The sequence below is a fragment of the Chroicocephalus ridibundus genome, chromosome 4, assembly GCF_963924245.1.
Source record: "Chroicocephalus ridibundus chromosome 4, bChrRid1.1, whole genome shotgun sequence".
NCBI classification, from domain to species: Eukaryota; Metazoa; Chordata; class Aves; order Charadriiformes; family Laridae; genus Chroicocephalus; species Chroicocephalus ridibundus.
In genome coordinates this window covers 15,647,915-15,906,421 of record NC_086287.1, presented here as the reverse complement: position 1 = coordinate 15,906,421, position 258,507 = coordinate 15,647,915, and the positions used below count along the sequence as shown (strand labels likewise).

The following is a 258,507-nucleotide window of genomic DNA, read 5'->3' as shown; positions in this document are numbered from 1 at the left end:
AGGAGTAGAGCCGGCTGCGTTCTCCAGACTGGTGCGGGTTTGGTGCTCCCGCAGCTCCGGGGTAGCTGGTGTTTCTGGCCTGCCCCAACGCTGCTTCACGTGCAGGCAGTTGTTTTGTTTCCTTTTCAATGCTGGGATCAAACTCGTGAAAAAATGCGGGCTGTTGCTGGGATGTCCCTTCAATAGCTCGGCGTCATTTGCATGACAATCCGTCGTCGCGGTGCCCTGGTAACCTCCCTCCGCCAGCACATACCTTGGCAACAGGAAAGGGTTCAGCTATGGTCGCTGCACAAATGGGATGTCTGTGAATGTCCTTTTGCTCCCCAAGGATTGCTGGACATACTTGCGGTTGGATAAATGAAGGCTTCCCTCTTTCTTCTTACCCTCTCCTGCTTTTGGGATAAGTTTTTCTTCTGGTTAGAAATCTATAACCCTTGTAACGAACGGTGCCGCTGACTAGTGTGAGTTCTTTCCTGCTGCCACAGGATTTATTAAAGGCGTTAACCAGCACGGATGCAGTAACTGGAGCTGAATCAATATAAAAGGTTAACGTTAATGGCATGGCAATACGTATTGGATATGACCATGAACGGCAGCATTGTCCTGCAGGGCTCGGTCGCTAGAGAAGAAGTACTGGCAGCTAATTTCTGGGGGCTTGCTCAGTGCTTAGCACAAAAGGAAGAGAAGTGCAGCCTGTTACACCAACCCCCCAGCTTCAGATACTCGGTGGCAAGTAATTACGTTGGCTGTGCCTGAGGCAAGAGGTGTACCTACATTAAAAGATCACCTGAGTTTTCTAGCGAGTGCTGGTTTTACAGGCTGATATTTTATTCCCTTTGAGGCTGCTCAGTCAAGACCCCTTTTCAGGTCAGAATTCTCCTTCTTCAGAGCCAGGAAGGGGCTTTCAAGTTTAGTGCAGCTGTCGGGGATCAATCTCTCGTACAGCTCCTTCAAGTTCTTTATGATGCAGATGAATAATTTCCGTAGATCCTGAGCCCTGTGTTATGCCAGAGTGGGAAGAGGGTGGCTGGCGTTTTGAACTGTAGAAGCTGTTGACTGACTGGGTGAAATAACCAGTGACAGCCATTAAAAATTAATCAGGTTAAATGAACTTGGGAAGGATCCAAATCTCAGAGGATCAGTTCTGATGGCGAAGGCATTTGAGATTTGCAAGAAGGGGGGTGGAAACGTCTCTCGGTATATGTTGGTGGACACTGGGGCACACCAAAAGCTGCTGTGAAATACAGGCTGTAAAAGAACTTGTTTCCTTGTGAGGTTTTTTCTGTTGGTTTTTTTTTGTTGTTTTTTTAATGGAAAAACCATAACATCTTCATTTTCCTTAAATTAAAATCCATCCCACCTTGCTCAGCTCTGCTGGTCTTGGCAAAACTAGGACTATAAATTGAAACAATTTCAGAAACTGCTGATACAGTAGCACCTATCTCTTGTATTGCATTTACAGCTCAAACTCATGCTATGGATACCGCCGTAGACTTCACTTCAGTAGTTGTTCCAGATAACTTTCTTCAGCAGTAGAATCAGGTCTGGGTTCTCTTTTATTTTAGCATTCTGTGATTAAGCCACACAGTATTTGGAAAGCAATACAAGAATAATATTTTAAAATGGTATTTACCTGGTTTCAGTCAAGCTTGGATCTCAACAAAATATATGATTAACAAATGAAGCCCTTGCTAACAAATAACATTCCTGTGATATACAGGGAGGTGACTCAGTGTTTCGGTGGCCCCAAATTCCAGGTAGTGCTACGCTTGTGTCGTGTAATCACCTAGGAATAGACGGCTGCTGGAAAAAGTGTTTAATTTTCTGGAATTCACCAAGTGTGAGTGTTGCAACTTTGATGCTGCAGGAGTGCCATTTCACTGGTGTCTAGCTCTTACGTGGTACTTTTGACCCATAAATCCAAGTGGTTTGTGTGAGAATAGATTAGACTATCCCCCCACCCTTTCCAGGGAGACAGAGGCACAAAGCAGCGGAATAGCTTGCCTGGGGCAGCAGGAGAGCTCGGCATGGAGGTCTGATGCCCTAAATCCCAGCCCGTGTCCTACCTGTGAGCCTGTAATACAGTTACACTTTAAAGAAGGACAGATGCTTACATGTAAATGGCATATGTGGGGAGTGGTGTAGAGCTGAGTGTGGAGGCAGTTCGCAGAGATGTTTCGGGACACAGACCTTGGCACCTGCTGCTGGCACAGGATAGCGTAGCGTCACTCAGTGGACAGCGGTGGGCAGTTATGATAATCCCTTTTTGCACCGATGTATGTGCAAGGTTGGGAACGGAGAGGAGAATCCCCCAACCTCTTCCTGTTCAGAGTGGGCTGGGCCTTCCTTCCTCCCCCCATAGAACACCAGGGAAATGGAGCCAGACTTTGTCTCAAGGCTTTGTCTACCTGATTGTGCTCTTGTGGGGCACGTAACTCTCTACTCCCACCAGCCCAGAGCAGGTTCTGATGTGGCCTCCTACTGCTTTCTTCTCTTTCTGTGTATGGCAACTCTGGACTTAGCAAAGGAGGATATAAAAAGCAGGAAAAACTAGAAGCTTTGCCATGTTGTACAGTTGAGACACTGTCACTTCTCAGTTTTGAAACTTCTTGACTTACAAGTTCTGTGGTAAAATACTGCACAATCCCCTCAATTTGGCTGCCTAATATACAGGATTCCCCTTAAAGCATACGTAAAGCCTGTGTTTTGGTGATCTCTGGAAATTATGCCTTCCCCTCTTAGCAAACATCAGGAGCTTCTGCAGCTGTGTAATAAAAATCTGAGGGCCACAAATTGGTCTAGTAAGAAATTCTATTTCAGATAAGGATTCCTGTCAGCCTTGCGTCTGCTCTGATCCAAAGATCAAACTAATAGGGCAGTTTAATGTAACAATGTCATTTAAGCAAAGCAATCACGTCCTGCTGCAGTGTTGTTTGGTATTAAACAGCAATTAGATTTGTCTCCCCGACAGAATTGAAAAGCTCATCTGAAAGCAACTGTAATCGGAAATGTCATACTGCAGATACTGATGATAGATATGGGTTAACAAAACACAGGCTTTGGCTACAGTTCATCACAATGATGGATAAGCCTGTGGCATACCGCAGTTTAGTACTGTTTATGTAGCTTGCAGTTTAGGTTGAGAGTGTTCCTTTCACTGTCGCTCCTATTTTTCTTTTTCACCCTAGTGTGCCACGAGATCAACAGCCATGTTAAACTGGAGTATTTTGCCCATATCAGTTACTCTGTAGCGAAGGTCAAGTGAAGAGGCGTTTGGGATGATGAATCTGAGGTTTACCCAACGGTATGTGCTGTAACAGCACATGTATTGAACTCCAGGCTGAGCTTTTTGCAATGGCTCGCTCCGTGGAAGCATAAGAAGCTGAGCAGCGGTTTCAGAAAGCTGCAGAGGTAGTGGTGAGAGTCATGCAAGAGTCGTCCCCGGCAGTAAAGCAGATGTGCTGAAGCACTGATTAGGGGGTTGTTTACACAGACCTTAGAGGTATATGGCTGGATTTGGTTCAGCTGTCTGTATGGGAACTTTCACAAGAGATACTTTCTGGATTGTACAAAGCTCCATCTCCTGGGCTCATACAAATTTGCAAGAATTTTTGCTTAAAAAAAGGACTAGAACATATTGCATGTGTGTCAGCCAGTCTTAAAATGCAGAACTGGGATTACTCAGAATGCTCTGGGTAACAAACCTTCCCCCATGCATCCTTTTAATCCTTAAACATTTGAGTTAAAAAGACATTATCAGTGAAAGAAAGCAAGCCCTGTTAGCTTGCTTTCAGACTACGGAGTAGGTACGAGCACCTAATGTGTGTAAAAGAGACGGCCATCATTGTATTTTTAGTCTTAATATTTCTTCTCATGTGAGCTGGGAGATAATGGGAATCTCCCTCTTACTGTGTATTTTTGATGGGAAGGTATGGCCACTGTGAAGAAGTGTTAGGTGCACTGTTGTCCTGGAGGTCTGCAGCATTAGCATCACTCGGCGTTGTCGTGTCCCCCAGGAAATGGACGGACTGTGGGTTAGATTGTGCTGGGTATTTCAAGCAGAGGCTTTTTTCCTGCTCCCTAGTTCCTGACTACTCCCGCACTCATTAAAGTACAGAGACTCATCAAGGAGTATGTTAAAGCACTTGGAGTCCTGATGTGCAGTATTTGGAGCTTTCTCTGGTCCGTGCCAGATAGATAGCTGGAGTAGTCTTGAGTGCTGTCTCTTCCACCACTTCCCTTCCAAGCCATAGAATGTATCCTGGTGATCTGCTAAAGATGCCTCACTCATTCCCAGGCTAAAAGTCTTTGCCAAAAGGAGAGGTGCCTGGCTCCATAATACTTCTCCCCAGGGGGCACAGAAGGTGGTCCATTCGATCACTGCACTTCCCATGCCTGGTGGGCACACACTGACCCCTGCATCATTCATACCCGCAGCATCCTGTTTAAATACAGTTTCACTTGCTGGAGTCCATTCAAGATACAAGTTAAGAGCCAGCTTAAACAGAAACCTTCCACCCATTCAAGTTGCAGGCACTTACTTCTCGTTGCCAGGAAGTATGGTCTGCTTTCAAACAAGAAGCCGCCACCCATTTTGATGCAGGACACCATGAATTGCAGGCATCTCTCTCTATGGAGGAGGAAGAGGAAAGACATTTGCCACCTAGGTATTTTTGCCTCAGTTTCCCAAGCTGGGGAATGGGCTGCCTTCCAGCTATTTGCATCCAGGCTGGCTCCAGGTGATGGGAACCTTCCCTGGTTCCATGGCTTGAGAAGAGCCGAACCTCATACACAGTGATGTGGGCTTCAACTTGCTCTAGGGGTGAAGATGAGATGAAAAAGAATGTCTCCTATCTGTGCACTTTGGATACGTTCCCAGTCCACCAGGTGCAGGGCTTTTTTTTTGTTAGCTGATCCTCTTCCCCGCTCCTGCCACTGACATCTTTGGCACCCTCATTTGCTATCACCCTGCCAGTAGGATGCAAAGTTCTCTTATTAGCTATGTAGGATGCAGTCTACTGCTTGAGCAATGTTGGTGTATTAGCCTGCTACTGCTGAAACTGCGACCCAGTCTGTAGTTACCATTGCAGCTCAGCCTGCAGACACTAGATCTGACATAAGGAAAGAGGTGGTGAAGGAGTGGGAGGCAGAAGAGAATCCCTTTCAGTGCTATCTGTGAATGCTCTTTACGGTCACACCGACTGCAGAGTTCAGCTTTGGGGGAGAGCTGGCTGAAGGCGGCGCGGCAGTGAGTGGGTGCGTGTGTCACGCAGCTTGCTCCGTGCTGGAGGAGGCTTAACAGGTCAGCAGGCTTTCAGTCTGTGCTCGGGTGGTGTCATCGACCCAACAAGCCTGGGAAACTGTGTGAGATGAGTTCTTGTGATCCCAAGAGCAGGAGGCTGCTGCCACCGATGCCTTTTCTGGGAGGCTCTCTCCCCCTCCCCACTGTGTGACCCACACAGGTCTGTGATTAAAAAAGGGAAGAGCCAAGAGAAAGGAGCTGTGTCCCAGAGACATTGTCCTAGCGTACCCTGTGTGGCATGCAGGCCACAGCCCGAGCAGCCCTGTGAGGGGTAAGTCAAAACCCCAAAATTAGGACAATCAGTTTCATATGTAGCAGTGTCATAGGCCCTCTCACAGGGACCCCAAAGCAGTTTGGGGTTTTCTTAGCAGAGTGTTTTTTCCCCATTTATGACTGTTCAGATGTTTCCTCCCTCAGTCTTGAATTACTCCGAGTGCTTTTCTTGTGTTAGAGGTAGCTCTGCCTCTTTACCCTTCAGGGTAATTGAGCAGTCATTGGTTTTGCTTTTATTTTTTCCCCTCCTCTTTGTCTTTCAAATGTCTACAAAGCCATTGCCATCCTTAAAATTAATTTTTAAAAAACATAGTTCTTTTATAGTTCAAACTTGCTACAATAGCAAGATCCAAATTGCGCTGTACTCTGTGGAGAATTGTGAGTGTGGTAGGTAGGGCTGCAGTTTCTGTTCTTAATGAAATAACTCTAGTAACAAAGACATCTTTCTTCAAAGTAGCTTCCTTCAATTACCCCTTCTTTTTTTTTCCTTTGCTATTGTTAATAATTCAGTATGTGGAAGCAAAGCCTTAAAAGGGAGATAAACATTTTGTGTCCTGACCAATAAGATGGACGTTTCTGAGTTTCAATTCCCTTGATAAATGCAGCCCCTGGTTTGTTGTTGGGCCGTGGTGGGGACTCAATAACTCTGGAGCATTAAGTGCAGCTAGATCATGCTGCCTTGGGATACCCACGAGAGGACAGTGCTGTGTGTCAAGTGCCAGGCCTCGGAGCAGTTTGTCTTAACTATTGAGATTCATTTCTCCAATCCCCTGGAAAAGCCTTTTACGACTGCACTGTGTATTATATGGCCTGCTTTTCCTGTTAAGTAAAGAGTACATAGGGAAGGCGACGAGAGCGAGAGCAGTAGGTTTTGCACAACAGTAATTACTTCAGGCCTCAATACCAGGGACCTTTTGACCCAGCTGCCACTCAAATGGAATCTGTCGTGTTCAGTCCCTCGTGCCCCATCCGTCCCTGGGAGGCTGCAGAGGTGTCCTGTTCTTTGGCCTGAGCCAGAAAGCCTCTGGATACTTACATATAAACAAGGTCTGAAAGGCAAAATTCTTGTGGTGCTTCATCTGGAATTATGGATTGAACCCGTTCAGCAATTACTTCCACGCTTTGAGGAAAAGTCAAGCTTTTGTTGGGAGGTTGCGATGGCCAGCGGTTCAAACGAAGGGCTGAGATTAGGTGTCCTTTCTGTTCTGCCCTGGCCTTGCAGGTTTGCCTGGAGCAGGCGGTTAATTGCTGAGCCTTTGAAAACAATTTCACGTTTTGGCTGCATGTTTTTGTTTCCTTGAGGCTAGTTCTGCCAAAATAACCCCATTTAATTATTGTTTAGTTTTTAGACCAAATGCTTCATACAGGTGCGAGCAGCCAGTGGCTTCATTTCTGGTTGTTGAAATCAGGCTGTTTGGTTAGCTATGATTCTTGACTTCTTCAAAAATTCTGGGTGTAGAAGTAGAGGCATAAAAATGCAGAGTAATAATTAAGAGTCTGTTGGCCCTATTATTTAATTTGTCCTTGGATTGGCCCACTCCTAATTACTACCCGGTTACTATTGCTATTATTCTTGTTTAATGAGATAATCCAAATAATCTCATTTCAGTTTCACAGATCATTAGATCCAACACACTTATTAATAAGGCATTTGTGAGCCCTTTATGTCCACTCAGCTGTTTTCAGTCCTTCTCTTCTCCTCTATGAAGGGGGGAAGCGATGTGCTGAACATTTTGTAGTTGGATATGTTTCTTCAAAGTGTTAGCACTTTGTCACTATATATGGTTTAAACAGCTGCTTCTGTTTGTTAATTGTGGTAATAAAAACATCGTATGTCTTGGACAGAGGTGTTGCCTGTGCTGGTGAGGAGCGGCTGTCGCAGAGGGAGCCACTGCAGTCTCTCTGCTGCCAAAAAGGGTCACCTTTTGCACGCAGGCAGCAATGCGCAGCAGATGCAGGGCTACTTCGCTCCACTGACAGTAGGATGAGAGCGAGCGGGGACATTCCCGTGCCGACTTCCCAATGACAGTCAAAGGCAAGGAAGCACTAGGGGGACCATCTAGTCCATTGCTTCCTGATCTTTTTAGCCAGTATTTACCCAGGCAGCCAATTGTGCGTTCTTCACAGGTGTCCCCAGAGTGTGGCAGTCACAGACGCCTGCCCCATGCCTCATTGGCCACTTTTAAGTTCCTCGCTGGTGAGATGTGCCTCAGAGGCAGGGAGTGTGGACCAGGTACATCTGGCAGGCTGGCAGGGAGCATAGTGTGCCCTTGGTTGAAGTATTTGCAGTGTCCTGTGACCCCACACGTCTCCTGCCGATGCCAATGCCTACACTTGCTCTCTAACACCGTGCCTTTTGCTTAGAGCTAGTAAGGGGTGCTCGGGTAGCTGTATGTTTGCTGGGACCGTGTCATTTGAAACAATGAAAGTTCTCCAAAGAATTGAAATAAACAGGCGTGTGTGGCTGTGCTTTTGTGCCAACAGTGAAGAACGGTCCAGTTTTTATGCATGCGTATAGAATTAAATGTAAAGAGTAACAAATGCTACACTGCTTTCAATAGAGCGAACCTACAACTGGAGGATGTGGGGTCTTCTGGTGGTGTCAGTGGGCTGCTGCGTGACAGTCCCGGCGCTGAAACCGTCCCAATTTGTCACTGCGGTTTGAAGGCAGGCCCGCAGCGCTGACTCTGAACAGCGACCAGAGGGTGAAATGACAAAAGGGAAAAGGTTAGAAAGATCGGCCCTGTTTCATTGTCAGACGAACTGGCGCAGGCTGTCCGAGCAGCCGAGGTTGCCATCTCTTCTGTGAGACTCCTCTCCCTGCTGTTGTCGCCCACGTGTGTCTCTGATATGAACGTGGAGAAAGCTGCTAGAAAGGGCTGTGGGCTGGAGGCTTTGCGCTGGCGAACCATGCGTGGCAGGCAGGCCATGGCCCGTCGTTCTTCCTAAAGCAGAAACTTGCTATAAACGCAAGATCCAAACCGCGCTGTCCGGAACAGCCGATGGACTGTGGGTGTCCAGCGAGGCTTTCCACAGGGCAGGGAGGGGTGTCGGAAAACTCCACCTGCTCCACTCGGGATCACTTTGGGCCTGGCTTCAGCTACAACGCTTTGAAGTTCAGCCCGAGGCCTGGCCTCTAATGTAGGCTGCACTCACATGCAAAAGTCTTTGGCCTGATTAAGTGTTATCTCTTTGTAAGGAAATGTGCCTTGAGGCTTGCTTAATGCTGCAGGGGGACACCACAGGCCGTGGATTTCTCCTGCCGTGCCAGCCCTGATTAAGCAGGATTTAGCAGTCTCCTCCTCAGGCCCTTCTACCCTCTGCTCTGGGGGCTTGGCAGGGCTACTGGTGCAGCAGGGTGGCGAGCTGCAGCGAGAGTCAATATAGTTTGAATAGGGGGAAAAAAAAATCATAAAAAAAAGTTGGTTTATTGTTTAAAAAAATTTTTTTTACAATCTTTTCTCTGATCCGGTTTGCCCCATCACTGCACAAACAGCTCTGTCAGAGAGTGGAGCAAAGGTAGGAGCAAATCTCTGCCCAAAACGTGACAGCGTAAGGTTCGTTTTCCTGTTTGACGTCTGGGTCAGCAGCCGCGGTGAGCTAATGCCACCTGCGTGTCCGTTCCGGTGCGGTCACCCCAGCTGTGCCAAGGCAGCTGGCTGCAGGGTTGCGCTGGGTGTCACTCGGAGCAGGCTCCTGGCACAACCATCCTGTCACCTCCCCGCCAGCCGCCCTGCTGCCTGTGCAGCCCCAGCGGCGTTTCCAACTCCTTATGTACTCGCTTGAAGAGCAGGGGATGAGCTTAAGGGTGGATAATCCAAGCTAACGCTGCAGTGAAAACAAGTCCCTTACCTCAAATGTCACTAAAGGCTCGTCTGCCCTCCCAAACCTCTGACTTCACTGTCCTTTAACAGCAGCCGATAGTCTCCCGGCACAGGCTACAGCAGGGAAAATTAATTGCTCTGTAATGATAAGCCTCCTCTCAGAAACTGGCCTTCTGTTCTGTGTAAATGGATGGCAATCTGTAGCCTATCAACAGACTGTTTCCTTTGGGGAAAGAGCCCTGCGGTTCTCAAATCCCCTTTTACGCTACTGACTATTGGCATCTCTTCCCACCTCAAGATCTGCTACATTGCTGCACAATTTTTTTTCTCTTTTATTAATTTCTTTCAGCTCTGTCAGGGTACAGGGCAATTAAATGCTTCAGTGTCTTGTCATAAAAATGCCACTTTTCAGAGGAATTGTCTTAATGACCCTGTTTTTCAGTATAGCAGAGGCTCATCTATTAGTCCAGTGTATATTTTTAGAGCATGGCATTAGTCAGAAAAGCCCATTAGATCGTTATACAAGTGGCTGAATCAGCAAACTGTATCTGCTGCTATCCTGTCAAAGCAATAACGTGAACATTATCAAAGTGATTAAAAGCCATTCATTCATTTTGCATCTGAGTTGACAAGTTCATTCCTGTAGAAGCATGCAGTATGAAGCTGTAAGAAAGGAAATCTAAAAGCTCATCATATCGCTCAACGTAAAGATCTACCAGTGTGTGACAGATGCAATCAAAATATGACAATTGAGTGAAATATCGGATGCCTGCGTCCTGTCATGGGGCGGGTTCTCACTGGCAAAGCATAATCAGTCTTAGCCTGGGACCCTTTTTTAAGGATGTGCAGCTTTACGCGGCAAGTTTAAAAAGTTGCCTGTGCTTGAACAGGGCAGGGTTTCCACAAAAGATGATGTCCTTCAACTCTGGGTCACCTTCCTGGAGCTTCAGAAGAATCTTAGTGCTGCTGGTCTTTCTCGTGGGGCTGTGCGTTTGGCCAGTGGATTCCCTGGCTCTTCAGTTGCCCATGGTAGCCATCGAGGGCTGGGTACTTCAGTTGCAGTTCTTGGCCTGGGTAGAGGGGTGTTGTTTGTCCAGTGTTATGCATATTCAGAGCAGGAGTTACAGGAAGGACAAACGAGCGTTGACATCACTGTCATGACCTTCCTAAAAAAGCTGAGTGGACAGAAAGGTTCAATTCCTGGGGGCTGCCCTGGGGAAGCTGCTCGATTAACTTGCTTGTGGAGGGTGCAGCACGTGCAAATCCTTTCTATGGACCGGGTGCGATTGTAAAATGTATGAAAGTTGGAAGAGCAGTCGGTGTGTCTGGGACTGGAGTGACAAAATACTTGTTGGCTTCAGTGGGAGATTTGCATGGAGAGGGCTCTGCTTTCCACTAACAAATGTAAAGCAGCTTTGAGTTCTGCAAGTCAAATTGTGCGTTGAGGAAGGAAAAGGCAGAGGATGGGGAAGGGCAAGCCATCGCTCGGTAAAAATCCAACACTTGCTTCCACTACTCAGTTCTGATCAGTACGTGAACGTATTGAATTGCATTAAAGAAAACCCCAAACAGTAACAACCCAATGAGCTAACACGCTGGAGTATATACGTTCAGCTGACTTTTTTTTCCCTGTTGAGGATTGTCTTAATTCTGCTGATGTCAGTGTGGCCCTTTATTATTGACTTATTTTAGTGCCACGAGTCTGTTGTGGTGAAGTGTCACTAACACTACGTCTGTTTTAAATGAATGTCATGTGATTCCATCTATATGAAAGTGAGCGTCAGACTTCTAGGCTGCGTGTGCTTGTGCATACCTGTAAAAGGGATATTTGCCCTTTTAATAGTTGTTGTGCGTGCTAGGCACAATTTATTCTTTTCCTACCACGACAAAGAAAAATACCTTTTTTTTTTTCTCCATTTTTAATGTGCAAAGAAAAAAAGTAGCAAACCTGCTGGTTGATGTTTATCCAGGGAAGAATTGCTCCAGCGGGGCATCAGTGGTATTCTCAGAGCCCATGAAGATAAAAATCCATACAAACTGGGGGTGATTTAGATGCTTTAGATATCTAACTATGTACTGCAACCTGGGAATCTCTTTCCCATTTGTAGGCATGTACTTTCTGGTCATTCAGCCACAGAGTCCTCCTGCTCATTGAATTAGTGTCCTCATCGGCACTCTTCAAGTCAAGAACATTAATGCTTGAAGCTTTTTACTTAATTATCTTCACTAGCTCGCTAATATGAATTATGCCTGGGAAACAATAATTTTTACTGGCTTTGAGGAAAAAAATGAGGAAGTGGCTGACTTACAAATAAATGATAAATTCAAATAATCAGATAGCTGTGAGAGTTAAAAGACAGAAACAATGATGTTTCATTTTGATGACCGAGACTTGAATTTGCACGGAATGGTGGTTAGGTTTGGTGTGGCAAGTGTATCTCAGTAGAAAACGTTGGAAAAGAGAATTGCAATAGCAGCGCTTTCTGTGCAAAATCTTGGCGTTGATATAGGCATGAGGACGAATACCTGAATATTTTATATCTGAGAAAGAAAATCTAATGATCTGTTGTTGGTTTTTGTCCCTTTTTATCTGTCAAAAATCTGAGCATCCATTTTTATTGGTGATTTGCTTTGTATATACCATTTGCCAACTGGATTGTATCGTAGCTAAGTTGTGGTATGTAGAGCACAGATCAATATTTCACTTTAAGCGTCTGCCACAAGAGAGCAGTGTTGGTGTAATAAGCTAGGAGAGCGTGCCTCTGGCAGCTTAATCGAAATTCAAACACAGTACAAGAAATCTTCTGGGAGCTCAGCAGGATTAAGGGATCAAAATAATGAACGGTGCCTAATTTCAGGTATTGAGTTTTAAGTTTCTTAGAGACGTAATTGATATGACTCTGGAATCTTTGCGAAATTTCAAGGAATTCATATAAATTTCATTACATTACTGATCATCTGAAGGTGTTTGTTCCCATATTTGCCGGTGTAGCTCGACAGAAATCAGTGCTGTTTCACTGGCGTACCTGAGAGGATGATTTGGATGCATATGGTGTGTGCATACTTGTGTATGGGACAGACACGTCTTCAGATCTACAGGAAGCTGGGCTTCCACTGAGCACCCTGAACGGTGAGGTTGCTCCAGACTTTTCAGAGCTGGGTCTCAGCTCTGTGGAGTCGCAGTTCTTCGTGGATAAGTTATGCTGGCTCGCACTCGAGAGCACCCAGAGTTCGCTTCAGTTTTAAACACGTAGCTCAGTCTGCTGAACTGCTGCATGCTGTTGGAGAAGCTCAAAACTACTGCTCCGCTGTAGATGCCCAAATACCAATTATACTAAACAGTTAGGACTGTGCCAGTAGATTCACTGCTCCCTACCCTCTACTGGCTGGAGACCAGAGCTACAGTGTTTACTGCCAGTTTCTCCTAATCCTAAAAAAAAAAACCCAAAAACTTTCATTTGAAGAAATTCATATGGATAAGTTTGGAAGTAATTAACCTTAATTTGTGTGTGGTTTCTCAATGAAAATCTGTCTCAATATTACAAAAACCAACTGCATTCAGATCTTGATCAAAATGACTCATTTTCACTGAAATGTATTAAAAATCTCTTTCTATCAACAAAACTTGATACTAAATTTTTTAAAGCATGTGCCTGATAGTTCCTGACCTGAAAGGCCAGAGACTGATTTTAAAACTGCCACTTCACTTGGTGTTTCCATGGGATAGAAAACTTGCTATCTAAAAATGACACGGCAAGTATGTGTCAAAATGAGATCCAACAGAAGCCAGGCTTGGGTCTAAGAAAAGCAGGGAGGATTACTTTGAAGACAAGATGCATTTAAAGGAGGAAAGGATGTACATGGGGAGAAGTTGCTAGGAAAAAAAAAAAAAAGATGAAAAACGATACAGTCATGGAACAACATTTTAAGCTGAATAAGCGGAAGAGCTATAGTAGACTGCATTATCTCTTGGTACAATAAAATGCTGAACTTAGCAGAAATAGATCAGCAGATAATTTGGTCCATTTGGAGGAGACCAACAAAAGCAGTTGGGTGAGAGAAGAGAAAATTATGGGAGAGCGTGGCTGTGCTTTGTCAGGGTAGAGTGGACCAGACAGGCCCCTGGCCTATCTCCAAGTACTTGCTACTGGACGCTTAGGAAGGGGTAGGAGAAACACTATGGGGCAAGTTTATGCTTGCTTTTATGTTTTACCTCTTAGTTTTCAGAAGACAAATAGGGAGAAGGGGTCACAGAATGCAGTATCTTGTAGGTAGAGAAAGAGAGCTGGAATAAAGTCTATCTATCTGAACTGATTAGCCAAATTAGTGCACTTGCTAAAGTAGCCAAAACCAAGCTTCATTTTGGCTAAAAATAGTTGTCTTATCTAAATATGTCATGTATCTACTGTGCCTTCCACTTCCGAAATGTTATCGCAGCTGCAGTGTCCTGCATCCTAAATTTAGAACCATTCATCCGACTGAACTTTCCACTACAGTAGGTGGATGCGGCAGCTTTTTTAGAAGATAAAAAATAGAAAAGGTTAAGAATAACACAATGCAGGGCCGCTATACTGAAATACCTGTGCTTAATCTTTGGTAGCTATTACTATCTTTAGTTTAGTTCTTATTTCAAGGAATGTTATACAACATGCATAGAGGTTTTTAGAGTGTTTGATTTATCAGTGATGGTTCTGCTTCTTTCTAGCATACTGACAAGTGAGTGTCCTTGACGCCCCCTTTGTAAAACACTGTATTTGACGACAGTCTGAGAGTCACACAGGACATGGATGGGACACTCTAACTGTACCTCAGTATAAGAGGTCAAGCTGCTTATTGCTGTAAGTCAAATTTGAATGTGAAATAGATGCCTAATATGCAGCAAGACGGGACCAAGGATCTATAGCTTTTCATGAGCTCTCACGAGTAGAGATTGTTTGGGATTTAGTTGGGTTGTTTTTCACAGGTACATTCAGAAACAAGGTCACAAAGTCTTTTTTCTTCTACTCATATGGAGTTGTCAGAACAGCAGCCCCTATAACATCTAATAGCCAATACATTTTCCTACTTTAGGACTTCCCAGAACACCTTTGACTAAGTCCAGGTTTATATTAAAAGTCTATGCTATTTTATTAGTTTTTGTTATTAAATGGGTGTAAACTCCCCCTTTGTATTCTATCTAATCAAAATTTCTTTGAGAGATTAAAAAAAAAATATCTATTGACAAAATAGGTGAGTAAGCCTTCATGTTTAGATTAGTTAGAAGGTTGCTTATCGGCTGATAAAGTGAGCGGAGTTCTGGAAGCATCCTGAATTGCTATTAGATCTAGTAAAATGCACATGAAATGCTGAGTTTGTTCCAATGTTTTGCCAGTTCTTTCCTGATTATCACCTTAAAAATTTGGTAGTGTTATGTATGAGCGTAAAGTATAAGCTTATAGAAGAAAGTTGCTTTTTCGTACCTGACCAAGGATGCAGAAATCTTGAGGGACTTGTAGATTAATAGTAAAGCTAACGATTTCCCGTGATCTTTACAGCTGTGTCCCTTTTGGAAACTCTATAAACTCTATCGATAGTAAGAATGAAGTTCTTAAGCTGGATTCCTGAGTTGACTTAGAGCATAAAAATCCTACGAATGGTACAGAGGACCGGGGGAAAAAAAAGGTGTTTTCTGACAGTTTGAGCTTCGAAATGCAGCTCCTCGTGGTGGCCAAGCCAAAGCAGTCTTTAGACTCAGCTATGCAGAGTGAACAGTGCTCAAAGTGGATTTCATGCTCAGGCGTCCTCCTTTGTGCTGGTGAAAAGAGAGGCTCCTGCCCAACGCGGGGCGGGCGGCGGGACTCGGATGCCGGTCCCGAAGTGGGCTGGCTGCGAGACTGCCGCTCTCCCCGCGCCGCCTGCTCTCAGAGAGGGACAATTTTGTTGTCATCTGCAATTTCACTGCTTTTCAGAGAGCTGCAAATCCCTTGTAGAAAAGTCGTTGCCATAAAAAGTCAATTTTACAGGGAAACGGTTGTAAGAGCTGGCAGGCGGGTTGCTATTTTAGTTATTCAGGAACCGCGTGGGGCTCCTGCAACAGCTGGTCTGTTTGTGGAGTCTTTTTAAAATTCAGGCTTTGATATAATTTTTTTAATATTTCTCCTCATTTTTCAGTTAGGGTAAGAAGAAATAAAGGGAGAGCTGGACTGAGCACCTTCCCTAGGAAGGAATGAATTTTGCATCTTAAGCCAGGTTGTTCTCATCAAAACTGGACTTAATGACGATTTGCTTTCTGAGGGAGCAGATGGGTATGATGCCTATCTGAACTTTGTCATTATCTTCTAAATCTCCAGGTGTAACCTCTGACCCTTCTCCTAGGCATCGCTTTGCTGACAAACCTGAAATCCCAGTTGTTAGCTACCTCACTCAGGTTGTTTTCAGTTCTAATTCCTCAGCTTTTGGGTGAGCCCGTAAAACCTAGGTCCATTTTGCTGTTTTCTGTTGAGAAGGGCACGCTGCCATTTTCCAACGATTTGGCATTCTCAGCGAGTTCTGTTTTGTAATCACCCAGGCTAACACTCTGGGAAACAGATTCGGTCATTTCTTTCTTAAAAAGCAACTCAGTTTCTTACCACAATTACTTCAAGCAGTTCTGTGGCAGTTTCACAGTTATGGCAATCATTAGGAATGTTCTTTATTTTGTTCTTTATCGTGCTTGCGTTTAGTCAGGCATTAAATACACATGGCGCTCTGAAACGCTGCAGCTCTCTTTGTGCATTGCGTGACCCCATACCTGGACCTTTAATCAGGCTGCGGGAGTGCTCTTGTATCACACTTCCTGAGATGAAGAATAGGGCTCTGTAAGAGAAAGTGACTCAGGATCAAAGATTAATAATCACCCTTTCGTTGTTGCTTTTGCCATTTGTCCATTTCAGAATAAAAGGCACAGGATTCGAGGGGAGGGAAGGTAGAATTTAGGCAGCGTGATTTATTCCTTACTGTATTTTTAGATATTCTTTAAGTGTTTTAGTCAAAAGCTAGAGGTTGCTAGAATAAGAACTGTGGGCTGTCTGCTCACAGCTGGCTCAGAGGTAGAAGTCCATTTACAGTAGAAATGTTCCTGCTCCTAAAGGCAGATCCAGACCTGAACTTCTGCAAAGGTTTGAGCTGGGCTTTGGTTCAGATTTCTCACCAGCTGTTATTTGCTGTTACAGCAGCTATGGGCCCCTGCTGAGATCAGAGCTTCCTTTTGCTAAGTAGTTCGTATAAATTAAGAGACAGATTCACAATATGAAGAAAAAGGACAGAACAAGAGTGCAAGAAAGGAAGCATTATTTTCCTTTGTATATTTGTAAGATGACAACCGAGTCTGAAAGTTTATGAAATATTTGGGAACTGACCTCAGATGTCCCCAAGCCAGTGTTCAATCATAAGATATCCTTCCTCTGTTTTTCTGTATTTACTGCATGGTTGGGATGAGAGTGAAATAAACCCTGAAGCTACTTTGGGTGTGTTTGGCAGCTCTTTCGTGAGCTTCCTTCTGTATGTGTTTCTCTTTGCCCTTGGTCCCCATTCCCATACATTGGAATTTCACTGCTGCAAAATTTCAGTGCTCCAGTAACAAACAAAATTCTTCTGAAAAATGACAAGTGACAGATAAAGTAAAAGTCTCTGCCTGGCCTTTCAGCCTGACAGAGTTTGCCATTTTTGTCGGCAAGTAAAATGTAAACCTGAGGGGTTTTATTAAACTTTGCATTCTGCTGTGTTAGACTAGTTCTTAGAAACAGAATAATTTTGGCTGTTGGCTTTGTGGAATATACTCCTCAGTTGGATATTGCTACTTCTCATGCTTTATTATGTATTTTGTACTCCTCTTTTTTTTTTTCTTCTTCCCCATTTTTTTCTTAGCAGCCTGGAGTCATGTGATTAGGCCAGACTGCCAGATTTTGTCTGAAAATGAAACGCTTCCAGTTCTCACTAGAGTGGTAGGATCTCAAGAGCGTGAACCTAGGGTTTGGGAAACAGAAAACCCAGAAAATGAAGAATCTCAGATTTTTTATTTTTTTTTTAATCAAAAGATTTCTAAACTATTATTGTTGTTTTTAGGAACTGACTCAAGTTCAAATACGCAGGGTTGGTAATGCTGCGTTGCATGTCTTGTCTCAAAACAATGCCCGAAATACAGTGATGTGGGCTGGACTGAGACCCCTTTATTCCACAATAACACTGGGGGCATGAAGCAGGTGTTGGGCTTCGCCATCGGCAAATGCTCGTGACACAAAGTGCTCCACCGCAGGGCGCTGAACCTGTTTTAGCAGCTCGTCCTTCACGCAGCGAGCCCAGGCAGGGCGGGAGAAGGAGCAGGAGAGATGTTAGGAGCAAGGAGAAGCCTAGCTGTTGTACCTTTACTTCCCTATGCACAACTGATAAAGCCAAACTGCAAATTACATCAGCCTTAGGGGGTGAAACTTTTGGCTAGAGCAGACCACAGTGTTTGTATAAAATGAAGGAAAGCTGAAAATGAGTGTGTTCAGGGAGCGAACGCAGGCTGTGTGTCTTGCCAAGGCAGTGGAAATACCTTTTTTTCCTAGATGTATTTTTAGTCGAGTAATAAAGGCAACCTCAGGCAAACGGTTTCTGTTTCCATTCATCTAACATACGTATTTTAAGACTTACTCTTGTGGGAAGTTTTACCTGCCTTAATAATGTCCCTTTTATTTTTGTCTTTGTCCTCTGTGTCCCCTGTCACTGAGAGCTGCGTGCCAGGATAATGGGAATTGGGGCATGGATCACATCACAGTTGACAGTGGGAATTATGTTCATGCATCAGAGGGAAAACTGCAAAATCTCAGAAATGGAGATATTCTTGATCTCCAGTACAGAAAAGGTGCATTGTATTTAATTTAAGTGGTCATCTCGCATTGTCCTCATAGTATCAGTGAGGGATAAATTCTTCTTTAAAATTTACCAGATTAAACCTGCAGTAGCTGTGCTGAAAGTGGATGAATTTTGACCTAGAATATCTGCTAGTGTTCTGTCTCCATTAGCACAGTATATAATCTAAAAGCTGTTTAGAATCATAGAATCATAGATTTTATGACAGGAGCTGTAGGGTAGCAGTCTTGCAACAAAGGAACTTTGCTTAGAAAAGCTTTAGAAAGTTCTAGTCTTTTCTCCTGCTGTTTAAGACTTTCCCAGGGACTAGTATCATGGATCGTTAGAGAATACACTGAATGCATCTCATGCAGGCCAGCAGGTGAACTGATGGAATTTCAATAAATTGGCTTGGATAGGGAACAACAGCAGGCAGTATCCTTTGCTAACCTTGGAGCTGATTAATATGGAAACGATGTATTCATCTCAGAAGGTGCCTGAGAACCCAAGATGAATTCACACCATGACCATTAAGTAGAAAGTAAGATCTTGGAGAGACATTGTGGGATAGTCACAGGTAGGATTACTCAGGCATACCACTGATTGTCCCTCTGGTTTTATACACGCACACCAGGTTTCATATTGCCTCTTCTTTTGACTTGGTGACATGGTCTCTTCAGTGAGAGAACATGACAATGACCATCTTCTGAACAGGACACCTCGGCAAGACCTGTTTCCTTTGGCAGGGGTTTCAAGGAGATGCAGTCTGCCTGCCTGCCTTCCACAGCATTTACTGCAGGAGTCAGCGACACTCCAGTCCTGCTAGTGTCCTTTTAAATGTGATGCACTAAGCTTTGTAAGGGGTGCACGTGCTGGTAGAAAACTTGGCACTGCACAAGTGGAAGAGTTCAGCAGAGAGAGAGCTGAGGAATTCATACTCGGTGGCATCAGGAGATACCCCAGAGCAGTCTACGCCCCAAGCCCAAGTGCCAGGACTCCTTGACTTCTCATAGATGCAAACAAGTCAAACCTACATAATGAGCTTTGATGGTGTGTCATGTTGTGTTGTGAGGAGGGATGAACTCTGATGGGCTCCTAAAGTGATGGTAGAGGACCAGGTGTGAAAGAGGTACACCAGCAGCTCGAGCTGTTATCTAGACAGCTTGTTTCACTGAAGGGATTCTGTGAAGAGGGTGGTTTTCCAATGACAGCATGAAGTCTGTTTTGCCAGTAGATCTGCATGTACGCTACGTGTTTTACTGTGGCAGTTTCCTGGATGGGTGAAGCAGTTCTGTTGTACAGAAAGCCTTAAACCTCCTTGTCCCACAGCATGCAATATTTTATTTTTCCAGAAACTTTTTTATGAGTATGTCTGCACAGCTGTTATCAGCTGCCTGACTCTGATCTCACCTCTCCCTTTCTCAGGCAGAGGAGGCATTAGGAATCTCCTATCCATATCAAATCTGCTTCACAAAGGTAAAATTACTGTTGGTCACGGCAAGGAATTTGCAGAATATGGCTGAAAACAGGCTTTTGACTTCAACTTCAACACTACTAACTTTAACTGCACTAGCTCCTGGGTAGCTGCTTAAAGCCCATGATAAAAAGCTGTTGGCCAGTGTTGGTACGTATTAGTGAGGCTGGACCATAAGCTTTAGCTTCATTGCATACGGGTACTTTATATTATTCTCTCTCCATGAGGCCCTGCGGTGCAATAAATCCACATTCTTTAGTCATCCGATTTGCACGCCAAGTTTTTTCACATAAAGACCATTTTCCATTGGCTCCTTAGAAGCTGCACTTCAAAACCCACTTGTTATAGGGAAAGAGGATGTAAAAATTAAAACTAGTAGCAAATCAGGCTTTCTGGGCTCTACTCTACAAGGGTCAGTGTGTTCCTTTAAAAACAGATATTGTGAACTTTGGGCATAGGAAACTGGGAAAAACGCCAGTACAGGATAGAATGAAGATTAATGCAGGCAGCTCCTGGGCAAGTTTTCCACATTTCCTTTACAGGATGTCAATATGCTAAGATTATTTATGAATTTATATAGGATATTATTATAAAGGCTGCCAATAAAGACTCTCCTTCTTAACCTAAACTGTAACAGTTCTTATGTTTCAGTGTGAGGCTTCTCCTGCACAGAGCTGCTACTGTGCTGAGCGGTGTTCATGTGAAGAGAATACATTTCTGAAGGGATTATGCTGAAATTGCCCAACTTGTTTCCTTTAGGCTTAAGGTAGATTTAAATTTTGGCTTGTGGATGTGAAAAACAAACACATTGATTTGTTGAATTGCTTCCTGTTCCCCGGAAACCTTTTCAAATAAAGATGAAACTCTTTTATAAAAATGTTCTTTTGCTCATAGCCTTTAAATATAGGGGTGAGCTCCTACGAACAGAGACAAATCGGCCACATTAGGATAAATATTAGCACCTCACACGTACCATGTCCCAGTTTTCAACGGATGCTCCAGTTTTTCCATTGCAGCCAATTATGTTTGAAACTAGCAGTTTGTCCCAGTTTCACTAAAATAACACATTACATTTATGAAGTGCCTATTATCTCAAGTTCTTCCAGCATTTTACAAATGACAAAAATATCTCTTGATACCTGTACAAGCTGGCGGGAGATGGAGGTGGCAATTGGAAATGGAATTACAAAGACAATAATACCGATAAGAAAAGCCAAAGTATAGTACTTTGAATTGTTAGAATTAATGAATAAGTTTGAATCTACTTGCGTTTTACGGTGTCTGAGATGAAATACTGAGTCAAAGTCTAGAAGAGCAGAAAATGTTAAGATTCTTTCTTTACGTTTCTGTCAGAAATACCTTTGATTTCATGACAAAAAACCCAATGAGTGTTTGCCAGGATTCCCTGTGGATTTCTATTACATCTCCTAGTAAAAATCCATTGTTCTAATGCTTTTTAACTATGGGATTTCTTCACTTTTGGTCGATTTTATCAGCTTAATAAGAAAGCTACTGTTCTGTCTTTATTTGGCAGACTGCGTCTGCCAAATGAAAGTTCCTCACAAATTAATTAAAGATTATTTCCTGCTTTGCCTGGCATTCCTCAGTAATAATGCCATTTTTTTCAGAATTCATGCATGACCTTCTCAGTGAAGCTCTGTTGAGCAAAAAACCCCCCAAAAGCTTGTCATAAGTGTATCTTTGACTCAGTGCTATTCAACACAACACAGTTGCATTTCTTATTTTCTTCATTCATTGGTGAGACAGGATTATGTTTAATCCTCTCAACAGCCTCATATTTGTGATGTGTTGGCATCTTTTCTGTGTATTGTGCTCTGTCAATTATTACAGAGGCTATTAGAGAGACGTGTATAGGACATTTCGAATTGTTGAGCTGGCAAATGTTTACTCCAAGTGGCTTTTGATTCCTAAGGAAATTCCCAGGGGATTTGAATCTGTTCTTTGCTGTTTGCCCTGCATGTTAATTTTCTGATGTGTTTTTTTTTTGGCAGGGGTATGCTAAATATTTATGTCAATGAAACTGTTAGATGAAAAATGCCACCAAAAGTAAATCAAAGTGTTTTGCAAAGCAATTTTAATAAAGCACAAACAAATTTCACAAATAATCCAAATAACCATTCTTTTGTAGCTAAATTTCTCTCCTACCCACTTTGGAACAGAGTTATCCCACTTCAGAGATACTAGCAATTGTAGGTGGCCTTAATGCAGCTATAAAAGTCGCATCTAATTCTTTTCAGCTTGAGATTTGATATATTGTTCAGCAGAAATGCTATGGCAAGTTGCAGAAGGCCAACAAGGAAGTGGGTTCCCTTTTCAGTGAAAAAAGCAGAAATATTGCTTGTTTTGCAGTGGGAAACTTCTCCCCACTTTGCAGAGTTTCCCAAATCTCCAAGCAGGTTGTTAGGATGTGGGAAACTGTTGCTTCTTAGAATGAATCCGTTATTCTCTTCCCTCTTCGACCTCCAGGCCTGAGGGACCTCCAGTTAGAGCACAGCAAATGTTGTGCAATCTGACAGATTCCCTTTCCTACAAAGGCTGGGATGATGTTTTACCCTCTGCAGAACAATCCACATGCTGCTCCTTGGTTCAGAAGTTCTGCATTGTTTTGCATCTGCCCCTGGGTCCTGATACCCACCAAAATCCAGCTGAAGTGGACTTCCACTGAATGGGTTTTGGTTTGAAGAACTGGAAGCAGAAGGAAGGGAAGTCAGACAAAAGAGTGAGCTCCTAGGCAGGGCGCTGGCCTTACACACCCTCAGAAAGCTGCATTTGCCTCTGAATGGTAACACACCCTTTAGGTAAGTTATTTTCTGTTCTTTTCTTGCTTTTTGTCTACCTTGTCTTTTTAAAGGCATGTACTCTTCCAAATAGGAACGATCTCTCAGCGCATGTTTTCATGGCATGTTGTCAGTAGCACCTTGATTGCAATTAAAGTCTCGAGGCGCTATAGCACTACACGTAACAGCCCGCTCAATCTCCCTGCTGCTGGGAATTGTGGATGCATTGCCATCCTTGAGAATATTACCTCCCTTCTCCCTCTTTTTCCAAGATTGCTTTGTGTCTGGGAAATGGAGTGGGGATGGAGAAAGGTTTCTTTTTTTACCTTTTTCATTTTTTCTCTCTTGCTTTGTAATATTTTCTTACTCTCTCTGGCAAAGGAGACGTTACGTGGCAGTGACTGCCCAGCCCTGCTGGATCATGCGCTTCTCTCTGTGAGCTCCAGCAATCCAGCCATGGAAGCTACGTAGGAGCACGTGTGTTGGCTAATGTGTAACCTGCTTCTTTCTGCTGTTGTTCTTTCTGAGGCTCAGTTCTTTCTTTGCAGGACTTCAGTGCCCTTGTTTTCTTTTTTACTTTGAAATATAGGACCTCTTGGGTCATTGCATCCAGCCTACTGCTATCGCAGATACAACAGCATTCAGTCTCTTTCCTAAACCTGCCAAGTTCTGTCTTAAAACCGGTTACGAGTATTCCCACTGGAATGCTGTTATAACACCTGCATATCTCACACTTGTAAGTATTATTATTTTGTCTGCGCTGGTGCAGCAGAGGGCCATACTGAAGATGCAGCATGTGATAGGAAATTTCTCTGCTGGGCTTATTTCCCCACCTTCCTGAAAGCCATAAAGAAAGCCAGCAAAATACTCTATCATTTTGCCAGCATAGCCATGTAAGACAAGGTGTGGATTTTTTTTCACATTCTTAGCTGACGTACTGTATTATCAAAGCTTTGTAGAATAAACTGAGCCGTATCTGCAGATAACAATTGTACCATTTTGCAACCGCATTGTTTTCTAGAAGCTGCTTCAAGGTATGGGTCAAGTCTGAAGGCAGGATTTACTTCAGGTCAGTTGTGGGAAGGAAGGGGATAAGAGAGAATTTACGTCACTGGCAGGTGGAAAGAGAGGAAAATGTCTGAGTGCCTCAGGTCACCTGCCAAGGACTGAGAAATGCCACACAAGGGGCCTGGGGAAAGAACCGCAATTTTTTTCACTTGCAGGTAAAGTGGAGATGCTATTTAGCCCCCCAGATCTTTTCGCCATTGCTATGCTGCTGGCATGGGCACACTGACCAAAGGGGACTGGTAACAAGCTGTAGCTGTGCCCTTCGCTTGCCTCAGCTGTATTTTGCATTGCTGTCAGAAGTGGATCCTCCTCAGTCCTGTACCTTTGCTCCTGGTAAAAACATTAAATCTGGGTTTTTTAGACTGTCTTAAATCATCTAACATGTCCCCAAAGGAGGAGGACAGCACTTCACCAAAAATAGTTGCTAAATGAATTTAGTTATATTGATATTTCTTTATGTGAACAAAGCCTTAGTAGATGCTTAAGCTTAAAATTTTCTAGAAAACATGGACTGTGACCTTTGGTATGCGTCTGATTTTTCTTGTTCCTTGAAGAAGCCTTTCAGAGCTCTTTGATTCAGGGAATGGGAAAGCAGGAAGCTGATCAACAACAGTTTTCTGACATCGATTTGCTGCCTCTTTAGATGACAGCTGCTTTCACGGAGAAGCTTTCCTGCAGAAGCTCAAAAGCAGGTGCTAGGAATGACACTCCTGCTTAGGCAAATGTCAAAACAAGAGGATTTTCAAATTGTAGAACAAATTCAGGACATGTAAAACTAGCAAAATTCAAAGACTGTTGAAAATCAGACTGAATCCCCTTTGCATTGGGGAGGAGCTGCATTTCTTGTTCTGCTCCCTCTTACCTGTCTGAAAGCACTTTCCTCGCTTTTCACTATGTACCTGCTCTTTGCTCTCAGGTCATGAGGCACCCCTCCTGAGACATGATTACAAATATTTGCACTTGTTGTGCTAACATACATTGCATTCATCGCTGGGGATAACTAAACTGGTGTCTGACTTTGAGGAGGCTGCATCTTTAAAAGCACCCATAAGAATGAACCCTGGATGTAGAAGCACAGCACATGCTGGTACCACAAGATGCTTCCAATCACCATAGGTGCTAGGCATGCCCACAATTCACAGAGAAATTTAACTGAGTAATCTTTAAGGTGTGCAAAATAGGTGTGAAGTTGCAAAATTCTTCCACCTGATACCTCTGCCAGCCACGGTCAAATGTTTTGGAAGATGCATAACACCAACTTTCTTGTAGGGGAACGGAAATATGTCACAGGGTCTTTCTGTATGTTGGGAGACAACTGACACTGAGAGACCCTGATGCTAAAGGCATCTGTCTGCCCACCTTGTGTTGCCTGGGTGAACACCGTCACCAACTTCAAAGGCTGAATCTACGTAAAGGTAAGCGTGACATCGGTGTCTCCAGGACTGGATGTAACTTTGGTTGTCCTAACAAGTACATTTAGAAAGACTAATCATACTGTGTATGTCGCAGATGAGATAAACTACACATCGACTTGTTTAAGTCAGGATGAAAAGAACTTCAGGCAAACTTGGGCTTTTTTTTTTTTTCCCCGGCACTGACTACTTGTGTTTAATTGGTTAACTCCCTTCGGTTCGATCCCTCTGTGAACTCAGGTCAGTAATGTGATTAATTAATATTACTTAGAAGGGTTTGAGACTTATTAATATTACTTAGAAGGGTGGAATGTGCTGTGTGTTATGTGCTACTGCTGCTAGTAATATTAGATACAGACGTGTCTAATTTTGAACAGATTCATGGCAAACCATTGCTTTTTATTTAAACAGATAAATTGGTCGCATCTCTGTTTCTCTGCCTACCCATCTAACCACTCTGATGTTCTCCACAGAGTTTCTGCATGCTTCAAAAATATTTTAAAAGATGAGATTTTAATCCACTTTCTCAACAGTGGTCAGGATGTTTCCACCCCCCAAGAACTGATGTGAAGGTAGTGGTTATTTTTTAATTCACATCTCATTTGTCTACAACACTTTGAATACATGATTTTCTGTAAAATGTCATACATGCTTTAATATGCATTTACAGTGCGATTCAACATTAAGTATTCACAAGGAATTGTATATTTGTCACAGCTGTGGTAAAGCAGCAATGATGCAATTGAGAACAGTATTGGGCTGTTACAGTAATTTATCCTGGGTATTTGGAATGCTGGAGTATACTGGTTATTCTGGACTGATGCAAAATTAATTACAATTTCTGATGTTGTATGCGCAGCTGTTTTCCCTTGAGAAAAAGAGAATCCCATTGGGGCAAAAACTTAACAAGAATACTGAAAGATCAGGGAATTGGCACTTGTGTTTGCAAGAATCTGAATAACTTCACAAGCAGAACAAGAATCAATATCTTTAATGGTCCAATTGCAAAAAAAGTAATGCCAAGAGGAAACCATTAGACATGACCGTCTTGCAAACAGGAATTAATAAAATGTAATCTTAGGCTATAGCACATTTTAATTAACTTAATGCTTCTTTCTGATATGATAAACTCTAGTTTCTATAAATATTATCTGCATATACAGTACTGCTAAGGAAACTGGTATAATCTTGAATTCCAGTCGTGTTTCTCTGGGGCAATTTTTTTGCTATTTTTTATTTTTCCTTCCCAACAGAATGCAGTCTCCACACTGACCCCTGGTTATTAGATTATATTTTAGCCAAACTAGTTACTATGCCTAGCTAATGAGGAAAAATGATGTTTAACTTCAAAGTTAGTATTTAATAAAAAGAACGTAACAGTAATTTGTATCCTTCTCCGTGCATGAGCCTGCCATGAACCACGGACAGCTTTGGTTTTTTTGGTATATTGGCATTGATAAGTATAATATAAACTGTACCCTCTCTTGTGTCCTAAGATGCAGTAGAAGTCACGTATGAGGGAAGTAAGAGCCACTGTAGAAACAACCACCATTTACAGGCGTGGGAGAGATGAGCTAATGGGCAGAAAAGTGCAAGATGTTAAAAGGCAAGGTTTTGCCTTTCCTGGCTCTCATTTATTGTGTACCACAAGATGTAGTGATAGAATGTTTGGGCAACAGTTAGTTAACATGGGAAGAAGGACTACCTAATTCCACAACCTTTATTGTGCCTGATTTTTCCCTTTTCATACTAAAACCTGGTCTTATAAAGTCTTGGATTTCCTCTAGAATGAGTGGAACTATTCTTCACCATCACTAGTGTTATATCAGTTTTCATCATTAGTGATAATGCAGCTAGCATAGTGTACAAAGAATGAAAAAAAAAATTAGAGTTTAAGAAAATTACCATTTTGGAAACCTCATTTTTTCAAATAGACATTTAACTAGTTAAAAAGGCATACAGCATCTTTAACAGATGCAATGGTACTGCAACAATGGGCAAGAGAATCACATCATCAAGCAGATAGCACATGGAAACGTGAGATCATCTTGTTTGCCACTTCTGCTGATAGAAGGCCATTGTATGTCGTACGCTTTCAGATATCCTTATTTCAGAAAGCTGATCTTCCAAGGAGAAACATGGCCATGCAAGGAACAACAGTTGACTTCGATAGGGTGCCAAGGTGGTAGAGATGGGCTGAAAGAGCTCAACTGTCCTGGTGTTCCAGTGCTCTCGATGTTAGGGATAGTGATAAAAATGCTTGAACTCATAGGACATAGAGAAGAAGAGATTTGGACCATGTCACTAAGACAGGGATCATTTTTTATTAATGAAGAAAAGCTGTTTCCAAAAGGAGCGCTATTGCTACTTAATCCTGTTTATTTATTTGCTGAGAAGTTCTTTGAGATGGTGATACAGGAGTGCCCCATATGTGGAAAATAAGGGTGAAATGGAGTGAAAATAAGAGAAGAGATAAAGTTGCACGACTTTTCCTTTCTCTCTGCACTTCAGAGTGGATTCAGCGTTAAGGAAGCACACTGAGCCTTTCAACTGGATAGGATGTTAACAGGGGCTTTTCTGGCTGGTGAAGTAATACACCCTTCAAATGCACATGCTGATGAGCTTTAGTGGCTTTTTTGAACCAGTAATCTACACTACTTCATTCATTGTAAATGGTATAATGTTTTGCACTTAGAGAGTGCGTTTCAGCCAGAGCTTTACAAACACTCATTAAGCCCCGAAGCACTGCTCTGGAATAGATGAATAAATTATATGGGGAAAGTAATCATTAGAAACCGTGTTGTTTTGTCGAATGGTGTACAGTTTTCATGTAACCAAGGACTTAAGTGCAGCAAGTCCTTGACACCTATTTTCACTTTCCTATATGAATATTCATTTAGCTTAAGTTCACATTTCATCCCCACATCTTATCAGAATTAAAATTCATCCTCTTCTAATGGAAACTATGCTGTTTCACTGCTACAGACAATGGTTGGCATCAAATAAAATTGTTCTTTGTTCCAAAGCTATGGTTAGAATTTAGTGGTTAATCAGACGCTGATAGCAAACACTCACAGCTTCCTTTACATCCACGTGACAATACAAAAGACAACTGATATGTGGCTAGCGTAAGACGCACTCTCAACATTCCAGGCACATTGGGCTTTATCAATATACCAATATACAGCTTGCAATTACACGTTGCCTCGTGTTGAGTTGTGTTTCTTTCCTCTAGTGCAAAATGGTTGTGCACTGAATTCTATTATAGACATATCTTAAATACATATATCTATATATCTTACGCTTGGCTAGCGCTACATTTTGTTCTTAAAATCCCTGTAGAATGTTAAAACCGAAAGGAAGGATGCTTCCAGGGACATATGGTGTGTTATTAAATAGTTTCTTCTAAAAATCCAGGCTGAACCTGATCCACTTTGTTAATCTCCAGATGTTTCTCATTACATTAGCATCAGTTTAATGAAACAAGTTTAGTCAGGGTTCTCACATTAAGAAAAAGATAGCCGTAATGGTATCATTTTTGCTAATTTTCTCAGTGCAGCTAATATTTGAATGGCTGGAGTTGTAGGTGCACTTGATCCTGCCGTCAGGTCTTATTAAATTGGAAATTAGATGTTCACCGAGCCGAGGGTAAAAGCCTGCAACACCCTAACTCATCTTGTAACTGCTTTATGAACTGTATTTACAATACTTGTTTGTCTTAATCTTGATTCGCAAGAAACAAAATAATCTTAGAAAAGTAAATATTCTCAAAACAGCTAAAACTGAAAATTGCAAAGCTGATTTCCCATGTACCGAACTAATTCTTTTCCAGAGTTTATATGACAATATAATCACCAATACTATCAGCTCTTTTCAGCACTCCAAAATGACGTAAACCTGATAAAAAGTGGAATTTTTAACATGATTTTATATGATTTGGTTTAACAGCAACAACCCCAAAGGCAGGGTTAATTGGAATAATGACCTTTGGTTGAGGCATTTCTTGGGGAATTCACCAAAAAGTGGAGAGAATGACCTGGAGTGAAAATGCTTGTTATTAATCTCTGGAAATGCCTCAGGCCACCACTGCTGCTACTACAGCAAAGCTGCACCCTCCACTCAGGAATTAGCACATTCCCTGCAGATTTGCATATAATGGAAGTAGTTGTGATAGTTTCTCAAAAAAGTCTTTGTTTTCCCCATGCCTTTGCCAAGCCTGAGCCAGAAACATGTCATCTAAGGAGTCATTTATGTATTTAAAAAATGAGTTCTGTTTTAGAGTGTTGCCATGGGACAGCGATAGCAGGAAATGAGCAAAACACCCACATAATTATTGTTGACAGAATACGGTTCCAATTTTATCAAGTGTAACCCCTGTGTGCTATGTTGTTAAGGCAGCCATCAACATCTCAGTGAATGAAATCCTGAGTTGAGAAGTATGCGGCGCCCAGAAGAAACACACAATTGCTATGCTTGAGAAACAGAACATGTGAAAGACATCTCCTCGACTGAGATGATGTGGGAGTAATTATTGCTAAGTCTCTGAAGAACAATTAGAGTTGGTTTTTATTAAATTTTCACGTTATGATTGACATTGAAATGGAATGAATTAATATGTAAATCCAGATTACAGTGATCTAATAAGTTATTGAGAAAGACGATACTTTACAAAACAGTCTGTGGAAAAACTATACAGTGCTGAGAAAAAAACCATAAATGTATCATTTTGCAAGCTGCCTTGCTTTTGTTCTTTTTTTGTATTTAATCTGCTTAGCTACTATTTAAGTTAGATTTCAGAGGACTCTAATTAAGAAGTGGGATATAATTCATCATTTGTAGAGAGTGCATCCATTAGGTATCTAAATAATAACAGTTATTTATAACAGTGTTTTATAACAACCTTGGAGACTTTTAAGCATTAATCAATAACAATGGAGAGATGTCAATGTATAAAACTGAATCAGGTATAACAATATTCCAGTTTGATAAATATCAGGATGTAACTTGCTGAAATGCGTAATTCTCTCTCCTTAATTGCATGGATGCTTACTTCACTGATTAAAAGGAAATCTATTTCAGGTGGGTTTTCTTGTGAATAGTAATAAATTTGTATATATTTAAAAGATATATGGAATAGTCCTACTCCTTCAAGAAGGGAAGTCTCAAATAAGAAAGAGTAATTTTTTGAAAGGTAATACTGAAGGTGGTTTCATTTTTTAATATTTATATAAAATAATGAAGTTCACTAGACATGTTTCTCGTACGAATTGAGTCTGTATTGTTTATCTATTTCAATATGCATATTTTAAACCACGGGAATGAAAAGGTGTGACAGACATATATGTGCATTAAATTGCTGAACGACGTTTTGCACCCTGCTGACCTTTTTAGTGGTAAAGTAAGCTGAGGCACTGAGTTTATTTTGTTCTTTTCTGTGGAAATCCACCTACACAGGCTCTAGAGGAATGAAGAATATATAAGGGTTAAAAAAAGCATCTTTTCTTTAATACCTTGACTCAGTCCAGTCAGATTCAAGAGCTCTTCTCAAGAACCTGCAGAAGGCTCTTCTTTTTTTGTATATCTGTGTTTTAAAGCTACCTATGCTATTTGGAATTATTAGAAATTGCTCTCCAGGTTTGTGCTACAGGCAGCTGGGTCGCAAGCATCAGCACGTGGCCTTACTGCTTGGGGATATGAAGAGATGTCTCTAGGCAGCACAGCACAGCGCTGCACTGGGGAAGAAGTCCTCTCAAACCCTTGCTAACATCCCAAACCGCTCCCGGCACTCCCTGGGGATGTGCACCCTGGTAGTTCTCACAGAGCAGCCAGAGGTGGGGAGCTGCATTACAGGGGTTGGCTGGGTGTGTGCCCAGCAAGGCAGGGAGGCTCAGCTGTAATTCTCATCCCTGGGGCTCGCTCCCATGTTGGGTGCCATGGCCCTGGCCCTGTGAATCCACCTGCACCCCTGGGATTTGGGGATTGCAGCTGGAGGGCTGTGCAGCCAGGCAACGATGCCAGCCTCAGCCCCGGGTGAAGCCTTTGGGCACTGCAGCCCTGAAGACTAATTTGTAACCCAAAAGTAATAGCCACACATCTGCATCCCATCCATGTTTTTGGGGAATATGAATAACTATTCAGCCCCGTTACATCCAAGGCTGAACTGACTTGCAAACGAAGGGGCATTGGTTGCGCAGCTTTGTTGCAGGAAGGGAAGATTACTAAGAGAACAAGACAATGAAAAGGGAAGAGTGGAAATTAATTTCACAGCCCAGAAGGCTCCTATAGCTGAACCGATATCAGAAATGAAGGTAGAACTGGGACAGTGACAATTTTGCCTATTCTGGATTTGCAACTTCCAGATTTACTTTTTCTTTTTCTGGGAAAGAGACAATCTTTTCTTTCTAGTTTTGTTGTGTGTGATTATTTATTTATCTTCCTCCTTAAGCCAGGTAAAAGAAAGCTTTATTTCTATCTCACCCTGTTTTGGGCTAGGGGGAGATACAATTAGGTGAAGATACACAGGAGGATATTTATGGAACTCTGCAATATTTGGGGATGGGGGAAAGATGAGAGATATCAGATATTTTTTTTCTGTTTTTGTTTAAAGTATGCTTTTCTGTTACTATAGCTACTGGCTGTGTCGTGCTCACATACAGATGCTTTATGACATTGTCTTTAGAAACTGACTGATTGCCGTTGCAAACCATTGAAGCCAGGAGTGCAGGGGATACAGATATGTAGCAGGAGACTGGAAAACCGTGGAAGGACCCAAGTGCATTTTATAGGAAGAGGCAAAAACGGATGTGGAGGATTGGGAAGAAGGCACACTTGTTAGGGTTCTAACAGAAAGCAGGAAGAAACAGGGAAGAAGTAGGACAGGACATTGGAAAACCTGCGATGAGGTATGTACACTTCATGTTACCAGAAAAATCAAGGAGCCTGATAACCCTCAGTTATGTCCTCCTGGAGACAAGCAGACAAGCAAAATCTTAGATGCTCCTGCAGAGGAGTCTTTGAAAGAGGAACTGTGAGCCCACAGTGGGAACAGATTGCTCTGCCTGGCATAAGCTTATTTAGGAAGAGGGCTGAGACCTCAGTGAGTTATAAGCCTACTGAGAAAATAACATCTCTGGAAAAACAGGGCAGAAGATGGTAATATTGAATCTTGTCTGGAGTTTTGTGTGGGAATTGTTATTTTGGGTCTTGCAAAGCAAACAAGGAACAAACTTCAGGAGGAGCCTGCATAGTGAATTCAGGGGTTTAGAATTTCTTTAGAAAAAAGGTCTTAGTGAAGATTACTGGGAATATGTGACATTCTGCTTGCCCTGAGTGCGGTATGTAGTTGCAAAAAAAAAAAAAAAAAAAGAAAATGTGGTAACAGCAGTTGCCAGAGGTGCTGGAAAAGGGTAATGCACAAGGCAAGGGTAATGGGCTGTTACACCGGATAGTGAACTCAAAGCTGGGGAAAAAAGCTTTAATGGGAATACAGAAGTGAGGTCCGTGAGGAAATCTCAGATATTCATCAGTTTGATTTAAAATTTTACAGCTTTTAGTCTTAAAGGTCAGAGAGGTCCATCTTTTCCTTTGTCCCATTTCTTACAAAAGGATCTCCTCTTCATACTCAAGTGCCCATGGCTATGGCACGACAGAGAGACTATTTGTGTTCATAAACACGGAACTGACTTCAAGTGTCTGCTTTAAAACAAACCAAATTTTGATGGTCACAGGTACATAAATGTTGAAGAACTGAGGGTTTCCCTACACTGCCAGGCCTACAGTATTCTTTGCCAAAAAAGTAAGAAAAAGACCATCAACTGTTCATTATAAAAATCTTAGTTAAATTTCTGGAAATGATCCTTTAAGTGACTTTGGCACGTAAATGTTTTTTCGTATTTCTCCGTTCTACAAGTAACTTGAACACTGTGCAGCCATTTAATTATTGCCATTTATGTTTAGAATGATAAGACAAAATTATGACTATTTGTCATTTAGTTTAATTATTGCTTACCAAATTTATCTTAGTACAAGGATTCTAGGTGTTGGGTATGTAAATTATTGGGACTTTGTGAAATGCAAAAGAGAGAAAATGACGAGAAGAAGCAATAGGACTGTGTTAAATATAGTAATCATAAAAGCTTCTGTGACAGAAAATTGTAAATTGACAGTCATTAGGAAATGTATTCATTCGTTTTTGCTTTTGCATGCATTTTTGTGCATGTCAGGGGACAAGCTTAACTTGATTCCTGAAATATAAATCTTTTGGGCAATAGGATATTCAGGTGAGAGAGGTAATTGGATATATTCAGATATTAGCAGCTAAAAGGTAAATCGGTAGGATGTCTTTAAAAATGAAGGAGATTTGTAAGGAAAATAGAATTGTTTTGAAAATATCTTCTGGATTCCACAGAAGGTACTTTCAGCATGAACACACTTTTAAATACTGACAGTGGTTTGGAAAAGAAAACCTTTTAACTAAAGATAATTACCGTTTTTCATACTCCTAGGAGAGTTCAGCATGTTTTGGAAGGAGAAGGTGGGATTTGTTATGCAGCAGGAGCGCTGCCTTCTCAGTGTCATTTCCCCATCTGTCTCGCTCAGCAGTGTTACAGTCTCGGCTGATCCATGTGTGCAGTCATCAGTCAGATCATACCACGTAGTGACACAGTGAGCCTGAAAACTATTCTTGTACAATGTCTGCCATGCTCTGTATTTTCCTCAAAGGAACTGTGGATACAATTTGAACTTGTATATATTCTTTCCAGAGGCCAGGAAAATGAATAGTTCCTTTTTCCGTATTTGAAATTCCCTCAACAATAGATTTACTATTATTTAATCCTTCTTACTTTATAAGCTGTATTTATCTTTTGGAACTCATAGAATTTTATTGCTTTGCACTAGTCCCATGGAAATTTAGGGAAATGTCTCAACCTATTGCAAGGGGAAACAGGCTTTAAAAATCTTACTTTGTCTAAAATTTGCCATCACTTTCCCCACACCATAAGTTGCGCTGTGCACAATATGCAAAAGATGCTTCATCTAATATCAATGCTTATAAAAAGATAAACCACAATCTATTGGTGACAATACCTTTCCTGTTTTATTCAACATTTATTTGGCATTGCAAGCAAAGTGTATTAATTCTGTCCTGGAAAGTACTTAGGCTGGAAATGTGTGATATCTTGCAGATGGTTTGCCTAACTTTTGTACATATCTTGTGACTCTTGCCACCCTTCCTTGTGTTTAGCTCTCCTGACTTTGTGGATTGTGTGGTTCAACAGAAAACATTCCAGATCTGGAACGAGCATGTGCTCTATAGTTAACTCTATATTTAGTCTTGTCATCAGTAGTACCATTGTGCAAGTTGCTTATCTTTCTTAACTACATAAGGGATTGTCCTTCCTCTTCTTGTAAATAACAGAGATCTTTAAATTCAGATGGTTGCCATCTATTTTTTCTGTAAACTAGCTAGCCACTCCATAATAGTGCTCTTTAGTGGATATCAGGTGATGACAATTTTTGATGTCCACTTATTTCTAAAAATCTGAACATTTTGAATCAGCGTCTGTTTTCATAGAAAACTAAGCTAAAAGGGATCTTGTGAGATCATCTGTTCATAGCTCCTGATCTGAGACAAAATAAGTATAGTTAGAATCTCCCTGACAGAAGTTTTGTCTGGAACAGCCTTTGAAAGTTGATGACGAAGGGAATACCATGACATTCCTACTCAGTCTGTTTTACTGCTAATTACATTTGGGAAAATGTCTGTGTAGTATCTATCTTCGAATTTATCTTGGCATAAATGTGGCTGATTTCTACTCACCCTGAAATGGATGAACATGGAATAAATTTGATTGGTGTGTATTAAAAAACATCAACTATATTTGCATTTTGGAAGAAAACAATAATGATCTTTTTGTTATTTTGATTGCTTTCCCTACTTAGTAAGGTAATATTTGGTCTTTCTTTGACTTGAATATTTTTAATGTCTCCTCTTCTACTTGTGAACAATTTTTGGACGTCAGACTTAAAAAAAAAAAAAAAAAAAGGAAAAAAACCCAAACAAACCTTACTGCATGTTTAACCTATTTCTTTATAGGGTTTCTTTATCCTACAGCATGACACTGGCTCTAGCTGTGCATGGCCATTTTTTGTTTTTCAGGTTATTGAAGAGTCCTGTTGATGTCACTAACATTTTTATTCTGCGCTGAGGTACTGACATTAGGTAATCAGTTACATATATTCTCTTTTTTTTCTTTATAATTCCTTTTGAAGAGAAGCTACCCAGAAGTGTCCTAAGTGTCTGAAGACTACCATTTTTGTCGGTTCAAACTTCCAGCATTTGGGGACGTCAGTGTGTCTCCTTGAGTTACCCAGGGACAAAGGAATCTATTATTCTTATTGTGCTATTTTTGCAATTATTAATACTGTTCTCTTGAGATGGCTTTTTCCCATGCTGTTTGAGAGTTCAACAGTGAAAGTTGTTTTACCTAATTTGAACAAATACACCATAGCTATTCCCTAGTGAATTTCCTCGATCATTGGCAAAGGCGTTGCAGTTTTGAAGAAATGGCATCAGAAATTTTCCTGGAATGTGGATTTGCCTAATTTCTCCAAGATCTGTTTTATATTTTCCCTGTTGTCTGACTAACATATTCTTCTACCCATAAGAATCACTGTTTTGATTTCTGGTCTCTTAATCACTTTACACTACTAGATGGGAATCTCACTGAACAATCTGGAAGAACAATTCCATTGTACAACCTACATTTGAGTGTAATCAGAAAAAGAATTGGGCAAACTGCTCCAAAATTGTCTTGCAAATTAATCTGTCTAACCGTGAAACCTTTGTGATTTAAATTTTCAGCTGTTCTGAGCAGAGCTGGTAAATCATGCTAAAAGGCATATTACCTATTTTGCATTATGGCTAATGAGCTTTCTTAACCAGGACTTAATAATTCAGATTCATTGCTCCTCAAATCCTCTGCCTCTGTCTGGCCTCACACCCTTTATAGGTTGTGCTTGTCCTTTAAAAAATGTACAGGTCATGATGAAAAAGTCATAACTAGCAGGCTTTTCTATGCATTGTATCTCATTTCAGTTAAGTTTCCTGAAACAGCAGCAGCTTTTGACCTCTAAGACCATCAAATTAAATTATATTCAATTCTCAGAAAAATAGGGAATAGATCATTACAGTACACGGCAGCCAGAAATCCAGCTGTGACTCTGTAACCTCCTAGACACTGGATCTAATTGTGACTGATGGAAATTATACTTTAAAATTTTTTTTTGTTGCGGGCAGTTTCTATATAGTGTCTCCAGTATTATTTCCCGATTCCTACTCCATGATTTGTTGAAAAGTTATAGCATATGAAGGGTTGAAAAAGCGCAGGGAAACACGCAGACCCAAATGGGGCAGCGGTGTGCGTAATAAAACTGGAAAAAAAAGGAGATGAGAAGGTTTGGATGTTGGCACTGACAGGGTGAAGCTGGGATTTAAGGTCAAACACTGAAGAGATAGGGATGAGGTAGAAGGGATGTTCATATTCAGTTATTTGATTTTATTCTGGAAATAGCAAAGTACAGATACAGATTTTGGCATACTTTAAAATGTATCACTGTTCTCCCAAGGCAGAAGAAACTTAACGAAGTCATCCAAATAAGTGTTCCCAGGAGACGCAGACAGAGCAAGTAACACTAGCAATGCATTCATATAAAGCTGCCAAAGGTGGGTTCAAATTTGCAGTATTCAGGGATCTCAGCATGTCTCCTTGGATTACCCAGTTATCAACAAAGGGAGCCTCAAATCTCCTAGCTTTTATTAGACCCTTAATCTTGTTGAATAGCGTATTTCACTTCCTTTAACCGAGTTCCTGATATTGTGGCCTGAAACTCCTAATTTAACCCCAAATAGCTTCTTCCAGATAGTGCATCTTCCACTAGACCAGGTTGCTCAAAGCCCCATCCAACCTGGCCTTGAACACTTCCAGGGATGGGGCATCCACAACCTCTTTGGGCAACCTGTTTCCAGTGCCTCGGCACCCTCACAGTAAAGAATTTCTTCCTCATATCTAATCTAAGCCTACCCTCTTTCAGTTTAAAACTATTACTCCTCATATATTACTACACTCCCTGATAAAGAGGCCCTCCCCATCTTTTCTGTAGGCCCTCTTTAAGTACTGGAAGGCTGCTATAAGGTCTCCCTGGAGCCTCCTCTTCTCCAGGCTCAACAACCCCAACTGTCTCAGCCTGTCTTCATAGGAGAGGTGTTCCAGCCCTCTGATCATCTTCATGGCCCTGCCCTGGCCTTGCTCCAACAGGTCTATGTCCTTCTTATGCTGGGGCCTCCAGAGCTGGATGCAGTACTCCAGGTGCGGTCTCACCAGAGTGCAGCAGGGGGCAGAACCACCTCCCTCGACCTGCTGGCCATGCTTCTTTTGATGCAGCCCAGGATATGGTTGGCTTCCTGGGATGCAAGCATATACATTGCCAGCTCATGTTGAGCCTCTCATCAACCAACACCCCTAAGTCCTTCTCCTCAGGGCTGCTTGCAATCCATTCTCCACCCAACCTGTATGTGTGCTTGGGATTGCCCCAACCCATGTGCAGGACATTGCACTTGGCCTTGTTGAACTTCATGAGGTTCACACGGGCTCATATCTCAAGAATTTTCACTGAAAGGGTTATTAAACGTTAGAACAGGCTGCCCAAGGAGGTGGTGGATTCACCATCCCTGGAGGTGTTTAAAAAAAGGGTAGATGGGGCACTTAGGGACATGGTTTAGAAGTGGCTTTTGTCAGGGTAGGTTAAAGGTTGGACTTAATGATCTTAAAGGTCTCTTCCAACCTCAGCAATTCTATGATTCTATGACTGTCCAGGTCCCTCTGGATGGCATCTCTTCCCTCCAGCCTGTTGACTGTGCCACACAGCTTGGTGTTGTTGGCACACTTGCTGAGGGTACACTCAATCCCACTGTCCATGCCACCGGCAAAGACGTTAAACGGTGCCAGCCTCAGTACCAACCCCTGAGGAACGCCACTTGTCACTTGGACACCAAGCTGTTGACCGCAACTTTGAGAACAACCATCAGCTAGTTCCTTATCCACCGAGTGGTCCATCCATCAAATCCATGTCTCTCCAATTTAGAGACCAGTATGTCATGTGAGACAGCGTCAAACGCTTTGCACAAGTTGAGGTAGAATTGTCAGTTGCTCTTCCCTTGTCCACCAATCCTGTAACCCTGTTGTAGGTGGCCACCAAATTTGTCAGACATGATTTACCCTTGGTGAAGCCATGTTGGCTGTCACCAATCACCTCCTTATTTTCCATGTGCCTTAGCAGAGTTTCCAGGAGGACCTGCTCCATCATGTGCCTTGCCAGGCACAGAGGTGAGATTGACCAGCCTGTAGTTCCCTGAGTCTTCCTTTCTCCCTTTTAAAAAGTGGGGGTTATGTTTCCCCTTTTCTAGTCAGTGGGAATTTTGCTGGACTGCCATGACTTCTCAAATATGATGGGATAGTGGCTTAGCAACTTCATCCACCGGTTCTCTCATGATCCAAGGATGAATCTCATCAGGGCCCATGGACTTGTGCACCTTCAGGTTCCTCAGATGGTCTCAAACCTGATCTTCTCCTACAGTGGGTGATTCTTCATTCTCACAGTCCCTGCCTTTGTCTTCTGAGACTTGGGCAGTGTGGCTAGAGCACTTGCTGGTGAAAACCAAGGTGAAAAAGATGTTGAGTACCTCAGCTTTCTCCATGTCCTGGGTAACTAGGTCTCCTGTTTCCTTTTGGAGAGGGCCTACATTTTCCAAGTCTCCTTTTTATCACCGGCATACCTGTAGAAGTTTTTCTTGTTGCCCTCGACATGCCTGGCCAGACTTAGTTATATCTGGGCTTCAGCTTTCCTAACCTGATCCCTGACTGCTTGGACAATTTCTCTGTATTCCTCCCAGGCTATTTGTCCCTGCTTCCACCCTCTGTAGGCTTCCTTTTTGTGTTTGAGTTTGTCCAGGAGCTCCTTGTTCATCCATGCAGGCCTCCTGGCATTTTTGTCTCACTTCCTTTCTGTTGGGATGCATTGCTCCTGAGCTTGGAGCGATCCTTGAATATTAACCAGCTTTTCCTTCCTTCCAGTGCTTTAATCCCCTGGTACTCTACCAGTCAGACCCCTGAAGAGGCCAAAGTCTGCTTTCCTGAAGTCTAGGGTAGCGAGCTTGCTGCGCATCCTCCTTTCTGCCCTAAGGCAGAACTTGAACTCCACCATTTCATGGTCACTGCAGCCAAGGCTACCCTTGTGCTTCACATTCCTCACCAGCCCTCTCCTTGTTGGCAAGAACAAGGTCCAGCATAGTACCTTTCCTCATTGGGTCCTCTATCACTTGGAGAAGTTATCATCAACCCATTTCAGGAACTCCCTGGATTGCTTATGCCCTGCTGTGTTGTCCCTCCAACAGCTATCAGGGTGGTCAAAGTCTCTCATGAGGACCAGGACTCGTGAACATGAGGCCACTCATATCTGTCTGTATATCTCCTATCTGTGTAGAGGGTCTCATCCGCTTCCGCTTGGTCTTCCTGGTCTGGTGGCCTGTAGCACACCTCCACTGTAATGTCACCCATCCCTGCCCTTCCTTTAATCCTGACCCGTCAGCTCCTCATCCACCCCCAGGCAGAGCTCCATGCACTCCAGCTGGTCATTGACATAGAGGGTGACACCCCCTCCTCAGGTCCTCTGCCTGTCCTTCCTAAAGAGCTTGTACCCTTCCATTCCAATACTCCAGTCACAGAAGCCATCCCACCATGTCTCCATGATACCAATAAGATCATAGCCCTGCAGGCATGCGCATATCTCTAACTCCTTTTGTTTACTCCCTGTGCTACCTGTGTTTGCATAGAGGCATTTAAGTTGGGCCCCTGATGAAGCTGACTTACTGGCTCCAGTGGTTGGAATGCCTTTGTGCCACACTGAAGGTGCTCTCCTGCAGACCTGTGATACTTCTCCAGGCTCTGGGATCAAACTGGTAGGAGTGGAATGGATTGAGGTTTCCCTCCCCTGGCAACTTTAGTTTAAAGCCCTCTTCATGAGCTTGGCAAGCCTCTGACTGAAGGTGCTCTTCCCCTTCTCTGACAGACGGGCCCCACCAGCCCCCAGTAGACCTCATTTCTCAAAGTGAGTCCCCATGGTCTAAGTAACTGAATCCCTGGCTATGGCACCAGTCCTGTAACCATTTGTTGATTGGCCAGACTCGACTGGCCCTTTCAAACCCCTTCCCTTTGACTGGGAGGACTGATGAAAAAAATACCTGCACTCCAGAGTCCCTTATCACCACTCGCAGGACTCTGTAGCCCTTCTTGATACTCCTCAGATTGCTCCTGGCAGTGTCACTGGTGCCCATGTGAAACAACAGTAGTGGATAATAGTGGGCTGTATGAGGCTTGGTAGTCTTTTGGTGACATCTGTGATATGAGCCCTGGGTAAGCAGCAAGAAGAATCTGCTAATCTTATCAATGCTTGAAGGCATTCTTCCTCCAGGGCTCTAAATCACAAACCTACCTCCTGATGAGCCCAAAACAAGTCAGCTTGTGAACTTTTATGAATTTAGAGTAAGTTTTCACCTTGATCTTAATTTTAGAATAGAGTTCTGCAAGTTACTGTAATAAAACATGCTTTTGCAATAATGCATTTTTCTGAAATTAACAGGTGTGATAACATGCTAATATTGCAGGCACCAAAATGCATCAACTCAAGATTTGGTCATATGTCAAGGGTAATAAACTGAAACAGGGACCTTCTAACTTGATGCAATGAAAGTGCCTTCACCACAAGAACATGGGAACTAGTTCCTAAGAGAGGCTGTGGAATTTCTGTCCTTGGAGGTTTTCAGATCCTTACCTGGACAAAGGCCTGAACCACCCAGTCTAAATTCAATGCTGACCCTGCAGGAGGTTGTACTAGATGACCGCTGTCTCTTTTATTGCAAGAACTGAGGAGAATGAAATAGGAGATGGGTTCAAAACAAACAAAAGGACGTGATTTTTCATACACGGTTCAGGTAAGATGAGCATTAGGAACACTTTGCTACTGACTGTTTTGGATGATAGAAGTTATGTGGGCTCTAGTCTGGACAGGTTCACAGAAGAGATCTATTAGGAGTTGCATATGGAAACATCTTGCTCAAGAGCCTTCTGAGCTCTGAAAACAAGAACTAGATGTAGATACTAGAGTTAAGGGAAGAAGCTGGGGAGTTTCATATGATTGCCTGGCTCTTGCACTCTTTCCTGGCACCTGCTCTTTTTGATCTGAGACAGAATACTAGGCTAAACAGACATTCAGGTTGACCCAGTACAGATGCTTTTAGGACCTGAAATCCACAACACAATAATGTTTATTCACTTAAGTTACTATTCACTATAAGTGGAGAAGCCTATCTTATCGTGGTGGTCTAGTGGCTAAAGCATGGTGGAGTTACGAGATAAATTCAATGAGTTCACACAGCTGACACAGCATGAAAGACTTGCTTCATAGCATCAACGTAAATTAATCTCTCTAGAGCAAGAGTTTGTCTTATTTCTACTGCACAGACCTAAACACACAATGACACTAGGCAACTTACATTTGATGTACTTTGTAATTGGCATGAGAAATGACCTTATTGAGGGTTCTGTAATTACTCACATCTAATCACATTACCAGAATGACTCAAAATTGTTAGGGTTTCAAAGAAAAGCAGCACAGAAGTTTTAGTTGCAGAAGTTTTAATCAAAATTCTGACTTTGAATAAAGGACTAGAAGATATTCTCTCCTGCTTCTGAATTGCAGATAAACTAAAATTCTGTGAATTGATGGAAGATGACAATATTGAGGAAGAATTTTTGATGGTATAATGTCAGGGAAATCAGTCTACAGAAGTTAGCAATAGTTCTGCAGGTGTAAGACTCTGCTAGACTTTCACAAAACCCCCACCAAACTCTTGATTTCTAGCCTATGCTTTCTCATGTGCAACTGAAATCAAATTACTTTCCAACATTTAGCCTGTAATGGGTCCCAAAGTAATGACCATTCTTGGTCTAGTATAGCATCATCTCCTCCAACGCTATCTAAAAAGGGAGCCCCACAGAATGCAATCCTGAGCCTGCAGACAGCTTGCATGCTGTCCAAAACTCCCATGAGATAGAGCAAAGTCCTCTCTCTTCCCATTGCTCCTGTTTTTCTTGCCTCCTACTTCCTTCTGATGATGTCTTTTGATTATTTAGAAGAAGGAAAAGCATACATGTATTATTTTCCCTGTACTGCAGCATTCTCGCTCTTACACCTTCCATACTGCATGGTTTCTCCCTCTCTCCCACAGCCATGCCCTCAGTTGTTCTGTTTTTCTTTACTTGCCTGCCCCCAGTCAAGCCCATCTATGCTTTCCCACGCCTCTTTGCAGACTCTCTTTCCCCTACCTATGACTTTCGTTCTATCCTGAGCTAGCAAACATCCCATTTCCTGGCTTTTTGATCCTTCTCTCTTCCCAGTATCAGAAGAGCAAAAACACCACGGAGTCACACTTGAGTCTACCACTGCTGCCCTTGTTGAAAGAAGCAGGTGCAGATTTCCCCACCCTGAGCCCCCTTGGCTTTTTCAGTCCCCTTCTGCTGCTGCAATTATCGCTACCGCCAAGGCACAAGCTGGGACTCCTCACCAGGGACCCATCATTGCTCTGCTGCCTGGCATAGAGGACCGGAGGAAGAAGCGTAAGGGCTCTGCTGTATGGCAGCCCACCTTTGCCCGTCCCATCCACTCTTTCCCTAAACCACATTCTCAAGTGACTGCAGCTTTGCCTGGAGCACTTAACTCTGTCCTTAGCTGTAGCTTCTCCATGCACCAGCACTGGTAGAGATCTTAATGTCACCGGTCTGAGCTGGGAGCGAGTAATGAGTAACTTAAATTCACCTAGCGGGTTCTCTCATGTTACCGCTCCCTCCTTTTCTAGGTCATTGATGAGTATAGGGATTGGCACAGTCCCTGGTGATACCGGTGACAGCTCTACTTTGTGAGCTGACTGTTATTGACTCTCTGCTATCTTTTAACCTTGCAGCGATCGTCCTCTGTGCCCGAGGTTCAAAGTCCTTACGGCCTTTCTCTCCTCATCTGCCACCATTGGTGAGAGTGTATCCCGGGACATGGTGGAAATCAGCTCTCACACATGTACTTATCCTCCCTTTTGTCACGTTTCGGAGGGTCGCTAGGACTCCGGGACTGGAGCAGGAGACTCATCCGGCCTCTTCGCTGAGGGAAGAGCATCTTTAAGGCTGTGCACCCTCCCTGTCAGACCGCGAGACCCCGCGGTACGCTCCTTGCTGCCCGGGCGGCATCCCCCTCGCTGTCCTGCGACTCGGGGCCGATGGCGGGGGGCCCCTGTGTCTCCCCGGGGCGGGCGGCTCCGCCGGGGCGTTGAGGGGACGAGGCCACCAGCCCACGCGGGACTGTGGGAGGGTGGCGGGGCGGGCGCGGGGCAGCGGCGGACAAAGCCGGCCCGGCGCCACCTCAGGCTCCCGCCCCGACATACCCCCGCGGGCTTCTCCGCGGCTTCCCCGGGCAGGCGCCTGACTCCCCGAGGGAGGGCGGGAGGTGTCGCCCCTCACCCTCGCCAGGGCGCCGCGCCTCCGGCGGCCGCGGTGGCGCTGCCGAGCAGAGCCGGGCGCTGGGCGCCGAGCGCCGGCCGCCTGCCCGCCCGCACCCCCTCCCCGGCCGGCTGGCTGGCTGGCTGCGCGCACGGCGAACATGGCGGCGGCGGTGGGGCGGGACACTCTACCTGAGCACTGGTCCTACGGCGTCTGCAAGGACGGGCGAGTCTTCTTCATCGAGTAAGGGGGGCTGCCGGCGGGCGGGGGCGGCGGGGGAAGAGGTGCGGGGGTGGAGGGTGGCCCCGCTCCCGCCGCTGCCCGCCTCCCTCCTCGCCGGCCGGGCGGCCGCACGCAGTCACTAACAGGTGCATGTTTTCCGCTTCCCCCCCGGCCCCAGCGACCTGACCCGCACCACCACTTGGCTGCACCCTCGCACCGGGGAGCCCGTCAACTCCGGCCACATGATCCGCTCAGGTGGGTGCCCGGGGGCGGCGGCCCCCGCCCTGCCCTCGCGCCGCGCACCGTTAACGGCCGCTCCGCTCCCCCTCATCATCGCCCCCCCCCACCCCCGGCCAGCGAGGCGCCCGGGGCCGCGGGCGAAGTTCTCACCCCTCCTTCCCCGCTTTCTTTCTCTCTTCCCCCCCCCGCCTCCATTGCAGACCTGCCCCGCGGATGGGAGGAGGGCTTCTCGGAGGAGGGCGCCAGCTACTTCATCGAGTGAGTACTGCCCTGCCCTGCCCCGCACCGCCGGCGGGCGGCCGTTGGCGGCGCGGCCCCGGCCCGCCCGCGGGGTCGCCTCAGGCGGGAGCGGGCGGGTGGGAGTGTGTGTGCGTGAGGGGGGCGCCGGACCGCTTCCGCCCCCTCCCCCCAACCCGGCACGTCCGCTGATTTAATTAATTAATCAACGCGAGGGAAAGTGACAATGAGGTGTGCGGTTTCGGCGGACGGGGAAAGTTGGCTGCTGGGAGCGGCGGGATGCGGGAATTCCCCCCCAGCCCGCCGCGCTCGCTCGCTCGGTGGCTGGCAACAGGTTTCCTCGGAGGCGGGCTCTTCGGTTTTTGTTGGTTTTCCTTTTTCTCTTCCCCCCACCTCTCTTCCTGGTATTTAAAGTGCGGTTTGTGGCAGGTGGAGCGTTGCGTTGCTGAGCGCCGGTCATGGGTGAAGGTGGATGGCTGGTTGGTTTTTTTGGTTTTTGTTTTTTTTTTGTTGTTGTTTTAATTTTAAATGGCTCGTGGCTGCGGATGCAGCATGGGGAAGTTTTGCCAGCAAAAGGCTTTCAGTGTTTCTTCCCAGAAACGGGGCTGAACAGATGAAATTGCCTTGCCTGGGCTGGTGGTGGCTGTCGTATCTTTAATGTAGTATATCTTCTTTGGAGAACACCCAAAAACTTGAGATGTGCTGCCTGTTAAGGCTCTCTTATTCTATAAGATGCAAGCATGTTGCAGTAAAATAGAATAATTAAGAGAGCTTCTGTCAAACATTACGTATATAATGCTTTTTCAAATGTAAACACTGATGTAAAAGTAGAGATTTAATCAAATCAGTAAAACTCTGGTACACCCTGGATATGGAGTTGTGTGTCACTTACAATGTCTTTGCATTTTCCTTTGGAAATCTGAATGCGTGACAAATGCAATGAAACTAACAGAAAAGGATTGCAAAACCCTCAAACTACCTCATTGCTTTAGTGACCGACTGGGATGGTTAATCCAGGTCATAAAGTACAGTCCCTTATAACCACTGACAACTGTGTCACAGCATCTAGTTTTGAAATGCCTGTAGAGCGTACCCCAAAACCTTTGACAAACTTGAGGTTTTTAGTAAATATCAAATTTCAGAATGATACTGGGCCAGGTGAAGGAGGGATTGACTGAAGGCATCATAAATACTTCACACGGTAGGATGTTTGTTAAATAAAATCCCAAACGATCCTAAAATCTCCTTTTTTTCCCTACAAAGGAGTAAAAAGCCCATCAGTCCCTGTTTGGCTGAGCCAGAGAATTCCTTACAGTGCAGGACTGGGCAGTTAGTTTAGCCCAGTTAGTTAGAGCAGCAAGACATTGGAAAGCAGCTGAATGCCACTTATAGCAGCCACCTTTTAACTATCACCAATGTATTGAAAGAAAAGTTATGTATCTGACTGGTGGGACTCTAAAACATGATAACTGTACAGTCTGTAAATGTAAAGTAAACAGAAGTATTACACAGATACATCAACACAGACTTCTTTCTCCTTTGTAGGAATACGTCTGTTTGTTTGTCCTTTCCAAAAGCTTACTGGTGCAATTTTAGAACAGCTTAGATTCCTTTTCCTGGCTGCTGTATTTGGAAGACCATTCTCATGTCTTGTTCATCAGGCAGTTACAAAACTTTTAATTTCTGATCCATTAAATTATAGTTGTGTGTAGTGCATTGTCATAACTTGTGCTAATAGCATTCTTTAGCTTGAACTGGAATTGCTGCAACGGAGTGTGTATTTTACAGAGCAATTGGGTAAACTCGACCATCTTTAGCTAAGTTTTGTGAGGAGCAACAGCAGTTTTGCTGACAAAAATCTGTTCAGCTGTACTGCTTTCCACCAAAGATTCACCTGATACGGTATCCTCTTCAGCAGTGATACTTCCCCCAGCACTGCTCTAGCCTCTCTCTTTTCAGTTCAGAGGCTTCTTGAGCCAAGTGGAATTTCTGAGTTTTTCTTCCATGAACATATTGAGCTCCCCTTGTGCTCATGTAAACATCAGCATCCTTAGATGAGGATTTCCATACTTCACTGCTCTGTTCATTCCTCCTATGTTGCTTCCACGTGATGGGTTCTCAGCTTACAGAAAAGGTTGCTGGTCCCTAAACGCATGATTTCACATGTTGTACTACTAAATTCCATTTTCTGGCATTCCAGCTCACGGAAACCATGAGCTCTTCTGCATAACTACCCAGTCCTCTTTGTACTGTTGATAGTTTCCCATGTGGTGTCATCTACAGAAATTTCTTGAGCACATTCTTATTCCTTGGCTACTAAGTTATTGAAGGGCGTCAGGATGGATGCTATAAGTAATGCCTTTCTCTTGTGATAATTTCTGCTTTTAATACAACCTGTTGTAGTTTTTCCTCTCTGGTCAATTTATTTGTTTATCTTGTAAGTCTTAATTCTATTTTAAATATTATCTAAGTATTATTCTTTTAATGTAATTAAAGTATTACTAAGGATTATTTCTATTTTAAATAATTTGATGTGGCAGACAGTATCAAACTTTTTATTTAAATGTATATTGGCTAACTCCACTTACATAACTCATTTGTGGTACAGCAGTAATCAAAATGTTAGATAAAACATTGGAGGTGAGCTGTCTTTGACTTAAAAAAATTAAAATTAACTGATCTTTTGTCCATTTACTTCCATGTCTTTATTACTCCCTCCAATATGATGGACAACCTTGAAACATCATATATTAAAGCAAAGGTTTATGTAAGTCAAACTTAATATCAAAACCAGGTAAGCTTTTCTCCCCTTTTCACATACCATGAGTTTGAAGATTTTCAGAACTCCACTTCTGATGGATAGAAGCTCTTCAAATTAACATGCTTTGGTTTCTAATGTGGTTTTTCTTATGTGTCAGTGCTGTTCTGTAGTTTAAGGGGGACTATTGTGCCTTCGTTTATTTACTTGAGATGTTTGCTTGAAATCACATCCCCTCTTAGTCTTGTTTTGCTCCACTAAATAAGCTGGGTTCTTTGTCCAGCCCTTTAAAAAGGGCTCTCCGTCCGTTTGATTATCCTGTGGTTCTTCTCTGCACCTCTTGCAATATGAAGTCATCTTTGTTACATGTGAGTGAACAGAATTGTACACTGGAATGAGCTGTTGTGAGACTCTCAAACAACAAAAGTGCTTTCTTGGCTCTAAAAATTTCTCAGGTTTCTGCATTTTAGTTTGTTCGCTTATTTGGGGAAGACACCCACAGTGACAGCACATGTGAATGCTGTGAATTGCCTCATACATTCTGATCTTTCTCTTCCTTCACTGCTTTAAGACTGTAATTTATATTAGGAAGCCATGTATGAAGCTACATTCTGGTTCTTCCCATTTGGGCACATCCACATCTTCCTGAATGATTTTCTCTGTTCTGATTAGGTTTCTTCAGGTTTTCTTGATAGTGGCAAACCCTATTAGCTCAGTCCTGCCTTTTATCCTTAAATCACTAAATAAAACATTAAATAAATGATGCATAAAATGATTTTTCTAGATCTCTATTTGGTAGTTTTGGTAAAATCTCGCTGTTTCTTTTGTGGCTTATTTGCAACTTAAATAGCTTGTCCTAAGGAGAAAATGGGTTAACTTTTTATACAATTTCATGTCTTTCCACATAATTGCTTCAGCATCTTTATTACTCTTAATCAAATAAAGACATCGTGTAATCAGCTATACTCAATAGAGATAACAATTTTGAAAGGTTGCAATTTGGTCACCATCGCTTGTGAACTGTTAGACTTTTTTTTATCAATGTGACTTATTTCCTCTTTTCTTCGAGTGACAAAAATATGTGAACACAGCAATTTAACTTTTTTTTAAACCAAAAAAAAAAGGAGTGTTCAACTTGCTCAGCATGCCAACCTTCCATCTACTTTAGGAGGAATATTGATTTAGGTGTGATCATAGGACTGGATGTTTCTTTGTCTAAAAGTATCATGGATGTTGCATTTTCTGACTTTGAGTGCTGAGGACAGCTTGCACTACTCTTTTCCATCTCTTGTTTTGTTTGTTTTCTCTGCTGATGTTTTTGAAATATGTTGTGTTTATTGGGCAACTGCTTTGTGTTTGAGTTACTGCAGAAAGGAGGTTGTTGGTGAGCATATGTGGAATTGAATGAAGAATTAACAATGCTTGTTCCAGTTTGTTTCTGGTAGCTGGGTTGCTGATGCACAGTGCTAAGTGTGGTTGGCATACTCCCTTTTTGGGGAAGAAGACGTGACATGCAGGGAAAATAGTGACTGATGGAAAAACAGTGCATGCATGTATTATAGTTCAGGCTTTTGTTTCCATTTGCTTATTATCTTTTTCTGATCATCTGAAAGACTTAACGAAGTTGGAAAGCTATGAAAGTCTGGAATGCTTTTTTTGTTACCTTCTTATAGCTCTGAAAGATTGAGATGAGTATTTATGTGAAAGGATGGGTTCTTCCAGTATCAGATACCTAGTTGGTGTGTATTAAAGTATGTTAAAACAAGTGTACTGCTGCTATAGAGGTTGTTTTAGAATGCTGCAATAATAATTGCACATCTCAAAGGTATACATATCATTGAAATTGTAGCCTAAAATTGAGAACAAAAAAGTGGAATTCAGCACTTAAATATCTGAAGTTAACCCTTTGTCTTTTTATTTCTGAAATTAGTTTTTAGTCCAACTTGGCCTCTTCTTCGGCTAACAGTGGATGTAACAAGAAACCAAACTTTTAGCAAAATTGCCACTGTTCATAGCAGTGGTCTGTAACTTTGTAACTGTTTAATTCTTTTATTTAGCTTTTACTGTATGTAAGAAATACGCATGGTATGTGTTTTATGTGTTTGGAAATATTAGACGAGCAAAGAACACAGAAGTTTGTGAACACCAAATTGAAGTCTGCCTTTAACTTTGATTCTGTTGTGCCAAATGTGTACACTTAGATACCACGTCACTGAAAACCACACAAGAGCTCAGATTCACCTGCTGTGGGCTGTAGACCATACCCAACTAATGATTATTTAATCAGAGAAGCCTAAAGGGGAAGAGACCATCTGGATTACTGAGTTCAGTCCTTTCGATTATCTGAAAAGATTGTTTTATAATCTCATTAATAAATTTAATCAACAGGTTTCTCCTGCCCTGCAGAAAATCCTGTCTTCCCCACTCCTAGTCGGATGCTGAAGACTGTTTCTTTTTAGTGGCTGCTTAGGTGGACTAAAGCATTACTTACTCTGTGTGTTCCATGTCCTAGTGTAAATACAAATCATTATTATTTTTTTTTCTTGCTCTGTTTTCCGTGATGGTTATTGCTGCAGAAGCAAAAGATATTGGAGCACTTAACTACTGTACGGAGTAGTGATGTCCCTCATAATGAGATCTTCAATATAGATTATCTTCTTTATGGTTCTTGGACCTGTGCTTAGATAAAAGGTCTCAATTAGTGTATAAGTAAATATATAAACTGATATGAAATCCACCTGTGAGGAGCTGGCCTATGAAGTACTTCACTCTGTCATTGCTGTGTATAACCAGTTTGAGTTGGGTAGAGTTCCCGAAGTAGAATAAAAATTGTGTAGCTGGAACCACATGAGAACTTCACTAACCAAAAGTGAAGATGTTTACACCATCACTAGCAAATTTGAGGATAGTCTCTGGAAAAATGAAAGGACTTTGTGTACTGTAAAATGTCACAGAGAAACTTTTAGGAAACGAAACCTGGACTGGTTCCATGACAATGGGTAAAGCTCTAGTTTGGCTAAATCTTGAAAGGCATCATAAGCAGCAATCAGTAGGTTATGACTGCTTACTAGAATTCAATCAGGAGTTGTCCTTGAGGGGATTAGACTTCATTGAGGTAATTTGTACGGGCGGAAAACCAGATATTAAATTGAGAAGTGGAAGAAAAATGCTAGAACTGGCTTTTGTATAGAAATACGAGGGTAGCCAAGCTGTCCCATCCTGCAGTTCTGCAGAAGCAATAGATGGTCTTGAGCGGCCTCTACTGGTTCACTGGCAGGAAATTAGGCAGCAAGAGAAAAGCTGCCAGGATGGGGGTCGATCTGTGTTGGTGCTTTTTATTATTAGTTTTTACCTTCTTGGAAGGAAGTGTTCTATTTGGGCAATGGGAAAGAAGAACTACATATACAGTAAAAGTAAATAGTATTGCTTATACGAGTTTCTCTATATCTCTTCTTTTGTCCTTTGTTCTCCAGCTCTGAGCTTGATCAGACAGCCCGTTTAATAAATTTTGTTCTCCTGTATTGTGAATAGAACTGAGCTGGGAATATTGGACCTGCTGGGTAGATACAGTAGCTATGTTTCGTTCAAGTTGGGGAAACAACTAAGTGTCCTTTTTTGATGACAGCTAAAATGAGAGATCACTCATTAAAGAGTGAAGTAAATGCTGATAGATTTGTACTCAGGCAGAGGTTGCTGATGATTGCAGAGAGCAAAAGAAGTACTTTGTAGTTTAGGTCCCAGAAAGAGGCCAAAAGGGTACATTCATGCTGCCTGAATTGCAGAGTGCCCTCTGCAAGAGCAATCTTGGAACTGTGCATAAGGAAAAGGCCATGTGCGGTTTGATTCAACACTGTATATGAATGAAGAGGAGCATTGTATGCATTCCTTGGAGGCAGGGGGAGGAGTGTATAAGGGGAGGTGCTGGTTTTGTTTTTAAAGCAAGGCTGCACCAAAAATACTTAGCTTGGTTTGTCAATCCTTGTTTGCCTTTTTTCCAAAATACACACGTTGGAAAACTGGATTTTGACTACCTGAGGAGGCCAGCAAGGATAACATATACTTAAAGCATAGTTCCCGTTAACTTGAGGTATTGTTTTGGCTGTTGAACACTTCTGAAAAATCAAAATTTTCTGTGAAATAGAGGGACAGTCTTTTGTTCTGGTTGGGATTCTATGAGTTGTTTGTGTTGTAGCTCAGAAACAAGGATACGAACTAGTTCTTCAGAGCTGCCAGCATCCACATTTTGTTCAGCATACATTCTAGCTTCTTTAATATGAATCTGTCAGAAAAAAAACTTCATTCATTCAGCCTCTTTCCTGAAGTAGTGTCCGCTTCTGCATTCTTTGTATCTGTGTGCAGGTGAACATGAGCGTGTGTTTTAGGAAGCTGCACATTGCAGTGAGGGTTTCAATATTTCTGAAACTCTGTCTAAAATGTAAAAATTAAAAATAAATACAGCTGTACCAGGTAGATATTGCAATAGTCTGAAAAATAATCTTCTGTTACATTTCAGACCGCTTTTAGAAGCGTGCAATGTATCTACCACATCAGATGAGGAAATAGGTAATCTATTCAAACCTTTTAATTTCATTTTGTTACCTATTATCTATCAGAAAAGAGAGAATGTCAAATATTTGGGGCAGCATAATCTTGATATTAATACTACACATTTTGTTGAAGAAGGTTGCTTCTTCAATCTGTCCGTAGCAACTGGACCTAGTTAAAAGGATTACTTGTCTGCAGGCAAATATATTGTGCATGATGTTTTTGTATTTTATAATGGAGGAAATAAAAAAGTACATTTTCCAGGTGACTCTAAATACTCGCAATATTAAACAGTCTTGGCAAGTGCTTCAGTGAGGAGGGAAGTGAACGTTGTGAAGTACATAGGTGCAGGTTTTTTTCCCGGCTTCTGTGCCCTGCATTGTCCCATCATTCCATTTGCTGCAGCTGGACTATATTAAAATAAGTTTTCACCATGTTACTGATCAAAGTTTGCCATTATCTCAAATATTTACATTTCATTGGTACAGATTAAGTGTACTGCTTCAGTATTGTAGTGCTGCATCCCTGCAAAGACCAACTTGAATAATGTGGTGTCACATTTACTTAATATCACATCCGATTCTATCTCTCTGGTATGACTGTACAGTCTAATTTACTGTTAAATCTAATTTGTTTTGTCCTTGCCTCCTAGATGTGCTTTTTTAAAAATGTTTTTTTTTTTTTATGACCTTGGCTTGGGTAATGGTAAAGGATGGGGCTAAAACCTCATTTTATTTGTAGTTTAATTGTCTCTTCCTGCAGCGTTATTAGACAGTTTTACAAGGTCTGCTCTGCGATATTGTCCTTAGAAGCAGAACTTTTAATTTAAAAGCAGATTTGTAATTAAAGATGTTAAAATCCAAGAAGAATCTGGTTAAGTGCCCAACCCTTTTCTTTTTGATTGTCTGCCACATAGGACTTGGCAAGAACGTCACTGACTTGTCTAGACAGGTACAAAAGCTTGTTACCAATACATAGTAGGTATTTGCTTTTCTGCCTGTAGTTTTCTGTTTAAACCCTTGTTTTCCTTATTGCTTATCTGTATCTTTATAAAGGGTTTATTTTTATTTTAATAAAAAGTACAACCAAAACCACCAAAACTTTAAAAATGACATTTGGATACATGCTGAAACAATGCATTTGAGTAATACTGGATTTTGTTTACAATGTTTTGTCAAGTGAGGACTTTTATTATATCTTATTTACTTCCTGGAGGCAAAATATCCTGAACTAAGAGCAGAGTACTGAATATTTTGAAAATACATGTTGATTCTGCAACATGCAGGCGATTTTTTCCAGGAGCTCCATATAGATTATGATTGTAAATTATGACTAAGCAGAAAAGCTGCTGTTAATTTTTTACTTTATTTCATCTGAAAAAATGTAGAGTTACTGGATTTTTGCAAAGTGCATATTTGTTTCAATACGTCAGAGTTTCACAGTCATCTTCAAACTAGCAAAATCTTGAGCAGCAGCTTTCACTTGACTTTAATGTTGACTCGGTTCTTTGCTTTTTGCAGTTATTTCTCTATCCCTTTTCTGGGCGGAACAAAGACTCATTTTGATTAACTTAGGATATTGCTTTTAATATAATGGAGAACAATGAAAAAAGAGAGGCACTGTTTATGTCAAGCAATGTAAATCAGAGGGCAAAAGGCAAATTAATTTTTTTTTAATAGGTGTCTTTTTAAGCAAATTTTTAGGTGTCTTAAATGTGTGCTCTACAGGTTAACCTCTTAGTGCTTGAGTTCCTTGCCTACTTTGGATCAAAGGGAAAGAAATGAGGTTTATCCTATTACCTAGAATAATAAATCTGTTAGATCTGTTTCAGCAGAATGTTTAAACACCTCTGCAGACAGAACTATGCTAATGGGTGTGATTCATTATATGTAATTTTTGCTGGTTGGTAAAGCAGCATTAGTAATATTTTCTTTATATTTTTCTGAAGATCAGGAGTTATAACATTAGCTGTTTGCATGGTGAGATAAGACTGACAAAATCTAGATGTAGACAGTTGTTTCACAGAGGACATGGTGGTTCAAAACCACGTTGAATTGCCTGAACTAAAGTAAAATTAAATTCATAAAAGTTAGCTGCAAAATATTGAAAACCATTTTTCTTAGACGATATCAAACACTTGATATTTATTGTTACTGTCTCAGGATATCAGCCCTCTTTTTTTTATTTTTTATTTTAAGAGAGTCATTTGTGAACCTGACATTTTTTTAATGTAAAGTTGTTGCTTGCTTTCCAGTTAAGACAGTGATGTTGTCAAGTGGCTTGAGAGAATGTTTTTATTTCCTTCCTTGCAGATCATAGATAGGTGCTGTTGTTTAAATGCTACTTTTGTGCTTTACTTTTTTAGTATAGAAATACTTGAATACCTAAAACTATTTCAGATAGTGGTAAGATTTATTCCTTCAACATTGTGTATGTAATTACTCCCAGTATTAAATGTTAAATAGCCTGACCTCTTTCTTTTTGCTTTTCCAGTTAGCTGTGTAGTGAGTTGCAGTTTGAGCTCATTTATCTTAAAAAAAATAATAAAATCAATGACTTATTTTTACTCGTCTCATGTGAAATCATTATATCAAATTCTTCTAATAAACAGATCACAGGTATCAAGTCGGGCTTTGATATACTAATTTAACAGTGTATTTAGTCCTTTCAGTTGAAACGTGAAGTGATAAATCTTTGTTTCATCAAGGTGTTGGTATCGCTGTAACAGATACTCTTCAGTGTCACTGGCTGGTTTTTCTCTTACTGCTAACTCATTTGAGAAGGTGGACAGCTAAATCTCCAGATGAAGAGTTGCGTTTCCATGCCTTTGGAGAGTATTGAATTGTCTAAGGAAATATTGAAACAACAGAACAGAGGAAGGAAAATTGAAATTACTGAGGTGTATGACAATATCATCTGACAAAGAAGTAAAACAGCACTCGCTTTTATGACTTTCAGTATACTTCCATCTGTGGCATGTGGTTGCTGGGCATTCAGTATGTGATTATTGGGCGTGAAATTCAGGTTTTGCTAATGCATTTTTATTGCAGTTGAAGGATTAAAAAACTCAACACAGGTAGAAACATAAATTGCAGTTTTTCCTGAAGTAAGCATTACTAACCCAGAACATCTAGTGTCAAGGTTAAAGACAAGATAGGAAAATACACGATTAAGGCATTCAAACATAATACCCAGTATTTGTTATGCAGGAACTGTCGTACTGATGCAGAATAGCCCTTGCTTAGAGATTTGCAAATAATATGGATTTTTAAACTCTGGTAGTTTCCCTCTCATTTACTGAGCAATTTGAAATGCTGCAACAATATTACTGTTTTTGCCAGGTGATTCAGAGAATTTCAGTAGAAATCTTCAAGTTTTGTATGAGATTTAAATAACCTTGTACTTGATGGATTTCTGCACAGCAGGGAAATGTTCACTTCTGTATACTGACTGCAGTAAGGAATCATAGAATCATTTAGGCTGGAAAACACCCTTAAGATCATCAAGTCCAACTGTTAACCTAACACTGCCAAGTCCACCACTAAACCATGTCCCTAACTGCCACATTTACAGGTCTTTTAAACACCTCGAGGGATGGTGACTCAACCACTTCCCTGGGGAACCTGTTCCAGTGCTTGATAACCCTTTTGATGAAGAAATTTTTCCTGATATCCAATCTAAACCTTCCCTGGAGGAATTTGAGGCCACTTCCTCTTGTCCTATCACTTGTTACTTGGGAGAAGGCACTGACCCCCACCTCACTATAACCTCCTTTCAGGTAGTTGTAGAGAGCAATAAGGTCTCCCCTCAGCCTCCTTTTCTCCAGGCTAAACAACCCCAGCTCCCTCAGCCGCTCTTCATAAGACTTGTGCTCTAGACCCTTCACCAGCTTCGCTGGTCTTCTTTGAATGTGGAAGATGGGATCTCAGCTGTGACTTTCCCTTGGGATGGCTGCAGAGTCAGACGGTAGCTGAACTGCAGTGGCAGTGTCTGAACCGGGGCTTGCCAGGGGGCTCGCTGTGCTCTCCCCACACCAGTGCAACACACCAGTCGGCAGTGGGGGGGGCCAAGGGGCAGGGTGTGCTGTGTGCCAGGCCCAGCAGATAGTCTGGGGGTAGCTGGCCGCTCATACTGGGTAGGCAGAATCTGCTGTCATGGTTCCAGTTCTAATAATAACAGTAAAAAACATGCCCCAGACATTGATTGGAAGCATGTGAAAACACTGTTTAAACTGAGTTTGCCTACATAAAATAATCAAGGTTAGCAGAAGAGGAGGAAAGATGGGAAGTAATTCTGGAGATGTAGATAAGCAGTGAAATGAAAAGTTTTTGATTTGGATTTTTGGATGTGTCTGTATATTCATGAATTAGAAAAGAGATGAAGCATTTTGAACGGTCATCAGTGTCGACTTGAAAAGGCCAGAAGCAGTGTTTGCATTGGATATTATGGACTGTTTCAAATACAGTTTTGGGGGGATTTAAAATAGCCCCCCACAAATCTATGTCCACTTTCTGCAACTTTTACAGCATCAGCATTGCATATAAGGAAGCTCACAGTTTTTTATTTTTCCCATTGACCAGATGCAATGGTCAGCTGCCTGAAAGGCTTGTCCTTTCACTGGTCAAACCTGTGGTTCTGGTAGCGTAGGAGTACCTGGGTGATGAGGTGCTTGGGAAGCTGCAGAAAAAGACAGGCAGGCAATGCTCAAGAAGCGAACGATGGAGCTATATATATCGGCCATCTCTGAGGACGATAAGTTCTTGAGTGAGCAGTGAACAGGATGTAAAACTTAGTGATGTGGGAGGCTTGGAAAACATTGGTTTAAACTAGTTGCAAATAAACTATTACATACTACTGATAAATAAGATGGGCTAAAGAGGGAAAATGAGGAAGACTGAAGCTTCTATATATGTATAATGTGATTTTTCTCTTCCCTCACCAGAAAAGTAGCAGTCAGAGAGGAGAGAGCTACAGGAGTCCAGTTTTTTACAGCTCATCTTCCTCAATGGATCTAGTAGGGTACCTACAGTTAGCAATTTGAGGGGTGTCTGATTACCAGTGTGGTGTTCCTGTGTCACTGTGGTAGGCAGACATCAGAAGCATGAGTAAACTGTGGTTTGTGGAAGTCAGATTGTGTTGCCTGAAAAAAAAAAAAAACAACGTAGCTATAGATTGTGTTTTTGAGTAATGTGATTAGTAAGGCTACAAGAATTTTTGAATTATTGATGTATGGAACAGAATTTTTTTCTGTAGGAAGATGAGATGATGTGTAATTTTTGTTTAGGCTGTCATACAGCTATTTCCTGAGCGGTTTCTATAGCTATAATGAGGTATATTGTAAATAGGCCAATAGGCCTGTTACTTTTTTGGGGGGGGAGGGGAGTAGATAAAAAGTGAATTTTTATAGATAATGGCCTGTTAGTGAATATTATGTTTGTTTCCTTTAGAGAGAAAATTTCAGATGGCTTATTTCTGATGAATTTTTAAGATTTCTATGATTAGAAGCACAATAAGAAATTCTATTAATGAGCTGAATAAACTGTGATAATTCCAAATGAGCTAATGCAGATGGGGTCAGTTTAAGAATAAATAAAGTTCAGCACCAACAATTTTTGTTTTTCCCAAAATGTTAATGACAAATTAACTTTTTTTCCATTCATCTTATCTTTCAGGAATCTCATTAATGGTAATGAACATGTTTTCTACCTGTTATTGGGTCTGTATAATGGTTTTGGGTGAAACTGAATTAGAGAAACTTGCTGAGAATGCTGTTCTGGATGAATACCGGCATTTGTAAAACATGTTGGTGAAAATATAAAATATATTGAGCATGATCATATGTTTGATTGATTTAAGAAAATTCTTAAGTATTCTGTCACAAGGTTTCTTGGTTCTGCAGTAGTACAGAAATCTGAGAGACTGTTGACCTCTGCAAATATATTAAAAATTCTACTGTATTATTTTTATGTTTTATTCAGCTCAGCAGCTTCCATGCCAATGGACTTTACATTCCATTTATTTTGGCTACTGAAATTTGTAGCAAAAATGCTAAATTGCAGTGAAAGACTTCTCTACCAGACAGGTGAATAGAAATACAAAGAAGCTATGAATTCAGGGTGCTATGGTCTGTGAAGAGTGCCCGTGTGAGGAACTAGAGTGGAGTAGTAATGTTAGGAAAGCCCCAGTGTTTTCAGCTGATTTGAAGGTAGTGTCCTTGTTTCTCAGTTGTGTTGTGGCTTTCTTTACGTTGAACTCTATTTCAAAAGCTATGAAAAATGTTCAGGAAACATCAGAACCTGCCATGTTCCCCAGGCAGTGAAAGCAGAGAGAGGTATCCTGGGAAGAGTATAGGGTCACTGCCCAGTTGTGCAGGGACAGGGTCAGGAAGGCTAAGGCACAGCTGGAGCTGAACTTGGTAGGGGATGCAAAGAATAATAATAAGGGCTTCTAGAGGTATGTCATCCAGAAAATGATGGTCAAAGAAAGCATACCGCTGATGAGTGAGACTGGCAAACTGGTAACAATGGATGAGGAGAAGGCTGAGGTACTCAACAACTTTTTTGCTTCGGTCTTCACTGGTAACCTCTCTCCCCACACCTCTGGAGTGGATGGACCACAAGGCAGGGACTCGGGGAGCAAAGTCCCTTCCGCTGTAAGAGAAGATTTGACTGCCTGTAAGAGAAGGGTTTGTGACTGCCTGAGGAACCTGAACATACAGAGGTCTATGGGAGATGATGAGATGCATCCCAGAGTCCTGAGGGAACTGGCTGATGTAGTTGCCAAGCCGCTCTCCACAGTGTTTGAAAAGTCATGTCAGTCAGGTGAAGTCCCTGGTGCCTGGAAAAAGGGAAACGTTGCACCCATTTTAAAAAAAGATAGAAAGGAGGGCCCTGGGATCTACCAATGTGTCAGCCTCACCTTTGTGTCTGGGAAGATTGTGGAACAGATCCTCCTTGAAGCTGTGCTAAGGCACGTGGACAACAGGGAGGTGATCTGAGACAGCCAGCATGGCTTCACCAAGGGCTAGTCCTGCGTGACCAACCTAGCGGCCTTCCATGAGGGTGTGACTACATCCGAAGAGCTACGGATGTCATCTGTCTGGACTTCTGTGGGGCCCCCATCCCCCACAACATCCTTCTCTCTAAATTGGAGAGATATGGATTTGATGGGTGGACTGTTTGGTGGATGAAGAATTGGCTGGAGATTGCATCCAGAGGGTAGTGGTCAACAGCTCAATGTCTGCATGGAGATCAGTGATGAGTGGTGTCCCTCAGGGGTCCATATTGGGACCAATATTGTTTAATATCTTCATCAACGACATAGACAGTGGGATCAAGTGCACGCACAGCAAGTTTGACGATGACATCAAGCTGAGTGGTGTAGTTGACATGCCTGAGGGGATGGGATGCTACCCAGAGGGACCTGGACGAGCTCAAGAAGTGGGCTTCATGAGTTTCCACAAGGCCAAGTGCAGGATCCTGCACCTGTGTCAGGGCAGGTACAATATAGGCTGGAGGATGAGCGGAGCCCAGCTGGGAAGGATTTTGGGGTACTGGTGGATGAAAAGCTGGATGTGAGCTGGCAATGTGCACTTGGAGCCCAGAAAGCCAACTGTATCCTGGGCTGCATCAAAAGCGTGGTCATCAGGTCAAGGGAGGTGATTCTGTCCCTCTACTCCGCTCTGGTGAGACACCACCTGGAGTACTGCATCCAGCTCTGGAGCCCTCAGTACAGGAGGGACACGGACCTGTTGGATCAGGTCCAGAGGAGGGCCATGAAGATGATCAGAGGGCTGGAGCACCTCTACTATGAGGACAGGCTGAGACAGTTGGGGTTGTTGAGCCTGGAGAAGAGAAGGCTCAGGGGAGACCTTATAGCAGCCTTTCGATACTTAAAGGGGGCTCATAAGAAAGATGGGGACAGACTTTTTAGTAGGGCCAGTTGTGATAGGACCGTGGGTAAAGTGTTTAAACTAAAAGAGGGTAGGTTCAGACTACATACAAGGAAGAAATTTTTTCTGATGAGTGTGGTGGAACACTGGCACAGGTTGTCCAGAGAGGTGGTAGATGTGTCATCCCTGGAAACGTTCAAGGTCAGGTTGGACGGGACTCTGAGCAACTTGATCTAGTTGAAGATGGCAGGGGGGTTGAACAAGATGGCTTTTAAATGTCTGTTCCAACCCAAACTATTCTATGATTCTATGAATGGATTATTGTAAGAAAAACCAACCTTCCTAGAAGCTTTGAGTACTTGTGAGGTAGACAAAACAATTTCTGTCTAATAATCAAATAAATTACTTTTTGCAGGGAAGTAGAGAGTTGGCATTAGTTGGAGAGCCAGTAGAAGTTAGCATTAATTGAACTGCTCTCTTCATAAACAAAATTACTTCTATTTATGAAATATACTCTGCTTAACCATTGAAGTACTTCTGCTTACTTGTAGTTGTTTTTTGTAATGTTTTGGATTTTTCTGAATTTGATATAAGAAATTTGTCAGTGGATATTTCATGTTGCACCAGTGTTTCCAGAAATTAACGTTTGGTTATCTGTGGTAGAGGTCACAAAGCAATTTAAGTTTTGGCAGTAAATATGTGGGTCCCACTTGCTTTTCACTTCGGAAGTAAGCTAGAATAAAATGTCTCTTATTAGTATGTGATAAAAATGGATTTTTTTTTTTTAATTTCACTATAGACTTTTTTGAGTGCTTCAGATAACTTTAAATAGCAAATCTTCATTTCATTTTCTATTTTCAAGCTGGTTTTGATCTAGAAACATAAATTTTTTCTTCCATTCCTAGCGGGTCATAAATTACAAAAAGAACAAGGAGCTTAAGTGCATTCCTGATAGTTTTTCTCTGCTTCTGGCATAGTTGTTAACTGAATTAGCTGAATAAGAGGAGGAAATATTTCGTCTGTGCCTGCCCAGAAGCTAAAGCATTAAACAAGCTTTTGAAAGTAGTTTAGAGGTACAAGATTTACTTTATCACCACATGTTATGGGCTAATTAAATTAACAACAATGATGTTAAAATGTGGAGTTTCTGATATGATACAAAAGATTTGTGTGGTATTGTTGTGTTGAAATAATCATGTAAGCATACATTTTGAAAAGTTCCTGGTAATGGTCTTGCATCAAGGTCTTAAAAGCAAGCCTTGGAACTGGAATTTTAAAAGCTATATGTAAAATAAATAAATAAATAGAATTTTAATATTAGGTAAATTTTTTTCTTTGTGTCATTCCATCTAAGATAGCAATTGCTTTTATAATGACTCCCATTCTTTAAGAAAGGTACAGAGCTCTAATCTTGGAAGATTTGGTCAATGAAGTTATTCCCTCTACCTAATCAGTTTGCTTCAAAATGTATTTATGTTAAAATAAGTTTATAATGATGTAGCTAACAGCATCTTCCCTCACCCTGCAAAATGTACTCTTGAAGCTCAAGCAGGTCAAAGACTGTCTAGTAGAAGTTTTTTTTTGTATCTCATGCTGGATAAATAAATCTTCTGAGAAGGTGAGCGCTTGCCATTTTCATAAGACGACATTATAAATATGCTACTTATTGAAACAAATGGCTTTGAGGAAATATTTCTGGATTGGGTATTTTTCTTGATGCTAGGAAAAATAGTTGTATCTCTTTTTCAAAAGCTTTGGAAAACAGTAGGAGCAATTCTGTCGTAAGTCTTTCCTGGAATTTGTGCCATTTCAGATGTTAAAAGGTCAGTCAGAGATTTGCAGTAAACTTTTAGCTTGTAGGTGTTTTGTCCATTTTTCCTTCTTTTTTAAAGTGTGGACCTTTACTATTGATAGCGATAAAGACTCTTCACTAAGTATTCACATAGGCTAGGGTAACTGTTACAGTGAAGCTTTAAATTTTTTTCTTTTTTTTTTTTTTTTGAGGTGACTAATCATGAGGATGGCTACTTTCTTTCAACAGATCTAAGAAGTTTGTACTTAATCGGAAATAGGACAGGAGAGGAATGTCCTTTGAAGCTTTCTAGCTCTTAGGTTAATACCTCCCCCAGTGTTGAAAAGTTTCTACAGGGCATGAAACACAGGTTTATAGTTAGGTAATGCTTCTCTGGAAATAAACTGTAAAAAGACTATAAAAACCCCAGTTTTTAGAGATGTTCTATTTTGGAAAGCAACTGTTTGAATGCTTGGAATAAAGGCAGATCAACCCACTCAAATGAGCTACTGCTTAGTTTGTACTTAATAAATGTGGGGTTGGTTTTGGGTTTTTTGTGTTTTTTTTTTTTTTTTTAGTAAGTGTAGGCTTCTCCTTAGATTGCCTGCCAAAGAAGCTTATCTTAAATGTCACAGCTGCCTTTTAAAAGTTGACTTGTATAAGGATATCCTGTATAGTATGTTGTCTTAATTGCTCAGAGTAGCTGCAAACAACGAAGGGACCTGCAACAGACAGCTGAATACTTGCCTTTTTTACACAATTGGTACTAGCGATGGTGTAGATACCGTCACTGATGGGAAACTGCTCCTAGTTTCAAGAAAACTTGTGACCTGCATAATCGGTACCAGTTATTTAAACATGCATACACTGAAGTGAAATTGTAAATGACAGACCTTCTTATCATTCAACTGCTCAAGGATTATGAGGAGTTATTTCCCGTAGGGGTTGGGAAATGGTGTTCTCTGCTTGAATGGGTAGGCTGGTGCTCTGGAGAGGAGGCTTGCTGAGTCAAGATGGGTGGGTACAGAGATTGAGAATTTCCTTCCAGTATCGGAAGACAAAGAGAGAGGCTAAGAGAGCTGCTGACGTTCTGGGACAGCACAGGTTAGTGATTGGGGCTAAATTATGGAGAGAGGAATTTTTGTTATGGTATGTTGGAGGAATGCTGATTGAACAGGACACCTCGCAAGCCTGCATACTACCGATTTGGAGACTTTTCTCTTCCAGTCTTAGGTGTGGCTTAATAGCTATTCTCAGGTAATAAGGAAACTCGGGTGGTTTCTTTTTCTCTTCTTCTCCAACCCATACCGCTCCTTTTTTATGGGTGTGTACACACATATATGTTTTTCTTATATTGTGCAGTCAGAGGAGAACTACATACAACTGTATGAAAGACTGTAGCTTTGATAGGTTGGCATCTTGACCAGATAGCTGGTTTTGTAGATCTTTCTATGGCTTGGTTTCACTCGGTGTCTGACATTTAACTTTTCCTTTTAGAATGTAGAAAATAGACACAAGCTAGGATAACTCTGGAAGAAAATATTAATTTATTGGTTTCAAAAGGGATGAAAAGCTTGCTTGTACTTAGAAAGAAAAGGGCGGTTGGACTCTTACACCTGGAAGAATGCAGCTTAATGACTCTTGATTCTCTTTGAGAATCTTTACTGGAAATGCTGCATGAGCAATATGATCAAAAATATCTCAAATCCTGCTGATTTCCCATGTTGTCATGCTGGGTTGGTAAACTCTCTTGCCATAATCCTTTGTGATTTCTGAACTGTCTGAGTAGCTTTGCAGCACGGCTAACAGGGCTTTGTCCCTAGGAATCTGCTGGTATGTTCAGTGTCAGTGATGTGTGCGTTTCCATGACCATTGCGTAAAGCGTTCTGTCGTCTGGGGGGCCCACACTGCTACAAAAATCCAGGGTACGAGTAAGCCCACAATCCATACAGCTGACCTCTTAAAGGAAGACTTGCATCTCTGCTACATGTAAACCAAGTTTTGAGAAAAAGCTCAGTGATGCTTGTCAAAAGAAATATTTTACGTGTGATTACACTAAGGATTAAATGATAACTTTATTTTAAAAGACTGGGTTTATGACAAGTATTTTAAAAAAAATTCTCAGAACTTGAAACTTCAGTTGAAAACTTTGAAAATGCCTTTGTGGATGGTTTCTGTTTGAAAAGAGAAAGTTTCAAATACTCAAGAAGTTAAAATGTTTTGTTATTTTCTGAGGTTGTCTGAATAATCCAACTGAAATTTTGGGCTTGAATGAGGGTTCATCATAGGTTGTGAAAGTGTTGAGTGGGTGTTTTTCTTGGCTTTAATTATTGCACTGAGGTAAAAATACTGGTTGAATATTTTCCTGTTTGACCAAGATGTTTTGTTTTTTCTTTTCTCGCAGACTTAAGGCCTAGTTGCTCCTCTGTTGCGCTGCGCAGCGCTGCGTATGCCACTACCAGTGCTTGTAAAGAGCAAGCATGAGTGAAATATGACCACGCTCTGGGTTGTCGCAGATTAACTGGCAGCTGAAATATGGTATTCCTGTGCTTACAAACAATTGTTTCCTACTTGAACCCTGTTTTGAAAAAACAGAGTAACACCTTTCAGAGCAGGCTGTTTACACAGGAGCAGGCCGAGAGAAACAAGCTGTTAGTGAGGATCCTCATGAATAATCTGGCAGGCGGCCAAGCAGCCTCAATTGCTGAATTGCCGTGGGTTTGGGAAATGCAACCAAGAGAGATTTGTTCAAGAATGTGCTCTTAACCGTGGTGTATTGTAGATGCGAGAAGGGAGCCGTCCCCCCCTCACTGGGCATCAGGATTTCAGCGCCTGTTGAGGCTTGGCTTCAGCTGAAAGGCTTTCTTAGTGATTTTTTTGGTTTGCTTGCAAATGAACTGCCATGTTAATGTCATTTTGGCAGGCTAAGAGTTAAAAAGCAGCAAAAATAAAAACTGTGTGAAAGATGCTGCTTTCAAATAAGGGAACTGAAGCCGTCACAGTCACATTTCTGTTAAGCGAAAAATATATAGTGCGCTAGCTTTGCTCAGTGGGCAAACATCTGCTGGGTAGTTGTCTGTTGGTTGTTTCTCCTAAATTCAGTGGTACACCTCTGAGAATTAGGAGTCTGTGGGGATGAGAGGGAAGCAGCCTTGCAAGTTGTCACCTATTGTTGGAGAACTTCAAGTGCATGGATACCCAGTGAAGTTGTTCTTACAAACATTCTTTAATAAAAGATTTCAAACAGCATGAAGGTTCTCCTTTCAGGAATCTGCCGAAGTGACAGTGGTCTGTTCGCAGACCAGTTTTGCCCAGGAATTTGGTTATGCGTAAATTTACAGGAGGGACCAGATGTTCTCACTGCTTGCACTAACACTCAAAAAAATGAAAATGAAAGAACCACATAGAGAAACTGAGTTCAAGCATTCGTTTAAACCCTGAACAATGCCTGCAGTTTTAGTTTAGCTTATTATGTGCTTTCCTATCTCATTTTAGTTTCAAAATAAACCCCAAGTAGTACATTCTTGTTTTAAAATGTGAGTTGAAAGAACGGAGGGCAGGCTCTGCAGGGTTCTGCTGTGCCACAAGAGGGCATTTTTGGTGCCAACTCTGCAACTATTAAGGAATAAATGTGCTTTTAAATGAATGGATGTGTGTGCTTTGGATGAATTAATCTAGAAAAATAGAATTGAAATGATACGTCTTTTCTCCAAGCTCCTTAGTTTCATAACTAATAAAAACCAGTTTGAGATCTTTGTTTTCCTAGTTAACGTGGAAGTGTTGAATGATTTTTGTAATTACATAAAGCCTGAGAATTCAAAGTAGAATTGTGTTACATTCAGAGTCTTGTGGCTGGTGAAATTTATTTAAACTATCTGCATAGTATTGATTACAAGGAATTAAGTTGGACATTGAAGAAAATAGGATGCTAGAACTGCTTTCCTTTTAGGACCAGTAACTTAAACTAATGTGGTTCAGTGTGGAAGATGGTGATCATAAAAACAGTATGTCCTTTTGTTCTGTTTATATGGAATACAACGCTAGAGAAAATGCACTATAAATACAGCGGCATAAAGTACTTTAAATATTGCAAGATATCATCATGCTAACATTTTATAGAGTTTGCATTTTATCACTGAAGATCAGTAATATTGTAAATGGGAGAAAAGAACGTGCATAGTAAGTTTGACGCTGTTTAATTTAGAGGTGCCCACCCTTTGTAGTGGGACGAGCCACGGTTTCTTTCAGTAAGCCCTAGAAGAACTTTGCCTGGTGCTTCCTCCTTGCGCATGAGGATGTCTGCATGAGATTGCTTCTTCGTGTGCCTGGGACGTGGGTGTGCCTGTTACCTGTTGAGTGCATATCCTCTCAACAACATGGAGGCGTCCTCCAGTACGTGCTTGTATCAGGTGAGAGGATACATTCATGCACTTCAGTTGTTTATCTTGATTCTCAAACCTGTCACGTGATAAGGGTGCTCTTTACTCATAAAAGAGAGTTGTGGGAGCAGAATGCTAGAATAGTTTATCCAACTTGAAATATGTCTGGTTTTGAGCATTCCTTGGGAAATATGTCCACAAGGAACAGCATATAAACCAGATGAATTGTTCTGACAGGTTTGGTTTGTTATGCCAGCTCAACTAATCTTTGGGGGCTTTCCGATCTCACTGAACACAAAACATAATAGTGGTAGGATTTGGTTAGTTTGTTTGTTTAAATGTGGCAATTTAAGGCTTGTGAACCATTGCTCATGCTCTTTCGTTGGTGGGCGGAATTTAGGATGAAGATATTAGCAAATACTAGAAAAACATTGGGAATTAGGAAACTTGACACAAAAATTCTATCTGCAGCAAATTTGTTTAGATTGTTTTAATGTAATTTTTACTCCACCAAATTCACATTTAAAATAAAAGATTAACTTTTTTCTTTAGTAACCAACCCATCCATTATTAGCTTCAAAGGTAAAATCGGATCTCTGTCCATAAAAACTTAAGTTATGGAAATACCTTTAGCTTTATTTACTTCTGTCACTTGGCATTTCTTGCTGTTGTGTTAACATTCTAAAATATTCCAATTCAGAAACCAAAACTGTACTGAAATTGTGCCTTTAAAAGTCAGCAGTATGCTCTGCATCAGGAAAACAGACAACTGTGGTTTTGTCATTCAGTTCTGCAGCATCCCTGCATGATTATTCAAAGGATGGTTGAAGCCTTCTGAATACTTCATGTGGAGAAGTATGGTGGCACCAGTAATTTTTGTACATGAGCTAAGCAATGTGGATGCTTATTTATAATAATGCTGTTCAGTTAGATTTGGCATGGCTCATTATGAAAAACATTAATTCTGACGTGGTTTTCTATTGGGATTTTTTTATCGTGCTGTATATTTTTCCTGAAATTTATGTGCTTTTGTATATGATGTGCCTGGTTTTATGGCTTGCTTGCCAATAATCAGATTACTTCATTGCTTGGTTTGTTTTTGTTTTTTTGCCCTTTAAAGGAAAATCTGCTTTATTGGCTTTTTTAAAAAATAAAAAAAAAAGCATGTGAAAACACTGTTGTAATGCATGTACTTTGAAAGAAGACATAGCAAACTGAACAGAGGCTGAAAGAAAGAATAACCTTAACAGATTTTTCTTTCTTTTAAACCGGATTCTGCAATGCTCCTTTGTCTTCTAACAACTTCATTTTGGGGCTGTTACAGGATTTTAATCTTTTTGCAATGAGAAAGTGCATGTGCTAGTAACTCCATTGTATACCCTTAAGGAACAGTGTTTTAGTCATTAGAAAGAGTTTATTAATACTAGGATGGCAGTTAAAATAATTTTATCAATTCTATTTTTAAACTTCTTTAGCTTGTTTTTGCATAGAAATGCAATAATAGCTAGTTCCAAACTAAAGCTCTATTATTTTCACAGTGTTAGGGGTGACAATTAAAAATGTAGAAAGCTGCGGGCGATCTGCGTTTATATGTGATTTTAGAGAGACTTTGTGGAATAAAAATTAATAAAGGCTAAGTATTTGCAGTCTTTGGCTAACCCTTCTTGGATTCTGAAACCATGTTCATATAAGAAGTACTGTCATAATTGGCACCAAGTAATTATTGTTTTGAAAGTCTTAATTGAGGCTTGGCTTGGATTACTTATGGAATCTCTGTTGTTTTCCTCTATAAATTCTGCTATAAATTGGTGTTAAACTGTAGGGGAAGCTGGTAGAAGTCCAAAGATATATACCTATGCAACAGATGTACTTGCCTGCAGATACGTACATGACTTGGAACTCATACTGCCCATAAAACACTTTTCAAAAACCCTTCTGTTCTAAATCTAGAGTCTGGGAAGTATGACAAGTTGTGCTAGCTGTATTTAAAAACAAACATACCCTCCCTCTTCCCACACATGCACATGTAGAAATGACAGGACTTAACACTTGCATCAGCGTAGAATTACAGAACTTGTATCCGTATACATGAGGAAAAAAACCATGCTGGATTTGTGGAAAATAAGACATTAAATATCTTGTCAGAAGTCATGTTTTGGATGGTAAGGTTTTACAAAGATGCTGCTAGTAGTAAATATTTCCAGTGGAGACCTATCCAACAAATCAAGCAGTAGATTCCAGGGAAGTTCCATTGAAACTTAATTGTTACTTCAAATTGGTAAAGCTCTTGGATAGTACAATAAAGGGCCTGTTGTAGTGTAAACTATTTGCAATCAGCCTTATTCAGACGTGACAATGATTGCTTTTGTTCCTATGTGTAATGTAAATGGCACTTTTCAAGTAATGATGTTTAACTTCTGGTGCCTTCAGAATGGCTTTGAAAAATAATATCATCAGCTAAGACTGATTATTGAATAGATTGTACTTTATAGGCTGGATATTTTTTGTAATGTTTTTGTAATTTAAGACCGTTAACTTCTTTAGAAAAACACTTGCTTGAAACATTTTAAATCATATATGCTTTTTACGTTTTTGAGCTTCTGAACTATTAGAACAGTGAATGCTGTGTTTATGTGCTGCCCAAGAAATTTTTACTTTTTGCAATTCATTACAGGAGAGGGGAAGAATTAGTGAAGAGATGTGTACCGAATGTGAGTGACCGTTCCTAAACATATCATGTTTGGACATGAGCTTTACCAAGAAATTGTTAGGATATTACTCAGCTGTATACTGCTCTATAAATGAGTAAACATTGCTCCCCACTTTACTTCTGTGATTACTGTATTACTTGATGTGGAAAGAATACAGTAGTGATAAAAACAAAACAATATAGCATTGCTGGATATAACTAGAGCATGTCTGCTTTGTGGTTTAAAGCCAGGGCCAAATCCTGGGAATGTTAATTTGGCCATGATCCGCATTCTTACTTGCAGTCCTTTTGAATATGTCGCGTGCTGCCATTCTATTGCAGACAAAATTGTTTGGTATTGAGAGTACGGTACCTCTCCATAGGCATCGTACTTTTGTAAAATCCTCTATGTGTGACTTTCCAGGGTTTTGAAAGGGAGAAAGAAAGGGAGAACAGTTTTATTTAAGCTGGAGACAATATCCATTTGACTGGAACGAAACATCTTTGCATACATTCCTCAAATATATGAATGGCTTGCAATTTCTGCACTTAAAGTAATAGAACAAAACGAGAACAATTAATAAGAGCACATATATTGCAGCTTTGCTTGTTTATGAAGTCTCTCCTACAAATATTTAATAAATATTTGTAGAAAATAATGAAGTTGTTAAAAGCAGTAAAAGTTGTTTTTCCTATTACTTATCACATGTATTTGGTTTTTTTTCTACTTTATCTCCACATTATTTATTATATTTGGCACAAAATGAGGTGTCTGTACTGTGTATACGCTAGCTATATACACTGTTATAGATGGGGGCAATTGCATTTTCTGGCCTCTTTCCCTCGTGATTATTATGTGTGTGGGAATCTTGAAATATAACAGATGATGTCTGGATTGGTTAATGAATATAAACATTATTTAGTGATGATTCAGCTGATGACTTTGAGAGTACCTTTTTGGAAAATGAAATTTCTTTAGCAGTTAATGTTCAAACTTGTCATCCATTCTGAGGCATATGTTTAGGCCTTTTGTTTTTAAGGTAAATAATGAAATTAGATGATAGATTGTGTGTTCACAATTTTGAATGTTACTAGAGTTGGGCTTCTGTCAATGCTTAAAAAGATCAAATTTATGTAGCTAAACTACTCAAAGTAAGAAAATAATTATTGCTGCTTATTTCTGAAGAATATAATAGCAATATATGTTTCTTATGTAATTAGGTCCTAGTGTAAAACTTTGTAGAAACATGGCATGTTGGTTTTGTATTTGTGCATTTAGTTTTATCTAGAAGACTTAGGTAAACCGTCTTGCCATGGTTTAGATTAGTACGCCTTAGGGTAGTACTGATGTGCATGTTTGTCCTGTCTTACCTCTTTTAACGTCATTGTAGTATACTTGTTGCTTTGTGCATGCATATTTGCTAGGTCTGTGCAATTGCTACTGTAGCTGAGAGTTTGTGTGACCATAAATTCAGTTGCATCATGTGAATATAATTAACTCTCATTATGTGTGCCTCATAAGTTCCATTCAGATATCTGAGTTGTAATCAGCTGAAAAAGTAGTGGAGATACTGTATTCAGCAGCCACGCAGAAGAAATGTAGGAATGTGTAAACAGTGGTCTGATTTGTGTCGGGAAGTGCTGGACCTCAGTGGCCTGCATCGAGCACTCCTCCAGGACAAGAAAGCCGAGAATCTAGCAAAGGAGGAAAAAGATATCAGTAAGTCAGAACACTATTGGCTGAGCCTATGCGTAGAAGGAAACATATAGGAAAATGCTACAATGTAAAGGACTGCGATGTTTTGTAGCATTTCTTCCTGTTACTTCTGTAGCTATGCATGTGCCTGTTGCTCTCCTGAAATGATTGCTGAAGTACTCATCTCTTCAACTAAAAGTCGAAGTTGGCAGTTTGAGAACCTCGCATCTTGCTTGTAACCAAGGTACTGAATTTCAAACTACACTTTTGAGATCCCACCACCCTTCCCTCCAGTGAATCCTCTTTGCATATGGTGTTTTGCCAGAATGTGTGTCATCCATTCTGGTGGGTTTTCTACCAAATTACCCATAAATAGTATTAACAAATATATGTAAAGGTTGGAGGCAAAAATTGTGTGGGAAATAGAGGAAAACTTTGAAGAACCAAATGTTTACTTGCACACTAATAAATTAGTGTACTTGTATGATCAGCTGAGTGATAATTAAAGGCTTTATTCTGTCATCTTGAAATCTCATGCCTTGACTTTTTCCAGAAACTGTTTCTGTTCTCTGAGGTAAACCCACAGTATCCATCTCTATCTTTTCCTTTTATATGAGCTCTTAACAATAGCCTTTCAATTAAGCTGAGTGTGCTGATGGTTGTGAGAAGTATTCATAAGTGAAATTTTAATGGATGCAAAATGAGGAGTGCTAAGTAATGGGTCACTCAAATAAGTCTACAGAAAAAGTTAAACGTCTTGGAAATGGATGTAGTTACACTCCCATAAAACCTGGGTTTGTTACAGATTCATTTTTGCATGTTGTTACATTCTTGACATGCATTTCTCCAGTAGTTTAACTTTTTCTTAAGTATGCTAGGGAATATATTAAAGCTGGGAAAGCTTGGCTGTCAGAGTTCTGCATTTTAAAACAGGTTATTTCTATAAAGGGAACATAATTTCTGTCTATATAGAAAATATCGTACTTTAGCCAAACATTTTTATAAAGAGTTAAGCTTTCAGGCTATGTGAAAATTGTAGAAAAGCCTGTTTGCCAGTATAGTTCTGGATTTTTGTAAAGGTCCCCAGTAAGTGGAATAAGGGACAGAAAGGTATTTCGGGAACTGTCTTAATAACAATATTCTATTTTTAACTAAGCTTTGGACAGTTTTTACTCATGCTTGTTATATGTTTGCACGCATCTCAGTTGGAAAAATAAAGTGAAGTGGGAGGTTTATAGGGTAAGATTTATTTACTAGGCAGAGTATTCCTTATTCTCTGTTTCTTGTTGGTTTTTGCCCCTCTCGCTGACTTTGGATTCCTCATCTCCCTCTCACCCCCAATTTTTTTGATTAGTAATGTGTTAAACAATGCCATTCTAAACTAGTTGTGTTTAGTCATCTTTTCCTTCAGTCTGGTGATTAAATGTTGTTTTTTCTTTCCTTTTTTTTTTTTTTTTTTTTAATACTTTGAAGTTTGAACCAACTCCTTTAAACGTTTTAGGTGACTTTGTTACAGAGAGAATCGAATAGTCAAATTATAATTCAGTGTACTCTCCCCATGTGTATTTGGAAGTTACACAATGTGTAATGCCTTCGTTTTTAAAACCCTTTCCAAATTGGAGTCCTTCTATACATGGCTACTGTATTCCCTGCTGATCTAGCACAAGCTGCAGTCCTGCTTTAGAAAACGGATAAATGCTTCTTGGCTAGACTTTCTTGTGATACCAATTTAACCACTTCAGTGAGTTTCCAGATCTGGCATAAATTAGTTCTAACGGTGTCCACTTCCTTTACGTTCTTGGATATTCCTAATGAGATCTGATCTTGAAGGCTCTAATCTGAAAGTTATTCTGTTCAGTATCTCTGTATTCCTATTTCTATAAACCCCTTCCCTGGCACAGTTTTGTTTGTCATAGCACTTCCTGAACAGCATTTATATATATATATATGCACATATATTTAATTTTAATTTTTTTATACTATATATGCAAGTTTTAAGAGAGAGAAACTTCCAGGTATTCAGTGAACGTTGTGTAGCTTTATGCATATCAGAATAAATACTGTGCGATTTGAGAGTATTCAACAGTATACTGATCTTGGCTGAAGAGCAATAGCTATTGATTTAATAAATTACTCTGGTAATTAATATTTTAGCTTATAAATCTTTACAGTACAGTCTGAGAATAAACAGAATTGGCAGAATAGTTATATACATATGCATAATATGTATAGAAATACAAGTATGCATATATATAAAGCCAGATAACAGTTATATTAAAAAAAGTAAATTGAGAAGATTAGTCCCAAATTTATTTTTGTTGTCCTATCCATTACCATGTTTTACATTGAGACATATTTTTACAATAGGGTTCATAAATATCTCAAATAATTTAAATGCTTTTTAATTGTACTGCAGTTTGTTTAACATAAAGAAGCAAAATGTTCATGAAGCATTAAGTGTCATCAGTTTTAACCATGCTTCCTAATTGTTGAATGTTACTTTAGTAGAAGTATAGTTTTGGTTCTGCCTTTTAGCATCTTTCATTCCTTATGCAATTTTATTCACTAAGATTGTGTTTTAGGACTGCTCTACATTTTTGCAGTGGGTAGTCTCTAGAGATGTCTTTACCAAGAATGTTGAAAACATGTTCTTAGTATTCTTACGGGGTTTCTTACCTCCTAAGAGGGGAAAGAGAGAATGTGCTAAGAGTGTCCAGAAGCCGTGTGTCCTAATATGACCATGAGATCGCAGCTGCCAAAAGGATAAGTGTGTAAAACAAAATGTCTGTATTCTGAAAGCTGTGCCATCTGCCAAACCACCCTTGGTTTTGTGCATACTCGGTTATTATATGATTGCCCAGTTGGCAAGCTCAGACAAATCTGTGATGTGTTGTGCTCACCCATGGGTTTTCTTTGTTACTTTCATGCATGTCTTTTGTATTTGTTATGGTCTTGAAGCCATTAGCTAGAAATCATACACAGATTTACTTTTTGTCCAGCTGTAGATATCTGTAACATAGATGACACCTGAGAAAGTCACTTTCATGTTCATTTATAGGTAGCAGAAGAAAAACATTTCTAGGACAACTTCACCTATCTTAAAGTTGACATCTAAAATAGAACAGATGAATTGTTCCCTCCAAATTCCCTTTCTTTCCACTATGAAATGCAGTGCATTGCGATGCAATGACTAGCTCAGCTATTGATGTTTTGAGATAGAAGAATTAAATCCCACACTGTGTCATAGGTGGAAACTTACCATGCAGCTACTTTCTACCAGCTTATACTGGCAACTTATGCTGCCGGTACTTGATTGATGGTAGGTCTTTCCGTACAAAACTAGAAAAGTTGCTTACCTCTGTAGCTGTCTGGGGTAAAGAACTTTTTTTTCTTAAATACTTTCAGTAAAGATACTAAAATTAATACCTACTTGTCAATTTTTGGGCTTGTCAACTTGGGTCCAGAGAGAACTTTCTCCTTGCTAGGCAGTGTTTTCAGCTTCCTACTAGTCTGGGACTGATGGAATAACAAGTATTTATAAAGAAAACCAGTAGTGTCGTCGTTTTTAAAATTCATGTTATTCTTTCAAAGTGGGTAGTTGCTTCGGTGTTGTAACATTTCCTGGGTTTTTCTTTCTTAGTTGAGATACTATCTTGGATTAATCAAAGTTTTGATTCTAAATAGAGTCTCAACACAAATTCGGGTATCTTGGTGTTTTTCAATGTTCTGTTTGGCTCTAAAATGTATTCTGCCTGCATACAATTAAGCCATTCAACAAAGTCCCTAGTTTTGCTTCTCGATTGTTACAATAGGTGTTGTGGGCTTTCAAATTCCAAACAGCTAACAAAATACTGTCAGCAGGAGTATCTAAGTGAAAGACAAAGAAAGATTTTAATCACTAGAGTGATTGAAATCAGAAAATCCATGGGTAAAACATTAAGGGTACTGTAGTACCTATTTTGAAAGTTATATTATTACAAATTCTTCTCCATTTTTTCCTTAATTTCAATAGGTCTCTTTGTTTACCTTTTTTTCAGATTATAAAATGTATGGGGGAGAAGAACCAAGACTTTTGAAAGCAACTAACCTTGGGTAGTTTTGTACTTTTGTCTTCTGTTCGGTACCATTTCTCAAGTCCACTCCCCTCACCCCAGCATAGAGATATGCATTATGTATTCTGAGAAGTTTTAAATGGTGCCCTGAAAAGTGTCTTATTGCTTCTTAAAACTTGGCAGGAATTTCTTTCTTAGGTTACTGTTTTTATTAGGGGGGTATTATATGCTTGGTTGAAGTAGTTGTTGCCACCAGACAGTGGCTACTTATATCCAGCGTGTGGGAGTGGAAGAGTCAAAGGAATTAACATGCGCCTGCTTCTGAGCATTTCTGTAGAAACAAAGGACAAGAAGAGTAAATTAGGTGCTTTCACCACTCTAGGTCATTAAAGTTCTAATCTGAAGCTTGCTGATTTTGGTGAGTTTTAGATTACTGCCTGGCTGAGTTAGAGGCTAATTAATTCAACTTCTTCACTTTCATTAGAAGAAAAAGGTGTGAAGTCCTATCCTGATTACTGTGGGTTAGAAGAACACAAATTGACTAGCTTAATAAGTTTCAAGGGGCTTAAATAAATCTAAAAATGAGCTGCCAATGAAAGGGGTGCTAAGATTTCCAATGTATCTTTCCTTTGCAGCCCTTTCCTGACCAGTCCTGGAACACTTGTTTTAGCCTGATGCTCCAGCACACTTATTTGATGTAGCTGAAAAACGCATTCTATGAGACTGATTTCAGGCTGAATAGCTTGCCCTGCGCTTTGCTGCATGGCCGCACAAGCACCAGTGCTGGTGCAGAGGAAGCACTGGGAAGGCAGGAGATGGGACTGTTCCTTTCAGTAGCAATGGAATTTTAGTTGGACTCAAGCTCTTTAGAAAATTATACATTCAGTGGAACTGCATGGCAGATCGGAATGAAGTAGAGCACAGTAGACCTCACAAGATACTAGATATTCCTTGAGATTTGGCAGTCGTCCTGAAAGAGCTTGTTTTATACACTTCCCATATGAAGTAATTACTTTTATTTTACTTTTTTTATGTTTTTTTTAAATACCTCTTACCTAACCTTTGCTTTTTATGCCTGTCATGTCACTGAGCAGAACTAAAATAGCTCCAGTTAAATAAAAACAATGTCTAATTAAAATGAAATAGTTTTACCTGTGAAAGCTTACCTTGGATTTCATGTGAACTTTGAAATGACATTACTATGCCAAAAATCCTTTGACAAAGGTAAGAAAAATTAAAAATTTGCTAAATGGCATTTATGTTTAAGCTTTATTGGAAGAGCACTAAGCTTCTGTTTTAAAAAATGGGCACTTTACAAATGCTTATAGACAATGAATGTCTTGCGGAGTTTTGAATACAGATATACATGGTTTTAACATAGTTTAGGCTTTAAAGTACCATTTTTGGAGTCTGACCGTTATATAAGGATATGCAGATACCTAGGCTCGATCAGTGGTATGTTCTGATACATATTTATGGTACATAGACTTTCCTGGGGAGATGCAATGGTGCTTGGCACTTGGTTTGTTTTGCTACCCTTTGAGATTGGGAAACTGAGTAAATTCCCTTTTCAAAAACTTTGCAAATACCAAGCATGGAGAGTTAGTTTTGTAAAAGAATTGGATATTTTTGTCCTTTTTTCCAAACAAGGCATACAAAGGAACATTCAAATCTACAGCTATAGTGGGAGGATGTGGTTTCTGTGGGGACACCACGTACATTCCATCTCATGGAATGCACTTGGTATGACATTTAACAAAATGTGTTCCTTAACAGTTTAGAGAAAGACCAGCTTAATTGTAAAGACGTATGCAATGGGAACCCTTCCTGCAAGACGGCATGCCTTTCCTACAGTTTAACAGAAGACATTTATTGTTAAGGTAGGGAATGGGATTGTGCTGTTGGAGAGTGTTCTTGAAGTATTTGTAGCTTAAACCAAATTACAGGAGGCATGCTTCTATGTATTCCAGAGAGCAGAAGAATTACCTGACCATATATAGTTCCTGGTGAGCAAATTGAAGTGATTAATTTGAATAAATAAGATGAATTGTTTATTGTTCCTCAAATGTTTATGTAGTCATGTTGAAAACTGCAGCTAATCTGCAATCTTCTACTGTCTGCTTTTTATGCTAATGTGGTATTATTTGCAAAGGTCTAGGAAGGAACCCTGTTAATGCGTTTATTGATCTTTGTGGTATTGACTAGCTGCAAAATAGTTTCCACAGATGGCAAAACAAACCCATATTTCTAACTTGAGGTGGTGAATCTGGGTGTTTTCTTACTTCTGTTTCTTAATGAAATCCAACAAAGAGCACAGGAATCATGAGTTGGCTTTTGGTGTTTTTTTGTGTGTTTGTTTGTTTGTTTAATAACAAACCTTACCAAAATATTTGATAAGCCCTAAGAGTTGTATTTGACAAAGTGTCTATTTTTGGTTTTTTGGGAAGGGGAGAGTTGGTAACAGCAACTTTATCTCCTGAAAGAAACTATATGGGTAGAATGTGGTGGTGATTATGGCATGTAATCAGTGAGAGAGAATTACAAATTTAAGGTCTAGTGTATCAGCTGTGAGGATTTCTAAATAACAGAATACTGTCTAATGTAAAAGTAAAAACTTTTTGTAGGACTAATGGATTTCCTAGAGATTTGCCTGTCATGTGCTTTATTCTCTGTGTTTTTTCCTCACTGGAAATATCAGATTGTAATTAATGCAAGATGACGATTATTTTAGGTGTCTCTGTTTTGAAGAGGGGCTAGAATTTTTAATATTATAAAAAATGGTTGAGTAAGAATTTAATAAAAATACAGAGCAAACAAGATAGTCAAATTTAGACAAAATATGTCTTCAGAAATGGCAGTCAGGAAGAGTATAAAAATTGATGTTTAGAAGTACTTTTTAAACAATATAAGATTAAGCCAAGAAAAACATTTGATTCGATCTGTAGAATACAATGGTGTGTCATTATATCTAGGGTTCATGAATATTCCTGAGACATTGAGAGAACATCAATACTGAAATAAAATGTAATTTAAAAAATTCTTATCCGAGCCAGTTTCAGAGGAACATGATAGATTTTGAAAGTAGAAGTAACTTATACGTCTTCATACTTCAAAGAGCTCAATGTTTGTACCTCTCTCAGATAGGCAATGCGCATCAATAGTGTAATTTTACTTTTGCATTTCTGTCTTTGCTAAAGCTTCATCTTTATTCCGAATACACTCAGCTGCTTGGAAATGATGGCAGCATGCTAGTTTTCTGGAGAGTGCAGCTGAAGTACCAAAGGAGCTCTGTGTGAGAAGAGGATCTTTTTGGAAACTCCAGGAGCTGAACGTTGTTGAAAGTTACTTTTGTCAGACCTGTTTCCAGGTGATAGGGACAAAGAACTTCTAATCAGCAAAGTATGTTGATGCTTCCGCAATTGTTTTGATCAGCCTGTGCTTTTCTGCAAGAGCATTTCAGTCCTTCTCAGTGAACCAGCTTGTTTTGATATGCTAGGTCGATTTTGAGACAAGGGCTATCTGTTCCTTTCCCCTGCTTTCCTGGTATTGCTTCTTCCAGAAAACTTAAAGGCCTGTAATAATCTAGGTTTTTTTGTTTGTTTTCTGCATTTCCCTGTTGTAAAGTAGTGGAGAGGTCAATATCTAGAATGAAAATTGTGTAATAAATAGTGTTAAACTTCTTCACCAGGACCCCTAGGTCTGTTTGTACAAAGCTGTTCTCTAGCCAGTTGGCCTCCCACCTTTGCTGCCGTACGGGCTTATTCTATCCCAGGTGCGTGAGTCTGCATCTGTCTTTGTTGAATGTCACAATGTTTCTGTCAGCATTTTTCTCTAGCCTGTCAAGAGCCCTCCAAATGCAGCTCTGCCCTCCAGCTGTTTAAAACTGTCTTTTGTAGTAAATTTAGAAGGTTTACTAAGCATGGCTTTTGGTCAGCTTTTGCATTGGTTTCCTCTTTAATTCTATGTTGTGAAGAATGGCTATAAGAAAGTATGGTGTATCAGCAGCCTTAAAGGCAAGTCTGAATTTTAGCATCTCATAGCACTAGTGCACAAAGTGCCCATCTATATGGTCTCAGTTTGCTTATATAATATAGTACTAGTATGGAACTTTATAAATTTGATAAATGTAGAAGATGAATGCGTGGCATATAGGATTATTTTTGTGCATCTGTGTTCAAAGAATGGTAGAGAGCTCTGTAAGAGAGATGTTTGTTGAAATCTTCATTGTTAATTGTGCTCTTCTGTGTACGAGCTTAATTATTTGCAAGTAAATATTAAAGCTTTCAAAAAACTTTTGTTTTTTTCTCAATCAAATCACTGTTACAGAAGAACTCTGTTACTGTCAGCGATGCTATAGCAAAACTTCAAGCCAAGTTACGCTCAAGTTAGAAATGCTGGTGCAAGCATCTGTGATTGTCTTGCTCTAATTCTTCTTCAAGAGTTTATTGTGCTTTGCTCAACTGGTTAGGTTTATGTGTGTGCGTTTTGATATTCATTGTGAAGGACTGTGACAGCTTTGTGAGAAAATCACCAAATAGCCTTTGCCTGTTCATTCTAGTTGCATGAAACTTTTTTTTATGGCAGCAACCGGATCAGGTCTTTTTATAGATGTGCTGTTAAGTGTCTCTTCATAAGCTATGTAGAATTTCAGTGGAAGTTGTTGCACTGCTTATGTCTACAGTTTAGATGGCTTGCTTATTTTTATGAGGATATATAGTAAATTAGAGGAATGGAAATGGAGGCTAGATGGGGCAGTTGAGAAACAGCAAAGCCAAAGAATTTCACTTGTTCTTGTTTTATTTAAATTCCTTTTGAGCTAAAGTCTCTACGAGGTCAAATTTTGAATTTTTGTTGAGGGGAAGGTAAAAAAACGCACCAAGGAAATGTTTAGGGTTTAAGAGTTACGAAAATCTTCTGAGTAAAATGCAAAAAAGAGGATTTTTAAAATAGCGTATTTGTGGACCGTATTATAATTTATGTATGGAGTACAGCAGAATGCCTAGAATCTATACTTCTCATGTGGAATTGCTTAATGATTTCTAAATTTACTGGGCTCTTACTCTTTATACCCACGTATTTATATCTGCTTCCTGAGCCTCTTCAGGGCATATTTTTTCTCTTTTAAACTATGAATATTAGGAACATCTTTATAAGATGAAATCAGGCATTCTTAAGTTATTACATGATTGCAGGAGTTGTGGTCTTAATAAATACGCTAAATATCACCTCAGTTTGCAAATGGCAGCTCTTAACTGCCTGCAGAAACCTTTTAGTTTGATTAAAGGCAAGGCTGGCCCAAAATACTGGAAATGTGTATCTCCCTGACTAATGCCACTGTATATTACTCTTCTTGCTGAAGTGCTAATGAGCAAGTGCCTCTTAGCCAAATATATTCTAGTGGGATTGTTTTTGTCAGCTGTTCTAAGGCCAAGTCTGGTACTTACGTTGGATTGGTTAAAACTATATTAATGTTTCATTTATTTATAGCATAGGTAAGAGCTTTGCAAATCTATCCTCGTTCTCCCCCCACTTTTGACATGCACACGTGAGAAAAACCTGTGCATGTTAGGTGTTGTGCTTAGGTGCTTTGGGGCTTGAAGGGGCTGTATAAGCACTGCTGTCTACCATTGAAGTATAGCGTTCACGAGCCTTCCCCATCATCCTTGATCAGGCAGGAAAGGTAATTCTTCACTGTGAGAACAATTAAACATTGGAGTAGGTTGCCTAGAAGAGGCGTGGAATCTTCCTTGCTGGAAGTATTCAAGACTCAGTTTGGACGACTCTGGATCATCCAATCTAAGGTTTTGCTTTCAGCACAAGGTTGGACCAGATGATTGCCTGAAATCCCTTCCAGTCTAGGCTTTTCTATGTCTCTGTGATTGTTCACTGGGAAAGGGTAAGGCTTGTACACACCGAAGTCTTCCTCAGAGTAGTATGGGACAAGATTTTGGGTATTGCTAGTTGCCCTTTTATGGATAAAGCAGGGATTTTGAGGGATCCTCTTGTCCTTCTGGGGGACTTCAACCGTCCCGATGTCTGCTGGTGAGCTATAGGCAATCCAGGAGACTCCTCGAGTGCATCGAATATAACTTCTTAAGCCAGGTAATAGACAGCCACCCCCAGAGGAGAGGCAATACTAGACCTGATGGTCACTGATGCAAGTGAGCTAATTGGCAACATCAAGATTGGAGGCAGCTTGGGCTGTAGTGATCATGCACTGGTGGAGTTTGCAGCCCTGAGGGGTATGGGTCAGGGAAGACTAAAGTCAGGACCCTGAATTTTAGGAAAGCAAACTTCCAGTTCTTCAAGGAGATAGTCAATAGGACCTCCTGGGAAACTGCCCTTAAGGACAAGGGAGCAGAACAGAGCTGGCAGATCTTTAAGGACACTTTCCATAGAGTGTAAGAGCTCTTGATCCCCAGGTGTAGGAAATCGGGGAAAGGAGGGCAAGAGACCAGCATGGCTAAGTCAAGACCTGCTGGTCAAACTAAAGGGCGAGAAAGAGATTCACAGGCAGTGGGGAGCAGTGGTTTTAAATTGAATAGGTATCAGGAAAAAAATTTTCACTATGAGAGTGGTGAAGCACTGGAACAGATTGCCCAGGGAAGTTGTTGAGGCCCCATCCCTGGAGTGTTCAAGACCAGGCTGGATGGGGCTTTGTCCCTGCCCAGGGCAGGGGGGTTGGGACTAGATGATCTTTAAGGTCCCTTTGAACCCGAACCATTCTATGATTCTCTGATTGCATGGTGATTTCTTCCTTTCTCTAGATTTAGTTTGATTGTTTGAAGCTTTTAACGTCCTTTTCTCAGCGGATCAGGTATCCTGGCAGTGTGGGTTGAACTGCAGCAAAATGGCTTTTATACTTTTGGGGTAATCTAATGATTCTGGAGGAAGCTGTGATTCCTGACATTCTGGACTTAGGCTCATATCAGATGAAGGTATATTCTTAATGAAATGGTGTATGGTAGCTGAAGCCCTACTTTGCCAGCAAGAAGAAAATACCCAACTTCTGATGCCCTTGTAATTCACATGATTGAAGGGGAGGAAGGAGAAGATTCCAGTACCATTGCTGGAACCGGATTGCTGGAGGCAAGAATTCAGGTCAGATTCCTTTGCTGGACTGAAGAGACCACAGAGGGAAGATGGTTAGTGCTTGCTGAGTTTTTACTAGATAACTCTGTGTATGTTATTGAACTCTCTTGACCCAAGAAACATGCATTGCCCAAATAGAGCTTTGTGGGAATTTTGAAGTAGTGGAACAAAACCTTATGTGTGTAAGTAGACTATTGTGGACATAACATAATTGTTTTCAGAATATAAGGAGTTTTTAAGTATTACATAATCTAATACTTTCGTGACATGGGAAAACTATATTTTTTTCCTCATCTGAAACGTGACTTGAAGTTTTAAGAATTTACTGACCTGTGCTCTACATTAATGCTTGTTAGCTTCCACTTACTGCTGATTTAAAGGGAAGTTTAAGAAAAAAGGGGAAAAAAAAAAGTAGAGTTAAACCTTAGTTTGCATGGTAGCTTAGCATGGTGAACTCATAACAGATTAACTTCTAGTATGCTGCAGATCAAAGACTTCTTTTGAATATTCTTGATTCAGAAGTTTTGAAGATCACAAGTAGGTGTTTGCACAATTGGAGAAGTTTCAAGGCTTCAGAGATATAGTAGAATCCAAAATATTGATTGATATTTACAAACAAGCATGAATTCTTTGCATGAGCAGTGTTATGAAATTCTAGTAAACATATGAATTAACTTTTATTTCTAATTTTTGCAAACAATAGGCAGGTGTCTGCAAGCAGGTATTGACTCAGTCATGTCTTTTAATTTTCACCACTTCATTTAAATGATCTCGTGGACTGATTAATTTGCATCTATTTTTTTATAATGTTTGTTTGTTTGTTTTTTCTTCATTTTCCTGTACCTACCAGATTGTGTTAAGAATAAAGAAATTTTGGGAACTCTGTTTTAAGTTCTGACTTGTATTGACTAGTGGCAATTTGGTATCTGTTGGTCTCCTGCCATTAATGTTCTTTGATGAAGGCAGCTTTCCCTTCTCTGGTATTTGTATTGCTGTTTGGTTTGTTTGTTTTTAAACAGACCAGTCCTACACCCTACAAAATAAAGGGTTGAATAAGCTACATGTTAATGCATGTCTACACTGTGCAGTGGATTGAACCCAAGGCCCAGCTCATATACCTGTGTAGCACAGTGCAAGTTACAGACATTAGTTTTCAGCCAAAAGCAGTGTAGTCATGTCTGCATGATGATGTGCCTGAGCTATCAGATGTCTCGTAGGGTTCCATCGTCAGTCAGTCTGGTTCAGACACTAGCTTGGCTTGTTTTAGCTCAAGTTTCTCTGCCTTGTGCCACGTTTTACAAAGTAGATGTGTCCTAGCTTGTTGCAAATGACAGAGTACTTGATGTGTCCTGATCTCTTCCCCAGATACAGAAAGTCCTTCTTTTTACATACGTGTATTTGATGTTTTCTAAATCTGGATTATCTAGAATGATGCATAATATTCTTGATAAAGTTTTGCTGAAACACTTACAGTTAAAGGCTGCTTAAAATATTTCCTTGTCTCTTCTGGAAATATCCGTCATGATGTATCCTAGCATTGAATTTTGTCTTTTTTACTGCCATGTTACAGTGGTGTCTCATGCTAGGGTACTTCCTGCTTACTGATCAGTTTACCGCAGGACATATATTATGCATTATCTTTGCGTTTCTGTCCTTTCAGTTGTTAGGTCATGCTTTGGATCTAATTTTGAGTATTCCATTTCTCGTGCTTTTAAAAACTTCAGGTTTTGTTTTGTTTTGTTTTTAACTTGTGTTCAACTAATTATTTCCTTCATATGAAACCTTTTGTCTGATAATTGAAAAGAATTTCTTCATTGTATATTTATTGCATAGTTATATCTCTATAAAAATTAGTATTTTTTGGTAGTCTCTAACAATGAGAGGCGAGACTAGAGGAAAAAATAATTTGGGAGTGAAAGTTTGTCTTGACAAATACACCTTTTTATTTGATTTATGTTTGTTTTTTAAATTGATAGGCTGTCATGCAATTCCTTTTGCATCTTTTAAGTTGGTTGTAGGCTATTCTGTTACAATATCGCCATGAATATTTCATTATGTGTTTGAAGAAGTGCCTTGCTGAAAATGGTAGAGGTTGTGGTTTCTAATTACATCTGGGTAGTTCTTTCACATAACTCAATTGACCTCATAATGTTTCTTGAATTAAACTAACAGCACTTAAAGAATCAAAAAGCTGTAAATTCATATAGGACTCCTGTTATTGCATTGTTTTGTTGTATAATAATGCACACAAATGGACATACCAGCAGCAGAATCTTGATTTTAGGCTGTGACTTCTAAACCTAGTAACTGTTCTTTCAGATGGAGAACTTGGCTTTTTCCTCTGCTTGATCTATTCTGCTTATTGCTACTGGTAATGAGGCAATCCTCGTCTGAAGCTCCAGCTGTTCCCAAGCTTTGTTGCTCATTTGAAAAATCCTGTTAGCAGAGGAAACATGGTAAATCTCTGCTTCTCTCTTGGCCAAAATAGCTGTACTGTAAGAGCATATGGAGAAGAAAATGGGACGTTTCTGGAAGAATAACAATTCTGTTAGAAACCATAAATGTTTGAGAGATGGGCTTTCATTATAAAGCTACTTTGTCTTTCATGTAGTAGATGTCTGTTTGCTATGCAGTGAGTATATTGCTTAAAAACTAAGATACTGCTGGTTTGTTTTAATCTTATTGTAAACCCTCAAATTAAAATATGTTCCATCTTTTCAGTCAATGTAGTCTGAGTCGGATTCGAGAAAATTGGTGTTAACCACCCTCCTTACCATAGTGGAGATAAAACTGCTAAGATGTGAAAAAAGATAATTAAGGAAAAGCTTGACTACAGCCAAAACACCCTTCACTTCTGCTTTTGGCTGTTACACCTGAGTGCAGGCATGTTTGTTTGCTCTGTCCAGGAATGCCAAGTCACGTGAACTACCAAGTTGTGCAGGCTGTAGTATGGCAACATGTGCTGCGGCTTCAGCTTCTAGAACGAATACAGTCATTCTGTGTTTCATGGGTCACAAATTAAATTTTCATTTGTGTTTCTTCTAGCTTTGATTTTATCTAAACCAGACTGATTATTTTTTTTCTTTTTTCCTTTCCTTCTGAATGTTTGTTCTTTCAGTCTTTATTAACATCTAGAAATAGGGTGAGTGGCAGTTTATCTTCAGTTTGACGGAGCCTCAAGATTGCTTCCTTTAAGCAGTTGGTGATTAATTGGGGGTGGTGTAAAACTACAAATTGGTAAGGTTCTCAGGTATATTTAAGCACAGCTCATCAGTAACATGGAGATGAAAAAATAAAGATGCACTTCTGAAGTTTAAATTCTGTGTAGGTGTTCTAAAAGAGAAACGAGTCAGGGCTTAGTGCACTTCTAAAGGCTGTAAACAGATAGGAACTTGTAACTGAGTGGGAGATTGAGGTGTTCTCTCATTACTTGTCTGTCTTTTCTCCCAGTTTACTGTCCCCTTGGATCAGCTGGCATAACTCTTCCTAACCTGGTGTCTCGACAATCTGGTCTACTGCATGGTTTTCAAAAACTAAGATTATTTTGGTAGAACTGGGTTAAGGAACAACTGTCTGTACAGTTACAGTGGTGAGGAAGTGTGCCCAGGTGGCCAAGAAAGCCAATGCCATCCTGGCTTGTATTAGAAATAGTGTAACCAGCAGAAGTAGGGAGGTGATTGTCCCCCTGTACTCAGCACTGGTGAGGCCACACCTCGAGTGTTGTGTCCAGTTCTGGGCCCCTCAATACGAGCGAGATATCAAGGTGCTGGATCGAGTGCAGAGGAGGGCAACGAAGCTGGTGAAGGGCCTGGAGAATAAATCTTACAAGGAGCTATTGAAGGAGCTGGGACTGTTTAGTGTGAGGAAGAGGAGGCTGAGGCAAGACCTCATCACTCTCTACAACTACTTGAAAGGACATTGTAGAGAGATTGGTGCTGGTCTCTTCTCACAGGTAATTAGTGATAGAGCAAGAGGAAATGGTTTCAAGCTGCAACAGGGTAGGTTTAGGCTGGACATTAGGAAAAAATTCTTCACAGAAAGAGTGGTCAGACACTGGAGTAGGCTGCCCAGGGAGGTGGTGGAGTCACCATCCCTGGACATGTTTAAGACTCGTTTAGATGTGGTGTTAAGGGATATGGTGTAAGGGAGAACTTTGTAGAGTGGGGTTGATGGTTGGACTTGATGATCCCAAGGGTCTTTTCCAACCTAAATGATTCTGTAATTCTATGATCTGAGGGGGACACTGGCTGACCTTTTGAAGTGTGAGGTGATGAACATTTGGAGGCAGTAGCCTCAGCAATGCCTCGCTTGCAGCATAGTCTGAAAAGAGTGAATTGCACTGGTAATAGCCTTTAAACAAAGTCTTTCCAAGCGTGGTGATCTTCTTAATCTCAAATCTATTCTTAATCAACACAGATTTAATTGATATAATCTATTTATAAGTGGAAATCTATGCATATTTTGAACTTAATGAATTTCATATCTTATAAAAGTATACAAGTGTCTATAAATCTTTGTAATTTGTATTCAGTGAAAGGTCAGTAAGATAAAATGCAAGATTTTCAGAATCCTTCCAGCCAGTTTTGGAATGACTGCTACTTCCAATAAAATAATAGGATCTTCGAAGTCATGGTATTGTCCTCTTTGTAATGCAGAAACATTGAAAGCACACAGAACTTGATGGAAGATCATTCTTTAGAAGAACTTCATAGATCTTGATTGAAGCCTCAACTTAGTGACTCATGCAAATGTGTAGATTGTGCAGTTGTCGTAGACTTTTTAAAGTAGAATATACAAATGATACAAAATCTAATGGAGTGTATAGGGTAGATGCATAAAATTATCTATCACTTGTCAAAATAGAGTGGTACCGTAGAGTGTCTGTAGGGTGGTACCTCTTCTTTCTTGATAAATTATATGTCAAGTAGAATAATACTCCTATGGAATTGTGGGGACTAAATAAGACTGCAAAGTAGTGTAGAAATGGCAATGTGAAGAGGAAGAAAATTGAAAGTAGTGAACAGTGTTTCTAGAGCAGTTCAGAACTCACTGTTTTGTATGAGTAGGAATGTGTATTGTCATTTAGCACTTCATCAGAATGGTTTATGCTGCCATCATGAGGAAATTTTACTACAAGTAGCTGCTTCTACAGTGTGGTACTTGTTCATCATTTAAACAATTCTAAGACTGTTGAAGCTCCTTCTAAATTTCCTTGATTATGCCTACAGAATTAATAGCATATTTTGGATAATTAACTTAGTTAAATAATAAATCTTCAAAAATCTTTCTAGCACAAGCATTTAGAAATAAGGTGAAGTGTAAAAGTGAATCTGGGTAGGTCTGGTGTTCAGGTTTCTCCTCTGTTGAAGACTTATTTTTTTTAAAGAAATACAGCCTGTGATATACCTATCTTCTGACATTTTAAATTAAAATCAACAGGTCATCTTCTGTAGTCTTTTAGATCCTTATTGTACTGTTTGTAGCCCACAATGCAGAAGAAAAAAATCTTCTAGACTAACACATCATTTATGATGTGAAGTTTATGGTGTACATTTAGGCTGAACAAACACTTGGAAGCTTCTGAAATGGAATTGCAGTGCTTTTCTCTATCTTAGATGGCAAAATTAATCTAGTGTAACACAGGTAAACTGGGAATGGCTTTGACATTTTAGAATGTTAAATCAGGAATAGATCAAAATTTCAAGTATCTTCTTTGGTCTTAGAGAGTAGTAGTTTCACACAGTCTCTGGTATTCCACCTGTAATTTCTTTATTAGTACCAAGATGTCATGCATGAGGGGAAATGGTTTCTTGGTCTAGAGAAGTCCAATGCAGGTTTTTTTGTGTCTTTAAATACTTCTAGAGCCATTATAATTTTAATTTGATCTTCTTACAAAATTACTTTTTCTGTGCCAAAAGCTTAAACCTTATGAAAGCTGTTCACACAGCTTCACAGTATTTCTCTATGCCGAAAAGCTGTTTAGCACATTGCTACTTCCCTGGGTCTGTTCCATTTTAGATGACATACCAAAACTGGAAAACAGGTCCACAAATCATCACCGACATCTTATGCTTGTTCTTGTTCTTTTCTCTTTAAAGGGCATGATAACACAGATCCCATAGTTTAAGGTTCCCTTCTATTAACTTATTATAGTAGCCCTTTGGAAATTTGAAAATTCTGTCTCATTTTATGCTTGGTATTTCCTTTTCCATCATTAGCATGAAGACTAATCTGTCTCCCATTGCTCCTTTATTAAGTGAGGAAACAGTTTAGGTATAATGGAATAATCATGAAGTAAGTTTGAGACCTTTAGCTCGTTGAATCTAAATGGTGGGGCAATAGAGGTGATCCTGTTTCATGTGATTTTTTTGTAGTGTATTTATCAACAATTCCGTTTTAGAATTTAAAATTTGCATGTAAAAAGTTGTGTACTTCTTGGTAGTGAGACAATTATGATTTTTGAATGCATGGTAAAGATACGGAACTTGGCATTTTCCACAAAGCCAAAATAAAACTTGAAACGGGTTGAGAAGAAGTAATTCCATTAGGAATGGCCAGGATTTTTTAGTCTTGTGTTTAAAAAAAAAAAAAAAAATCTGGTTTGCAAATGCCTGAATATGATAAGAAGATTTCATGTTATAGACAGTTCCTAAATTTGGAAGGCGTCAGGGACAGAAACAGCAGCTGAAGTATTGGGGAGATCACAACGACCCTTTGAAAAGGGAGCAGGAAAGAGAAGAGTGACTCACCAGGATGTTGAAGTTGTGATAGGGAGAACTGGGAGAGTCTGGGAAGAGAAGTGGTTGCTTAAATATCCAACATAGTTGGACAGAACAATCTATAAAACGTTACTTAGTAGATGTGTTGATTAAAAATTTCTATAGGCAAAAAACCTCCTTGCAGCCAGTACACATGGGTGTACTGGTAGCTCAGTGCGGAGAAGGCATTTATGGCTGATTCTGAGTGATGAGAGAAGGATGTGACACTGGGATTTCGGCAGCTACATGTAACACTGCAGGAAGAAATTCATCCCCTTCTGCCCCATGTAGTTTGTGGGAGTGAACAATATGGGAACTGGTGTCAGGTTAGGTGAATAATTACTGTTACATTTGTATAAGGTTGAAGAGTGAAAGTTTGTTGGCACCATGCAGCTGAAATACAACAACTTCTTTCTGATGTTGCCTTAAACCTTGTATGTGCTTGTTTCTGGTTGTAATGTACCCCTAGGAAGTACTGTCTGGGACATGTTTGCAGATGGAACATTATGTAAATATTGTTTCAAAGCAAAAACAAGTTACTGATGACTAATTAATATTATGGTTCCAGCTTAAAATATTTTGTAGTAAGCAGAGGTCAGTGTAATTTTTTTCAAACTTTGTGAGCACCTGCAATGAAATGTAAAGTAATCAAAAACAAATGTGGAGTTATGATGGATTGTCACTTACTTGCTAGATCTCATCTGCTGTTAGGTTTTAATGGAGGTACTTGTATAGCATTTACTCCTAGAACCACTTCTTTGCATGTATTTTCATATCTCATTTATAAGGTAAAGAAGGAGTAATGGGAGTATTTCCAAACTTTGAAGTTTTTGATCCTGTGGTGATGAGTAAAATAAAAGCTTAGGAAAAAGTAATTTCTCACATGTATGTTTGGTGAACTGGAAAGGAAACACAAGGCTTGCAGTTTTACAGATTTTTATTTTATTTTTTTAATCTTTTTTTTTAAATTATATCCCCCAATTAAAAGAGCATTTTATTGTTTGCATTGCATTTTATTTCAGTCAAAACATCTTTATTTTTAAACGAATAGTATATGTAAACACAGCTGATGTATGCTTAAGCTATAAAGAGAACCTCTTTCAATTTTGTGTCATGCCTTGTGCGTTGCTCTTCTGAGCACAGCCATAATACAAATACAGATAACAGCAATGATCACGGGAGCTGCAAAGAGCATTTCAACAATGAAAGTCATAGCAGCTTTGTGATAAATAACACCCCCCTTCAGCCCCCTTCTCCTTGCTAATACGGAAAGAATTTCAGTTGGGTAGTTGTAAATGATGGTATTTTCACAAAGGCTTCTCTGTGTATCTGCCGCATAACAAAATTAATATAAAATACATCTTCTGTACTTTGATATAACTGTCAGGGAATGTCTTGAGTCTCTCAAAGATGGTGAGTAGTCTAATATATAATTTTAAATGAACAACTTTTTAGAGAAAATAAGGCAAACACTTCTTTTGCAACTAGATCTATTAGGAAGAGCTTTAAGGCAAATCTAATAGAAACAGTGTGACCTACTTAAATTAGCATAATTGTTATTAGATGATTGTTTTAACACAGCATATTGTTCAGACAAAATTTAGTTACCAAGAACAGTTACAGTGAGTTTTCTGATTGGTTTGTATGGAATTTTGTTACAGAAAAGTTTTAAACTTTTTGAAGCAGTTGTACCGGAAGTCATTTTGTGATAAGGCAGTATTTTGAAGGTAGTTTTAAAATAAAGCATAATAATTCCCGACAATTTAGTTACTTTGAAATAGGAATCATGAAATATGTCAAGGCTCTCTTAATAAATTTAATATCTCACAAAACTGTAGAAATTTTTAATTTATACCTCTGAGGAGAAATGTACAGATTTAATTCACCCATCCTGAAAGTGCTCCGATTTTATAAGAACTTCCATTAAAATCATGCTCGAAATAACCATTTCTGCTTTGCTTTGAGTAATTAATCTGAGCAGGGGTATTTTCTTGAAAGATTATGTTTAATTTGGCTTTATATAACAACATTATTAACTTGTTCTAGATGGGAAGAAACCCGGAAGGTGATTGTCTGCAAGGGTAATAATGCAAAGCTGCTGCCATCTCAGCCACAGAAACTGTGTGGCCAAGAACTAAAGTTGAGAGCTAATTAAAATAATGCAACTCTGTTAAAACATCATTTCCTGTTTTTAGGAATTATCTGGTATATGATATCATAATTACAGTTTTTTGATATTTGGTATTTAAATTGATTGCCTTTATCTTGAAACACGTGAAAGAACGTTGGCACTAAGTGGATGTGGTCATGCTAGGGTATCTCCAGGAGTAAGTGTTTTTAATATCGGTGTAAAAATCAACTAATATTAAATTTCAAACTCACATCAGTTATATAAAATGATCTAATTATGGTCTGTTTCGCTTAAGCCAGTCTGAAGCTCTGAAACCGATTTAGAGACCAGTTTTAGTGCTTTTTCTATGTGTGCATGACCTGTTGGGAGGAAATGATAGCAATGAAGTAGGCGGTATTCTGCTCGAATCTTCTTCCCTCCCCTTTCTTTCTTTCCCTAGGCAGAAAGAGAGGAGTGAAGGCGTTAATGATTTTTTCAGCAAATGGGGAGAGGGCAAGCGTGGTCCTTTTTAATGACTGTGCTTCACTTTTGAATGCTTATGAATGCTTCAGGCTTAATCATGAGAACGGTTAATGACTGACTGAAGGTGATGGGCTGTAAACAGTGCTATGAAAAAGTATTATCTTAGGTATGTATCAATGTTCAGTGCTTGCAAAAAGACTGTAATGTTTCATTTGAAACCCTGTATTTTTTCCTGTGTTTCATGTACTAAATGCCTGAGATAATACAAGGATTTTGTACTGATCTCTTGCTAACCGTTTTGAGTTTTCCATCCTGTAACTTTAAACGTGCATTGTTTATTTAGTGACACGTTTTTCAAAGCTTGCTTTGTGAATAGAATACCTACCTGGAAGTTGTGTATTGTTATCTTAAATAATTAGTGCAGTGAATGTTGGATATTCCTGGCATATACTGTTAATACTGGTCTCTAAGCACTTACATTACAGGTTTGTGAAAGATCCTGATGAGAAGGGTAGGATTGTTTCTTGATCATTGTGGACTTTGCCTTCAAATTGATGATTAATTCTTATCAAAGAGAATAAATATTAGCATTATTTCAGAAGTGTTTAAACAGTTTTTATTATGAGGGATGAAGTGTGGAAGTATTTGTAATGCCTTCTGAAGTAATGAAATTGCTCTAGCAATCAAAAGCTCTCTTGTGAATCTTAATGCCTTCTCTTGGAAAATAGCTGGCTATTTCTTATAATGGCGAGTCATAGGTATTATTGTCCAGGTTTGAGTTTCTGTCCTTTGCATTTTTATTCTTGTTGTTCTTAGCGGGAGGAAAAAAAAAACCAACCCAAACAACACACCCCTCCTCTCCTTTGGCAAAGCACTTGAGGTTAGTCAGGTGTTGTAAACATTAATCATTTCACAGGCTTCACAAGATTAATGAAAATATAATTAGTGATTTTTATTTGTGTGTGTAAGTACATTTTAATGCATGTCCTGCTTGTCTCATCTGTTTTGCATAGAAATGAATGCCATGCCCTTAAAAAGCATATGTCCCCTGTTACCTTGTACACTGCTATTCCTAGTGCTTTTAGGTATTTCATTCTTTTGTGTTTACATAAATCTCATTGCTCTTTTAGCATTCTGTGCAGTCTGTTCAGTTCTTAATAGTGTGACTGATTCAAATGTGTGTTGTATATTGTATCTTTTCATGGTTAAGTTTAATTTCTTCCATTTCAAGATGGTGTGTGATACTGGAAATCACAAGAATGTAGCAGAATATAAAGGATTCCGTAGCATAGTTTTTTTTCCTGAGATTAAAGTGACATACCAAAGACTATGCCAAAACTAAAGAAATAAAATAAGTTCTTACATCAACACAGAATCAAGAGTTAAAAAGTTGACTGTTTAAAAAGACCAGTATGAAATATTTACATTTCAGAGAATGGGTTAGATTTCTCTCTAGTTTGTAGTGCTGAATTGTCATTTAGTGGCACATGAATTGACCTAGCAAATGAAAAAGTTTTGCTATGCGAATTAAATTTTTTAAGTGCAGTCAACAAAGACAAGTATAATAAAAAGTACCATCTGTCTAATTAAGCAAATTAAATATTTCTTCAGGGAGGCTGGGATGACATAACCTTGATTGAAATTATGTATAGAATGTTTCTGCCTTTTAACAAAAAACCACTCACCCTGTTTTTAATAGTCCACTTGGGCCTGTGGGGATAAATAAGTAGAATTCAGTAGATGTAATCCAAGAATTGACGGATATGTTGTTTCTCTTTTTAATACTGAGATTATAATACATTAAGATGATAGTTATAAACAAACAATTAATCTTGAACTGATTTAAGTATGGAGTTCTCGAGATATTTTGTGTGGTTTCAGGGATGAATTTGTTATCTTTCCTGTGTCTGAACCTTATTTTTTTTCAGCCTCATAATGACCTTCAACTGGTCTTAATATGCTGGAGTTGATACTAAAAATATTTTATCAAGAATATTTCACATTACTTGTAACAGTGATATTAACTGAATGCAAGCCAGCTCTGGTTTAGAAGCCTTAATTAGGAAAGCTTATTTTGGAAGTGATTTCATTTATCACCCTGACCTCAGGAGTTTGTACACCCTACACTTTCTTTTTACTCTTTTGAGGCCCATCGAATTATACAAATTGCCAACTTTAAAGTGAAATGAAAGTGTTTCATTTGCCTCTAATTGTAACGCTTTTCTGTAATCTGATATGTGATTTGCACAGTTTACAAGACATTGTAGTTACAGTTTATTTGCTAGTAAGAATTTTGAAGAGATTGTTATAGATAAGAATTTATCAGCGATGTTAATGTAAAATATGTCTGAGTTAAAAGGACGCTGTATGACAGTCCTCCTATGTAGAAGACTTTGATTTATCCTGAAGATCAAAAACAGACTCAGCCTTCCTTATTTGCAGTCCTACAAGATGTATATTATATACTCTGAGCTTCATGAAGGGTCAGCAAGCTGAAGTTTGGATGCCATTAAATAGGCATCTGTTCAGTTTGTATTAATGAATTGTGTCTATTGGAGAGAGAAACTTACTACATTCTGGTAGCTCAAGTAAATTAAGATTTATTTGTGTCATGGTGGAGAGGAACCTGCCTTCTAAATTAAAAGTAATTTAAAAAATTGCTTATAATATCAGCATTCTGGCTTCTACATATGTTTATAGCGTCTGTTTTTATTAAATCACTTCAGTCCAATTTACATGCACCCATACTCAGTGAAATACTAGATTTTTAGCAAAACTTTATTCCTTTAAAGTTTGACTGACTCAAAATTTTTTTTTTATTCAATCATTTTAGTTATTTTTCTGTTCAATATTTTCGTGTCACTTGGCAATAAATATTTGTTTCTATCCACTATAATTAATTTCTAAGTGGGATAAAGTAGCTTAATCCCATTTCAGGCTCTGCGTTTGTTCTTTTTTTTTTTTGATATAATAATGTCATGTCTTCATGAATGCTTTTTTTTTTGTTTAGAAGAGTTATTTCAGATTTAAGAATACAGCATTATTTCATACAGCGAGAGAATGTAATTTGATTGTCTGATTTTCTTTGAACTGAAAAGCGGAATACCTGCTGATTCTACAGCATGCAAGTTTTATACTCTTATGTTTACAAATGCAGTAAGCAGAAAATGGAATGATCACTCCCAAATGGTCTTTGAAAATAGTCAGTACCTGGTCCAGGCCTTAAAAGTCTTTGCTCCGTGGAACTGTTTGGGAAAGTCTTGTACAGATAAGGTCAAGTTTTCCTTTTATGAGGAACTAGGTGGGATTCTGGTTTGGGCGTCTTTAGTTTTTTGTGGTTTAGGGTGTTTTTGCTTGATCTGTTTTGGAATTCTCTCCTTTCTGGCCAGTGGTGATGCTGGGGTGGATTCACAGCCTTGCAGCTCTGATGCACTAGGTTTCAGCCATGTGAATCCTGCGGCCTTTCTCCAGCAGGCTGGTATACCTGACTTCAGCTTTCTCAGTGTAGTGCAGGTGTCAGCCCGTATAATTTGTGTACCCTGTAAAGCTGAGGGAAAGAGGTATTTAGTCCTTTAGCCATCTCCTTCCAAAGCCAGTGTGAGGGCAGTGTCAGGCCAATGCTGAACTGCTGTGTCATTGATGCTCACTGCTGCAGCCGGTGCTGTGGCCTGGGAACCTCTTGCTTTCCAGCAACAGCAGTCTTGCTCTTCCAGTCTACTGGCAGGTGATGGATTGCTGGTAATAGCTCTGACTGTGTGGCCAGGTGATATGTTTACTTTGTTTCCTGGTAAAGGTCATGGGGGTGATACAGAGTGAACCTCGTGTGGGAGGGAAACGTTTCCTGAGTATGAGATCATCCCCCAAAGTTTATGTAGGTTAGAATTCAAAGATGTATAGTTCAGACTGCTTATGTGCACGGGTACGGATAAACTAACATCCGTGTACCTCTGATCATTGGTATCAATCAGATGAATCCTGGAAGTTAGTTTCCAATTGCAGGTTACTTGCTGCTGGTTGTTTCAGCTGGAATTGCAGTTGGAGAGGAAGGCAAGGTCGTAAGGAAGGGTACTTCCTCCTTCTTGTCTGTGTCACAGCCAATGGCTTTATATCTGAGGTTTCATGACTTGCAATAGGTTAATTTGTAGCCCAGGTATTCCTTTTCTGCCCTAGAAGACATCCTGATGTTTTATTGTTGACAAGAATTTTTCTTGCTCATTCTGCAAATTGTTGTGGACTAATTTAGCCAGCTGTAGGGCAGAATGGCCTGGTTGGGAACATGGTGCCTGGTTACATAGCAACTTCATTGTGATTCTAGGTTTTCAGGCAGGAAGATTCACTGCTCTAGTTCGACAGGACAGGGTTATCTCTCTGACAGGCAGGATGCCAACTGTGTTCAGTTGCTTCTGAATCAATTGAGAACCTTTGGCCACAACAAAGAGTTGTTTGTCTTCTGCCTGAACGCTTGCTAAACGGTAAAGAAACATGCCTTGGTTATCTGACATCTCAATCAAGATTGTAGCTTATTAATCTCAATTCTAATGCATGCTTTCTTTGCATATTTGCTATCATGCAATACTAGTGACAGCCATTGTGAATTCATGGCTGACTGTTGAAACTTCTGGTGGTAGAAGTTACCTGAGATACAGAATAAGTGAAATAATTATGTCAAATAAAATTTGTCCATTATGGCTCCAGGCTCCCTAAATGGCTTTTTTTGGTCTATGAGCATTAGTTTTTGCTTGCAATTGCTTAGTTGCTTATCCCGCCTTCTACATTCAGTGCTGTAACTGAAAGCAGAAACTGAGTTCTATTTTTTGTTTAAAAATCTTGGAAGGTGTGATACCCGAGGAATGGGGAAGTTGCAGTGTAAAACACAGTATTGCACAGGAGTTGCACAAGTGGTGATTGTTTCTGTACGTGAGGGCTTCTGTTTTGGCTCTTCAGTGATGCAGGTTTTACACACAACAGCATACCTCCTTTTGCTTTGAGGTACAGTAGTGAACAACATCGTCCTAGCTTACTCCCTGAACAGATGCTTTGCCAGGAGATGCCTTTTGTGAACTGGGCTAAGTTGCTGCTGCCCTCCAGCCATTCTGTGTTGGTCACTGTTACAGAAGAGCATGCTAAAACCTGGTGTCTTTAGGTGCCATGGGACGTTACGGTAGAGGGATGATGGCAGTATTAATATGTGAAGCCTGAAGAAGGATCCTGTCTTTTGAGCACCAGGAGGACAGTAGAAGGAACAGAGCCTTAAGCTGCTTATAAATGGGGAGCGGCAACTTCCAGGAGGAGGGAGGTGTGCCACTTCCAGTTTGTGCACAAAGGCCAGGAAGATGTGCTTTCAAGTACTAATGACAATGTGTGATTAGTACTTAAGCTGTGATTTTTCTACTTGATGTAGAATTGGAATGTGTCAGGTTGGTGGAGCTGTGCTGTAACTGCGTGTAGCTGGAATGGCTTTTGGGGAATGCTGTTTAGATTGCCTTGCAAGTCAGGGCCCTGGGGTTGGACTTTTGAGCATCTTTACAGCCTGTCTAGTAGTAAAGTAGCTAAGAGCAGTTTTATGTTTGAGCTAAAGATATAATTTTGTTTAGATGAGATTTTAATAACTTTTTAGCTTTTTTTATTCCAGATTGGAACAAAAACATGAAAAATATTATTTCTTAATCCAAGTAAGAATGTCTGAAATGACTAAGGTAGCAAGCAGACATCACTCCACTATGAATTCTCAGATGTTTGGAGTAAATTCTAGGCTTTGTTTCAGGTGAAGGAATTTTTAAAATCTAGCTTCAGACTCTGACAGAAAGGCTCAATCCAGACTTACTATTTTTATAAAATCTAACAAATAGAGTATTCGTTGTGGAATTCTTCCAAATCCAATGTGTTTAAAAGTACATTTTGTCCAGTAGTATTTAGCTTTCTATTTTACACTTTTAATGGCTGATTCCTGGAATGATGTTCAGAACACATGGAAGCTGGTGTCTGTCTAGAGGACAACTACTTCTAAGCCGGTGCTGTTGCTGTCTCCGTGTAACTTCTGTGGCTCTGAAGAGGAGCATGGAATGAAGCAGAATTGTTTGCTTTCCTATGTGACATCTCTAAGATTAAGCCTCTGGATGCAGAAATGTGTCTGTACCTCAAATAAAACCTACTGCTATATCTTGCAGTTACTTCTCTGTTCTTCGAAGGACAAATCCTTAATGGAAATAAATTCCTTAAATTTCAGATACTTTCACTTCAAGGCCCTCATTATTTCTACTTTATGGAGTTCCACCACTCTTACCAGTTTTGTAAGTTTTGTTTCAGCATCACTAGACGTATTTCAGAACATGACAGTGTATGGACAGGGAGAATATGGAGAAAATGTAGGGAAACTTCAGTGTCTTTGTGAAGTGTGCAATGCTTAGTTGTTTAATCAGCTGTTGCTTGTACTTTGCGATGTTTACTTTTTAAAGATCTTACTGGGAATTATGTAAAGATGATGGAGGATGAGAATGGGTAAGAGGCAGCTGTCTCTAGGCTAGATAAACGGGCTATCAAGCTGAACAAGCATGTAATAGGCCTACCTGGATAGTGCTGTGTCTATGGCAAGGAAGCTGCTTTAACAGCAGGAGGGGGAAAGGGGACGGAGAATTAAAGCCTCTGAAAGGTGAACAGAGCAACCAGGTATTAGAAAAGACTGGAAGGCAAGGTAGAAAGTAGATGTGGCGTTTTTTGCTCTGGAGAACCCAGTTTAATTGAAGTCAGAATACAAACATCTTTGTGCGCCGCCTGTTTTCTTTCAGAGGTCGCTCACTTTATTTTTCATTAGGTAACCTACCTGAAAACAACAGCTAACCTGCTTATTCTGTGTCTGCTTATGTGACAGGGATCACTTCAGTTTTCTTAGGAAACTAGGCTGAAAAAAAAATAACCTTAGTTCAGTTGTCTGACCAACAAGTTTAGGAGTGCAGCAGATATTTATGCTTTACCATTGAACCCACACGAGTCTGCCTCAGCAAACAGTGAAAGACATCCTTCAGCAGCTAGGTTAGGTAATGCTTTCTCACATGGATGTTTTCTCCCAAGTTCTGCTGCTTTTTTCAAGTCCTTTTTCCTTCCAATGCGTTTCTGTTATCACTTCTGTGTTTGTTTTTTTCTTTTTTGCTTTTGTTTTTCCCCTATATGAATATCCAGTTAGTCTTTAACTCTGGATGAGTTTTAGGTTTTCAGTGATAGTGTCCTTCAGTTTCAAATTTCCCATTATTCTTCAGTGTTGGTGAATACTTCTCTATTCTTGTGTTTCATACGGAAAGGAAATACAGACTTTCCACTATGTCTTCTAAGTACTGCTCATTATATTGAATATCTGTAATATTTTCTCTGTAAGTAATACTGTTATTTTCAAACTCCACATAATGATTTTTCCTACATTTCCTATAATATTTTTTCTCCTTCTATTTTAGTGTCTGTGATATATTTCTTAGCAGGCAGGGAAAATACCAAATATAACACTATATATGGGAGTAAATTACTGATTTATGGTATTGTTGTTACAATAATTTCTGTGTGACACTTCATTCAATTTTTATGAATACTAAACATTTTATATGTGTTTTGATATATCATCACATAACTGTCTGCAACGTGCCTGCTTTCACTTCTAGATTTGATGAGGTTGATTTAGCTTCCAGTAATGAGGTTAATTTCTATTTCTCCTTTGGTCTGCCTTTTTAGTTTAAACTAATTTGCCATTAGTTTACCAAGGATGCTACTTGTTTGAAATACCTGAAAGTGGTCATCAGTTTGCTCTTCTCCAGTCTTTCAGCCTATCCCTGCTTTTTGAAGTGCAGTTACACCTCGGTTAAGTATTGCATACCTTTTCAACTAGCCAAATTAAATGGTGTAGTGGCTAGCAGCTCAGTTACTTCAGCATTAAGGTCACTGTAAATTCTGGCACACACAGTATTTGTGCCTCAAACTTAGTTTCTTTGTTTAGTTTTGCTCCAGCAAAGTAGTAAGTTCTACATGGAATGCTATGCCAAACAATACTAATGTGGTTATTTTTAAGTGAGTTTGTTGGCACTAAAACACGGAAGTAAAATTCAAACAAACATGACTGCACTTGGAACGAAACCCGCTTGTCTCTTTTATTGGAGGTGATGTTTGGCAAGTAGGTCTGGATCCCAGAAGTAGTTCTGTACTGTAATCAAGCCTGCTTGTGGAAAGAAATAAAAGGGGCACGCGGTAAATATTGAATGTCATTGTGTGAGGCTTTCTCTTTGGTCCTTACCGGATTTTCTCTTCCTCCTTTCTCCTTCTTATGCCACAGGTTCCCTTCCTGTTTCCAAATCACTGAACTGGTGTGATGCTTACCAGTGAAGGTTTCTGCTTCTGTAAAGATCACCTTAAATTCAGTTTTTGTCTGCCTATCGTCATCTCACCTATTCCCATCTTTAAATGCTATGTAACACAGTCCGCACATTTAAAAATGGTGTAGTTTCCACCACATTTTAAAATTTAAATGGCTTTTGCATTTAAATTGAAGTTTCAGAGCAATAGCGCTTCTGTTGTGTTAGAGCTAGGAGCAGGAGACAAAAAGAAAGCTCTATTGTGAATATTCCCACATATCTTTTCCCTCAAATGCTACAGCTGTTTTATCCCTTCATAAATCTTTAATCAGAGGATTTCAATACTTAATTACACACAAAAAAATAATTTAACCTCACATAATTCCTTTGCTGTCAGCGAGTATTTTCCTTACTATGTGAATAAGCTAGGCATTAAGGGACTAAGTGATTTTTCGCAAAATGGCATGGCGAGCCATTGGCAGCCTCTAAGACTCCTGGTTTATAAGCCTGTAATCTGCTGACTTGACACTAACATGCTTTTGAGCTGGCAAATCAAATGGAAACACCCTAAATCCTGGTTGGGACTAAGAAGAACTATTCTGAGATGAGAATTACTGCATAAATGTGTTAATGCTGTGATTATCAGTGTCAAGGAGGCACCAAATAAAAAAATAAGTAAATACACAGCATAGAAATATAAGTGCTTTAGGGACATGCACACAAGATGACTCACCAGGTCCAACCACAGCAGTGTAGCAGGATGACCTGCATGACCCTCAACAGCTGTGGCAGTAGGGATGAAACCTAACCGGACTTATCCTAACATGCCTGCTGAGGCAGCAGGGAAAGGTGACTTGGACGGGCCTGGTAGACTTTTCTCTTCCTCTCGCCCACTGTTACCTGTGTGGTTTTTGAGTGTTGTTGGTTTTGGAATTAATGCTCCATACTAGACATGAGAGAGACTGTGTTTCTAAAAGCTACTTTTTCAAATCTGTCTGTAAAAATTCAGCTGATACGACAACATCATTTGTGCTTGAACTGCCTTTTCAAGCCTTCTCTTTACAGCCAGGAGAGGTATAAAAACTTCTGCAAAATGATGTGCCCAGAAGGTTGTTTGTTTTTCCAGGCATATCAGTTGGGCTAATAATAAAAAAGAATTACTTCGCTGGGCAAAGTGTTCTCTCTTTGTGTTATCCTGGCATTTTTGTAGGACTTCAGAAATTGGTCCTGTATGCAGTGACCTATGGAATCTGCATGTTACTTTGTGTGCAAGTGTGCATTGCATTTATTGTGTAAAATGGCCTGTGATTCCCCCAAGTTGTGGGAACATTCAATTACTTGACTCTGTGTGACAGTGTGCAGAGCTTATTAATAAGCATTCCCATATTTTTGAGGACCAAGCCCCTGTTCTGTAGCATGTGATTGTTTTGGGCTTTTTTTGCCTACTGTTTTATCCCTGCTGGAAATGTTATCATTTTTCACAAATATACTGCCCTTTTTTTGCACCTTGACAAAAACTAGTTAAGCAATGTAAAACATTGCAGTGCTGTTAAAACACTCTAAAACCAGTTGAGTTATATGAACAAGAAACTAAGCATTTCACTGAGATCAGACTTAGTTTTAAATTTAAGATACTTTTAAGGTAGAAGAACAAGCTCCCATTCTTTTAAGTCAGACTTTAAAAGGTACCTAGAATAGCAACAAAGTTTTGTACCATTTTCCTAATGACTGAGATTGTGATAAACCGAGTGAAACAGATTCAATCTGTTTCCAATACTGAGATAAAATACAACAATACGCGAGTAAATAATATGTCATGGGGTAGAGGTATTAAATTCAGCATTTTAATGTTTTCCGGTGCAGCTAGCACAGATAACGAAATAATTTTAAAATCTGTTTTATTTAATATTTTGCATAAACTAAGCAAGTCTTGATGTGAGGGCACTGTACACCTTCTTTACTTTAGAGTAGCATAGGCAGATAATCATACTCACATGTCTTCCTGCTTTTTAGTTGTCTTTTCCTCTCCCGAGGAAGGCATGCTCAAATAAGCTTTCATGTAACTTACCATCGTACTGTATATCAAAAGAAATCGCGCTTTTGATACTTCTTTGATTTAAGCTGTAGTAAAATACTACAGGAATTGCACGCAGATAATTTTATTTCTGTATTCAGTAGCTTAAATAGTGTGGTTTAAGAGTCAACCTCCTGTCCTTCCCTCCTGCTTTCCCATAGTAGAGAGTGTGGCATAAGAGGATTCTTTTTTAGCAGGGGAAAACTCAGTATGATTTTTCATACTACTGTGACGTGCAATGCAATCTGATGGTGCTTATAAAGCAGTAGTATGCATTGTACATTTAACTGAAATTTTTGGAAGAAATTTTTATCACTGAGTTCAAGGTCATGGATCTCATGCATTTTCCAGGAAATTCTTGTCCTGGGCTAAAATCGTGTTTCACCTGCAGTCTGGATCTTCATTAGCTGATAGGAGGGATTTGCGGCATTGGCAATAAGTTCTGCTGGTTGCTGGCTGCCTGCCAGCGCAGGGCTGCTGTTGAAGACAGCAGGTCTCTCTGCCTTTCGCCAGCCTGAAAGGCACTGTGTTTTCAAGTAGAATGCGGCGCAGGATTTTATGTCGACTCAAAAGCGACGGGCTGTCCTTGCTTTACTGAAACAATTGCACGTTTCTGATTTTGTAGTATGTGATGTCATGAGGGTGTTGGCTTTTAGGAATTTCACTACTGAGGAAGCAGTTTGACATGCAGACAGAATCTTCAAGACCTTCAAATATGCACTTGGTTTCCTTTTAGTTAGCTTTGAACAAAAGTATAGATGGATACATACATACATATTTTTTGGTGAGGAATTAACATATGGAATATAGAAGCAATTTAAGTGGATACAATACCTGAAGGCAATGTCGAGTCAGTCTGGATTTTCAAACTCTGTTCCTCTGCCGGGATACCCATTCTACCAGGTGTCATGCAGGTATATCGTGTTTTAAGTTTTATCTTTTAATACCGTTGCATATAAAGCCATAGCGTGATGCTTGTGTTAACAGATTTTTGTTTGTTTGTTTCTGTTTCTTTGTTCTCTGAAAAAAATTATGAAATCAGAGAATTACGAAGCTGAAAAACATAAAAACAGTTTTACAAAGCTTTATACCTGATTTTATCATTAGGATTGCATTTAGGTAAAGCAAATATTTTTTATTTCTAAAGATACTAAATATTTTGAGAATTTTTCTGACTGGAAAAAAGAAGCTGTAAGCCTGGAGATTTTTTAAGTGAGTTAAGTATTCATATATTTCAGTCGTTTATTAGGAACCAGGTATCTATGGTGTTGAGAAATGGAAATTATACAGTTTTCTAAAAACATTAATAATTTTAAGTCTTTTCATGCAGGATTGCATAAGGTAAATAAACAAAAGTGCTTACTGTCATTATGGTTTTAAGAGAATTCACAAAAAATGTGCACGTGTGGAAGGGTGATAAATGCTAGCTTTGTGATAAAGCTTAATCATACAGGCTTCTTATTCTTTCGTCTTTTTTATTTCGCAGTTCTGTTTTCCTTCCTTCTGAGAGTGCTGTATAACAGTTTCCTAGTGAATGGGTTGGATTCTAACCATGAAATTACTGTTCCTGTTCTGGAAGACTGTGATATTGCATAATAATTAGAGGGAATGTGTAACAATACTTCTTTGGCTGAAAGAGCTCAGGTTTCTGGCACACCTTAATAAAGGAATGTAATCTCTGTTTATTGTGTCTAAATCTGAAGTTCCTGCCTCTCATGCTGCAACAATAACAGAGGGAGGGGAAAATCGGAGTTGGAACAGGAGTTTTGTGCTATTACTCATCTTTCTGTTAAATGTTTCAAGAGTAGAATAAGAGAATAAGTTAATTATTAACATGTTCATATCCAGAGAATGAACTTGACAAATAATCTTCATAAACTACGGCATATGCAGTGTTATGGGTTAATTTTTGTAAGGCTGCAGTGACAGTCGGTTGTGAATAGAAACAAAAGTGGTTCTGCATAGTGTTCATTTAACCACTTTTCTGTGTGTTTCTTGAAATAAATTCTGGCTCTTATTTGCGTATTTGTATCTCTGTAGCACTACCAGGCTGTCTGGTCAAAGGTACCAGGAGTGTTTTATTGAAACCAGAGTTAGTCATTTAGAGGTCAACCATGATGATTGCTTATGGTTGTTGTCCTTTGGCCTAACTTTGGAGGATGCTGAAGTCTAGTAGCCTTTCTCCTTTTTTTTCTGGCCTTTTTTGTGATAGTAGGGAAGAATAAGCTGGAAACTAAAAACAACAGAAATTCAGTAAATGGCAGCTGATGTAAAAGCCTTCTCTTCCCAGAAGTGTGTTAGATGCTTAGTCAAATGCACACCTTTTCGCTCCTACTCCCTAAGATCAAAATGGCCAGAGCCTACCACCCATCTTCCTGGTTTCCACGGTGACCTTCTGGGCAGAATGAAGGTCTTGTGAGTGAGTTCCAAGTCCGCACCTTTCTGTTGTAAATAGAGATAGATTGAAGTTCCTGAACTTTTGAATCCCGGTTGTTTAACTGCATTTTGTTTTTTAATTCTCTCCTCTCTGTTCCTTACGTGTTTTTAAATAATTATTCTGCACTTCAATGAAACCTGTGTTTGATAATTTTCAGATAAGATGATTAGCTTCTGTGGTATGCAACTGAGATAATTAAATTCTATTTTAGGTATGTGGAATTGGGTGGACTTACTTCATTTCATCACTAAGTCGTTATGACTTTGCGACTCTGTTTTTGTTCCGGTACCTATAAAGAGAAATTCTTTACATTGTGTACAACCACTGATAACTTCACAGCTCCAACTATGTAAAATTAGTATTCCTGCAGTCATTTTAGAGCTCATCCTCAGTGCAGAATTTTCCTTCAGAATAGTAGCACATGTCCATTTCTGACTGGGGATTAATGTAGTTTACAGGACTGAATTAGGATTTTTATTCCACTCTAGTCATCATATTCTAGTGAGTTAACATTTTCCAGTAAAATAAATAGGCAGCGAGACTACTGTTTATCATAAATGGTTTGTGATCTCTATGAAGTGGAAAGGGTTAGTGTACGTTATGCGAAGTTTGTATGTTGGCAGAGACATTAATCTAATATGGCTTGCATCTGGGATGGCATAGAAGTCTTGAAGAGAGTTCTGGAAAAGATCTGTCTTCAGGAAACTTTGCCTTTTGTGTAGGCAAGATTAATTTTCTAGATATCAGAATTATCATTGGAATTGCATGGTGTTTGGAATTAATTGTGTTTTCTGTTACACTTAAGGAGTAGTAGTTTAGGTATGATATTTTTGTGGATAAGTGATCTGAAGTATTGATGATAGCCTGTTCTGAAAGAGTGTACAATCAGCATTTTGTTCATTTATAGTTTTCTAAAGATTGCTCAGGACATTGTTCATACTTGATCTTGGAGACGACCAAGATACGGTCTCCAAAACTAGGTCACTCAGCGTGGCATGATCTCTTGGTTGGCTGTGAATTATGGAATTGCGTAAGTCAGGAGTTCATCTTGGGGACAGTGTTTTTGAGCCATATTATAACTAATTTTTGGTATCCATACAACGCAGAATTGGATTTTCTTGGGAACATTTCCATATTTGGATGAAATTTAGGGATTAATAGAATTTATGTTGAGATTGATAACAAATTTCTTGTTGTTTCTTTTATGGCACAACATAAGAGATCTGATTTAGATATTAGTTGTAGAAAATACTTCCTGAAGTAGTTTATCGTCTTTGTTTTTTACAGATTTGGTATTTAATATAGAAATTAAAAGAAAATATTGCCATCTATGATTCCTGTACTTCAAGCAGCAACAAATGTAAAATTAGTATTGGTGGCTCAACTTTAAATGGTAGCCAAAGCATGCAAGTAAACCTGCTATGTGCTTCTTACAATGGCTGGAATGGCATTAGCCATGTAGATTGCATTTTTTTCAATTGCTTAATGTTGTAGTGTTCATTTTCTTTCATATATCATATAGTGTAGAAGGAAGTCTGTTCAAAAGATAGTCTTTGAAAATATGCTTTTAATTCTTTGATTTTCATAAGCTTTTAATCACTAGAGATTAAGAACAAAGTTTTCTCTGGCAGAGCTTGCAAAGGCTGTGCTCGTGTCTTTTTCCCAGTTACCCTGGTATGGCGAGAGACCTTTTTTGTAAGAACATTTGCTGTTTCTCATTGCTTTAGGCTGCTAGAGCAAAAGATGGTAGACTTACGAGTTTTCCTTTGGCAAAGAGAAATGGAAGAGATCTAGTGTCCTGGCCATGTTTGACAAGAGAAGCCAGAGCTTTCAGCTCCACTGGGATATTAGCAGATTGTAGCCATTTTAGAAAATGGTGATCGTTTTTATGTTTGCCTGAAAAATACACATTCAAAACCAGTTTTGAGTAGGAGGACTTCTTGTTACTAGGGGGAATTACACAGAAATGTGAGATAATACAAACCCCAACCCTGTCTCAGCTATGGAGCAATTACTATTGTTTCTGTAATGGAGCTGGAGTTCTGCTGGTGGACCGTGATACTCTTCATAAGAAGATTCCTCTTTAGAAAGAATCTTCTTGTTTCTGTTACAGATGCAGAGGGGTCAAGACATGGGTGTTCTGCATAGTTGAGAGATTAATTTTCAGTAGTTACATTCAAAGTAGCTAAAGAGTTTTTAGGGTTTCTCAGGGCTGTCATAGTCCTTTGGCCTAACCAGCGTCAGAACCTTCTGCAGCCCTTTGTAATACTGGAATTTCATGTTCTAGGGAAGCTGATAGAAACAATGTTCACAACAGAAGGCTGCTGTTTAATCAATACTTCCTTGGAATCGTGCATGCTATTATACTTTTTCTGTCTGCTGAAAACAAGAAAAAATAGCTATGCGGTGGGGGGAGAGTGAAAACTTGTAATTTTGTGAATTGAAGATGAGTCAATTGCATCTGTGCAGTTGATTCCAAATGCAGTAATGCAGATCCCATCCAGTTATAGCAATATCATAAATTAGGTGTTATAATTGAAACTAAGCAATAAACTGACAGTGCTTAACTGTGGAAGGGGAAGGGATCTTGCAGCATTAAGCTGCTGCTTTTCCTTTGAGGAGGGAGCCACTGCCCACTTCAAATGTTGGGCTTTAATTAGCATCCATTTCTTAAATTAAAAAAAAAAAAAAACACCAACAAACCAACACTGCTGTATTTTAGATAGAGGAATAAATCTTGATCATCTCCGTGTTGTAGAGTGTTGGGAGGAAAGCAAGTGCTTTTAAAGAAACACAACAGTTAGTGAGTTTTCTTTTAGCATAATCTGACAAGTTTAGTTAAACTAAAATCTTTGAGAAATAATGAGGTAAGGCAAATATCAATCAAGAATAACAAAAAATATATTAAAATATTTGCTTGTTTGGTAGCGTTAACCAAAATCCTGGGTAACTATTTAATGTTGCCATTCTGAATATTCAGCAGTATGCGTGTGTATGACAGGGATTTACAGTTGCATTTTTCTTGGAATAAGATGAGCAAAGCTTCCTGTATTTTTTGGTCTTTGTTGGTTCGGAGACGTTCCCTTTTCCCTGTAGGTAGAAGAGGAGGAGAAAGGGGAGGGCAGAGTTTTTGACAAAATTGACAAAAAATATGCAAGAACATGGTGTGCTAGATTCGAGCTGGCCTTAGAAGCTGTTTCTCCATAGAATTTGATTTTTATATATACCTACAATAAAATGGAGCTTTTGTATTGGGAGAGGGAGATCTGTCACTGCTTTTTAGATGAATAATTCCTTTTCCAGGACTTGCAAGAACTAGTGAAGAAGGCTGATGGCTGCTATCACTAGCTATCCCCTTTATGTCTAAAAAAGAATATAATAAATTCTGATTTAAGTAAGAGAGGGAACAATCAAAACCTGAAGAAGACAGTTTTATATATTTTATCCTCTCCAATATTTAAAATGTGGGCAGGCTATTTTTATATTAAAATGGTTTAAACATTATATAATTCCTTTACAGGCAAATGTAAAGATTGCTTTTAAGCAAAAAAACACCCTTTTTTTTTTCCAGGGGGCCTCATGATTAGAATGTCAGCAGTTATTTGGGCTTGACAGAACAAACAACACATTAAAAAGTTTCACATAATAAAAAGTAACTCATTAAGCAAGATTGAACTTGAAAAAAGGGTTTTGCTTGCAGGGAATAAATCTTAAGTACGAGCTGCTCTCTGAGAAGACAAAATGATAGGCAAACTGCTAAAGACGAAGCAGGTTGCAAGATCACCATCTCTAAATTTTGTCCAGAAGTTACAAGTACAAAATCATGAGTGAGAGGTGTTGATTCAGGTGTGGACTGGGGTTGTGGTTCCTGTGCGACTTTCTTCAGTTGCTTCCTTGGAAAAGTAGAGCTAGGTAAGAATGCTTTTCTTCCAAAATGCCTCTGGTATGGGAAGTGTCTTCTCCTTGCCTTATCTTCTGCCTCTCCTTCCTCATCGCTTTTTTGCTCACTTTTATTTTAGTCACTTTAAAAAACAAAACAACAAAAGCCTCCCCTTTTCTGTCATACCTGAACTGAAAATGAAAAGCCGCAGTTCTGTGTGAATTGGCCATTAGATCGACCCAATCCCACACGTGGCTCCCTTGTGATCTACAGGACCAACTGTGAAACTGGGGGGGGTGGCGGTGGTGGGACATTGCTGGTTCCTCCTGTGTTGAGTTACGTGGGGTATTGCCTTCTTTAGGTGTGTGAGTCTCTTCTGACTTGTTTAATACAAGTTACCTTCTGGCTCCTCAGGTGTCTTTCCACATTCCTAGCATGGCTCGGGTTACACTTGCTGAATGTGTGGCAGATTGCAACAATTCATTAGAAATCATTCTGTCAGAAAAGAGGAAACTCGGAGGAAAATGTGAGCATTATAATAATGCTATCTATTAAGTATTCTTAAAAGGAGACAAAAGTATAAACTGCATATGATGCAAAGCAATAGCTCTGAGGTGGATTGCTTGCTTTTTTAATTCATTCTGACTGCAACTTTGAATATTTTTTTGTTTATTTTTTGATATCTGGTATTTCAGGCTCTTACGCACAGAAACATTATTGTAGTTCGTCTTCTAATGACGTTGATATTTGGCCAGCAGAACCAGTTACAACAAGTTCTGTTTACTTTTTCCTTAACAGCTATTTTCTAACATATTCTTCATTATAAAAAAAAAAAAAAAAGGAAAATGTCTAGTGTAACTAGAGATGCAGATGTAAAATCATTTGTACTTTCATTATTCTGAGGATTTCGGCATTAAAGGGTAGTGTGTTTCTTTATTTTTGGAACATTGTGCATTATTTCTGTTGTTTTAGAGAAATTTGTGCATGTCTCTGTTCTGAAACAAAATCGCTCTGTTGGTATAAGTGTACACTAACTTGATTTCCTGAATGATGATGGTTGTTCAGAATTCAGTTCAGTTCTTCCCTTCTTTCCGTTACCATTTCTGCCTCACCAGTTGACAAATCTACTTACGGAATTTAGTTAACAAATTATCATAGTTCTTGGTTCAGTAGTGTGCTTCCCAAGATTTACACTGTGATTGCTTCTCTTAGAGCTGAAGCTGCCTGGATACCTCTTGGATACTTTTAAAATCCTTACAGGGATGTGTCTGGAGGTTTTCTGAAATTTACTTGATGTGCTTGGGGGTCTGGATTATGCAGCAAAATGTACATCAAAGAACCATCCTGTAACACTGAGAGTTTATGTTCTTAATACATTGGTTTTGAAATTTAAATATGGAAACTAACTTTGTGTCTTGGAAATGGAGCCTAGAGAGAAATATTGTTCTTTCTAGTATATAGAGAGGAAAAGTTGATGTGTAATGAATCCTGCAGTTTAAAGGATGGTCCTAAAAATGGTCCTGGTTTGTGCAGCATTTAGTTGATAACTTGAGAAATGTAAACTAGGAATTTGTTACAATTTGGTTTGAAGAAAAAAAAGTCGAAGCACTAGCAGAAAATTTGTAAAGCATAAATTTGCAAGTTTCTTCTTTATGCAAATTAAAACTTATTAAATCAGAAATGAGGACATTGCAGAAGCTTGAAAGTTATTTTTAAAACAATTAACTATAGGAAAATTATAGCCAATGTAGTGATTTATGTTTAAATTTGAATAATTGTCAGCTAATATTTGAATTATAACAAATTGTTAAATATAGATAGTATCTACTCAAATAACATGTAGATTATATTTAGTCTCACTTTTTATGCTGTTATTTTGGCAGATGTATGATTTATGACATTGTTAATCCAGTTTCATGAGTCCTGCAATTCAGTTGAAGGACATCTTCCTGCAGAAAATGAGCATAAATTTGAGCACTTAATAAGTGGATACTTATATATTCCATTTTTAGATTTTTTGCAAAAAATAGGCTGCTTCTTTCTCACATGCTGAGGAGAGCCATCTTAAATTAAAGACACTTATTTGAAACAGTCAGTCAGTCCTGTTGACGTGTAAATGCCTCTGTACACTGCTGAGATGACTGCAATGCAGATAATGCTGATGGTGCCAGCCTTTTCAAAATTTACATCAGGTTTTCAGCTCCTGTGAGAGGTTTCATTTACTCATAACTTTAGGTAAGGAATAATCATCTGCAGAAGACAAACAATTACAGTGGAGAAGATTGTAATGGCTGAGACACTGACCTCATGTGGGGAGGGTGCCAGGACACCACATAACCACACCGCTGCCCCAGCACGTCTGTCTCAGATACAACTTGCCCCAAGTGACAAATCAGGCAAATCATACAGTGCTTTCTCAGAAAATATCTTTTTCAGGCATTGTTGTGCGTTGATGTCTGTTTGGAAGCTCTTGGATGTTGTACTATGAAGTTTTGCTTGCTGCGACGTTACTGGCATTACTGCTGTCTTCCTTGTGTCTACTGCCTTCTCCTGAAGTGGGACAACATCTCTGCTGTTTTCTTTTACTCTCCAAATTCCAACTGTGCCTGCACTTTGCTGCCCCTTTCCCTAAAATGTTTGAAGACCTGTCCCTTTTCCCTTAGGATTTACAGAACCTCCTGTTAAAGGCCTTGTCTCTCTGCAAGGTTATTGTAACTTCTTGCAGCTCTGCAGCACTTATCCTCCTCTTCCGCTGTAAGTTATCCGCATTTTACCTACTGCTTTAACTACATCATCTTTTTAAAAAATCCGTTTCTTGGCTCTCCTGTTAAACTGCATCAAGTTCAAGCTTGTCTTTCTTGCTTTAAGACGTGTCATTACCTCTGTCCCCACTCTGGTTTCTTTACCAGGTTACTCCCTCTGTTCAAGTCTATTCAAATGTGGCTGTACTAAAAATGATTTGCTTTACGCTTGTCTGCTGTTGACTAGGTAAGATTTCTAGATTTGAAATATATCCTGGTTTACAGAATTTGTAACTCTTGCTCTGTAAGAGTAATTACTCACTTATTACTGTTCTGAAAACTTAATTGTTTTGTCTTTCTCAGCCTATTCTGGCTTTTACTGATTTCCTTCCCTTCCTCCCCCTATCCTTTTCCAGGTAAAAGCTAGAGTGTTTCCCTATGTTTTCCTACAGCTGTTCTGTCTTTTCCGTTGCTCTAAAAGTAAAAGACAAAGTTGGAGCATTACCCGTAATTGTGGAGTCTTTTAATTGTGCCTTTGTCTTCTGTTGGCCTCATGTGAGGGAAGGTGGGTTCCAGGTGATGTTGGAGATCCAGAAATTTTTACAAGAGTTTCTCTGTTGTAAATTGTTCACACTAATGAAAAGTCAGCATGTGTATATCGATTAGAGAAATGTATATTTATTGGCTTGCAGGTCAACTGAATTTTAATTATAATGATTTTTCAGGCTCATCCACAAGATTCTTTTGTTGTTTTAACTCCAGCTTTTGTGAGCTGTTCTGTGATGTTTGAAGAACAGTAGCAAGTGTTGATGCAGGTTTTGGTTGGGGAAAAACGCAATCAAGTTTTTGTTTCGTTTCTGACTATTCATGTAGACACCTTACAGGCGGTTTATTTTCTTCCTGCACTGTGTTAGCATGGATGGATAAAATGCAGAATATTTAGTATGTGGCCTGTGTCAACTTGTAATAGTAAAATCTCAGTTCACAATTGAGAATTGTTCCAATTGAGGAAAAGCAGCACTGATCTATTAATGCCTGCTAAGAGTCTTTTATGTTCCTTCACTGGCAGAATGTTTTTCCTTTATGGGTTTATTGCTGCTGTCTGCCAGGCCTGCTTTATTTCTGTGCGCTGAAAACATTAGGCTAATCTGCAATGGATTTGCTAATGTAAACTTTTCTATTGCTATGCACCATGGGCCTTGATTTCACTCCATTGTGCTTTCTCTATATATTCTTTTCTGCCCACTCTCACCCTGCTGGGTCATGATTTGCTGTGTTTCAGATGCTAAAAGCTCCTAAAGATAAGCCCTTACTTTTAAGCACAAGCTGTTCTGAAAAACCTCAGTTGCTTATATGTCATAATTTTCCATGTTTTAAAACCTAAATTTTCTTAACAACTAAGCTATTGAATGTTTGTACTTACAAGTTTGCATAGTCTACTTATTGCAATGATTTGAAAGAAGCTTCCTATGTAGTTTACTAATATTCATTAATATTAAAATATTCTTCTGAAATATTCTCTACTCTTTCTAGGTTCAGTTTAAACTCGGGTAGAGTATGGCTTATCAAAATTGAGACGCATACTCCCATAATCTCTGTTCTTCTTGTTGAGGCTGTGAGAATTTTTAGAAGTTGGAAGCTTTACAGATGGGTAGTAAGTTGCAGCATTTCTTCTTTTCTACTTTAGTATTGGACGGGTCAGAAACTGCAGTAAGTGTTTGGGCTTAGGTTCTTTGAAGCAATGCTGTTGCCTTGTTAGTTCTGTTAAGTAGTTGTGTCCCAATACATGAATCCGTTCTCTGCTCTGTTATTTTTAAACTATTGTCTCTTCATTGGTTGTTTTCCCAGTTGTGAATATCCTCGTGCTGTTTGTTTTTCTTGACAGTTTATTCAGCTTCTCGTTTCATGACATAGAGCATATTAAGCCCAGTTTGAATATTAGCCAGAACTTTATTGGCGGAGAGACCATTGTTAATCTGCTGATCGTTAAGTGCACTGGTTTGGAAGTGGAGATCTGTAAACGTTAGGACATGCATCTTGGATTCAAGCTGTGAATGTTTATATACTTCATAGAAATCTGATGAAATACTGGCAGCCTTCACTGGAGCCCAGCTAGAGGCACCATGTATTGTGCAAGCTTTTGTGGTTCAAGTTTAGATATGTAACTTAGATGGTTGAATTATTTTTTTTCAAAGAAAGATTGCCTTTCTGGGCAGTGGAAAGAAAAACTGCTTTAGAGCAAATTCATAAACTCATATGCCATGAATTGTCCCATATGAATCTGCAGAAACTAGTTTGAATGTAAGGGTTGCTTCTACTGGGCTATTATACTACTGTCAGCCTTCTGATACATGACAATATGCATCTTTAAAACTTGGAAGTCAGAGCTATGCAAACAACCATGGGCACTCAGTACTAAGGCCAACCTTTTGGGCTTAAAACATAATTGTTTGTTCCCAGTTGGCATCTGTTGCTTCCTTTCAGCTGTTGGTTTATTCTGGATTCAAAGTTGTCATGACAGGACTCAAGTCACGATGCTCTCATTTGCGCATATTGCTGTGCTCTTGTGTGGAGAATTCTCACACAGAAGCTGCAGAAGTTTTCTTCAGTGCTAAAGCAAGGGCAGAAAGGAGAAATAGGAAGTGCCTCTAGGACAGAGATGGCTTTGCAGTCTTCCTGTCAGACAACTGTAACACTGCTGCGTGGAGTTCAATTAGTATTTTCACAAAAAATCCCGTACTTCTTGGTCAGATGTGATTGGTAATTTGGTTTTTGCCTAAGCAGGCATGCTTTTGCACTCTTCTGGAAAAATGCTTCTGAAGTAGTCAGAGCAGACACAATAACACAAATGGTCTTTGAAGAAGAAATAAAGGTTTTTTCCCCACGTCCCGAATCTCACTACCATTGTGCGTCCCATCCAATTTGCTCATCTGTTGCTCTTTTTAGGATTCAATCTGGATTTGGGTTTTTTTTAATGAAAACAGTAATAATTTAGTCTTATTTTTGTTACACGTAACACACTTCTATTTTGTAAAGTACCAATGCCCTGCAAGTGTGTTTCAAAGAAAGCACAGTCTGTTTACTGCCTGTTTGAATCAGTGAGTTTTGGTGCCAGGACATGAAATTACGTGGGAGTCTAATCTGACAGTAAATGTGTGTGCGGTCACTGAGTAATCACTAGAAACTTTCTTTTTGAGAGTATCTGCAGATTAGTTCCTTGAGGATTTCTTTTGTTCTCTGATTAGTGAAAAGCAAAAGATTTTAAACTGTGGTTTATTGTGAATATAGAGGCAAAAGGACTTTTACTTGCGAAGGAGGGCAGCAGATAGTACTTCTGAATACGCTTTTGAGGCAAATAATTTTGTGGTGTAAACACGTGAAGAACTTTTTCTCTAAATATTAGAAATACTAAGAATACAACACATCTTAAAATATACCATTTTTCTATTTGCTACTTTAAAAGAGGTGGCTATAATTTTAACTTGGAACTTGCTTTCCCTAAAATTATGACATATACTGAAATTTTGCCCCCTTCAAAATCTAATATTTATATTTTGCTCCTAAAATGTTACTTGCCTTGTATAACATGTATCTTGATGTTTGTGAACTTGTAAGTTCTTTATGTTTAAGATTTTTCAGGAGAACGGGATAATGATTGAAATAATTTCAGTAGCCCTTGGGCTGGAAATAGATAGTCTGCTTAATATGATTAATATTACCGGTATCTGGAAGTTATTGTTTCTGAGCTACTGCTCCTTTCAACTAGTAAAACTAGTATTCTGATAGAAAAGAAGTTAAAAGTTTCTGTGCATAGTACAAATTTGAGTATTTATAGGATTTGATGAATTGCCAAATGTGAGAACTTCAACAAATAAAATTGGAATGACTTACTGGCTCATGATTTATTTATTTGTTGTTTGATATTATGAGTGCACGTTGATAGTTGATACTGGCTTCCAGCACTTTATAATTTTATCAATAAACTTTAAAATGTAAAGAATACAACATAAAAGTGTTGTAGAGCACAAATGTAATTAGGTATTGCTAATAGATGAGGTCTATTACAGAGGACAGCCAAAGACGGCAGTAACAGAATCGTTCTTTTTATCCTTTTTATGTAGACAGTGTATGATTAAGGTGCAAGTACAAGTGCTAAAGATAGCCAGCAAAATGTTTAGAATGATTTAAGCTGCTAATTAGGTAGTTGGCAGCATGAAAGTTTATTGCTTTATTTTGGATGTGACTTTCAGGAATACTTTATTTGCAGTTAATTAAAGGTATAGTAAGTCTCCGTGGAGCTAAGATTGCTTGTTTCTCACCTGACTTGTCATACTGGTTAAGCTTTAAATAACATAGTAACAAATTTTAGTACCAAAAGGAAAATACAGCTATGAGATATAAGTGTGTATAAATCTTGTTATTTTAATTACCGTTTAAATGGTTGTATCTAAAGATATAATTCTAAAACCACTATCACATTGTGCATTGTTCATCTTGAATTCTGACCTTTTTTATTTTGCCGCATTAGAAAGTCTTATCCGTTGTTGAAGTCCGCTGCGTTTTAGCAGATTAGGTGTACCATAACATGAGTAATTTGCACATCTGTGTATTTTTTTACGAATAAGCACGGCTATGACTGACTACCGAAGACAAATAGGTAGTTACGACACTTCGTAAAAAGGCTTGGATTTCTCAAGTGATACTGGCAATTAATATCACTTGAGCTTTTGTGATAAGGATTGATTACATTTATATTTCATAAAAACCTCTATTCAGGCACTGTATCTTAGTGATTTACTGTCTTTACTAACCCGGTCCGGATTCAAGATACCGATGTAAATAATTCCATTAATCCCCATGAGTCCTTTGGTCCCTGTAGGATATTTGATTTAAACCAGTGTTGGTGATAAAGCCTCTTCAGGTTTTGATCATTAACTTCTATAGTGTGATGGTTTAAACAAAGTAAATACAGTTTATTAATGCTATAGATTTTTATTTAGTTGGTTTTTCTAATCAATATGCATGCGGGATTTTTTTGTGTGTGTGTGCTGATTTAGAGCATTGCCTGTAGAACTTGCTAAGTTGTGTGAATAAGCTTGTAGTTGTTAAATGGTGCCCTTTAGAAAGTCAATCAGCACTTAACGTTGCTTGGTCATGATTTGGAATAATATGCAGAAATAAAGGGCTTTGACTCGCTACCACTTCTTGCCCTTGCAGTAATAAGTAATTCAACACTAATTCTTCATAGAAGGACACTTTTATTTTTTTTGGTAGAAAAATATGTACATATTTTCTGAGAATAGTCAACTACTTTTTGTCCTTTGCTACTTGGTTGAGTGCCTTAATGAATTCTGCATGACAATAGAAATGCTGCCCTTGATTTAGAAATAATAACAAACCAATCCTTTCAGCTGCATAGGAAATTAAATACCGAGCTGAGAAACGTTTTTACGTACTCTATCTAACAGCAGGGAACTATTTAACATGTACTGTTCTTTTTTTCCATCTGTGTTCTTTTAATGACTTAGCAGTGGTTTAGATCACTTCCTGCAAAAAAGTTCTTGCGATGTTATCTCAAGATAGGTTTGAGGCTGCTGCAATAGTTGTGAAGTACCTTGCTTCAGTGGTGCGATTTCAATACTTTTGGTCAGGCTTGCTAAGTATTCGTGGTATGAGTGAAACTGTATGTTTGGTTCAGACTTTAATTCCTCAAAGGCTCAATTTCATGCTTCCTCCCAAAATTTTGAGTCTCCAGTCATCTCTTTTACTTCCAAGAGATCAGTAATTAATTCATGATTCTCCATGTAACACTGTCTTCTCATTGATGTGGAAGTCTTGCTGATCTGTAAGAACTTACTCTTTCTGACTGTATCGAAGAGGTGTTTTTGTTCTCCCCATTGAGCTTGAAACTTTCAGTGTTGGTGCTTTCCAAGTGTCTTTCTTGAATATTTGCTTTAGAACTCTTCCACCAGAAGTGCCGTTCTAGATTGAATACATATTTCCTATTTAGGACATAGTGTAATATCAGAATTAGTAACTTTTATTTGTTTCCTTTGTGCTTTTTTTCCGTTGCTTTGTTTTGGTCTTTGGATTGCAGTTCATCACATTGGCTGTAGCCTGTGCTTAAAACATTCATCTGGGCTTCATGTTCCGGAGAATTTGAATTCATTCTCATTCCTTGTGCCTTACTCTTCATGTTTTTGTTGGTTTTTTTTGTAAACAACTGTTGTTGTTTACTTGTTTCATTTGTTCAAGCAAGGGATTAAAAGTGTCACCTATTCACATATTCTGTGAAGATTACACACATTTCTGTCTCTATAAATGTACATATCAGTGTATAATAGAACGGCGTTTTGGCATCTGTGAATACTTAACAGTCTGTGTGAATGCAACTGTTACTTCAAATAGGTATGCAGGATAAAAAAAACCATGGGAGGCAGAATCCTAACACTTTACTGATTAGGATAGCATATATTCTGTATTAATTTATTTGCATAATCTAAATTTACATGCCTGGTGGTCTAGTTGTGGTTTTTTGGGGTTTTTTTTTTTTGTTTTTCTTGTGGTGTAAACAGATGCCCTTAATATCAGAAGAAAAAATAATTTTTTTTGCCTGAGTAATCGAACTACATTTCCAGTTGCTTCGTATCCCTTATTTGTATGTTATAAAATTTCTAGGCAAAGTGATTTGTCTGAAACCTGTGTAAATGCTAGTTTTTCTGCCATTCTGCATTTTTATCTTCATTTATGCATTCTAGCATCATACGAGTTTCTTGGGGTTTTTTTATATTTCCTGATAGGACATGTCATGGTGGATTTAGGCCAAGAGTAAACTTTAAAATTTTTTTCCTTTGTTCTGTGATCTAGCATCATATTCCAAATGCACTTTGAATAATATTGTCTGACGATAGAGTATACCATATAAACAGCTACAAATAATGGCAAATCATGATATTATCAAGGTGTATCCATTTGCCAGCTTGTTAGAGAAAAACATTGCTATGTGGTTATGTGAAATAATTCCTGCAGTTTGTGTTTTGTGGTAGCATGGGGAAAAATTACCACCAAGTGCTCCTCTTTTTAGCCCCTTGTGTATTTTTATCAGGGAACTGAAAATATTTTCTAATCTCTAGGATTGTTTATGCACGCTGTGACTAATGAATAGCTCTGTCAAGTCAGGGGTTTATGTTTAAGAATCTGCAGGATCCAAAACATGATGGTTTTCTTTTTCTTTTTTTTTTTTTTTTTCAAAAGAGCACTTAGAAGAATTGTCTTAATTTTTCCCCAAGACTAAAATCTTGCATGCTGTTGGGAGCAATTGAAAAAGACATGAGATGCTTTGCCCACAGCTTTGCCTCCAGTCTTTTGCACTTAACTGATCTGTGATGATACTGACTTAGACAAGTCAGTCCCTGATAAGCATTTGAGATTTCCTACTGAGGTGACTTACAAAACTCACTCTGCATTGACATGAAAAGAATTCTGTCAGACGTCCTAAAATTCATATTCACCAAAGTATTTGGTAAATAGCAAATGTGAAATCTATATGTGGGGAAAAACATTATAAAGAGCAAGATGTTCAAGGGGAAAAAAAACCAGTATTATTCTTGAAATCTCAAATTGGTATTTGTATTTTTTTAGAGAGTAGAATTTTGTTTCGCTCAAACTGTCAGCAGAATGAATGGCAGTAATTAAAATTCCTATTGTCTTCTCTAGGCGTGAAAAGGTTTTTGTTGTTGTCATGGTGACAGTTGAGTGACAGCTTCAAAGTGAGTAATTGCTACTGAGAGCTCCATTATGAACATTTACAATGTTTCAGAAAGGATTTCAGGATGAAATACTATTTCTTTACTCGGCTTTCAAAACATCTTTTTTTTTTTTTTAGCCTGATGTTTTTGTACAAAGAAATACTGTCTAGGTGACTTCCTTTCAGAAGGCTCTTTTTAAGAGCCATGTGAAATATCACTGCTAATTGCTTTTTCTTGCCCTGCTCTGATGAGAAGGGCCAAATTGACAGGAGCTGTTAGCTGATGCAGTTGGTTAGAATGTGTAGTACCCTGCAAATCGTCTATATTGAATTGTTCCCTAACTCTCTTCCTTTTTACAGCAGCGGTGTGTATGTGTTTCATCCTGGAAGATGCGTCTTATGGGCATGCATGTACAGTTTCTCTATATGATGTTGTATTTACTGCCTGGAAGACTGTCTTGGAAAAGTCAGTTTAGAGTTATACTTGCTTTTCAGACCCTGAAAAGTTGTTTTGAATCCCATTTCTCAACAGTGGAAGTTATACACTTATTAGGGGAAGTTCTGTATTCTCCGCAGTGCTTTTACCCCTATCAGTTCCATGATTTTAAGAATGACAAGAGAATTGAGATTTACAAGGTATGAGGGTGTTTGTAAGTTGTGATTTGCATTAGATAGTAGTGTGTGACTAGTGTGCATAAGATAGAAAGTGTGTGACTGTTTCAAAACACTGTACACAACAGTACAATCCAGTTATATGTGTCCTTGTTACCACATACCTGTTTTTCTTCAAATCTAAGATACTTTCTTAAGTTTTGAGAGTTGTTTAGGAAAAATATTTTAAATTTAGCTTTGCTTTAAATGCGTATGATATATTGTCAGCGGTTTAGTTCAAGATCTCTTGAAATGCTCATGGAATAAGAATTCCTTAAGATCATTATGGTGTGTTAACCTGTCTGCCTGAGTTCATGTTCTTCTTACCACTGGTAAACAGAATTAATCTATGGTGGCTTACTGATATATCACCTTTCTGATAATAAGCTGAATTGAAGGTTTTTCTGGAATTTTGATGGCTTCATTTCATCCTTTATAGTGCTGCTTAGACTTGTGGGCTTTGATACCTTTATTCCGAAGGCATTATAATTAATTACATGAGCACATTATAATCAAAACCTACATGCTGTTCCTAAATATGCAAAAGATCAACTTTGTGAATTTTAAGAATTTTAATCTTTGTGAAATCTGCCTAACTTGTGATGTGTCTAGAGCCTCAAAATGAAAACCTCAAGTATGCACATGTGCGCACACACATACACACGTTTGTGTGTGTATGTACATGTATCAATAAATATATATATATTTGTTTTAATTTTGTTCTTAGTGAAAAGCAACAGCAAAAGAGAATAATTTTAATTTTTGGTTTTGGCCACGTTAGTAGTTCAGGAAACCTCATTTGCCATACTTTCTGCAGACTCTGACTGGAACAATTGGAGAGCTGAAGGACTTCTGTGTTTGTGGAGGAAAACTCTGTTGAGACTATGCAAAGAAATTTTCTCCATAACTGTGAATTTGACCAAATTTGGTCAGATCTTTCTCAGAGGTGATGAAGTCTCTTGGATCCAAATTGTCATTCTGTCCCTGACAGGTTTCATTTTCATTTACCAAGGAATAAGTGAACTAAAGATGTTCAAAGTATTTTTCTGTTTGCCTCTGGCTCATAACTTTGTGATCACAATAGTTTAGAACATATTCTTACTTGAAAAACACCATTTAAAATTGAGGTTGAATACATTACGGTAAGAGCACTGAAGTATTTTTTCAGTACATTGTAAGCTTTAAATATCATTGTTTTCTATCTGTTTTATAAGTAAATTTAGACTTTCTAAGATTACCTCTCTATGTTTTAACTCATCCCACGAGTATTGATTCTTAAGGGGTCTTCTTACAAAAAGGCTCATAACAATCCTTTACATGCTGACAAAAGGAGACATACTGCTTGGTGGTCTTAATTCTGCAAACACTGAGAAATGTGAGTTGTCCCATTTGAAATGTTTGTAACTTAAGCATGCCTTTAATCAGTTTTTATGTTGTAGTAGGTAAATGACATCTCTGTTTTTCCAGGTTTCATTGTTACTGATCTGTTTGTCTATTAAGTAGTTTAAATAGTATCAGTGCTTTAGTTTGCACTTTCAGAGGGTACCATTGATAGGTCTCAGCTATGCAAAAGCTATTATTGCGCTGTTGTAAAAGTCTTGCTGTTCCTTGGAACTCCCGGCTTCTGTCACTGCATAAATTCTGCATCACTTCTTGATGAAGGCAATACACTTTCTGGTTAATAATTTAAACATTATTTTGTTTGGTTGCTTGTTTGGGTTTTTTTGTTTGTTTTGGTTTTGGGTTTTCTTGTTTGATTGGTTTTTTGGGGTTTGTTTTGTTTTTAAACTGTGTTTTGTACATGTGTGTTTTATTTTCTTACTGCCTAAATTGCTTCTGCTACTATAGTAATAGTGCCTGTTATAATTAGTTTACATTAAGAGAGTTTTTAGTGTGATAAGTCATTTCCAGGCATTTTAATTCAAGTAATATACAGACTACTGGTCCAGAAATATAATGGATTATTCTAGTCTTGGATACAGAGAAGAGGAGAATGCACGCAGAGGTTTGTCATTTAAAGAAAAATAAATGGAAGCATTTCAAAACAAAATGTCTTTTAATAAGCTGAATATATGCAATATGAAGCCAAATGGTTTTGTGATTTGGTCAGCAAATGATATGATCTTTGCTTTTTTTGGTAAAATAATCGTATTTCGCATTGGATAAGGCTGATAAGGGCCTGTAACCCTACTTCCTTTCTTAGTCCTCTGTAGGAAATCTGCTTCTTGGCAATTAAAATAATGTGATTAGACCTTTAACTATAGTAGATAGTAGATGGACAAATGCATACACAAGCCAAGAAAAATCGGCACCCTTCAAGTTCTACCTTAATCTGTATTTTGCTGCCTGCATTGTAGTAAATCTTAATTTATGATCAGGAAGTGTTACCTACTATAATTCAGGTTTTTGAGGATGATTTAGTAAATTATATGGGTTTAGTTGTAATAAATTTTATTAATTGTTAATTAGTGTTAGCTGTTCAAATTCATTCTTGGAAACTCCACAATGGAAATACTGAGATGTTGTAGTACAATTTTCCCTCTTTGGTCGTTCTGATTTTTCAGTAACAAGAAAATGTTTATGGATGAAAGCAGCTCAATATCTAAAATGGTATCCCAGGTAGAGATGAAGAAAACAGAGTAAGAAAGAGAAAGTGTGCCAGAGCAATGTTATTTTGTAACTCAAGAGCTTACCTTGTGTTTCTCTCTGTACATTTTGGTGCCAGCTTGTTGCAGATGCCTGATAGTTTTCCATGAATAAAGAGTGTGGAAAGTTAGTGGAAAACATTCTTAAGAAAGATGGAGATGGATGTATCTTGAACTTCAGCTGTTTTTCAGAAGATAAGATATGTCTCTGCAGTCTGTCTGTCTGTCTGCTTCTAATTCAGGAATTCTATAGTGACCACAGTGGTACGGCAGGCTGGTTAGGCTGAAAGTAAAGTGAAAATCTTGCTTGGAGTTGAATAGTTTAGAGAGATTGGGGATGGGAGAGCCTGGAGCAATACGTGTGCATCATTGTTATAACATTTGGAGATAGGAGTGCCTGAAACTTCTAATTTACAAAATAATGCTGTAAATACAGGCTGTGAGAAAATGGAAAATTAAAAGTTTTCTAAGAATCTATTGTATTACGGAGGTTGCAGTAGAGGCGGTGTTGTGAAGACTGAATTGAGAATCTAATTTTAATTATTTCCTGAGAAATCTGCTAATTGATACCATTGAGATTTAATTTGTAGAAACAACTGCTGCTGCTGTGAATGCCCCACATTCAGCATTCTGAATATCTGCATTTTAAAAAGTCTGCTCTACTTGGAATCTCATAGGTCAGTTAATACTTTGGTTTTGATTAGTGAACTTATGAATATATAGTGATCTTGATTGTAAAAGTTGTATAATTATATATGAATATACCATAAATGGTTATAATATGGTTATACATTAGTTATTGTGTGAAGAACAGACAGGATATTTCTTAGGAGAGCTGGAATTACCTGTACTTCCAGCCCCAGGGAACAGCTGGGAACTCAAGGAACAGAAGAGAACATCTCGGTTGTAGAGGATTAGGAAGCAAGGAAAATCCCTGTAGTGCTTATGTGACTTTCTTTAGTTGCTGGAATTTGGTATGCCTAAGGGGAAGACGTCCTGTGAAAAGCCAGTGACCTTGGCTGTGTGTATTACAACGCAGCTTGCCTGTTGAAGGACATGCAATTTCTTGCTAGTCCAGTCCCTCATATGGTGGTTTTAGTTGGTTTCTGAGCTCTAATGATAATTTTTCTGTAATAGAATCAGAACTCTTATGAACCCTTTTTTCTTCCTCAATGGCAACTGCATTGAATTCATTTTTAATGAATTAATAATTTAATGAAAGAAATCTTTAAGGTTTTTTCTCTTCTGTTGGCAAGCAGTTAGAAAAGTGGCACCTTGCACGTGTCCTTCATACACGCCACTTGGCATTAGATGAAGGTTCATTGCTTCCAAAAATAGTTGGTGTTACATGTCATGTATATGGATTATTTTTTTTCCCTCTCCTTTTAAGAATCTGCTGTTACCTGTAGCAGGAAATATCTTTAAAATGGGACCACGCTCCTTACATTTGCGATTTTGGGTTGGGTAAGACCACTTAGTAAAAATAGTACACCCGTCCTTTTTTATTCCCTCAGATAACTTTTTGGGGAAGGCTATTAAGAAACATAACATGATTCTTGATCCTGCTGTCAAGGTTGGTTTGTTTTGTTTTGTTTTCCTCCAATGACACTTCAATATAAAGTGCAGGGAGGTGGGCTCCCAACTCACAGCAGAGAACCTGACTGATCTCTGCTGTACCATGGCTCCGCTGTTGCCGCTGGATAGTTCGGGTGTCTTCTGCCGATGTGGATTTTGGGTTCCCTCAGTTAAAGGGAAATACACTTAACACCATTACTGATAACAACTAATAGTGAAATAGTTTGATTTAAGTTATGGACAGTAAGATATCTGTTAAGGAGTAACTTCTGTTCAGTTTCTTTGTGGAAATAGGAATGTGTGGTAGTGCTTTAGATTTTTTTGTTTGTTTTTATGTTTGTTTTTTTTCCCCTTTCTTATTTTTGTTGCCCTTCCCTGTAGGGCATGGTGACTAATCAGAAACATTAGTGTTGGAACTTCAATCAATTACATTATTTATTAAATCAATTACATTATTAAATAACAGTTACATGTTATTTAAAAGAAAAATATTTAGACCTTCTGCTTTTTGTCCCTAAAACATAATAACTATTTCCAAGTAGAACTCTAGTGGATTTTTTTTTTTTTCCTTACCACAATAATTCTCAATTGTCATTTTCTTATGTATCAACGAAATAGCTTTCGACTCTATTTTCTAGTTCTCATGCGGATAAAATTTACATTCATGTCCTCAGAAATATTTGAGAATGAAAACAGGCAGGTAGGTATGTAAGGTATGTAAGACCAGACATTTCAAGGTGCCGAAAAGTTTGAGCTGCCTTTTCTTAATGTCTTAAGAATACAGTGTCTTACTCTGCAACCTGTTCACATCAGAAGAATGTAGAATATGCACATGGTATTTGCAGAATTTGTGAGCTGTCTGAGAATAGTTAAATTCCAGGGTATTAACGCTTAAGGTCATGGCATATAACACAAAAGTCCCAGAATACTGTGTATATAAAACAAAGTCTGTGTCATACAAGGTAAAAAGAATTAATTTATTTTATTTTTCCTAGAGAGCATCTTCTCATTCAGAAACAGGGCGTTTCCCCGCCTTTTATTCTGATTTGACAGTAGTTTGCATTACAATGTAGTTATGTACTTGGAAATGAATGAATATTGCCACTCATCACTTTTGGAATTTAATCTATTGTATTAGCATCAATACCTTAGATTTAGATTCTTAGATTGTTTTCAAGGAACAGTGATAAGATGACAGTATGTGATACCACAAAAGCAAACATATTCTAGGGCATGTTAGGCTGAACTTGACGTTGCAGTGCAGTTATTTATAAGTCATACATTTGGAGATGCAAGTTTTCAGATGGTGCTGATTGGTTCAGTTTTGAAGAATTGCACTGGCAATTTAATCTTATCGAATAATTTTGCTAAACTTGCTTTCTGGGTATCGTAATGGATTAGGTTTTATTATCTTTGTATGGAATTGTATGCTGTTTTACAGTGTGTTACCTCACAGCTGTGAAAAAGTACGCTAGTAAAAAAGGCAACTTTCTTCTTCCCACATCCCTACACTTAGTACTCTAAGCGAAAAGAATAATCGATGTAGCCAAAATGTTGTCTTCAGAATAAAGATTATTTTATGGTGGATATAAATATTTTAAAGAACAAACTTCTGTGCATTGGAAGAGATTTTCCGTAAATCTGCCAACAATTAAACTTGGAAGACAGCAATGTATCTTGTTTAGCTAGATCCAGAAATTCTCAGCCTGTTCTCGCTTCCCAGGTTTGCTGGAATTCTTTGGGAAGGTTGAGGTAGTCCTTTCTACTGTGAAAAACATTGGAAGTTTTTGCTTTTGTGTACTGCAGTAGCACTCCAAAAGCTGCAAATGAGGTTTAGGCTCTAAATTGGAAGGCACCTTTACTCTCTTTTGAAAGTCTTAAATGTTAATGAAATGATGATTTTACAAAAATAGGATTACTCGACAAGGTCATATGAGAAATCTGCTTCAGAGCTAAGATCTAAATCCTGATCTCCCAAATCCCAATGTAGTAGAGCCAAAACCATTAACTTCTTTTATCTATTAACGATGCAGAAAAAACTTACCGCACTTCAAGTTTTACAAATTTAGACACTTCTTTCTTTTTTCTTGTGGGAGAACCTCATCTCTCTGTAACGACACATTTCCAAGTATGCAAAATAACTGAAATGTCCTCACTCAATGAATTCAAATTGTTTCAACTTTATAATGCAAACCTGATGAATTTAACCTTGAAGCAGCATCACTCTGTGAGTCAGTGATGACTTATTCAGCAAAAATCAGTCATTCTGAAGTCTTACTCTTTTCTGTGCTACTTAACAGATTTATTATTTTTTGAAGATAGTGTAATTGCAGTGTCTATTAAGTTACATTTTAGGAATAAGTGTCACTTGCTGGTCACTTTATTAGAATTAAATAAGTATGGGCAGCAAGTGTTCAGAGTAATGATTCATGACCTTGATTAATTTCAATAGCTGATTATGAGAAGTTAAAATAGAAATTAATCTGAAATGAAGGATCTACATGCAGAACTGAAGTCATCAGGTGGAAATATTATAGGGTTTATCCAGTTACTTGCTATTCTCTTAGAGGAGCTGTTTCCTAGTTGGAAGTTTTGACTTTCTGTAATCAGTTAAAGTCCCAGAGAAGGTGAATGTAGCAGTCACAGCTAACCAGCTTCCAAACAATAGCTCTGGTGGAGCTTTTTGCCCTTTTGTGGAGGTTATTGCTGTAAGCTGCAGCTTTTTCAGGAGCGAATTCATGTGGAGGAATGGAGACCAAGTGAGCAGCTGTGTAGACAAATTATTCTACTCTTTGTAACTACTTTGGAAAGCAGGATAGGATGCTTGGAAAAGAGGAGTTTACGTATTTTACAGTGTACAAAATGAAAAGCAAATAAACTTAAGTACATTTTATGAAATTAAAGCTAAACATTTCTAATGTAGTGTGGCACACTGTTCAAGAAGGTAGGAAAAATCGTAGCTTTGGTTTCGGTTGCAGTGATGTCAAATGTAGTTTTGGAGAGGAGAGGAAGATCCCCAGAGTTCTTCAGAAAATCCTTGCAATGTTGATGTCTGGTGGTGGTTTACTTGTACAGAATAGTCAATATGTAAACCACAACCAAAACAAACACACCAAAAAAAACCCCAAAACAACTGAATCTTCTTTTGCAAATAATTAAATTGCTAGATTATACATTCGTTTAAGCATTTTTTAAAACGTTGTGCATTTTCTATAATTAGTAAATTTAAATGCAACTGAGGCACTAAAAGCACGAAAAGGTACTGTGCTGCTGTATTCCTCTTGATCAAATGTACAATATTCAACATGTTGCATTTGGGGTTTTTTGCATTTTAAAAGTTAGCATTGAATAAAACCATCTTTACTGTAATGCTGTTCTGAATTTATCTGAAGTGTCCAGCTCGTGATCTGTCTCTGCTCGCTCCTGTGCTTTGGAGCACTTTATTTTTGATCTTGCTGCATCTGAAGGGGAAAAAACTTTTAATTCTCTGAATAGTGAAGGACTATTTAACACCTGTATTTTCAAGAGATTACAAAGTTTTCTGTAAGTGGAAGATGAACATTTTTTGAAGGCATTTTGTCATTTTATGTATTGTTAAATAATTACCAAAAGAACAAATATTATTTCATGTGAAGTTACTTCACCTTCATAGCTGCCAAGTTTCAGTCACATGCTTGATAGAGACTTGCTCAGCATGGAAAGGAGTTAATGCAGGATCTGACAAAGTTTTTGGAATTTCTTTCAATCTCTAATCCTGCCAGTGCTCCCTGTCCTCACCCCAGGCCTCGTCAGCAACGTGAGAGCTTGCCTGCTGCCAGATTCTCTCGCTTCAGTGTTGCCCTTCCCTGTGCCTCGGCTGACTGAAGAAAGCCAGCCGAGCGGTGAGACATGCAAACTGGAACGCTCCCCGAGTGGTGCTTGTGTTCCGCTCTGGTGGCGAACAGCGGTGGTGGTTTGAGGCCAGAAAGGACCAGCACAGGAATGTCCTCACAGCTCCCTGGCCAGTTCAGGGAGATGGTGGAGAACTAGACTTTGCATTACAAAGGTGAGAGGCGGGTAATACTGTAGATCCTCTGGCTGAGGTTTTATTTAAGGGCTTATTTCTCTGATATTCAGCTATGTGAGCTCTTTGATGGAGCCACATGGGCTGTGAAAGGCCTGGCCATAAAGCAGCAGCAGAGCAGTGCTGTTGTGCTCTTGGAGGCGTTATCTGCACTGGCTTCACGTTGGTGAGAACGGAGTGCTCTGGTGGGGGCTTCAGTACGGTGGAGCTACAGGACGAGAACCAGAGAAAGCGGCTGTAACATGCTGCTCAAGTGGTACAGGAGGAATGTAGCTGATAGCTCCACTATATATAGTGATGTACTAAGAGCTGTCCTTGGCTGAGTTTTGCTGCAGCCTTGCTCCCTGAACCAAAGTTAAGGAGCTTGATTTAATCTGTTTTGACTGTTGATATTTTGGCTGTTGACTTCCAGGCTTATTGTGAAAGGTAGTAGTTGCTTCCTTCCAGTTACATTGAAAAATAATAGCACTCTTCATGTGTTTAAGGAAAAAGTTTTCATCTTTTCCAATGGGATAATGTGGTTTCACACAGTCTAATTCAGAGCTGAAGATGCATGCTATCCCCAAATGACTGCATGCTATCCAATAATGGATATTGATGTTTGCCGATATAAACGAAACCTCTGAACCACTTCACAGAAAACCAACAAAGTAGTTTTAAAAATGTGTTTGCTAGCTAAAGCTATTTTTGAGACTGAAAGAGTGAAAATGTCTGTCTTTCTACATTCCTTGTGCTATTTTCCTTACTGACTATATCTTCATATTATCATCACCTGTGTCTACTGTGGGCTTTTTCTGAGCTGGCTGTTTGGGCACTGTTAATGTGTCTACTTAGTGACACTAAGAAAATGCAAATTTTTCTTCTGTGGCTGGGTTGTTTTCAGTGCCACTTTTCTCACTATTTTATTTTAATATTTTATTTTCTAATTTTTACCTTCTGATAGTGTGGTGTGTTGGTTCAAGAAATTAAATGCAGAATGTGATTATGTGAGAGTTTCCTTAAATTTGATTTATGTTTGTTTCACGTACTTAGACATTCAATAGACTAAACTCAGCATAATTTATGCCAATAATGTAAATTGTTATTAACCCATTGCTGTAGGTTATATCGTGACTTGACATGCTTTGATTACTTGGTGGTGATTTTCAAGATTGGAGAGGATATAGTAGATGACTGAAAAAAATTACCTTCTTTCTGCAGAATTAGTTCATTGGTTTATGTTTTGTAAAGGAAATTCTGGCATTACACATACCAAAATAGTTCACTTTCAAAACAATTTTCTTGGGTATCTGCATTGAGTAAAATAATGAGTTTTAAAAGCAGAAAAGTTTAGAGATTGTAACTGTTTAATACAATGTTGACATTCTTAAAATCTTAATGTTGTTTTCTTTTGGTTGTATAAAACTTATCTAGTAGTGTTATGTATATTTTAGCATTTTGCATTCTATAGATGCCGAAGAGCAATTCTAAAATTCAATTCTACAGCAAATTTCTTTGATTGTTTGGAAATGTCATGAGAGTTTCTCTGCTTGTCTGACTTGAGGCCACTGAGTATTTCTACATCTCCGTAAGGATGAGTTGGCTCTAAGTTACATTTCTTTGAGCACAACTGACACAGCTATAAAATAGGTATAATTTTATTATTATTTTTTTTTTAATGCTGAAGAGCTTTTTGATGAATTAAAAAAGGCATCTCTGGATAATTTATAAATTCTGTGCATGATCTAAAAAGAGACTCTCAGATGTCTGTTTTACAGTTAAAATCCCAAAATTTTAATCTGGAACTAGTTTTAGGTTATGAATCATAGTGAGTCACTTACTACACAGTGGGTAATTTGTATGATGGAAACATTTGGGTAAATAACTTTTCTGTAAAGTTTATTGCCTTTGGCCTCAGAACCATTTTATATGAGGTACGAAAGAGTATGATTAATACATGGTAACTCCCAATAATGTATTGATGACTATGATTTAATTTTTATTTTTTTTTAAGAGAAACTAGTCTTTGACAGTGCAAATAACCTCTTTCTGTACTCTTTGAAGTTTTGTTTAATGGCAGTGCCAGCTATAACGTGTTGGGTTTTTTTCTCTAACTGGTAGGAATCGGTCCTGTGCACGTGCGGTACGTGCAGGTATGGCGCGCTTCTTGCACGCTTCCTGCGCAGGTGTGCTGCAGGGCCAGGCTTTGTGCCCGCGGCTCTGAGGTCTGCACTGTGGGCAGGAGGGAAGAAAGGCTCAGGAAGAGGGAGGATGAAGTTCTGTTAGGAATGGCTCCTGCTGTCCCCTGTTAATGGGCCTTCTGTCGGTTTTAGTTGTGGAGTGTAAATTTGGCTCTGGGTTTGTAGGGATTTGTGTGTGACTTATGGTAACGTTCTATAAACTGATGCTAACGTCGTGGCTTTCGTATGTGTCAGTAAATCAGTAGTGTGGGTGCTGGGCCTCTTTGGAAAGGAAAGTAACCAGTAGCTGTAGAACTCAAAGCTCTGAAAAATTGGTCTGATAGACTCCATTAATTTACACTTGTTGCTCTAGGCAAGATGGTCTTGTGTTACTGGTCTTCTCTCAAGCAAAAGCTTGATGTTATGTGCCTTTCAGGTGTACTGTAGTCCACTTCATACTTCAGATTTGATAGGGAAAAATATTTTACAAGTGCATTTAAATTTGGAGGAGATGCATCATATTTTTTTCAACACAGTGAGATGGGTGAGACTGGGGAAGGAGGAACTCCTTTAGAACAGCAAGAATTACCCAGACCGAAGGAAGTAACTTTGTTGCTGTAATTTTTTATTTTTGGCTTAAGCTGTATATGAGTAGAGTTTGAAGCATTTCAGAATTAACCGCAATATAGGCTGGAGCAGTTTGTTACTAATTAAGGAACTTTTATTAATATATATGCCAGCAAACACAAACAACCAACCCACAAGAATAGGTGTGAGCTGTGGGAATTGTGGCTTCTTTATATTAAACGGTACTTCAGCAAATGTGATGCTGACATCCTTGTTTATTATTTAGCCTGGTGTCTGAAGGGGGTGAGGTTTGTAGGATTACAGTCAATATCTCAACAGTGTTGTGAAGCAGTGGAGGACATGGGTACGGCTAGAGGGGAACTGAGACAGACCCATGCGTGTTTTGAATGTCCTTAACTACAGGAAAGGCTTTGGTTTGAACATGTATCCTTTTAGATAAAAAGCACATAACGACAGGACCCCAGGTTCATGAATTCTCTTCTTTCATGGAATATTTATTAGTAGAATGTAAGTGAACTTTGAATTTAACTATTTGGTGAAGAAGTTAATGAATGGTGTTACTAAAGGTTGAAGGAAGAAACCAGGGTTTAATGCCAATTTGAGTTTTTATTTCATAAATGATGTGGAGTTTTTACATTATTCTATTAGCAAGATCTGTTCTGCGAAACTATTTTGGGTTTTGGTTGTTTTGGGTTTTGATTGAGTTTTTTTGGCTTTGTGGTAGAAACAGGAACTATACCCAGCCTTATGACTGTAGGACAATTTGGTTTGGGTGAGACCTCAGGAGGTCTCTAATGCAACCTCCTGCTCAAAGCAGGGTCGGTGATGAGGTCAGACCAGGTTGCTCAGGTCTTTCCCCACTCTGGTGTTGAAAACCTCCAAGGATGGAGACTGCACAACCTCTCTGAGCAGCCTGTTCCAGTGCTTTACCATCCTTGTGATATAACTTCGTATCTTCAAGGTGAAAAATCTTCTTCTACAGGCAGTCTGAAGCTTTTGTGTTTCAATTTATGCCTGCTGTCTCTTCTCCTTCTGTCATGCACCACTGTGAAGAGCCTTCTTGATTACCTTCTTGCAGCAGGAGGCTGCTGGTAGGTCACCCTGAAGCTGTTGTTTCTCCAGGCTGAAGAAGGCCAACTCTCCCAGCCTTTCCTCCCAGAGCAGGAGCTTCTGACCATCTTGATGCCCCTCCACTGAACTCACTGCACTTTGTTGATGCCTTTCCTGCATGAGATATCCAAAATTGGGTACAGTATTCTAGACTGTAGCCCTGAGAGAACTTGATGGATACTAGTTATAATTCTTTAATTCTGTTCTGGACACTTGTGATTTTGTAAGAAAACAGCATTTGATTAAAACTTGACTCCCATGGTATAAGTGTAGATAAAGCATTTCCATTTTATGGAAAGGGGAAAAGGGCAATGTGTTTCCACACTGTTGAAGGGCACACACAGCAGGCCAGCAAGCTCTCAGTCTGCAGTATTGTCCTCTGATAATCACTTTTTTTCTATTATGCATTAAATTAAATTCAATGAATAATAAATCAGAAGTGCATTTGCCTTAAGAAGCTGAAATCTGTCTTCAGCATAAAAAAAAGCCAATGAAGAGAAAATGTTTTGAGGTTGTGTGTCTTACATGGCAGAGAAACAAAATTTTTGAAAGCTGTTTTATTCAATTTTTGTAGCTGTTGTATTAAATTGTTTCAGCTTTCTACAGTGTATGTCTTGCTACTTAGATGAAAGCTGGATGCCGGAAAACTTGTATTTACTTTCATATTTAGAACAACGTGGATCATCATGTCTGTTATTGTGTAAGTCTTTGCATCAAAGTAAAATATGTTCAAATAGAACTGGTGGGGGTTGTCAGCCTCCATTTGTAAAATTAGATGTGATGCATGTGAACTTCTCTTCTATTTTAACCAGTTTTGTTATGGCTTAAAAATTGAGATATATAATATTTTTATGTAAAGCAGGGGTGTGTTTATGTATATCCCAGATATACATAGATACGTATATATACATATATATGTATGCATACAAATATATGCGTGTATATATCATCAATGCGTGTATTTAACTATTGGATCTACTCCTACTTCCATTTCAAACTTCCAAGATTTGACTTAGATGTTCACATGGTATCTGTAAGAAATGTAGAATTGATTGAGTCTGCTGTTCACATTGGGACATTAGTGATGTTTCATTGTCACTAAAAGTCAAGACTATTTTTATTAGGAAGCAAAGTTCCAAATTAATTTAGATAGTTTTGAAGGCACTACATTTTATTTTTGAGGTTTATGGAGAATCATCTATCTTCAGATACGTTAGTGGGAAAGAAAGGAACAGTCTTAAGTGAGTTCCAAGCCAGAACTAAGATAATGTGATCTTTTACCTTTCTAATTTTATTTTTCTGTGCCCAGAGAATTTTTTAAATTTAATTTTCAGTCTTGAAGACAAGGACTGTAGTTTTTCTACAGTTGCAAAAGTAAGGAAGTAGAATCAAATTTCACTTGCCAGGAATGTCTTCTTTTCTAAGGATTTCCTTGTCTTCAAAACTTTTATCATGCTTCTTTTTCCTTAATTTCGACTTACTTGAATGTGTTTTTGTGAGTTAATAAAATCCTGATGGTGTCTCATGATATGCATCAAAAGGATTTGTGAATCAGCAGATGACTTTAACCTGTATTACTCATGGAAATCTGTGATGATCCTGTGATGTAATAGTATACTCATCCTTTTATCTTTTCTTTTAATGACTAAAAATATTTGTAGTGATTCTGTGGCATTTTCCATATTAGCTTACCATTGATTTGTTAGATCTGTTCTTAAAAGGATGTTCATTAGCAACAAAATCTTTCCTGCCAATACTACTATTGAATAGTATAAATTATCTTTGGTAGTTCATTAAGAGAGAAAAAAATATTGACTCAGTTCCAAAGAAATTTGCATTTCCCTTTTAACCTCATCTTTAGTGAGCTAGGTAGAAGGGAGGACACTGCATGAGAGCATGTCTGTTGGTTTACTGACCATTTAACTGTTAGTTTCAAACTTTTCTTGCCTGCAAGCTTTTACAAGGAAAAGTGAAAATAGGATATAATCTGATGTCACGCCAGCTGTCCCTTCAACTGTTTCTATAAGCACAGGTTCTTCTGTTGACTGAATGCAGTCACAGACGTAGCTGCTCAAGACAGTTACTGAACTGTATTCTGACTAAATAACCAAACACTTGTGAATTCTCAAGGCAATAGTCTAAGGAGGATCTGAGATTTGAGAGAATCACTTTCACTTTGTGATTCCTATGTAATAGTTCATACGTTAAGATGCAAATTAAACTGTATGAGGGGGTGAAATTTTGACCTTATGAAAGCCTCCCAGACAGCGATTACAGCAGAGCAAGGACTTTACCACTACTCTGAGGAGGTACCCAACTATTTGAAACTGTGGATAATGTTCAGTAATGTTCACACCAGTAAGTGCCACAGAAGTGTGGGTACTCACCCACACCTATCACCACCATTTGGGGGGTTCAACATAAAGACGTTCATGCTTTTTTGGTCTTGCAGGTAAGCATAAAGGAGTAAGCCTACATGGAAAATAAATACTGTAGAAATGGCTCCTAATAATTTATAGGACAGTCTCTCCAATGACAACTTGAATTTTTCTTGCAACTTAGAAATTTGTTGTTAATGTGATGTAGACTCAATCAGTAGTTGATACATACATTTCAAGATTCATCTGGCTCGGCATTTAAATTACTCTAGAGGCAATCTATAAATTTACTTGACTTCAAATGAAAGGTCATCAGCATCAGTCATGTCCAAAAGTTACTTATTAAAACTTGAGTTTGACTCAAATACAAAATGAACTGAAAAGAAAAAAAAAATAGGTGAAGCCATGTTAATTATGAGTTCTGCAAAAGGATCCATGCAGGCAAAAGTGTCTGCCTGTGTCAATTATACTGTAGGATTGGAAACTGGATTGTAATTGTGTGGTTTTCCTGTATTTGAATCTGTTAAATTTCATCATACTATGGGTTAGGTTAGTGCAAATGAATGATAGGCAGTGTTAAATTTGCAGACTTGCTTTATCAATACCTGAGAAATGGTTTAGGTCTGCATTCTGATGGCAAGCAGTAAGGTGTTATCAAAGGACATATGTGTCTGTCTGTCTGCACTCCCACCCACCCAAGTAGGACCATAATCAACACCCAGTTTGTAAGGTTATCTGGTTTCCCACCACCACCCCTGAACCCAGGGCCAGCTTAGAAGTTACATTAGATGCTCCAACAGCATGCTTTCACATATGGCTAATATTAGCCAGCTATATTAACATCGTTTACAACTTGAAGGTCTTAGTCTTTCTAAGCTGCTGTATTACATCAACCTTAAGACAGTGGGGGAGTATCAATCCTTAGGTTTGTAAATGTTGTGTATGCATGCTGTGAAATGGTAGAATTTGTGTTGCGGCATCTAATTTCAAAGAACTGGTTGGTGTTTGAACTGTGATTCTGTTATGAAAAGTCTGAGTCTTAACTATTACAAACCAACAGGAACCCCTGGAAAATGGTGGTCTGGAACTTTGAAATTCAGAATTGCTTTTAGCCGTCTATAGTGTAATGTAATAACGATGGTAGCGGTAGATGCTAATTTTTATGTGGATTTTTCATGTTTTCATACATGCTTTGTTTAACAAAACTGTTAAAATTAAATTATGATTTCTAGGAAAAATGCCATAATTTATCACACAGAAAATTTGTGATGTTACTAGAAAAGTTAGCTTGGCATTTCCAGTGTGTGGTGGTGTACTAATACAAGTTAATGGCATTCAGAATTCATGTGGGGAAGCATCAGTTTTGTTGGGGGTATTAAGTCTTTCTCTAATAAAAAAAGAATAAGAGAGGCATGGAGAGTGGAGCAGCATATTGTGTCCTTTTATTAAGGTTCATTTATTGTTCCTGTTTTACATGGTAGATTCCTGGACAATAGAAATGCCTTCAGCAGTTGCTATTTGGAGGAAACAGGTGATTAACTACTGGGAGGCTTGGTTAGCTGATGTGTCTGGAGAACAACTGTGCCAGGTCTTCTCTTAGTCAGTGCATAGAAAAGAAGGAGAACTTTCACTGCAACTAGTTTACTACATCACTCTCACTGGAGACATTATTGTTGTTATTGTTGTGTAAACAGATATTACTGTTAAGCAAATGTTTAAAGGACATGAAAACAAAACAAAACAAAAAAAAGTCATGATCTAAATCTGAAAATCTAATGTTACAATTTCTCTCATTCTAATCAAAACAAGGTACTGCTAATTTTCTTAGAATACATCTATTTAAATACAGGGAAAGCTTTGAAGGGAAGTGAGAATTAAATTGCAGAGAAAAGTGGAGGGAGCAGCAGAGAATGACAGAACAGTTTAGGTTGAAAGGAACCTCTGGGACCCCATCAGATCCAGCCTCCCCTGTTCAGAGCCAGGCCAGCTTCAAAGTTGGAACCAACATAAAAAGTTCGGTTCGGTTACTAAAGGCCTTATCTGGCCACGTTTTGGATGTTTCCAAGGATGAAGATTCCACAGCCTTGCTAGGCAACCTTTCCAATGTTTGACTGCTCTCATTGTGGACGAAAATCTCCCTGCTATCTAATTCCTTGTTGCAAGGCATTAGCCATCTGTTGTATAGGTTGTTTTGAATAGTATTGCTTATTCTTAATGAGTCCTATGAGGCAAAACACTTAAACTCTCACTTTTCAAATTCAAATAAACCACTGTGTTCTGCAAAACTAATTGGTGGTGGTGGTGGTTTCATTTCTCCCTTCCCAGTGAAGTCTTAAGGATTGAAGCTGCAGATTTGCAGGAAGTTTTGGTTTTGTATGTCCTCTCCTTGTCGATAAAATTACCATCTGCATTTTGTGTAGTAACGGAACTATCCTTCAGTTTCTCTGCTCTTACTATACAAAGTGCAAATCTTGTCCCAAAATGGAAATGCTCAGATATTTAAGTGTTTATTTTCCCGCTGAAACTTTATTATTAGCGAGTGATGATTAGTCTGTTACTCATGGACTTGCTCTTTAATTACAAGCAAAAGGATTAATTCATCTTCTGAAGGCCTGGTGAATTTATTTCATGGGAAATAATAAAACATTTGTAAAAGTGCTAGTATGGTATAATGGGTAACTTCATTTCCTGACTAACCCTAGAGCACTTCTGGAATATAGTCTTTTTTCTTAGTCTTAATTGTAGAGCGAGTTATTAATGACTAAAAGCCTGCAGATGAGAGCTTGCTGACAGTTTGTCTGCCTCTGGAGAATAAGGCTGACAATGTACTTTCCTTTTTAAAGCTAACTGTGTATTTGCATTTTTTGCTAGTAGTCCTAGGCTAAGTATCAAAGGTTAAACAGACTGCCTTCTGTCCTGATTTAAAAGAAAAGACTTATAGCTTAAAAATGTTTGAACTGTGTGGCAAAATGGAGCTTAATTGTTACTGTTATAATTATTTATTATTTTCTTTGACATCTGCGAGTTCCTTTTCCTTTCTTTGGATGTATACTCAAAATTAGACTATAAACTCGTGTAAAAGTGCTTCTTCAGAAAACAATACTCCTCAGTCCTTTTGTAAGAAAAAGATCATGGCTGCTTTGTAGATATTAGCGCCGCAGGCTTACTGGAAATACTTCCCCCTGTTCTCTGATTTCATGGAAAACTGAAGAGTTAGAAACTACAAAGGTACTTCATTAACCCACCTCTGTAGCAGAGGTCAGTTCTGACCACTGTATGAAATGACTGCTGGTGCTGGTGCTGTGGGATAGTTGATGTCCTAATATGTTGTTCACGGTTTTTAATGGCTGTAGGGCTATATTTTTTGCAGTAAGCAAGGCTGGAAATAGTCCTTTTGGTGTAGCATAAGTTGCCACAGCTTTCGGCTTTTCATTGAAAATGTTCATTATTTTGGTCCCTTATATATGGCTTCTTGTAGCAAGGCATATTGGAAAAGGGTGAAAAGTTTATAACACAGAAAACATCCTCTGCTGTTCATGGTCCAAGTGGGACCTAGTGTGAGCGAGCAGTTTGTGATTTTAGTTGTGGGGTTTTTTTGTGGTTGTTAGAGGGGTTTGCAGGGTTGTGGGTTTTTTTATTTTGTTTTGGGGGTTTTTGTTTGGTTTTGTTTTTTAAATCAAAGCATGTCCTGAGCTATTTACATTTGAATGTTATGGGTGCACTGTTTGATTTTTAGCTGCCCTTTACTCTACAGAAAGGCTGTTACCTCTTTGGAATTTCATTGTTTTGAAACCCCATGTTTCTTTATGCCTTATTCTTTTTCTGCGGGGGCATTTTGCTATGCTAGATAATTGAGTCAAACCTGTAAGACCTGAAATCGCTGGGCATTATGGAAGGAAAAAACCCAGATCCCTTCTGAAACAAAAAGTGGATGAAGCGTTAATTTTTGATTCTTTGAGGTGCAATTCATTTAAAAGGCTTAGTATTTTTGTTTTCTGAATATACTTGCAATGTGTTAAGATTTTGCTGCATTAGATCAGAATTCTAGTTTTGGATGTCGTTTACCTAAATATTGTTAACTAAACCCATAGAAGTTCAGAATCTTAAGTAAGTAAGCTCTCACTTCATTACTCTCCCTAATTCTAAGCCTCCCTAACAGCATGTCAGACCCAGCCTTTCTAATTCTGAAATAAGATCATCAATTTTTTATTTCTTTAAGATTTGTGATTTTTATAGATTGCCACTTTGGACGGGGCTGCGGAATAAGGGGCTTAGTAGATATGAGACTATAGAAATTGTCTTGTATTTTCTATACAACTAATTCAAATTATCTACTTTGGAGAGGAGGGAAGGCTACCAGTTTATCTTGAAATAAGCTTTCTTCACTCCGTATTTTTGCGTTATATGAGTACAGTTACACAGACAAATAAAATAATTGTCTTTAATGGATAGCAATATTTCACAGGGGCTAGCAAAACATCTAGGTAGTACTCTTAGGGGAAAGTTGATAGAAAATCCCCATGAAGTGGGAGATGAAACTCATATGAAATACTAAATTATGAAATACTAAATTATGTTGGTTTATATAGGCCATGCAACTGAACAACTATATGGACAACTACACCTCTGCATGGAGGTGTAAAGAAAAATCATTGAAGAAATACCATACTAGAGGAAAAAAAAAAAAAGGATGTAGGAATGTCTTCCACAGAATCTCTCTCTCTGATCTCATTAAATATTACAAATTGTCTAAAGTGTTGTCCAGCAACACTTTAAATTATTCTACTGGTTCTGTTCTGTGAAATTTACAGAAATACAAATCAGTAATTTATGTTGTGTAATTTCTATGCTATGTTTAATAATCTGGTAAAAGTCAGGTGTCAATAATCATAAATTCAAGTGTGTCTCCCTAACTAAGGATTGCAGCTAGTTTGCTTTTAAAACATTAACCTGTTTAATAATTAAATGGTACAGTATGCCACTGGCAAAGTCGACAAGAATGCAGGAAGGAACTGAAAACATTTATGGTTTGAAGAGTACCTCAGAAATATGTTTAATTCCCGGAGTAGCAGCAGCAAAGCATCAATATGTTCTGCCTTTTAGAGATCATAGATACATTTTACATTTACCAATATTAATTTCTTTTTTCTTTTTTCTTTTTTTTTTTTTTCCTTTCAGCCATAATCAGCAGACCACGTCATTTAGACATCCTGTGACAGGACAGGTTTCTCCAGAAAATATTGAATTTATTTTGCGAGAAGAGTAAGTAGTTTTATACCCACGTCAAGAGATCTAAAAGAATAACCTGCCGTAGTTCAGTAGTTTGACAGTTCTTCTGTTATTGTAGCAAAAATGTCATGGAGATGGCTTGTGCTTAAAAATTTACTTCTCATTGTGATAGTGTGTTTTTGATTCTAGCACTGTTCCACATTAGAGCTCGAGAGAAAATCGTTATCAAATCTTTAAAATCAAACAATCAACACCCCACCTCCTGCCAAACAAACAAAAAAGGCAATATAAATAGGATCTTATATAAATGTTAAATATACACAACATAAATGTAAAATGTCTTTAGAGCAAACTGGAAAGTTTGTACTGAAACTGAAATACACAAAATATTACTAGCTTCCATTGTAATTTCTTCGTTTTCTTATGCCTTAGATCTTCTATGTTCCCTGTCTTGGGCTGGTATTTATTAACATTTTTTTGATGACACATTCTTCAATTTATTCTAGAGAAATAGAATCGTACATATTAGTTTCCAGCATATTTTATCTTGATTCCCTGACTTTAAAAAATAAAATAAAATAAAAAAAAAATGCATGTGTTCAAACTGGTGTATCTTGGCACATCTTTGGTACTGGTTTGGATCACTCCCTGTTTCACTGTAGGACTTAACTACTCCTGTCATCCTTGCTGTGTACTAGATTGCTCCTGGAATCCCTTCTGTAATGGAACGACTGGATATCTTCTGTAGATGGAGGCTAGGAGAAAGTTCTACATCACTTCTAAAACCACTCTAAAGGGCAAGAGGAATGGGACACCACTAGATAGCTTTTTCTTTTCCAGCCTGGTCTTCCAACACTGTTTAAGCAGCTTCTAGCCCTTCATGCATCACCGAGACTGGGCATCATGATGTGATGGCCTGCATGTGGTGGTTTTTATGGCTGCTGGCACAATTCTGAACACTTTATGTTTCAAATAATGTGACGTTTACTTTGCTTTACATTTAATTTAAAGGAGTATAGCATTAAGAAAAATGAGGCCCAGAGGAGGGCCATATGAGACTCCTAGGAGACTGAGGCTTTTCTGGCAATGTCTTCTGTTGTGGGCTTGGAGAGGAAGGGAGAAGTCATAGAATCATAGAATCGCCTAGGTTGGAAGGGTCCTTTCAGATCATCTAGTCCAACCATGAACCTGAAACTGACAAAAACCATGGCCAAACCATATCTCTAGGCACTACGTCTACCCGTCTTTTAAATACCTCCAGGGATGGTGCCTCAACCACTTCCCTGGGCAGCCTGTTTCAATGCTTAATAACCCTTTCAGTATAAATATTTCTCCTAATATCCAATCGAAACCTCCCCTGGTGCAACTTGAGGCTATTTCTTCTTGTCCTATCACCTGTTACTTGGGAGAAGAGACTGATGCCCACCTCTCTATAACCTTCTTTCAGGTAGTTGCAGAGAGCAATAAGGTCTCCCCTCAGCCTCCTTTTCTCCAGGCTAAACAATCCCAGCTCCCTCATAAGACTTGTTCTTCAGACCCCTCACCAGCTTTGTTGCCCCTCTCTGGACCTGCTCCAGCACCTCAGTGTCTTTTTTGTAGTGAGGAGCCCAAAACTGGACGCAGTACTTGAGGTGGCGTCTCACCAGTGCCGAGTACAGGGGGATGACTGTACAGCCTTCTGCTCAGACCTTCCAGTACAGCCCTGAGAACTGCTTCTCATATGGTTTAAAAAACAAACCAACCAAATAAAAACAACAATAGCAACAAAACCCCGACAAAACCCAACTAAACGGCTGCCCTCCCCAAACCCCAAATCAAATCCAAGGGCCAATCCTATGTTAAGGCCCAGGCTGAGAACTAGCATGAAATAGAATGTTGGGCATAGTTTGCAGTGTGTGGGAGAGGCCTGCAATTAGGTACTAATCTGTGGGTTAGTACTGTGGGATGGCTGCTGAGCTGGAGGTCACCCCAGGTGTTGTGTGCTATGTGGGTGAGGGTGACTTGCTGCTCACGAGGGGTTTGGCTCGTTACAAACAAGCTGCTCCAAGTCATTTAGTGAGGAGAATGGGTATCTTGCAATGGAGCAATTCTCAAAGACAGTATGGACAACAGCCACTGTGCATCTGTGTTCCAACTTCCACCCATTAATTCATTTTTGTTTAATCTGTTTCAAAGGTTCGATGAAGTTTAAAATAAAAAAAAGTTTGTACATGTGTAAGAGAAAATAGGTGTTTGGATAGAAGCTTGGAGTGCCTCCCTGGGTTAGTCACACTTCCCTGGGCTGTTTCTGGTTTTGTAATCCTGATAGCAGATAAAATATTAAAAGCAGAATTGAAAGAACAACTTGCTGATGGCACATGGTTTTAGTGATCTTTTGTGTGCGTTAGAAACTTTTTTGGAAGAGAAATTAAGGTGTTTATTTGGAGGGCAATCAGATGAATGGGCAGAACTTGTCATCTCTAGACTTCATTTACACTGAGATGGTATCAAAAGCGGGGAAAAAGATCTTACAATGTAGTAGAATTAAGAGAGACAGGTGGTTTTTATTCTAAAAGGGGAGGGAATGGCTGGAGGGAGATAAAGAGTATGCGTTTGTACTGACTACTCAGGAAACAGTCTTTGTGAGAACATTTTTGTGATCTTCATTATTGGCCTGAAGTACATACAGAGTGTTTTTAAAATTAGATTATTTTAATGTAGCAGTTCAAATTACTTTAAAGATGTCATTTTCAAGTGCGTGGGATGCTCTAGTTTCCTTAGCTTTGTACCACTTCTGTGCGACAGTGTAGGTTTTACTCAGATGCTGTTCATTACAGTCATATCTGAATTCTTGTCAAACGACACTGTTGTCACACGTGGATGTCTCTGCTGAAATCAAAGGTGCTGTTAGCACCTCCCTGGCTTTAGGCCTAGGAATCGCAATGCGGCTATGCTGTTTTCAGTTCTTTTCCCTTGGGCATCAGGGATTTGTTTGGTATCGGTGGTGTTGATCCCGTATTAGTTTAGAATCAGTATTGTAGATAGTATCTTGTGATGAAATGAGTTTGCCATCAGAAAGAGTCTCTGGATTTGCGTGGTCTGTGGAAACTTTCCATCATGGGATCCTTTTGACCAAGAGTACTTTTTTCTAAAGCTGAAGACTTTTCTATAGCTGAAGAATTCAGATAGCGTTACTGTCTGAAGTAGTAGCACTCTTAACGGTTTCATAAACAGCAATTTGTTCTTCAGTGCTGTTGTGACGTGATTTATTACTTACAGGTTGATTTTAATTTAAAAATAGGGCCAAAGCCAGGAGTTGTCACAGATGTTGACTGGGAGCTACTGGGGAGCTGTAAGCACAAACTTTTTCAGGCTGCAACAATTGTGTCTATTAAAAGGACACGTTTAACGTCAGAAAAATAATTTGCAGTAATCCAGAAATGATGACTGTACAGACTGCTCTGGCCATTTCTCATCCAGGAAGCAATGTTCTGGCAGGAAGATTTGAAACGAAGTTTTGGAAAATGATGTCAATAAGTGATGTAATCCTAGCTTGTTTATGAGTCAGTTACGAACCAGACGCCCTTGCCTCACTTGATTGAATGAGAATTGGATACTTTAAGTGGAAGACTGAGGCTATATTTCACTAGTCTTTTCCTAAGGCATTTCCCCTTTTAAACAATATCATATCAATCTTGGATTTTAAGCCAAAATCTGATTTCCTCAACTCTGTTGTAACTGGAGGATAAAAACAAAGAGTATTGCCTGGAACCTATAAATTTTGAATTACATTATCTTTTAATCCTTATGATCTTCCTTCTTCCTAAATGTGTTCTTATTTAGTCTGAGTTTTTTTTGAGAAATGGTGATTAATATTTCCTAACCCATTCTTAGCTGAGAATACTGTCAAATCCCCACCTCTCATTTTATTTTTTCCGAGCTTTGCAGCTTTGGTCACTTAGTGTGTGGGACGTGTGTTCTGTACCTTTCACTACCTCTGCCTGAGCGCTCTCTTTTCTGTATGAGGCTTTTATATTTGTCTTTTTTTTCTGATGGAGTGATTGGTTACAGTACTGAATACTGAATGCAGTATTCAACGTATGAGTTTATTGTTTTTTATAATAATGTAATTGTACTTTTTCTTCTGTATTCCTTTCCTAATAATTCTTAACATAATTTGGCTGCTGTTACTCATTGTGCTAAGATTTAAAAATACCCTTTTCCTCATATTGCCAATTTTCTTTTGAGCAATAAAAGATGCAGAGATGTTTTTAATTTCTTCCACCTTTAAATGAGTTTTCTGTTGTTGACACTGAATTCAGTTTGGCATCTTATCACATGGTTACTCATATTTTAGGATTATTTTTCTATCTGCTCCTGTCAGCATTTCAGTTTTTGTCCAGAATAATCTTTGTCCTCTATTGACTTAGTCACTTCATAGTTTTCAGGATCACTTCTAAATAATGTGAACACCTTGTCTGTACGGGAAGTCCCTCTGATAGCCTCCCTCCATTTCACAACTGTCTCTTAATTTCTGTGCTTTACTTCCATGTTTTTAATGAACGCTTAATCCACAAGGGGACCTTTCCTAAACAACCAATGGAAAAATGAGCATTAATGATAAGGCTGCCAGACAGGTGTTAGATTTTAGTTTAACCACATTGTTATATGCACATTTCTCTGAAAAATCTGTGGTAGAATTATTTAGGATAGATGTACATAATGTTTAGATTCCTTCTCTCTTATCTTTCTTTAAATAACAGTTCTTTAAATAATTGTATACAGAAAGGAAGAAGGAGGCATTTACTGACATTTATCTACCTGTATCTGTTGCGAAATACTAGTAGCTGTGTATTAGAAGCTTTATAATATATTTGTGACAGTAGTATGTTTGCAAGTGAGAAGATAGTACTTAAAAAAGATAAGACTTCTTCATAAATGTAGAAATATAGAAAAAAAAATACCGTGGCTAATCCAATGAGTGTTATCTTCTTCTTTGCCTGTTTTTTGTGCAGCTGGTAAAGCCTGTATATCACCTCTGGGGAGAGAGCCATCTTATTTTGTCTATTGCATTTGGTTACTATAGCAGCAAAAATATCAGGTGGAGAGAAAGGAGGAAACCCAAACAGCCCCAAAATAAACATCTGCCATGTTTACATGTATAGAAATACTAGGACAGTTAAATTTTTATCTAGATGAATAGGAAATTTATTAGTATTAAAGCTAGATTGGCATGATGTTATTGTGTCCTATTTGGTTCCAACAAAATAAACTTTTTGAGTTGCTGCTATGAATGTGGATCTTCTAAGTCGACTGATCTTTATGATCCTTTAGAGAAAAGGAATGTGCTCTCTCGTGAGTATTGCATTTCCAATATGGGCTACTGAAGTAATAGTTTTGTTGTCGTTGTTCAGTGTTTGTTTGCTTTTTTTTTTTAAATAAATCAAATACTGGCCATGTAATTTTTTTTAGCTAGTCAATGTAATTTTTGTAGACATACTGACACTGTTTGAGTAGAGCAGGGAGTCACTTGACAGGAGATACTATATAGAGTATTATTTTCAAGTATTTTTAAAAAAAAAATTTACAGGGGACTGGAGCTCCGAATGTAAATACCCCAGAATGGGGTATCTTGGATAACAAATATTATCAAACATCTTTGGTAATAATGGTTCTGAACTAATGTTTCTGAGTGCACAGAGTAAATGCTGTAGTCACTTATTTTTAAAGATGAATCTGTAAATACTATTAGGACAGTGTTAACTCTATTAACGTGCTGGGATGTTTCAGGTAATTCTGCATATTCTATGTATTTTTATTTGCTTTTAAAAACAGACTGAGAATATTAATTGGCTATTAAGACTTGCATACTTGAGTTTTGTTATGTTCTGATTTCAGGCAAATCTCTTTTATTCTTGAAATTCTATATGTGAGTTCTCCAATTCATTTTCAATGTTGTTTGGTGTTTTCCGTTATATCTCAGGTACAGAAAGTTTGGACCACTAGTGTTTGCTGCCGAAGGTGGTTTTTTAGGAGAACAATAATCTATTTTCTCTTTCAATGGGCTCACTGTCTCTTTTGATGGCTATTTGAGTTCTTCCACCTCGCAACACCCTTACATTTTTTAAAAAAAAAACTTTTTTCTCCTTCTGAATTTGTTCTTTTCCCAGTTGAAGTTCATCATTAATCTTGGTACTTCTAGAAAAGGAAAGCTTGATTTATTGGCAATGATCATTTTCAGTAGCAAGTGGAAGAGAAATTGCTAAATGGTCAAATTATAAATGCTTAGAAAGTATGTGTTTATGGTTCTGTATTGCATTGTGATTTCCTGATAGTAATGGTCTTGTTAAACATATAAAGCTTATCTTCCTCTGTAGTTCTAAATTTTTATTTAAAAAAAACCCAACCTGCAGTGTGTTTTAAGCTACCGTGAAAACAGTATTTTGTGGAATAGTGAAAATCTGTTCAATCTGAGTTTGCCTACCCTAATTTGTAGATTAAAACCATTCCTCTGGGGCTGTTTTTCTTTCCATATTAATGCTTTTATTGGTAAAAATTAATTCCAACTTCTTGAAAGTTAAATTTTATTTTTCATTTTTAGCTTTCCTGAAGAAGTTAGATCTCTATGAAATAGCTATTCTATAAAATGAAGAAACATAATCTAATCAGATTATCAGTAGCCTGGAAAGCCTACAGAGAAACATAATCTAATCAGATTATCTATAGCCTGGAAAGCCTACAGATTTTCTGGACATTATGTGCTATCTCCTCTTCCCTGCACTTCTTTCTTATCCTTGCCTCAGTGGGTATCTGGAAAATAACATATATCGTGCGACTGTCCTACAGTATAAAACTCAATAGTTTGTGGTGTGGACATTGTAAAGAATCTAAACCTCAAGGGAAGAAGAGAAAGTTTCTGTCTTCTAAGGCCAAAATATTTTCTTTGGATGTGTTTTGTTTTCATACTTTTGCAACTCAGTTCTAGTGGCCTTCTTGATGATATCAAATCTAATCCTTTAAATTCCTTTTGAGGAGGCAAAGTAGAACACTGTCACATCTCTGTTAGTGTTCCTCCCGCATTGAAATACCTACTCTCTGTTTAATTGCCTCAAGCAGGGAAATAGAACCTTTTTGATAAGTAACTATTAGGAAAAGGCGAGTGAGATGGTTTTCCAAGTAAGATGCAGGCATGTTTTAAGTCTGCATTTTTTACTTGTTCTGAAAGTTTATAGAGTGGGAAGGGAACAAGTGAGAACAGAGTCAAAAGCAGATAATAAGACTGGCTGATCAACAGAAATAGCTTAGTCAGGCAGCGTAATATACGGGAAGTGTCTTAATTTGCTCTTTGCTGAAACTGGATATTCCTAAGGCTGATTAAATGCTGAAGTAGGGTACCTGATTTGTGAGAGGTAAGGCAAATTGACTCAAACTGACATGATGAAGCTCTCGTGCATTAAAGTCTGGCCAGGGATTTTAGGGACTTGCTGTAGTTTGTTCTCATATCTTGGACCTGAGCTTATGTATGAAAGCTAGAAAGAAGGTATTTTATGCCAGATAAGCAAGGCATAACCGAAAAGTTGTGTTATTTCCTCGCAAGCTTAATTAAAACTGTGTGGTCACAAATGGAAAAATGTGCTCTCCCTGACACCAAATCAACTACAAAAGCTTTTGGACACAGGTAATTGTTCAAGTTGTAACTGAGGAAGAGCAATGGTGGCAAATGCTTTGTCCTCAGTTAAAACCTGTGTTGAGCTACTACAATCACACACTCTTCTGTGTTCTTATGAGTGGTAACTGCTCAGGATTACTCTATTCTTTTCAGAATGCGGTTGAATTTTGATAGTAGCAACCATAAGGTTTGTCATGGCTTGTATGTCTTTTGTTAATAGTTTGCTTTGTTTTGTTTTTTTTTTTTTTCTGATGTGATTGTATTGCTACTTGTTCCTAAAATACAATTTGCTAAAATATGTTGTCAATGATTTTTGAAAATACCACATGTGGGTTTAATTCACAACTTGTTGTCAAGGCTGCTGAGGCTTCTCTTCACAACATGCTTGTTGGATTCCACAAGATTTTGTACTTCATTTACCTTCTTATTTCTTCAACTGGGCAGCAGTGCTGAATTCTTACTTGTTGAACGTGTTCTTATGGTATGCTTTTAACGGGTATCTTCATCTGAGCTAGTTATCAAGATTTCGTGAATCTCAGTATGACTCAGAAGTCATTTATTTCTAACAGTATCTGCCACGAATTGCACCATTTCACTTAAAAGGTATTTTAATAATTCATATTGTAGTATGAATCACATTTTGGGCAGGTTCAGAGATCTAACATTAAGTTAGTGCAAGATCTAACAGTAGGCTAGTCTCGCTTTGATTTTAAATAAGAAGCCAGTTATTGCAAAATGCTGCCTCCTGTCCTTCCCTCCCCAGTACAGGCTTTTCCACCTGTTTGCAACTAAGCCTTTAAATTGGTCACAATTGAGTTTCTCTGCATTGCCTTATCTTCTCTGAGTGCTCATTGTTATATCTTGATTCTCGGCTGGATTTGCAGACACCTTGGCAGGTTTCTTCCTCCTAATACATTGGCAAATATCAGTCATCAGATGTCACTGGCAGCATCTGCTTGAGAAATACCTGAAATCAAAATAATAGGGGTGCTGCAAAGGAAGTTTTAGATGCATGGGATATGTTTGATTGACCTGTCATTCATTTGCTTACTGTGAATCTTAAATATAAAAAGGTAAAGCTGACTGTTTGAAACAATGTGCATTAGATTATCTGGTTTTGTTTGTTTTCTAGACAGAATTCATCTATGTCCAAGCAAGAAATAAACCAAAGACCTTCAAGCATGGTCAGTGAAACATCCACTGCAGTAACTACATCCGCCGTTGATACAAAACCTGTCTCTAAGGTAAAGGAAAAATGCTATTGTTAAAACAAGCTTGATGATTAGAACTTCACTCACTTTAAATCCAATACTCTTTTAATGCTGATTTTAATAGGACAGTGGGTTGAGACTCGAAGTCTAATAACTTACCTCAAAGAAGAGGTAATATCTTCTACCCAAGCAAAAACCTTTTTACAGCACAGGAACACCATATACCCACAAGACAGTGTTGAATGGTAATTCAAAAAATAGCGATTATTGTGACATACAAAGTTTGAGAGGCTTCTTAAGAGTGGAAGTAAGTATATGTAATACTAGTATTCTGGCAAGCCTTTGGATAGTCCAGGATATAGGGTGAAAAATGCTGCGGAATACCAGGAACTGTAATTTGCAGTTCTTTCTTTTCCATGAAACGTTACTGCTGTTCCTCCTCTCAGTAGCAGCGTGGGTCCTTTTCTGCCATCACTGTAGTGCACAAACAGTACACACACCAAGTTTACACACAGAATGTTTACTAATAGGAAAATCCATTATTTGGCATTGACAAAGGGCCTGAGTTTATTATTGCACAAAATATAATAAAATACTGTTCTTGAAGTGTCACCAACTATTTTGATGCTTCTTTGACCTTACAGTAAATTACAGTACAGTGAGATTGGGTGGGGGCTGGGTAAAAAGAAGCAAAAAAATACTGGAAGAATTAGCGGAGATAAGATAGATTTCTTAACTTTGCCTGCAGTTTTTAAACCTCAGTGGTTTTTTAAATGCAAAGATGTGAAGCCTGTTAAGTAATTGAGTTGAAGAAAGGATTTTGCCAAATTGATTGCAAAGATATTTTTATTGAGTTGGAATCACTTAAAATCTTTTTCTAATGTTTTGAATAGCTTGGGTGAATATTGGATATGAAAACAATTTCATTAAAATCTAAAAATGTATAGTTTATTCGACCAATGTAAAGATTGTCATGTGTCAAATTTCAAGGATACGTATAGCTTTAAAGTGCTAGGTAAAGTTATCACTGAAAACAGTAAACTTAGGTTACCTGAGTTACTTGATATGTTTCTTTTTGATATTGCAACAGTTGAACTTATCCAAAGTACTTGGGCATTTGTGTTTACTGTATTTATCCTCCTTATTCTGATTTTTTTAAAGCCAGCATTAGAGGGAGAAGGCTCATTTTTTCGCTCTTAAAACCAGCAGACTTAATGGGGACCTGATACTCTGCATTGAGATTGGGATTTCTCCAGTGATGCAGCTGGCTTTAACTTACCCAGCATCCCCCTTGTGCCAAAAAGCATGCATTGTCACCTGCTCCTGCTGCTTCCCTTTGTTATGTGTTTGCATTGATCTAATCAGGCTTTGCAAAGCAGTGAGATCAAAAATGGTCACTGATTACAATTTACAGGGCCACCCACATGCTAGAAGCTAGGTCACTGGACACATCAGAACTGCATGGCTAAAGGTGAGGGTAATGCTCTTTCCATCACAGCTTGGAGAATATGCAGAATCACCTCCCGAAACTTCAGTTGGTCTAGTTTTGGTCTCTGCTTCTGTTTTGATTGCAGTGCAGTCTAAGTGTGGCCACTCGTGCTTCTGGCAGGCTCCCAGATGTGGCATTTTTTTAATACGTGGCAGCTTTAGACTTTGAATATAGCTCTTGTAAAGCACTTGTCTGTACTTTTCTTCTCCACCAAATTTGTTTATATAAGATGCATCCTGCTGCAGGCCCTCAGTAGGTACTTTAATGGAATTTTGAGTAAGACAGAGAATCGACATCTTTCTTATATGTGTTTTGTTTCATCATTGCATGTGTTTCCAGGCTTGAAATCACTCCTCTCGTTCTGTAGAGTCAGAATTCTGTTGAATTCCTTCACAGCCTAACACAAAATTAATTCAAGTTAATTAACAACGAGAACAAAGACTGTAAAGTGAATAACCTGTGTCCTCCATTTTGAGGTTAACTTCTGGCACGTTGAGAGTAGATTTTAAGATCCTTTCATCTCTTTCTAGATGTTTTCTTCCATTAATTCCATAATCATTCTTTCAAAGAGTGGCTTCCCAGATGCAGATGTGAGACACAGTCATGAAGCCAGAGACACGTTCTGTTTGTCCTGGCAAAGGTCTCTAGCTACATACCCACAGCTAATTATTATCTCTTATGAAATGCTTTCATAGGTTTGTCCTGCAAATGCCATCACAGAACTATGTAAGTACAGGGTTGGAATGTTGGCCAAATTCAAACTGATTTTTATATAGAGCTATGCACATTGAAGTAGCACCAAATCAGAAAGTGCAGGAAGAGGTACATGGCTTTCCACTTGGTTATTCTGCAGAAAGTTGACAGCTAAGAATTGCTACATTTGGGGTGGAGGGGGAAGGTAAGCTGCCAGCTGTACAGCAGATTTGTCATTCTCAGTTCGAGATGAAAGAGATGAAGACTATTGGCTTGCTTGTTGCAGTGGTCAAGTCTGAGCTTGGATTGACTAAATCTTCTGAAATAGAAAGTAATTATTTGGAAAGAGAATTTCACATGTTCTTTCCAGCAGTGTCAGTTTTACAGTGTACAATGAGAGGAGCATTTTGGAAAGAAGAAAAAGGAGAAACCAAAATGACACTTATACTTATCAAAATGTCATTATGTTCCATTGATGTGCATATAAAATATTTAAGGCTTCACTTTGTAAGACAGCTGAGATGGGCAGTTTTGCAGAAATGCACATAGGTTCTTGGGGTGGGCCCCACCATTTTGGTGCTGTCACTATCTGAATAAGTCATCTGAAGACTTTAGACCAATGCAGTCTATCCTTCCTTTTGAAATTTGAGGGATATGGAGCTGACGAAATAAACAGCAAAAGGATGTGCTGATAAACCACAATTGTTCTCTGTCCCAAAGATCTGCTTTTTCACAGCCAATTCAATTACAGATGAGTAATTTTTTCCCTGTTATTAACTATATTAAAAGCCATTTATATTTGTTACAAATGAAGGATATTGAGGAATAAAGATCTGTTTCAGTTTGAGAGTAAGGTACATTTGGAATTTAGTCTGTTAAATCGTCTGATGGTGTGAATGGAAGCTTGTAAATGTTACTGTGCTACACCATACTTTGGTCAAGTCGAAAGCGTAAAGGACAGAAGTGTAACGTATTTATTACTATCTATGTTTTGAGAGTATTTTTTGGATGGGTTCTGTGCAAGAGAAGTAATTGAATTGTTGATGACGCAGATAGTTTGCTGGTATTTTTCCAAGGTGAACTGGTGAGGATTACAACAAGTAAATAAAGAATGGGTCTAGCAGTTGAGAGAAGCAGGCGATGGTGACGTGTATGCCATGATGCCAGCTCTGTGGGACTCCCTGCGGCTGGAGTGTAGAACACAGGGTTTAATTCAGGGCCACTGTAGATGAATGTGCAATATGAAGAGCATAAATTTCTGAGCGTTTCAGGTTTGCCTATCTGAAAAATAAGGATTTTGTCTAATTTTCTTAGAGATACTGAAAGGATTCCTGAGTTCGTTTGTTAGTAAAACAGTGAGATTTTTTTGAATGGAAGAGTTTATGATGTAGAGTTAAACAAGTGGGGCGTTTTGTGGGTTGGTTTTGTTGTGGGTTGGTTTTTTTTTTTTTTTCAATTCCCTGTAGATTGAAAGTAAGTTATGTGTTCTTTTATGTGTGTGTGTGTATATATATATATCCATATTTTTACCAAGGTACAGTCTTCCTTTTTGCTATTTAGAAAATCTGTTCCAAATGAAAGGCTGTTTACTTTTTTTTTTTGACTGTCCAGTTTTAGAAAAAAAGAGAATTACATTTTATAATTAAGTTAGCAACTTTCCTCCCCAGCTAGAGGCTACTGTAAGGAAGAAGATGACACCGTGATGAAAAGGGATTTGAAAATTTTGGCTCTTGACATTTTGGGTTTTTTGGAAAAACTTATGAGTCATTCACAGACAAGCCAGCATAACAAATGTAGTGAAGTCAAAAGCAACTTCTTTGTCTTCAGTGACACAGGCAGCTGCTCTGACCTGCATTTTTCAACACACGACAATGACATCAGAATATTTTAAGTTAGGAAAAGACTACTGCAGTACAGAGAAATATTTTTTTAAAATATATCTTTTCTTCAAAAATAACACTTTATTCTGGCCAGTGGAAGCAAGGCATGCCATTCAGTATCTGTTATTCTTTGTTTTATTCCAGAGCAGAATGAGATGATTAATTCTATAGATTATGTGAAAATTTTAGTTACATAAAACACCATAAAATGATTTTTAGTTTCTACTATGGGTATTGTATTGATAAAGAACACACAGCCTTAGGAAAACTTTTCCCCCTCCCGTGTAATAGAAATTGTTTGGTCTTTTTGACCAAATCCAAGGATGACTTTTCTACATTGTGGTCTACATTTTTTTAAAATTAAATAAGGCCAGAGAATCAGTGTGCTTAGTCACTGACAGGGCATCTTGAGGAAAAAATGAAATTTAAACCCTGCTGTAGCCAGATCAGCTATACTTTAACTGTTCCTCAGGTCATCCACCCTTCCTAGGATAAATATGGGAAAGAAAAACTAGGAAACTAAATTCTGTACATTTTGTAAATTGATTTATGTTCAAGCATAGATTTTTGACTTTCAGAGCCTTAAACAGTTTTGGCCTCATGATTTGTCATCACCCTTGTAATGTAGCTGTTGCGTCTAACATTTGGCAACAGTATTTTAAAATCTTGACTGAATTGATTACTGTTGATTTTTTTTATTTTTTTTTTTAAAGTCTTAAAAGAAAATATCTATGGCTTGGCCTGATGATCATATGATCATTCAGAGCTCGGCTGTCCTCATGATACATCTTTGTGTGTTCATTTAAAGCGATATTTGCACACAGGTTGTTCGCAAGTTATCTTTTGAAATATTTTCAATAGCGAACACAAAATGCCTGACATCAGCTTTCGTCCTTCCTTTAGTCTCAGACTCGCTGCTTGTAGGTCTGAGAGAGAGATTTTGTGGTCATACTTGACACGCTGTGTTTGCACAAAGCTAGTGCTCTGCAGCCTGTCAGCTGAGTGTCGTAGCATAGGAACGGCAGAGAAATGGGCTGGGAGGTCTCAGGGATACCATCCTCACCTGGCTTTTACTGGGAACTGCTTGTTGCCAGTGGAATGGCAGTTGCATCAGCTCAGAAACCTGTTGCTGTTTACAGCCTGGCCTGATAGGTTTGTGCAGCCCTAGAACAGCTGGGGCTGCTCGGGTGATCCTCCTGGGCTGGCCTGGACCGCGGAGAAATCTTGTGCAGGCTGTCCCTGAGGTGTCAGGCGAGGTGTTACTCCTAGGGAAAAGCCCATGCTTGGCATTATTCCTGTCTCCTAAGTGTCAGGGTGTTCCACAGAAAGAGCCCTGACATGCAGCTCACCTGACTTCTCAGCAGAGCTGCAAGCAGCATGCAGCTTCCCAGTAAACAGACCTCGGGGAAAGTGCCTAGTAAAATCTGCCCCTTGATATCTCCTGTGAGTGTTAAATCTACATTGCTGTTTTACATGCTGTAGCACTACAGAAAAAGTGATTTTTTTTTTTTCTTACTGATTATTGCTATTATCTTAATCCTGCGTTAAGATGTGTGCTTATGACTACTGAAATGTGTGAAATTTAGCGCAGACTAGTAAAACCTGGCCTCAAAATTAACAGAATCCATTTAATGGCTTCAAACTGAAAGAGGGGAGATTTAGATGAGGTATCAGGAAGAAATTCTTTACTGTGAGGGTGGTGAGGCACTGGAACAGGTTGCCCAGGGAAGTTGTGGCTGCCCCATCCCTGGAAGTGTTCAAGGCCAGGCTGGATGGGGCTTTGAGCCGCCTGGTCTAGTGGGAGGTGTCCCTGCCCATGGCAGGGGGGCAGGAACTAGATGATCTTTATGGTCCCTTCCAACCAAACCATTCTATGATTCTATATATTGCTAGAATATTTTATTAATATCTTTGCTGTCTTCTGGTCCAGATGTTGCCTGACTGGTAGAAGCAGTACGCTGAGATATTTTTATGATATCATCCCTTGCTTGTGACAAATGTGCTGACAGAAAGAAGAGGTTCAAACAAAGGAGACATTGTAGGAAGGAGACAGAGAGGATCCTGTCCAAATCTGGACAGCTCTTTCCTTGGAGAAGTTGGGAGCAACTGTAAGGGTGGTCTGTGCACCTCAGGTTCCTAAAGCAATTGCAGTTGCAAACTGTGCTGAGAATGGAAAAGAACAGGCAGGTTATTCATCCAGAGATTCTTGCTGTCTTTTTCACGGACTGATAGGCTTTCCTTATTTGTTTTTGAAATAGTTTTGCCCATGTGAGTCAAAACTGAGGTTGCAGTAAAACACAAACCATTACCTAGACCTTGTGATTTCCACTTACTGCAGTCTAGGTCTCTCCTTAGCAGCGTCATTCTGTCTTCTCCTTTTGTTTGCAGGGTCAAAGTCCAAACATTTTATTGAGCTATCAACGTTGTTTGAATTTAAAGAGGAAAGAAAACCTAAAACAACCAAAACCCCCCACAAAGAATGAACAGCAAAAGCAGGATTCATGCGCACAAAGTCCTGTGTGTGTAGGAGACTTGTACCGTGTTGCAGAGAGAGACTTGCACACAGCTTTTGTAGTACACTCAAAAATACTGCCCAAGCACACTAAAACTTCAGCAGTTCTGCCTTTCAGACTTGAGTCACCAGTGCTGCTGCTGTTCAGCTGGGAGTTGGCAACCCATCCTGGCATTGGTTGATGAAAGTGGGAGATTGACTTTGCTGTGTTGTAAATATCATTGTCTATTTACTCGCCCTTGAAAATGCTATAAATACTTTGTTACTGTGTAATGAAGTATGAATTATTGCAGTACGGTTATTTGTAATATGAAATGGGTCTCAGTGCAGTTTAAAAACCACTGCTACATTATACTTCTTTACAGATTGTGAAGGCTGGAAACAAAGTTCATAGCTTTGGAAAGAGGGAACAAGCTATCAGGAGGAATCCCAATGTTCCTGTTATAGTAAGAGGCTGGCTACACAAACAGGTATGCATGGAATCATCTGTTTCTGTTCGTATACTTCAATGCAATCACGAAGTAAAAATAAGTCCCTTCCACCAAGTAACCAGAAAAACAGAAGCTCCAAAGGTGGTGATGCAGGGCAGTGTTGGGTGCTCCCACAAGCTTCTGTAATGAGGGGCTTGTGCTCAGCAAGTGTGAAAACCAAGTTTTACCTACAGATATGATTCAGACGTGTAAACAATGATAGATGCACATCACCGCCATCATGGTTAAATGTTGAGGCTATAACTTTATTGTCTAAATCTGGTTCTTTTCCCTGTTTTATCCTGATGGCTTGCCATCAGGCTGATCTCAATCTCTTTCAGGATGCACTATAAATCCGAGGTTGGCCGTCAAGGCCTTATTCCATTTGCTTGCTTCTGCCCTTATACCCATATCAAAGGCTTAATTCCAACCCATATGCCTTTTGTTCTCCAGAAGCAGGAGGGAGAAAATGAAGGGAGACAGGGACACGTTCACCACACACTGCTGTCACCAAGGCTAGTATCCAACCAAAGGCTGGATTATAGGATTTCACCCAACAAACATAATTTTACAGCTGCTGCATCTTGAACTCTTAAGCTGACAGAAGCACATCCTTGAGAGCAAAAAGTGAATAAAGCTGTTTGTTGTATGAGAATACTTCCCTGCTTCTAATTTGGCAGTCAGCGTCCATGAGATTATCACCAGAGATCCAGCAGCTAGGTTTAGGGATGAGTAGGAGAAGGCTGAAATCTAAGGCTTACGATTAGGATTCTACATATACAGGAAAGTGAAACAGCTGACAGCCATCCACTTCCTCCTGTGTGGAGAGCTGTATTCTGCTGTCAACTCTGTTGACATCCACAACCCAAGTCCATTAGTTTTCAGGACAGAATAAGTACTCAGACACAGTATGTGTTGACAGCAATGTAGCATGAAAAAGTAAAGGGAAGAAAGTCCTTGTGTACTTAATATGACGGTAGAAAGAAGAAGGGAAATAGTATACGTGATGTTCCTCTAGCTATTTCCTTCTGTCCCCTTTCCTCTACTTGCAAGCACTTAAAGCCTGAAGATGTTTTCTGTGCTGCTGGTCTCATCAAAGCCTACCTCAACTGAGTAAGTTGTACTTGCTTAGATTACAGCCTGGCAATTTTACAAGCTTCTGAAATTAATTTCAGTATATATATAGCTCATTTTGACAAGGAGATATATGTTATATATAGAGAGATATATACAGATCTCCACAGGCATATTACATTATATTTCATTAAAATTTGCACAATATGCACCCTGTTTTAGTTCCTAAGGAATATTTGATTAAATTACATTTTAGGCATGGATAACATATGGGAGGTTGACCGTAGAATTATAGGGGATCATTGTCTGAAATGTGAGGTCATACTTCACAGCTGTGTAGTGATTTTCATCTTGGTCTACAGGCCATCCTTGTTGATATTTAGCCATCCAGATGCATACTTTGTTTCTTTGTTGCAGGATAAATCTGTCTAGATAAAATATGCATTGGTTGTGTAGAAAGCTAATCTGAATGCTCGTTGGGGATGCAAGTTTAATTACTTAATGAAAATTAACGGCTTGAATATTCTACCCTAATTATTTTATAGCTGAATGTTTTGCTCCTTATCTTTCTTAGTACATAATATTTTACTAAAATATGAACCACTTGTTTTTGCAATTAATATCATATTTAGGTAAACTTCTTTTAAACTACTCACAGGTACAGTGTGGTATGATAAACTGTTTACTTTCCTTAAATTAAAAGTGTATCATATTTCTTGCATTTCAGGATAGCTCTGGAATGCGACTGTGGAAAAGACGATGGTTTGTGCTTGCTGATTATTGTTTGTTTTACTACAAAGGTGAGTAGATACTAGTTCTTTTGAGTTAGTCTGTAACAGCTCACCTGTTCAAATCACATTGCAAGCTAATTGAACTAATTGAACTCTTCAGATACAGTTAGGTATTCTGAGGAGATGCATAGTGAAACAGTTCCTTATCCATATGTCCTTAATGCACCGCAAATTTCAGGCCAGAGTCGGGGAACAAGGGTGTGCTGTATGATATATGGCAAGAGTTATGCTGCAAAAAAATTTGGCAGCAATACCAGTTTAAGATTTATCCCATCTCTGGTCTGCGTTCTCTTACCTACTTGCTTGCACTTGGACAGATGCTTTGTTGAGAATGCCCGGTGGCCAGATCAGGGCATTGGTGCAGCTTTAATCGAAGGGATAATGTAAGAGTGAGAACCTCTGAATCCAGTGTTTCTACCAAAAAAGGTTAGATGCCCTCTTAGCCTGAACTAGGAATAATGGTATTACATAAGGTTATTTTGAAGTTTTGGGTATTGCGTAGTGTGCTGCAATTTTGGGAAAGCATTACGGAATATGAAACTTGGAATTTATATTTCTAGGCACTGCATTTCTGCTGCTGATCACTTTAGAGCCAACAGTAATAGAGGTTTCCTAATTATAGCAATTAGCCTAGATGTAGAATGCTAAATGGAAGGTCCATCGCGTTATGCAGCCTGTCAGAGTTCATTTCTCACGATAAGCTTTATTCTCAAAGCATATTCTTCTGTCTGAAACTAAAAAAATCAACCCCTCCCAAAAGAAAATCAACAAAACCCCAAACTGATCTTGAAAACCTCCAAGGATGGAGATGGCACAACCACCCTGGTCAGCCTGTTCTGCTGCCGCTCTGTCCTCACGGGGAAAATTCTTTTCCTTATATCCAGTCTGAACCACTCTTCTTTCTACTTAATGCCTGTTGTATGTGCATCCATCAAGGAAAATGTATTGTTACCCCACTGAAAAGTACAGTGAATTAGATTGTATTTTTTTTATTCAACAGACAGCAGAGAAGAATCTGTTTTGGGGAGCATACCATTGCCTAGTTACGTAATATCTCCAGTTGGACCTGAAGATCGCATAAATCGGAAATTTTCTTTTAAGGTACAGTTACAAAGCTTATTAGTTAATCATATTTAAAAATGCTTATTTGCATTAGAAAAGATGCTGTTGTAAACAGAAATGTCATCCGCTTTCCCATTTTATTTATTATTTTTTTAAAAGTAGACAGGTTTATTGACTACCTGCTCAAATGTGACATAGGACTTTTTTTGTTGCTTATGAATTTACATTCATATATCTGTTACTATGTAAGTGTCTTTAGAGCTGAGTAATGTCTCTGTGAGTAAAGATACTGTTTCTAAAATTATAAATTAGCATTGATAAGTTGTTCCAGTAGTGTTTACAAATTGAAAGAAAAATTGACAGTTTTTTCTTTATAGAGTACTTGATCTCATAGTGGACTGACGGTCTTTTGGTGTTATTGCGTTCTTTTTTAAATAAAAGAATCAGCTCAATTCTTGCAGTTAGAAAATGGCAATGCTAGCTTTTGATGTATAATTTCCTCAGTTCAAGGGGAAAAAGAGTAATCAATTTTTTTCTCCTTTTTTGAGGGGGAGCAATAGTTGTCCTACATGACATGGAGTTTTTTAAAGAAAAAATACTCAATTGTTTTTGCGTTTGGTTTTGTGGCTTTTTTTTTTTTTTTTTTAATCAATCGTATCATTTACAGTTCTGTTCTTTGTTATAAAAACCTATGAAAATGAAATAAAACATGCATTCCTTCTTGACATTGGAGAAACCTGACTCTGATTGTCTGAGCTGCAGCACTAAGGCAAAGTTTAGAAACTCCAGTGTATGTTGCAGATTTAAGTGCTACTGATACTTGGAGCAGAACCTGTTTTTATGTCAAGCAAATGAGCAATGTACTTCAAAAAAAAAAAAGTTTAGAAATCAGGTTTTGATCAGGTATGTTTTAGGAGGTCTAGAAGGAAATTTTCTGTTTAAATTTTGTTCTGTGCTGAAATTACAAAGAACGTGTGCTCAGCTTAGACTTTGTCTTGCATTTTGATTTTTTGGGTGTTTTAAAACTGTAGGCTGCCTTTTGTTGCTTTGGGTTCTATTTTCAAGTGGATAATGGTTTGAAATTTATTAAACAAATATTAACTTGGGAAATATGTTTAAAAAAAGACTCAGTGCACTTTGTGGAAATGTTTATTGTACTTTTTCAAAAGCATTGAACGTGAGATAGCAGGGCACGCTACAAAGGAACCTTTGTTTAAGAAAAACATTCCACTCTAATATTTAATGAGCGTAATTCATCAGGCCCTCCTCTTCTAGGGCCTTTTCCTAGGAAGAAGCACAAACTGAAAGAAGAGGACCTAACGTACTTCTAGGCTTCTACTGCTCTTGAATAACTATTAGTGCAGTCTGGGAAGGAGATAAAGAAAGCAGCGATGGTACCTAGTTGCTTTAGAGTTCAGAAAAAAAATATCTGCTTTTTATTTTATTGAAAGGATGTTTGTAAATGTTAAATCAAATGTCTATTAGGATTGTTAACGAGTTTAACACTACCAGTGATAAGGGGGGAAAAAAACCAAACCCTCTGTGTGTGTGCGTGTATATATATACACGCACACACACAGAGACACACATACACACATGTAGTTTCCAAGCAGCATGTTCTTTAGGCAAGCTCTCAAGTCACCACTGCCAAATTGTGCCTCTCCTTTCCTGCAGAGTAGAATCCGTGGTTGTGATCACAGTTAAACGTTTCCAGAAGCAACTGCAGGCTTCCCCTGTTCCTTTTAGGATATCATACCTATACGAGCTCTACCAAGTCTTTAATCTGAGTCTTTTTCTGAAAATCAGCATAAGCCAGTAACCTGACACTTTCAACATTAGGGTTGTTACTAAAAAGTTGTTAGAGAAGTAGAGAGTTGATAGCAAAAGAAACTTTATGCTAGAAATCTGTATAAAAAACCCCACAACATACATTTTATGTATTAGTTTGTTGGGCCAATCTTAACTCTGCTTTAGGTGTTTGATGATTGACTGCAGACTTGATGCTGCAGTTTCATGTTATTTAGAACCAACTGCTAGGGCAGTAGGAGGATTTTGTAAGATTCCTGTTGCATGGACCGCATCCAACACTGACGTTCAGTGGTCACGGAGGCGGCTGTGGGCACACGGCGGCAGAGGCCCGGCCGTACTGGCATTCCATCACTCAGCAGGCATTACCTTTATCTAATCTCTTCAGTACACTTTGATATCCAGAGCGTAGACGGACATTCTGTCTCACAACAGAACGTAGTGCAGCCAGAAATAGAAAACATAAGCAGATTAAACCCAAAATAAAGATAGGACTTTTTCACATTTAAGTCCTGAATGAGTGGGAGAATGCGCCATGTCGCTTTTTACATTTGGCCTGTCATTTATTCAGATTGTTGTAAATCCTCTGTTACAATAGCGGTATAGGCTGTCATTTTGAATGGCTGTTTTAAGTTACAATGAGTTTTTGAAGCTAGGGAAGCAGTCAGACTGCGAAAAATTTCTACACTTTTGTTTGTAAAACTAAAGGAAGGAAATTTACTTAGCAAATACATGGATGCTCTTTGCGTATGATTCAGTTAGAAGAAGGTTTCTAAAATATATGCTCACTAGGATATATGTTAAACACTGCTAACTGTTAAAATGTACACCGTAGGAGTTCTCAAAATTCTTTTTCTTTCATCATCTCCTAAGGCCCAGCTTTAAGCTTTTCTGTCTCAAGGGGTGTTTAACAATTACAGGCCTGCAGAACTGTGTACAGGCTGTTCAAATGTAATCAAAATCCTACTTTGAAGTATAGTAGTATGTATGCTAAATTGTTTTGTTTAGAAAATCTGCTATCAAGTATTTATCTTGATGAATTTTTCACATTGTTTATTTGTCCCAAGCAATGTGCTGTGACTAGCTGTAAGCTACTGTCATTAAGCTGGGTAACAGCCTTTTAGAACTCAAGATTCTTACTGCATATTTAGGTCAGTAGCTAACATCTTAAAGTTATTTAATTAATCTAATCACTACATTTTTTTAATACATTAATTTTTTGTTGATGCAAATGTGAGGAAGCACAAATCCAATGTATAGACTTTAATGTCAAAAAGTTTGCGCATCATTAACATATAGCTGGAAATACTCCCTGCGATTAATAGAGAATTGACTGTACTCTTTAGTAATACAACAATTTTAAACATGAGTAGTATCAATTTATGAAGGTTATTGTCATCGCAGCCTCATCATGAAGTTCTCAATCATGAAAACTGTTTTAAATTGGTCTTATATATGTTCAAATATATGAGAGAATACTGAATGTAAACTCGTCTATATGAATCTGACAGTAATACAAATGGAGAAACTTGGAAGGCCTACCAATGTTCGCTGTAAAGAAAGCAACTAAACTTCATGCAAAGACATGCAAGTATACGTTTGTATTTCAGTGCATATCATGCTACCAAATAGAGTCAATGTAGGATGCTCTGATGTTCCCGTAGGAGGTGGGAAGTAGTGCTGGAGATACAAATTGCTCTTTTTTTTTTTGATACTACCTTTTAAATTCTTTCAGAGATACACTCTTTCAGCATGAGGGCATTCAGAGCCAGGAAGCCAGGTCGAACCGTGACTTCCAGAAGATGCTGCTGCAGCTTGATTTTGAACATCTTTTCATTATTGACACTCTAAGATGTGCTAATTGAAGTATCTGTTCATTGCTTAGACTTCCTGGGACCAGGGCAAACTTCTTATCTGTTTCTTTGATCTCACTGGTTTTCCTAAAAAATTTTGACATAGTTTGTTCCTCTATGTTCTCTGGATCATTGTTGCTTCCTTAGGCTCCCATATTGCTTATTAAGCTTCTCTGGTTCTGGGAAGTCAGGTGAAGAACTGCCAAGGGCTATAAATTTGAGAAGTGCCATTTTAGAATTTGGGAAAGGGAATTTTCTAGATTCTATAAGTCCTGAAAAAGCTCAATATTTTTAAGGGTGAAAGATGAGTTAGATTGTAGTGTGCTGTTGTTGTGTTTATAGTGAAGGCTCGGAGTATTATTTCAATTTTTGCTCATAAATGTTCACAAATATCAAACATCAGGATAAGGGAGAATTTCCTGTGTTTTATAGCTTATTGAGAGGACTAACTTTGAGAGATTACAATTATTAGAAAACTGTTGCCCTCCCCATTCCTCTGTCCTGTGAACTGTGGCTTTTTCTCTCCTAGGAATTTTGAATTACTGCAGGTGAACATAACGGCTCTAGGCATTAGTTACTTCTAGTATAGTCTTTTTTAAAGTATTTTCTTTGGAAACATGAATCTTTTCATGATTTTAACTTGTTTAACTTTTTGTCCTTGTCTTGTCCTATTGATATGCCATTGGGGTTTACTGTCCATTTCTCCTTCCGTGCATTATGGGAGAGAGACTGCTTTTCTTCTCAATCTATCCACATTAAGGCATCTGAATGCATGAATAGGTACCAATATTATTTTTTCCCTGTTGTGTGTATGGTGTACGTGTGCGCATGTGCTGTGTTTTAGGCTTTTTAGTATGCTATAGTCATCCTAATAGCTATTGCTTTAAAAAGAAAAAAGGGAAAGAACCGCTAGCTTCTGTGTCTGCTAGCAGTGACAGCTACAGGACATTGGCACAAAGTGGCTTTCTTGCATATAAAACACGCTACTAATAAATAACTGAGATATATTTGATTTTTCCTTTAACCAGTTTTATATATTAGGAACTTCAGAATGTCGTGTTTGTTGATAATAATACACCATGTCAGTTATCCCTTCTGAAGCTATGAATGTTAATGGCTGTGATGGCTTCAGTCTCTCAAGGGAGAATGGTGCAACATACTTTGCATTTTTATACCGTTTTCACCTACAGCCTCTTAGGCAGTGCTTTCAGCTGTGTTTGTCATGCACCGCTGAAAAGAGAACCTGAAAGGCAAATGAGTTGTGTTCATCAGGACCTGCAGGTCAATTAAGACAGATAGCTGTTAAGTCCATTTATTGATGTGGTATGCAGTTTCCGCAGTTAGTTACCCAAGGTTCAGGATTTTTTTCAGCAAGTATATAACCATGGTAGGGTCCTACTGTGTCATCCGCAATGGGGCATTTTCTGCAGGAGTTGCTGCACTTCCTTTAGCATCTGCTTCTATGGCCTCAACGTGGTCTGCGAAGGAATCCTGTAGTCATAAAATCTAGCATTAAAATCACTGATTTTCTTTACATATGGAGCTGCCAGTTTTTGGTCTGTTCTTGCACTGGATGCCAACCATAAATTGCAATGAAATAAATGCTTCTGAATCATATTTGTTTTGAGCAATTGTAACAGTTTCAATATGGCAAAAAAACTCAGAAAGACCCCAGTAATGGCAAAGAAAACTCAAACCCAAAGAACTCAGCCAGGCAAACATGGAAAAAAATCCTTTGATTCCTAAATACCCAATTGATCAGAGGTACTGTGTCACGTACGTACGTCCTGTTTTCCTGTGGTAACGTAGGCAGCTAATAGTGGGGAGGGAGAAACCTCCTTGTATTCCCTTATCGGCCAAAGCTGTTGGGAAGCAGAGCCTCTTTCTAGAAGGAGATGGTCTTGAACGTCTCTATGTCACACTTTCCTCCTCATCCTTCTCCTCCTCCTTTTTCTAGCTGGCTGTTGTGCTGCAGACTCATCCTTTCCACCATGGGTGTGATGGCAGGCTGGGGACCGACCCCTGTGGAGGCTCTGTGACCACAGTTTGCAAAACAAACTGAGGCTTCCACGCTTGAGGCGCAGAAGGGAAAGGCCACGCTTCACGTGTTTATAAGAACAGGCTCCAATAGAAAGGGAGGGAAATTTAGCAAGCAAATATTTTGCTCTTCGTAGTTGTTGATACGAGTCTCTGAGATTATGGTAATTTGGGAAATTCAGGCTAAACAACTGAAATTACAACATTTAGGGAGGGCTGCACCCGATTACATGTCCTGGGTTTTGTCAAAACTATGGCTGTGTTTCTGAAGCCCTCTGTAGAGAGTTTTTTGTTTTGTTTTAATTTGGAATAATGAGGGGGAGAGGATTTCATCAAAATAAAAAGACCAGTCATTCAGGGAAGATTTATGAAATATGTTTAACCTTTAAAAGAAGATGTAGCCAAATTAAAAAGTTGAGATTTTTTTTTTTCCTTTTAAAAAACCCCTGTCTCAGCAATGTTTCATGCTACTAGCTTTCGTGTGTGATAGCAGGCTTAGTTTTATAAAAAGCAGTTAAAAATATTAATTTTTGTTTTAATATCATTACAAGAGGCTTTCAAGCCAAGTATACTGCCTTCAGTTTTTAGGAAAGTAAGGAAATGAATCTTTCCTTACTAATCTGAAACACATCTGTAAAGTAACTTTGAGGAAATATAGTCAAGTGTTTCAGGACTGTTACGACTTAGTAGTAGCTATACTATTGCTTATACAAATGTGGATGAGAGTTGATTATACTCAACTAGCCCAGAGTTACAAAGGCATTCCATATTGAAAACATTTGAATATTGAATATATTTACAGAGGAATTCCCAAATACCTCCAATTTGCAGTGGAATTTCATGGAGTATTTTGGTGTGCAGAGATACTTGTCAATATTTTATGTGCTATGGTAATTTCATCTGTATTACTAACTTTATCAGAAAGTCTTGTGATTTTTTAGCTAATACAGAGGTTCAAGTGCATGCTTTAACCAAAAGATCTTAACATGCATTATAATCACTGAAGTAAGCAGTTTAATTGCTTGAATTGTAAGATTTTTTGTCTATGTTTTGTCTGAATAAATTGCTTTATTAAATGAGCTGGGAAAATTCGTTTGCTTACGTGTGTCTCAGTGAGAATTTCTTTAATTTATTTTGTATGGTATTTATGGCAAACGAAATGTATCCCTTAAGAGAAAATGAAAAGCTGAAATTTCCTACTAGGAAAAACAGAAGTGCTGCACTTTTAGATTAACGGTGCAAGAAAGAGGTAGAGGAATTTCAGTAAAAATCAGAGAGTGCTATTTGAGTTTGCTGCGCTACAGCCCATTGTGGCAGTGTAATAATTTTATCCAAAATTCAAGAAAAAGTCAAAGAACCTGGAAAGTTATTTAAAGATAGCAGCAAAAGTTATGGTAAATTTTCTGGGGGGAAAAAAAAGGAAAGGGCTGTCTGACTTATTTCTTTTCTTCCTTTTTTTTTTTTTTGCAGGCAGTTCATACAGGTATGCGGGCATATATTTATAATAAGAATTCTGTTATTGGCTCTCAGGCAGAGCATTCAGGGATGCGGACATACTACTTCAGTGCAGATACCCAAGAGGATATGAATGGCTGGATCCGGGCTATGAATCAAGCTGCTCTTATGCAAACACGCTCTTCACTGAAGAGGCAAGTTCAGTACACAAACTGTTAGCTTTAAAAATTTTATTTAATATTTTATGTATCTATATATATGTATGTGTGTATATATATATAGATATTAAAAAAAAATCAGATTGGTGGTGATTTCTGGAAGTGATATTTGCAAATGTGTACACGAAACTGATTCCTATTTTAAAGAAATAATTCTTTTGAATTTACATTCTGTTGCAAATCAGTTAACTAACATTAATTAAGAAAACCTGGTGTTCAGTATTTGTGTCTATACACAAATTGTGTGTCCACATCTAATGGCATGGATTAATTTCTGTGTATATATAATTTTTTAGGGAATTTCAGTTAAAAAGTTACAGTTTTTGTGACCAAATTCATACACCTGCAACAACCAGTCTTCAGCCCCAAGGAGAGATAGGTAAAAGGGAAAAGGCAGAAGAGTAATGAGTTGTTTCAAATGAGTGTTTAGAACTAGGATTAAAATGCTGTTAAGAGGGAAAAGAATGTTAAAGATAGGTAAATCGTAACTGCATAGGGTTACAGATGTAAACTAATTTATGCAGGTATTAACTGCTTATTTTTTTACTTACTTTGCTGACCTTTAGTATTTGTAAGAGCTTTTTATGTTTCTCAGTGTAGAAAAAAAGCACTGTGACAAAAGGAGAATGTCTTTTGTCCCATTGTTCTTAATCATTGCTAGAGGCAGACAAATTCAGCTGCGCCTTCACGTGCTTCCAGTTTTTTCCCTGTTCTTAAAATTGGTATAGCCTTCTTGATGTTTTGACTTTGGGAATGTAACTCTTTCCCTACAACTCTTTGTGAAAGAATACTCTGTACTGTGAGACAGCCCTGCTTTTAACCCTTGGGGCTGTGAGGATTAAAATGTCATGGTGCAGTTGCTTGCTACTGCTTGCTTTTGGCAAATCAAATGTAAGCAAAGAACAAGATTTCTTCCAGAGCTTTGCATCATATACAATTTTGTGTTGAGCTTTCTGGATTTAATTTAAATTTCAAATAGTGTGTAACCTATTAACTGTTTTTTCTATATAAGGATAGAAGTAATTGAAAGGAAAATGGGAAGTTTGGCGTGTTAGAAGTATTGATCCAGCGTCCTTCCTCCTAGTACACTATGTGTTTTGAGATATTAAGTAGGTTGAAGTGAAAACAATTGTTTCATGGCATTTACTGAGAATTCACCTTCCATAAAGCTTTAAAGAAGCTGAATTTAGTTTCAGAGATGAGGTGCTACTCCGAGATCAATGATACTCCATTGAATTGTAAGAGAAAAAAATGTTGTCAAGAAGCTCATATAAGGAGATGAAGAAAATTGCAAATGAAGCATGTTATGTGTCAAAAGCAATATAAAACTTCTAGGATCCTTAGACATTTTATAGTATGTTGTAAGTTTAATATGAAGATTTCTGGTATGGAGTTTTTGAAATATTTAAACAATAAGGTAAATGAGTAAACTATTGTGCATTGCAGGATGAATTAGGAAAAATGGAGATTTTTTATTTTTAATTTTTTTACAGGAATGGCCCCCAGGTTAGAAATTCCCTGGACAATGATAGTAGTGACTCAAATGTAGATATTGTTCTGTCCTCTTGGCCAGCAATGACTAGGCCCTAAGGCATCTACAAAGATATGAAAGACTTTTTTGACTTTGAAATGAGTAGTTGGCAGTTTGAGTTTAGTTTTTTGGCTTTCACTGTTTCCCAGGGTAGGAAGACTTTCTTTTTTACAGTTGTTTGTACTTAATATTACACAAGTAGAATACTTCTTTCATACAATATTATTACTTTTAGTTATTTTTACAGATGCGCGTAAATGATTTCTGCTTCCTTGATAGCACCGTAAAGGTAACTTTTGTCGAACTGGGATAACAACTGAGTTTTCCTGCGCATATCTATCTAAACACACTTCTGTCAAATTTATCACAGCCTGGAGAAGGTGCTTTTGTGAATATCCTTTCTAAAATAGTAACAAGACCACATTAACTTTTCACAGCTACGCAGTGTTCATTACTGACATGTATTTTCTTTTCAGAGAAACTGAAAAAGTGGATCAGCAAGCTGTTCCCCAAGTCAATCATGTGGATGCCTGTAAAGAGTGTGTGAAGGCAGAGATTACAGATGCAAAAGAAAGTTATCAAAAATCAGGTGAAATGCTTGGATATGATAAGCGTGAAGAGATAAGAAGAGAAAAAGAGGAGGAGGAGCGTTATATCCACAGAAAGGAAACTCTGGAAACTAAGAAGGGAAAGGCTAAGCATGCGTTAACAGAAGCTGATTCATTATTTCCAGACTTAACGAATGCACCACGGTCCCAAGTAGCTCAACCTCAGCCAGCTGAGAAGAATGGAACGCTTCCTAGTTCATTAAGTATGAGTGCTGGCCTAGCGGAGCAGAATGGTACCAGCTCATATAAAAGAGGGTTTGTTCCCAGAACAAATCCAGATAAACAGATTCAAAGAAAAAGTAACATGGCTCAAGTGGAGCACTGGGTAAAAGTCCAAAAAGGAGATACAAAAAGGTTAGTAATAGCTCATCTTTAAATAGACAGCCAAATGGCGTTTTCTTAAATTAGAGGAAAATATGTATTAGTAATATGATTAGTGCAAAACAGAATTATATTTTACAGAGACAATATATAACAAAACTTACTTTCTCCTCCAGTGCAGAATGGTATTTTTCAGGTGTTTATCTCATGGGAGAGTCAATATGGGATTTGGCTAATCAAATCCCTTTAATGTTGTTGCTATATTGCAAATAGAAGAAGTGAGATTAGAGTGCTACTTTTTTACTGTTTTTAATCTCTGTGGATGCTTAAAACTTCTTAAAATTTGCTACAATTGAAGAGCCAGAAAGTGAACTGCAGCCCTCAGTAATACAGGTATTATCTACCTATTATAGATAATCGTTTGTTTTCCACTTAAAGAATGTTGATTTTCTTTTTTTTTTTTTCTCCTTTCTGTTCCTTTCCAAACATCCATTCGCTCCGCTATATTGGATCACTGCACTCAAAGTCACAGTGTGTGCATCACATATTGAAAGGTCTCCATATATTCATTTAGTTAATGAAGAGGTCCTAGGATGTTCCCATGGTCTTCAGGATTCTCTCTTCCCTTTTCAGTCACTGAAAATGCCATAAGTTGTACCAAGAGGTAGAATGCATGCTGCAATGCTTCTGTAATTTGAAAATGTCATAATTGCTTTACTTTCAAAGTTTGCACTCAGGTTAGGTACCAGTTGAAAAAAATGCAGTGCTGTATGTATGCGTCCGCTCAGAACGTCATCGTCTGTCAAGCGGCAGGCACGACAGTTGGGCTCTATGCTGCATGTGAGGAGTTTTCAAATGTGGGAAACCTACTGAACTAGTACCTTAAAAATTTGCTAAAATATAATTATAATATAGAACAACAGGAGACATTACTGTGTGGTTTTTATGAGGGAGAAAATATTTTGGGCATTTTTTTTTTTTAATGCTTATTGAAGCTAACATTTGTCATTTTGGATCCAGTAAGAAACTTAAGGCTTGTCAATTCTGTTTGGAAGTCCGTTCTTCTAATCTCTTAGCTTTGGAATTATCCTTAAAGAAGCTTTTGTATTTTTTGATTTTATTTAACATTCTTCTAGACTGCTAGAGTCAGTTTACTTGCATCTTTTTTGCTTGGATATCAATCAGTGCTTCCCGAGAGATTAAGTCTTTAATGAAAAAAAAGTACTTGTTATGTTAGTTCTTCTTACATGCACAGATGCATTAGTCTAAAATAAATAGAAAACTATTGAACTAGTTAGCCAGTGCTTAAGAAAACTTCTGTTGATGTTTTTCACATCAAAGTACAGACAGTGAACAGGCTTGACTGATAGCTAAATAAGTACTGTTTTCTTCCTAATTACTCCTTGCAGTAAATCAGCTTTAGGTGTGTATCAGAGGTAGTGTTAAGATAGTGCTGTTGCAAGTGCCAGCATTTGTTCTAGAAAAAACCAGCTGCCTTAGCTGGAGCTGGTAAGTATTCAGCGAAACTTCGCAAGAGTTAACTGCAATGATGTAACCAAAATCTAACTTTATATAAGTATATAGTAATTTTCTTCTTAGCTTTCTTTGTGTTCTGTTTTAGTTCATTTGACCTTTTTTTCTTTGTCTTTCCCTGACAAATGCTGTTATATTCTCTGCCTTCAGAATAAATTGCGTGTTACCTTCCTGAAGATTAATGGATTGATTTTTTTTTTTTTTTAAATGGCACCTTCTCTCAACCTGCTGAGGTTGTTGCAGTGCACTTAACTGATAGATAAAAGTGTCACGTTAGTTGTCAAATGTCTTCTTGATTTCAGGATGTAGAAATTTAAGATAAAGATGATAATTTGATTGATGTTCCATTCTGATTTTAGTAAGTATGAGTGGACCACTTAATTTCTTAATGCTCCATGTTTACTGTTATTCCACCTGAAATCTTACAAATAAAGAACCTCTGAGGATTTAGAAGCCTTTATAATTTTTGGACATGGGATGAGTACAGTTTTATTTGTTTTCTGGCTCAGGTGTATAAAGATGCAATGCATGCCAGCAAGTTGATTATGACAAGAAAGAACCCTTTCAGCTAGAGTCTTCACGCAAATACAGCGGTTGTTTGTACAATTATTTGCAGGGATTGCTCCTTTTATATGGATATTTAATTCTTTCAAATAGGATATTTTACTTCCCCTTTTTATAAAGCACTCAGAACTGTTTGCTAGCTAGTAAATGTTGGCTGTCTCTTTGGAGATTCATCTCTCTTGGACAATGAACTGATAGCTGCACTACAGTTATGGCCAACGTAATCATCTAACCGCCCTCTGTTCTCAGCAAAGCGGAATACCTGCTTTGGTAGGGTTCGTGCCAGCCTTTGAGAGAGATCTAGAGACTTGGAAGGAGGTTTGAAAGGAGACTTTCAGGAGATTTGGGGTTTAAGTAATTAAAGGTCAGGACCATCAAACAGCAGCTGTCCAAAATTATTAGTCTTTGATCCTATTCCAGTGCCTGGATAGACATAGTGAATGCATAATTGTAAAGAATCTGCTATTTCTAACAGCTTATTTGCACTTAAAAAATGTATATAGATCTGATAAATGTAAGCTTAATAAATGCAGTCATATTGAGGAATTTCCTCCCTTGCAAGTACAGTGTTAAACATTTCTTGTTATGCAGAACTTTCCATTCCTTCCTGATTTGCTTAAGGAAGAAACATTACTTGTCTTTGTTAGCTTCTCTGCATTCCCATGAATGGGCATAGTGTTTCCAATGATTGTATTTGTTTTCTTTTGAACGTTTATCTTCTCTCTTTACAATATCTTCTGTGCAGTTGCTTCCCATTGCAGACCCTGAATGATTTTCATGGTCAATAATCATATAATATGGCATCAGACCATTTTTTCACCCTTCAGTGTCTGCTTTCCTTTTAATATTCTTTCTGCCTCATCATTCAAGAGAGGGAGATTCTAAGAACAGCGGCTTTAGCTCACTTTTACTCATGATCCCTCAGAAAGCAATTGTCCACAACCCATTGTGGACTAATTTGAGTTATTTAGAACATTGTTCCTTTCCTGTTATAGAAGTTGGTATGTTGTCTTAGGTACTTATTTTTATATAATGCAGATGATTTTTAAGGGTCTGAAACCTTGTGTGGTAGAGATGTCACCTGCTTAAAGCCTGTCTTCTTAGCTGGAGGTTTCTCCCCACTTCAGATACTGAGAAATTGCAACCTGTGCGTGTGTGGGTAGTTGCCTTCAAAGTTCAGCTTTGAATATGACTTTCCTTGGGCAATGTAATGCACGTGCAACTTTGTTCTTTTTTCTAGCAGGCCGAAGTATTGCATGAAGCCAGCACTTCCCCGCTATTTGAAGTACTGCTTTCATCCAAAGAGTTTTTAGTTTCTCTCAGATTAATGCGTCCTTTTCTTGAAGGATGGGATGATCCCCCCCCAACTCATGGGGTCTTTGTTTTCGGTTCGCTTTTGTTCCTAAAGCTGCTAGCCCTGATGACTTCATTGACTACCAGAAGAAATTCCTGCTCATCTCAATACTTTACCTTTTCGCGTCCAATTGGAAAATAACCATATGCAGATGGTTTGCAACATTCAATAGTTTGCCGATGCCTTCCTGAGGGCTCCACTAGGTTGGAGTGTAGGAATGGTCAAGCCCCTTCCCCTTTTTTACACAGAGAAATTACCAAAAGTATCTGCACTAGCTGCATGCCTGTCTCAGATGTCCTTTTGAAGCATTACCTGCTCCAAGCTTTCTCAGTTCTCATTCCTATCTAGAGAAAACACACCAACCGCTTTGATTTTCAAGTGGAGAGAATTGGCAGTACAGTACAGAACATACAGAGTACACATGATGTAATGAGCTACACAAATAAAAGAGGTTACCTGACCACTAAATGCAGATTGTTGAATTGTCTTTGTTCATACTACCTAAATGCTTTAACCTTCGTTATAAAATTCGAGGTAACATCAAGGTTCTGTGTTATTACAAATTTGTAATCCTCCATGCAGTGCAGGGTAGTTATTCTACTTTCTGACATGAGGAATTATGTATCCTCTCAAGAGCTTCCATATTTCAAGACAGTGCCAAATCCTGCAAGTAGAAATAGATGGAGGCAACTACTAAACAGCAGTTACTGGTAGCAATTCTTTTCCCCCTGCTTCTGTTATTCTTGGATGCTGAACAAAGATGTTCCTTTCCATCCTGCCCTTTCTTTCATGTGGAATTCCTGCAGTTCCCACACCATCAGGTGTCCCTCTTGTGCAGAGAGTGGAGCCTACTGAGTGGAGTGACGAATGTGCTCTCAGTTTCTTCATTTGTGGGTTGGATTTTTTTGGGGGTTTTGTTTATTATTTTGTATTGTTGCTCTGTAGCAAGTCTAGCAGAATGGTTTTTTTGTTTGGAGATCCTGGAACAATGGGCAAATGACTGCAAGCGCAAACTCCCCCAGATGCTTAAATGGAGAGTCAGAAATTAGACAGGCAGGCTCTTATGCATGAGGCTACGGAAAGATTTTGATTTCAAAGTAGGAGAGGGAGCTAACCGTGCTTTGTCAAAGCGTTTGCCAACTCTAATTCTCTATCTACTAAAAGATTTCATTTCTACAGTTCGAGTATATTATGGATGCAGTGCTAAAGCCAGGATTTAATGCCTCTTTTTTAAATTCTAGTTTGTCAGTGAGTTTTGTTGTAAAAAGCCTTGCATTGCTTAAAACAGTAGAACCAGTAGCATTAGGTCAGATGAAAGTAAATCATACAGACCTGGGGACTTTGAGCAGTTTCTTACTTTTTTTTTTTTTTTTTTGCTTCATTCATATGAACAAAAATTATCTGAGATACTCATTCTGTGATTTTTGAGATTTCTTCTTGCACTTTAAGGTAATTTTTTGGGATGAGCATGCATTTGTTGTTCGTAAACTGCACCACCTAGTGGTGATCAGGCTTTCGGTGAAAAGAAATAGTTTAATTTAGGGATTTGCTCATTAAATGTAACAGTAATTCCTTTCTTCGTCCTCTCGACATTCTTTTTGGTCTAAGTACACCATGCTGCTGTCCCTTAAGTTTATTTCCAGTAGGTTAGACACTAAATTAAAAGCCCGTATTTATAGTATTTGCATCTTTGCATGAATACAGTGTAATGTTTTTTGTGCAGGGTAGGTTTCATTAATATTACTTTGTTAATGTTTCTGTAAATTCTTTTTAAATGACTCTTGTATGTTGCGTCTGGTAGCTCCTATGCTAAAGTCATTAGTGTTTTGCGTTGGTTTTTTTTTTTTAATCAGTCATTCCCACTCATCAATGGATGCTAAAATTTACCCTTTTTTTTCCCCTGCTCCTTTACAGCCTCACTTCTGATCAGACTCTTACACGTCAGGGTCCCAATCCACCTTTTCCTGAAAACTATCACACTTTGCCAAAGAATACCAGGCAGCCTTCAGGGAGCTCACCACCACCACCAAACCGCAATTTGCCGAGTGACTACAAATATGCACAAGACCGCGTTAGCCACTTGAAGATGTCCCAGGAGGAAAGGAAAGCGAATAAAGATGGAACTGTTTGGCAGCTCTATGAGTGGCAGCAGAGACAGCAATTTAAACATGGCAGCCCCACTGCCCCACTTTATGTAGGTTCTTCAGACTTTATTGATCGTGGTAAGTCAAAAAGTTCATTAGATGTTCCACGATCAATATCTGTTCCGCCCTCTCCATCTGATATTCCTCCACCTGGACCTCCAAAAAACTTTCCCCCAAGGAGACCACATACTCCTGCAGAAAGGCTTACAGTTAAACCGTCTGATGAGAGACAGACTGTAGATGTTCCTTTTGCTGGATCACCCAGGAAGATACGAAATCATGCTGTAAAGGTTTGTATACAGTATAACTGATTTCAAATTATTCTACATGTGGTGTCATACATTGATAGTTTAATTTAGTCATTTTCATTGCATCCTTCCTTGTGTGTGAAAGATTGTGCAGGTTGTAAAAGTTAATGCAATTAATAATTTTCTCTTAAAACTCTTGTCTTTCTCATCATTTCAGATTTGTTAATTTTTGTTGGTTAGGAAAGGAAAATTGGTGGCACATTACATTGGTTTGTAATATTTTTATTGAAAACCTGAAAGGCATATGTTTATATGTATAAAATATACAATTTGTAGTATTTTAATGTATAGACTAGATAGGCAGGAATATAAAACTCAGCAGGATGCACTTTTCCTTGATTTTTTACTTATGCTTTGCCTTCTCTACATGTTTTGCTATTGTAGTTAATCTTACAACTGATTAAATTTTTAGTTATGGCTAAAAACATAATAATTTTTCATGCATTTGATATTTTTAAGCCCTTTGCAGGGTCATTATCATTGCGCTCACCAAAATCAAATAGCGTTGGTCTGAAACTTTTAACCTTCTGCAGATTTTCAGTGTGGCTTTTTTGTAGGCACTGCTGTACCCTCATATCCAGAGGTGACACAGGTTTCCTTATTTGGTACTCCACATGGCTGTCCTTGCTTAAGGAAATTAGGGAAATTCAGGATTGAATCAAAGTAGAATTTACTTGTCTTAGTAGCTCTTACAGTGGAATAAGTGGAAACGAAAGCCTCTGTGTTCACCTAATTCTTTGGCTTCAACCATGGGCTCTGATGGGGAAAGTATTTGCAAAGAAAAACAACCTTGTAAATTCAAATACCCAGTGTGGGTTCAGGACCATGACTTTAGGTTGCGTACCAGCTTCATGCACAGTTTAGACTTTTTCCTAGTATATATGCAATGTAGCTGTTGGATGTCTTTCAGCATTTATAGATTTATAATATTCTGTCAGAGGATGAAATAGTCTAGTGATGTGCAGCATTGGAAATTAATATTTTTTTAACTCCTGATTATATTATACCAGACATTGATTTCTCCATGTGTAAGTGGAAGGAGCATTACATGCCTTATGAAGGAATGCACAGCAGTTTTTTCCCTTCCTGTGCAATGTAGCTGCATAAACTTTACTCATAAAATAAAACTCTTTTAATGTCATATTGGTTTTAGCAATATAGGGAAACGTAGTTTTTCTCATCTGTAAAACTTTTCTGTGAACTTCTGTAGAGAAAAACGCTTATATTTTTATATGTAAGCACACAGCGTCATTTTACATCTAAATGTATATGTCTACAGAAATCTGTGATACTCCCCCCTCCTTGGAATGCTTTATTAAATTCCATCGAGTTACACTTCAAAAAAAAAAAAAAAAGGGCAGAACAAAACAGCATTCAGTGAAATTCAGAGACAGGAATAAAAATAAATTGTGAGACATTTAGGCTGCCTTGAAGAAAACCACAAAAGTTTGGCATTAAGAGAAAGGTGAAAGAATGGATGTGCAGTAGGTTTTCGTATTATAAGCAGAAAGGGGCAGATCAAATATGATTATTTAGGGGGAAAAAAAAAAGGTATTAATGGAACCCATTGCCACAAGGTGTCACTCATGTCAGTAGCTTAGTGTTCCCTGGCTACAAGAGGGCACTCACGGTTGTTACTGTATGGAGTACAAGCCCGCCGGCAGACGGCATAATCCAACCCGCCTTTCCCTGGGAGACATTAGGTGTGGGGGGGAAATTTATGAATATTTTTTTTTTTTTTAAATTTGCTGGAAGCCACTGTGCATGGTCTGCTGAAGCATCTCGTGCTGCTAAAATACGCTGATCTCCCCAGCATCACAGGTGCTAAATCTGCATTTGTTCATTCGTAAGTTTTAATTAATCATCAAAGGATCTGGCTGGCCCATGAGTGTAACCCTGATCTAAGCAAGCCAGGAATTCAAATACAAAATCGGTGGCAGAGGTGCAGATCTTCTGAATTTTCCCTCAAGTACAACATACCTCTTGCTTGAGACAATCCTTACAATTCTGACTGTGGCTTCTTGCAGAGCTCAACTCACATTGATCGGCGCTCCATGCCTGCCATGGGCTACATGACACATACTGTCAGCGCACCCAGTTTGCATGGCAAGTCGGTAAGTTGAGAGAGCAGTTACTTTTCCTTTTGTGTCATCATAGTATTGTAGTTAAGTCGTCAAATCCTGCTCATTCTGTAGTAGCTGTATTTTTATTAGTTAAAACATAAATAACTTGAATGAGAACTTAATTTTAACCAGCTCCCAGTAAAGCCTGTAGGAATTTTGCTGTTATCTGCAACGTGAACAGGGGTGAGCTGTCTGTTAGTACAGGATTCAACTTTTACTATGTTTATTTGACCAAACACAAAGTTAATGAAATAATTGCTTAATCATGTCAAGTAACTGCTTTCTGGGCACTGAGGTGAAAAATATAATTACAGTTACTCTCCCTGAAGACTGCTAATTTCCTCTTTACAATGTGTCTAAATACCTGCAGCCTGAAGAGCTAACATTGCTTCTCATTCGATTAAGGAGACATCAGGCTAAGTTGGCTAGTATACGAAATTACACAATCGCACAATTACTGCAGCACTTGCCAACTAATTCCACCTATCAGGTCAGCTGCTGCTTGGCTCATCTGTGCCGTATGACATTTTGTGACTCTGCAAATGCTTCATTAGTGCCATGCTTGAGTCTGTGCTTTCTTGCCCATTCTTTGGTATTCTACAATTCCCAGGTCGTTTGCGGTTTTTCTTTGCTGCTGTATTTGCTGTAAAAGATATGAGTGTTTTAAGTTACAGGGCAGCAGTGCGTATGTTTCAAAGTGTTATGTATACTTCCTTTTTATACTATTTCTGAAAATGCTGCATCTTCAGAAATACTGGTTAAAATATTAGATAAGTTCATTCAAAGCAAAACCGTTTCTTTGTGCTGCTTTCATGATGGGATTGGCTCCCTGTGCCACATGCTGCGTCACCTGCAAATTGAAATGCATCAGCTACTTTGTACGTTCATATGAGCTTGTAACTGTGTCAGTTCTGCAGGTGAACGTTGGTTCATAAAAGCTCATGGGCATCCAGGATCATCAGCAGTGCTCTTGATTGCACTGATGGATGAAACTTGTAAATGTGAGAACAAACAGAAATTTACTTAAAGAGCTCTTTGGTTCATGTTACCTCAAAAATGGAGCCATCTGGGAATAAAATGTGGTAACTCTTCTTGGAATTGGTGAAGGCTTTATATTGCCCCAAAAACAAAAGGAATTTTTTTGAGTTTCGAAAAGTTTAATTTCCCAACTTACCTCACCTACAGAACAATTGCAATAAGATGGGCAATAGTAACAAGGATTTCTCAAAAAAATGGGCAGACTTTGTAGTCAAGTCCTCAGCCAGACTTACAAGCTGATCAGACAAGAATTGTAAGTGAACACCTCTAAAGAAATGCAAGAGTGATGTATTGATTTTATGGCATAAAGGGTTTTTCTTTTCTTTAACTACACATTCTCATTGGCTCAAAATTTGAGAAAAGGTATAGTTGTGTTTTTCTTTTATTCTGAAGTTTAAGGTACCCAGGATATAAAATCCTATCAAAATACTAGTAAAAGTTCTAGGAATCTGGGGGCATTTATGCTGATTGCAAAGCACATTTGCAACATCTAAGCTTTATTTTGTTGTGTATTGCAAATGCCTCTTGAAAGAATGAGAAATAACTTTGTTATGACTTCTGTGCATGCTTTTCTTGAAGCGACTGTAAAGAAGATACTGCTAGGTGAATGTAACTGTAAAATTAAGCCGATAGCAATTACAGGTGAGCCAATGAAAAATAAGGATCAAGTTGATTGCTATTACTTAAAAGGCAAAATGGATTCTCTAATTGTATAAGTGAGATCATTTTCAGTATTTTATTCACAAAACTTACTTTGTACTTTTCCTGAATAAAGAAATTCGTGTCTTAGAATGTGTATGAAATGCGATCAAAAGTATTCTAATTATTTGTTACATAATGGCTTTTAGTTACATCTGCCATTCAGTTAGGTACAGGTCTTTTCTTCGCCCAAAGGGACATACTATGCTGGAGGACAACACCATAGCATTTTCATTGAAGGGACAGTCAGCAGAAATCGGTCTTGAAAAAATAACTTTTGAAAATCTATTGTTTCAGGTAGTTACACGTCTCATTAGAGGTGGAAAATTCAAATCTGTGTTTGGAGGGTGGCCGTGAGGTCGTAATATTCTTGGGAAATATTTTGCCCATTTTTCAGCTGTAAATAGCAAAATGCTGGTAGAGCAAGTGTGCTTCTTTATGTACTTCCTACTCTGTTATTTTGTTTTCTGTTTCATCCATTTTCTTACATATAACCAATCCAAGTATTTTGAAATTGTTTCAAACATTCAAATACATTGTGTTTTTTCCCCCCTATGTATTTACCTGAAGGCAGATGACACTTATATCCAGTTGAAAAAGGATTTGGAATATTTGGATCTAAAGGTAAGATTTTATAGGAGTCTACTTCCATTATTTTTTTTTTTAAACCCAGTGGTATTTTGAGTATCATGTTGGTACCTGCAGGTTTTCAGATCACCTTCTGTTCAGGGATGGAGCCTCTGTGCCTTTTACCATTGCTGTTGTGCTTAGAATATTGACTGTCTTTATAGTATTGACCATGCAATTAAGCTGCAAACTCAGAAAATGTAGTTGCTTCAGTTTTGTAGGAAGAACTTGTGATACTGGCACTCCAGATGAATGATACTATGTGGGTTTAGTGAAATCAATAAAAACCTGATTCAAAATGTTTGTCTGCTGTAGCTTTAGAATCAAAGTGAAGTCAACTCCTCTAAGTTAAAATAGGGTGTTCTTTTAATCCAGCTTTTTCCCTTTAAATCTTCTTAACCTGACTTTTTTCTCGGTTTTATAATATGCCATATTTATAATGTCTTGCTTTCTTGTGAAAATGTGGTGATTAATTAGCACCTGTCATTGTTTTCATATTATTACAGCTAAGAGATTTCAAATGTACCCATTCATCCATCCGTCCATAGATATAATCTGCCTAAATAATGTTACCTGATATGTCCTTTTAAAAAATAATTTAAAAATATGATATTGAGCATCAAAGCGTCTGTCTAAACTAAATTAGTTCTGTATCTAGTACACCTGATAGCTGGCAATTTGAAAGCAAATCTAGACTTATTAATAACAGGTTTTGAAGAAAAAAAAAACCAAAATGTATCATCATTTTGCTTAGCAAAGCAGTCTACCATTTCCTATGGTGTGTAGGATGTCTCACCATATATAAATTATATGGTGTTTCTGAAAATCAGGGTAGAGTGAAATTTTACACCCTGTTATTGTTTCATAGAATCATAGAATCATAGGGTTGGAAGGGACCTCTGGAGATCATCTAGTCCAACCCCCCTGCCAGAGCAGGGTCACCTAGAGCAGGTTACACAGGAACACGTCCAGGTGGGTTTTGAATGTCTCCAGAGATGGAGACTCCACCACCTCTCTGGGCAGCCTGTTCCAGTGCTCTGCCACCCTCAGGGTAAAGAAGTTCCTCCTCATGTTTAGGTGGAACTTCCTATGTTCCAGTTTGTGCCCATTGCCTCTTGTCCTGTCCCCGGGCACCACTGAAAAGAGCCTCGCCCCATCGTCCTGACACCCACCCTTTAAGTATTTATAAGCGTTGATAAGGTCACCCCTCAGACGTCTTTTTTCCAGACTGAAGAGACCCAAATCCCTCAGCCTTTCCTCATAAGAGAGGTGTTCCAGTCCCCTAATCATCTTTGTAGCCCTCCGCTGCACCCTTTCCAGCAGTTCCCTGTCCCTCTTGAACCGGGGAGCCCAGAACTGGACACAGTACTCCAGGTGCGGTCTCACCAAGGCAGAGTAGAGGGGGAGGATGACCTCCCTTGACCTGCTGGCCACGCTCCTCTTGATGCACCCCAGGATGCCATTGGCCTTCTTGGCCACAAGGGCACATTGCTGACTCATGGTCATCCTGTTGTCCACCAGGACTCCCAGGTCTCTTTCCACAGAGCTGCTCTCCAGCAGGTCAGCACCCAACCTGTACTGGTGCATGGGGTTGTTCCTCCCCAGGTGCAGCACCCTACACTTGCCCTTGTTGAACTTCATAAGGTTTCTCTCTGCCCAGATCTCCAACCTGTCCAGGTCTCTCTGTATGGCGGCACAGCCTTCCGGTGTGTCAGCCACCCCACCCAGCTTGGTGTCATCAGCAAACTTGCTGAGGGTGCACTCTATCCCCTCATCCAGGTCATTGATGAATATGTTGAACAGGACTGGACCCAGTACTGACCCCTGGGGAACACCACTCGTCACTGGTCTCCAACTAGACTCTGTGCCCCTAATCACAACCCTCTGAGCTCTATCTTTCAACCAGTTTTCTATCCACCCCACTGTCCATTCATCTAACCCACACTTCCTAAGCTTCCCTATGAGGATGCTGTGGGAGACCGTGTCAAACGCCTTGCTTAAGTCAAGGTAGACCACATCTACCGCCCTCCCCTCATCTATCCATCTAGTCATGCCATCGTAGAAGGCTATCAGGTTAGTCAGACATGATTTCCCCCTGGTGAATCCATGCTGAGTACTTCTGATAGCTTTCCTTTCCTCCACGCGCCTTGAGATGACACCCAGAACGAGCTGTTCCATCATCTTTCCAGGGATGGAGGTGAGGCTGACCGGCCTGTAGTTCCCCGGCTCCTCCTTCTTGCCTTTCTTGAAGACTGGAGTGACATTGGCTTTCCTCCAGTCTTCAGGCACCTCGCCTGTTCTCCAGGACTTTTCAAAGATGATGGAGAGCGGCCCAGCAATGACTTCCGCCAGCTCCCTCAGCACTCTCGGGTGCATCCCATCAGGGCCCATGGACTTGTGAATATCTAGATGATCTAATTGGTCCCTCACTCGCTCCTCCTCAACCCAAGGGAAGTCGTCTTCTTTCCCTGTTACTTTATTCAATGCCTGGGACTCCTGAGGGCTGGGCCGAGCAGAAAAGACCGAAGCAAAGAAGGCATTCAGTAACTCTGCCTTCTCCACATCCTCCGTCACCATGACTCCTGCCTCATTCAGCAGTGGGCCTACAACTTCCCTGGTCTTCCTTTTGCTTCCAATATACTTGTAGAAGCTCTTTTTGTTTTGCTTGATGTCCCTAGCCAGGTCTAATTCCAAGGCGGCCTTGGCTTTCCTTGTTTCATCCCTGCACGCTCTGGTGGCATTCTTGTAATCCTCCCAAGGGGTCAGTCCCTTCTTCCACTTATTATAAACTTCCTTCTTCCACTTGAGCTTTTTCTGAAGCTCCCTGCTCAACCATGCAGGTCTCCTGCGTCCCTTGGCCGATTTCTTTCTCTTAGGGATGCACCGATCCTGAGCTTGGAGGAAGTGGTCTTTGAATATCAACCAGCTTTCTTGAGCCCCTTTGCCTTCCAGAGCCCTAGCCCACGGGATCTCTCCAAGCAGTTTCTTAAAGAGGTCGAAGTTAGCCCTCCTGAAATCCAAGGTTGTAATTTTACTTCTTGTTGTTGTTTTGTGGATAGTACCCATGATCCTGAACTCAATCATTTCATGATCACTACAACCTAGGGTGCCCCCAACCTTAATGTCCTCCACCAATCCCTCTGTGTTTGTCAGTACCAGGTCCAGGAGTGCTCCTCTCCTTGTTGGCTCCTTGTTTGCATGTACATAGTTCTCACCGATGCCATGGGGCTTTGTGTATGTGTAACTAATGAGTTCCCTGGACCTTTTAGTATGTGTACTTCGATTTTAGCTGATGTTTTAATGGCTGAATATAGAACCAAATATATCAATGCAAAATATTAGTAATACCTATTACACATATGTATAGTATCATATATATATAAAATATTTATCATATAATATATGCGATATAGTCTAAATGATCAAATACATAAACTGTTGTAATCATTAATATATGAATTTAAAACTGGTTGGACACGTTTCACTTTAGGCCTTGTTCTTGGTTTGTTAATGGCTTTGCCAAATGTAATGATATCCCAAGCCATCGGCTGAATTTTACGACAAATTGCAATTTAAAAGTCCTACAATTTGAGAAATTTTTAATAAACGCAGTGTTTTGTCCATTATAAAACACAACGATTTTCACAGTTAAGAGTGGCCACAGTTTAAGCCTCCGAAAATGTTATATACTCAGCCAAATTATTGGGATGGATTTTTAACTTTTTAGTGGATTACATCTGGATTGATTTGTTGCAGTCCAGGACATGAAGAGCCAGTAGTCTCCCAGGAGCTCCCCTTGTGCCTTCCTGCAGCCTGTGTAGCACCTGACGAAAGCAGCCAGAAAGAGAAATGTATGGGGGCTCTTGATCTTTCTGTGAAAAGAAAGTTAATCACAGAATGGAAGGGACCTTTACAGGTCATCTAGTCCAATCCCCCTGCAGCGGACAGGGACATCTTCAACTAGATCAAGTTGCTCAAAGCCTCGTCCAACCTGACCTTGACTGTTTCCAGGGATGGGGCATCTACCCACCTCCAGAAGCTGGACACAGTTGCCTAGAGTAGACAGGGACTCCAGAGCTGGACATAGTACTCCAGGTGGGGTCTCACCAGAACAGAGTAGAGGGGCAGAATCACCTCCCTTGACCTGCTGGCCATGCTTCTTTTGATGCAGCTCAGGATACGGTTGGCTTCCTGGGCTGCGAGTGCACATTGCCAGCTCATGTCCAGTTTTTCATCCCCCAGTACCCCCAAGTCCTTCCCAGCAGGGCTGCTCTCAATCCCTTCATCCCCCAGCATTAGCGTTAATGTTAGTGTTAGTTCCTTTTTGAAAATCTTGACAGTTAAAGTGTCAAATATGTTACCATAAGAATGATCTAATTTTTCAAAATGGGCATTTCTTAATAACCGTCTTTCAGTAGTGGTCTGGAAATGTAACAACTCGGGTCAGGTTGCTGAGAGATTAAAGAGACCATGGGAAATTTGAGGAGGTGTCTTTGTGTTAGTTTAATTGGTGTTTTGCCACTAAATATAAATTACTGAAGAGATGCTTTATTTTGCAGTATGAGGAAAGAAGAGTAGAATGCTGAATGAAACTTAGCAAATTAATTACTGATTTGGTAACGGTGGAGTATGGCAAATTCACAGTTAATATACATGGAACCTTTCATTTAAGACACTGAAGGCTTAGATAGAAAGCCTTTTAATTCAAGTCTCTCTTGGCTTCATTGGGCTTTGGGTTAGACCCACTCTGATGAAACAATTTCAAACAGGACCGAAGATTTTATAAGTGGAGTTAAACGTTTTTCTTTTCACTAAATCCATTACTTCTGAAGATCTCTGTTCCTAGAGGTTTTGAAGTGTAACTTTTCAACATGAAATAGTGATTAAGTAATTAACTGCATAATAGTAGTTAGTACTATAGTACTGAAACTGATTACAGGAAGTGGTTACACAGCATTTAGTAATTTGTCATTAATCACATGTTTCTGCCCCCCTTTCTCTTATCCTTTTATATTAGCCTATTTTTTATTCTTTAAGAGTTTAAAAATATTATCTAAGAAATAATTTTTGATGTTAATACCAAGATGATTGTTCAGCATTATAGTGTATTGTCATAACATAAGTACAAATTAAATAAAAATGCTCTAGAGATACTAATCCATTTCAATAGTTTTCTCCTGCATGCAAGCTAGTTCTGACATAAAAAAAAAAGTCTAAAGTCTACTCACGCTATGAGAAACAATTATTAAGTTTGAACTTTTCAAATGCCATACTTTGTGGAGCTTTGCTTTAAGGATATTGCCATTAGATTATAAACTTCCCCCCTACCCCCCCAAAAAAAAAAAAAAAAAATTGTTTCAATGACTCTGTATTCTTTTTTTTTTTTTTTTTTTAATCATGAGCTAGAGGCATGTGGAGCATGAAAGAAATGGTGTAGTTGTATGCTATAGCATAACCATGCCTCTTCTGCAAACAGATTTCCACAGTTGTCTTCTCACAGTTGGGGGTTTTTTATCTCTAACGTGGATAGACCCTGTATTAGGAAAGCAAAAAGGAAGAACAAAGGAAAGAAAAACTGTCTTCACCACAAGCTTCTAAGATGACTTTGCAAATAAGGTGAAACACAAGTGGTGAAGGAAGCTTCCCTTTATTGTGACTGTGAAATCCAGTTCAAGGAGGCTACAGGAGGGATGGATGGGCAGCCCCCCTTCAGAATAGTTTACAAACGTTCCCAAGCAGGTTATACAAAATACGGATGAGGAAGTATAGGAAGGTTTGTGTCCCTAAGTATAAATTGTGCAACCAGTTGAAGCAAACCTGGAGCCCTCTCAGTGGTTCAGCAGTGGTCCTGCTTCACTCTTCTGCAGTCGCACTGTAGTATCTGAAGCTGCTTAGTTTCTACTGCAGTTGAAAGAGGTTGCTAGTGCATGCTTGTGTCACATAGATAATGAAGGAAAGAGTGCGTGGCAGGTATTCGTTATGGGAGGAAGGGTAAGTGTGATTGAAATAACTTTTTTTCCATGAGGTTTTACCTGGCTTGCTCAAATTATCAATATAGAGCTCTTGGTGGAAGTGTTACTTCATATTAGGTGACAGAAAGTATCTTGCTGTAATTCCCAGCGCTCTTGAAACTGCAATTGGGCAAATCCTGTTGTGTGTTTTGCAAAAGTAAAGAAGTCTTATGATTGGATGAACAATCTACCTGCAATATAACAAGACAGGTAGATATACAGTTGTAGCTTCCATAATGACAAATTATATAGACTATAAACCTCAAGGATCGGTGTGACATAAGAGCATGTGATTACTGCCACTCATGGAGTTTTGAGTTGTACAGTTTGGGGGTTTTAATTTTTACGTCTATAACAAGCTATTACTGAACTTTTGTTTGAAACAGATAGAAAATAATGGACCTCTGATCAACATGATATACAAAGTGCTAAAGAACTCAGCACAAGGGTTACTATCCAGTATACATGTAAGACTGCTTGCATCTGAAATGTGCTCATCCCATTGCTTTTTAAAATAGCAGTCAGTGTTTACATATTCTGGCTTTTACAGGTGTCTTATGGTAAATAGTAAAGCTTTCTATAAATTTTTTTTTTCTTTCTTTCTTTCTTTTTTTTTTTTTCCTTCCACACACCCCCCACCCCACCCCACCCCCCGCCCTTTGAAGTCTGTGTGCGAAATTATGGCTGACCTCAGTGTTTGGTTTCATTTTATCATGTTTTGAAAATGATTGTGTCAAATAGTGATTCCTATGTGTAATTTTGAAAATGTGAAAGCATGCTAAATCTTTGTTATGTTTTCATGTTCACTGCTTGATAATTAATGAATTCTTTACACTTCTGATTATGTAATTTAAAATATCCCCCAAATCTGTAGACTCTGGTTTTTATGTTAACTCCATTGCTTTGAAAAAGGCTTTGGCATTCTCTTAGCTTGCAGTTAATTAAATATGCAAAATTGTCACTTTGACATACTAGTATCTATGTTTATATTTAATTTTTTGTTACTGTTATATATAGGCTTTAGCACTTAAATAATTCCGTTAATACTTTTGAAAGAAAGGATTCAACCGCGTCATTGTTGAAAATTAAAATACGTGAAAATTGAAATTTTTGAGAGGCAGTAAATGCTTTTGATTTTGGTGGTGGGGAAGTAACATTTCACCACATGAAAACACATAAGTCTTTGAATGGAGTCTGCCACTGGAGGAAAAAAAAGACAGTAAACATAAACGTTGACCATATTCTTCTGTCTTAAACCTCCTTTGTTATTTGAAAATACTGTGTGTAGATGGCTAACTTCATATAACATGCTAAATGAGAAACTGAGGTTGTATCAAAGATTTATCTACACTTAGAGTAAAATTTGATTACTTTAAGAAAGCTAGCATGACCCTGTAGGTGCCAGTTAGGTTAATAAATAAACTACGTAGCTTCAAGCCTGGAGATTGCCAGCCAGTCAGTAAAAAAGCAAATTACCCCTTCTACCCCACCAAAAAAGCCAACAACTTCTGCTCTTGTATTAAAACTTCTGCACTTGTATTATTAAAGACAATATCGAGGTGAATTTTTCTTCATAAACTCTTGCTTGTATACGAATAGAAATATACTGTGTATGAGTACCATACTTCTAAACACCAAATGTTTCTTCGCTAAGATAGTATTTGCTTTAAGGAATCTTTAAAAGTGTTCTAATCTAGTAATATTAAGTCATTAGATTTTAAGGCTTTTAAAAACCATGTGATTAATGAGCTATATTATATTGTCATTTTCTTAACCTCATTTATTCACAAAAATGGTCCCATGTGGACAGTGGAAATAATACATGTTTCTGCAGATATAGACATGCCTTCATTTTAAGATTGCTTTGAAGGTTGGAGGTATAATATGGTGTAGTTTCTGTACTGATTTAAAAACTGCGTTATGTGAGAAGATAATCTTCTCACCAGAAATAGAATATGAAACCAGTGGTTTATGGAATGAGAAATTCTGTATATTATAAATATGTCAAAATAGATTAATTACATTTAATTCCACTATAGCACTTTTAGAGCAGTCTGTCTTCAATAAAATTCACCCTGTACTATGGAAGAGACTATCCTTTGTAGGATGAAATAGTTGCCAAAAATTTGTATTTTTAGTCATTAATTAATGCTGTTATACATGCAATCGTGCATTTAAAGGAACTATTCAAGTCCTTTGGCTTCAAGAAGGCTATTAAAGGTGAACTATTAAAACTGTTAGGTTTTGCAGGAACAGGACCTTTGTAAGCATAGGCAAGTGGAGTTGTGCTGTTTTATGCAGAATTTTAAACTACTGTAAGAGTTATTAAATAGCTTAATATAACTCGTAGTCCTTTCTGATAATATTTTTTTAAAAAACTAAAGTAATATTTGAAAAGACTCGTATTCAAAATTTCATTCATCTTTGTTAATAACTGTGAATATTTAACAAAACTGTTCTATTTGTTGCTGAAGCATAATTAGGTTTTAGTTTGCAACAAATTTCTCAGATCTTTAAACCTATTCCTCTTAGGTGACGGGGCGTGACACGTTAAAAGAACGAAGTACAAAACCTGTCAAGATTGCAGAAAGTGATATTGATGTAAGTATCGAGTACCGCTTCACAATCTCTTGCAGTGTTTTGGCTATCTTCTGCTGTCCCGCGTTCACACTATTGTGCTCTTTGGGGTAATATACTGCTACACTTTTCTGCTTGGTTTTAAAAATCTAACATTATATACTTACATGATTTCATTTTCAGGTGAAGCTAAGTGTTTTCTGTGAGCAGGACAGAATTCTGCAGGACTTGGAGGACAAAATAAGAGCCCTTAAGGAAAATAAAGTAAGTAGATTAAAAAGGGTTTTATAAAATAAAATAACAACTTCCCTCTAATCATAAAATACAGAATTACAAACAAAAAATCAAATTAGTAGATGCTGCTTGCATTGTCGTGTGCTTCTTTGTACATGTATATAGACTTAAGAAGAAGAATTGTTTTTTCTGTTAGGATTGAGTGCCCGCTTTTAGAAAACGTGGTTTTGAAAATGGATGTTTTAAACCCGCACGTGTTTACTTTTCTGGGACTTATTACAGATTGGGGTGTGTACACTTTTCTGTGTAGTTTTGCTTTATGTCTTAATATGTTTATGGTGTGAGGCAGAGTCATGTTTCATTTGCAGTTCTTCCCAGCTGCGCAAACATTGTTTGCATACGTAGCAGCGTGCTACCATATTGAGCTCTCACTGTAACTTGTGTGGTGGTTTGTTGGGTTTTTGGGGTTTTTTGTTTGTTTGTTTCTAAAAAAAAAAAAAAAAAAAAAAAAAGGAGGGAGGTGAGGGAAGGGGGAGAGATTCAATTTTGTAGTAATTTCAGAAACCTGTGCTGGTTTATATATAGTACTGTGAACTTAGTTGCGAGGGTTATGACTGAAATGCTGGAATATCTTTTGTGACAAGTTTATAGTTGTAAACCACCTCCTTTCCTCTGTGCTCATCCAAGTCAGAGTTCAAATATTAAACAACAACAAAATGGTTGCCTTTCCTTGCCTGTATGTATCTTTATTTGCTTCACTGCCTATGAGCTATAGCTGCCAATAAATCGAGGTGATTAAAAAAAAAAAATCTATTCTAAAATGAAAGTACTGTCTAGTTGGATCCTTCAAAAGAGCTACCATGCAAAAATGATTGACTGTTGTTTACTACTGATGGAATGAATCAGGCCTACTTAGTGGTTTAGACAATGTTTTAATCCCTCACGTGGCTAATTTAACTACAGCGGTGAACGAGAACCTATCCTTAAATAAACAGCTAATGCCGTGCTGTGGTAGGCCTGTCACAGTTTTATACTGCTTAAGGGAATTTTTCTAAAACTGTAAATTATGGCATTGTACAGACTGTAAATAGAAAAGTTCCCCTCTTACTCCTTTGTGTTTTCCACAGTTTTGGCTACCTAATGGAAAGATTTAAGGGATAATACAAGCCTATAATAGTTAATTAAGGCTCTTGCACTTTTACATTTACATCTTAGTCTCCACAACAGGAGGCCAGTCCTCACCTTTAGTGGCTTATAGGAGAGACTGGGGCTGTGAAAAACAACTTTTATTTTCCTGCAGGTAGATCCATAAAATTCCATGTAAATGTTGTAAGCTTACTGCCATCATCCTCTTTGTTAGGATCAGCTGGAGTCTGTTTTGGAGGTTTTACACAGGCAGATGGAGCAGTACAAAGACCAACCACAACACGCTGAAAAAATTTCTTACCAGCAGAGGCTTTTGCAAGAGGATCTCATACATATTCGGGCTGAAATATCCAAAGTTTCAACGGTATGTGGTTTTCATTGTTTCAAGAAAACCATAATTAAAATACCAGCTAGAGTAAAACTGTATTCATTGTTGGATAGGGGAGTTAAGTCGTATTCTGAACTGATGTGGTTAAGGTACAGGATCCTAAACCAGAAAAAGAATTTTAAACAAGCTCTCCAGTTTTCCTTTTCAATGCTCTCTTTCCATCTCCTTCCCCAAAGTTCAAAAAACTTTTTTATACATTTTTCATTTATGTATCGGGCTTAAATTGCAGATCTTTCAGCCAGTCCTTTGAAAATATAAATGTGATTGCGTGATATTTTTCCAGGGGAAAAGGAATTGGGAATATTTGATATTTTGGTCAAAATTTGCTGTCGATACTATGATTTAATGAAATCCAAACACAATTTAATGTTGCATTTTTATTAATAAATATATTTGTAAGAATTGACCATGAAAGAGGGTATATTAAACTCGAGTGTTCTGTACTCACTATATTAATCCTACCTCTTAATGACTAAGGGACCAGGTCTTCATAAGATTGTTTCTAGTATTGCATGAACACCTTTCCTATTGTCAGATCTGGTCATTAAAATGCCAGTATTTAAATGTATATATGGAATGTTTTGTGGCTGTAGAAAATGTGTGACTTTCACAAACAGCATTTAAAATTTAATTGGGGGCATAAAGTACAAGTAATTGTAAGAATGGCTGTACTGGTCCAGTCCAAGGCTCCTTCTAGCCCAGGGTTCTGGCTTCAGCAGTGGGAATAAGCAGATGCTCAGGGAATAGTAAGGGTAGGAGCGGTGGGTAGTATTTCCTGTCATGACCAATCTAGCTTCTAACTATTTTTCTGCTCAGAGAATTCCTGAGGCTGCTGGGTTTCTTTGTCTATTTAATAATCCTCAGTAGATCTCATTTCCGAGAACCTGTACAATCACCTATTCAATTCCATGAACCTTTTGCATCTGAAACATCATTTGGCAAGGTATTGCGCAGATCTTTTCCCCACTGTGTGGACAACCACCTTTTTTTTTTTATTTGTTTCATATGCATGTTTCATATGATAGACTCTTGTTCTTGTACAAGAAAGGATGGGGAATGCTGAGTTGTTATCCATTCTCTCTATGCAACTCATGGTTTCATAGACCTCCGTGATTTCTTCCCCTCATCTCCCAAGTTCTCTCTTTTCTAAACTTCAGAGAAAAAGCTTACTTCATCATTCCTCACATAAAAACGCTCCAGACACTTGATTTTTCTCAGTTCTGGGTCAGAAGGCAGGCTATGGTGCCACGGATGGTGGAAATAATTTAAGTAAAGTAAGGGTGATTGGATAGCTTTATTTTCCAGGTGTCTGCTTGTTTATTCGCTTCTAGTGCCATTACAACACGGTTTGTAGAACTTCTAAAGAATAACCTGCTTTGTGTTTCAAAACATGAGTGTGACTGGATTTTAATTACAAACTTGTTTTAAATAGAGGAGTAAGGTAAAAGGAAATGGAACTGGAATAGACTTGATTCCTTCATAGCATATTAGTCATAGTTCAGATTCTATTAAATGCCAGTTTTACGCTTAAGAAATAGTTTTGTGTGAGGAAGCTGGCCAGAATTTTTTACGTAGGGTTTCTTGACTTGATCTTGCAAGCTATAAAGCATTTTGAAGTTAATCATCAACTCCAAGCAAAAATGTAAACTACGAAATGGATTTTTTGCTTCTTTTTATAATATAACAACACCATCTTAAAAACATTTTGGTGCTCAATTAGAGAATGGATAGAGTGATTTCAAAGTTTATCATAATATTGTATTAGAGTATCCCCTTTGTTAATAGGAAATGGAAAATGCCTGGAATGAATATCTGAAATTAGAAAAGGATGTGAACCAGCTGAAAAAAGCCTTACAGGAACAGATGACTAGTTCATTGGTATCTCAGGTGAGTCCATTTCCAGACACTCATTTACTTATGAGATGATTTTGTCTGAACTTGAAAGCGATGCTCTCATAAGAGCAATTCTCTGCAATTGTTGCACTGTATTCAGCTGTCATGTAGCTTAGGTTGCAAAGTTCAGACATTGTAAGAGCACAGCTGTGCAGTAACTAGCTATCTTCCAGCATGTATAATAGTTTCTCTTAAGTTGTCTATGCAAATTTGTCATTATTTTATTATGTTTTTATTACACGCTGACATCTTGACATTGATAACGTATTTAATTTATAAGACTATGCAGGACTTCTTAGTCTTCCATTTATTTGATCTGACATTGTGGGCTGCTTTATCCATTTTTAAGAACATCAGTCACTAGGTTGTTATTGTCATTACTTGTTCTTTGTCATGTTCTTCTATTTATGGAAGATTTATCTCTGCAGATTGTTTTGTGAAGTGGAATAAGTGTTTAACAGCCATTGGTAATTGAAAGGCATCTCGGTTTTAAATCAATTATTCAGTTTTGATTCTTACAAAGAAGCTTTGTTTGAAGCTAAGTTATTCTGTTTGCTGAAATGGATGTGGCATACCAGATTATTTCTACGTACCTGCTTACAACTGGTGATTTTACTCTTAGAGCAAGGAATATGGTCTGGATTATTTTTGCTGCACTTAAGCAGAACAGTTTTATTTAAAAGATAAAACACAAGGAGCAAAGCTAATGTATACATTTTGCTCAAATCTTGGTCTACCTTTCCAAATATCCTGGACCAAAAGAGCTCACGTGTTAAATTTTTAAATTTATTTATTTACAACAAATATCTGATCAGATATGAATTGAAGTCTATTTATTTTCACCATTAACAGATAAATGTTTTGTATCAAAGCAAGAGTTGTAAAGTCTTTCTCAAAGTCCATTTTAATTTACTTTTAATTTTGGGAGGTGGGGGAGTGATTCAGTTTCTAGGGCCAGAATATTATGTAATTGAGCTCAGCTGTAGCATACATCCTGCCAAAAAAACCCAGGAGTATTTTAGAATAAAATCATCCTTTCATGAAGTTATTTTATTTAACAAAGGGGAATTACAGGTTTAAACAAAATATACGTTGTTAAAGTACTCTTAACACACAATTTCCAGTTATGCAGTAAGCGTGCTTAAAATACTGGATGTGTGGCACGTGATTTGGCAATACATACAGAAGGGAATGTAGTTTGCACAGAAAGAATGTTAATTCTGTTTTATTATCATCTCGTATCACATACATGCATAATTATAAAAAAATACACGTACACACAAATACGCACGTTACGTGTTTTGTGTGTGTATACTTTCATATGAATGTGTATATATGTATGCATAGATGTGTTTGTCTTCAGCTAAGATTTTTAAAAAAATGCTTCTGAATGCCTATTTTGGAGATAGTAAGGGGAGCTGATTCTTTCGGAAAGTACTGAATGTTCTTAAACCTATATTCCTTCAAAGAAGTCTCACTTGAAGTACCTGTGGTAGAGGAGTTTTTTGATCTCTGCCCAAGGATATGTAGACTCGAGATTGTTTATCTAGTATCTTGAGTATTGGAAATAGAACTAAATTAATACACACTGTGTATTAATATATTAATTTCATGCAGTCTTCATGAACTACTATTAAAAATTCAGTAAATTTGCAGGCTCAAGTTGCTGTTACTAAATGTTTCAAGCAGCTCGGTCAGAGTAAGTCTTGCTTCTAAGAGTCATCTTCATTGTATTTTGCTTAAAGTTTGAGGGGATCCGGCCTTGCTGAAATTAACTGAGATGCGGTATTTTGTCAGTGATAACTTTTTAGTTCATAAGTGTTTCTCCTCTGGTTTTATAAATCATTCTAAATTATGTTTCTGTGTGAAGGAAGTTAGAGAAATTGATTTATCACTCCAAGTTACCTTTTCATGCTTGCCCATAAAGTATATTTATACCCTTTCGTGAACAGCAATCTTGGCTTTCATAATTTAAGAATAAATTCATCTGTTTATCTTTTAGATCTAGTCCATTTTTGATCTAAAATATTCTTTTTACATCAATATTTAAGTAATGGGAAGAAATAATATTAAAAGATCTCCTGGCTTTTGTACATTACTGATTGAACATTTTCGGAGTGGTATCAGAAGCAGGATTTTTTGTACATGTGGGGTATTTTGAACCAGTTCTGAGGTTTGATTATTGTAAATCCATCATTTGGTTCCTTGCAGTATGATTAATCTCAGAAAAATGAAATGGAACGTGCAAATTTATAGGTTGAATCTTGACAATCTTTCAAGATATGTCCCATCTATCGAGTGAGTTTACTACCAGCAAATAACGTTCTCCATCATTTAAATGTTTGTGTTGTTGGCACTCTGTGTGCTAATCTGTAACCTGGATGAACGTATTTTCTGATCCAAGACAGAAAGTGGAAAGCAATTTATATGCTTTCCTTAGCTCTATGAGGTGTAAGAGCTTTTACTAAAGTTTTTCTCTCTCAGGTTTATAGGATTAATTAGCAGTTATTTTACAGCTCGTGGCAGGTGATGAATTTCTAGTCGACTTGGGCAGTTCATAAGCAATTCTTAACTAAAGTGTTTCACTGCCTTCTGCTTTCTTTAATAATATGGTTTTCCTCTTGGTTTTACTAAATTTATTCTTAATGCCAATTTTGGAAGGCAGAATTACCAGGCTTTGATTAAGTAGATGAGAATAGCTATTTATGATGATTGCAGTGAACATCTGACTGAAGTGGTGGTTTCAGTAGCCGAGGCCTCTGGCTGCAAGATGCAATCAAAGGCGGAGTCCAGACTGTAGACAAAGCTTCCCTTTCCTCCTGGAAAGACTCGGTAAAGCAAATAGGATGCAAGACGAGACCAAATCCTGGAACAGCAGCAATATGTTGTTTCAACATATAATAATACATCATGTCCAGTAGGCCTAACAACCCAAACATAAGCAGAAATTAACCTTGTCAGCCCTTCTGAGTTAGGGCTGAGAGAAGCCATTAGGAAGTTCACAGCAGTATTCAGGGAGACTATTCTTATTTTTTGCTTTTTTAATATTGGACATTTCCCCTAAATGTATTAAGATGAGTTTTGTAAGGCTGCCTTAGGAGTCTTAAGTGTGTTAGTATAGGATTTAAGAACAAAGTTCAAGTGAAAATGTTCTCTAAGCTCCTTTTATGTAGAACATTAAACTAGGTTTTTGTAGCCTGAATAATTTTGTAGAGAAAAATGTAGATGTGTCTCTTTCTCCAGCCTTCTATAGGAAGTCTTCAAAGACTCAGGAAATGCTCTAAGAAATTTAATGGGTGAGATATGTTGGTTTGTGGTGGTGATTTTTTTTTTTTAATTTTAAAGTAGTTATTTAGCGAAGTTCTAGACTCCTAAGTTTTCACGTAAGTTCTGAAACTTTAGTTTGGTTTTGGTATCAAAAGAAGGATAAGATGAAAAATTAGATATAATTGATTTTTATTTTTTCTTTTACTACAAACATTAGGAGAAAACACAAATACAAAAAGACTTGTGGAGAATTGAAGATGTTACAGCTGGCTTGAGTGCAAATAAAGCAAACTACAAAACTATAGTAGACTCTATCAAGAATCCAGGTAAGGAGAACATAATTAAAACAAAAAAAAAATATACAAATGCAGCTGAATTTTTGGGTCTGTGCAAATAGTCTAGAAGTCTGTTCTATTGCAGAAAATCCCATTAATTCTACTATTGGTTGCATCAGAAATCTCAGTTGATTGAACACATTAACTTGGGGTTTCTTTGGTTGAGGTGGCAAAAAGGTCTTTTGTTGTTTGTTTTCACATACTGATGGCATTAAAATTTAACAAGCCATAAAAGGGGAAATAATAATGGCCTAAGTTCTGCAAGTTGCAGAAAGAGTTTCTGTCACATGCCAGGCTCATAGTATCTATTCTGCATTCTGTCCAGGAACTCCTCTCTGTGTTCTTTGCTTTTTTTCCCCCCCCCTTGGATGCTGCCCAGCTGCCCTTGCTGCAGTTGCCTTCCCCCTCCCTCTTCAGGCAGGTGTTTGGTGGGCAGAGCAACATCAGCTATGGAAAAGGGGAAAATGTGTGTGGTCTGCATTTCAATTGCTTTGTTATGTTTCAAAGAAAAGACCTAAGGCATCGGGATAGCAAGAGACTGTTAACGCCTCCTGTAAATTCACTTTATATCTAAAGTATCTTTGCTTACCTTCTACATACAGAGATAAAATAGTTCTGAGATGGGAGATCTTGCTTTAAGGTGTTGCTAGGAGTGCTTAGCCTTGTCTAGATCTGTAGGCATCTTAAGGAATCTGTAGCAAGGGGTCAGATACAGCCTATGAACTGATTTTGTATGACTCTCGGGCTTTTCCTTTCTTCCCGCCCACTGCCCTCACCAAGGAATTTTACTGGATGATATTAAAGTATGTGTTTTTATTTTTGGCCTGAAAGGCTTGCTTGATCCTCATCAAGACAATGTTTTCCACCCCCACTATAATGGAACAATGAGATGTTTTTATGTCCACAAAAACCTCCATTTGTGTTCAAAGCAATGTGCAGACCATTAAGGCTGTTTTATGAAGTCTAAGACGTTAAATGCTATTCTTATGAACATTATTGATAAGAAACAACAAATTTGCATATTTCTCCCCTAGAGAGAAAAATAGTGCCTTCATTTTCTCAGTCTTCAGTGCCTTCCTTACCAGCTTCCCTCGCAACTGCAGAGAGCAAACTTTCAGTTCCTCAGAGCCCTCCATCCAGTCCGGTTAAATCCTCTCTGGAGGTTCGGCTGTATCCACAGCCTTATTTCCAGGCCAGAACACAGCACCAAGCACAGCAGCTGAAAAAAATCGAGCCGCCTCTTCAGTCACCAGTTAAGCTAAAGCCAAAGGTTGTAAGTACCGCTCTTGTGAGATTCATTCACCAAAGTTTCCATTTACTTCTGGCAGAAACAGTGGAAGTTTCATGGTTACAAAGTGCATGTGGTGGGGAGGCCCAACAGGGAGACACTTAAGGTGTTTTTATTGAAACTGAGCAATAACACTTACAGGAGTATATATGTGCATAACCTGGAGCTTTATGGACAGTAGCCATATACTGGTTTAGAACATACCAATGCAGAGCTTTCCTTGGTAACGCTTTGTGGTTGATCAGTTGCTTGCTTTCTTGGGTCTTGTTTGGTTTTAAGCTCCTGGTGTGGACAGAGGAGAGCAGGCTAAAGAAGTCACAAATAACTCATATAATGTAATGAACTTTCAGTCAGTTTATGCTAGACTGTTTTAAGACTGTTTGCCAAACACTTGTACTTCCCTATTACCAGGAAGATGAAGCACCGCCCAGACCTCCTCTCCCTCAGTTGTACAGTCCTGATGATCAGCCACCAGCTGTTCCACCTCTCCCGAGAGAAGCCACTGTCATCAGACACACATCAGTGCGGGGCCTGAAACGTCAGTCAGATGAAAGAAAGAGAGACAGAGAACTCGGACAGTATGTAAATGGAGATTATAGGGTGAGCACTCATACACCTATACACCTGCACGTTCAAGATATGTGAATCTGTAATAAAAGATAACGTCTGTAAAATATACAGACCTCTAGGTCTTGTAATAAGGAGAGAGAGCTAATGGCAAGGCGGGATCTATGCTGTATAATAATGGCAGAGAGAGGCTTAGTAATTCAGAAACAAAGCTTTAGGATTTAAGATATTAAGACTTGCTGTCTGTGACTTCATTTGATCTGATGAGTATTTTTCCATGTAGGTGGAACTGCGTTCATACATGAGTGAACCAGAACTAGCAATGATAGGTGGTGACCTCAGCCAACCTTCCAGTGGTTTAATAAGCTCCAACAGTGGATACCAGACATTACCTACCCGTGGTAAGCCAGGAATTTATGTAGTTGATTTTTAACAGTACTGTCCGGATGGGAGTTTTTGTCTCCTAGGATTTTCTGGAGATGGTCTTTATCATCAGATCATTATTTTTAGATTAACTATACAATGCTGTGAAAGTCTAGAGATTTTTGTGTATTTTAATGGTGCTGTTACAGACAACCAGCCTTTTGCAAAGGAACTTAACATATAATGCTTAAAAAAAAGAATAGCAAAACATGAAATTAGCTGTTAGAATGTCTGCTATATACAGAGTTATTTTTCCTCATAATTTCTGTGTGATCTTTTACAAACTCAAGTATTTTTTTAAACACTTTCATTGCTATTGGAATGAAAGGGATAAAGAATAAGAATATAACGTCCCCAGATGCTACATGTCACTTGACGCTCCATCCCCACTGTGCTACAGTCCTGAAACTGTTTCACAAATGAGGATAGAGAAGATATTTGGGGAAGAGCAATTAATTTCTTAGCCATTTTCTTATTTCTTTCCTTTCTAACTGTGAATGTTAAGGATTGATTTTCTTCATAGGTGTGATTATTTGTACAGCTTATCTACTGTTGTACAGCTGAGTTCACTCCATACTTCATTTAATAGGAGCTTCTAAATTATTGTAGACCTTCCTGAATTTTGATCAATAGTGACCTGAAACACATTATTTTTGCCTGAAGTGAAATTTCTTGCCTCTCATGATCTTCTGAGCTGCAAAATGTGAAACATGAGCTAACATAGTAGCCAGAATATCATAGAAAAAGCATCATAACTGACACGTGTCTTCATTTGGTTTGTCATTTGGTTTTAAAGCATTCACTTTTTCCTTATAAAGGTTTATCTGGATCGACTTCCAGATTGCACCAATCATCTACCATTTCATCATATGCAACACTTCGAAGGGATAGGTCCAAGGTAAGTTTTAAATGAACATCTGAAGACAAATGTCCGAACTGTTCAAAATAGTTAAGCCCAGAATCTATTTTACATAGCAGGAGGTGGGATTGTAGTAGCATGGGAGAGGACCCGACACCTGTGATCTACTAAAATCTCCAATCTCTCACTTTCTTAAATGAATCAGGAAGCAGATAACTTACTGCTCTTGAAATAGATTTATAAAGCAAGGTTTAGAACCAAAAATCAGCAGTACTAATAAAAAATATGGAGTTGAAATATACAAAATAATGCAAAAATAATAGAACAAAATCTTTTTAATTTAGTAATGAGGTAGGAGAAAGAGTTAACTTTCTGTATACTTCTTGGAAAGTATTAATTTCAACATGTGTTTTGTGTGCCTTGTGACTTCTACAGGAGAGACCAAAGAGTGCCTTGGAACGTTTATACTCTGGAGACCACCAAAGAGGCAAGATGAGTGCAGAGGAACAACTAGAAAGAATGAAGCGACATCAGAAGGCATTAGTTCGTGAACGCAAGAGAACTCTTAGCCAAGGAGAAAGGCAGTCTGTTCCATCTCGGTCTTTCATCAGGCCCATTTCTGCAGACATAGGCTCAGTATGTTAGATATGCCTTAAAAGGACTAAACTAAAAATATCTTTGGATTGTTTTTTTTTTTCCTAGCAAGCACTTTCACTTGAGTGTGTGTGATGCTTCTAGTCTAATTAAATTAGTGTTATACAGTATAAAATGAGATCAGAGAGTGTGAGTAACAGATGATGGTTTTTTCACTAGTAGTTAAAGTATACGTAGCAAGTTCAGCAGGTAAGTTGGTCAGAGGTTAGTGTGCTGAGTGGAGATGTGAGTATATTGGAGTGATTTCAGAGACATGATTGGTTTTTATTGGAATTGTATTTAGAAAGTGTAAGAAGCTTGTACAGTTTTAAAACTTCTTCATAATGGAATGGGCCTTTTAGAATGTTCTTATTCACCCATGAGTATTTTTCTTTTTAATTCACAAATTAGGCTGCAAGTGGTGGTAACATCAGTCCAGGGTGGTGCGTGTTTGTTTTTTTAAAGAGATGATAAATAGAAAATCAGTTTTAAAATCTAATCATGCTGATTAGAAATTTATGTAAGAGCTAGTGTGTTTTAATTGATACAAATTCTTCTTTAAAGCTCAAAATGTAGAATATTCTAATAAGGCTCAAATTTAAGCTGCTGAAGAAAAGGATTTTTTGTTGCGTTCTGAGATTAAATGCTGTACAGACGATAAGTTTGTAATGATACATTTTGGATACTAACCAAAGCAATTCTAATTGGTGAAGTTACCCAGTCGCTCACTTGGTGCTAAACCAAGATTGTACTGTAATTGCACTTATGCTGTGGTCTTTTAATTTATTTTTTTATTTGGTCCACTAGAGCTTTAGAATGATCACCTTATTTTACCTAATTCATTGCACAAGATCTCTTGCTTTTAGATTCGTCACTTATCATACCTAATGCCTCCTTTTTTGTTTGCTTGTTTTTAATTTGCAGAATTTTGTAGTTATTTTAAAACTTCTAACTGGACTACTCAATTTTTACCAGGCTTAATTGCATTTAGTAAATGTGTGTCAGTTGCTGGCATTAAAAAAATCCACACTATAATATTCAGCCTTTCATTACCACTGTTTTGTAGAACTAATTTCCGGCCAGTTATTTGTATTTACTTTCCCAGTAAATACGAGTGAACTACTTGGAGACATTCATCTATTTTGTCTTCTGTTTTGTAATCACAAATTCATTAAAGATAGTGCATAATATTTGGGAACTGTAGAACTATAGTATCGCTGTTATTTTCATATTTTAATTAGAAAAACTAAATCTGAGCTTCTTATGTTTCCTGACTCACGTAACATATACAAGTTGAAATTAAACGTTTTTGTAACACTCCTTATTAACATTTATGGCAAACACTTTATCTATAAATTTGGGTGCCATCTTGGTCTTTTTCTTGCTGTAAAGAGTTTAAATAGAATCTTTCAGCCCTAGCAATGTTTTGTAGAGGTCATCTCTTGTACCTATAGGGCTTCGATACGCAGAAAGCATGTTTGATAGCACAATTACTTACAGCATTACAATTATTTAGCAACCAAAATGGCAAACAGTTAAATGTATAATTGAAGTGCTGCTCAGAATGTAACATTTGCTTAAAACATACATTGTATGTGTAACTCTAATTTTTAATCGGTCAGCTCTCACGTGTAGTATGACATTTTAAGTATTGATCACAGTACATGAATTCATTTGTTACATACAATGCCTTTTTAATGTAAAAGTCGCAACATCAAAGCCAATAAAAATACTGCTTCATAATAATGGTTTGATGTTTTTCTTACCTACGTAGAACAACTTGAAAATGATACTGGGTATTTAAAAAATACTATGTCAATCAGGCCTGGTTCGAATATGAGTAGAAGAATGAGTTTGGAGTACTCCTATGAGAAAACATTTTTTCTCTTTTGAATTCTGTAAAGAAACATCTTAATTTTTGAGATATAATTGCCTTTTAGCTATTTAACTTTTTTAATATATATGGAAGATATGTATCTTCTGAGTGAATATTGAGAGCTTGTGCATGAATAGGTTTCAATTAGATTTATTAAAGCAAGTAGCATAATGAAGTCTAAGGACTTCATATGTAGTTCAAACTTCAACCAAAGCAAGCCAAAGATTTGTAACAGAAATGGCAGAGATGCTTTTAACAAACATACAACGGCACATTCTATTGGTACCCTTAAACACTTGAGGAGATAATGTTTTTGTTGCTCCTTTTGTCCCTTCTCTTTCCCATTGCTTTTAATATCACGTTTCAATTCTGTATGGTAAAGTTGCTGAGATCTGCTGGATGGAATGATGCTGCAACTAAACTTAATTTTTTGAACAAAAGTGTTGGTAGTGTTCTTAAGTGTGAGTTTATATGGAGCTGTATTGTGCTTAGCTGTAAAGGAGCTACTATACAAGGATTTGGGAACTCTAAAATTATGCTGCTTAATTTAAATATGTTCTGAATTCATTATTGCTAAATATTTACCTTGTAAAGACAGAATGTGAAAGATTTTTATCTTTGCGGGTAGATACTTTACTTTAGTAAAGGCATAAGAGCTTAGAAGTTACTAAATTACTATTTTTTAATTCAAGACAAGTTGATGTTAGTAAGTAAAATATGATCAGCTTTAATCACTGGGTATTATTCTAGCAAGACAGATAAAATTTTCAAGTAGCAATACTCAACCTGCAATATAAATACCCTTCCTGTGTAGTGATTCAAAATCACACAGCATGGCCTGGTTAGAATGCCTAGAATATCTGTCAGGCTCTAGTCTCACTTGTGTTGACATCTGTGCTTCCAAAGATGTTTGTGTGTAGCTAGTTCCATGTTAATCAGCATATGTGAAATTGTGATTAATACATTTATTAGAATTTAATACTGCTGAACGTTTCCTGAAAAATTAAACAATACTGCAAAATCTGTGCAGCACAGCTAGAGGTCAGATCTCCCAACCATATGTTCCAAGAAATAGAGTTGCATTTTCTTTTTCTTGTCAGTTAAAGGCGTTTGCTCTGTGGATTCTTTCAGCAATATAGCATTTACAGCAGTAGTAATGTACATTGCTAAATGATGGATTTGTCAGTATGGTTGAATGCTGTTAATTGTTTTGTATCTATTACCAGTGGAAACGAGAGCAAGAATTTGATTTGCAGTTACTTGAGAGGGCAATTCGTGGAGAAGACAAGGATGAAAATGAATGGTTAAAAGTTCAGCCAGTAGCAGTGACAGAGACCGACCTGGAGCCTCAAGACTATGATTTAGATATCAGCAGAGAGGTAACACTCATCGTTTTTTGCCTTCTATTCTGTGCCCCAAAATTCTGTCCCCCAAAAACCTTTCTAAGATTTAGGTAGTGAATTCTCATCTTTTCTTTCAAAAGTTAGCTGGAAGTTTGAACGAAAAGGAGTCTTTTAGGTATTTTATTTATGGCCTAGCACTTAGAATCTCTGTAAGGTTTGTTTTAGTGGAGGGAAGAAATTGAAAGGTTTGCTCTACTGTTTGAAATAGACATCTCAGGCTTTATAGAGGAAAAAGTGATTAAGTTAGACAATATTATATAAATTGGAAAAAAAAAAAGGTGAGAATCACAGAATCACAGAATGGTAGGGATTGGAAGGGACCTTCAGAGATCATATAGTCCAACTCCCCTGCCAAAGCAGGTTCGACAGGAACATATCCAGGCTGGTTTTGAATATCTCCAGAGAAGGAGACTCCACAACCTCTCTGGGCAGCCAGTTCCAGTGCTCGGTCACTCTCAAAGGAAAGAAATTTTCCTTATGTTCAGACAGAATTGACTCTGTTCCAGTTTGTTCCTCTTGTCATGTCGCTGGGCGCCACTGAAAAAAGTCTGGCCCGATCCTCTTGACACCCGCCCTTTAGATATTTATAAGCATTGATGAGATCCCCTCTCAGTCTTCTCTTCTCCAGGCTGAACAGACCCAGGTCTCTCAGCCTTTCCTCATAAGAGAGATGCTCCAGTCCCTTCATCATCTTTGTAGCCCTCCGCTGGATTCTCTCCTGTAGTTCCTTGTCTTTCTTGAACTGGGAGCCCAGAAGTGGACACAGTACTCCAGATGTGGCCTCACCAGGCCTCACTTCCTCTTCCCTAGAGGGGGAGGATGACCTCCCTTGACCTGCTGGGCACGGTCTTTTTAATGCACCCCAGGAGACCATTGGCCTTCTTGAACACAAGGGCACATTGCTGGCTCATGGTCAACTTGCTGTCCACCAGAACTCCCACATCCCTGTCTGCAGAGCTAGTGTCCAGCAGGTCAATCCCTAACCTGTACCAGTGTATGGGGTTATTCCTCCCTAGGTGCAGGACCCTACACCTGCCCTTGTTGAACTTCATTAGGTTCTCTGCCCAACTCTCTAACCTGTCCAGGTCATTGATGAATATGTTGCCTAAGACTGGACCCAGTACGGACCCCTGGGGAACACTGCTGGTTACAGGCTTCCAACTAGACTCTGAGCTGCTGATCACAACCCTCTGAGCTCTGCCATTCAGCCAGTTCTCAGTCCACCTCACTGTCCAGTCATCTAACCCACACTTCCTAAGCTTACCTATGAGGATGTTCTGGGAGACGGTGTCAAAAGCATTGCTGAAGCCAAGGTAGATGACTTCCACTGCTCTCCCCTCATCTATCCATCCAGTCATGCCATCATAGAAGGCTATCAGTTTGGTCAAGCATGATTTCCCCTTGGTGAATCCATGTTGACCGTTCCCGATAACCTTCTTTTCCTCTACATGCTTAGAGATGACATCCAGTGAGCTGTTCCATCACCTTTCCAGGGATGGAGGTGAGGCTGAAAGAAGGAAGTAAAGACTGAAGCTAAGAACGCATTCAGTAACTCTGCCGCCTTTGCCTCCGTCACCAGACACCCACCTCATTCAGCAGCAGGCTCACATTTTCCCTAGTGTTCCTTTTGCTACTGATGTACTTGAAGAAGCCCTTCTTATTTCCCTTGACAACCCTTGCGAGGTTTAATTCCAAGTGACCCTTAGCCTTCCTTGTTGCATCCCTGCATACTCTGACAACATTTCTATATTTTGCCCAAGCAGCCAGTCCCTTTTTCCACATTCTGTAGACTGCCTTCTTTTATTTGAGTTTTTCCAGAAGCTCCTTGCTCATCCATGCAGGTCTCCTGCCTCTTTTACTTGATTTCTTACTCATAGGGATGCATCCGTCATGAGCTTAGGGGAAGTGATGCTCAAATATAACCAGCTCTCTTGGACCCCCCTACCCTCTAGAGCCTTAGCCCATGGGATTCCTATAAGTATGTCTTTGAAGAAGCCAGAGTCAGCTCTCCTGAAGTCCAGGGTTGTAATTCTACTTTTTGCCCTGCTTCTTCCACGCAGGATCCTGAACTCCAGCATCTCGTGGTCATTGCAGCCAAGGCTATCCCCAACCTTCACATCCCCAAACTAGTCCAGCACAAGGTCCAGCAGCACACCTCTCCTCATTGGCTCCTCCACCACCTGTGTCAAAAAGTTATCATCAATGCACTGCAGAAACCTCCTGGACTGTGTGTGCCAGGCTGTGTTACCTTTCCAGCAAATATGAGGGTGGTTGAAGACCCCCATGAGAACGAGGGCCTGTGATCGTGAGGCTATTTCCAGCTGTCTGTAGAAGGCCTCATCGACTTCCTCTTCCTGATCCGGTGATTTGTAGTAAAGACCCACAACAGTGTCACCCATATTAGCCTGTCCCTTAATCCTTACCCATAAGCTCTCAACACGTTCTTCATCCACCCCTAGGCAGAGCTCAGTACATTCCAGCTGCTCTCTTGCATAGAGAGCAACTTCACCACCTCGCTCTGCTGGCCTGTCTTTCCGAAAAAGTACATAGCCATCCATGAGAGCATTCCAGTCATATGAGCTCTCCTGCCGTGTCTCTAATTGCAATGAGATCATGGCCCTGTGACTGCACACAGACCTCTAGTTCTTCTTGCTTGTTCCCCATGTTGCGTGCATTGGTGTACGGGCATTTCAGAGAGGTAGTCGAGCATGCAGGTTTCCCTGGAGTAGTGCAAGAGGATCCACCGTAGTTATACACACCCTTGAGGTTGCTGGTCTTCTGGTCCTCCTCTTGAGTCAGCTAAGGAACATTTGTCGCTGCTCTGATTGGCCTGGCTTATTCCCAGTTGGATGCAATGGCATGAACACTGCCATTTTGGACCCCACTCCCCAAGTCTCTCAGTTTAAAGCCTGCCTCACTAAGTTGGCCAACCTGCTGCCAAAGATTCTCTTGCCTCTTCTAGGCAGGTGGTTCCTATCCCTCTCTAATAGGTTATATTCATCAAAGAATATCCTGTTGTCATAAAAGCCAAAACCCTCACAAGGGCGCCAGACATGTAGTGTTATCCGTCCATTTCTGTCTGCTCCCTTTCTTTTAACTGGTAAAATGGAAGAAAAGATAACTTGGGCACCAATCTTTTTCACAACATCAAGAGTATTTGAAAATAAGGAACAGCAATGAAGTAGAAGTTATTTCCCCAGAGCTACTTCACACTTCATTTTGACTGGCAGAACATGGTAGAGAAGAGGAAGCTCTGCTTTATTCTGGTCAGAACAGAAAACACATTCCTGTCAGCTTTTCAAATGACTTGGTTGGTGTTCTGGGCACTACATCTTTTGAAACTTTACTAACTGAGGGAAGTATTTGTTTGAAATGCGATTGAGCCATCTTGTGGAAAAGAAAGAATATAGCAAGTGGAAAGATTTCAGTAGGTACTATGCACTGTGTAAAATGCCATGGTGGGTGGAAAGTTAGTAAAATTATTAATTATAATTAAAAAGCACCTCTACTCTTTTGAAAGCTATTGGAAATGCATCATTTTATATAAAGTGTTATTTGTAAGAGGTGGTATCTCTGAGCCATTATCTATTGAGTGTATGAGTGTATCTTTCAATTAATCTTTGTATATTTTCTACAGAAAATGCAGGGCTGCTGTAAACTTCAGAAATGGAAAAAATACTTTTGTTGAGTTACCTTTTCTTGGTGCATTCTGCTATTAGTTTTTTTTTTCCAGAAGGTCTGCAGGGCTACGTGAATCACTTCATACATCCAAATTAGTGCCTTAAGCCTAGGATAGGAAACATTTTTGCTTATAGGCGTTTCTATCCTACTTCAGAGTAACCACAGAATCACAGAATCTTCAGAGTTGGAAGGGACCTCTAGAGATCGCCTAGTCCAACTCTCCTGCTAAAGCAGGATTGCCTAGAGCACATTACTCAGGACTGCATCCAGGCGAGCCTTGAAAATCTCCAGAGAAGGGGACTCCACAGCCTCCCTGGGCAGCCTGTTCCAGCCTTCTCCAGATGAGAATTCCAAACCAAAGCAGGTTTGAAGCTCTGAGTGTAAATCTTCTTTCACAAGATACCCCAGATGTCCTTTTCCATTTCACATACCCACCCTCTTCACCTGGCAGGCACTTCTGCACTGGAGGTGCTTCTGTGCCTCATAAGGAAATGTACTCAGTTGAGTCTTTAAGGCCAATAAATCTGCTATTCACATGATAACAGAGTTTGTTATTCTGGAAGTGGCAGGATGAGCTGATCCGGGTTAGTTACAGTATGGAAATAGACATATAAATTAAAAAAAAAAAAATGAAAAAAAATATATGTACGTGTAGCTCCAGAGAGGAGTTGGATTTGAAGGTAAAAAAGTGTCGTGGAAAATGAGGATTTTTTCAGGAAGCATTGGCCTTGGGTTTACTGAGAAGGAAGTATAAAAATATTTAAGGATTTGATTTTAATGTGGTTATGAATGCCAATGACTGTATTGTGTGCTTTGGGCCTATGATTGCCTGCAAATTACTGAGCCTAATTACTGAAGGTTAGGTCAGACCATTTTACTTATGCCATTGAATTAGCGTGGACTAAGTTCAGTGGTGAAAAGTTTAGGATTATTTTTATTTAAAACTTTGGCTTCTGAAAGCTCATTGCCTCATGAATGTTTTAACAGAAATCTAAAGAGAAGAAGAAAAAAATAGTTCCTCTTTACTTATTTTTATATATTCACACATCTTCTATCTGTGCTTTTCAAAAGCAAGCTGTTCTCTTTAATAAGCATTGGTTTTCAAAGTCCATTGGCAAACTGAATTTTCATTGGGTGATTTTTGTCTTTTATGTGGAGCAAAAATTTCCCACAAAGAAACTGATGCTAACAAAAACTTGTTGCTAGCATTTGTGCAATCGTAGTAAAATTTTCAGTCTACAGAATTATGTGCCTGCAATGTGTTGTTACAATTGTACGATGTGATATGTTTCTGGGTCAGTGCCCTGGACAACTTTTGAACACCTAGAATTTCAGATTTTATAGTTCAAGAATTTCTTAAGATGATTACAAACGACTGTTTTTCTTCTTCTTTTTTTTTTCTTCACTGCTTCTGGAAGATGATGCGTTCTCAAAAGAATAATACCTGATACCCTAGATTAAAACTTTAGGTGATATTTTCTTTCAGTTGTAGGAAGTTCTCTCTGGCATGACATAAATATCATGGCATAAAAATCTCAGGTTGTCCAGTGAGTCTTGTAGTGGTTGCTTCTTTCTACTGTAACAGCTTTAGGCAACGTTCTACTTTGGGCTCTAAGCCTGAGCTGAAGAAAGGTTCTCTGTTGGTTCTGATTTCTGTGGTAATCCTCTATAATATTTGTTTGATCTATCTTCTAAAGTAAAATGAATCAGAGGGAAAAGACACTGTTAAAAGGGCATCAGCTCGTATCCAGAGGGAGTGTTTAGTATCAGGTACATGTATTGACTGTGAAAGCCCACGCTTTATTCTTTTCACTGTGTTCTCCCATTGAGGAGAATTTATCTCAATTTTTTGTAAGTCTTTGTTATTAAAAACTTGATGCTTGCTTTCCTTCCGCAGTTGTCAAAACCCAAGAAGGTTGCAATTCCAGAACGCTATGTTGAACTGGAGCCAGAAGAGCCTCTTTCTACAGAAGAACTGGCAGCAAGGCAGCGCAAAGCAGAAAAGATAAAGAATATTCTTACTAAATCAAGGTCAGGTTTTTTTCCAAATCTTATATAGGGCTGATGTAAAACATTGGTAACTAACTTCATACGACAGTCTTATTCCTGTTGGATTATCAAAGTGTAACTTGTGACTTTTAGAAAATGCACGCAGAATTTATGTAGTATACTTAAAACTCCTTTTTAAAACAGAGTAGAAGAGATAATGACAAATTTTGTGTATGGCCATTTTTTTTCAGAATATCCTAAAATAGTAGTAATTCCTTAACAAGCAACTTGTAGATGAGAATGAGGAGGAAGGACAGGCACAGATCTGGCCAAAAGCAGAAGAAAAGTCAGTGTGAGAGCAAGTTTCAGTTGTCTCCAGAGAGATGGAGTTCTGAAAGAACACTGTTGGCTGTTTACAGCTAATGTAGAGTCAACTGAAACATTCAGTTTCAAGAATTTGATTACCTCAAGTACCTGCTGTCTTTTGGGGAAGAGACTGTACCTGAGGACCACCAGGTTATACCTTTTCCTCTGGGCACTACCAAATTTTATTAACAACTTCAAATAAATCGCATTTTTTGGTAGCGCTTTCATGTAAACAGCGTATTTACAGCAAAGGACTTTCAGATGTACTTAAGACTATACAGAAATTATGACTAGATGTGTAATGGCTGCATCATTTGTCTTTGCATGCTGCAGTCATTTGCATACAATATCTAACACTACTTAAAGAACTTCAATAAAATACAGCGCTTGATAGATGAGATCTGAAAACTGCTGTGTGAATTCAAGCTTGTTCTCATCTGCATGGTGGATTCTTCTGTATGTTTGTAAATGTTAATGTTGTTTTGCACTTTCCCACTAGTATGCACAATCTACAGCCTACTGTTGCCCAGGACAAACACAACTCGGTTGATTTAGATTCACAGCTGCAAGAGCAGGAGCGCATCATTACCATATCATACGCTTTGGCTTCTGAAGCCTCTCAGAGGAGCAAGGAGGTAGCAGGTAATACTTAGTTATTTACAAAATAACAGCTCTTTCTTACCAGCTTCTAAAGTTGTGTGAGGTTGTTGCTGAACTCCTGGCATAAGAGAGAGTTTTAGTCGTTCGTATTCAAAATAGTGAAAAGTGTGCATAGATAACACATTTAGAGAGACTAAAGATTTTCGTTGAGATATTTGGCGTCCAATGGACAGGGTGAAGGGGACAAAATAGTATGATCAGTAAGTTCAGAGCTTGGAAACTTGCTTGGAAACTTATTACTAGTACTAAAAAAATTAACATTTTCAATGAATTCCCTATAGTTACATTAGTTGAGGTATTTCTATATTCATTTTTAAAATGTAAATTGATCTTTCATTTAAAAAAAAATCAAGGCAAAGGGGTTTTAAATTTTTTTTTAACAGAAAGATTCCCTGATCCAGTGACTGAGATTAGAGTACAATCATTCGCAGCTTGAGCTGTATGACAACAGGCTGAAAAAGACATTGTAAAATGGGTATTGGCATGTTTCTGTCTGGTGACCAAGATTAGAGGTCAGAGCAAGAGAGCTGTGCATGAATTCTGCTTGATGCCTGGAAATTAATAGATCCTGTGCAATACGTTACTGAAAGTGATAATTTCACTCTTGATTGCTTTACAGTTGAAATAAGTAAGAAATGTCAAGAGATTTGTATCACACAGTAAAACATGCAGCAGCTATTCTAGCAAGTATCTGACTGGCCATTTATAACTGGCACAGTTCACTGTTCCAGTGGAGAATGGAAATAATGGAAACTTCAACTATGATGGAGAAAAAATATGCACATTTCTCATCTGAAGATGTCAGTTTAAACTTATGGCACTTGCCACAGAAGCCCTTTAGACCTTCCCATTAAAGACAGATTATTCCAATATCCAGATGCTAATATGTATCTATAGTAACTGACGGGTGATTGATGTGGCTGTATACTCACGAATGCAGTGGCAGCTAAACCTAGGGGGAAAGGGATTTTGGGGGGTTGGAATACATTTTCAATATATGACTCTTGAGACTTTGGAGAGGTTCTGTGGGTAATTTAACTGACCGGAAGGGATTTCATGATTCGCTGAGGAGGCTAGACATTATTAAAAAAAACCAAAACAACCAAACAAAAAAACAACAACAAAAAACCAAACCTTAGAACCGTAAAATCTTGGGAGCATTTTCAGAAACAACCTTTTGGACCTTCAGGCATCTATGAGTCAAAACGGCTTCTCCGCAGGCAGTCTGGTCCCAGTCCTAGTAACCAGGTCCTTGTAAGAGGGACTCGCACACTTTGGTTATGGAGAGCGGCCTTGTGTTTCAGGAGGAATGAACCGACACAGCGTTTTGCCACATGGGTTCTAACTTCTCCTGGGAAAATCTAGCACCAAAGCTAAGATCAGCCAAGATGAACGCAGCTCATACAAGGAATTATTCCTCTGTGTCGGTACAATAAGAGCAGAGTGCCTGCCTTTAGTGAAGATTAAACAGTCCTCATGTGGCCAGTTAACTTACTTCTGGGTGTGGTGAAGTTGCAGTAACTGTACAGTACTGAAGTATGTTTGATCTTTTTATGTTGTATAGTGAATGTAGTAGCTATGTTTTCATTACTACTGATTTTTGGGTTATATTTTATTTCTTAATTGTAATTATTTCAAAATTGCGATCACCACATATTCTTAGGTATACATAACCAAAGAAATCTTCTTAATTCTTTATTTCTCCCCAAAGAGGGAATTAAAATGTATATCGGCACTGAAACATGTAAATGCTGCTTGAAAAAAAATTTCAGTTAGTTGTGAGATGATTTTTAATTTAACTTTCTTTCTGAAGTATAGCATCTAGCTCTTTTGTCTCTTAGACACTTAAAAAAAACCTAACATAGTAACCAAGTCCTTGATTCTTTAAGGAAGCCCAAACCTTTATGTGTGTGCAGTTTTCCTTGCCACATTTGTATCTCAAACAGTCATTTCTTGAAACATGTCTTGCTTTGATTTCAATTATTACTTGCTACTTTAAAAACAAGCGCTTTTCAAGGAATTCTGAAAAAAAAACAACCAAAAAACCTGAGTGGTTTGGTTTTGGTAGAAAATACGCAAACCGTAAAAAGTGTTCAGGTTTCTTAGTTACGGACTATTTTCTGATGATCTAAAGTGATTGAAAAGAAAGGCATTTGATGCTTTGCACAGCTGACTGTACGTTCTTATTTATCCTAATTTTACAGATTCCTTCACATTCCTATTTTTGTAGTTTGATTATTTTTTTTTTTGTCATTTACTCCTTGTTGATGAAGCAGACTGTATCTGAAAATCCAAAACTAAATATCAAGATATTTTACAAAGATTTGTTTATGAAAAGACTGTGAAGCGTAGCGTTTCCCACTTTTCAGGGGGAAACAGTTAGGTTATGTTAAGATGCTATAATATAAATATTTTAAAATAAATTGTACATTTATCTAATTCTTGTAAAGCAGCATTTTAGAGCTCCTCTGTTCCTAGTAAGAAGTCAACCTTCTAAATGGAAATCATGCCAAGAATCTGGAAGATTAAAATCAAATGCAGGAGTATCAAGAAGTCAATTCCAAAACACACAATTTATGAAATATATCTGCTTTTGGCCCTCCAAAATGTAAAAGCAGAATTTAAGACTGAGTTTCAATTACTTTAGGTTTATGATTATTGTCTTCTAATACTATACCATTGCTCTGGTTTGTAAACAGGGATAGTTTTAATCATTCTATTCTTTATCCTGAAGTTTCAAGCTGAGATCTGAAAATATATTTACTATATCATGCACTGTACTAAGCAAAATGTGTGATTTTTCTATATATTATTTTTGTTTCAAGTCATTGGCATATAACAAAGGAAACGTTGAAAACCTTTACAACCTCAGTGAAATCTTGAAATCAGCAACTATAGGTGCTAGTCCAGAACTGTAGTTTTAAAAGCAGAGCTGGATTAGGTTATATCAGTGTTGTGGGCCTTAAAATGTTCCAATGAAACTTCATCTTAAGATAGGTTGTCCATATTCTCATCAAAACAGGAACGTTTATTTGCATAACTTAAGCAACTAATAGAAAAAAACAGTAGGTAGAAATGTTGTTGTTTAAATTATGTTCCGTTTAACTAAAATAGTGTAACACCTTATTGCATTACTAATCAGGTTTCCTATTCATGTGGTAGAAAATTAAGGTCGCTCCGTTTATAATATGAATGTTTGATTGTGCAGCCTAATTCCTGTATGTGATCCCTTCTAGCTCAGCAGTTGACCTATCCATCTAAAGCACCCTCACCTTCTGTACCACAGCCACCTCACTCCCCCTTAAGCAATGGATTTCACTACACATTTGTTTAAACACCTTAAAAGTAAGAACTAACTGCTCTCGGCATGTCTGATTTGCCAATGCGCCTTTGCTGTGGCTTGCTGAATTTTCACATTTTTACTAAACCTAAATTAGATCCAAATGAACGCATGCATCTATTTTTCAGAAACCTTTTATTCTTGTAAATATTGCTTCTAATAGGCTAACATGTGGGCTAATGAAGTCTTCAAATAACTGCTGTCGCTCTACAGATAAGATGCTTCCATAATCTTCCATAATGTGGTGAAGGAGAGAGACATCTGTACTCTCGGTAGCGTGGGGCCAGATTTTCAGCACCAGTTTGTACTCCGGTGGCTAGGGTTGTGTACTCCTGTGGCTACCATAGGGGTGCGTAGGTGTTTTTGCCTGCACGTGGCAGTTGCTGCTCAAGAAAATCCAAAGTGCAAAGTTGTATAAACAGGGGGCTCATTTATGGGCTGGTATCTTACACATGAACTATCATCGGAGTCTTAATTAAGGTGCGCTGAAATTTTGGCCCTTTATAACTAATTCTACGATATTGCGTTTGACTTTTTCATGCCTTTATGTGTTTGTCGTTGAATTGTGTTAACAGAAGATTTGATTTTTGTCTCTAATTGGATTATTTTGCTATTTCAAGTATTAAAATTGTGATAATTTCATTGTCCTTATAAAGAACTGTGTATCATTTCTTCCCAGTAGTACTTTTGGAGTTTTCCATATTTGACATAGGAAAACCTGTAAATATTATGATACTTGACCACTAAGTGTGCCCCTAGTTAAGACACTTGTCATACTTCCATAGTTTACTTCGAAATTATTCTCACCTTTCTGATTTTCTTTGGCCTAATTTTATTGCCTGATGTTGGACAAAAAGCTAAAACATAGATGAAGTCGTCAAGAGGATTGATTTAGTGAATAACTTCAATAGCATTAATCTCTAGATACCTTTGTTTTCATTGTCACTGATCAGAGTCAAATATCTGAGCAAAAAATAAAAATCTAAATAAAAATGAGCACATACCAGAAAGGCACAAATGGGCAGTGACCCGCTTTCTACAAGGCCTGTGAAAAATGACAAATTTATATCAAGAGAGGTGTATAGGCATTAGAAGCCTCTCCAGTCATTGATGGAATTAGCTTTTTGCTTTTCTGGTTCAGTTTATCTTTCTGAGAACCAGATTCTACCATCTTTACTGTGTCTGAATTACACTTGACTCTACTATTATATCCAGGGATATGCTAATTGATTGTCACTATCTTTGCAAACAAATAGGGTACCCATGTGCGGCCTCAAGAACCCAGAAAAGTAACCACACGGTCCCAGGGTATTAGACGAGCAGGGGGCTTGGACCAGGTGACTTTCAGAGGTCCCTTTGTACCTCAACCATTCTGTGATTCCAGACTGACTTAAAAACACGTGTATCACATGTCTGTATAAGTATACATACGTTCATGTGTATGTATAGATATATATTCACACACACATATATAAACCCCTTCATTTTCATCAGGAAAAATAATCAAAAACTAGCTGCACTAACCAGCGACATGCAGGGGACACAGGAGTTTGAGCATCAGTGGCGTCATGAGATAATTGGTCGCTTAATGTGTCCAGATGAATCGTTCGTTCTGTCAAACTGCAGAAGGCTTTAGTAAAAAAAATGTTTCCTGAAAGCGCTTACTTCTTGGTATTGGTGTACTCCCGCTAATATTTAACCATGTTTTATTTTACTTCATGCTAGCCAAAGCAGTAAGTGAACACTAACATAAGACTCCAAGCAAATCCCACCTAGTGACGCTGCGGGGAAGGAAGAGGAGATTGATTCCCAGCTTTCTGTGAAGATATTCATCGGCTGATGACACGTTCTTCTGAGAATTCAGAGAATAATAGGGGGATTTTCTATGAAAATGAAGAGAATCGCAAATAATTTTATTTTGACTTCAGTTTAGTTCAGACTTTTTATATGAATAAATGGCACTTTTAATAAACTCTGTAAAATACTGACAATGTATTTTTAGGACAATGTATTTTAGAACTTTTTTAAATCAAGGGCTCACTTCATTTTAAGAAAAACTACTTGCATAGATGTTAAAAGATGCTGTTACTTCCCCCTCAGGCTCAGATGCACAATGTAAAGTTACATGAAGAAAATGCACATTTGAACAAGCCTAGAAGCACATTCATAGGGTGTGGGTAGAGCTAACGCCAGTCAGACGTTTGCTGAGAGGGTGGTTTGGATTGAATATGTTTGTAGAGTTCACCACCCACCCTTTTGCCCATTAAACGCTACATTGCAAGGAACTTGTAGCTTGAATTTCTAAGTATCGGTAACCACCGTATAGCTGAAATTTTCCACAAAAGCCATAATGAAAGCCAGTTTTAACTCCCATTCGCTTTTTTGATCCCATATGATTAACTTGCTGGTATCAGTACCCAGTATGTAGGTTGCTCTTGACAGTAGTGCTGTCCCCTCAGTAACACACAGCTAACAAATTTTATTTTTATTTTTTTGAAAGTTGAGATGTGGAAGAAGAGAACTTTTAAGTAAAATATGTGAACTAAGCAATAAAAAGTATAATAGGATATGTCATTTTACTAGTAAATATGTATTTTTCTTCTGATTTTTTTCAATAAGCATTACAATATGATGTATTGACTAGTATTTATCCTAGAAACAGCAAAACTAATGTAATGTGGCACCTGCTAATTTCATATGTATGTTCACCTGGTGCTTAACTTTGCCAAACTTTGAAATTCAGTGTTTTACTTATGTAAAGGGCAAAGGGTGAGGTAATTACATAAGGAGAAAAGAAGATTAAATGAATTGCTGCAAGTACTTTACTTGAAAAAAAGGCTGTGTACGCATTGAATGCAAGACATGCAAAAATTTCCCACCGTGTAATTATTAGTTGAGTACAGCTCTGGATGAGAAATGACCGAGAAATATTCCTGCAGTATTTTGTGAAACCACTAAGTTGTTCATTTGCTGTATTCAAGTAATAGCTACAAAACCCTCGAAATTGACCTTCAAGTTTCAGACTTTAAGACAAATCATATTATATTAACACTATACTCAGAAATATTCTTAAAAGTATATATTTAGCTAATGCAATCTATTTTACCTCAATACTGCCAGTATCAACTTCAAAACCTTTTGCCAAAATAATGATTTATTTTTGCCTTTATAAAAAGTTTTGAAAGCATAAATGAATATTTTGCAAGAAAACATTAATTTAAGTAAAATGTAACCGTTTGGAAAATGGTATATGTACAGATTAAAATATTAACCTAATTGCTTCCTATTGCCTCTGTCATGTCTACTCTCTTATTGGTGTCCATGTGGCTGAAAATCTGGAGTCGTTTGTGGTGTTACCACATTTTGCTCTTCTTTGGTTCAAATTCCATCGAAGTCCATTTGCACTCGCTTCACTGGGATTTGGATCAGGTTCCCCCTGTACCAAAGCTTCAGTTTTATTTTCTTTTTGCTTTTAGAAATGTTTTTTTAGCATTTGATGAAATCTGCCTTTATTCTTGAATAGAAAGGTTTTCCAGGGCTGTCTCCTAAACACAATGACTACAGTACTGTCCTTCCTATCTTTTAGATGCGTATGTTTGCCTGACAGTCTTAGCCCTTTAGTTTCTGGTGAAATAAAGTATCAAAAGTAACTTCCATTTAAAAACGAATAAACAAGAAACCTGGAGGCATCCCGTAGTAACAGGCACAGTGTGTGAATGGGGTATTGACCAAAGAGAGGGTTGGTGGGCAACTGGCAAAGCAGATTTCAGTAGCCGTTAACCAGCAGTGATTTACACTATAGCAGTGTAATGACATCAGTTGACAGGCATCCCTCAAATGACATCAGCTTGATGGAGACCAGTGGAAATGTTTAATTCCTCTGAAACTTAATCTCTAGAACAAAACGTAAGGAAGCAGTCAGAAGTATTTCTGTGGCTTCGCGTTGACTCTGCGAACTCGAGAGCAAATATTTGAGAATGCGAGTACTTGACCTTCAGGTGCAGAAATTCAGAGCTGAGCTGCTTACGGCATGCTCCTCCTGTTTCTCAGGCACACAAAGGGGCCTTTGACCGCGTTTGGTGGTTGAGCGAAACGGGCGTTCTTTCTCCAGAGGCTTTGTTAAGCAGGAGGGAAGAGCATGTGGCCACAATTGGCGGGGGAAGAGCAGAGCCCGTGGGATCCCAGCCCGCAGTGGCCACTGACTCTGAATTCCGTCTGCTCCCCAGCAGTGAAGGCAAAGGGATGCAGGCGCTTTGGCTCTGCAGGTTGTGGGAGATGTTAATTTTCTTTCCTTTGATCACACGCACAAAATCTGCTCATTCAGGCATGCATAAAGGAGAAGGATCTTGCCCTAAGTAATTACACCGTTAATGTTTTTAACAAAACTAGTCTTTCTAAAGATTTTGGTCTGTGTCCATAGTTAATCTCATATTTGGGAAAAAAATAAGTCAAGATAACTTTTCTTTCAAAACTTTTTATGAAATACATGAAATGCTGTTCTCCAGTGACCATTTTTTTTTTTCAGGGCTAGGTGTATTTATTTAAATTATTGGGACTAATTTTCATATGCATATAGTGTTTGGTTTGGGTCAATTTCCTTTTTCAGTCCTGTTTCTTTTAATCAAAATCCTGTTTTGTAGGTGTTACTTACTGTTCGAATATTAAGACTAGAAATAAATGATGTCTACTTGCAGATCAATATAGTTTTGGTCACAAAGTGGCTTTTTTTCTCTGCCTATTAAGCGGCTTAAGTGTTTGGGACTAATTATAATTAAAGAAACAGAAATTAATTAGAAATTTGTATTAGTTCTTCTTTTGAAGGTGCTGTTTTCTAATTAGTGTCTTGTAATTTTATACCAAGCAAAAATTATGCAGACTGCCTTCCCTTATACATCTGTTTTCAGTTTCTTCAACTAAAATTATTAAAGTTTTATTGCACAGCTGAATGTATAAACCTACAGCCCGATACTCGTAAGTAGCGCCGCTTTCACCTTTTTGAACTTCCCTAACACCCTCACACCCCCTTTTTCCCACTACTGTTATTGGGAGTTTGTAGATATTGCTGGGCTGGTAGGGAATCCTGTAGAGCTGTTGCTTGTCTTTGTACGTCTACATGAAGCTCTTCTTTTGAAGGACTGGGCAGTAGCAGTAGTTACGAGCCATCCAGACTGTTTTGGAACAGTTGGAAAAAAACCCTAGATAGAAAAGTTTTCCAGGAAGCAGCTGCATTAAGGGATTCTATTCTAGAAAGTTGCTTATGTGTGGAACTGGAAGCTACTGAAAGGTAGTACTAAACTTGGGCGCCGCTCTTCCAAGAAAATTGTCAAAGGCCCAGTGAGGCGGTGTCGGGTGCCCCCGAGAGCAGCCTTTGGAGGGAGGGGTTGGAGTTTTGAGAAAGCGGAGCACTCCCAACGTGGTCTGGTGCTGTTTACATCCTTAGTTTTCCACCTGCACCATTTACTCATCTGATTTCCAGATCTTCAAATATATGTGTATGTATTTTATATCAGCATCTCTTCCCCTCTGTAAACCCACGTATTTCCCATGTGTCTTGGCAATTAACTTCTGGGTGTTATATGAAGGAAAGACCAGATTTACTTAGTGTCAAAACTTAGAAGATATAGAAGGCATGATCTGATGTTGGCCCTCTGATTTCTGTCTGTCTTCGGGTATTTTAAAGTGTTTGCTTGTGCCGCGTGTGCGTGTGTCTGTGTATTTCGTAGTTATAAAAAGAACAAAGCCATGCACAAGAAGAACATGAAAAATTGCTACATTTTCCACACCTAGTAAACATTCCCATTGGTTATTTGGCTGTATTCAAAAGGCTAAGACTTTCATTGCTCTACTAGCAAAAGCAACCTTTCTTCACAGTGGAGCAGTACAAAGAAAGAGCACAAAAAATACACACATCACAGTGCCTGAAATTCTGTTTGAACAACTGTATTGATTGGGTCTGACCCCTTTACATTTTTTTTTCCATTATTTGAAAAGGTGCATCTAACTGTAGCTGAATTGAACCAACCGAGATGAACTTTCCATGAAAACTTCTTGAGATACTTCTTTAGTTCAAAGCTTTGGAATTTTAAAGAGCATTTTTAATACAAGTCTGTTGAGGTATTCTGTGCAACAACCGTACTTTGAAAGTTAAACTACAGGTAAACCTAAGAAGAAGGTAAAATTATAAAGCCTACCATGAAATTACTGGGAGATGGCAGAATAACTTTGAGAGCTAATTATAGAAGTACATAAAAGCAGGAAGTATTGCATACGTGTACATTTGTGCACTGTTTACTTGTTATTTACTTGTCAGTGCTCCTGGCTGCCTTACAGAGAGTGTACAACAGCCCCCAAAGAAAACACTGAGAGAATTAGCATTTTTGGAGCAGTTATGGATGAAATAGTGTTTTAAGACGTAAGCTTAAAGGACAATGCTGTTTTCTTGTTGCCAGCTAGAAGCAGCCTTTTAGCAGCAACTGTAACATAAGAAAGCGCTAAAGGGAGGGAGAGGTTCAGAACACAAAGGTGAGTGGTGAGTTTGTAGGAAATGATGGCAGAGATGTACCTGCAAACAAGACCAAGTGAGAGGCTGAAGGTGAGAGTGGAGAACAGCCAGTGGTTTGCAGTGAGAGGCTGTGGAAAGATTGAGGGAGCTGGAATACATGGACTCAGGCAGGAGCAAAATGCTTTAACAAGGGGACTCAGCCTAAATTGTAGAGGAGGAAACAAGAAGAAGGAATAGCTGGCAAGCGAGAGTCTAAGTCTAGTGTCCTAGTACAAAAAATACCTTGTGAATGAGGTAAATGAGAGTAGAGTGTTGATGGTGGCAGTGGGTGAAGGAGACTATCACTGATGACTTTAAAATAGTATTTTGGTAGCAGGACAATTGTCTTTTCTATTGGCAGCTGCTGTTGCCAAATTGCAGTTAGGAATGGCTAGTATGAATGAAACTTTCTGCCTCCCTGTAGAAACGGCTTGCCCCGGAGCCAGGGGTGAAAGCGGTTGGCACAGAGCCTGGCCCGAGCGAGTGCTTCTCCCTCAGGGGCTGCGAAGTGCCAGTGCAAGAGGGAGCGTTGGGTGGCCTGCTGCGGTCTCTGGCCTGGGTTCTGTTCTGTTGTCAGGGGGTTTGGGTTGGCTCAATTTTGTCTCTAGAGCCAGAATTGAGAAAAGCCTTAACGCTGTTTTCTGGTTCATCTCTTGAGACACAGGATGTTTTTGGAGGTTTTCTGAAACCCTCAGCGGCTTATGCAAGATGTAACTCTAATGAAATGAAGTAGCTGGTGACATTTAATTACAATGAGTTGTACTACTCTGGGGAAAACGTTGACATTGGAAAAGTCACTGCTAATTCTATTTGTCTCTTGTATTGTCTGTATTGTTGGCTTTTCTCACTGCTTAGTTCATGCTAAACAGTCCTCCTATGTCTCTGCTCTGCTTCTTCCGTACTGCGCCTCTGAGCATCATCTTCTCCCAGTATGGAACAGGATTCTGTCTTCTGCCCAACATGGTTGTAGTGCGTGTGTGTTGGGGGTGTGAATGCACACACACACGCGTTGATCCCATTCTCCTTTCATTTGGTGCTAAGACACAGAATCGGCAAAAGCTGAGGGACCACTGCCAAGGCGAGTACCAGCACTGGCTCCTCTGCTCACTTTCCAAGTCCTGACCTGGATGGAGAGGCTCAGAGGGAAGAGAGAGGGACATCTCATGAGTGTAGCTGTGTTCCTTGGCTTCCTCTAAGCCTTCTGTATGCCCTAGGACTCTTCAGTTGTCTTTACTGAATCTACTTTAAAAGTGACTTGACAAATGATTTTACACACATTTTATTCGGGATCTGGGTAGTGGCTCCATCAGTTGATTACTGAGTAAATTTGTTCTCTATTTTTTGTGTGTCCGGTAGCAGTTTATGTTAAGAAGTCTTTTTGAAAAAAAAAAACCAACCAAGAGCTATATTTTGGAAAGAGATGTTGTTACTGCATCCATACAATACAAGATCATGATTACTAGACCTCAGTGGCTGTAACAGGAAGGAGACTTGGCCCCAGCCAGTTAAGGATTAAAAGCTTCACCTGCATTTGTTTTAAATTTTAGCAAGAAACATGAGGGTGAAAAGGAGCTAGTTCAGATTGTCAAACCTTTCGGCAGTCTTTAACGTAGCTTGATATAGTTGTGTTAAGAACGCTTACTTATGGTAACAGTTTGAGAGAATTTCCCTGCTGGTCAAGGTGGGCAGTGTTGAAAAAGTTCAAAGGGAGGAAGGGGTTTTTTTATGAGCCCCCGTATTCCTTCACTGAAGGTACCAACCCCCCCTCTTTTGATGTATGTTACTTTTCATGCTTCTCTTTTTTTTTTTCTCAACTAGATCATCCTGAGCTATGGACCCCGTAAATGCTACTGGATTTGGATAGATAATAGCACAAAGTGTCAGCGTGATCTCATTCTGCACCTGCACATCAAAACCAAGTCAAATAAGATTAAATCACCAAGTATTTTGTTTCTTTAATGCTGTGCAAAAACTAAGGTAACTTTTATCTACCCATCATGATGCTGGACGCCTGTGTACTACTCAGATATTTTTCTCAGGAAAGATGCAGTTGAGGTGGCAGTCTTAAAAGCAAAGAAACCCAACTCCCGCTTTGTCCCTTCAGCGAGGGTACCTTGACACATGTCCCTTCTCTTAATCCCCTGACAGCTTCCAAGAGACTGATGCAAATAACTGTGCCCGACTTTGATTATGAGATATTGCACTGCCACTTATTCTCTTTGTCTCCTGCAGTTTACAGAGGCAGCTTCAGTGCATAATTTAATCCCTGTTCTGGGGACTGTAACAAATCCACCGAGATTTCTACCAACCGTCCTCCCTGGCATCAGAACAACATGTGCACAGCTGCTTTGATGTGAATTCCCCAACCAGAGCCTTAGAAGGACCTATAGCTTTGAAGCTGGCCTATAAATTGTGCTTTCAGGAATCAAGTTGTCAGCCTCCTCTGCAGGGAGAAAGGGAGAGTAAACTGTAAAGCAGTTGCATAAAGCTACAGGGCAACTTCGAGATCTAGTTGTCTTGGCCTGGAAGAATTCCTGTACGATGCTGAGAAAGAAATGGATCCCTTTTTACCTGGCCGAGAACATCCTCTTTTGTGACTGCAGGGCCTTATGGGAGTAGGGTTGTGATGGTACTTGTCTTGAGGGCTGCCCTATTCCCGGGCCAGTGGGAGGGGAACAGGCACACTGCGGTTTTCGGCCTGCGCAGGCTGTTTCAGTCTCCCGTTGTGCTGACAACGCGCCTGCATTGACCTTTGTGCGGGTAGATTTTCAGGGTGGTTTAGAAACAGATTAAAACTTTTACCAGATGCAATCGTTGTTCTGCGACAGATCTAACTTTCCTCTGTTGTTTCCTAAGACGCGTTGGGGTACAGGCAGACTTGTGCCTTTCTATTGGGATGGAAATAAGCTGTTTTTTGAGGAATTTCAGTGGCCAAATCTTGTTTGAAAAGACAAATGCAGTTTATGAGTTAGTGTCTTTATGATTTAGTGTTTGCTGTGATCTCTGGGAGCTCCTTCCATACCAATCTGCAAAGGTCAGCCAAGACATCAGCCTTTATTTTTCCTGGGTTCTCTGTCTCTTATGAGAGCTGAACCCATGGTGCTATGATCCATGCCGCTACTGCTGACGCTATTACACCAAATGTGGCTAAAACTGACTCCTGAATTCAAATATTTACTGCACAAGCTATGCTGAACTACGTCAGCCTTTCTCAGTATGCACGGAGAAGCTTCTTAGATAGGCTGCTTCATAGATGAATCTGCAAATTCTTAAAAGTATGTTTCTAAGTTACACAGAAACAGACATGATTGTGTAGAACTCTTCCTATTTTGAGCGGATGAGTCTTAAGTAAGTCAGCATCAGAAATGGGTTACAGCAAACCTCATCAGATGATCCCAATATTATGTGTTGTACTTCTGGGGAATAGTTGTGTTGTGTTTGTGTTTGGTTTTGGTTTTTTTTCTCCTGGTAAGAGCTGTTACCAGAACAGTTTAATTTCAGTTTATTTTTCATTCTTGTGTAGTCCGCTTATTTGTATTTGGAACTGATGGCCAAATCTGTTGTACGAGGCAGGCGGCTGTCATCAATTCAGGGCAGAGCCGTGGCGGAGGGCCCTGCCGGTGCCCGTTGTGGCAGAGACCCGCGCAGGGCCTGCCAGCTGCAGCTGCTGCTCCTGGGTCTTTCCAGGTCGGTTGCGCTGCAGAGAAGAGCCCTCAGGTGAGGTTTTACTGTACCTTTCCTCAGTCGGAAAGCAGCCGGGGCGCTCTGCCTGGCAGGGTGGGGCTACAGCAATGGATTCTGTCACCTTCTGAAGGCGTCTCTGTTCCAGTGCACGCTGATGGGCAAGTCCGGAGCTCTGCGCGGGTGCTGAGCAGCTGAGGATGAAAAGGTGGTGAGGGCAGCGCTAGCTTCGATGCTGGGAGAGGGAAGGCGAAGGGCGAAGAGGTCAGTGTATATGCAGCATTTTGCAGCCTATGACTTAATTTTGTAATTGCACTGAAGGCAATAAACAGCCAGTAGCCACATCTAATGGAATTTATCAGTGAAATGCTGATTTAAGGGTAGCTAGAGTGCCTAAAACTAGGAAAAAACTGGTGTCAGTCTATTAGGAAAGTTAATCAGTTGATCTTTTAGTGAGGGCTTCCCTCTTCCTAGAGATAGAGCAGCTTTCCTAAGTCATGGTGAGGTTTTCTTTCTTCATCATGTACAAGCAACTCTAATTTTTGTCTAGGAAGCTTGCAGTATTGGGAAAACAAAAAAATCCACACAAAGCAAATATAAATCATTGACCATTAGCGGCTGCTGTAATGCTGTGCTTAAAACAATGTCTTTGAAAAAATATGTATTGCATAGTACAGTAAAACACATTAATCAAAATCTACACTCAAGTTTTTATTTACAATCATATTACTTTTATTTTTTCCATAATGTAACTTATTCCAAGTCCTCCCCCCGTAACTGATGCTGCAATGCTTACGTCCAATAAACCTATACAATGGTAGCACATACTGCTGCTTTCATCTAAGCCAACTGGCTTGCAATTGTCTGCACGTCATAAATCGTATCCAGAAATGGAAGATTCTCCACAAGCATCCGGAGTGTTTCCTGAGACGCTGTTGTGGCAGAATGAAGCTGTACTGGAGGTGCAGATCAGATGGCCTGTTCTCCCAGCAAGGAGAGGCAGCTGATCTGTCTGATGGACTAAGAGGAAACAGAGTCTAAAAAGGTCTGATATTTTATTAATTACTTGAATACAGTAAACTATAAATTTGCAGAGGAATGGATGCGCTTAATTCTTGCTGGAAGGAGTGACTGGAACTCCTGACTCTTTAAGTGTATCAACTTTACTTGAGAGGTACAACCTTTTTCTGATGATTGACTTGGACCTCCAAGTGATGCGTGTACGGGGAGAAAAGGAAGAAGGGCGTGTGTGCTTAACTCTCTATTCTATATTTAAAAAAGCTAAATGATCTGTATATCCTTTTCATTATCAAAGTATATTTTCTCTTTCAAAGTAAACTGGTTTCTTCGGGAGGACTTAATTTTAATAACAGCTCAGTGCTATAACCAGGAGCCAATAATTCAAAAGTCACTCTTTTCTACTGGAAGGTATAACTACAGCTTATCCCCCTCATTATAAACCCAAAGAAGGAATCAGAGCCTCCTGTTGTATTACACGTTCCTAAAACATCTTCTCCCGTGCAACTGCTGTAGGATTCCAGATGGATACAGTGATTAATACTATCACAGAAGTGAGTGATTTCTCCTCTTAGCCCTGTCAACACTAGCATCTATAGACAAAATCATTGTTTAAAGCTCAAGTACATCACAGAATAGTGCTGATATTGGTATTGTACAACTAATGCAACATCCAGTAATTCACATGTAATCTTAATAGTTAAAAACTCAAGACTGGGGTACTAACAAAAGAAACCACTAACATGAAGTTTCCTTATCTGGCATGGAATAAGGGGAAGGACAGTTTAGATAACATTGTAGAGATTGGGCAGGAACAAAAAGAATTTATTTCTCCATCCAGTATTTTACGCTTTACAAAAACCAGTAATACCACTGTGCCCATAAAAATGTTATCCATGGCAACTGAAAGCAAATACTACTTTTTGTCATCTAACGGGGTCTTTTTAAAATCATAATACAAAGATTTGTGCTGTAGCAGTCCTCCACTTTGCACTGTAACAATAAGGCTTACTGTACTTCAAATACAAAGCTGTTACATCTGCAGTTATGAGCCACTGGCTTTAACAAACATCATTTTATAGTTGCTTTTTGCTTCTTTTTTGGTTTCTGGAACCTCAGCTTCATCATGTTTTTCAGCAGCTTGTAGCTCCTCTGCAGACTCCTCTTGCTCTGACTCAGAGCCACTTTCAGAGTCCTCTGAACTCTCTTCAGAGGAGTGTCCAGCTGCCTCTTCTTGCTCTTCACTTTCCTGAAACTAGAAGTTCCGATTATGAGACAGATAAACCATTATATCCTAGGAACTCCACTGCAGCTTTTAAAAGCTCCCAGTGAGAATGTTTCGCTTAACGGCTTCTTTCATTTTAGTACTAAAATGGGCTACGTTGCTAAACACAGGTCTTTAATATACCAATTATTAGACAGAAAGCAACTCTGCTGAAGTGGTTAACCATACCAACTGTGACGCCCACGGTTTCATCAGCCACATTCTTATTTAGTTACAGCAGAAATCCTAAAGACACCATTAAATGAGTTGGAAAAGTTTCAGATCACATCAGTTTAAGTAATGCCTTACTTTGATGTTCACAGTACATAATGACACTTGAATATTTGTCATGGAGTGAAACATAATGAAACAAACAGCTAGACCATTGAGAATTCACTCATGACTAATCTTTGAAAATAAGTTTAGCACACCGCAGCATGAGGAACGCTGAAGTAATCCAATGATACTGCTAACAAGAACAATCAAAATGGAATTTTGTTCATGCTCCTAAAGAGCAAAGCCTCCATGGCTGTAATATTAAGAATTCTCAGCACTGCACTCAGTGGTTTTACTCACTCTGGAAACATCAGCTATGTTTTTATGCAGTAGTTGCTGCTAACAGTTTGCAAAAAATTAATTATTGCACCTTTCAATTGGCAGATGGAGACATGTTCCTAATAACCTAATTCTGTTGGGTTTTCCCACGCTTCTCTTCCTGCTTATTCCTACAGAATTCCTTGCAAGTACAAGACCAGGTGTCAGCTCACTGGAAGTACAGTGACCTTCCCTTATCTGACCCCTCTACAACCACTTACTTTTCGGGACCATAGAGGTATGTGCCTCACTGCAAACAAGAAGCTAAAATTAATTAGCTCTCAGCAGCAAGGCAGACGGCCATCCTGCCTTCTTATGTATTCCTTGGCAACACCCTGATTTAATATATTTGTCACTTTCTGTCCTAATCAGTCTTGACTACTATGGAGCATTAGGCATGTCATATCACTTTTCAGAACAATGAGAAGCATCAATCATGTCCCGGCATCTAAATGGCCACCAGTGTACACAAATAGGGGACGAGTGCCTGCAGTAAGTTTGTCCTTTAACCCAAACTGCTGACGTTTGCCACTAGTTGTGGTGACTGGATTTTTAAACTGTGGATCATCTTGTCTTAGCAAAGTGAAAGTCAAATCATTAGGGAAATAAACAGCTTACTACCTCACTGAACCCAAGTCCACAATGGCGCCGGTTTCGTCCGGACATCGTGCTGTCCATGCTCTGTTGGTACTGAGACTCCAGTTCCTCATTCATTTTCTTGTCTTCTTCCCCTGCATTGTCCAGTGTACTTTGGTTATGGTTCATTCAAATTAACAAAGACATCAAATTACATGAAGTCACGTTTTCAAAGTTTATCACTATATATGTGAAAAAGTTCAAATTTAGCCATCTAAACCCACGAGATTATTATTGCATACAAACAATCAGATTTATAAGCAATCATATCAGTGTGCAAGCAAAATTGCTTTGATACAAAGGTGGGTTGGTAAGTTCCTAAGACCTGATGCATTCAGTCAGTTGTACCGCATGCGGTGTATGTTCTACTAAACAAGGCAAACGTAGCCACTATGACTTCTCTGTGCTTCCTGCCGATACTGCAACACGTCACAGCAAGGAGAAAGTTTCTGACCTTTACCACATAACATGCAATTACTACAATTAAACCATGATTTTAAATTAAGTCATAGCAGCAGAAGTCAGGACAATACTACCACTCTTTTTTCTAGAGCTGTATCTGAAACTATTTCATCCATCCTCAATTATCAGTAATCACTACAGCTCTACATTCTTCCATTTTTAGGAATTAGCAAAAAAATTAATTTTCCTGAGCTACTTCTATATGCTCTTACTTACTTGTTTGAATAAGTACCTAAAGAATCATTTTTTACTGGGAGAAAATATGGTCTAAAATAGCTAAAAATACTCTGATCTTGTGAAAGGTAGAAATCTAATTCTCCCCGGACAGGCCTACAACACTCTAGTTTTAAATTTGTATGTCTGTAAAATTAAAAGCTTTTATTGCAAACTAACATTTCCACATGTGGAAGTTAGAGCTGTATGTTGTTATAAAAGGACAATAACCGTATGTTGGACAAGGAAGTAACATGTTAAGAAAATAGCTGTTCTATGTGAAAAACCCCAGCATCCTAACTTTTTGCTAATAACAAAGCAGTACTGACTCTTTATGACTCCTTAGGGGAAGCATCATCTCCTTTCTAGGAAATTCAGGTGTAAGGAAGTGATTCTTAATCACTCTGCAAGCTAACAGCAGAACCTGGAACCAATCCTCAGGCTTCTTTTGGTGTTTTGGTCCATAGATCATTTTTCATCAACTGAAAAATTACTAGTGGAGCATATCAAATAAAGAAGTTTTCTGGAACTCTGACAGTTGCTATTCTATACAGCTCTATCAAAGCGTCTCTCAAGACAGCCAAGCGCAGCTTGGTTTCAATGTACTTTGACTTACTACCTGAGCAAGCCTGATAAGAAGTTATCATGCTCATACATTACATGACATCAACTTATTGCTGATTGCCACAATGACCTTGCAGATCTTTTCAACTTCTACCTCACTGCTTTAAGGCAGAGATCTTTCTATTCAATAGGTAATCAGGTGCGGGGAGAAATCAACTCTGGTCTTTCCCATGCACAATGATTTAGAGGTTAGGATATCCATACCTGGCAGCAAGAAAGAAGTATAATACTGCTAGGTACCAATAGCAATAAAACTTTACGTTCCAATTTTGAGACCAAAATAAGACAGAGGAGCTACAGGCCCTGATTTCCAGGGCATTTGTACACAAGTTTAATCGACCATCAAGACTTTGCAGAACCTGGACTTTAGAAGGCAAGTAAGTGCAGTCAGACAAACTGTCTGTAATCTAAAAAGAGAAATTAGGAACTTCTACAACTGCACAGCCTGACCAGTCTTCAACTTCTTCCACAAAACCTGAAATCCCTCCCTGCAACATCTACAAAGCTCAAAGTACTGGGATATTCCTAAATAAGTGTTCAATTTCCAACTTTGTATCAGCTGTTGGATAAACTGACCTGTCCTGAAGTGAGAGGTTGATCTGTGGTCTCCGATAACAAGGCGGCCAGTATGTTCTTTCTAAAAGAAAAGGTAGTTTGTTTTGGAGCTTTAGGGTGCACTGACAGCTCTGCCAACATTCTGGAAATCTCAAATGGAAAAGGTCTCCTGTCAAACCTTGACAACCAACTGTAAGTCTGTAAGTTTTATTAGCTAGCAGCTTCTGCCTCTTGATGAACTTGTTTCATCTTTGCTTCATTGAATTTTCTGAAAAAGAAAACCCCAAAGCGAGGTACTCTTTACTCTACCCACAGCCCAAAACTGGTTCCATTTCATTCTGTTTCTTGCGGCTCCAAAGATGAAGACAAGTCATGCTAGTACGTCAGCTTAACGAGGAAGATAACAAGGAAGAATGGTGATCACCTGATATGAAAACTACACAACACAATGCTGGACAAGTGTAAATTTAGGTTCTAACAATTCACCCTTTGGGTCTCTTTCTCTGGCACTATGCAATAGTTCAGTCTGTGCATCTTACAATGATCCCACTTTTAGACTGGTCACAGTATCAGGTAAGACCTTCACAGCACTCATTAAGATATTGTCTCACTAGTTGCTCATTAGCAAATGTATCCCTATAGGCAAGAACTGGCATTACATAGCAAGCAGCATTAAGTATCCAAGCAGACCTATAGATTAGCAGTAGCGGGATATTTTAACAGGCTATTGTATTCCTATCCACTATGAAGTATTAACTTTCACCTCTTTAATACAGTAAAATATTTTACCTTACAAAAATACTGCATTCAAGCAAAATAAGCTATTACAAGTGAAATTATTTTTCTTGAAATAGAATTGCAATACTCTAAAACAACATTTTGTACGTGGCAAAAGTATGATTATATTTTACTAGTTTTGCAGCATTTTGTGCAAAAATCATAGTAGAAATAGTTTTAGACCATTTTGCCCTTAAAAATATTTCCTGGATTATTTAATTAGGTTTACTATTTTGCTGTTTTAGTCTACCAGCTACCATTTTTTAAAAATCTTTATTTTTTTTTCCAATGAGAGAGAATTTTACAGACCTAGTGCACAGGTTTGTTAGTTTGTAACAAAGACTCTCTCTGAAGCGTCTACAAATAATTTTATTAGCTGGTCTGAAAGTATAAAGGCGTTGGGGCAGGGAGGAAGCTACAGAGCAGAGACCTGACAATTTCAGACCGGTGTTTCGCATTGCACCGCTGCTGACATAGCAGCTGCGGCTGTGAAACCCCAAATCCTCCTTTAAGGAGGGTCCTGAAGCGAAATTCCCTTTGAGCGCTGTCTTCTTGCCCAGAGAGCCCTGCAGCAAGGCCCCTTCTGGGGAGGTTTCGTGCATCGCAAATGGAAAACCCCGCGTACCCGCCACAGTTGGCGGGGGAAGGGGCGGGGGGGAGGAGGGGATCCTCCCGCTGGGGTCCCCGTGTGCCCGCGGGGGGGGGGCGGGGCAGCCTCACCTTCCCAGCGCCCATCAGCCGCAGGAACTTCTGCTTCCGCTCCTCGTTCCCGAGGTCCGCCGCCTCCCAGCTGCTGGAGCCCTGCGGGACCACACGCTGACTGCGCCCGCCCGCCCCCTCCGACGCGACGGGCCCGGCGGCCCCCCAGCGGCCCCTCGCCCCCCGCCACCGCCTCCCCCGCCGGCCGCGGTCCCTCGGACGGCCGTTAGCGTCAGGAAAGGCGGCGGCCGAGAAGGCCGCGGCCTTCCCCGCGTCCCGCCACGGGGCCCGGGCGCCGTAACAGGGCCCCGCCGCGGTCTCCCTCCCGGCCTCCTCTTCCCCCTCTCCCGCCGCGCCACCGCCCCGGGCCCCGCCGCCCATTTACATCGGGGGAAGCCGCTCGCTTGAGGCCGTGGTGGCCCTGGGACTCCCTGGCCGAGCTCATGGCTGCGGCTGGGTGACCGGGCCCCTCTGCCGCCTTCCTGCCGAAGCCGCTCCCTCGGCCCGCGGCGGGTCACGGCCGCGGGGCGCGCCGGGACCGGTAGTTCTCGCCCGGCCTGTGTCGGCGCGAGGCGGGCAGGCTGGGACTACAAGTCCCACAGGCCTCCGCGGCGACGGAGCCCGCCTCGGTGCAATGATTGGCAGGTGCGCGGGCCCGCCTCCGGGCACCGCCTCCGGAGAGAGGCGAGGGCGGGGCCGCGGCGGGCGGTTGGGCGATGGTGGGTGGGGTTTGTTGCTGCGACGGTGGGGGTGTCGCAGCCGGTCCTAAGCACTTTGTCTTCGGTGTGGTGTCTGGCGGGGCGCAGCTGTCGGTCAGGCGTGAAGTGCTGCTGGGGGAATGACGGGGTGTAAGCGGGGGGCGCTCCCGGCCCCTCGGGATGCGCTCCGGCCGTCGTGTGAGCGCGGCGGGGCGGCGGCTGGCGCGGAGCCTGAGGTAATCCCCGCTGAGGGAAGGCGATCTCCGCCCGCCGATTGTCTCCGCCTGGGCGTCCTGCTGCCGGCGCCTCAGGTTGGGTGACGAGTGGCCTGAAGGCGGCGGTAGCGCCCCCCGCGCCCCCCACCCTCGCGCCTGAGGTAACGGCCGCAGTCGCGAGAACCCCGCCAGGTTCCCGCCACTTCCCTCGTCTGCCGGCGCGGCGCGGGCGGTCTCCCTGGTTCGCACCGGTAACCGTGTGCGTCCCCTCAGCTCTAGCCTGACCCACTCCCCTCCCGCCCGCCCGTACTGACCCCTCGTGTGGAGAATGGCAGTTTGTGACCCGTGTGGAAGCCCATGTTTGGAGCGCCATGTTTCCAGTTAACCCTTCGGCGGCTCTGGCCGTTTGCCATCACTGTCCTTCCTGCGGTCCCATCTCCTCCATGTGTATGTGGTGTACCAAGCAGAAATTCACTTACTGCCCCCAAGTTGTTATTTTCCCACATATGTCTGCTTCAAAATTAGCTTAATTTGAATGGGTTGCCACTGAATGTTAATATTCTGGAGTTTCTGCTTAGATTTATTGGATGGGAAGATGCACAGTCACATCTTCTTGCCTTAATGTTAAGAAAATCCCTTTGTTTTAATTCCTCAATTACATAGTGACTTTTTCCTCATGATAATGTTGTGGCAGTCCAGCTAATGCCAGGAGGTTCAGGTGTGCATGCTGAAATGTGTGAACGATGTGTGCCAATTCATATCGCAGTTTAAACCTGGCTAGTTTAAGTAACTAAACCCCTGTCTGTGGCACCAGTCCTGTAACCATTTGTTGATTGGCCAGACTCAACTGGCCCTTTCAACCCTCTTCCCTTTGACCAGGAGGATTGATGAAAAAACTACCTGCACTCGAGAGTCCCTTACCAGTGCTCCCAGGGCTCTGTAGTCCTTGATACTCCTCAGACTGCTACTGCCAGTAATATGCCACAAATCTTCAGTTCTTCTCAATAGTTGGCTTGAATCTGAACTTTCTTTTAACTTGCAGTGATCTAAGCTGCATTTCATTGCACCTACTTATCTTCAGTGGTTTGTTTGGCTTATTTTCTTCAATCCATAATTTTTCATTCACATTTTTATTGGTTTTGTCAATACCATTGTAAAACGTTTTGAATTTGAGCCAGTAAGTCTATCCACCCACCTGTCTAGCTCTGTGTTCCCTCAAGGAAATTTTTGGATTTTGAAGGTTAGAGGGAAGGATGGACAAGGTAGGCTGCTAATGCCAGGTGTAGTCATCTGCAAGGCAAGACAACCACGCTCTGCAAAGAGTGATTAGGAGCAAACATAACATTGAAAACATAGTGCATAGGTCCCATAACACATAGATCTACACACAGTGTAAAGATGCTGATGGACAACACATCTCATAAAGGAAGCGTGTTCAGTTCCTTGCAAGTAACTTCTCTTTAAGCTGAAGCAGCTTGGAGTGGGTAATGGTGGTGGGTGTGGTCCCATTAACTTGCTTTTAGCTGAGGTGATCTGACTGCTGGTCAGAGCTGGGTCCAGCTTTCAAATGGTTTGGGGAAAATCCTGCAGTGGCTACCTTCCATTTTCTGAATGTATTTTTCCTATGCTCTCCCTGTAGTGAATGAAAAGTTCCTATAGGGCTCCTAAAGTCAGGCTTCTGCTCTGAACTGCCTTTGAGAGGAATCTTTGTGCTTGGGGGATGAACTGATCCTAGCTAAGTTTGTCTTTATGAATTTCCTCCTTACAGAGCTAAAAATGTGTCATGATAATGTTTTTTGTGAGTATGGTAATTAAGCTATTAATTCACGTTGATACTTTTTAGCATTTTCCCTGAGCCTTGTTATTCAGATGTTACCCATCATTATTTTGTAGGACTGAAATACAATGAAAGAAGAGCTGTTAAGAAAATATTCTGGAAGATGAAGCACATAATCTAATAATGTAGACATGTGCTGGTATAGCCCTTCCACTCCTGGGTAGGTAGCTTCAGAGTTTAAGATATATGTAGAATATTATTATTTTAAATCTTTATTTATACAGAACAGTACTAGGATAGTGATATTTAAATTCATGTTCACATATATTGCGCTCCTTGAGTGTGCAAAATCAAATAGAAACGCACAGCTGTTCCGCCTGCTTTCTACAACTTCTATAGTAGTTGTTTCACAATGATAAAGAGCAGGAAGCGTTAATATGAGAGAATGTTATATTTACAATGTTAACCTAATTTTAATATATTTAAATATATAGAATATTATATAATGACTGTAGCAGTGGATTAATTTAAATTTCAGTATTTAAAAACATATTTCTAACAGAAGGGGAATAAAAAAGCAAAAATTGTAAAAATAACATCACTTTATAAATTAAAGAACTCAATTTTTTTGAGTAGAATCTAGAAGCACTTTTAGTCTGTTAGCTTAATCAGAATTGTGGTAATTAGTACCAGTGAAATTGTACCTTTTCCATTTTTTTAAGTTCAGCTTTTATTATAGTTTCTGTACTATTATACTTAAAGACCTATTCCTTAAAAAAGTGTGAAATTTAACTTCATGGTTACAGTTCCCTTATGGGACAAATTGAGAAGGTTTGCTTTGGAAAAAAAGAAGTACAAGAAAATGAGACTGTTAAACTCTAAATCAGCTATTATAATTGGGTCTTAGTGGTGACTTACTGTTAAATCCAAGTCTTTTTTCAGGACAGCTGAAATGTGCTAATTTTTATATGGCTGACTAATGGTTTGGTAACTGTGTTTTTGTTTACATTTTGAATGATGATGTGTTGATAATATTTTAGTGAGAGGCTTTTACAAATATTTTTTTTCCTTAGTTTATTGCTCACTTGGGATAAAAATGCTCTGTTTTGCACCAAAAGAGGTACCTTAATAAACAAATACATCCGATGCATTAAATAGCATCCATCTACTTATGGTGTAACTTAAAAATGGCGTGATCAGATTGCTAACAAAAATGTGGAGTCTCTCAGTAGCAGACTGGTGACGTAAAGGTTTCACTTATCTTTATGGAGATATTACAGATAATTCTGAGGATGTGCAACTCATGAGCTTTGTATAATTCCAATAACACTAATAAATCATAATCTTGCAATGCTAGGATTCAATGTTATGTTTGCTGTATTCTTTTGAACAAATGAGAACTACAGTGATTCACTGGAGAACAAGACAGATTTGGTTTCTAAGAAGAAACCTGTCTTCTCCAGTCTGTGAGACTGTTTTAGAATATAAATAAAACAATAGCTAAGGATCCTGGGCAATATTTGTGTGAGTTTTCCATGTTTCTTTGACATAGTCTCTCTGAAGAGACTATTCGAAATTAACACTCAATTACAAAAGGTGAGATTTTTTCACGAAGCAGAAACCAGCTATGATGCAGAAATCAGACCTCAACTAAATGACTATCACTATAGCCAAAGCAAAACATTGAGGTTTCTTGTTGGAAATGAACTGAGACAGACAATAAGGTGAGAGTGAGATGAGGTGAAATGACAAATAAGGTAACAAAATTATTCACTGTCATGTACGATTATACTCTGTCTTGGACTTTTCTATGTATCTCTGCTTCTGTTGTGAGCTCCGGTCTGTGGATGGGAAGCATCTCTGGGGGTGGAGGGTAGGTGAACACCTGCTCTATTACAGGAAATATCAGAAAATTTACCTTAATGAAGATTGTCCACCCCAATCCATATCGAAGTTTTGAACCTGAGCAATCTGTATTATAAAAACTTTGAGGCAGACAACATCTTAGGAAAGCTAGGTATGGGAAAGCTGAGGCTTAACTAGATCTTGCAGAAGCAGTTTCATGTTTGAAGAACCTGATGCAGAATCTTGGAAATGGTTTGGTTTTTTTGATCTCTCTGTGTAGAGGTAGGGTACATTAAAGTAGAACTAGGTCTGACAGCCACAATAATTTTTTCATTGTGTAATGTGATAAGGATGTGTTTGCCATGTGGTGACCAACAAAGCTACAGTAATAAAACTATCACACAGTGACCAAGACATTGGACAGCCCTGGCTTGGAAGCTATGGATCCAGTGTTGAATCTTCCCTGGCTCCACCCAAGACTAAGTGCCCTTTGGCAAATTATCTCACCTTTCTGCTTTATCTGTGAAATTAGGATAATATCTACATGCCAGCATTAAGAATTAATTAAGGCTTGCACAGTGTGTGTTCAAACCAATGTATAAGTGCTAAATATTAGCTATAGTGTAATTGGACTACTGTAATTTATAATATGCTAAGTGACATTGGCATATAAAATAGGATCAATCTCTTCTCAAGTGCTGTAGAATTTTTAATTGTTACTAATGAACTTCTGATACTCAAAGTAGCTATCACTGTGAGACAGGGAATGCTGCCAGTATCTGTCTGTAGCAAAGCTTAACAAGGAAACTACTGATTTTTTTTAGCTTGAAATAAAAAAAAAAAGAAGGTATCTATGTACACATACACCTACTTTAAGTGCACAGTTTAAATTAAATTTATTTTAGGCAGAAAGCTTTATTTCTTTTTAAATGGAAACAGGACATTACCCTAGCATTTCAAAACTGTTTCATCTCTTTCAGCATATTTTAAGCTGAAAATGCTTCCTGTTTTCTGACCAGCTTTGCTTAGTAGTTGTCACTGCAATATATAGAGGTTGCCACAGAGAAGAGTGGAAAATATTCTGTATATCATTGGAGGTGGGAAAAGAAATTTTTTTATTGAAATCTGACTTACACAACATACTTATTCAGTGTGTTTTAGTGGCCTGATGTCTGCCAAAAGTTCAATTCCAAGCTCTGGTTAAGTTTTGTTTTAAGGGCTTGTGAAGAAGGAGAGACAAGCTAAGAGCAAACAAAGAGATGTCAACAGAAGGATTGCTGAGAAGGGAGCATCAGTTGAGGGAAGGCAGTCATAGCTGTTAACATTTAAAAAGCCCTTTCAAGGACTAACAAAATAAAGGATAGAGATGTCCTCATCCTGAAATGGCTTTTATATTTCTGAACCTGTTATAAAAGCTTTTCTTAGAACACTTCCCTTCTAAAAACAAAATAGTTTCTATCGTAAACAAGACAGGCAGCACATCAATACAAAGACTATCTTCACTTACTTTTATTTCTGGGCTAGCACAACAGGCCATTATTCAATACCGCAGGAAAAAAAAAATTGTTGCCCCAGTTTAATAAATGAAGAAAACAAAGAATGGAGAAATGATGTCCTTGAACCTACCACTGTGCAGGCTTCCAGTGCCATTGCATGTATTAGGCTTTGTCCTCAATACAAAGATTAAAAAAATCCCCATTTTTTAATATCATAAAAGGTACGTTGGGACACCTTTCTCTAGGTACGGTCCTAGTGGAGACAGGACTCAGGTAGTTTTTATATCAGTGTAGCCAGTCAAGGCCAACCATATATCTCTTACTTGGAGTTGATGTGAACCAGCTACATCAAAATAAGGAAATACAGCTCTTCGCTTCCTCTAAGATTTTACATCATATTAGACTGACTAGGCCTCTTCATTTACCGCTGTACATGGTACAGTGCTAGAATATTGTACCTGAGTAAAAATCATTTTTATAGCAACGAAGATATAGCTTTATAGATCTCACTTCTTTTCCTTCTTTTTCCTTTGTGCTTGCTAACACATAAAAGCACCAATAAAGACAAGACATTTCACAGAAAGTATCTGCCAAATTCAATTATTCTGCTGTGTGTCTGAATGATGAGATAAAATCTTCAGTATTATCGAAATGAATTGTGGTTTTTTAGAGTGAAAACTCAGTAGTTCCTTCCTTTGGTATATCTCCTGTTTCATCCGTCTGTAGTAAAGCAGAATACTTTAAGGAAAAGGGAATCTAACATTTCCATCTGTTTTTCTTAGGGAATTTAAGTGATCAGGTAATTTGAAAATGGCGTGAACAAACCACTCCTTAACATACTTCAGTGACTAACACTCTGCTGAAAAATGTTGAACAAAATTAACATTGTCCTTTTTTGAGTCATGTGGTGCTGTGAAAGCCAAAGTCTCTGCAGTCAGTTGAAAGTTGTCTGTATACAGAATTTTTCTCTTCATATAATTATTCCTGTTCTTAACACCTTTGAGTCTTTTACTGTATGGTTAAAGAGAAATTAGAAGGAAATGTAATTGGTATGGGAAAAACAGTTGCTCTGTGTGTTCTCTTTCCTAACGATTGTAGTAGTTGCTCCTCCCTAGGGACTTCAGTAACATTTGTGGAAGTGGTCAGCAGAAAGGAATAAGAAATAACACCAGGTGTCTTTATACTGCTGGTTGTCACTTGATCCAAAATGTTTTGAGAAAGATTTAAAGGTGTGAAAAAAATGGGTGTGTTAAAACTCTGATCTATCTGCCTAGCTCCCAAGTCAGAGTCCTTTTTGAAAAGAAATGTTTCTGCTTAACTTTCATCATCAGTGGACCACATAGACTTTTCCTACGCACCCAGTGTCCAAATAAACTTTGAAGACTACTGAAGATTTTTCCTTTCTGACAATATCTGCGTCTCCATGACCGAGCTATATCACAATACTGTCTGCTGCCCCCCCCATCAGAAAGATTTTTTTTCTCCAGCAAAATCATTCTCATTAATTTGTGGCCTGACTGTATATGTTCTAAATATGTGATCACTCATTACTCCTTTTATTTACAGGAGCCTACAGGAAGATGAATCAGGTCCATTGCAGCCAGTTTATATGTGTTCTGGTGACTTGTGTTACTTAAAACGTAGGCAGTGTGTCTCCCTGGCAATGCTGATTTTTGCTCATTTTAGCTACTGGAAGATCTTTACTGTACAAAAGTATACTGTACAAATACATATTTGCTTTGTCCATGTACTGGGCCCATGGATTATTAACTGTGTATCAGTCACAGCCTATTGGCTTTGAGTGACTGCAATAAACACAAAAATAAAAGGGAAACTCATACCCTTTTTTACCTGTTTAACACCAACATCTTATTTCTTACATGAGGTCTTTAAAATTAATGCAGTGATCTTTTCAAGCTATACACCGTATTAACAAACCATAAACTATCTGGTGACTTTGCCAAGAACCTGCTGTGCGCTCTGCCTGTACTGAAGTTGACTTTACCGTTTTGGTATTCATTCTCTTATAATAAATGACATTAAGTTTCAGGTGCAGTACTGCAACAATTTATGTACATTTTGATTTCGAGCGTCGAAATTTGTAGCCCAAGTGTTATGATATCTTTAATAGTCTGAAATAATAAATTTTAAATAAAATAACCTAGGCATGAAAGAGCATGTCCTCTTAATATCGTGATATTTATGATAGGTCTGAGACTGTCATGGAACTGTGGTATCCCGCCTAGAGGCAGGACAGTGTCCTTTACATTGTTGTGTATGGTTGTGACATACAGGCACACAGTGTGCCAGGAAGAAAAATATGCTGTTCTACTGACTTTATGCCACCTTCTTTGTTTTTCTGGGGGCATAACGGGTGCCTTTTTCTATTTTAAGTAATGCATTATTTCTAAAGCATTTGGGATCTGAGGTGGGAAGGCTTTGTATAAATGCCATGTATAATGCTGTTAATTTACTAGAAGTAATTCTGTACAAAAGACTGAAGCCTTTGTTTGAATTAAAATCTGAGAAAAGCAAATGGAAGGCTGTATGGTGTCCCTAAATAGAGAGTGCCTAGAGTGCGATAGTCATAAATGTTCCTGTATACAGCATTTTTAAAACTTGTATATGTATCATACAAAATCGTATCATGTGTATCATAGAAACAGAATTATGTAGATTGGAAAGGACCGCCAGGGGTCATCTAGTCCTACCTCTTGCTCAATGCAGGTCCAATTAGAGCAGGTTGCACAGGGCCATTTCCAGTCAAGTTGGAATATCTCCAAGGATGGTGATGCCACAGTGTTTCTTGGCAACCTGGCCCTGTGTTTGACCACCCTCAAGGTAAGTTTTTTTTCTGTTTGTTGAATTGAAATTTCCCATATTTCAGCTTGTGTCCATTGCTTCTTGTCATGCCACTATGCACCTCTGCGAGGAGCCTTGTTCCACCGTCCGTACACCTCTTATTAGGCAGTTGTAGGGCAGCAATAAGCTCTCACCTTCACCTGCTGTTCCCCAGGCCATGCAAACCCAGCTCTCTCAACTTCTCCTTGTATATCCTGCTGCAGCCTCCTAGTTGTCTTGGTGCCTCTGATGGACTTGCTCCACCGTTTCAATATCTGTCTTGTACTGGGGAGACCAGAGCTAGAGACATTGCTCCTGGTGCAGTTTCACAAGTGACAGAAAGAGGGAAATTATCAGGTCCCTCAATCTGCCGGCCATGCTCCTGTTAAAACAGCCCAGGATGCTGTTGGCCGCCTTTGCTGCCAGGGCATGCTGCTGGCTCCTGTTCAGCTTGTTGTCCACAGGGACCTCTAGTTTTTTTCTTGCAAATAGGCTTTCTAGCCAGTTGGCCTCCAGCCTGTGCTGTTGCATGGGGTTATTCCAACTCAAATGCAGGACTCTGCATCTTAATGTATTGAATTATAATTATAGAATTCAACATATTGACTTATAATTTTGTGCTAGTAAGAATTAATAGCTTTGAGTTTATCTTTTGGGAATAGCAGTGTCATGCCTTCTGAATAGCCTAAATAATGCAGAATTATGCATAATATGACTCTCATTTTTGGATAGTCAGTTAACAAAATCATCTAAAGCTTATGATATATCAGGTGCATCCTGGGATAAATAAATTACAGAAATCACAGTAAATTACCAAAGAGGGGATAATGAATAGTTTCCTGAAAGCAGATAACTTTTAGACTAGCAATGCTTCATTTTTGTTTTGTATGTTTATAAATAAAGTAGGCTATGATAATTTGGAAGCAAAACCAACACTGCTTTGTGGTTATTCTGTTTATTGATCAACTGAATATTTAACTTTTCTTGTTAGATTAATTCTGTGTGGAATATTTTCATTAAAGAGTTCAAAATATACTTTATTCCGAGATACTGAAATACCATTTAATATTATCCAGTGTTGTCATTGTATGTTGAATGGTTTTCTTATAATGGTTGTTCATGACTAGTGTGCTTTCACATGTACATAAATTCTCAAACTAAAAGCCAACTTAACCTTTTATATCATATGTCAATTTTTATAACAAAATATTATATTATAATTTAAGAATTTTAGAATTATATGAGCAATTTGGTGTTTGATAACAAGTGGTTTTGGTTTGGGTTTTTTGACAGTCATAATAAGGGTAGTTTTCTTTGTGTTGTTAACAAACCCCCTTAGAGGTAACACAGATCTTTACTTATGCCTTTCCCCCACTGTTAATTCATTTGCCCTGTTTAAGAATCTTGGAATTTGTCAGAAATGAGCCTGAGGACGAATTCAACAGATCTCTGTCCATGGTCTGTCGCAGCTTTCTCAAAAGGGCTGTATGTCCACAATGTTAAGAAGATTTGGTGTATTGTAAATTAAGCCTCAGCGCTGAAGACTCACAGCGTTTCTGGTGCTGCCTATGATTTTCAGCTGATGACCCCTTTTGCTAATGAAGCATGCAATCCTAATTTGGCATGGGTCAGAGGTAGGACAATCTTCTTGCAGGTGAAATGCCATTTGCCACATTTTGCAGAGTATTAGTCTGAACCTATATTTGGTTGGCACCTGTGCTCCAAAACTGGCATCCCACCTTGTGAGAAGGCAGAATGCCACTCTGACAGATGGGGAGGAATGCAAGCATGCCAGCAAACCAGTGTATGCATCAAGGGGTCACATTTCTCTCCAGGAATGTTGAAATACTGGTACATGCAGAGCTTCTGTATCTGAGGCACACGTGTTTCTTGGCAACGACCAAAGTTCCTGCTGAATATCTTGGCACGGTACGTAAGGAAGCTTAGTGAATTTTCATGGCTTTCATAGGGTTTCTACACCATGGGAGCCTACATATAATTTCTGCTAAGAATGGCCCTATGAATATAAACAGAAGAGGGAATATATTTTGCAAATTATTCTTTCTTATTAATAGATTAAGAACTGTTAAAATGCCATCATAGCTTTCATGGATGATGGTTCTTTTGATTAGTTAATGGTTGGTTTATCCTGGTCTGTGAGCAATAGAACGTGTGGTTTGGCAATCAACCCAAAATGTGAATATCACAGCTTAAACTTCTACCATTTCTTTTTTGTACATTATTTTATTTTAACTTAAAAGTAAATTCTGGAATCCCACCATGCTTTTGTATTTCATCAAGAAATTAGTTTTTTTCTGTGTTCCCCAAAATGATATAATGTGTTAAAATTAACTCTGGGGCATTCCTTTCTTTTGCTGAAGGTAATTCTGAATGGTTTATTTCAGTGTTTTTACTTTTTTACCTCCAGAATTACTGTAAAGCTTTTCTATTTCATCCATTACAGCACAGTGTTTTTCACATTTGAATAGCTGCATCAACATGAATCCTTTATAAGGACCTTAAAAACAAACTTTGCCAAGTCCCAGAATACAGAAGCTAATTCACATCCCAATACTCAGCTGCCTCATGAATAAAGGAGAGTCTGTGCCTGACACTTTGAAGCTGTAGCTGTTAAACCATACAGACTATTTACCTCAATAAATCATTATAAGAAACTAAGGTACAATTATACCCACAGAGAAATAGAATTCAAAACACTGATTTATGTGGTTCAGTGCCTGTTCCCTTTTCCATCATGTTTTGAATTTTATGCATGTTTGTCATCTTTGGCTGCTTCCATGTATCTTTAAACTAATGGGTCTTGCTTTTTTAACATTCCTCATTAGGTTTGTTATTTTACTTTGACATACAGACATGATTTGCACGCTGTACAAAGTTTTGCATTTAAAATTAACTATCTAATTTCTTATGCTATAGACCAAAAATGGAAAATGTGAGTAATTTGTTTAAACTAACATACACCCTTCTCTGGTTAATTTGTGACCATCTAAGCTGAAATTCCATATTATTTAAGAATTTTTTTGGTGCTTGTTTATGGGATCTGAAGAGAGATCACTATACAAAGGGATCTATCATTGTGCTTTTCAGAATGTGCCTGCTCATCTCGAGGGTTGTCATAAAGAGATGGAAGCCATATGAAGGTATATTTGGAGTTAGTTCCTCAATTTCTTTATCCCTTTGAAGAGGCAAAATGAATCTAAAAGATAAAAATGAAATAAAGTGAAAGCGCTGGCTCAGAGGAAGGAATGGCACTGAAACCGACAAATAATTCCATACGAAATGGTAGAAGTAAGGTAAATATATCTAGCAAGTGAAGTCTGAGAGCAGCCACAGACTCTGTTAGGCCACCCAAGCCTTTAAGAGCATACAGTGTTGTCTGGTAGAGCAACAGGGTGGGGAGTGATTTAATAACCAAGAAATGTTCCTTAATAGAACTTCAGAAAGTTATAAAATATTTAAAAGGAGATTTTAAATATGAACAATAGTAAATATACTAAAGTTCCAAATACTTTATGTCTTGCTAATAACTTTCAGCACTGATGCTTAGGTGGATCTAAACAGTCCTGAGGGAGGGCGTATCATGCAACCTGCCTCAACCCAGTGGTTTGGATTAGAGTAGCACTTGTCTGCGCTATCGAGAGGGAGTTATAAATCCATTGTTATTTCTGAAGTGGCTTATAACATGAAATTTTTTAGACCACGTATAACATTCATATATCTAGTTAAAAAAGATTTATCTGTTGAAGACAGGTTTGGCCATTTCAGACTATTTTTGCTTTGTAGCGGATAACAGAAATTAGAGTGGGAAGCCTAAATGTTCATCTGTAAGTCTATCTGTATTTCATTATCTTACACTGAATTTCATAAGATAATCAATTCATAGATGAAGATGCATATATACTCTGTATATAATGCATGAGAAACAGCACACGATCTTTTGCATGCCCTCTGTCATTTGCATATATACCTAACTCTTACACTTTGGTGTGGTTTTGCCTCTCTGAATCTACAGGCATTTTGTGAGGAAATAATATTATACCTAAAAATTTCCATATGCAAACAGTATTATTTATCCAAAACTGAAAACTCATATAAAATATTCCATAACCTGTTGCCCAGGATTCCAGGAGTCCATAACATACTGCTTTTACAGTCTGATAGCATTTAAAATGTTTCTGTCATTATATAGTTAATAATGATTTTATGTAACTGAAGTAGAGGATTGCTTAGAAATATTGATGATGATGGAATTTAACAAAGCTGTGGATTTGTTCATTCTACTATCAGATATTGTGATTGTGCAAAGTGAGACCTCTTGCATTATCCAGACATAGAGGGACAAAGTTTAGGAATCTAGAAGCAGAAAAGCAGGACAACCACTTATCTCCAGAAAAGAAGAGATATATTTATGTTCATTATCAAGTGTGTTTCATTCTCATTTCTGATAGAAACGCATCTGCAATGTCTATGCCAGCCTGTACCTAAGAAAATGTTTGCTGATTTCAATAGAATTTGACAGTGGGGCAGTGTCTGAAAAGTTTCAAGTTCTTAACGAGTTTCAGAAAAACTGGTGACTAGATGGGGAAAGACAGTGGTCCAAAGTGTTCCTCTGTGCAGCTAATACTGCAAAGTGAATGCAGCAGTATCTATAGCCAACCAGGCAGCTTGTCTTCATTTCTGTGTGAACCGTGTGTTGCGTCTTGCCCAGCTCCTACCTGACTACCAAGCTGCGTTCTCTGGTGAAGCGCTAAAGGGAACCGGAGCTCATGGTGTTACCCTTGGTCAGGGGAAAGAGGAGAGAGAGGCCACAGGACACATGTGCAGCAAACGGCAATTAGTGTGGTTGGACCCACGTGAGTGTGATACAGCACAAATCAACTTGTAGCCACTTTACGAACATTTCCGTTGCTTACAGAGCAATTTGTTCATTAAAACCATTTCTAACTGCTGAAATTCCATTAATGAAACTGCATATTGTAGACCTAAATTTTATTTTTCCTATTTTCTTAGTGCCCTAGAATGGAGATCCTAGCTCAATTATAAAAATAGCAATGTGGTCAATGATTAAAGTTTCTTTTTAGATATTTCCATTAAGAAAATTTCAAATTATTAATGTTTCACATTGTTTTTATAGTTCAGTGCATGTGCTACCATGTAGCAAAGAGCCATTATATTTTGCAAAATACTGAAAAATCTCATCCTAAGTTGAAAGAAATTCTGGGACATTTTCAATACTTTCTGAACTTTCAAATATTTACTAGGATTTGTTGGTGCAGGTGACCTTGGATCTTCAGTCTTTCAGTTTTCTAAGTAGCAAATATAAATACGTCCTGAATGCTATTTAAAAGTATCCAAAGTTAGACGTTGTTTGCTATGAAAATTGAAACACCTTTTCATCCTTTGGGTTGCCACAGAACCTCAGGAAGCTGGTTCTGCCAGTACTTATGCCATTTTCTCTTCTGGTAGAGACTGACTATCATGTCCGGAACTTTCCATCAGCTCTAAAATAGTACACATCAAAGATAAGAGACTTTTAATTCCTGATGAAATCTCTTACCAAAATTTCTAAGGACCATCTGCTCTTTCAGATTTGTGTTCTGTTCTAAACGTGGGTGCTACAGCAGTGTAAGCACTTTGGCTATGCATTATGTTTTATTGAAATAATTGTGCAGGTGTAACCTGGATGTGGATGCAACTGTAATAGCACAAAAGGGCTGTGTCCGTCTTCCCGAACAAGAGGAATTTCACATGTAGAAAGCAACCTTATGTTCTCATCACAGTACAGGGCTTGAGCTGATTAAATTAAATCAGTGTAATTAAGCATAACTTTTGTATGTAGACAAATCTTAAGCATTGCATGAACACAGACCAAGAATAAACTTGCTTAGTTTACAAAACAGACTGTTAGTTGCAGCCTATCACGCAAATAGGGAGAACAATTTTTAAATAAACTTAATGAGTTAATGATGCAACTCTGTATGTGTTAAGGAGGGCAAGATATGTCCCAGGAAAACACTGTGAATGTTAATCTTAGGCACCTGAATCAATTTGTTGAGCTTACCTAGTGTGATAGGTTTTGTGGCTAGTTTGCAAAAGCAGTAATAGTAAGGAAGTACAGTTTTTTGCAGTTTTTCCTAAGCTTTTCTTCAATTAGCAGATGCCTTTCACTCACTGAAACTTTAAGTTCAAACAAAGGTTCTTTAATTTTAGCAATGATTCTTCAGAACATCCAAGGATTACATATACTAGATTGTGTGTATAGCATTAGCAAACAAGGCATCAATAATAACCTTCCAGCATGGTTTTATCTGGATGTACTGAATTACAAGGAAAACCGTTTTGGATTTTTTCCTAAGTCTCATGGATCACAGATTGCGTGTTTGAAAGTGAGAAGGGAGTAGCCAGACAAAGGAAAGGAAACAACATAAAAAGCCTTAAGTTTGCATGAGTTTCACTATGCTGAAATCCTGACCTCAAATCAATAAGAAATCCTTTATCTGACACATATTGAGGGATTATAGACTCAACATTTTAGAGGATGTGTTTGAACAGCATTGATATCAAAACCTTCTGAAAACTCCAGGTGGATTATGAACTGTATACTGTTTATATCTGTAAGTATAAGCAGCTGAAGAGTTGTTTCAGTCTATCTGTGCTACAGTTTTGAAAGTATGCTACGTTTATTTCTTAGGAAATAATTATTAAGGAGCAGGAGGGTGTTTATGTTGGTCAAGTGGCTAAGGCATAAGGACTCAAGAGGTCAGAGTTTTCCTTGCAGCTATGCTACAGACATTTTTTTTGAATGGGGTAAATCAAGTCCTCGTTCTATATCTCTGTTTCTCTGTAGGTACAGGAGAGATGGTATACTGACAGCACTGTATGGGATATTACAAGATTTGTTTTATTATTTTTGAAAGGTGCATGCAATTACTTTTAAAGATACAACATGGCTGCTTTAGGTGTCGGGATTTGAAAAATATTTCATAATGGGCAATGCTGCTCTTCCAAACAGGTGGTATCTTTCAGTAATTTACGCTTAGTGAGTCTGAAAACCACAATGATGGCATGCTGCTTAAGTAGTTGTGTTTTAGATGTACCGATATAGGCAGATCTCTGCATTTTAAACTGTTTAAACAAATTTGTTTCGCTATGAAGAGTGTTACAAGATGCTGAACACATCAATGCAATAACCATTTATTTGCATATTTTGTGAGCTATGTAACATATTTTAGGACGTTTGGAAAAGTGTTTATTGGATAAGCTCTTACCATATATTCTGGGATTTAAGAAAGGGAATAGATCCAAAGATGTATTAAAGAGAAAAAAAAGAACATGAAAACAGAATGGAACAAAAATGACTGTAATGAACAAGTCATAGGACTATATCTTGCATGTTACAAACTCAGGGAAAAGTTATAATATTTGATTTAGGAGACACCCATTCAAGACAGCTTTTTGGAGCCTGCACGGTGTCCTGTCAATTATTTTAACAGTTTCAACCCGCTGTTCCCAACTGATGGCCAGCTGTCCTTAAACATGGAGAAATGTGGGTAATCTGGACTTCTAAAAAGGAATTTAGATAATGAATGTCTATTATCTCCTTGATATTTAGGAGGAAAATATTTTGTGCATTGAAAAAAACCTGTGTGATATACTTCTAGAAGAACACTTATAATATTCCTAAAATTAGTTTTAATTGTCATGTCAGATGCCATAGCAAAGAGACTTATCAGTGGCAGCAATCTAGTTAATACAAATCAGAAGAACTGTAGACCAGTGAAAGTAAAAAGGAACAGCACTGCATCTACTGTTATAATATTCCTTCTGTTTGATAAGTCTATGCATTTTATTTCATATACATGCTTTCTGTTTTTAAATGAACATTCAAAGTGTTCTCCTTGAGCAGCACTGAGAAATAGAACATTTAGTTCTGTTTTACAATGATGGGACATTTTTAACAAAGTTTTAACTCTAGATTTCATCATGTTTATGTCAGAATAAATGAAGATTTTCTGTTTTAAGAACTAACAAAATTCAAACGCATTTCGCTTGTGATCAGGCATTAGCAGGTAAATTTTTAGCATGTCCAATGCTGTGTAAGGGGAACTTATTTGGAACAGTTTATTGTTCTGGCTGGTGCTCACAGGCAACAATAACAACAAGAAAATCTCTGCTGGACAAAACAAAGAACAAAACATATAATTTGGTGACAGATACATTACAACCAGGGACAAATATGCCTGTAGAAATACAGCCGAAGAATAGGTTATATCTAAAATAAAATCTTACCTTTGGTTAAAAGATTGTTCTGAATTTAGCTGTCAGGGAAAGTAGGTACAGTGCTGCAGAATTCTATCAGAGCTTCAGTAGCTCTGGTACTATATGGAGCTCAACAGAATAAATAGTTTGTCTTGTTTAGTATGTCTGCTAAACAGCATTGCTATTATTTTAAGCTATCAGTTTGTGAATACCTGGCTTTAACAGCAGTTTGATGACTGTAATGGTGATAGCTGAGTACATTTGAAGCAGAACAAAGATGTTGGTTAAAGATTACAACACAGAAGCGAGAAGGAAAGCTTTGTCTGAAGTCATGTTAAAACATGGTGCTGGATCTTGGAGTGGGCTTTGATTTCCTTATTTCCATGAGTGTTTTGACCTTCTCTGGGAGTACATCAGTACTACATAGCTTCTCCTTTGGTTTGCCACAAAACTAGTAGTAGCTTCTGTCGTGGTGGCAAGGATTAGGATTAGAGAGATAGCAAGTGAAAGACAGCAGTGCAGTCTGACATAGGAAGAGGCGTGTCAGAAAGACCATAAAAACCCAACTTCTTTTTTCTGTGCTGGCCTCTGTTAGCTCTTTCTGTAACAGGCACTAATTTCACTTAGAAGTGCTAGAATGCAGTGAATTGTTTTTACTTATGCAGGTATTATTTTGAGATTATAAATGTTACGACACTTAAACAAATAGATATATCTATTACTCAGCTAGAAGGAAAAGGTTTAGTTTAGAAATCTGCTGAACAAAGGTTTTTCTTTAAAAAAGTATCTATAGTAAAACTCAACGACTGGGCATTTGCCTGAGAAAAATCTGAATTAACAGTTCACTAACAGGTAATGAGTGTGGTCAAGCAAGGTATGTTTTCTTCTTTCAAAATGTTTTGATTTCTTCAGGAAGTGTATATATATCTATGTATTGATATACTATATATGTATTTGTCTTCCTGTGTCTCCATGCATATAAATATACATATATACATACATACATATAAAACCAGTTAAGAATGCAAATCTGTGTATCCTCTTAATACAAATATTATAATGCTTTGGGATTATATATAATGTATGCTTTGTATTTCTTGTTAGATGACTGTGTGAACTAAGAATTAGGAATGCAATGAGGACATGGGATTAATGCTAGCAATTAATTTCCCTTGTTGTAATTCTGTGTTTCCCATTTTAAGACGTCAAAGGAAATTTTCAGATTATATTTTCTTCCTTTACTCACTGGATGAAAATTTCTTACTTTAAGATTTCTTCCATACACAGTGAGGGAAAGAAAACTATTAGTAGCAAGTCAAATACGAGCTCCCATTGTCTTGAGGGGTGGTGCTTGGGACTTCCTGCTTACCCTAGTAATGATCAGATTTTAATTTGAAGAAGTAAGTAAAGGTCCTAAATCTCTTCTTTATTTTACTCTGTGTTTTAATAAGGCATAAGACCTGCAGAAAAGCAAGCAAACTATATGTATGCAAAAAGGAATTCTTTTGTGTTAGAGGACAGTGTGAGATCTGGTGTAATTTCTAGCTTTGCCACAGTCTTCCTCGGTGAGCATGAGCCATTTGCTTACCTTCTCTTCGCCCCACATTCCATACTTTTATTTAAGCATTACATTCTTTTTCTCACCTTCTGTTTCTCTTGTCTGTTAAACTTCAGAGTATTCAGGACAGAATCTGTCTTTTACTGTATGTCTTCGGTCTGTATGAATAGTTCCTGGTAGAATGGGATGCAGCTGTGGGTTGGGGTTTCTAGTCTTCAGGCATTTTGTAACACAGCTACAAACAACTAAATTTATTATGTCAGGGATGTAAAAATGGATTCTGAATGTTGAACTGTTGAGCAATTGAACAGAGATAGCATAATCTTTTAGATACATAATGAAATGAACATATAGGCAAAGGCTTTTTTAATTTTTGTTGGTTGTTTTGTTGTTTGTAACTTTGTTGTTCTTGCATAGCAATATAATGAATTTCATTTTGTTTTTAATGAAACTAATATTCACAATATTATTAAAAGAACAATTGTTTTTTAAGTACTTTATATATTTTGTTGGTGAAAAAAGGTAAGGAATTTTAAATTTAAAGTTACTGATTACTGATTTGGAAGTGTGTGATATTATATTGAAATAAATTAAAACTGCAACATGAAACGCAAATATTATTGTATAATTTTTTTTGCAATCCACTTTAATGAAGTCTGTGTGTGCAATAGATACTTGGAAGCAAGGGAGGAAGTCATTGATAGTGAAATTGTTTACTTGATTTATAGACCACCTTTCTGACTTCAGTTCATAAACTTCTGTTCAGAAAAATTACTTGAAAATGTTTTCCTTGGTAAAGGCTAATATAATAAAGTGTAGTGCCTACTGGAATTATGTATATCTGTTATTTTTGTATGTTATGAGTAGCAGATTGGAACCATAACTGTTTCAATTTTAAAGTACAACTTCTCAAGATGTAAATAGGCACTACTGTATTTTTGAAATGACTTTAAAATTGTAAGACACCAAAAGACAGTCTGTAACTATGTGTAATTTAATTAAGAACTGTCAATTTCATATGTTCAAACTTGTGAATCCTGAGAAACGTGCAGACTATATGTATACTTGAAAGTACTTTTAATAGTTGTACAGGAAAAGATATTTATGCCTAATACAGGACAGCATGTATGAAAAATGAACCTTCAGTGTAGAACAGCTTTAAGTTTACACACTGCCTGTAAGCAACCTAGTTCATATTCTTGCATTGTAATTAGTTGATGTGTAAACCTGGTGATAATTTAGGATAGAGGAATTTGTTTGGGTTTCTCTTTGTTGTCTAGAGATTTAACCTTTTATATGTTTTTCCACCTTAGTTTCTAGTGTCCTGGCATGTTGATTATCTACTTTACAGTTTTTATAGGGCAACTTATACTTGCTGCACTGATATGCATTTGTAAAGCTTAAATTCACTGTGATTTTTATGAATGGCCTTTTTTAGTTACCAAAACTTCTAATCAGGAAAGGACATTTCTTAGGGTATTACAGGAGATGAGAGACAATCCAGCAGATTTTAAAAGATCACTGATTACCCATGAATTCTCCCAGTGACAAACACCCAATAAAGAGGACATTTGATATCGTGAACTCATTACAAAAGACCAGTCGTGTCCCCTCACTATTAGCAATCTTTTAAATTTTAAGTAAGTGTGTTATTGTTTTGGAATACTATACGGGATCTACTAAATTAGGGTGGTTACTTTGTAACTGTGTTATTATAATGTTTTCTGTATGCATATCATGATTTATTGTGATGGCTGGACTATGAGGAAGCATGCTGGATTGAACAATCCTGTGGTACACAGTATAGGGTAATTGCAAAATATTGCCTGAATCACCTGCTCTGAAGACAGCAGTTCCAGGCTTCAATCAAAGGTACACAGTTGTACACCAACATATACTTATTAAAAATACTATCACTTGAAATCTGGGTACTCCATTCTGATGACTGACTTACACAAGTTGTAGTTTCTAGGTTAAAATACTGTTGATAGGAAAGATGCTCTGTGGTCCTTATAATCTTATGAATATGTTTTACTATATTTCTGCTGTAAAGGGAAACGGTGCTTGGGAATTGTTTGTTTATTTGTTTGGGGATTTTTGTTGTTGTTTTTTTAATTAAAAAAACCCAAAACTGTCCTGTCTCTATGACAAATTCCCTAAGGAAGTATGTTCAGATATTTAATCTAATTAAGTCTAGCCACTAAGTGTGGCTGAATCCTTGAGCTGTGCTGCTACAGGCAGTTTGAGTTCAACTGACTTGATCTGCTTGACTAATGAGAACTCAGTTTTGAGGACTGCTACCAAATCTCTATGAACAAAGCAGATCAGAAAGACATGGGATTTACAGGTGTTTTTACAGTCATATCATAAAAAAACATGTTTCCTTCCTTCCATGCCATCCTATTCTTCCCCTTCCCATATGTCTTTCCCTTCCCAGGATGCTTTCTGCTTGTCCAGGAAGACAGAAAGTATACCATAGCAATGCTGCTAATAAAAAAAATAAATTAATCAATATACATCCAACTTGAATTAACTCAACTAAACTTTGATTTTATTGTCTCAACCAGGGCAGGTCAGTAATCAGAGTTTCAGAAATCTAATTCTTTATCTTCCCTCTCCTCGGTATCTGTACACAGGGCCAGGGGACAGTCATACACGAACCTTTTGTTTCTAAGAAACTTCTATTTCTAGAAAACTGTCATCCAATAATTCTCCAAATCTGAAAATGGATTGATTGCATGTAATTACTTCTGCTCGCATTTCTCTTCTTTGAATTCCTTTGACAGCGTTTTTCCAGCATTTTCCCCTTGAAGTATTCTTCACACTCTTTCCTTGCTGCTCTCCACCACTGTCCTCCAGAAGTAAGCATTTTTTACCCCATCATGTGTTCAAATGTTTGTGTTAACCTTTAACATATCTTGACCATTCTACTTAACTTTCTGAAATCTTTTTATGTTTTCATATAATTTAAACTAATTTCCTAAGTTATCGGCAGAGGACCCTAGAACATTTGTAGTTCAGTACAGGAAGATACAACAGTGGGAGCACAAATGTAGTGCTGTAAATACTAGTTTATCCTAGTTAAATTCAAAGACCTGTCTGCTAGTCAATGTATATTCATGGGAACAGAGGTTTCACAGTCACTTTGTTGTCTGTTAGAGTCCTTCATTCTGGGACTTCCTGGAAAGTCAGGTGGTGTCAAACTTTTAAATCTTTTCTTGGACGTTTTCCTCTAAATCAGTGATAGTTTTTATCTTCCTTCCAACTAGTACAGGCTGTGGATGGAAAATCTAAACTTACTAACTAATATCTATTTATTTATTAAGTACTTTGCATACATAAACTAATCAAATATCTCAGTTTCCCTGTAGCTGGCTTACTGATCTAATCAAAGTTACATGCAAATAGCCTATTCTCTTTTAGGAACTGACATGCCAATCCCTTATATCTTCCCTTCAGCTTTTGTCTGCGATTTCCAAAGCTTTAAGAAAATCTATCTTTTACAGAGGTTTTTTTCCTTAATATTGCTACTGTAGTCAGCATATTAGACTTTGTTTATTTTGTTTATAGTGTTACTATAATATTAGAAATCTTTTTGTTGTTGATTTTACTTCTCCTTGAATAAAGGTTTTTCTCCTTTTTTTTAAATTCAGTTTTACAACACTTCATCATGTCTAGATAGTTGCCCTCACAAACGTAAGCTAGGGTATATCTGTTTGTGCTAAAAACTTACATATCCTCAAGCAACTAAAGAGTCATATTTTTGTGAAAGTGGGATGGCAGTATTTAGATACTTGCATAGCGAAAAGAAGTCTGGTCTTCCGCAATATTAATTTTTCAAATGCTAGCTCCTAGTTTCCTTGATTTCAATCTTTTCCAATCCTTCTCAAGCTGTCTCTACCTTATGTTCTCATCTCCACAATGATTGCATTGAAAAAATAATACGTAGAATAACATGTTTTATAATGATGATATGGAATCCTCTAAACTATGAGTAATGCTTTCTGAAGCCACTGCTAATGTCTTCCTGTCAGCCCAGAACTACACAATGAAGGCTTAGAAAGTAGAAATGTAGTCAAAAATGTGGTCTGTATAGCTCCAGTACACTAGTCAGGAATGATTTGTCCTTGCCTGCTACATTCTGCAGAAACCATGCTAGATAGCTTTTAGACCATGGGGGTTTTTTTCTTGCTTCTTGTCTCGTTCAGTGTGTAAGTAAGCATCCTAAATTTATTTCTTCGGCATCTTGGTAATTCCAGCTCTGTATACTTACTCATTCTATCATAGTGTTTTCAAAGAAAGTGCAGAGGTTTTAGAGGAAGCTTGTAAGCGGTCAGGCTGGCTCCAGCTCTCGGTCCATCACAGCTGGAGTTGATCTAAGTTTGGGCTGCCTTGTCTTCTCCTCTGTTGCCTCTGGCTCTGTGTTTCCACCTTCTCCGCTGTGCTGGCACTAGCTCTTGCCTGATCATTCTGTGAATTGCTCCTTGGAGCAGATCTGGCTGAAAAGTTTTTTTGTTTGGTTGTTCTTTTTTTTTCACTTTTGTGGGGTTAGTTTCCAGACAAGTCACCTCCCTGAGTTGGCTCCTGCACACTTATGTGGGTGTTAGTGCTGATGCAAGGGAAATAATAGAAATGCTTAGTTGCTAGAGAAAGGATGGGAGGCAAGACTGTCAACCTGAACATTTGTTGGTTTAAGGTTCCATAGGATCCCACCCGCAGCCTGCACTTCCACTCTCTGTAAGCTGGTATGATCTCCACACCAGCACCCATTCACTAACCTCTGTCCCCTCTTGCGCCAGCACTAATTGTTGTGTAGTTGTGCTGTTCCAAATCACAACAGACCCCCTCTCCCCGCCCCCCAAATCCAGAGCAGTTTCTTCAGCTGGCTGACTATGTAGCCACTTAATGTTACTGCTGGCAGTGAGGATGGGGCAAGAAAGGTAAATTCTATAATGCCAGCCATTTAAGTTACATAAAGTGACCATGGAATCGCAGCTTGTGAAGTATATATATTGCATTTTACAAATGAAACCAATCTGTTTAGCCTTGATATGACTTCTAAGAGGGCTGTTCTTGAAAGGAAGATTGCTTCCCCTCACCTCCTCCTCCAACTCCCAAAGTAAGTCTTTTCGCAGACACCTGGAAGTCTATGTCAATATAAAGCCCAGATCTGGCATCTTTCATATTCCAGAAGTTTATGATGTGTTTTTATACATATATACATGTACTCCCATTTGTACTTACATAGAAAATTAAGAAAATTATAGGATTATGAAAAAGAGGGCTTTAACAGATTTTCATTGAAAAACAATTTTATATGCTTCCCTGAAGTGTTCAACTAAACTCATTGGGGAGGAACAGCAGATCCGCATATGGTGTAAATCATCACCATTCCTTTAGCATTTTACATAGATGATGGTCAGCCCCGAGATTCCTGTTCTGAAGTAACACAAAGCAGGAGAATGACAAAAGGTAAACAGTCAGACTAGACAAGGGTTGCAACAGCCGTGCCAGATAGAATTCATCTCGCCTGCTTTAGTCACTAAAAGATAGGTATCTAGCCTAAATTAATTGTTTCTAGGTCTTTTTTAAGTCAGGAGAAAGGGACAGACTTCTCCAGTGTCGAGTTTGTCTCTTCTACTTCAGTTATTCATGGGCAAAACAGAGCAATGTTGAGACATGCTATGGAGATACCTCTCTGTATGTATGTATTTGATTATAAGGGAATTCTACACAATTAGCTTAGACTAGACAGCTACTTTTAATTTCCTGAACTTATATGAGATATAATTGAGCCTCAATGTTAGTTTATCATATGCACAAATTTTTATCCCCTTCAAGTGTGGAAAACCTTTATATGACTGGCAGCTTTTTTGTATTAACAAACTTCAATTATTTCATCAACTTCTCAGTTACTCTTTACACAGACAGAACTACATCCATTTTAAAGAAGTTCTGAATTTGTAAGAAGTGTAATGATTTGACCCAGAAAGAAATTTTAAGCCAACATTTGAGAAAACATATAATTTTTGAGTTTTTAATAAAAAAAACCTAAAATAAAATAGTGCTGGAAACTTAATTATATTTTGGTAATAGCTTGCTTATTGAACATAGATCTGTTTATTTTTTCCAGTGAGTATGTTCTTGAAACCTTAGTAAATTTTTGAGGTAAAATTTGCAAGTAGTATAAAGCTCTAGCTGGCTAATAATAGGACATCCTCTGCATAAGTGTACAAAAAAAGAAAAAAAAAGTATCCAGATCTTAAGGAGTAGTATCTCTGCATCTAAAGGGCAATAGTCTAAATCTGCATGTAAGTATAAAAGCTGGAATAGATTGAACATATGTTATTTCCCACCAGCACAATATTAAATGCAATTATTTTCTTTCTGCTAAAATCTTGAATATATCTTGCAACACAACCTCAAAGAGTCCCCTGCTGCTGTTGATTATAGTGAATCCCACTTCCTGCCACCCAGTAAGTCTTTGCAATTTTCTCTTTTTCGCCACCCTGTGGAGATAAATAATGTATATTAATGTGAAAATATCAACAGTAAAATCCCTTAATATTCTCCACAAAATAAAGCTTCTCTCTAAATCAAAGGATTTGTATCTTTCATTAATTTTTTGAGCAAAAAGAAACAAGTTCCTCATGTAAGGGCTTTGAAAAGTTTGAATCTCGCTCTTAGAAAACAAGTGTGCCAAATACTGTATAGGAGAGGGTTGGGTTTTTTAGAGTTGAAAAAGGATTCAGTATGGTGTACTACATTTAAAGCACATATTTTAGTCTTTTCTTATATCAACCTTTCATTAAATAGCCCTTAAAAAATTCTGGTTTCACCTCCTTTGACCCAGAACCTTAGAAAGTATGTCAGAGTATTTTGTGTTGTTTTTGAGGAATTGCTCCCTGTGCTGAAGACAAGGATGATAAAAGACTCATCGTGTATGGCTACAATAGATGTGTGCATTCAAATCTAATACATTGCAAATTCCACACTCATCTCTCCCCACTTTTGTACATTAAAAACCATAACATGACAAGTTTTCTTTGCAACTCTGAGTTCTAGAAAGGACAGGAAAAGCAAAGGCAGAAGCTATGACCCCTTGAATACTGCTTTACAATCTAGGTTTAGGTTTCAGTGCTTACGTGAAAAATTGCCATGCTAAAGAAATTATTACTTGTTGATCATAAGAGTTGGGGATTTGAGGTGTGTCTGATCGTATTGATTCTAAAGTGCCCTCCTTTTGCTCAACATGTTTTTCTTTTTAATTCCAAATTGCATGAGCATGGGCTTCTTTGCTTAACACTGTGAACATTTCCTAAGTTAATAATTTTTTAAAAAATAATGTTCACCTTGGGCATACCTTTCTATTGCATAAATTAGAAAGCTAATTGAAAGACATGTTCAAAGCAGAAAAGAAGAAAAATAAAAAAAAAGAAAAACCCACAGAACTTAAACCTTAGTCACAGACATTTCAGATGGTAGTCTGAGAAAGCTAACCATTCCATATTATTAAAATGCCATCAAATTAAAATAACGGCAAAATACTGAGACAGAGGCAAATTGTGTCCCCTCCTCTGTGGTTGTGGCAGGCCAGCATTCAAGGACCCAGCCAGGAGTATCAATTCTGTGGGGAGAAGGGAGGATACCTTTTGTGTCTCTGGGCTGAGGAACGAGGTACTACAAAAAATAGGCAGTTGTGAATTGCATTGGTATTAGCTTGTTTGGTACTTGGCATTAGCGCAATACCAGCGTGGGCTATTACAGACTGAGGGAGAAGTTGTTTCCTTCTTTTGTCCCTGCCTGCTCTACCCATAACAGCTGCTGGGAAGGTATTTTCCCCATGGTGTTTTTTGAAAGGTATACAAAATATTTTCAATTATGCCTTGCTGTTAGATTTCTGTGTAAATAATTTGTGTTATGGTAAAAATCCATCCAAATCAGGAAGACTGTTTGCTACTTTCAGCCCCAATTCTATAAACATTTATATGCGTGTTTAGTTTTAACCTTGTGAGCAGTATCCATTTGAGTGAAGTTAAGTATGGCTGTAGCTGCAAGCTTGAAACTTGACCTACTTTGCATATCATTATGTATGTAGCATAATTTTAGTCCAAGAGAGTAGCCTGTAAATGGGAAGCCTGAGTTGCGGAAGAGTCCATCGAAGAAATGAAATCCGGCCAACTAATATGAATTAAATATTTTTGTACTTTAGTGTAATATATTCATTCACAACTGAATAAGTAGTAGGAATAGCATAAGCATTAACAGAAATTAGAATTTATTCAGTGTCTGAGGTAAAAACCAAAACCAGCTTGGATGGTGGCAACACACAGGTGATTTATGAGTATCTTTTATGATTAGAACTGAAGTTTTTGGAATTATTTCACACGTTGCAAAGAGGTTTTTGTTTGTTTTGAAAATGTAGATACAATAAGATAGCAAAAAATTTTCATGTTGAGTTGGCTATGCATCCACTTACTTGTACCAGGACATTACAATAGCAATATTTAAAAAATTCCTTCTATTGAATGTAACGTAGGACTTCAAGAATGTAAAGCCTGAACCTCATTACTAACTTGTATGAGTATTTTTACACGTTATCTATTCCATTAACTTAGTTCCTGATACTGCAGAAGTTTATATGCCTAGAATTATACAGAGTGAATAATTCTATTAGAGTAAATTGGACTACTACAAATGTGTGAAGTGAAACGTGCATACGAGTCTTTGCAGGGCTGGGACTTTTAACGATAATCTTGTTATGCATAAATATAATTGATATGTGAGGAGTCTTTTATGAATTAAGTCTCCCAACAGTCTCTCTCCATGTTGAAAAATAGGATAAGATGAAAAGTCCAAAAAGGGTAGGCCCTAGCTTTTCAGAGACATATGCCTACATTCGCATGCATCCAATATAAGCAGATACGGATCTGTCTAAATGGAGCTCGAGGCATGCATTCTTTGAATTTTTTCTACTCAAGTGACTTGGTGTAAGTGACTTGTTCAAAAACACTCTGTAGGTTTGTAGCACAGCCAGGAATAGAACCCACATCTCCTGACTCACAGCTATAGACCAGGCTTCTTCTTAAATTTGTGTGAAAAGTTAATTTGCCATGTTTCTATGTGAGAGGGAATTTTGTAATATTGTTGCTACCTTCCAGTGTTTCATAATTTTCTTGATATGATCCCATTCAATGAAGGTGTAGAACTGAATGTGGGCTTACCCTGTGTAGATGCAGAGCATCTGGTTTATACAAATGGTTTCCCACCAAAAAGGAAAACTTGGAACTGTAGATTTTTAATGCACAGATCTTGTGCTGTTGCAATGTTAAGAAGTCCTTGTTGTTATGAATGTGCATTATGAGTATATTGTACACAGTCCTGGTATGCAAATGTGTAGCATTCAGAGAAGTGAAATAATTCTGTGTTATTATTATCTTTGTAAATTGCATCTTAAGAGTTTGTTGAGGACTTTATGACGGCAGTTTTCTATAGTCACAGCCATACAGCACAAAGTGTTTCTTTCATTATTAACAATAACTGAGCCAATGAAAATGCTTTTAAATATACACCAGACAAGCAGTTATCCAGCTCTTCCTTCTTACCATCCACAAACCATCTTTTAGCATCTTATAAACGAGCATGTAAAATAGCTTTGTAAACATCTGCTTTTCATTGTTAATTGTCAGGGAAAACTAGAGATTTAAATGCTTCTTTTGTAGCATTCCTTAATCCTATCAGAAAGGATAGCTCTAGATGCTTCTCCTTTCTCACTGCAGATAGCTTCTCTAGGCTGTAGTTTTTCTCTTTTTTTCTTTCTTTTTTTTTTGTTTTGTTTTTAATATCCATAGTTTTTATTTACTTACAAAAAGCTTGTTTCATGTCTCAGTTTGAAAGGTCTTGCATATTCTAGTCTGTGTTGCAACTCGGTAAATTTAAACAAAATATACTATGTAATTATTGATCACTGTGTAAAATGTGTTGAAAATGTACATTTTTTTTTCTCATTAGGATCTGTTCAGTATTTTCTTTCATGTATAAACTATCGGATTGGGTATTGTATCATACATATGCAATAAGAAAACAAGAGCATATGTTCATACTGTCCTATAACAATAAAAATAAAGAAATTAATTTTATACTACAACAATACAATTATTATTTTTTTTTTAAACCACTGCCTTTATTTTGGTTAGCTTTTCTGTTCTAACAATCAAGTCATTAATGTCAGCTGAGTGTGTCTGGCAATGATTTACTTAAGGTAGCATTCATAACACACAGTAGCTGCATTATACAGGAAAAATAAATCTATTCATGTTACATTTCCTACCTTTAAAGCTTTTTTTATATTGTATTATGGTCCCGGATTTGTAGCATTTGACTTTTTGCTTCTTGCACACACAAAAGGAACATTCATGATTTAAAACTATTTCATGTTTTATATTTCTTAAACAGGAATAAATCTTTTTTTACATATTTTGCCAAACCTGCCTCATTGGGAAAAGATACTTTTTTTCAGTTAGAGTCTGAATGTTTCTGTAGCTTTCGTCTTTCTTCATGTTTTTCAAGTCAAAGTCTGCTTAACTAGTTTCTCCAGCTTGGTTATAGTTTTAAAATTATTTAGAATTCTCCTGTTTGGTTAATTAAATAACAATTGAAGGGTGCTGTTGCTTATTCCTGCTCTTCAATGTTTACTTCTAGAACTTCTTAAAAGAATTGTTACACGGACCTCAGCATCACTGCATATAAAATTAATTGAAATGACATATTGTGGTAGTTTCTATGACAACCATAGCATGATGCCGATGCTCTCAAAAATTTATAAACTACAATTTCAACTATGCTAATACCACTGAGTAAACATTTTTTACTTAATATTCTTATTACAATTAAGCTTTCAATACTTCATTTAAAAAAAAAAAGAGAAAAAGGTGTATGTCAGTATTTTTCGTTTGTTTGATGGTGACTTTTTTTGTAAAGGAGTTCTGATTTTTATGAGAACATTTTTAAAATTTAACTCTGCTACGTAATGTTGATGAAGAGCTTATTCAATCAAAACAAAGAAAATGTATATCATGTCACCAACTTTTAAATACGACATTCCAAAATAACTCTTACAGTGTAATCCATTGCAATTGATTTACAAATAGTCTTGTTTTGCTAGTGAAATGTTTACAGCCAATTTATTCCTATTTCTATTGTCCTAGGTGCTAAACCTCAAATGCTTGTGACATGGGAGTACTGATTCACTGGCGTGACTTACATAAATAAAGTTACAAGCATAAGCGTCTGCGTGACCAGGCACAGAATTACAACCCCCCTAAAAATATCTACTTATACTGCTGCTTTCTTTTATTCTATATGTTAAAATGCTTTGCCTGGTAACTTGATTATTTTTTTCCATATTAAATACATGCCTTCAGTATAATCACGCTATTCCATCAATCTACAGGCTTTTAAAAGTTAGCTGATTTTAACAGTTTGACAGGTAACTCTATTACTCAGGCAACACTCACATTGGAATCAATGAGTGTTTTACTTCAGTAAAAAATTTAGGACCAATGTAAGATGCCTTATTCAAGTTACTTCATAATTATATAGATTGCAATGACTTAAAAAATAGTGAGTTTTCCTCTCAAAACATAGGTATTTTATTCAGTCTAACTTGCACTTATTAAGAAAGTGTGGTTTATATTCAAAATGCGTGATTCTCTTGTGTAAGACTTATTGATCATTGATTCAAATAGGAAATAAAACACCTTGATCTTTCAGTCATTTGTCTTAGGAAGATTCCAAAGCAGTCAAATCACATTTACTTTACTTCAGTCTTAAATTTGATATTATGTTGGAAAAACATTTCATATAATTGAATGTTCAAATATGTTGAGATCATGTCGCATTTTAGTTTTTAACAGTCTGAATACTTTCAGCAGTTTCTACCCAGTGTTCCTGGTTTAGTAGGCTATATTTAAACATGTTTTGAAAGATTTATACAGTGATTTGCTTCTTAGTCAACTTTGGTGCAAGAAGTTACTACTGCGTATTTTGGTTAGAAAATGTAAAGTGTTCTAAGAGGTGACCAAAGGGAGAAGACAGACATACTCCCCATGCAATATGCCATGATATTTATAAGCTCCAGGCAAAATGGGACAATCCGAAACAACTTTGTACCCCAAAATTTTTTTGTAGATATTTTCACCTTTTTTCTTGGTATTTTCTAAACAGCTTATCCTTTTCAGCATCATAATTTTGATCCTCTTAATAAGAAGCATGCACTTTACATGCACAGGGCTTGAGCTTCTGGGTGAAACAATTGACGATGACACAAGCCTACGAGATTAGGCCATATTATCACAAACCCACAGGAACATCTTAAAACCAATGCAATTTTAAATGCACAGTGGTAGTAATATAAAATACAAAATCAGTGGTCTATCTCGAGGCTTCCTTTTATTTTTGTTCATGTGTATATATATGTGGCTTAGTGGCGATGCATTTATTTGCAATGTGGCCAGTCCTCAGGTGAAAGACAGCTTTGTATATTTTTTCTAGCCTTCAGGGTTTCTTGGTTTTTTACATAGCGTCTTGTTTGTAG

General features: G+C 38.6%; 2 protein-coding genes and 1 long non-coding RNA gene across 7 annotated transcripts; 2 read left to right on the top strand and 1 right to left on the bottom strand.

Moving 5' to 3' along the window:
• Positions 1-25,103: 25,103 nt before the first annotated feature.
• Positions 25,104-34,151, top strand: LOC134515197 (uncharacterized). The gene is made up of 4 exons (XR_010070914.1): positions 25,104-25,241; positions 25,475-25,573; positions 31,681-31,903; positions 33,506-34,151. It is a non-coding gene; the product is annotated as an uncharacterized LOC134515197 (long non-coding RNA).
• Positions 34,152-43,402: 9,251 nt separating this feature from the next.
• Positions 43,403-214,880, top strand: PLEKHA7 (pleckstrin homology domain containing A7). 5 transcript variants are annotated; one of them, XM_063332306.1, is made up of 27 exons: positions 43,403-43,846; positions 44,004-44,080; positions 44,266-44,323; positions 138,104-138,187; positions 146,935-147,046; positions 153,953-154,057; positions 155,859-155,931; positions 156,923-157,023; positions 164,151-164,329; positions 166,361-166,846; positions 172,179-172,698; positions 174,744-174,830; positions 177,147-177,200; positions 185,747-185,815; positions 185,975-186,055; positions 187,386-187,535; positions 189,345-189,446; positions 192,937-193,045; positions 194,089-194,327; positions 194,754-194,942; positions 195,193-195,310; positions 196,151-196,230; positions 196,627-196,827; positions 199,927-200,079; positions 205,682-205,815; positions 206,639-206,781; positions 210,036-211,857. In XM_063332306.1, exons 1-27 carry the CDS (start codon positions 43,764-43,766, stop codon positions 210,131-210,133), a joined length of 3,885 nt encoding a protein of 1,294 aa, XP_063188376.1. In that variant the 5' UTR covers positions 43,403-43,763; the 3' UTR covers positions 210,134-211,857. The 5 variants fall into 5 exon arrangements, with proteins under 5 accessions (XP_063188376.1, XP_063188378.1, XP_063188377.1 ...); XM_063332307.1 differs by lacking the exon at positions 210,036-211,857 and adding an exon at positions 211,865-214,880 and having other exon boundaries at positions 43,406-43,846; XM_063332308.1 differs by lacking the exon at positions 138,104-138,187.
• Positions 214,881-220,958: 6,078 nt separating this feature from the next.
• C4H11orf58 (chromosome 4 C11orf58 homolog) lies at positions 220,959-227,738 on the bottom strand. Its single transcript, XM_063333203.1, has 5 exons — positions 227,588-227,738; positions 227,224-227,304; positions 225,748-225,808; positions 223,858-223,967; positions 220,959-222,633 (listed from the first exon to the last, which is right to left on the bottom strand). The coding sequence occupies exons 1-5, from the start codon at positions 227,645-227,647 to the stop codon at positions 222,424-222,426; spliced, it is 522 nt and encodes a 173-aa protein (XP_063189273.1). The 5' UTR covers positions 227,648-227,738; the 3' UTR covers positions 220,959-222,423.
• Between the last annotated feature and the right edge of the window lie 30,769 nt (positions 227,739-258,507).

Excerpts from the sequence above, each read along its gene's own strand:
- PLEKHA7 (XM_063332306.1), top strand. The coding sequence starts at position 43,764 with ATGGCGGCGGCGGTGGGGCGGGACACTCTACCTGAGCACTGGTCCTAC. Across the intron at positions 177,201-185,746 it reads TGGAATATTTGGATCTAAAG|GTGACGGGGCGTGACACGTT; the intron begins GTAAGATTTTAT and ends TATTCCTCTTAG. Across the intron at positions 194,943-195,192 it reads ATGTAAATGGAGATTATAGG|GTGGAACTGCGTTCATACAT; the intron begins GTGAGCACTCAT and ends TTTTCCATGTAG.
- C4H11orf58 (XM_063333203.1), bottom strand. The coding sequence starts at position 227,647 with ATGAGCTCGGCCAGGGAGTCCCAGGGCCACCACGGCCTCAAGCGAGCG. Across the intron at positions 227,305-227,587 it reads AGCGAGCGGCTTCCCCCGAT|GGCTCCAGCAGCTGGGAGGC; the intron begins GTAAATGGGCGG and ends GTGGTCCCGCAG. Across the intron at positions 222,634-223,857 it reads GTGGACTTGGGTTCAGTGAG|TTTCAGGAAAGTGAAGAGCA; the intron begins GTAGTAAGCTGT and ends CGGAACTTCTAG.